Source organism: Lutra lutra, chromosome 5, assembly GCF_902655055.1.
Source record: "Lutra lutra chromosome 5, mLutLut1.2, whole genome shotgun sequence".
Taxonomy (NCBI): Eukaryota; Metazoa; Chordata; class Mammalia; order Carnivora; family Mustelidae; genus Lutra; species Lutra lutra.
This window is the reverse complement of record NC_062282.1, coordinates 29,460,162-29,708,553: the sequence shown is the minus strand read 5'-3', so window position 1 is coordinate 29,708,553 and position 248,392 is coordinate 29,460,162. Positions and strand designations below refer to the sequence as shown.

General features: G+C 35.2%; 1 protein-coding gene and 1 non-coding gene across 3 annotated transcripts; one reads left to right on the top strand and one right to left on the bottom strand.

Annotated features, from left to right (window-relative positions):
• Positions 1 to 6,672: 6,672 nt before the first annotated feature.
• Positions 6,673 to 209,861, bottom strand: NIPBL (NIPBL cohesin loading factor). 2 transcript variants are annotated; one of them, XM_047731887.1, is made up of 47 exons: positions 209,519 to 209,861; positions 120,534 to 120,676; positions 118,422 to 118,587; positions 115,896 to 116,023; positions 112,749 to 112,848; positions 112,057 to 112,208; positions 108,474 to 108,634; positions 107,043 to 107,139; positions 102,573 to 103,199; positions 94,930 to 96,552; positions 77,344 to 77,526; positions 72,775 to 72,972; positions 72,453 to 72,524; positions 72,275 to 72,364; positions 70,333 to 70,436; positions 67,373 to 67,459; positions 64,005 to 64,236; positions 63,051 to 63,202; positions 62,393 to 62,473; positions 61,588 to 61,688; positions 60,053 to 60,191; positions 58,285 to 58,367; positions 57,597 to 57,729; positions 56,396 to 56,539; positions 53,947 to 54,036; positions 52,664 to 52,878; positions 52,451 to 52,553; positions 51,738 to 51,836; positions 51,490 to 51,636; positions 49,051 to 49,185; positions 48,119 to 48,217; positions 46,013 to 46,066; positions 29,964 to 30,072; positions 28,366 to 28,502; positions 24,680 to 24,820; positions 24,466 to 24,559; positions 23,689 to 23,843; positions 23,075 to 23,165; positions 21,449 to 21,622; positions 20,865 to 21,055; positions 18,155 to 18,262; positions 17,514 to 17,714; positions 14,012 to 14,158; positions 11,978 to 12,252; positions 10,195 to 10,369; positions 8,219 to 8,407; positions 6,673 to 7,656 (listed from the first exon to the last, which is right to left on the bottom strand). In XM_047731887.1, exons 2-47 carry the CDS (start codon positions 120,595 to 120,597, stop codon positions 7,291 to 7,293), a joined length of 8,412 nt encoding a protein of 2,803 aa, XP_047587843.1. In that variant the 5' UTR covers positions 120,598 to 120,676; positions 209,519 to 209,861; the 3' UTR covers positions 6,673 to 7,290. The 2 variants fall into 2 exon arrangements, with proteins under 2 accessions (XP_047587843.1, XP_047587844.1); XM_047731888.1 differs by having other exon boundaries at positions 7,471 to 7,656; positions 8,178 to 8,407.
• On the top strand, positions 27,044 to 27,147 carry LOC125101475 (small nucleolar RNA U13). Its single transcript, XR_007127872.1, has one exon. It is a non-coding gene; the product is annotated as a small nucleolar RNA U13 (small nucleolar RNA).
• Positions 209,862 to 248,392: the final 38,531 nt, after the last annotated feature.

Here is a 248,392-nt window from a genome sequence, read left to right as displayed (position 1 = left end):
TCCAATGCCAAACATCGCCTCTTCACCTGACTAATCCATTCCTATGGTCGCACACTTATACCTCATTTCCAGAACCACTCTACCTCAGAAACCTCACACGTTCCTTCCTCTGACTTTATCACCCCATTATTCCATTTCTGCCACTCCCATTACACTTGCTTTTCCACTTCACAGAGGCCTCTGAACGTTGATCCTTCCCTTTTCTCTCAATCTAGCTCAATTACGCACCCCTCCCCCAATTCCCAGTCCTGGCTCGGAGGATCACCTGCTCTACTGTGCAGCTGGCCCTACTGGAGAGCTATAACACGAGCATGCATTTGGGCATCATCACAGTTCCCCACAATGTAGCCAGCGAGGGATACTTCTGACCCACAAACCCGAGTATATCATACCTAGTTAAAGTCCAACCAAACTCCTAAATGTGGCGTTTTAGGCCCTTTGTTATCTGGCTTCACTGCTCAGCATTTCAGTACACTGCTGTCTCTTTCCTGCCTGGCCACTCTCCCTGATAAGAGTCCCATTCACTTCTCATTCTCATTCACTCATTTCTCATTGTAATTGGTTTTGCTCTCGTTCTTTCTGAAACTACTCTCCCTCAAGTTTACCCTTTACATTCTGAAAGGCAGGATCAGTAACTTCTCAATCTTGATCTTAGCGCTGCATTTCACATGTTCTCTTTGTCCTTCTTGAAACTCTCTAACTGCTGGTTCCTGGATTCTTCCCATCCTTCTCTAAACATTTCTTCTGTCTCCTCCACAAACTCACTGTCCTCCTGTTGCATCTTAAATGTTTGTAAGTCTCCAAGGTCCTTCCTTTGGCTCTGTGCTGCTCACTCAACAGCTGACATGCTGAGGAGTTCCAAATGCGGCCTCAGCCCAAAGCTTCCCACCGAAGGTGTCATACTCCCACCTTCTGGACATCCCCGAACATCCCAGAGATCCTCACTTCCAACATGATTAAATCTAGTTAACAAAAGTAGAGAAACATAATAGCTATCCTTGATGCCTCTGTCTTCCTTGACCTCATTCAGTCAACAGTCAAGTCCTGCTATTTTTATTTCCTAAATACATCCGCAGTCTCTCTGATCTTCTAGCCCCTACTATCACCCTCCTCATTCAGGGTCTGACCATCTCTGAGACAACTCCATCAGTATTCTCTTCTTGACGCCCACAAATCTAGCTGTCCATGTAGGAGCCAGAGTGAGCTTTCACTAACCCCTTGAAGTATTTCCAATGCCTACACGGTGAGATTCCAGTCCAGAAAGTGTAATACTTAGCCCTTTCTATAGCTTCATCTTTTGATGTTGTACTCCTCACACCCACAGTGCTATCCACACTTTCAGAATTCCATCCCCTATATTTCAGAATTCAGAATTCCATCCCTGCTATACCATTCTGATGATCCAAATATGCACAAAAGATAATTATGGATTTTTAAAAAAGCAATCTCTTCTCAACATGAGGCTCAAACTCATGACCCTGAGATCAAGAGTCATATGCTCTAACTTCTGACTGAGCCAGCCAAGTGCCCCAATTATGGATTTCTTTAAATAAGCTCCCGCAGAACATGCTAAATGATTTTATTTACCAAACTTAATATTACACTTATTTCTATAACACATGGCTTCAGACTGTGCTCTGAATTCAAAATTAATACTCTTTTTGCCAATCCAAGTTTAAGTCTTCTACATCAGCCCGGGTAATACAGGTAACTAAAATAAGAACAGAACACATAGAAAGTCACATTTTACCTTCTCTATTTATCTCATAGGATGGTAGGCATCTCAAAATCTGAGACTATACAGGGGATCTTTTGAAAATGTATAAAAAAATCCATATTTAGTCATTGTCTACATTCAGTTCTTACAGGTGACTGAGGGCCTTCCAGATGAATCTTCCTTGTAAGAACAACTCATCTGGAAGAACCCTGAGGATTGCTCTTGGTACTAAGTAGGTATGTATAGGTGACCCCTTGCACAATGCAGAGTTCGAGACACTGACCCCCCCACCCCCACCCAGTTGTGTGCGAAGTTTGACTCAAAAACTTAGCTACTAATAGCCTACAGTTGACCAGAACCCCATTACTGATAACACTATTGTTCAATTAGCACGTTTTTGTGTTATATGTATCTTATACTGTATTCTTACAATGACGCTAGGGAGAGAAATATTAAGATCACAAGGACCATACAGTGAAGTCTCTGCATATTAAGAGAACTGCAAAGTTCAAACCCTATGTGTTCAAGGGTCAACTATAGCTTGTTGATATCGGTTCACCTATTTGAGCCTCAGTTTCTCTTCACCTATAGTTCATGGATTTCCAAGGCAGATCACACAGATTACTGGGGTGGGAGTGACCATGAATTCCTCAAAATTGTACACACAATGCTTTCAATTTTCTAAGTAGATATTTCATGGTTTTCATTAGATACTTAGAGATTCGTGAATTCCAAAGTGATGAAGGATACCTGGATTAAGTGATTTCTCAGATCACGCATATTGTATGATTTTATGTCTTTTAAGATTATGGAATGTAGGAATCTATTATCGATTTGGGTTTTATGACAACCTTAGATTATAATTACTTTTTCCTGTTGTTCTATGCTGTAAATCTAGTAAGGTTAGGCCTAAATTACAATTCTAGGCAAGTTATTTAGACAAATTTACACTGCCATTTATTGCAGGAAAAAAAAGGGTGAAGACAGTAGAACTAGATGACAAAGTAGCACAAAGTAACTTTTAATTTCTGAAGTTCTAAATGACTGAGATTAAGGACTGAAAAAAAGCCACAGATAATAAAATGTAAAAATATGTAAAAATACGTATGTATTTTTCTATGTATGTAAAAAATGTACATTTCTATGTATGTAAAAATACATAGAGCCAAAATTACATTCAGCAAAAACTGCAATGCCTATAAGCTATATAATAAAAAAATAATCACAACCTATCATCCACTTATTTCAAGCAGTAGATAGCAATATTTCTGACTAACCTGAGAACCTGAACCGTAGGGCATGCTATTTAGGCTTCTTTTCCCTTCAGTTCATCTGTAATTGTCTCTTGGCACTGGCCAACTAAAATTCAAAGGATTAAAGGCTTATCACCATCTTTCTTAAAACTGGACCTACCCCCTTACTTCATTCTGTTATGGCAGCCCTGTTGGAGTTATGCAGGATTAACAATCAATACATTTGAATTTGGAAGAGATAATGTCTCTCAAACCCATAATAAAGTCACATAAAAAGGATTACAAACCAGAAAACAACTGTTGTTCCTCTATTTAGAATCAACTATTTCTTTAAGAACCTGAGGACAAATGACTCAGTCTCTTCATAAAAAAATTTGTAAAGAATAAAAGATGAAGAAATCTATAGATTAAGACCTAAAAGACATTTTTAGAAGATTGAAAATTTGAACACTAACTGGATATTTGATGTTAAGGAATATTAATATTTAAAGATGACATATTTAAAGATGAAATGATGTATCTGGGAAGTTTCAGAAAAATGTGGAGTGTATATGGAGAACAGCTGATATAAGCTTGGTCAGAAATTCAGAATGACTGAAACTAAGTGGTGGGTATGTTGTGATTCTCTAACAAAAAAATTAAAATCATTAAAAAATACTGATGAAGAGTAGGGTGCCTGGGTGGCTCAGTGGGTTAAGCCTCTGCCTTCTGCTCAGGTCATTGTGTCAGGGTCCTGGGATCGAGCCCCGCATCAGCTCTCTGCTCAGCAGGGAGCCTGCTTCCCCCTCTCTCTCTGCCTGCCTCTCTGCCTACTTGTGATCTCTGTCAAATAATAAAAATCTTAAAAAAAAATATTGATAAGAAAAAAATTGTGTGCATACTACATCACTGTGAACGACACCATACACAAGTGGTCTCACCAAAGAAGGGTGGGTCAGTGGTAGTCACTCAATTATCACACAAAACACACATGGATTTTATGACCACTTGGGTCAATAAACTGTGCAAACTGGAATCTGTTGGTCAGTGACCTGCCATACCAAATTTACGTTCAACTGTTTCTTAGGACCAATAGGACAAGGAAGGAGTGCATTTAGGAAAATCTTAAATAAAAACAATTACGTCAACTTGTGTAATGAATAATATGCTTCCTATGACAAAAATTAGCCAAGGGGTTAAACAAACCTAAAAGTTTTAAAACAAGCAAGGCAAAGAGCAAAAGTTTAAGCAAGTAGGATTTTTGTAGAGCAAAATCTATCGAGTGCTTGAAATTACATGATCATTTCAAGTGAATGATCAAATGGGTTTTATATTTGCAAAAGTAACCTTATTCTAGTTTACATCAGTATTTTGGAGATGCAGACTGCCTGGGGGCCGCGCTAGTGATCAGGATGAACTCTGTGCAACCAAAAGTGGTGCGTGTAGGGAGAGAACCACAGACCTCCCTGGTTAAATTCACTTTCTAAATGACTGTATGGGAACTCTGCTCGCTGCTCATGAAATTCATATTGGACAGAAAAGCTAGACTTACCTGTCTTCACGGATAGATTACAGTCGTCCATAATTGCCTGTGTGCTTCAGTTACCTGCTAACAATTCAAATATTCAACATATCAACAAAGTAAGCTACATATTACTTTTTTTTTTTTAAAGTTCAGAACTTCTTCTACTAGAGGTTACTAAATTGTTTTCTGCATATGTATTTTGGTATGGTAATTTTAAAAAATTAAAAAAAATTTAAAATGGGTACTTTAAAAAATTACCCATTCTTTTTCAAAATAGTAAAAAACAATTTAAATAAAAAAATACAAAAATCTCAAATTAATATACTAAAAAGTGAAGAGGTATTTGGCAGTTTTCTTTTTAATCAAATATAACATCTCTTTTCAATACAAGTCAATAAAATATGACTTGGCATATTACAGTATCAACAAACTATAGATTAAGAATGAACTTTGCAAATCCTTAATATATTTGAAAAGTTTTGTTTTTTAGATTTGACTGTCGAGGCCTTAACTTATTTTACTGTTAAGAGCTTAAAAAAAAATTCGTATCTGAGAAATCTACTTTTTGAAAACTTTGGTTTGTATATTTTAAGTGTTAAGGCTTACAAGTTATACCAACATTTGGCTTACATTGATAGCTGAAATATTGGAGCTTAGAAAATATGGGAAATTCCTAAACACAGCAATTCATGAGGCAACGAAAAGCCTTAACTACTGTGTACCTGCCCTGAAGCACATCTAAGTAGGACCCCCAAGTATTCACATACACACTAAGTATCCTTTAGGGTCTGGTTTACTTTCAGCAAGGACCATTTCCTTTAGTGCTTGATGTTCAATTAGCCAGAACAGTGAGATAATTATTCCAACTTCAAATTCAAATCCCTATTGCTGAATCTGAGACTCCATTTTCCTTATCTACAAAATGGGGATAACATATTTAATTAGCAGAGTTTTTCTAAGAATTAAATAGCACGCATGATTGATTGTCAGGCTCATAGCATTCAAAATTGTTTCTTCTTTTTTTTTTTAACCACATCTTTATTCTTTAGTATTCTACAGGCTGGACTTTATATTCTTATATTTTTTCTAATTATTAGTCTTTTACTCTTTTTGGTCAATCGCTGTTATTTTCATAAGCTACCTCAAGTCCTTTGCTGATTAAGCATATCCCAAGAGGGGAAAACCCAATTTAGTTTAGTTCTACAGAGTTCACAGTAAAAAGGAAGCAGAAACAGGCAACTAAGCAGAAAAAAGAAGAGTGGGAAAACATTTCCTTCAAGAAAATGTTCTGAAAGAATTCCACATAGGAAATAGATCCTGAAAAGTTATTTTCATTGTGGTTTAATAGGTGTTGACAAAAAGGTATTTTGTGGCAATGTCACTCTTCCTCACAAATTGAGTATTTTCATTTATTGGCCAATTTCATAAAACTTAACATTCTAAAGAGGTCTAAAAACGAACTTAAAAATAAGTACACATTGTTTAATGACTTAAATTTCAAACAGACCTTCTCCCCTGTAATTTTAGGCATTACTATTTCTGAGCATCAACTAAGCAGATCAAATGATTAAATACCCAACTCTCCCCATTTGTAGTAACAAACCGCTCCCCAAAGAGGTATAAAATGTTTAGAATAGAAAATGAATAAACATCTCAACTAGTAAAATTACTCCTTTTTCCGCATTAAAAAATAACTTGTGAAAAATGCAATGTAATTACCAAGTGTCATACTCAATTCTATCTCTAAAATAATACACGGCATAATTTTAACTAAGAGAAATGCTAGTTTCCCAAAATAGCATGATTGTTACCTTTTCCCGAGGTTTAAAAAATAAATATTACCATCATGACATCACTAGAAAGAAATTGAAGCATACAAGGAATAAACTATAGTTTCTTTTTATATCAAAATGTACTCTTGAAAATGTGTTTGGCACAGTGCTAAATCATATATAGTTAATACTAAATATTGCAGGATACAATAAAACCCTGGAGTTAACTGTTTACACCCTCTTATGGGAATGAAAATAATAGATACCAATTATTCAGAAGTCAGCCTATACAAACTGTATAAACAATACTTTATGTTTTGCTTTGAAAACCAGTGATATAATAAATTTTACATAAAAGACTGCAAAATAATATAAATGGATTTAAACAGATCTTTACAATAAGAAATTCAAATGGAAACAGACAAGTAACAAAGAGAAGTAAAAAAATTTATTGCAGTATTCGCTCCACCAGATTGCCTGGGGATCCCTTTTCTTGTATTGTTTTCAGGGTGACCTAATACATCAAAATCTACATTTACAAAAACTCCTTCTGCAGATAGGTCATAGATACTGCATGCTTTTTTTTTTTTTTTTCAACAGAATAAATTATATATCCAGGAGATTCTGCCATTTTACAGCCTGGAAAAAACAATGCTTCCCTGGAAACTGGGCTAAGCTAAAGAAAGCCATCCGCTGCTAGGTTAAACTCCAAGAACACTTTATTAAGAACATTAACAGACTAATTTCCAACATTCACTTGTTTATTTTTTAAACAGAAAGTTTTTTTTCCAAGATATAAACAATTTTTGTTAAACTATAATACAGTGGGAGTAAAAATGAACTGAGAATCTGTTTCTGCTGCACAACAGCGAAGGGAGCTCCCACAAAAATGTTTGCCCAACATTTCCTTCTTTTGTTCCTGCATCCCAGGTTCCATTCTTACTCTTCATAAAACTGATTTTTTTTTTTGCCAGAATGTTGATATTTCAAGTTTTTCTGCCTTTTAAAAAAATTCCTGTAAATTTGGCTGCATGTACAAATTCATTAGCTGGAAGTCCCATCCTTGGCGGCATACAGGGATCGTAAAGTCTGAACAACTTTATTAGTCAGCTTATTAGCACTCGTTAGAGCAATTTTTTTGTAAATAATGTCTGACTCTTTAATAGTGTCTACCCAAGGCACCAGTTTGCGGCCATCACGGCGCTTAGCCTCAGTCCAGGAGCCACTGTAGGAGCCTGCCATCCACTGAACACTGAAGCCATTGCTGGTTTTCTGTACTACTCTTGCAATTTGTGGTCGATCTTTGTACTTTGGACAGCAAATAGCGATGACATCCATGACGTCAACACTTTCATTCATCTGTGCTGCCAACTCCGTAGAGTCTGAATTTCGTTTTGACCTTCTCAATGACTAAAACATTGGGAGGGGGGAAAAAAGACGAAGTGTTACACAAAAGAATTTTAGTGAAATTTTTGTTTTTATTGCTTTTAATCCCTTGACGCCGGGAGTTGGGATTTCCCAGCACACTTCCATTGCCGGCAATGAGACGCACCGTGACCGCCAGCGCCAAGGGGTTAACATATACTTGTAAAACCATATAACTCTTAATTTGTACCCGTGTCTTTACTCTTATTGATATATAAAATTATATATACATATGAACCATAAAGCTACATAAAACTTAGCAACAATAAAAAAGGATAACACACATTAATACAATCCAAAGAAAAATTAATAACCCTTTATGCTGGATAAGTCTCATTTCTGTTTTTTTCTTTTTTATTGTCTTTTATGTTAAACTTTCTACAAAAGGATGTATAAATGATTAAGTAGAGAATCTCTATCTACAAAATGTTTTCTCTCATAAGTATTACATTACTTGGTGTACATTTAATAGACTGACATATATAAGCACATAAAAATCATTTTACGTAATACGCTGCGAAATACGTTGACTCCTCCTCCGCCTCACCCCTGAAGTGCCTCCTCCTCTATCCTCCCCATCACTTTCATCATCTTCTGTCTCTGCTGCTGCATTATTTTTAGGGCTGCCTCCTCCAAGCAGCGAGGTAATTGCTTTGTTCCGAGCATTTGTACTAGCTGACACCTCCCCTTCTTCTTCCTCTTCATCAGGGTCCAGATGTTCCATGAGAAGTTTGAACTACAAAAATTAGATATGAATTTAGAGTTAAGTAAATAATCTTAAAGAAGAATGTTAAGTCCTTAAATACTTCCCGTTTAATTTTTTCCTAAATCTTTTCAAGGCAGTAGTTGTGTGTGGGTCTAGTTTAGTAGCTAAATAGATTTTAGCTATTGTCCAAGACAGGGCCTGGCAAATATTTTTTATAAAGTGCCAGATAGTAAATATTTCTGGCTTTGCAGGCCATATGGTCTCTGTCATTACTACATAACTCTACCAGCATAGTGTGAAAGCAACTAGAGACAATACCTAAACGAATGGGCATGGCTATTTCAATGTACTTTATTTAAATGGACAGTGGGGGAAAAACAAAATTAACAAACAAACAAACAAACAAACAAACAAACAAAAACAGGCAGTGGGGGCCAGGTTTGGCCCACAAGCTGGAGTTTGCTGACCCTGGTCCAAGTTCCCAAGTAACCAGATGATTAATAATTAATTACTGATAGACATCTTTCAAGTTCCCTACCCCCTTTGCCCTCTGCTAAAATAAGAAGATACAAGAGGAAGAAAAGGATGTTAAAGAATTTAAAAAGAGAACTAAAATTATTTTCAGCTTTGGAATGTAAGGTTTGCAGTCAATGAATAACATGAAAAGCACTTCGTAGGTTTCATTGCTTAAAAAAAAGTATTTATTTTTGGAGAGCAAGAAGACAGAGAGGGCGGGAGAGAGAGACAGTGTGTGAATAAGGAATGGGAGGGAAGGGGGAGGAAGGAAGGGAAAAGGGGAAGCAGATTTCCACTAAGCAGGGAGCAGAATGCCGAAGTGGGGCTCTATCTCCTGATACAGAGGTCATGATGGAAGCTGTAACCAAAAGTCAGACACTTAACTGACTGAGCCACCCAGGTCCCCCTGTGTAAGTTTCATTCTTGGTCAAAAATATTATTAGTTATGTTCAGCTCCTTGCTTTAAGTAGATTAAAATAAAAAAAAATATTTTTATTTTTTAGGGACAATCTCAACCCCCCCCATGTTTTTAAACATAAAGCTTTCTTGTAATAAAATATACACAAAACTTGCCATTCTAGTGATTTTAAGTATTGCCATTAAGTATATTCACAATGTTGTGTAATCATCATCACCATCATTTCCAGAACTTTTTTCATCCCAAACAGAAACTCATTCTGTACCTATTAAAACAACAGCTCCTCATTCCTTTCTCCCCCACTGGGGCCCCTGGTAACCTTTTCCATTTTCTGTCTCTAGGAATTTGCCTATTCTTAAAGATATTTAAAAAGCACACTTTACGTACACATACTCTCACATACCTGCTAACTGAGCATTTATGGAGGATGCATACAAGTGCATAAGCCTGTATTACACTTCTGTAAGAACACGTGAAAAAGCAGGAACACTGGTTGCCAGGAAGGAGAGCAAGAGAATGGCTGAGGAGTGCAGGAGGATGACTTTTCCTGATTTTTGCTTTTAGGAACTATAAACCATGTAATCTACTGAATTAAAAAGAAATACATAAGTGGGCATGGCTCTTCCCTGAAACTTGCCTATAGAATCTCATTCTCACTAAAATAACGTGAGTGGTGGACCAAGCGTTTTCGAAGACAAAATGTGATGCAATGGGTGAAGTGAGAACGGCAGGCAGGCTTCAAGTAACTCGTTAAAACCACATAGAGAAAAATAATCCTGAGAGTTCATGAAGCTTCCATGTAAGGGAGGGAGCTATCTCCACCCAAAGAATTTAATTTTCCAAAAAGTATTATTAGAAAATATACTTTGGTTTTAGTACTTACGTCTAGATACTGTTTTACTATACTCCTCTTCACATCTTCAGTGATTTTGGAATTAGCCATATCACTCCGCAGAAAGTCCAGTGTTTGTTTGGGATGAAAATGAATTCCTGTTTTTCGGTTTATCGCCTTATCATACACTTTCGCAGATTCAGATGGAGAGTATTTCTGAATTTTACTGTTTTGGGAAAACAAAGTCATTGACTTTAACATTTTTTCAGGCATTTATATTTAAAGTGATTGTAGTTAAACATCACTTACTAATAATTAAACTTTTTGTCACAGAGATTTCAACCAGTGAACTTCTACACAAAAGTAATTTTAAAAAGGGACGTAAAGACATAAAGGCAAAGATTAAAAAGAATAATATGCTCTTGTTTCCAACAGTATTTGTCTTAAATAGAGGGATCATTTAAATGTAAGTAATTTCTCAAGTCTGTTTTGAATACCATGATCATGACTGTAGAACAGTTTCAATATAAATACTGGTTTACCTCCTACTTTCTTACCCTCCCAACTCCCAACTATTCATCCTCTACACAGCAGCCAGAATGTTTACAAACCTGTTTCATATTATTAACAACTTTGGCTCAAAAATCTTCTCAACTCTCTAGCACTGCTCCAAGACCTTACAAGGTTCTACATTATTTTGAACTAGTTGCCAATATTGAACATCAAGGTATTTCTCATAAAAACCTGGATTATCTAGCTTCTCTTGAAAAAGTGGAAACTCCTGGCCACATCATGCCCACCTTCTTCCATGGTAACAAACTGATGAATGTCTGAGTAATACCTAAGCCCCTTAAATAAAACATTCTCTTTCTAGTATGCCAGAGAATTTCTACCAAATCTACTTTACTCTGTTTCATGGTCTGTCCTCTAAGAACATATATATGACTTTGTGATTCCTAGTAAAGGTTTCCATGAATATGAAAAATGACCAAAGTTTCATGGGTATAGGCAGAAAAAAAGATACCTATAGTCACTAATCAGGGGTAAACTTACAGGGCATTCACAACAATCAGCACTTTCCTATCTCTTACTTTACAGAGTACATTAAAGACCATTTGGGTTCTCTTGGAGCTTAGTCTAGTTGGTCTGCATCTATTCTTTATTCATAGCTCTTTGAAAACTTAAATTTGCAACCTATTTTAAGATTAGCCTAATTTTCTAGTAAGATCTATTTAAGGAAATCAAAGTAAGTTCTTTCACTTACAATGCAACTAGTGAATGTTTTTCCTCTCTTTTTTAAATTTTTTTATTTTTTAATTTTTTTTAAAGACTTTATTTATTTATTTGACAGAGAGAGATCACAAGCAGGCAGAGAGGCAGGCAGAGGGAGAGAGAGAGAGAGGGAAGCAGGCTCCTTGCTGAGCAGAGAGCCCGATGTGGGGCTCGATCCCAGGACCCCGAGATCATGACCTGAGCCAAAGGCAGCGGCTTAACCCACTGAGCCACCCAGGCGCCCCTGTTTTTCCTCTCTTAAAGAGCAAACAAATTGTGGTATATTACAAACAAAATATTATACAGCAACAATAAGGAACAAACTCCTTCTTTTAAAAGGGACATTTTAAATATGTAAATGTGCAATCAAAACTGGGTTTCATTGCTAGAGGGGAGAGGGTGGGTGGGATGGGGTGGCTGGGTGATGGACATGGGGGAGGATATGTGCTATGGTGAGGAAAAAAAAGATTACACACACACACACACAAAACAACTGGGTTTCATATTTCTTTGTAATTTGAACAGGATAAAGTTTTTCCTCTAACTGGTTATGTAACCTTACCTATCAGAAAATCCACAGAGATTCTTCAAATGTTGTTTTAACATCAGAAGCAATAAAATACCCTGGGAGACATTTGCAAATTCAATTAAAGGAGCTGAATTTTCTGGCAAACATTTCATCACTGAATTTATATCATCTTCTGAATCTGAATCTGAATCTGAATCTACACGTTTTCGTGACTTCCGAGGCCTGGAAACTTCTTCTTCACTCTCACTTGACTCATTTTCCTTACCAGGTGATGATTTTCTCTCTTTCCTTTTGTCTTTTACCATTGACTGGGGGAAAAAAAGGAAAAACAGTAACAAAATACCACTAATAAATAATTGTGCTCTATTCATAATCATCAAAAAGCATCTCTAAATTAATATTTTATATACTGAAACCTTCTGACTTTCCATGAACAACAATTAGGTTCCAAGACTAAACAAAGTCATATATAATCTATATAATCCACTGCTCTGATGCCCCCCTCCCCAAAAGCTCTTCTCAAATATCGAAGGGAAACAATTTTGTTATAGGATAGAGATGAAATACAAATTAGTTATAAAAATATCAATTTGGTACAGGCAAACCACTAGAGGAAAAACACTAATTATAATTTAAGTAAGGGCACTTAATTTAAGCGCCTGGTTGGCTCAGTCAGTACAGTGTGTGACTCTTGATCTCAGGGTCATGAGTTTGAGCCCCACGTTAGGCATACTCATTATTTAAAAAAACAGTGCTACATATAATTTAACTGAAGAGAATATAACAGGCTTGAACACCCCAACTTCTATCAAACTCTCCCTTTTAAGAACTTCTCAATAATATGCAACTTTTCTTAAGTTAGTTAAATTCTGTGGATTTTTTTTTTTTTTTTTGTACTTTATGAAACTGTTAGCTCTTAAAAAGAAAGTCAGCTGGATTTAACAGAGGGGAAAAGACCAGATTACAAAGCAATTATTACTGTTTAAGAAGAAATAAAACTGGAGAAACATTTACAAGTATATTCACAACAGTAAGTGAAGTGAAATAAAAATATGATGACTAAAGTTTCTGGGAAATTATTAACTTCTCAAACTTTAAGGGGCACCTAGGAATTCTGTTAAAAATGCAGACTGTTTCAGCAGGTCTAGAGTGGGACCTGAGGTTCTGCTAGTTCTAACAAGATCTCAAGTGAGGCCAGTGCTGCTGGGTCTTGGTGCACACTTTAAGCAGCAAGGGTTTAGTTACCTCTATAATTCCAACCCTTGGGTATTATAATAATCTCCCTGATTTACTACTGTGATCAGGGGGAGCTCTGAGCAAAACAATTTTGTAAAATGAGATCTACTTGCATCATCTGGCACATGAAAATATTCCAATTAATTTTTAAATAATTAACTGATGCCTATGAGGTGTTCAAGTGCTATACTGGATGCTGTTACAATGAAACCAATTACATTTCCTCCTACAAACCGTAAGAGAAGACATACGGAGAAAACTGGGTGAAGATTTTGGGCACAAAATACGCCAGTTCCGTTATGATACTAGTGTTCAGGGACAGGAGATCAATAGTATTATACATTTTGTTTTTCCTTATAAGTAAGGTATCTATTTATATCTCTTCAAGTATACTATTGTGATCTATAGCATTACCAGACTTCTAGAATAGCAAGGTGCTTTAAAATGGGGTTTAAATGAATATATGAATGGACACCAAACACTTAAGATCAGTGCTTAAAGTAAGAGAAAAAAAGAAGTGGGATGGCTTATCAAAAGAATATATATTTATATATTTATATACTATAAATATATATATGTGTGTGTGTGTGTGTGTGTGTATTTCCACTTAAATGATCTGGAATGGAATGGTTTTAGGTCTTTCTTAATAGAAATGAAATGGCAACCCACTTCTTCTCCCCAATTCAAGCACTGCCCCAATTTTAATAAATTCATTTAGAAAGACTTTACCTGTGAAAAGAAAAAAAAAAAAGAACAATGGAAACAAAACAGTGAGAATAGCATGCCTGCACTTTGACAGATGCATTAAGAATAGTAATGTGTGTAACTTACCTCCTTGAATGACTGCAGTAGGTTACTACCAGAAACTGAGAGTGTAATGTCTATATGATGCATTATAAACAACGGCTCTTCCTGTGTCTGGTATGGAAAACAGGCTAGATTGTCTGCTATATACAAGAGCATATTCACTTCTGTTTTCTGTAAATTTTAAAAAAAGGTACACATGTTTAGTGGATAATCTAGAAATCCATCCAAAAAGCCTTTTTAGAAAAAATATCAGAGGGCACTTTCACCTCAGTCAATGTTTGAGAAAGAGAAGGGTAGGGGAGGGAGGGAGAGAGCAGGGGAGGGAGGTAAGAAAAAGGGATGAGGGGGCACATAATTGGATTTTATAAAATAATCTTATACCCATTTAAAGAGATTTCATAATGACTTATACCATGGACCTCAAGAAGGGAAGAGGTGAAATTTTTCTGTGCACCCACGTGGAATTCCCTGTAGTATTCTTATAAAGTATATGTAATTTTTATGATAAATCCATACCACATCAGAAAGTATACATATGAATTCATAATGATTTGTCATTGTGCTTCTAAAAGTTTAACCCATATGGAGATCAGTTACACACAGTTACTATTCTGCCCTCAAAAATAAGTGGTAATCATAGTACTAACATGTGGGTTAAAAAAAATCAAAGTTCATGTATTCAAAAACATTTGCCCATTTCCTACATATCCAGTATCAGTCATTCTGACAGGGCCATAGTATAGTCTCACAAGATAAAAACTCTGAGGGAGGCAAAATTTAAGGCAAAAGTTATGGTTACTACTAGTTGTTTGCTTTAAAAAGAAGTAATAGAGACTTTCAGCATTTCATAATCATATAGAATGAATATAAACAGAAACGCACATTAAAATTTAAATTCCTTTAAAACACAGCTTAGAAAAAAAAAAAAAAGGGAAAGAGAAAATACAGCAGTCAAAACACACTCCCCTCCCTCCTGCCATCTCACCTATTGTGCCATGCAAACAATCCAAAACCCAACTGCGGCATCAGCAACAATAAAATCCCAAAGGACAAATGCAATAAACTTGCTAACACTCTACGTTTTGTTTTTTAAATATGTATCAATTCCTAAGTGTTAAAATTGGGGAAATGCAGCCATAGGACTCTACCTTGTCTATTAGTTTTAACACTAATTTATATACGTATTTTTTTCTCCTAAAACTGAAAATGTTCAGGACAATTCTGAATAAATCTTTTTAAAACTCTGAAATTCTTCAACTTTGGTTATAAAAAAGTCCTATATTGCTTGTTCCTTAAAAAATCAAATTTCTTGGGGCACCTGGGTGGCTCAGTGGGTTAAGCCTCTGCCTTCAGCTCAGGTCATGATCTCAGGGTTCTGGGATCGACACCCCCGCATCAGGCTCTCTGCTCAGCAGGGAGCCTGCTTCCCCTTCGCTCTCTGCCTGCCTCTCTGCCTACTTGTGATCTGTCAAATAAATAAATAAAATCTTTAAAAAAAAAAAGAAATTTCTTAAAAGAATACTCTAGAGCTGCTCCTGCCATGTCTTCCTCACCACTCTCAGTCACAATCAAGCTTGTGTCCCTCACTCTTTGATGGCTGCCATCTAATCTCGCCCCATTTCTTTTTTTTTTTTTTTTTAATATCTATTCTCCTTGACTTCTGAGTAGTACCAGACATTACTGTCCACCCTTTCCTTCCTGAAATTTTCTTCTTCCTTAGTTTTCTCTTCCTACCTCTTTGACTAATCCTCTAAGTCCTTCTCAACTCCTTTTCAACAATCCTATTATTTTCTCAGGTGCTCAGGACAAAAATATTCCAGTTATCCTTTGACGATTCTCACACAGCCTTATTTGATTTATTACTTCTTCACAACACTTCTTTTCTTTCTTACTGTCATCATAATAGGTCAATCCCTTGTTGCCTCCAGTGTGAACACAATGCTAAAAAAAAAATCCATGTTCCTGAAATGCTCTTTGGCATCTGTCCTCTTCACTTTATTTAATGCTTTTTTTTGTTTTTCACTGTCTACAAAATCCTCCATAAACCATGCCTCATTATGACCTTTCTGCTCCAGTCAAATAATAATCTATTTGTTATTTTCCACACATTCTTATCTTTGTACCTTTATTATCTTTTTACCCCTGGCTTAAGCAGTGGATCTATCTCATTTAACCTCCCAGGCCTTCAGTGATTTGTTCCTCCTCTGACATCCTTTGTTGGGACTAGTCAGGACACAGCACTGCGTTATGACAGCTGAATTATCAGCTTAGCACTGTGCATGCCGCAGTGACAGAATACTGAGCTAATGACAGAGAGCAGGACAATGAAACCACACAGGAATGAAGCTCAGGAGACAAGATAAGGACTAGAGCAGAATCAACAGTACAAACCACCTGGCACATAGAATATGTCAACCTTAACATATTTACTTCCTTTATATTGCGTTCTATCACCACAATTGGAGGGAGGTAAGATCAGTGAGGGAAGACTACTATATCATACCATTTCCACTCCTAGCATGATGATGCCCTCTACACAATGAATACTTAATACTGATGATGATATGATGATGGTGGTGGTGGTGGTGATGATGAGGATTATATTTCAAGTATTTCTGAAATAGATGCTTGTAATATTTATTTGCTAGATCACGTACAAAAAAATTTCACGTAGCACTTAAAAAGAAGAGGTCTCGTAAGGTATCTACATTCTGGCAATTTAAATTTTATTTTTAAAAATTCTAGTTTGGGGATAATAACAAAGTCAACCTTTAAGTGATTAAAACACAAAAAAACCCCACAACCCTTCTTTTGTTCTTTTCAAAACTTTACACACACACAGGCTAACTGGTAAGCTCTATGTGGGCAGATACTACATCTGTTCCATCTACTATTTTATCTTCATCTCTTAGCATGATGACTACCACACACAGCAGGTGCTGAATAAATATTTATGTAAAATGAATGAATAAATTAAGAGATAAGTTTAAAGAACAGGTTGTTCTATTTCCTTCTATTTTATTGGACCTGGCCAATGCAACTTGTACAATAACCCAAAGGATCAAAACTGTAATTGCACAAAAGTGGGCTCTTCATTAAGGAAGTCAAGTTGAACAAATTAGGATCTCAGCAGCCAAAAACCTACAACAGTTATTTTAACAATATTTGGGCGTAACAGAAATAAGTGCAATTTCACCTTATTTAGTGAAGTAACGTATCCCCTGCTCCCAAGTGACAGTTTAGTGATTGAAAGTTATGCTTAAAGGAACTGTTACCAAAGTTTAATAAGACATTCAGTATGGAGACACAATTATATTTTATCCCTCACTGTATTTGTACTCATGCAAAATTTTCCCTCCCAATTTGACTATATACCTTATAATTACTACAGGAGATGTAAAGAAACACATACTTAATACAGTCATTATTATTTACTAAAATGGTAATATTTTCAAAATGGTCACTACTTTAGGCATAAAATTTATAGAACATTTATTTTCTTAAAATAGTAAATTTTTATGCTTACAGCTGTGTCATCAAAGAGGTTGAGTAAAGAAATCAGAAAGGCCCGTCTGTGCTGGCGGTTTCCACGGATCATGGAGTAAAGGTGTGAACATAAAGCACTAGAGGACTCATCTTGTCTGAAACCCCTTACAGGATCTTTTAGGCATGTGTTGATTGCCTGTTGTACCTGGTAAGACATCTTCATACCAGCCACTGCTTTCATCTGAAATCAATAAAAGCCTCATTTTTGACATGGAAATTAAGAGTCAAATTAAAAATATGCTTTGAGCATTATAGCCAGAAGTTAACTCCACTGCTTGGCTTTCTTATTTAAAATAATAAAATCATGGAACTCAAGTGGCAGAAGGAATATCAGAGATTACCTATTGCAACCCCCTTATTTTATGTAAGAAAAAAATATCAAGAACCAGAAGAGCCATTACTGCCAACTTCACACAGTAGGGACTAGAACCCAGTCACCTCTAGCTCAATCTTAAGAGTAAGTCTTAAACACCTTGGGTGACAAACTTAGTTGCATGTTTGGAAGTAAATACTATGCAAAAGGTTTTATTCTAATATGAATATGGACAGAACATTTATCAAGGTAATGGTATACCAAAGAAAGACATTCAAGTTTAGGGGATACAATTTAAAAACACATACATGAATGAATCCAGCATATTTTTTGTCTATTTCCACAAGTTGCTGATCAGCCTTGTTCCTCATAGCTGGTTCCGGGTCTGTTCCCATAGCAATTAAATATGGTACACACTAAAATAAAAATAAAGGTATTCTTGTAGTGCAAATCAATCAACAAATAAATAAATAAGTGAATGAAAGGATTTTTAAGACATCACAGTAGTAAAAGCTCTGTATGATCATGACATATATAAAACTCGCTGTATACTGCGATATACATATTTAGCTTTACAGGCCTTCCTATAAATGTCATATCTTAGTGTTCTTTTAAAAATGATTCATCTTGGGGCAACTGGGTGGCTCAGTGGGTTAAAGCCTCTGCCTTCAGCTCAGGTCATGATCCAGGGTCCTGGGATCAAGCCCTGCATGGGGGGGTCTCTGCTCAGCGGGGAGCCTGCTTCATCTCCACCCCCCACCCCCTGCCCGCCTGCCTCTCTGCCTACTTGTGATCTGTCTGTCAAATAAATAAATTAAAAAAAAAAAAAAGATTCATTTTCCCTTAGATTTATCTTAAAGGGAAAAAAAAAAAAGCAATGAAGCACCAGCAAAAATACTTATGTGGTGAAACTGAAACAATTTCAGTGTGAAGCAAAGGTTCTTTAAACATAGAGCTCCTAGGGGCGCCTGGGTGGCTCAGTGGGTTAAGCCGCTGCCTTCGGCTCGGGTCATGATCTCAGGGTCCTGGGATCAAGTCCCACATCGGGCTCTCTGCTCAGCAGGAAGCCTGCTTCCCTCTCTCTCTCTCTCTGCCTGCCTCTCCGTCTACTTGTGATCTCTCTCTGTCAAATAAATAAATAAAATCTTTAAAAAAAAAAACAAACATAGAGCTCCTACACTAAAATTATCCACTTAAGATTATGACATATAATACAAATATATAATCCAATACTTTTTCAAGGTTGACTGAATTTGGTATGTAAAGATAACATAGGACACAAAGTAACTTGTCTTCCATATTTCAAAATTAGGAAAATATAAATTCTTCCACAATACTGATTTTATATAGGGCTTTAATGATCAGTCTGATAGCTACTGTTTTGTTAATAGCAAATCCACTGGATTTCTAAACTCAAAAAATACCTATACTATGTACAAAGAATCTGAACCAGTGGTGAGACCTGAAAACAACAAACAAACAGCTTAAAAATAAACAAAAGCAGAGCACTAACTGAAAAGGATGATCATGGAATAAATCCTGAATCAGGGGGAGTAGGTCCATAAAGAATATTACTGACTTGGGGCACCTGGGTGGCTCAATCGGTTAGGCATCCAACTTTTGGTTTCAGCTCAGGTCATGATCTTAGGGTCATGAGACTGAGCCCTGCATGAGCTCCATGCTCACTGATGAGTCTGCTTCAGATTCTTTCCTTCTTCTTCTCCCTCCCCCTCTGCTCCTGCCCTGGCTTGCATTCTCTCTCTCTCACTCAAATACACAAAAAACAAAAGCTTTTACTGGCAAAATCTGAAAATGGACTATTATTAGATAAGACTGCATCAATGTTAAATCTCCTGAATCTGATGACTCCATTATGATTTTTTTTTAAAGAATTTATTTATTTATTTGACAGACAGAGATCACAAGCAGGCAGAGGCAGAGAGAGAGAGAGAGAGAGAGAGAGAGAGAGAGAGGAAAGCAGGCTCCCCGCTGAGCAGAGAGCCCGATTCGAGGCTCGATCCCAGGACCCTGAGATCATGACCTGAGCCAAAGGCAGAGGCTTTAACCCACTGAGCCACCAAGGCGCCCCTGAATTATGATTTTGTAAGAGAATGTCCCTGTTCTTAGGAAATATATATACGCTGAAGTGTTCAGAGGTAAACAGTTATAGTGGTATCACAATATTACTATCAAATGATTCAGAAAGAAGTGTGTGTATGAAGAGAAAGATAAAGGAAATATAGCAAAATGTTAATACTGAATGAATACAGGTGAAGAGAATATAAGGGAGTTCGCCATACACTCTTGTAATATTTTTGTTTAAGTGTGAAATTTTAAATAAAAGTTTTAAAAAGCAAATATAATAATAAAAAACACAACCAACTAAGGCCATTCAGAATACCAGCAAAGATTCCCAAGTATCTCAAAAATTCAAGAGTCTCGGGGCACCTGGGTGGCTCAGTGGGTTAAAGCCTCTGCCTTTGGCTCAGGTCATGATTTGCAGCATTAGGTGCCAATCGTTATTGACGCTGACATGTCTTTATTATGTCAGTTAGTCCTCACTTCAATGCTTTGAGGTATTAGTAGTTGATACTATCTCCAATGTACAGATGAAGGACCTGAACTTAGGTAATATAATTTACTTCTCTATGGACTAAAACCCCCCTGCTTAATAGTTAGAGAATATTCTTACCCCCAGTTAACTCTCCTGACATTAAAGGCTATTGGTTCTTAAGGATAAGAGTCAATACGGATTAAAACAAATCATCCCTACTTAGAAAATTGATTCCAAGTTCATATTCTGCCATATAAACTGGAAATCTGTTGAAGAGACAAAATTATGAATAGAAGGGTATTTTATATGACAACCTAGGAGATGGATTCTTAAGCATTTAGGACAAAAAAACTTAACAAGTAAGATAAAAAAAAAGAACTACGATCTATTCTTTAATCACAATGTCATCAAATGATAACAAATTTGGCTCTTTTAATAAGTGCTCCACTATAAAACATACTTACCTGAACTGGATGAATGAGACCTTGGTTTAGGGTCAATGCAATGACATTCAGGGCAAAGTGGCGTACACTTGACTGGGTGTGAAAAAATGCTTCCAGCACCTGTTTGAGGTAAAGCTGCATGATGGAACTACTCATCCCTGAGGATACGTCACCCATTTCTTTTAGATCTTCTTGTTTTGCAACTTTCTTCCCTACAAAAGTAAACATATTAAGGACATGTATATCACCTTCATGAAATACACCAAGTTAGGCCATAACCAAAAGCACAAAAACTATAGCTAGTGCTCTGGCTCAGTGGCTATTAATCTTTCGTGTGTATATATCTCTGTCAGAGACACCTTTGAGAACCTGAGAACTATAATCTCTATCCTCCTGCAAAATGTTAATGTTTGCATATACACTAAATTTCAAAAGCTACTTTAGGGAGTTTATAAATACCCTAAAGGCTAGCTATGGTCTTAAGATTCTTCTTTAACAGAATGTCTTCATTTACTAGGTAAGGAAATTCAGGTGTCTGGATTACAAAACAGAGAGTATTCTAACTGTTGCCACACTGTGAAATTTAAAAATAAATTTTTACTTACAGTCTCTATCTGCTTGTTGCATCCTTGTATCCTCTTCTTGTAAGTAGGTTTGGAGATTTTTTAACACTTGTATTTTTAAATTTACTGAAGAGTTCTTATCAGATAAAATGTTATTATATAGATTTTTCACCTCTTGCTCGAACATTAGACTTGGATGCTGAATAAAGGCAAATCCTAATGAGAGAGAAAAAAGTATCTTGATATATTCATATTAAAATTAAATATAATACTTAATGAAAATATTGATAAATTATATGAAGAGTTCCTTATTTCAAAAATTAAAACTTAAAATGACTGGAAGAATATATATGCTAGTGGCCTTACCCAGAGAAGTATCAGAGCAGGTACTTCTTTCCCCATGAATTAAAAACAAGAAATTGCATTTCAAAGGAGAATTTCACACAAGAGGAAACCTTGAGGAGGGAGCAGGGCCTATTGGCTAGGGGAGTGGATTAGGAGTCAGGTGTCTTGGGTTCTATTGCTGGTCCACCACTGACTTGTAGTGTGACCTTGGGTGAGTCACATAATCTCTCTGTGCCTCAATTCTCCATCTGTAAAATGGGGACAATAATATTTACCACCCACCTACCTCAAAGGGATGTTTTCAGGATTTAAGAGGTAAAGTCTGCAAACATTTTTTGGAGCCCTAGCAGAAAGTACTACATTGGCATTATTAAAAATTAATATATATTTATCTATTTGATGAACCAGAATAATTCTAGAATAAACTAGAGCTAACAATATCATCCTTTTATTTTTTATGGCCTTATAATGAAGCCACAATGCTGAATCCTATAATCATAAGTTAATAAGCAGCAAAATAATACTATTCATGCTTATTTATACAAAACGCTTATTTATATAAGATAAAATGAAGATCCTTAATGACAGTAAGTATTACTGATGCCAAAAAACTAAACTCAAAGCATAGAGTGATCAGATAACTAATCCAAGGTCACACAGTATAATTATGGCCCAAGCAAGATGTCATTTATTAACTGGTCTAAAGGCACTATTTTCTACAAAGTGCTACTTTTTCAAGTTAAAATTTGCACTATTTGTTCTCTGAATTAACACTTTAAGCTCTGCCACTTCATATAACTTACGTCCAGACTGAATATTAAAAGGTGCACATTTGGCTTGAAGGTAACACTGTACTAATTTAACTCCCTAAAGTAAGTGATACTTGAATTTTTAGTAAATTTGCTATATGTAATTTTCTGAAGGGGACGAAGAAGGAATATTAAGATTTAAATTTATTTAAAGAAATCAGTTAAGTATTTAGTGAGGTTTAGGTAACCAAAAATTTATTACTCACTTTTGTTCAAAAGACAATATAAACAATTGCTCATGCATATTAAATTCTAAAACTTGTTAATGCTACCAAAAAGTTTTTGTGATGAACAGAGAGGTTATATGACTTGCTCAAGGTCATCCAGAGAAGTCACTGGCTGAGCCAAGAATGGAACCCAGGTGTCTTAACCCCTAGTCCTATATTCTATACAACAAATCCTACTGCGAATAGAAACATATTTAAATAAAACAACAGTTTAGATTCACATTATTGTAAAATTTGTCCAACCTCTCAAACAACCAAAACTATAAAGAAATTTAGATTTAACTTACCTAGACCAATGATGGCTTTTGTTTGTACTTCTTCATCTGAATGTTTTGTAAAATACATCAATAGTTCAAGTACTTTATCCTTTATATTAACCTAAGGGGGAAAAAAACACATTCAAGCAAATGAAGAAGAGTAACTTCAATCAGCTTTCAACCATAAAGGAAAAAACCTAAAAGCAAACAGTGAGAATTTCCACATGTAAACTTTACTAAGGAATAAATCATCCATAAATTTATAAATCCATAGATTTTAGAGCAGTGAAATTAAAGATAAAAGTCTGTGACAAAGAAGTTTGTGTAAGAACACAAATTAACAGACTGTTCCATCATTGAGAAAATTAAAAATAAATAAATAAAGTCAGCTGCTTACCCAGCATTTCTTCTGTTATAGAGCTGATAGAGCTTGTGTGACTTCTTGTTATAAACCAGTAACAAACAGTGTGTAGATAAGAGGCTAGTCTGAGAACCATGTTTTGGGTTGCACTGCTTCAGAATTCTCATTAAACCAGACTACTCTAATGCTGCTTTTATGCTGGGTCATTAGTAATTTTCAGTTCACAGGGTCACAGAGTCCTATTTTTTATAGCATACTAAGTAATTAATATTAGAATCTTTACCTTACTGTTGCCTTTAAAATCCTCTAGATCAAAATCAAAATGCCGACATAGTGCTCCAACAGTGAAAAGGGATCTGAGAAGTGCTGGTTTGTTTGTTAGAAGTGAGGTGTTATTTGGGTCTTCCTGGTGCTGACTTTTTAATTTTGAAATGGCACCTATTAAGATAAGTAATATTTATTTACAAGAAACCTTTTATCCTTGAATTATTATCTTTAAATAATTACTGCTAGGTTGTTACAATTAAATTTTACTAATGTTTCTAAGGATCACACACATCTAGAATTATGAGGGCATACCTTACAGCCTAAATGAATTAATATAAGAAAAAAAAAGATATTTAAATTTTATTTTACATAGAAGGCAAAAAACCTACCAACATTTAATATGAGGTAAATTCCTGAAGTAATTATACTGAATTCTTAAGGAAATACAAGATACTAGAAAATACTGCTTCTGAGAATGGACCAGAGGACAATCACACCTCTTAAAATTCCCTTAATGCTGTCTTTATCAAAGGGGTGTGTGTGTGTGTGTGTGTGTGTGTGTGTGTGTGTGTTTAATATTTTATATATTTACTTGACAGAGAGAGACAGGGAAAGAGGGAACACAAGCAGGGGGAGTGGGAGAGGGAGAAGCATACTTTTCACTGAGCAGCAGGATCTGAACTGAAGGCAGACAATGACTGAGCCACCCAGGCACCCCTATCAGATGTGTTTTTAAGAAGGAGCTAGTACAGGATGTAGAAGGATAATTTTAAAGCCTAGGCACTGAACTTACCATAGTATCTATTGAAACAGGCCCATACAAATTTAAAATTTTGAGTCACTTTATTTACAACTGCCCCAAGACAGCTCACACAATGTTGCACCACCTAAAAGATACAGAAAATGTTAGTTTAGATAAAAGCTGAAGACAAAGGTAAAAACATGATTTAGTTAGCATTTATGAATGTTATATTAATCAATGCAGAGATGGTAAACTGAATGCTTACAGTCATGCCGTATTTGATGATAAGCTTCATTAGATCTTCTTCAATAGTGGCAAGGAAAGTTTCACTTGGATGCTCCATCAGTGGTACAACCAGTTCCAGGATTTTTGCAACATTGCAGATAACCATGAAATCATTTTGTGTCTACAATGATAAAATCAGTGCTTTATGAATATCAAAATCTAACAAGAAACTATATATACCCTTATGTATTTAGGGGTTGAGGTATTACCTATGTAAAGTTTCAGTTGAAAAAAAAATTAGAAAAGAGCTTTTTTAAGATATGGAAGGAAGAACACCAGACAGTGTCAGGAACCTGGATTTTAGCTCTGCCACCAACTTATCATGTAACCTTTGGATCACTTAATCACAATGCCACAGTTATTTCTTCCCCCCTAAAATGCAACATAAGCCAATTCTGAACAAGGGTATTTAAATATTAACTAAGTACTTTACAAGATTGATACTGTTTTTAAGGTTAGTATTTTTCAAACTGTGTATGTTAATCTAGTAGTTCTCAACTGGAGGGGTGAGTCTGTTCCCACGGGATACTCAGCAAAATATGGAGAAATTCTTGGTTGTTGCATTAGGGGAGTTGGGGTATACTACTGTCCAGTGGACAGAGGCCAGGTATACTATCAAGCATCCTACAATGCTCAGAATAGTTCTATACAAGAAAGAATAATCTGGCCCTGTCAATTGTGCTGAGGTTGAGAAGCCTTGTGTTACTGCTTTTTTTGACAGATGCAAATAGAGAATCCCAAAACTAATTATAAGACTTCCTTATTTTAAAATTTGAAATATTAGGTCTTTAATTTTTAAAAAGTTTAGAACTTTGATTAAAAATGAAGCAGTTAAAAAAAAAATAGGTAGAACATTAAAAACAACAACAACAACACCCAAAAGGATAGTGAAGAATTTATAATCAAGTCTCTTAAAAAAAAAAAAAAAAAAAAAAAAAAAAAAAAAAAAAAATTCTTTCTACCCACTATCCTCCAGTCACCCAGTTCCTCTGCCCTAAGGGCCACCAAAGTTACTAGCTATTTTTGTGAAGCAAGGCATTCAACATGTTTTTATCTAGTCAGGTTATCACTCTTTAGTCTTAGCAACAGGTTACTAACACTCGTTTTGGACACTTTGAGCTTATTACCTCTCACTAAAAGAAAAAAAATCCCCACCTTACATTCATCCATCCTTTCAGCACACTCACAGGATTAAATAAAACACAAGTAAGATGAATAGTCTAAGTAACATAGAAATCCTGTCATTTCCAGCCCTCTCCCACCTGCTTTAAATAATAGGTGCATGGAGTAAAGTAGACTGGGGATGGAGAATTTTTGTTAAGATAAATTCACTTGAGAATCATAGTTAAAATTTTTCAAACTACTCTTAATATTTCTCACCTAGAAAGTCAAGTAAAAGAATTAAAATCTAGAAGAAAAATTTAAAGGCAGAAATCGTGAAGGAAAAGAGCAGAAGAATGTAATACTAAGAAAAATACTTGAAATGACTATAACATAAGATGCTTCAAATCTAAAAAATTTAAGAGTAAAGAATTTTCAAAAAAGAAAAAAAAAGCTCCACAATTCAAAGGTAAAATGGTCAAATCATATAGTCAAATCACAGAAAATCAAGTACAACTGGTTAATATCATAAAAAAGACATTCAACCTTCTTGGACATCAGGGAAGGTAAAATGAAGCAACAATGAACTATTCCTTTATACCCTACTGGCAAAAAGTATAAAAATGACACAGATTGTCATATACTGGTTTCCATAGAGCTATAAAACATGTCCATCAGCAATTTGGAAAAATCTATTAAAAACCCCAAACCCAAAAGAAGATTCCCTTAATCTAACAAGTCCATTTCTTAGGATCCATCCCAAAGAAAAAAAAGCACCCCAATTTAAAGGTATATGAATAGGAATGTTTATTAAGAAATTACTTGTAGTGCCTATCAATAGGAAACAATGTAAAAACCTGCCAAAATGAAAAATGGTTAAATAAATCATAGGACATTTATAAGAGGGATACTGTATACATATATAATATGTATATATTAATATGATATGCATATAACTTGATTTTTTAAAAAACTGGTCAACCAGTTATATATGTGTGTATATGTGCACAATTACAGAAGTACGGATACAGTATGTAAGGATACTCCAGGTTGTTCATCCCGAGATGAAGAAGAATAAAGATGGAGGGAGGCAGGATACAGAAAACAAAAAAATTTAAGTGTGTCTAACATATAGGAGATGGCCTTATTTATCTAAAACTCTGCGTGTATGTGTATAAAACTTTCCAATATTCATCCTTTCTTTTAGCATACCCACAGGATTCAATAAAAAATATATTTATAGATCCTTTTCTAGTTTGTAAGCATGATGAGAGGGTGTTCACACTCTTATGGGACATGTGCCTCCCTTACACCCTGTTATAACCTTGGCACATTACCCATCTGACATGATAAAAAAAATACATAAATACACACATATGTGTATACACACACACAAACAGACATATAAAAACTGAATAAAATGTTTTCAAAGTAATCCTGCTACAAAAATATTGGTTCAAACATGGCCTATTCATGCAAGTTATATTATAGACCAGTTCTTAGAAGCAGACAGACATGGGGATGAATTCTAGCTTTGGGACTGGTCAGCTGTGTGACACTGGGCAAGCTATTTATATTCTCAAGGCTTTAGTTTCTTATTTGTAAAACTGAGATAATAACGATACCTACTTCAAAAGGTAAATGAGATAATGCATGTAAAATTCTTCATAGTACTTGGCACTGTGCTCAATAAATATTAGCTATTACTACTGGCCATAGATTATATATTAATCAATTTATTTCTGGATCTAATACAAGCCCTAAAGATAGAATGAGGATCTCAGAAATATTATATGTTGTTTTTATATATTTATCTTCTGGTACTTTCCGTAGTTAAAATTTCTCAGGTTTTTCATCTAGAACTTGTTAATTTTAGATCACCAAAAAACGAGACCATAGCAGCAAAGCAAATCTAGTAGAGAAAACAGTTAAAATTAGTTCTTTAGGAACACTGGGAACATAGCAAGTAAAAAAACTATTTACATTTTAAAGTTTTTGGACTACCTCAAAATTTAGTGTTTGTAATAAGCCACTTAACTCACCATGCTGTCATATAAATTGATGGATTATTTTACATAAGCAATGTTTTATTTGATTTTCACATTTAAACTTAGAAAAACAGAGTATGTGCAATATTAACTTAAAACAAGCACCTAATATCTCTGATAGACTAGATTTTCCATATTCACTATATTGATGAATTAGAAAATAAATATAAGAAAATATACTGAAATGACAAATGAAAAGCAAATTTAGAATCCAAAAGACAGTACATTTCTCAATGAGAGGAACTTTGCCTCATTCATCTTTGAGGTCTTAGCAGTAGTTACAACATTTAGTAAGCATTTACTGAGGGTTTGAACTGAGGAGCTATAAAGGAAATGAAGCCTGAACTTCATTTATAATACATCAGGAAAATATCTGTAGATAACTTGCCACAAATATTAGAACATATATTTGAGTATAAGACACAGCTGGTCAGTGAAAGTGTGGATGGCATCATGTGAATTCTAAATTGAAAATACTACATGGTAAGACAGAAAAGTAGGACAGCTCTATACTTACACTACATTTAGTGGTAAGGTATGGCTGCATGGTCATGGCGTGTTTAACCATGAGCTGAGGTCTTATCTTGCTGAATAAGAACAAAGTGGTTATGCAAGCTACCAATCTTCCAGAATTCACACCTTTATTGTCAGAGTCTGGAAAAACAGAAATAAGATACTAAAATATGACAAGGCAGTGGAAATTATATAATTATTTAAGTTAGTCAACATCACCCCCCTGAACTGATTTAATACATGCTTCAATAAAAGATTAGCATTTCTTAGGATACTAGACTTCCTACATTTTTTCTTTTATTATACATATTACATATATTAAGAATAAAAGACAAAGAGGCTGTGCTATGGAAGGCAAATTTTACACTAAGGGGTATAGGGTTGAAGTTAATAAGTAGAATGGAAGCTAAGTTTAGGGATGGGGTTTTGGGAATAAACATGGTGTTGCTGGTATCTAAAAAGGATGGAAGTAAGTAAGGGAAAGTTAGCAAAGGGGGACAAAAACAAATTAGCTGTGGTGATACTGTGTTTGAGGGTACTGGGAAAAGAGAGATGCTACCATGGTAGAAGAATGTTAAAAGACTGGCATGACAAATTAAGAAGCTGGACCAGCGCTACCTTAGAAAAGTAAACTATGCTCCAGTGGGAGGAAAATGCTGCTAGTTAGGAGATACAGTGGTTCTCAGGAGGCAAATTAGTTTTTAGAAGAGATTAGCAATTTTTCAACACTGACAACAGTATCACCCTTAAAATCTAGGATAGGCTAAAATAGGGGAAACAGAACTAGGAGATAAAAAGAAAAAGAGGTACACATGGAAAATGAAAAAAAAATTAAAGAAAATAAACTGCATATAAAATATAAAGGATAGCAACAATTTCCTTAGGTGCCGTAATGGTACCTCTATAAGGCTCCCAATTCTGGAGAATGACCAAGGCTGACTATTGTTCCTCATCACTGTATATTAGGATATGGGAAGTATTGTTAGTCTTGGGTGCTTTAAGCAATAGATTATCAATTACTTTTATAGTTTTATATAATTATTTATAAACTTCAAATCTGTGACTGGTAATGTAATAGATAATATAAAATATTAAGTATTTAAGGAATTTGTCAACTTAAAAAATATTAACCGTTTTATCTAGCTCCAGATTAAACACATTTTATATAACAATTATAAATGATATTAGGAATGTACTACAAATCTTTTAAAAACATTTTTATCATAGTTAAAACAATTTCATTTTTGAGAGAAAATTCTGTATCATTTAAAAGATATCAAGCAGTTTTTGGATGAGTGCAACTAGCTAAATCCGTATTAGCACCTGGACTTTGATGTCTGTTCAACATAACATTTAAAATTATGCTACTGAAAGATGTAGAAGAGATGAGACCTACGCTTTTATTATACTGCTCTAGATAATCTTAGTCAACCTAAACAATACAATCTAGGATGCAACATCAAACAAAAAAACCCCCTTCATTTAAAAATGTCATTAATTATTAGGCTAAGTAGAACCAGAAGCAAAATTGAGAAATGTGCCCAAAGTATTTTAAAATATCTTATAAAATCAACTTAATTACCAATATATAAAATGTCTTACCAGCTAGAGATTCCTCATATTTAAGAATGTGCTCAACTAGGTTATCAACAAGTTGAGTACAAGCTTTCTTCACAGGTTTATATGAGGAATCCTCTTCGGACTTCAACAACTATATATGTATATATATAAAAAAAAAATCCCGGTATAATTATTCATTAGGCAATAGTAATATAAATGCATTAAATGTGTCCATAAAAAGCTTTCAGTTTGTCATTAACAATATGGAAAATGCAAATAAATAAAAAATATATAGCAAATGTTTTAAAATATCTTATAAACCAGTAATTTATAAATACTTTCAAACAATGTTAGTATGAAGTATTTTAACTGCTGTATGTAGGACCTGAGAGAAATGAGAAAGGTAACCTTCCTTAATGCTCAGTGCTAGCTGGATTATTTTAAAGAATTTCTATTCTTCCTTATTTCAAGGCCTTTGATAGCTCAAAAAAGTATAAGTTAATTACATTTTTAATATAATTATAACTTCATCTGAATTGCACCTTCAAATTTTTAAATTACAAAACATAAGGCTAGATTTCTTTTTTGTATTATCCTTTGCCAAATTATTAATAAACAATGTAAGAAAAGTATTAGGAATGAGGAGATGAGAAAAGATCAGTCTAACTATACCAATTCGAACTTTTATAATCATAGGTCAGTTGTAAAGTCATCTTTGGTATATTTTTGTTAATACAGACTAGCTAATACAGCTCTGGAGATATTAAGGAAGTTGAAATGTGTATTTGATTTTCATGAAGAGTTCCAGTGCTGTCCAATATAACTTCCTGCAATGATGGAAATATTCTTTATCTGTGCTGTCCAATATGGTTGCCACAAGACATGTGCAGCTACTAAACATATGAAATGTTGCTAGCATGACCGAAGAATTAAAATCAAATAAAAACAAAAATTCAAATTAAGTTAAAAAAAACAAAAACAAAAACACATGTGGCTAGTTTGGGATAGCTCAAATTTAAACTTTCACTACAAGATGCACAAATGATTAAAACAATTGACAGCAATCAGTATAACATAACATGTATGTTGCCCACATCCTCTTCAATTTAAATAAATAAATCAAAGAAAATTTCAATTTTCAGTTTCAACTCTGTACAGCAAACTCTACTTGTCCTGATCCACAACTCGATTCTTTAAGCAGCTACTAAAATCACATGCTAGTCTTTTCCAGGAAGGAGCAGAAAACAATCCTCTCTTCCTTATTTTCTCTTTTTCCTTTCCAGAAGATTAAGTATACACAAAAGTATAAATCTTATATTTTGGTTCATGACACACCATCGACACTACCATGTGCCTCTTTAACTTACTTATAAAAATACTGTACTATGAACCCAACTCAAGAACAAGAATATTTCCATGGGCTTTTATTTTCCCAATGTGCTCCTTCCCTTATTCCATCTTCTGTGTCACTTCAAGGTAACCATTGTCAGGAATTTTCTAATTTCTTTGCTTAAAAAAATCGTGTAAGCTGTATACTGTTTATAGTTTTGCCTGATTTTCAACTTTCTAAAACGTATCATGCTAGATGTTGGCTTCTGGGACTTGCCTTGTTCACTCAGCATTATGTCCCCAACTGTAATCCAGGTTGTTGCAAATGACTGTATTTTATTCATTTTAACTGATAAGCAACAGGCTACTGTGTTAATACTGCTATTAGTTTAGATATACTGCAATTAATTTAGATAGAATTAGGTATTTTTAATGGCATAATGAAAATTCTTTTGTCTCCTTGCACACATATGCAAGACTTTCTTGGGTATATACCTTTAAGTGGAAATACTAGGTCACAGATTATATAATTGTTCAACTTTATGAAATAATGCTATGTTTTTTCAAATTGGTGCAGTATTTTCTCAATAGTTTAAGAAATACTGTTTAATTCATCTCTTTTCCATCATTTGTTATCATCTGACTTCTCAATTTCCACTAATCAAATGAATGTAAAACATAGTTTTGATTTGTAATTTCCATATTATTAATGAAGTTGAACGCTGTATAGGCCATATGTGCTATTTCTTGTATGAAATGCCTATTCATGCCTTTTACTTATTTTCCTACTGGGACTCTTGTCTTATGTTGGTTTATTGAAGAGAAGTTCTTCACATATTCTTAATAATGATCCTTTTTTCCATGTTACATGTGTGTCAAACATCATTTCCCAGTTTGTGACTTGTGTTTTTGCTTTAAGATATCTTTCGATTCAAAAATGTACTTCCTTTCAACACACTGAAATTTATCAATCTTTTAAGGTTAATGGCTTTGGAACTTGTTTAAGAAATCTTTCCCTACAGAAAGGTCAAAAATATATTCACATATATTATCTTCTAAAGGTTTTAAAGATTTTCTTTATATGGAGGTGATTACTGAGTTGGAAGTAAGAATCAATTTTTTTTTTTTTTTTTTTTTACTTATTTGAGAGAGAGAAAGAGAGCACGCATGTGGGTGCTGGAGTGGTGGGAGGGCAGAGGGAGAAAGAATCTCAAGCAGTCTCCCCACTAACCATGGAGCCTGACATGGGGCTCGATCTCATTACCCTGAGATCATGACCTGAGCAGAAACCAAGAGTTGGACACCTAGCCAAATGAGCCACTGAGGGGCCCCAGAGTAGGAAGCAAATCTTAAAAAAGGAAAAAAGAAAAAAGAAAAGAAAAATTTCTTTTTTTTTTTTAAGATTTTATTTATTTATTTGACAGATAGAGATCACAGGCAGGCAGAGAGGCAGGCAGAGAGAGAGAGAGAGAGAGAGAGAGAGAGAGGAGGAAGCAGGCTCCCCGCTGAGCAGAGAGCCCGATGCGGGGCTCGATCCCAGGACCCTGGGATCATGACCTGAGCCGAAGGCAGAGGCTTTAACCCACTGAACCACCCAGGCGCCCCGAAAAATTCCTTTTCAATAGCCAATCGTCTCAGCCCCATTTACTGAGAACTCTGTTCTTTCCTCATTAGCTGCAGTGCCACTTCTATTTTAAAAGTATATCCTAAAAAAAAAAAAAAAGTATATCCTAAATACCTGGAGGCTTATTTTTGGGCTCTCCATCTTGTTCTATTGGTCTATTTAGTACCACACTATCTACTAGATCTTTAAAATAAGTCCTATATTTGGTAAGGCAAGTCAGTTCTCCTGCATTTTAAAAATTTTAAAAATTATTTTTAGTTCTCTGCTTTTCCACATATATTTTACAATCATCTCAACATATCTGATGACTGTATTTTTTTTCTTCTTTTATTTAAAAAAAGTTTTTTTTTAAAGACTTTACTTATTTATTTGACGGAGAGAGACTGCAAGTAGGCAGAGAGGCAGGTAGAGAGAGATGGGGGAGAAGCAGGCCCCCGCAGAGCAGACAGCCCGATGCGGGACTCGATCCCAGGTCCCTGAGATCATGGTCTGAGCTGAAGGCAGAGGCTTAACCCACTGAGCCACCCAGGCACCCTCTTCTTTTGTTTTTAAGTAGGCTCCATACCCAGCATGAAGCTTGAACTCAAGACCCTGAGATCAAAAGTACATGCTCTACCAATTGAACCAGCCAGGTGCCCCTTGCCGATTATTTTTTATTTTGATGAGATCTCTGAACTTATTCCCATTTTGCATGATTTTCATTTTAGGTTTATAGTTATTTTGTTCGAATTTGTTCCTACTTTATTAGAAGTTATCATTCAAAGTTATTAAATTTTATCAAAATTTTTTCCTGTGCTTCCTGGAGTGATTACTTATTTCTTCTTCTTTGGTGTTAAATCATACACACACACTGATGTTAAACCAGCCCTATGCTTATATATGCATAAGCGCATGTATATACATATGCATATGTATACATACACATACATCTTTATCCATCTTATTTTTGATGTATTTCAAAGTAAACTGTAAACAGTATACTTTCTTCCCCTTTGAGATAAAATTTACACAAAATCAAATGTTCAAATCTTCAGTGTTCATTTCCTCAGTTTTGTTAAGTGCATTCACCATTAGAACTCAAACTCCTATCAAGATACAGAACAGTGATCTACATCTGTAGCTCATATCAGAATCATCTGGAGAGACTATAAAATATAGAATGGGGGCCCACCCTCAGAGTTACTGGGGTAAAGCCTTAGAATTCGTGTATGTAACAAGTTGCAGGTACTCTCAGTAACTTTAACTCTTAGAACCACTGGTAGAGAATATTACCATCATCCTTGAAAGTTCCCTCACGTTACTTCCCAGTCAATCCCTGACCCCCTGCAATCATTCTTCTGAGTCTTTCCAATACAGATTAATTTTGCTTCTCCTAGAACTTCATATAGATCAAAACATGTACTCTTCTGTGCAGGGCTTCCTTCACTCTGCATAATGTTTTCATTATTTACCTAAGTCGTACGTATCAACAGTTTGTTCCTTTATGATGTGGAATACTATGAAACTGTGTGCATCTATCAGTCTTTTTACCCACTCACTGGCTGAAGGAGAAATCGTATTTGATTATAAACAAAACAAATTGCTCCTTCAACACTTTACTTAGAAATCTCCTTAGATAAATATCCAATTTCATGCTTGAAGTTCTACCTTTCATAAAAACACCAGAACAAGAACACAACTCAGCCAAGTTCTTTGCCCCTTTGTAACAAAGACTGCTTTTTCTGCTGTCCAATAGCATGTTTCTCAGTTCCGTCTGAGACCCCATCAGAATGGCCTTTACTGTCAGTATTTCTATCAACATTCTGTATATGAATATAAGTATTCTCTAAGAAGACAAAAGCTTTCTCTACAGCTTCTTTTCTCTCTGAGCCCTCACAAGAACTGCCTTTCAAGGTCCCTTGAAATATCAGCTTTTTCTAGTATAGCACATCAAAACTCTTCTAGTCTCTACATATTACCCAGCTCCAAAGCCACTCCCACATTATTTGTTTTCAGCTGTATCCTACTTTTTGGTATCAATTTCTGTATTAGCTTGGGCTGCTATAATAAATACCATAGACTAGGTGGCTTAAATAGAGATTTATTTCTCATAGTTCTGGAAGCTGGGAAATCTGAGACCAAGGTGCCAGCATCTTCTGGTAAAGATTCTTTCCCTAGCTTGCAGATGATGGTCTTCTTGTTATATCCTTATGTGGCAGAGAACAGAGAGATCATCTCTCTGTGTTTCTTCTTAGAAGAGCATTAATCTGATTCACAAGGGCTCCACCCTCATGATCTAATCATCCCCCAAAGCCCCACCTCCTAGTATCACACTAGGGATTAGGCTTCAACATATGAATTTTGGTGACACACACATTTTGTCATTCTCTGAGGAATCCTCTTGATTCCTTAAGTATGGAAGGAGTCCCATACTCTATGGAAAACATACTGTTAATTCTTTACCTAACCTTCCACAAAGCGACCTATGGTCTTTTATCAGGTTAACTGTACATTGGAGGAAAGGGAATTGATCAGGCCTTTTAGGGATTATTAGATGTTGGTTCCAAACTGGCACTAATTCCAGGAGACCCTAAAGGTTGCTGTGGCCCATAAGTCAGAGTAGGGGTGGGATTTGGAGGTCAGGTGGTCAATGGAGGTATAACTCTGGTCTGTTTCACACTGAGTCCAGTGGGTCCCCAAATACACCCTGAGATTATTTCCTAGTACAAAAATGCAAAATTGGAATAGATATACTCAGCAGCTGACAGAATCTTCACGTTGGTTCTCTGATCCATGCAGTGAGGGCTATTATGGTGGGAAGGCCAAGTGGGAGCCACGAGGAATGCTTCTACCCAGGAAAATAGTACACTGAAAGCAATACTACACTACTGGAGGGGCTGTCAAGAGTAGTGGTATCATCAGAGACTTGAAGGATGCAGAGATGGTAATTCATACCACCTTCTCATTCAACTTACTTATTTGGCCTGTGCAGTAGACAGATGGATCTTGGAGAATGACAGTGGATTAGCATAAGCTTAACCATGTGGTGACTTCAACTCCAGCTACTGTACCAGATAAGGTATTACTTGAGCGAATTAATACATTCCCTGGTTGCCTGGTACCTTCTGGCAGATGTCTTTTTCTCCATCCCTGTCAAAGGCCTACCAGAAGCAGTTTGCTGTCAGCAGGCAAGGCCAGCTGATTACCTCTTCCTTTAATAAGATTATCACACTGGTTCATTACATTGATGGTATGATGCTGACTGTACCTAGTGAGCAAAAAGTAGCAACCATTCTAGACTTACTGGTAAGACTTGTGTGTGTCAAAAGGTGGGGAAATACATCCAACAAAAATTCAGGGGTCTTCTACTTCAGGGAAATTACTAGTGTCTTAGTGGTGTGGGGTATGTCGAGATATCCCTTCTAAGGTAAAGGATAAACTGTTCCATCTGGCCTTTCCTATATATAACCAAAAAGAGAGGCACAATGCCTAGTGGGCTTTTGATTTTAGAGGCAACAAATTCTTTTTCTGAATTTATTACTCTTGCTCATTTGCTGAGTGACCTGAGATGCTGCCTGTGCTGGAGTAGGGCCTAGAAGAGAAGAAGGCTGTGCACAAGATCCAGGCTGCTAGGCAAGCTGCTCTGCACCATGGGTCAGATGATCCAAAGGTGTCTAAAGTGTCAGCAGCAGGTAGGGATTCTGTTTGGAGCCTTTGGAAGGATCCCATAGGGGGAACTGCATGCAGTACAAACCCTTAGGATTTTGGAGCAAAGCCTTGTTGTTCTCTGCGGATAACTACTCTCCTTTTTAAAGAGAGCTCCTGGCCTGCTACTGGGGCTTAGTAGATACTGAATGCCTAGCTATTGGTCACCACACTACCATGCAATCTGAGTTACCTGTGATGAACTGGGTGTTACCTGACCCCCCCCCCACTCCAACTCCCAAGATATAAAGCTGGGTATACACAGCAGCAGTCATCATCAAATGTAAGTGGTATAGATGTGACTGGGTGAGAGCAGCCCAAATGCCTATGGTTCTCATTCCTGCTATATGGTCTCTCTTCCAGCCTGTACCTATGGAGTCATGGGGAGTCCCCTACGATCATCCCCTATGATCAACCAGCAGAGGAGAGGAAGACTTCGACCTGGTTTACAGTTGGGTCTGCACAGTATACAGGACCATTGCAAAGTAGACATTTGCAGCACTATAGCTCCTGACTGGAACATCCCTGAAGGACAGTGGTAAAGGGAAATTCTTCCACTAGGCAGAACTTTTGAGCAGTGCGTTCACTTTGGCTGTTCACTTTGTTTGGAAGAAGGAATGACCAGAAATGTGCTATGTATTACACTGATTCATGGGCTGTGGCCAACAGTTTGACTAAATGGCTAGGGGCTTGGAAGGAAGAGGATTAGAAAGCTGGGGACAAGGAAGTTTAGAAAATAGGCATGTGGATAGACATCTCCGATTGGGCAAAAAACACGAGGATACTTGTATCTCACATGAATGTTCACCGAAGGATGACCTCAGCAGAGGAAGAATTAAATAATCAAGTGGATAGGAAGACTCATTTTGTAGGTATCTTCTCAGAGGATTATCAGCCTCTTTCCCAACTACCCTTATTGCTCAATGGGCTGATGAACAAACTGTCCATGGTGGCAGGGATGGAGGTTATACATGGGCTCAGTGACCCAGACTTCTATTCATGAAGACCAGTGTGGCTAAGGCCACTGCTGAATGACTAATCTACCAGCAGCAGAGACCAACACTGAGTCCCTGACATAGAACCACTCCCTGGGTGAATAGTCAGCTATCTTGTGGGCAGGTTGATTACACAGGAACATTTTCTTAATATTCTTACTGGAACAGACCCACCGGATACAAACTTGCCTTCCCTGCATGCAGTGCTTCTGCCAAAACTACCACCTGTAGATTTATAGAATGCCTTATTTACTGTCATGGTATTCTACAGAATTACTTTTTTTTTTTTATTTTAAAGATTTTATTTATTCATTTGACAGAGAGAGATCACAGCAGGCAGAGAGGCAGGCAGAGAGAGAGAGGAGGAAGCAGGCTTCCCGCTGAGCAGGGAGCCCGATGCGGGGGCTCGATCCCAGGACCCCGGGATCATGACCCGAGTCAAAGGCAGAGGCTCAACCCACTGAGCCACCCAGGTGCCCCTCTACAGAATTACTTTTAATCAATGAATCCAAGCGCCTTGATAGAACATGGAATGGACTTTTGAAGGGTTACATATAGCACCAGATAGGTAGCAATATCCTGCACTGCTGGGGCAAGATCTCCAGAAGGCTCTATATGCTCTGAATCAGTATCTAGTATTTGGTGCTGTTGAGCCCACAACCAGGATTCACAATCCAGAAATTTGCAAGGGGTAGAAATGGGAGTGGCATCACTCACTATTACCTCTAGCAACCTGCTAGCAAAATTTTTACTTCTGGCAACTTTATGCTTTGCTGACCTAGAGGTCTTAGTTCCAGAAGGAGCTCCCACCTGGATACACAACTATCCCACTGAACTGGAAGTTAAGGTGATGACCCAACTACTTTGGGCTCCTCATGCCTCTAAATCAATAGGCAAAGAAGGGAATTAGGGTACAGGCTGGAGTGACTGATCCTGACTACCAGAGAGAGACTGGAATTCTGCTCGACATTGGAGATAAGGAAGAGTATGTCTGGAACATAGGAGATCCCTTATGGCAACACTTAGTATTACCATCTCCTGTGATTAAGGTCAATGTAAAACTGTAGCAACCCAAGCCAGGCAGGACTACTAGTGGTAAAGACCCTTCAAGAATGAAGTTATGAGTCATTCCACCATGAACCAAGACCAGCTGAGGTCCTTGTTGAAGGCAAAGGGGAATGGACAGTGGGCAGAAGAAGGCAGCCATGACCACATTACAAGATATAGAAAAAAAAAAAAAATGCTGCCATGAGCATTTTCTACTTATTTTGTTATGAATACATTAGTGTGTGTGTGTGTGTGTGTATGTAGGGAGGGATGGTAAGAGGGAGAAGGAGGGAGAGAGGAAAGAGCAAATAATTTTTTCCCCTCTTATTCCTTTACCATAGAACACAAGATGTATTGACTTCATATCATAGTATATTTAAGTTATGGGATATCAAAGAGAAGAGTAACTATCACTCAAGGGCTTCATTTTTTTCTCCTGGGAAAGAGATTCGTGCATTTTTGGTTGTATGCAGGATAGCTGTATCATGTTAGGTGGAACTATGACCTTGTTATTGTTTTTGGAAATGAAGTATGTTTTGTTCTTTTTTAAAGATTTTATTTATTTATTTGATAGAGATCACAGGCAGGCAGAGAGGAGGCAGGCAGAGAGAGAGAGGGGGGAATCAGGCTCCCTGCTGAGCAGAAAGCCCGATGCGGGGCTCAATCCCAGGACCCTGAGATCATGACCTGAGCCGAAGGCAGAGGCATAACCCACTGAGCCACCCAGGTGCCCCTGAAGTATGGTTTAAAGAGATATATATATAAGTGCCAAGTCGACAAAGTGGATTTGTAATGGTTAATTTTATGTGTCAACTTGACTGGGCCACAGAATACCCAGTTATTCGGCTAATATTACTTCTGGGTATTGGTGAGGATGTTTCTGGGTGAGATTCACATTTGAAATGGTGGACTGAGTAAAGCAGATTATCCTCTCTAATTTGGGTGGGTATCACAGAAGCCACTGAGGGCCTGAAAAGAACAAAAGGTGGAAGAAGGAAGAAACTGACTATTCTCTGTCTGAGCTGGGACATCAGGTTTCTCTTGTACTCCAACTGGGATTTATACCATTGTGTACCCTAGTTCAGACCTTCAGACAAAGACCAAACTATACCAGTAGCTTCTCTGGACTTCTAGCTTACAGACAGCAGATTTGGGGATTTAAGAGGCACCACAACTCCATGAGCCAATTCCTTATAATAGATCATTTTCTCTCTCCTCTCAGTATCCCATTGGTTCTGCTAGTCTGGAGAACCCTAGTACATGTCCCTTCCATATCAATCCCTGGTCCCCTGCAACCACTCTTCTGAATTTTTCCAATACAGACTAGTTTCTGACTCTCTTAGAATTTTATATAAATGGAATCAGAATATGTACTCTACTGTGTAAGTCTTCTTAACTCTTTGTAATGTTTTTATTATTCATCTAAGTTGCTCTATGTTTCAGTAGTCTCCTCCTTTAAGATGTGGGGTACTATTAAATTACATGAGTACATTAATTTTCCTGTTCATTCATTGGTTGATAAAGTATTTGACTGTAAACTTCAAGGAGATCTTGTTTTAGAGTACTAGGCCAGGAACATATGAAATATATGTTATTCAAGTTTTTTTCACTGTCTGCATTTCTTTTTTAAAAATAATTTTAAAGATTTTATTCATTTATTTGAGAGAGAGTGAGCAGGCACGCTCAAGAGAGAGCACATGTCGGGGAGGGGCAGAATAGAGGGAGTAGTAGACTCCCACCTGAGCATGGAGTGCAACAGACGTGGGGTTTGATCCCAGGACCCTGGGATCATTTACTTGAGCCCAAGGCAGATGCTTAACCAACTGAGCCACTTTCCGAGTGGCTCACAACCGAGCCATTTTCTTATAAACTAAAAAAGGACCATAGTCTTGGTTGATAAGCAATGAAAATGAGTGGCACTAAAAAAAAAAATCAATTCAATTTTTGTGTACTTATCATAGGGATTTGACAGTGGTTTAAACTAATTAGACTACTTTATAGAAATTAAAACATACAAGGACTTTCATGATAGAAATTTTTCTTTCATGCGCTACTGAAAAATGGCAAAAAACTATGAATTCATTAAAAGTTATAAAACTGGGGCGCCTGGGTGGCTCAGTGGGTTGGGCCACTGCCTTCGGTTCAGGTCATGATCTCAGGGTCCTGGGATCGAGCCCCGCATCGGGCTCTCTGCTCAGCAGGGAGCCTGCTTCCTCCTCTCTCTCTGCCTGCCTCTCTGCCTACTTGCGATCTCTGTCTTTCAAATAAATAAATAAAAATCTAAAAAAAAAAGTTATAAAACTATGAATTCATTAAAGGTTATGAAGGCAATGAATCTGCATACATTTAAGGTGTATGTGTATATACTAATAAATTATTTATTTTGACAGTTTGATGCATGTCTGAATTTGAAGCCACAGTACTATAAGTTTCCCTAAAAGATGACTACATTCCATATGTTGAGAATCACTGATCCATAAGAAACTCACTCAACACAAAAATAATAAAAATGAGAAGTAATGGAAACTGGATGGAGTAGAATGTGTATATGAGCTCAAGTGGAAATAGCTGAAGTGTGTTAATCCTTTTCTCTTAAGATTTTATTTATTTGAGAGAGAGAGAGAGAGAGAGCATGCACAACAGGGGGAGGAGAATGAGAAGCAGGCTCCTCACTGAGCAGGCAGCCTGATATGGGGCTCAATCCCAGGACACTGGGATCATGACCCAAGACGAAGGCAGACACTTAACCAACTGAGCAATCCAGGCACCCAAAGTGTTGGCAATTTTTTTTTTAAACTTTACCCCCACTGTGGGCTCAAACTCACAATTCCAAGATCCAGAGCTGTATGCTCTACCGACTGAGCCAGCCTGGTGCACCCATGTGTACTAATTATTTTTGACTCAAGAATTTCCAATGATTCTGGCAGTCTATTCTCTATATCCTTCCTAAGCTCTCTTAAAAGTTATGCATACATGTTGCTGCAACTGCTAAGAGTGGTTATGTCTCTTTAAATGCATCTATAATAAATTTTTAAAAAAGATTTTATTTATTTATTTGACAGACAGAGATCACAAGTAGGCAGAGAGGCAGGCAGAGAGAGAGGGAAGCAGGATCCCCACTGAGCAGAGAGCCCAATGTGGGGCTTGATCCCAGGACCCTGAGATCATGACCTGAGCCGAAGGCAGAGGCTTTAACCCACTGAGCCACCCAGGCACCCCTTAATAAATTTTTTTAAAGAAGATTTTATTTATTTGACAGACAGAGATCACAAGTAGGCAGAGAGGCAGGTGGTGGGGGGTGGGGAAAACAGGTTCCCGCTGAGCAGAGAGCCTGATGTGGGGCTCGATCCAAGGACCCTGAGATAATGACCTGAGCGGAAGGCAGAGGCTTTAACCCACTGAGCCACCCAGGTGTCCCTATAATAAATATTTTTAAGCTTTATTTCTTTCAATAAATTAAATTCTGTTAATCTAATGATGTATCATGAAGTCACAGTGTCACTGATAAACTATTGTCAGAAACTAAAGTAAAATACACAATGGGGAAAAAGGACTGAATGAACAAGTAGCCAAAAAGGACTAGAAAGTAAAGATATAAGAACATAGAATTTACTGCTAAGAGATTACAAAACTAGTCATCTCCTTTCTGCTTCTAACTTGCCAATAATACATATGGATATTATCTTAGATCCTTTTTTGTAATACTAAATGACAGTTCTGATAGCTACAATTAATTCTTACTTATTGTAATTATCAGATGAAACATGTGGTTGTAGAGCCTTTTTGAAATTATTATGTCCCATCTGGGATGACTGACATAAATATAAGTAAGACGGTCACAATGCATTGTAACATAGAGCTAATTATTTGACTTAGGAGGGAAATGATACCAAATATATTATGTAAACTTATGAAATAAAAGATAATATATAGAAGATGATTTAGGAAGAGAACCTAAGATATTATAGACTGAAGAACATATGAAAATACCATGAAGATGTTTAAAATTTAAAAAAAAAAATTTTTTTTAAGATTTTATTTATTTATTTGACAGAGATCACAAGTAGATGGAGAGGCAGGCAGAGAGAGAGAGAGAGAGAGAAAAGCAGGCTCCCTGCTGAGCAGAGAGCCCGATGCGGGACTCGATCCCAGGACCCCGAGATCATGACCTGAGCCGAAGACAGCGGCTTAACCCACTGAGCCACCCAGGTGCCCTAAATTTTTTTATTTATTTGACAGAAGAAATCACAAGTAGGCAGAGAGGCAGGCAGAGAGAGAGAAGGAAGCAGTCTCCCCGCTGAGCAGAGAGTCTGATGCGGGGCTTGATCCCAGGATCCTGGGGTCATGACCCGAGCCGAAGACAGAGGCTTTAACCCACTGAGCCACCCAGGTGCCCCTTAAAAAATTTTTTTTAAAAGCAATGTATTACTGCACACCAACAGATGGCTGAAGTTAAAAAGAATGACAAAACCAAGTATTGGTGAGAATGTAGAACAACTGGAACATTGCTGGTAGAAATTCAAAATGGTTCAGCCATTTTGGAAAGAGTCTGGCCATTTCTCATTCACCACATGACCCAGCAATCACATTTATATGAATTTACCCAAGAAAAATAAAAACGCTCATCCACACAAACACTTGCACACAAATATTCATGGCAGCATTATTCAGAAAAGTCTAAGCTGGAAACACAAATCCATAAATTTGTGAGTTAAGAAATTACCATAAGTATATACTACTGATAATTGTCAGCAATAAAAATGAATAAAATATTAATATACTAGCAATATTCTAATTAAAAGAAGTCAAACACAAAAAAACTACATGCTGTATGATCCACTGATATGAAATCCTACAAAAGGTCTAACTTTAGTGACAAAAAGTAGACTGGTTGTTTCTCGGGACCAAGGAAAGAGTACCAACTATAAAGAGGTGCAAAGAAGTTTGAAGGATGATATTCTAGATCTTGATTGTGCTTCAAGAAAACAATTCTGGTTGACTGTTAAAAATATTGCTAAATATACAATAGTAGACAGAAATACACGGACTTAACTAGACAGGAGCTTGTTGATATAATCAAACAGAAAAAATTTAGTTCAAGAAGGGCTTTTAATGAGTGCCTGGATGGCTCAGTCGGCTGAGCGTGTGACTCTTGATTTTGGTGCAGGTCACGATCTCAGGGTTGTGAGATGGAGCCCACAATGGAGCCTGCTTAAGATTCTCTTTCTCCCACTCCATTTGGCCCTCCACCCCCTTCAAAAAAAAAAAAAAAAAAAAAAAAAAGATGGACTTTTAGTAATATGTCTTTAGTGAGCTATAGGTAAAAAGAAATGCGGGGCACCTGGGTGGCTCACTGGGTTAAACCTTTGCCTTCAGGTCAGGTCATGATCTCAAAGTCCTGGGATCGGGCCCCACATCCGGCTCTCTGCCCAGCAGGGAGCCTGCTTCCCCCTCGCTCTCTGCCTACTTGTGATCTCTCTCTCTCTGTCAAATAAATAAATAAAATCTTAAAAAAAAAAAAAAAAAAAAGAAATGCAAAGCAATCTTATAAACTGTATTCAGTGTTTTTGTTAATATAGGAGGACAAAGCAAGTAAATTATGTTCTTTTCCTTGGGAACCAAGACTTTTAGCCTAAAGGAAAGAATAAAACCAAAGAAAAATACAAAATTTGAATAAAACAATCAATATTAATTCTTGATTTATTTTTGCCTTTCTAAAAAATACATATTTTTTAGCTCTATCCTCTGGAAAAGGCCCAAAGCTATAATAACCTATTAGCAAAGAACATCTGCAGCATCTAAATTCTTCTCTGCAAAGGGAATTAGGGCTCTTTGGAAAAATGGCTGATTTTAGGTTTGGGACAGAAAATGTACAAGTTGAGTCTAGGGCATCTTGTAGAGGCCAAAAAGTGATCAGGTTACACAAGAGTAATAAGGTTATAACAAAAGTATAAAAGACCAACCTGAAGGGACTACCACTGGCCAAAGATGGGACAATCTGAACTTCAAAAAAAAAATTATGATTAGAACATTTAAAATACAATATAGGGCAGTTGGGTGGCTCAGTTGGTTAAGTGTCTGACTTGATTTCGGTTCAGGTCATGATCTCATGGCTATGTGATTGAGCCCTGCAACAGGCTGATGCTGGGCATTGACCCTGGTAAGGGTTCTCTATCTCCCTCTCCTTCTGCCCCTTCCCCTGATGAAAATATAAATAAAATAAAATATAAAGACATACAAATCTATTCATTCATGCTGACATTAAAAAAAATGAACAAACTCGTTATAATAGGTGCACCAGGTTGACAACATCTAAACTGAAAGTGGGATAAGCAAACATGTGCCTCCTGATGTGATCACTAATATTCAGCATCATCCTGGTCTCCTACTCCCAAAATTGAACTTCAATATTATTAAGGCTCTAGATCTAAGAGTTTACAGAAAAAAATATGGTGAATAGAGGAATAACTTAAATGACACCAGAAGGAAAAGATCTATGAAATCTAGAATGTGGGACATTCTATAGGAAAACTTATAAGTGACATGAAAAAATAGAGGGGTAAGGGGTTGACTATCATAGATTAAGAGAAGAGACTTAAAAGCCTTATCAACCAAAGCAACTGCAAACCAAATATACAAATACATTTTTGAGACAATCAGGGAAACATGAACATTGAATAGGTATTAGATATTAGGGAAAACTTATTAATATTTATTTTGATATAGATGATAATGATATTCTGGTTATTTTTTAAAAGTAATTTCTGTTAAAGAAATTCTTTAGACACTAAAATGTTTATGGTGAAATGATATAAAGTATGGGGTTTGCTTTAAAAGTACTACAGCCAAGAAAAAATAATTAAAAAAAAATATAAGCAAAGGATTAGAGTAAAACAAGATTGGGAAAATGCTGATAACTTTGAAGCTAGGTGATGAGTAGTTCTAACTATTTAAAATTTCTGAAATAAAAAAATTCATAGGGAGATAAACATTTTTATGAATGAAATTTTTAAGAACAACTGTAGTTTAATTCTGCACTATTATAGGAAATTCTACACATTTTATAACATCAAAAACGTAAATATATATTTAATGCAATCTGTAAATCTGTAGATTTCATGTCTAACACATAAATTAAAGGGATAAGAAAAAAATAATTATCTGGAAGGCAGAGAAGACAGAATTTCAATTACTGATTTAGAAAACTTACTTACAACAGGCATCGAATAATTTATTAAATAGGGATATTAACCAGCACATTCAGCCTAATATACTGAAATAAATGTTCTCCCTCAAAAGAAAAATTCTTAAAAAATAACTGAAAAGATTCTTTTAAATCATTAAGCTTATAAAGAACTAACCTTCTATTAAATTTCATGTTATTTGTTATCAGGAGTCAAAATAACACTCACGTTTTGAAGGAGTTGCTCAAACCAGTCATATCCAGTATCTCTGCATGCTGCAACCTAAGCGGGAAAATATGGTGAAACTATCAAAATTAGAAATTTACTTAAAAATCTGAAAAACAAAAACAAAAATCAAATCTTTGCTATGTTTTAGCTTGAAGTATATTAATGTCTCAATGTTCTCATTTAAAAATTAGTTTTAAAGTAAACTATTCTTTTAGTAGACCAGTAATTTACCAATGCTAAACAATTTTATTTTAAAAACACTTTAGAAGATATTCCAGAAATTAGTTTAATGTATTGAAATTAAGGTATTAGAGGAAAGGTGGATGGGAAGATGCGTGAAATAGGTGAGGAAGATTAAGGAGAGCATTTGTTGTGATGAACACTGGATGATGTATGGAAGTGCTCAATCAGTATATTGTACACCTGAAATTCATATTACACTGTATGTTAACTAACTAAAGTTAAAAAAAAACTTTAAAAAATATAGGATATTACATTTTGAATAATAACTTCAATTAGAAAAATCTAAGATTTAAAATACAAATAGAAATGTTTGCTTATTATTTTCCTTCTAGATAGAAGATACAAAGACATGAGTGAAACAAAGATGAACTTGTAAATGATAATACAAAATGTATGCTCAAAACAAAAAGTACTTTGGGTCGAAAAGGTTTGGAGCTTGTGCGTATAATTAAACATAATGAGATTTATCTTAACTCATGTTTTCTGAAAAAGTACTATCCCATTTTAGGTTGCTATCCCTGGGCTACTGTTACCTCTTCATCCACTTTTCCTTCTTCCCCCTCTCTGTTTTTAATCAGTGGAGGAATACAGCGAATTTCAGTATCAGTGCTTAAGTGAATGAATGCCAAGAAGTGATTATGTAGAAATACCAATCTCATCTTCTTTGCATCCCCTGAGTATCTCCAGAAATGTAAAGGGAAGTTCAGCTGACCCTGAACAATGCAGGGTTTAGGGATGCTGACTCCTTGCACACAGGAAAATCTACGTATAACTTTAATTTCCCCCAAACTTAACTTTTAAAAGCCTACTGCTGACCAGAAGCCTTATCAATAACATAAACAGGTGATTAACACATATATTGTATGATATATGTATCATATACCATACTCTTACAGTAATGGAGTAAGCTAGAGGAGAGAAAATGGTAGTAAAAAAAATCCTATCGAACAGAAAATACAACTTATAGTACTATATTGTATTTACTGAAATAAATCCGTGTATAAGTGGACCTGTGCAGCTAAAGGGTCAACCATAGTATTAAATGTCAAGATTAACCAAATATTTCATCATTGAAATATTAATTGTAATTAATTGTAATTAATTGCTTACTATTTTACTTTGTTTTAGCACTTATGTTAATGATGTCAAAAGATAATTTGATAAACATAGTCGTATTAAATCTAGACTACTATCAATTACCTAACAAAGGACAGTATCACTCATAGGCCAGTAAAATTAGATGATAGGTCAACAGGGAAAGTTTAGAACAACAGGATATAAGGCTAAAGGTAAAAACTCTAGTTACTTTCAAAATACCACCTTACTTCTTCAAGAAATATACAGCCAGTTATTACCAAAATATTTTAACACTGAGGCACACCTATAATCTGTTTCTTTCAATGCAGACCGAAAACCAGCAGTAGTTGACTGAAAAGCTTAGTTATCTCTTTAGGCTGCATCTCCCATCAGCAAAAAATTTAAGAAAGTACCCAAATACATGCACACTGTTTCCTAATAGAGTTTATAAATTTTATACATGAACCTATTATACTAATAATTTGGATATATAATATACATAAAAATATAATTAAGGATTATATTTAAATTAAACAAACACATGGAATTCTAATACCTTCTTTTCATATGCTAATAGATCACCTCAAGCACAACCTGGGCCATGTCCACCATGAGAAGCAATGATCTAGCTCAGTCTCAAAGGTAACTATGAAAAGATGTCTATTTCTTACAATTAATATTATTCTTACAATAATTATTATTATTAAAATATTATTCTTCGTAAGAGGGGGTAGGCCTAAACTAGGTTTGCAACCACAGAGACCACACCTTTGTTCCAGTTCTTACCACATCAGTGATGTTTAAAATTTTCCTTGTCATTGCTTCTTTGTCATTGTGTGGAGTTGGAGTAAACCAGAGTTTTTGGAATGTTTCATTTACTAATTTCTAGAAGAAAGAAAATTTCAAACTACACAACTAAAACAAACGGCAAAATTATCAATCCCAAATTCTTATTAAAACCCAAAACAAAGTTGGGGCACCTGGCTGGCTCAGTCAGTACAGCATACAATTCCTGATCTCTGGGTCATGAGTTCAAGCCCCGTAGTGTGAAAAGAATTTATTAAAACAAAACAAACAAAAAAAACCATCCCAAAGATATAAATAACTAATCAAAACATAAACTACCAGGAATTTTTGGCATGAATTTCTCAGTTTAGAAACATTCATCAATTAATTTCTTAAATTTATAATCTTTTACAATTGGTAAAAATTTTAAATAGGTGATATTATGCCTACCCTACGAAATCTGCATAGTATACACTCAAATGTTTTTGATCCAACTAAAGAATATTTTTACTACTTTTGGGGAAATGTTGTTAAAAACAAACACAAGAACAAATACAGGGGACAATAATGTACAAATAAATTAATGAATAAGAATGAACTTTCAAAGAAGTATTTAACTTAGAAAACCAAATACATACTATTTGAAAATTAATTTAATAAACTTCCTGCATATAATGTAATCACTACGATGACATTAAATATTATAATTCAATTGATTGAGAAAGATCAGATTTTATTTACATAAGATCTAGAAATAAAAACGTAAGAAAATATGTCTTTTTTGAATTTATAATCTAAAAATGTTGATTCGCTTATAAAGGTTTTATAAGTCATATTTTACATATATAACAACAAAATTTAGATACAATGAACACTTAAATTACTTAAAACACAAATGAAAAAATTTTAAAGTAGTCACCATTTCATCTTACCTTAATGCCCTCTTCATCATTGACTCTGCGAATCATTTTTACACACATTTCCGTAATTTTTGGAAATGTTGGCTGTTCAATACAGATGTCTCTTAGAATCTTTATTACCCTTTTCCTGACACTGATACCAGTATCCTAAGAACAGAAAATATTTTTAAATATCAGAAAAATCAAGATGCTTGATGTATGAAATGTGATAAAATAAAATTAAAAAATAAACACTATCAGGCAGTCTATTGACTACTAACATGATAAAGATGGTCTATATATTTCCTCCCTCTATGCTTTCTTACTAATGTTACTATAAATATGGGTTATTATATTGTTTTACTTTAAAAATATGAAATCCAAGACATAAAAAAATATTAAACAGCACTGAACACAAGACTAGAACACAAGCTCACCAAAATTAAGTGGAATAATAAACATGAAGCTTTTAGAATAGTGGCACTTAAACAGCATATGAAGTATTTTTTTTTTTAATATGAAGTATTTTTAACAGAAGTGTTAAATCTAAATCCAATTGAACCACTGTCCCTATCATCTTATAGTTAGTAAGAAATACAAGAAACAAAAGAACAAATTAAATAAAACCATGAGGAAATAACAAGACTGACCCTGGTCTTTTTAAATGAGTCACTGTCATGGGGGCAGTGTATAAAAAAGAGAATACTCTAAATTTTAAAACATGATCACCAAATGCAAAGTATGCTCTTTGGCTGGATTCTGTTAAAAAAAAAAAAAAAAAGCTAGAAAATAAGTTTTTTCCACCAGTTTTTAGGACTATTGGAGAATCTGAATATAAACTGGTTATTAGATGATATTTACAGACTGTTAATTTGGTTGGATGAGACAGCAGTTTTTGTTTATAAGAGCAGTACCCACATTTTTTTTGGACAGGTAGGCTGAAGTATCCACAGAAGAAGTAGACAAATGTTTTATTTAAACTAATTTAGCAAAAAATACAGATGAAATATGGTGCTACATACTTGAGTGTTCACTGCACTATTACTCTTAAGTTCACAAATTTCCATAATTAAAGAGTTTTAAAAAGAAATAAAAAGCACTAGACACTTAATGTACAAAATTATTTCCATTATGCAGTCTGACAACCATGAAAATATTTTAGGATATACTACTTTGGTAGGTGTTGTCAGTTCATTAGCTTTGAGAATCTTATTGATTGTGCCTTTCATTCTTGAAAAGACTAATTAACTAAAAGGAAAAAATTTCTTCCACTTCTCCTTAAATTCTTTGTTTCAATCAAGATTTTATGCTAGCGGAAGCTGAAATTATCTTGAACTCCCAGTCACATAATATTCTGATAGCAAACTAAAGGTAGATAAACTCTTATCACTGTGGGGAATACCCAATCCTGTTCCTGATAGACTTCTGTTGAGTTAACAGAAGTCAGTATGCCTGCAGTGGGTGATGTGGAAATTCCACAGATATTCTGTAATGCCAATGTTTCCTGTTTCTTTTTATTTTCCAAGAAAAAGGCTTCAGAGCCAGAGAATTCCATGACATACAAGAAAAGACGATCTTAGGATAGCATTTCTTAAGTTTGTTCTTAAGACTCAAATGGCTTTCTCACTTCATTTTATCTAAAACTTGTCATAATTCAGCTTTAAGGAAACAGGCAGATATATACAAAGGATCCAAAAATATGGTCAGATACCAAAATTCTGCACTTACCTCTCAATGAAATAGTTCCTCCTGTTCATGTACATACATACAAATTTATTCTAGATTCCTGTCCAAAATATTTATGCCATTGTTGTTCCTATCATTTACTTAATGTAAACTTGCACCATTAAAAGGCAGTAGTAACTGAAAAAAGGAGTCCAATTTTCGACAATGATTTGTTTTACTGTATCAAGCAGTAAACATGTTCTTCTTCAGTTCTTTGTTTGGGTCTGGGGATCAGTCGGCCTGAAATCTGTGTCTCCTGCCCTTATAGGCACTCTGTCCAATCATAAGGACTTTTAGCTCTCAGCTCAAGATAAGGCAGGAATGGAGGACCTTTTTTCTGCTTTCTAAAACTGGGAGACTGGAGATTAGAATTTGCTGCTGTCCAGCCACCCCTTTCCGGATTCAGTTCTTGGCACCAGGAGTACCTATTAGCTTCCCCTGCCTTCAAACCCACTGACTCATCAGCACTATAGGGTCACAAACCATAGCTTTTAATATTTAATCTGGTTTAAACTGTCTTTAGGGTGGCTATGTAAAATAGACATTGACGGGTTTTCTTGCGGGGGCTGGGTGGGGGTTGGAAGAAACATGTCCCTCTTTAGAAAGCTGCTATAATACAGAGACTAGGCAATACAAATATATGATTGATATCTACTTTTCTAACTTTTCTAGTTTAACAATTTAAAAATGTGATACTAGAAATCATAGGTACCATGAATCATAATAAAAATGACAAAACAAACATACCAATATTCTTTCAATCAGCATATCATAATACTGCTCAGCAAGCTGAGGTCGACAAAGAACAAATCGACCTAATAATTCTACTGCTGCTTCTCGAACACTAGTGGAATTATCCATTAAACGTCCATGAACTCCTCGTTGCATATCAAGCTAAAGGAAAATGAAGAAAATATAATTTATACTAAGTAGAGCTAATACTTTAACTTGAATGCAGTATGCAAATAAGAAGAATCATTTGTACTCTTCTTTACCCTTGCTAGAATACTGGGGTCTACAGCAACAACCTCAGATAAACACTTCATTGCTTTTGTTCGAACGGCAATTGCATTTTCACCAAGAACTCGAAGGATCTGCCAAGTAAACATTGACATTTTCAAAATTTTAGAACATGTAACATTTAACAAAAAATAGCATGAAAACATGCAAAAGAAATGAAAATAAATATTGTATTTACATCCCTTTAACTTTTATATGAGGAAAAGATGTTATCTTACTGATCCAAAGTTCTAACTTGAAGGTTAGTACAGTAAGTAAGGCATTCTATACTTTAGGGTCCTTCTTTTATCCTGGCATTCTCAATTAAATCTGTTTTTTTATTGCAATGCTTCATTTGCAAGGACACATAGCCCTACTAAAACCTTGCTATGAGTTACTAATTCAGGATATTTAGTATCACTTAAATAATAACTTGGTAATTGAATGTTTTTATAACATCATTCTACCTATACTATATGTATATTCATACAGATATATACCCATTTCTCTGTAAAACAACAATCAATATGTAAAAAGCATGCAAAAAAAAAAAAAAGACCTTTAACATATATGGAAAACAGAAACAAATGCTACTTTCATAATCTTTTAAAATATCTGTTCCCAACGGTGAACAGACATAAACTACCCCATAAATATCCATAATCAGAAAAAGCAGTATCATTGCATAAGGAATTCTGGTCCAGTTTACCTGTGTCAAATAAATATCAAAGCTCTGGGCAAACGGCCTCATAGAGGCCAAGTATCGAACAATCAAACAAGCATCATCATAGTCCACAGTATCAGAGTTCATCCTACAACAAAAAGTCATTAAATTTTCATTTAAGTTTTTTGCAAAGTAGATAAATAGATATCAGAGACATAACTGACTAAAAATGTAAAATGCTTTTTCTCTGGATCTTACTTTAATGTGCTGAACTGAGAAGGTGTGGTTTTGATAATGCTTCTTAGAAACTTTTTCCGGTTTTCAGCTCGATGCATGATTTGACCAGTTGTCTCAACTTCCTTCGCATGATGTGTTCCTTCAGACGATTCTTCATCTTTTTGTGATTTCATTGCTTTTTCTGTTTCCAGAGTTGTGTCACGGAACCACTGGGCTATATAGAATTTGCGAGAAAACTGAAGAGAAAATAGATTAAGACTTGAGGTTGATGAAATTAACAAAATTTCAAAATGAAATTAGTAACAAAATTTCCAATCTATTGATAAAGTGCTTACTATCAGGAATAAATATTAAGGTGTACTTTAAAGCAACCCCCAGCAGATAAAAAGAGATTTTAAGAAAGCTGGAAGGTTTGACTATAGAATGATATAAAGCTTACTATTTTACTTTGTTTTAGCACTTATGTTAATGATGTCAAAAGATAATTTGATAAACATAGTCGTATTAAATCTAGACTACTATCAATTACCTAACAAAGGACAGTATCACTCATAGGCCAGTAAAATTAGATGATAGGTCAACAGGGAAAGTTTAGAACAACAGGATATAAGGCTAAAGGTAAAAACTCTAGTTACTTTCAAAATACCACCTTACTTCTTCAAGAAATATACAGCCAGTTATTACCAAAATATTTTAACACTGAGGCACACCTATAATCTGTTTCTTTCAATGCAGACCGAAAACCAGCAGTAGTTGACTGAAAAGCTTAGTTATCTCTTTAGGCTGCATCTCCCATCAGCAAAAAATTTAAGAAAGTACCCAAATACATGCACACTGTTTCCTAATAGAGTTTATAAATTTTATACATGAACCTATTATACTAATAATTTGGATATATAATATACATAAAAATATAATTAAGGATTATATTTAAATTAAACAAACACATGGAATTCTAATACCTTCTTTTCATATGCTAATAGATCACCTCAAGCACAACCTGGGCCATGTCCACCATGAGAAGCAATGATCTAGCTCAGTCTCAAAGGTAACTATGAAAAGATGTCTATTTCCCATGTCATCACACCATTTTAGTGTAATATAATACCTGTACCAGAATTTCATATAAGACAAACCAATCTATAATCATTCTTTTTTTTTTTTTTTTTAAGATCATCAAGTATCCTTTTGTTTCAAAAATCCATATTCCCAATAACTCTCCTTTTCAGGATACTTCCCAACTTTCTTTCAACCCAATTTGAATTTGATGTGTTATTTCCAAAAAAGGGAGAAAAGATACCTACCACTAGTGAAGGATCAGTCTCAGTGTTTTCATCCAAGTAATCAAGCAATGCTTTCTGCAGTTGTTGTATTTCATCTTCTCCTCCTGAAACCTACAGAATAAACCAAGTAAGAACAAAAGAGATATTACTAGTATACTTTAATAATTTATCTAGTTGTAGACACAAATATGAAAAACATATTATTAATTGATAACAGGCTGGCCTTTATTTTTATGAACTATATGTCATCTTTATTTGAAGGAGGTGCAGGTAGTAGGCATAAAAATTATCAGAATAGTGTGTTAAGTATTCTGAGATAGGAAGGTCCTAGCACTGGTTTTCTGTATGGAAAAAAAGAGGCAATTCCAAACTTTTAATCTAAAAATGGAAACTGCTGGGATGCCTGGTTGGCTCAGTTGTTTAAGCATCTGCCTTCAGCTCAGGTCATGATCCCAAGGTCCTCGAATTGAGTTCCACAAGGGGCTCCTTGCTCAACAGGAAGTCTGCTTCTCCCTCTGCCTGTTGTTCCCCTTGCTTGTGTACTCTCCCTCTCTATGAGACAATAAATAAAATCTTTAAAAATGGAAAATGTTATTATCTGTCTTACCATGTGTTATAGGTGTCTTTGGGATATTTAAAAACATTCTGGAAGAGAAATACTTTTATTCTATTTATAATACAAAACAGTACTTTATTTCATGTAGGATATTAAATATATAGTAGGTGGGGTATTCACTTCATCTAGGAACAGAAAGATACTGAATCTTTAGGTCTTGTCAAGAACATACACAGCCAGAAACTGTGAGCTGACATTCATGCCTACAGCTTATATTCTAGCTTTACCACACAAAATGCCAATATAATTTAGAGTATCTCTAAGTAGAAAAACAAAGATCAGAATAAACCATGTTGTAAGAGTGTGGTGAAATGGATACATAGAGAAATTCATCATAGCACTGTAAATTAGGACACTGTAAATGTCCAAAAGCAAGGTAGAGGTATGTCAAGAACCAAAAAAATATTTACAAATGACCCCTCCCCTCAAGTTTTACTGTGTACAACCTACACGGTCATGTATAACAAAGAAGTCCTAGGTCTACTCTAAGAAATACTGAAACTTGGCACCTAGATCTTGGTTTCTAAATGACCATTCTCAAATAAAAAGATCCAGTGGCAATTGGTGAAATGGCAGATTCCAGGGCTGAGGCAAGGAAAGTAAAAGAGGATGGAGGATCCTGAAACATCTTGTGCCACAAAGTTCTCAAAGAAAGATGGGAATGTATCAAATAGATACAAAAGCCAGCTACAACGGGCTCTTACTGGTTATATCTAGGACAATCTGAGAATTAAAATAATGATAGCAACAAATTAAAACCTATGAAATAGAATAGGAATGGCAACATTATATCAGATGGGAGTATCGTATTATTGGTAATTTTCTGCTTTTGAGAAGTGTACTGGGATATTTAAGCAAGAGTTCTTATTCATAGAAAATATACACTAAGCACAGTTCTCAAACTTTAGCATTCATTTGAATCACCTGGAGGGTCTATCAAAAAACAATGCTGGGCTCCACCCACAGGAATTTCCAATTCAGCAGGAGAGTCCTGAAAATGTGCGTTTCTAGCAAGATCCTAGGTGATGTTAATATTAGTGCTTCTTGTCCAGGGAATCATACTTTGAAATTCAAGGGTAATGAAGGCATTAAGCTTGCTCATATAGTTCAGGAAAAAAAAAAAAAAATGAACACATAGATAGGCATGCATGTATATTATGCATGCACGTAAATGTTGCGCAAAGATAAAGCAAACGTTATAAATTATCAACAGTAAGGAATTTGGGCGAAAGGTTTGTGGGAACTCTTTGTACTATTCCTCTAACTTTTTGTAAGTTTAATATATAAATTATTATATTATGAATATAAATAATTTCAAAATACAAAGTATACTAAAAAATATAAGAGGCATTTCTAATGGTCAGAATAAATATGGCTATGAATGTTAAAAAAAAAGATAGAAAGAAAATGAAAAAAAGCTGTATATGGTAGGATTAGAGGTCATTTACCTACCATCTTCTTAAGTAACTTTTAGCATTACTACCACCTCACCAATACTTAAAAAAAGTGAAGCAATAAAACACTTTTTCTGCCAGACATGCTGTAACTATCTAATAAAATGAAAGGAAGTCCTCCTTACCTTTCCCCAATATAAAAAAATGATCAAAATTCAAAGTATAAAATGACTTGATTGGGAATGTTAAATCATCTTAGTAAACTAAAGATTTAAATAAAACTTAGTAAAACAAAAACAGAAAACAGCATCATACATTCATAGGAGCAGTTTGCAGAAACAAAATAAATGTTAGCTCTTACTTTGAATCTATAAAATGCAATATAACACTAATATAAGAATACCTAAAGAAGTACTTAACTAATATTTATCTCCATAATTTTAATCTTTTATCTCAATACCTGTTTTAAAATTCGTTCTATAGACCCCTGATCCATTTTGCTTGTAACAGCATCTTTCCTTAATCGTGCAGCAACAGTTCCAAGGTAATCAAGAGACGCCACTCTTAAAGCCATCTCTGTTGACTTGTTACTGAATTGATGGACCTAAACATAAAAATAATTTTTATTTAATCAGTTTATAAATTTTTAATAGCAATTTATCACAAAAATTCCAAATCTATGTTGTATTATCTGAAATGTAAACTTTTTTTCTTGTGATATTGTTTCATAAGTGACTGCCTTCTGAGAGTTTCTGGAATCTGAACATTTTCATTAAAAAAAGTATAGACTGGGACGCCTGGGTGGCTCAGTTGGTTAAGCCGCTGCCTTTGGCTCAGGTCATGGTCCCAGCGTCCTGGGATCGAGTCCCACATCGGGCTCCTTGCTCAGCGGGAGCCTGCTTCTCTATCTGCCTCTGCCTGCCACTCTGTCTGCCTGTGCTCACTCTGACAAATAAATAAATAAAATCTTAAAAAAAAAAAAGTATAGACTAATCCTCCCTAAGAACATAGTTATTTTCTCTAAATGCAGGCTCAACTGCTTACTTGTGAAAAATGGGGTATTACTGAGTAAGAATTTCTTATGCTGGAATTCTAATGCCTATGAAACGTTATCTTGGTTTCAGAATAGTATTAATACATTTTCTGGTTCACAGAATGTAAGGTCCCCAAAACTTTGTAACAATTTGCATTGCACAAGTTTAAATATACATTAAAAATAAAAAGAGACATCGTAATATTTCTTTGCATTTTCCTATTATATTACATGAGAACTAGAAGTGTCATATTTTTAGAAATACTCTTAATGATGACAAAGTGTTCATATTAATCAGTTTCATGCTTTGAAATGAGTTTACCGCAATAACTTATGACTCAGTGTTGAGGTGCTTTTAACTAACAATATAGCACTTCCAAACTGAAGAAAAAAGTTTTAAAAGCACTGCTATCTCATGTAATGAAATGAAGGCACCAAAATCACAAGATTTCAAAGTTTCCTACAAAGTACTGACAATACTGTGTACAGTTATGCACATGCAAAAATAAAGATGCAATGGTCATATTTCCTTACACATTTTTAAAGAATTGATCATCTGTGAATCAGAGTACATCCTCATTATGTTGTCTTCTAGTAATCTAATAATCTTTAAATGCTATACTCTTACCAACAATCTCCCTAACAAACTAAGGAGTAGTTCAGCAGCTGGCCATTCAGGCTTATTGACTGTTGAAAGAAGGTCTTGAACAAAATTTTCAAATAGTGGTCTGTAATCTTCTTCACCTTGCTTACTACCACATCTGTTTGAAAATAGTGAAAAGGCTGTGAATTTAGGTGACATGTCCACCAATATGACTGCAATTTTGTTAACTAAGTTTTCTTTTCCCCCTATGTAATAACAAGGTATGAGAGTACATTAAATATAACATGGCATAAAATGAATCTATTTCTCGAATTTCACTCTTCCCCCTGCTAGCGAATTCATTTATTGCCTCAGATAAACATTACTTTCCAGCAAGTACACCACATTTAAAAAAACCCCTTTCTCTGAAATTACCACAAATTCTTATGAAGGCCTACTAAACTTCTCTCTACAAATTTTCCTATTCAATTAGAATTCCCCAAAATTTACTGAAGAAAAACTACAGAATTTCAACCCAGTACTTTAACGTAAGTTCCCAAAAAGGTTTTAATATTTCAAATGCCTCATTTTAAAGATCAGGAGACCAAGGACCACAGTGACATATTCAAGGTTCAGGTTATGGCAGGAAATTGGATTAACCATTTACCTAAAATAAATAAACTTATTTTCTATGCTGGGGAAATAAAAACCAGATTATGTTAGTTTTGCTCACTTTTTAAGGAAGATGGAAAGGAAGTTTTGGGCTGTTCTCATGGCTGTTTCGTAAGAGTTGGTAATGACAACATCTTGGTCAACCTAGATTGAGAAAAATGAATTTACATGAATACAAGAAATAATCAAAACATAAGTTTGTTCAGTTGCTACTGTCATGTTATTACTGTATAGGGGCAATACATTTAAACAGTAAGAAGCTTATGGGGATCTGGGTGGCTCAGATGGTTAAGCATCAACTCTTGAATTCAACTCAAATCATGATCTCGGGGTTATGAGACTGAGCCCTTCTATGGACATGAAGCCTGTTTAAGTTTCTCTTTCTCCCTCCCACTGCCTCTTCCCCTCTTTCCTCTCTAAAAAAAGAAGCTTAAACTATTCTTTTATATATACAGACAGAAGCTACAATTGGTAAACACGTTTCAATACTTTATAAAAACTAAATACAGTTCATTTTAGTTTATTAAAATATAAAAGAGTAACAAATGTGGTAAGCATATGCAGTATCACTAATTTCTTACTGATCTAGGTCAGAAGAAGAAATTGATTGAAAATACAAAAAGAATTTAGAAAAAGGCATTTAAAGTTCAAAGTTTAGGAAATGCTGCAATACAATACAAAGCAAAACTCAATTCCTTCATGGGAAATTTCAAGATTAAGATATACAGGCAATTCAAAGTTTTGGAAACCCAAAGGTGAAAAATACATGAAAAAGCTCACTAGTTACCAGGAAAATGCAAAATTACATGGTATCATTGCAGACTGACTAGACTAGGCAAAAATCTAAACAAACTAAGCTAGAGTACTACTTTTCTGAGTAAACTGACAAGTTCTAGTAAAGTTGAAAATACTTGCAAAAAAATACATGTACACTATGATTTAATATTCTATTTCTAAGTATACCTAGAGAAACTCTTAAATTGTGATACAGCTGTATATGTTTAACCCAAGTCACGAGAATTTGTTATTAGTTATTATGTATTAAAAACAATGTTGACTGAAAAAAACAGCTATGATGTCACTATATCATTTATGTAAGATTAAAAAATTATATGCAGAGAACTAAACAAATAAATAAATGGGGGGATATAAATATTCTCGTGATACCTGTCACCAAAGACAAGGAAAGAAAGATTGGAAAGAAAACAACCAGATTGGAAGAGCGACCTCAACTTTTTTGATAGGCATTTTTCACTTATTTACTTCCTTAATTTCCTTATTTACTTCCAAAATTCTGAAAATAACAAAAGAAACAAAATCATCCCTGTTTCTTTTTAAGCTTTTACAGTACTATAAGAACCTGGAAAAACTGTAAGCTTTGATGGGTAAAAGCTACAAAACCAAAAGCAAATCTCAGCTACAGTTACTCAACGATGAGGTATAAATTCATCTTCTGCATGAGAATTACATTAATTATATTACAATTATATATTATGTAGCAGTACAGATATTATATATAATAATATTCGCTTGCACAATGACTTATCTAACTTCAGACTTAGTGGTTGGAATGAAAAGCCTGTTAGCTATTATCATTCTCATTTTATACCTGAAGAAACAAACTCGGGTTAAAAGATCCATATGTCTCGTGACCGGCAGACAAAGTAGTCAGTACCAGAACTCATGTTTCTTAAAAAGTAGTCTAGTGCTCTACAAGGATCCTAAAGACCAGCCATAAAGCTCTAATTAAGAACTTCAGGTTTATAAGAATGGCAGAGAATTCAGGTGCTTCTTCCTATAAAAGTACAAAGTTATAAAAGATTCCTTACTTTTTTATTTGAGTCCTCTTCTGAATTAGAGTCCTTCTCTGATGATGGTAAGTGTACCACACACTGAATTAGTTGTAAAACCAGGGCTGTAACCATCTGAATATACATAGGCTCTCCATCCATATCACTACTATTTAACCTTTAATGGAGAAGAAAATATTTAAATCACACAAAGAATGAAGAGAATTTCACTCTTCATGTCATCTAACATCCGAAAATTTCAGGATGCTTTACTAATATGTCTAGACATTATTTTTAGTGCTTGTAATACTGTCTTTAAGTCTAATTATTTTTATTAAATTAGGAAAAGTACCAATTCAATATCTATACATATTTAATTAAAATAGTCAAAGGAAAATGCAATATTTAACACACATTTAACACAAATTTCTATACTCTCTATGCACTGCAAAGATTTATACATGAAAAATATCAAATACTTCTCAAAATGATTTTTAAAATGAGAAAAGTCTTCAAGATTTCCAAATGCCCATACATTCTGGTACTTATTTTCTTCTTAAAATCTGCTACACAGTCAGCTCTTGATTGTTTGTGCTAGGGTGTGCGGGCAGTGGCCCAGAACATAAAAAAACAAATTTAAATATTTAAGTCTAAAGATACTATAAAGGTGTAAGAATTCTCGTATATGCTCATAGCTTTTCTTCAGGTTTAATAGACTATATACTATTAGTCCCAAAAATTAAGGTCAGAACAACTATTTTACATAAGACAGCCTTCAAAACAATCTAAATACCTGGCATATAGGGTTCTATGTGCCAGGTCAACACACTCAATCACTCAGGAAATTATAATAGTTATGATAATGATGATGATTCCCTATGACAACAAAGACAATAATCCACTGCTGACTATAGCAGTGGATAACATTTCTTAGTTACCCTGTGCTTAATGACTTAAGAACATTTAATCTCCATGTCTATTCTCCATATTGCTGCCAGAGTAATCTTCCAGCTTTTAAAAATACTATTTAATGACTTCCTACTGTATAAAGGATTAAGTCCAAGTTCCTTAGTATGGCTTATAAAACACTTGAACTGCCTTTGACTTTTTCAAGCTGTATTTCCTACCATGGCTTAATCAGGGATGATTTTGCCCCTCAGGGGATATCTGCCAGTGTCTGGAGAAAATTCTGGTTGTCACAACTGAAGGGGGTGGGTGGGTGGTTCTCCTATCATCTAGAAGTTATAGGTCAGGGATGCTGCTAAGCATCTTACCATGTACAGAACAGCCTTTCACAACAAAGTATTAACTGCCCAAAATGTCAATAGCATCATGACTGAAAAACCCTGTCATAGATCTTTACACATGGGAATCAATGAACTTCTTTAAGTCCCCCAAATATGCACTGCTTTTTCACATATCTAAGCTATTCTTCATGCTGCTCTGACTGAATTGCCTCTCTTTTATTTGATCACTAAAATAAAAATCACAGATGATTAGGAATAAATTTATAAGGACTACAATATAATGTAATTCTTCATTGTACTTTATTAGCCTTTGCTATAATTAGTTACCTGAAGTTCCTCAAACTCCTCTTGCTGGTTGGTAATCTTGCAAGTGAAGTAAAAATTTCTTCCAAAATTAATTGCCTATGTTTTTCATATCTTGAGAATACCTGTTTAGTAATTATAAGATCTCAAATTTAGTTTATTAAAATTATTTGTAAACAAAAATATTGTATCACATGATTAAAAAATATTATCTGCATTTACAATGAAAATGTTTTCAACATCTTCAATGACAATAAACTTAATTTACACTACTTTTCCATCCTTAATTATAACATTCTTGTAGAATTAGCATATACTAGTTTTAGTTAGAGGATTATACTATCTTGGAGATGGAAAGACAAAATTTAAATGATTTTAATTAATTCTGATTTAATTATAGATATTAAGGAATTAGTAACTATTTTTTTTAAATTTAGAGAGGAAAAATAAGACAAAATCAGAGAGGGAGACAAACCATAAGAGACTCTTTATTGTAGGAAACAAACTAAAGGTTGCTGGAGGGGAGGAAGGTGGAGGTATGGTGTAACTGGGTGATGATGGACATTAAGGAGGCATGTGATGTAATGAGCACTGGGTATTATATAAGACTGATGAATCACTGAACTCTACCTCTGAAACTATTAATATACTATATTGAATAAAATAAAAATTTAGAAGAATTTAAAATAGAAGGCACACAAAAAATAGTCCTTATGCTGAAATAAATCTATGGAAAACTTCAATCTTCATTAATTTTTATAAATTTGAATTAAATGATATCAATATTATTTTTCTGGTGGGATAACTAAAAGTATGACTTAATACTTACTGCAGTGACTAATTTAATGGCACATAATTGTAGTTCACTGACATTTTCCACGAAAAATGGTGTAATTCCCATTGATGATACCTGCACACATAAAAAGTAATCAGTATACATCTCTAGTTGATTTCAGTAACATTCTACCTTAACTAAATTCCAAAATATTCATAAACTTACTGGAAGAAACTGAGAGGACATTTTCTTTCCCCTCATTAATCATTAGTATTGATCTGGTTTTTTCTCTGCTCCTTTCACCCTCAAGCACATTAGTACATACTTTCTTTTCATAGCCACCATTCCTGTGATCTCCACATTTTGAGTTAATAAATGTCACAATTAAAAAAAACACATTTTGCTACTCTGGATGAAAATATTATGACATACTTCAAAGGAAGTAATCATTTACCTTTCAAAGAACTTAAGAGTTTAGAGTTTATAATACATTCACCTTTTATCCTCAATGTTTCTTTTTAAAACTTCCCTGGACTTGTATTTCTTCATTTTATATATATCTTCTGAATGGAAAAAATTAACATCATGCTGGCATCATTACTGAGTGAGCAAGGTTATGCTGAACTCACCTAGCCTCTCTATTCTTACATCATTTGGTCTAGAAATATAACAAAATGCTTAAAAAAAAAAAAAAAAAAACAAAAAAACTTACCTGAAGAATTGTTGTGTCTGTAAGAAGCTGTATCTCTAGCAATTCTGATAAGCTGCTAACAATGTCACAAACTTTATTATAAAGCATTACTATTACTCTCTGCTTATGGGTAGAACATTTAGCCCGTTTTGCCTTTGAACTTAACAAGCCTCCTAAAATGAAAGAAAAATTTCAAACAAGTAATTTATCAACTTTTAATAAACAGTAATAAAACAGTATTCTGAATTAAGGGAACACATTTTTGGGAGGAGGATGGGTGCTACATAAAAATATAACCTGGCAAATAAAGCTGGTTATTTATTGAAACAGAAAATTATTCTCTAGGGATATTTAGATAGCAAGTAATCATTCTTGTAACAGATAATCTATGGCACGTTCCAGAGGCTACTAAATTCTTGTAAAATATGTATCTTTATTTCTATTTTTTTCTCATTGGTGCAAGAAGAGTAAGATTATACTTCCCTTTAAATTAACTTGCAATTATTAAACAATAAGTAATTAACTATAGATTATTTATAAACCAAGTATGTCCCCCTCTCGTTAAATGCACACATTAACTATTTCACAGTTCATTTATTTATAAAGGTAATAAATAAGGGAAAGATTAAACATCTTGAATCAATCCACTTTGTAAATAACTAATATTCTGCATAAAATTAGGGTGAAGTGATAAAGAGAACTAGAAGCTAAAATTATCTGGGATTTTCCCTGACCAGTAGAATTACTTCCATTATATGTAAATATTTGCTAAAGAAATTATACCTGAACAAGTACTGGATTAACTAAAAGTTCTATACTCTAGTCAAATCAAAAGTCAGTATTTATTACCATCTATATGATCTAGTAATTTTTGTGCCATTTTAAGTTACTGCATTCTGACCCAACATAAGAAAATTATTTAATAGGTAATTTTGACATAATACTCAAAACTTTAATATAAAAAGGCAAACTAACCTCCATGAGGATCTAATCTGTAAACAGGATCATACTGAGGATAAAGTGTATTCTGCAAATGAAATTTAGTGTATTGTATAACTCTTTCAATTACATCCTCAATATATACAGCTTTTGGCATGTTAGGGGATGTCATAATGTTGATAGTTGTAAGACAGGCATCTGCTGATTTTGTAACTCTCTCCATAATAAGGTCTCTCCATAATCTTTCTTCGTCTTCAGTATCGTTATTCTATAAAACAGCACATTGTTAATGAAATGGAAATAAATGCATTTATAGGTTAAAATATTAAGAAATTATGGTATGTTCGATTTACATGGTAAATGGTTTAAAGTATGTACATTTTTTTTTTTTTAAGTTAGCTCTACACCCAATGTGGTGCTTGAACTCATGAGCCTGAGATCAACAGTCATGTACTCTACTGACTAAGCCAGCCAGCTGTTCTGATGCTTGTTCACGGATGTTCAGGAACATCAGGAATGAAGTACAAATACTGATGTTACTTTAAGATTTTTCTTTCAAAGTTTTCAAACATAATACACTCTATCTCCTGATTTCACCACTAGATGACACTCCAAACAAAATTATAGTATCTTCAATGTACTTTATCCAAACCTAAGATTCTAGCTAACAACTATAATTGTATATAAATAATTTTATGCTTGGCGTATGAACACTATAGTCAAAACTTTGCAAATTCTGCCTGTTGTTGAGAACAAAGTAAAAATTTAAATGACGAATGATAAAGCTGCATTTAAAAGTAGTAAAATGTTAAAAAAAAAAAGTAGTAAAATGTTATTGACTCAACCATTCCCATATTAGTTTTTCAGAAACAGTATTTTTGAAAGAGGTTAAAAAGTAGTTATTATGCAGACTACCGAAAACATAATTTATTTTCTAAAATGGATAATTCAACCACTGACAGAAGACTGCATCTTAATTTATACACTGGCAACTTATATTACAAATGGGAAGGAATGCTTTTACTTTTTTATTTTTATTTTTAAAGATTTTATTTATTTGAGAGAGAGAGAGAGAGAGAGAGCAAGTGAGCATGAGCAGGGGGAGGGGCACAGGGAGAAGTCTGCTGAGCAGGGAGCTCAATGTGGGACTTGATCTCAGGACCCTGGGGTCATGACCTGAGCGGAAGGCAGATGCTTAACTGACTGAGCAACCCAGGCACCCGGAAGGCGTGCTTTTAATTTTTTGAGAATGAAAATCCTTCTCTCACATGTTTACATAGGAAATAGTAACTTTGTTTTTTTTTTTTTAAAGATTCCATTTATTTACGTGACGGAGATCACAAGTAGGCAGAGAGAGAGAAAGAGAGAGAGAGAGAGGGAGGGAGAAGCAGGCTCCCCGCTGAGCAGAGAGCCTGATGCGGGGCTTGATCCCAGGACCCTGAAATCATGACCTGAGCCCAAGGCAAAGGCTTAACCCACTGAGCCACCCAGGGACCCCAGGAAATAGTAACTTTATACTCTAGGAGTACTTTCAAATGCATGCTATGCAAAGCATATACACTGGGAAATGAAGCAAATAAAAGCACAATATATGTAAAGCAGAGAAGGGCACTAATGCCTATGAACTCAATTACTTTTTTCCTAACTCTCTAAGCTTTCTTCCATTTTACTGCTTGCATACCTATTCAAAAAAATAAAGTAGCTTTTCTTTAATATTAAAATTGCTGTATGAAAGAGTCATTGAATGAAAAAAAACATTAAATAATGTTATGCCTTCAGGATTTAGAATAATTTCATTAAGGCTGAGTCAGCCAGCTCTCCAGAACTCTAGATTCTTGAGATCTATTACAATTTCTTGTCAAGTCTTTCAAATAAAATTTGTAGACTAAGGATGTGGTAGATTGCCACTATGGGTTTCTTTAAGCCCTTTGTTTCCGATTCAAGAACTAATTTAAAAAGGGCATTGGAAAAATATAGACATATTTAAGAAACCACAGAAATACCATCTGAGTTTATTTTTCTACATTTCTTATTCCACGTAGATCACTTAGCAATCCTGTGGCTTGGGCAAACTCAAGAACATTTCTCTCATAAGATCCAGTGGATACACTAAATATATATATGCAAATATGATAATGGAGACACATATATCAAAAGTGTTAATAGTGGTTATTGCTAGATGAGAATATGGACCTTTTTGAGTTTGTGTTTTGGAAATTTTATGCAATAAGGAAAATTCAGTAACTTAATACTTTCCCAAATTCTTAACTCATATTAAATGCCTATACATATTAATGTTTGAATTCAATAATGGTAGAACTATCAAGATCAATTTGAATATACATGTGATTTTGAAAGTCTGCCACAATTCTAAGGAGGTAGATTCCAGGCAATTTACTTTTATCAGTTTATAAACTATTACATTATGTTGCTGTTTGATATAAAGATACTCAAATACATTAACTGTTGCTGTTAGTGTTTATTGAGAACTTTTTTTCTTTTTTTTTTAAGATTTTATTTATTTATTTGACAGAGAGAAATCACAAGTAAGCAGAGAGGCAGGCAGAGAGAGAGGAGGAAGCAGGCTCCCTGCTGAGCAGAAAGCCCGATGTGGGGCTCGAACCCAGGACCTGGGATCATGACCTGAGCCGAAGGCAGCGGCTTAACCCACTGAGCCACCCAGGCGCCCCTATTGAGAACTTAATATGTAGAGACATTGTTAAGCACTTTCCATGAATTAATTTATTTAATCCTTTCAATGACAATTTGAACTAGGTATAAAAATGGTACAAGGGTGCCTGGGTGGCTCAACTGGTTAAGCATCTGCCTTCTGCTCAGGTCATGATCTTAGCATCCCGGGATCAAGCCCCAAGGTAGGCTCACTACTCGGCAGGGAGTCTGCGTCTCCCTCTCTCTCTGCCCCTCCATTCCATTCATGTGTGCTCACTCTCTCTCACAAATAAATAAATAAATAAATAAATAAATAAATAAAACCTTAAAAAAAAAAAAGGTATGGAAGGATTACTGTTTTAGGATACATTAGGAAAGCAGTATAAGGTTTCTATTTAATTCTCCAGGAAGGTCAAGAAAAAGAATTACTATCATTTCATAAGTGAAAAAATATTTTAAATACAATCATACACAAGGAAGAGCATAATGTAAAATTAAAGAACAGTCCTGTAAAGTGAAATGAATTTACATCTGTTGTCTGTTTATGTCAAAGCTGTGAATCAACAATATAATTTTGATTTACTTAAAATATAATTTAGTAGCATTGCTAATGAATGTAAAAAGCTCAAATAAATGAAATTTGAGATTTCCTCTGTAAATCAGAGTTCTTTTGAAAAAGACTTGTATCTTAACTATAGTAAAGGTAAAATTAACAATACAGATCTTGTACTTACATGATTTAACAAAGTGGAAAGCTTTGACCCATCTTGAATATTCTTCTCCAAGATATTTAGGACTTTCACAGTTTTGTCAGTAGAAAGCTAAAACAGCAACATATATATACATATATACATATATATATTATTTTTTTAAATCAGTCATTGGTAAAAGTGATAAATTAGTCAAGAAACATATTGTACAATTATCACCTTTGCGCTATGGAACATACAAAATTACCACCTGCTTAAAAAGTGGGAAAAGAAAATTTTCCCAGACTCTACTTAAATCTGAATTATGTAGAATTAATCACTTGTTTCTGAAAGACAGAAAAGTAAACACAGAATGGACAAATATGCACACTACTAACTAAATTCTTACCATAGAGCTAGTCAAGATTTAGTCTGTTCTGATGCCTGGCTGCCTGTACTTGTGGCAGTGATACTGAACACACACATGAACACACACACACAGACACACAGACACACACACACACACACACACTCTCTCTCTCTCTCTCTAAGTTTTCATCTGTTGATTTAATTATAACATGGTTTCCACACTACAGTGTTATTCAGCAGGTGTCTTAAAATTCAAGGTGGTATTATAAATAAAGCATAAAACTGTAAATGATAAAAGTTACAAGTGTAAAGTAACACTTTTTTTTCCCAGAAGAAATCTTTCTTATTTTAAAAATTATCTACTATTTCAATTCTTAGAAAGGTCGCTTTCTCTATCTAAAAATTAGTAGCCGATTTAAAGGTTCTGTTAGAAGGCAACTGTTATTCATATTCTTCTGATTGAACAGGTCTCCTTTCAGACTCCTAGCATGCAACTAGGACTCTCAACCAAATCATCCAGAAGAGTCAAATGGAAGGATCAATAGAGTAACTGACATTAAGTACATTTTGATCATTTTGCCAGAGTACAGAAACATGTTCTGCCAAATGCTACTTTAGATAATTTCATAGCAGATTAAAACACTCAGGCTTTTGCTAAACTTTCCATATTTTGAAAATACTCAGCAAATTCACCTGGTGAAAATGAAATCATTTTAGCTATATGCAATTATGGAATTTATGAAATAAAAGCTAGGACTGGCAGTGTCACTTCAGAAAATTGATGCCATTTTCCTACATAAAAAAAGGTCAATATATCCCTCACTGCATACCACTGTGAACTAACAGCACATTAATTACTGGTTAACAATGTGATACAACTGGCTTTAAAAATCAAATTCATGGAAACCTTTGTGCACTGTTGGTGAGAATGTAAAATGGTACACCCACTATGGAAAATAGTATGGAGGGTCCTCAAAAAACTAAAAATAGAACCACCATAAGAGCTATCAATTCCACTTCTGGGAATATATTTGAAGGAAAAGAAAACACTAACTTAAAAAGATATATGCATCTCCATGTTCACTGCATGATTATTTCCAATAGCCAAGACATGAAAGCATCCAAAGTATCCACTGATGGATGAATGGACAAAGAAAGTACAATGTGTGTGTGTAGATATATATATATATATCTACACACATACACACAATGTCAATGAAATATCTTGCCATAAAAAGGAAATCTTACCATTTGTGACAACATGACAACATGTCCTTGAGGGCATTATGCTAAGTGTAATAAGTCAGACAAAGACAAATGCCAGATAACCTCACTTAGATGTGGAGTCTAAAACCACTACCAAAAAAACAACCAACCAAACACACAGACACAGAGAACAGATGGGTGGTTGCCACAGGGGTTGGAGATAAGGGCTAAGGTAGGTGAAGATGGTCAAAAGGTACAAATTTCCTGTTATAAGTTAAATAAATCCTCAGGATGTAATGTATAGCATGGTGACTATAGTTAAAACTATCCTGCATATCTGAAAGTTCCTAAGAGAGTAGAATTTAGAAGTTCTCATCACAGAAAAAAAAATGATAACCATGTGTGATAATGGATGTTAACTAGATTTACTGTTGTGATCATTTTGCTGTATATACAAATATTGACTGGTTATGTGATAAAACATGAAATTAATATAATGTCAATTATATCTCAATAAAAAATAAAAATTCACAGCACTTTATTACTTAGAATACAGGCAGTATATAAACAAAAAATATGTTTTAACTTGGTAAAAAGATCAAAATATTTTCTAGTCTACTTTAAAATTATAAAATTGAATAAATGAAGTAAGTTTAGAAATGTTTAGAATAAACTGTAGGTAAATAATCTTAGATTCATTATTCTACTTATTCTTGAAGAACAACACACTACCTCCATATTATAGAATAGGAAATTAGGAGACTTAGAGTAGATAATTCTAAACAACAGGGAGCCTGCCCTGCTTAGAAGAGGAGGGAGGATTCATCTTGAAACTGTATTTGCACAGCAATCACACAGTAGTTTAGGGAGTAAATGGTGGCTCATAAAGATTATAGGAAGCCATCCCTTGATGCTGTCACCATTGTTAGAAGTCATTATCAATGAAAAAATACTCTGCTATTCCTTTAGAATAGAATGAGACTATTCAGCAACAGAGAGCTCACAAGAAAGTCAACTCACAAAAATTACTATAAAGCCTACAGTAATGAGGCTATGTATTTATTACAATTAATGTGTTGAGACTGTAGCTTTACTTTCACCACTCTCAATGACTAAAGCAAATGCCAAAAAAATTTTTTAGTGTATTTCTACATTTAAATAATATAAATACCTGAGACAATGAAAAATAAAAACAGTGAAAAAAAAATCCAGGCCCATGCTACTTTCAATGGGATATGATTTTCTTTAGAATAATTTACAGAATACTTGAGTTGTTTTAAAAAAAAAAAAAAATTATTTAGACTCTCAGAAGGCAACCATAAATTGTTTTCATTATTATTTATGCAATCTTTGTAATTTACCTTGAAAACTTTAATTTCAAACATTAGACCGTACATAGTAAATATAAAAATTTTTCTTTAGTGAGATACCTTATCCATTATACCCATTGCTTTAATTTTAGCAGATTCACTGCCGAGTTCATTAAGCTGATGTTTTCCTAAAAGAAGTTCCTGAGGAATTTCATCATCATCACCTGAAAAACCAAACCAAATAGTTTAGGTACAATAAATAGCTTAAAATAGTAAGCTTAATTTTTTAATAAAATCTAGGGACACACAAACAAATACAAACAAACTAAACAAATAACAACCAAATGTAAACCTCAAGGAAACCCTGAATGAAAGGACAGGTATTAAAATGGGAGTTTGATGAAGATGGAAGGAGGAGTTAGATCTCTTATCTTCACTACTTTAGATATACTATTGACCCTTCTCAGCCAAGCTCTCTGCCCTAGAAGGCTGACCTGTATGGACTACATCAACAGTCTCCTATCCCCTCTAGCTTCTGTTTGGGTTCAGCTAGTGGGGTGCCCTGTCAGAAGATCAAAGAGGAGAGTGAGGTCAGGGTATTTATACCTCTGACTCCTTCCTTGTAAGGTCTCAGGCTGCCCATGTTCTCTAACCAAAAGGTTACTGCTTTTTTTTTTCCAAGGAAGTCTATGACATTATTTTCCCTACAGAATTGAGTTCTGGTAACATATTTACCCTTGTTCCTTTTGGAGTAGGGATGGTAATAATTCCATGGCTGTTAAACCTAGATTCTGGTACTATTCTGTCCCCAACTCTGTAACTGGTCTCTTTGTAAGTAAGTCCTCCTCAAATTATCCTATTTGAGACTGCCATCTGTCTTCCGGTTGGGACCTTAGATGACATGGAAGACGGTTTCTCAGCACACAACTGGTATCCCAAATAATGGAGACATGCATTAATGATACTTAGGCAAGTAACTTTCCCAAAACAAATACTTTTAAAATAAAGGTTAATATAATATAAAGGGTAATATACCTTTTAAGACATTTTTAAACAGATGGACTCTTATAAGAATCATTGTGTATTATATGGCTTTTGTATAAATTAGGCACTAATGTTTATACCAGCTATAGGTGGAATTGTTGAGTAGCTCTAAATACTGTAAGCAGTGTTACATTTCTTTATTTAAAGCTATGATCTTTACATATTATTATAAAAGGAATATATGAATATATTAATCCTACTATATTCTAATTGGTTTTGTTTTCCATATTAGATTCTGTATTACTTAAAGCCAGTGGCTAGGGTATTTATCTTTGCATCTCTAGCACTTAAAATATTGCTGACAAGGAATAAGTACTCAATAAATATTGGCTATAAGAATAAATGAGCAGATGAATGGGTTCCTATTTCTGCATCCTTGCTCATATTAGTACTCCCGTTATCTAGCATCTACTCGTGTCTCACCTAAAAAAAGGTTTCTTTTATTACTATCATACACTGGGGAGGGTATGTGCTATGGTGAGTGCTGTGAATTGTCTAAGACTGATGATTCACAGACCTATACGCCTGAAACAAATAATACATTATATGTTAATAAAATAAATTATTATCACCTACTTTGGTAGCTGCATTCTCAGGATTCCAAAAACAGTATTCAGTAATACTTATTACACTAAAGTTTTCAATTTCTTGATAAAACAGACTACACTTGAGGGGAGCCTGGGTGGCTCAGTCAATTAAGCGCTTGCCTTTGGTTGAGGTCATAATCCCAGGGTTCTGGGATCGAGTCCCACATTAGGCTCCCTGCTCAGTGGGGAGTCTGTCTCTCTTTCTCTCAAATAAATAAATAAATAAATAATCTTTAAAACAAAAGAAAAGAAAACAAAAAAACATAGACTACACTTGACTCTACAACTAGATTTTACGTTTCTTCAGAGCACAGACAATGCCTCTATATGCACTAGAGAACTGGCAGAAACATAGACACATAGGTAAATAAATATATTTAAAGCGGACACTATATTTAGAGGTAAATAAATATATCTTAAAATGATTTTACCAAATGCAGTAAAATCCATATCTTCTAAATTATCCAAAATATTTTCTATTGAGGCTGTGAATCTTTTAAAAGTTGAAGAATCCATCATTTCTATAAGAAAGAAAAAATAAGAGCTTATCACATTACATGTAGAAAACTGAAGTTGAAGACTATGAATAAAGACAAACTAAAAAGTTACCTTCAGGTGTTAGTTTTGGCTCATAAGCTTTCCTCTTCTTCTGTTTTTCTTTTTTCTTCATTTTTCTAGCAACTAAAATAAACAAAGAAATATTGAAATACAAGAATGACAATTTAAAATATTTCTATTTTTGCTTCTAGTTTCCTCCAGAACTTTAAATTCTTAAACAATAACCACTACCATTCCAAACTAAATATATACTTCTGTCTTAACAATTAGGAGTTGTTAATTAACTCATAAAAAGGTATCAAATATTCTTCAAAGTTAAAGACCTAAATTTAAGGCAGCTTATGTAAGAAATCCGTTGACACTGATGAATTACCCTCACTAAGGCTGGGAGGAGGAGAATAATCTTCCATGTCAGAATCTGATGGGCTTCGGTTTCGGTAACGACCACCACCCGAACTCCTTCTTCCTTCATGAGAGTGGCCACTTCTCCTATGATCCCCAGAGCTTCTTCTGTCACGCTCTTCATATTCCCAAGCTTTATCATCATCTTTTTTATGTCGTTTCCTAGAGGCTAGAAGCAAATCCCCATGACAAATAATTTACCTCATTTAAAAAGACCTAAAACTTGTACTTCACAAATGAACCACATCAGGGGAAGGAAAATCATTGTGTGGGTCTAGGAAATTGAGCCATTCTATTTAATCAGACACATAAATTATGGTATAGAAATGGTATCACTTATTTTAGCATTATCCTATTATTTTAGATTTAAAGATTTCTAAATGAATTTGGAAGGTATTCAGTGAGTTGGTAAAGATAATATCTAACCATCAGGATTAATTAAGGCATGTAAAACAATCTTTATCTAGGATTTGGATGAAAAATAGAAACACCTAGCATTTAGCATTTGGATTATTGATGGAGAGCAGGGTTTGGAGGAAAAGTAAACCTTTGAGAAAGTGCTATAGCATATGGAGTAACCATGTATATCAACAATGAAAAGCCAAATTAAGCCCACAACTTGGGTATAAATTCAATAGACTCTGATCATCTAAAAATCACAGACCTACAGAGATAGAATAAATCTGTACAGTTGTAAATACTCATATACTGAATTCGGTTCTTCAACAATGTACTCGCTTAAACCCAAGGAGAAAAGCTTTTAAGCATATACATGCTTCATGAACATATTTATATATGTTACCTTCAGTCCCTTCCCCAACCTTCCAAGGGTCTAAGCATTCCATAAAAACACCAGTAATGACAGGAAATCCTAGGAAGAACTGATGAACAGATTTCATCTGACACATCAACTCTCATCAACTGGAAATAGCTGCCTAGAGCTTTGTTATTTCCCTGAGAAAGCATATTTCAACAAGAAAGACTCATCAGAAATGTCTGTCCTGTGAGAGCTGGAGGGCAGTACAAGTGACAAATATTTACCATACCTGCTCTAGGATGGAGCACCATCAACTTAAAACTAAGATAGAGAACTAATTGTCCCATTATCTAGGCATCCTGTTGTTTTGACCACTTGTTGGTGACAATGAAATACTTTCTAGTCTGTTGAACTAAGTCTGACTCTCTTGCTTCCTTTGAACTTGCCTGTATTTCGAATTCCTAACTATGATCAATACCCAAATACTTAAGACAAAACTCTTACTTGAGTCCCCTTAAATCCTAAAATTTAAGGATGCCAACCTCTGGCCCATGCACTCTATCTATGCTTGTGTTGGTGCCTTTAGGTGTGCGTAATGTCTGTACTCTGGCTAATACTACCCTTACATGCTGCCTTAGCTATACCTATTCAAGAATCTAGTTTGGTTTCTGGTTTTGGACCCTTCTGTCCAATCTACTGACAGCATAGTAGAGAAAGATAAATTTGTTTCCTCTTCTTTTTGGTCACAGGATTGGCATAGCAAGATAGTTCATAAAAAGACAAACATGAGCACATATATTTAAATCTTCAATGATTTTCTTCATAACTGGCCATAAATTTGACATGAAATATGAGGAAGAAGGACTCCCCCCCCTTTACAATTAGTGTATGCTCCAGTACATTCTGTTAGTGAGAGGCTGCCTTATAAACTAATAAAAGGTGTGTCTGTGTGTGTGCGTGCATATGTGTGTCAGAGAAACAGGTAATTTACGTAGCATTCACTAAATATTTTTTCAACAAGTACTAAAATACCTACCAGATATGAGGAATAGCAACTAATAAGCTTCTTCAGAAATGTGCAGAAAGTAGTATTCTATGACCTCAAATATGACTTAGTCCTTCTGAATTTTAATTTCAGAAGAAATCCATTTCAAGCATTTAATTCTATGATTAGAAACACTTGAAAAAATCTTACAATTGTTAGCAAGAACTTACAATATATTTTATTTGTGAAAATTTTTAGAGGGCTTGAAGATTTTTATTTCACATTCATTAAGCTTTAGGAAATTTGGATAAAAATAGGATGGCAAATTTAAAAAAAAACCCACCCAATTTCTATGATACAGTGTGTTTGTAATAAGGCTCTCAGGATCCCAATTCACTGTTACTAGTTTGTTCTTTATTGCCCTCATAGCCCTGAAAGAAGTAGGGGAGGAGCTCAGCAGACAGGTAGGTAAAATATGCCTTGAGTGTCTTCTACTTTCCCTTTCTAAATTTTATCAACATCGTTCCTTAGCTTACATCTTCCTTCCTCTTTCTCCAGCAACCCAATGATGCTGTATTTGTGTTATGGCTACCCAGATCTATGTGGCCCGACTTTCAAAGTTCCCCTCAACACTTCCCCCATTCTTCAACAAAACAATTGCCCTAGTTTAAGATTTTTAGGAAACCGATTTGATTAAACTGCAGCAAAATCTTAAGTTTCAAAAAGTCTCTGAAAGCAGCATAAGGCTTGTGCTTATGTTCTCATAATACTTCTACATTTTGTACTATACTATATTTTCACTACATTGTTTTTGTCATGGTATAATGACAATGTGGTTGTTTATGTCAACAACCAACTGAAATTATTTCATCTCTCCAGTGTCTCCAGAGTCAATTTTTCTATAGTTACTTATATAGAAATAAACTTAGAAAAACAGGAAGCTACTCTGAGGTCTCTTGAAAAATCCGGAGAAACTTCTTGCACCTAGCAGGTTGAAGCTGAGGTTCTCTAACTAATATCCGCTTTCAACATATTTGGGAATAGCTTAAACAGGATCCATGGCTTTAAGATGACACTATGTGGTCCCATAAAATGAAACGACAGCTCTCATAATAGCAAGGAAAAGAATAGTGATTGCATTGAAGACAAACGTAAGGCATGTGTGGCTGGCTCTCTCCCCTGTTTTAAACTTCGTGGGAATTTCTGATTATGCTATCCTTTCTACTGAACTGTGAGGTAGCTTCAAAATTCTCATCAGTTTAGCAATGCAGAGAGCCACTCTCAGTTAAATGGAGTTGAAGTGTGATTTGAAATCAATCTGCAATTAAGGAACTCCTCCTCCTTAGCTATTCCCTTTAGAAATGGGTGATGTTTGGGGGATGGGGGAAGAGGAGGAGGAGAGAAGGAGAGGCATGTATATAAAGGGGAATGAGTTTCAGGGCCACCAGATCTCCTTTCTCCTCTCCCTTTCCAGAGCATATGTTCCCATATGACCAAAATGTTTGATTATAATAAAAGAGTATTAACTTTAGCCATTAAAATATATTGCATGTAAATACATCTCATGATAACAAGTTATGACAATTATACATATAATTAAATGTCAGATTAACTTTGCTATATATTTTATTTCAATTTTAAAACTTTGTTCATATTTGTTCAGTATTCATAGTCTACTCTCATAGCTCAAGAGCTCACAATTTAAAGAAGATCAGAATAAATGAACATTGAAAACTTTGGAGGAGGTAAAGGATTTCCATCAGCAATATACATTTAAAATTGGCAGCATGCATCTGTCCTTCCTGCCCTTGCTTGTCACACCTCTATCTACGGAAACTAGGTGGAAAAGGTAGAACACACTGGTTGTCTTCCCACTTCTTTTGGTCATAATGACTAAGTCAGTTGGCACACCAGTGAAGATCTCCCATAGTCTGTTTCCACTGAATGCCGTTTAAGTCAAACAAGGTTGCTGACCCCTCTTGGCTAGGCTCAATTCTCTTGCTCCAGAAGAAGGAAGATAGGGATAAAAGAGAAGAACTTTTTCAGTGGACCAGTAGGAAGACAGGCGAGGTATAGCAAGTCTAGTGCAAAGACAGGTGATCACAGTGTTGTAGAGAGGTAGCTGTGTAGTGAAGAAGCCAGCTCTGGAAAACAGTGAAACAAGGGAGGAATTCCAGGACACAGCTGGGCAAAAAGGAGAAGCCAGGTCCAAACCACACAGATAACTGGCAATGTGGCTAATCCATTCATAATTTAGTGATAGTATGGTTTTAAGTATTTCTTTACCTGGCTATCTCCTATGTGTCCTTCAAGACTCAACTCAAGTGTCACCTCTTCCAGTAAGCATTCCCTGAACCCCCAAGTATAATTCTGATGCCAATCCAATGTGCTCCCATAGCACCCTGGATTTACTTACTATCACTGTCCTTTTCTCACTGCTACAACTGTTTACATATTTCCCCCATTAGACTGAAGGCTCTTCAAAGACAGGGGCCACATCTTATTTGTATTTTTATTCTCAGTGCCTAGCATATATAGTAGGAGCTCAATAAATGTTTGCTAAATATAGACACATACCTCTGTTATTTGACACTAATAATAGCTCATTAAACTTTTTTTTCTTGGTGCCAACTGATCTCATCTTCCGCATTTTTTTAAGTATAAAGAAAAAAAGCTTGCTATACTATGTTATTAAGAATTAAGATCACTGTACTCTTCCTAACCCCCCAAATTATGAATGAGACAAACACATCAATCTGCTTAATTCTAAAGTAATAATAAAGTTATGTGATACTTACATTCAAAAGCTTCATCACTATCATTATCTTCATCTGAACTGATTTCAGCATATTTTGGCTTTTCATTAACTGTGCTACGCTTGCGTTTATTCATTTTCACACGTTCACAAAGTGGCATGGTGGATTCAATTTCTGCCAGAAGTTCAGGGGGTAATTCTTTTAACACTGATTGATCTATACTACCTATTAATGAAAGGTAAGAAAATAATTTAAATCTGAAGATAAAAGGGAAATTTTAACTTAATTAGCACAATAAAAATGAAATACTAGTATTTATGTAAGTTTTCTAAGCCAGCTTTGTATTTTAATAAAACACATATTTAAAACTGTAATAGGCTTCACCCCAAATTGGTAATGCAGTTTTTATACATTTATCATTATGTAATAACTTAAAAAACATAAAAAGGGTAGTTACCTCATCAATTTTTGACACAATGCCTTCATGTGTCTGTATAGACTAAAAACTTTCTTAAACAGATTCACTGGCATTACTCAGTCTATATGTAGTAAGGGATTCATCTCGCATTCTTGGTAGCACCCAAATTTATTTTACAGAGGTCTGGATCACTTAGTTTGAAAGTATACTTCCTCTCAGTGCAAATCTGAAGAGTTGGAAGTCACTTATATACCCTTCTCTTCCTCTACGCGCGTGTACTGTGGCTGGGACAAGAGTTTTACATGCTTTTACCTATCACTCATCTATTTGAGAAGCACAGTAATGCCTTTAGTATTACAAAGAATTTCCTCAAAGAGATAAACCAATATATACATTAAACTGAAGAAAATAAAAACATGAAAGGCAGGATAAATAAAAATATATTAAAATGTAAGTGTCTATAACTAAAATAGTAAATTCAAGTCTGTAATGAAATAAAATTTGTATTTTTCCATAAAGACTAAGACAGGATAAAAATGTATCAACATAGTAACATTAACATAACGTTTATTATTTAATCCTACACACATACACAAATACACTAACAGTTGCCGTAAAAGAAATAAATTCTTAACATCCTACTGAGAGCTTAAAAATGAAGAGGTAGCAAAAGCTATCCATTCAGGATTATTTGTCCTTGACGACTATGAAAGATGACAATTTTAAATTACTTACCCTTATAAATCTTTGAGTGGAAGTATAAAAATGATGTCTTACCTGCTAAATTTTAAGAAATTGGAAGCAAAGAGTATCTTAGTGGTTTATAGCAGGGAATATTAGTAACTATAAGCAACCTTACACTACAACATTCAAATGATAATAATCCTTAACGTAAAGGATGAAGTAAGTCATGACAAAATGAACGGGTACTGATTAAGACAATTTCAAAGTCTCAATATACAATCCCAATAATTTAAGAATATAAAACATAAATTATTAATCTTGATGGAAGAATAATCCCTTTTTATTCTTTGCGCAACTTTTATTCAACATCATGAAGGAGTTATTTCAGTTAACTTTTAGTCTTTTATACTTCTAAGGACACATATAGCAAAAATTTCACCTAACAAAGATATAATACTTGTGACTGGTAATATTCCAAAGACTTCATTGCTGAGAATCCTGACATACTAATGTTGAGTATACTTATCTATGTCACTTTCAAATCATGCAACACTACTCTGTGCTGGCTTTCTTAATTCAACTGTATTTTATAGTGAGGTACACTTTTTAGAATATTGATACAGGTAAAAGAAACCAACTTTAGCTTTGGATTGTCCTCAGCCCGAAGGTAAACACACTATGCATCTCATTTAAAAGTCCTTAATGTCTTGGGGTGCCTGGATGGCTCAGTTGGCTAAGCATCTGACTCTTGATTTAGAATCAGGTCATGATCTCAGGGTCCTGAGACTGAGCCCTGCAATGGACTCCACACTAAGTGTGGAGCCTGCTTGTGATTCTCTCTCTCCCTATACCCCTCCCTTTCTCTAGCAGCAGCAACAACAACACCGTCCTCAATGTCTTGAACACCTATAATTAAATGTGTGTGGGGTTTTTTTTTTATGGAAGGATTATGTTTTCTAGTATTTATCTTCCCCTTTCCAGATGACCTATAATATTTTTTTAATTTTATTTTTAAAGATTTCATTTATTTATTTGACAGAGAGAGACACAGCGAGAGACGGAACACAAGCAGGGGGAGTGGAAGAGGGAGAAGCAGGCTTCCCGCCGAGCAGAGAGCTTGATGCGGGGCTCGATCCCAGGACCCTGGGATCACGACCCGAGCCGAAGGCAGACGTCCAACGACTGAGCCACCCAGGTGCCCCTAATGACCTATAATATTAAGTATGTATATATTAATGGTCATTAAATGTTTTTTTAAAATGTTATTTTTTATAAACATATATTTTTATCCCCAGGGGTACAGGTCTGTGAATTGCCAGGTTTACACACTTCACAGCACTCACCATAGCACATACCCTCCCCAATGTCCATAACCCCAGCCCCCCTCTCACCCAATCCCTTCCCCCCATCAACCCTCAGTTTGTTTTGTGAGATTAAGAGTCACTTATTAAATGCTTTTTTATTACCTTTCATAATTTCCTATGATCACTTAGAAGTGTACTTCCGGTATAGTTTCTGAATTGCTATATTTTATAGGCAAATGAAGACGTTTTTCAAATTTTAAAAAATGGGAATGCTTTTTTTTTTTGTACTACCTAAAATGTTTTGGGTATTTATAGACAGACAAAAGTATCTGGCCTTTAGTCCATCATGAAATTTTTTAAAAAACAAATTTCCCTGATTATGTTCTACTTAGACTAAATTCCCATTCTCAGAGGCATATACCAAGCTGATACTAATATCCCAGAATTAAAATTATCCTGCAGATAAATATACAAAAATAATCAAGGGTCAATACATGTACTGGTGCTTGTACTCTCTTTACAATGGTTTATCAGATCCCCAGAGCAAGGAGTCTGCTCTCATCTTTCTCTTAAAAAAAAAAAAAAAAAAAAAAAAAATTCCTTACAATAGCCAGACATAGAAAACTTATGTCATATATTTGATAGAGCAGGCATCAAAGTTTATTCCTTGTAATTTACTGTCTCTTATTCCCTAAATTAAGAAGAATGCTATCAAATTTAAGAGCTTTTGTATTCTGTAGATCATTTAAACATCTGTATAACTCTGAAAGTTATAGCAACATAATTCAAAGACCAAATGTTTCATTTCTGAAGATAATCCCACTTAAGAAAAAAAAAAAATCCAGTAATGGGTAATGTCTCTCAATGTACCATCCTCCAAAAGTAAACCCTGTTTCATTTTGAATAGAAACACCTACTCCACAGGTTTATGCATTTTCTGAATTAAACATCCTTTCTTCCTTTTAGTAAAACCCTTTATAAATTGATTCAGCCAGGTCCCTTGATTACAAAGGTTAAGAGAAAATATTTGACTTTCCTGTATCACAATCAGCATATTTAATACATTACCAAGGACTGAATAACTGACTCAGCCTCAATAGATCTGAATAAACAGTGAGTAATTCAAATGATGCTTATGATGTATTTGATTATATTCTTTCCCCTGAATTAGGAAATAATCTTCTAAATGCAAAAATAATGTCTACTTCTCAACACAATGATTTTATAAATTATTGTTGTTCATGGAGTTATTTTTTCTTAAAAACTTCAGAATGCTAGTACTTTATGATTCTCTTTCTCACCTCATTTCTCCCATCCCAATTACTTTATTCTTTAAATCATGTGTTTGAATTACCATAAAATTTTAGGTTACTGGCTTGAGGGGATAATGTCATTTAGTCATGAATTTTTTGAAGTACTACACTTTCAGCTTTTGTAGATATATAGATAGACATAGCACACCTCTATCTCCTAGCCCTCCTAAAGCTAGAAGAATATATTTACTTCTAGATGTGTTACATTTTCGTAATCTTGGATTTCAACTATAAATCACTCATATTAGCACACGGAACAGATTACTAAAACCAGACTACTAAATCTCAGAGTCACTAATCTGATAACTGACAATGTGTATTTTTTTTTAAGTGAAAAACCACACCAAGATTAAAATAAACCACCTCAATTAATGAACTCTCTAGGATTGAAGATTCAGACAATGGAAACCAGTCATATTCAGAAACCATGAAACTCACATAAACTTGCAAATTATGTAAATCATAAAAAACATCTTAGGTATACTGTAATTCAGTGACAATTCTTAGAACAACCTATACCAATTACAGGGGAGTAGCATCAAATGGATCTTTAAATTTAATGAGAGGCAAAAGAAAATAAAAATTTAGTAGTGTATGTTGTCAATCGGCCCATCTTGTGACCCTAAGTGGGTTAATATGGTTTGAAGATACATATTTTTTGGTGGAAATGGTTCGTAAATGCAAGCCTACTTCTTTATTTGAAATCACTGTTAAGAAGTACATTCAAGGAGCATAAATTGCAGATTATATAGCTCTGAAATACAGTAACAGTTGGGAGGTAGAAACAAAAAGCAGCACCTGAAGAGAAACTAGGAAAAATAAAAAAAAAAGTGGTTCAACGACGAGATGACACTGAATGTTCCTTTCACGAGGACTTCAAGGTTACAGCCTGATGGCAGTACTATGTATGGGTAAAGAGGAAACCTGTGGCAAATCCTCAGTTTGAAATGCATGGGTCCATTTCTACGCCTTTTTTTTTTTTTTTAAGATTTTATATAATTTGACAGAGAGATCACAAGTGGGCAGAGAGGTAGGCGGGGAGTGGGGGAACGAAGCAGGATCTCCACGGAGAAGTGAGCCCAATGCAGGGGTCGATCCCTGGACCCTGAGATCATTACCTGAGCCGAAGGCAGAGGCTCAACCCACTGAGCCACCCAAGGGCCCCTCCTTATGATTTTCTTAATAACTTTTTTTCCCCTCTAGCTTACTTCATTGTAAGAGTACAGTATATATGTAATATACAAAATATGCATTAGTCAACTTTGTATTATTTTTAGGGCTTCTTGGTCAACTTTAGGCTATCAGTAAATTTGAGAGGAGTCAAGAGTTATATATGGATTTCTGACTGTGTTGCGGGGGTGAGTGCCCCTAGACTCCAAGTTGTTCAAGTAACAACTGTACTTGGAAGGAGCAATAGCAAACTAGGAGAAGTTAGATTGTAATTTTTAGTACAAAGGCTCCTTCATTGAGTGAAAATGAGGGAAGTGAACGCAGAGATTTCTACCACAATTGTTAACAGTCATTAGGATAATAAGAAGGGAGGATCTGTTTGTAACTGAGGATGAAGTCTAAACTTAAGGGAGGAGAGCATCAGGTAGACTACCTCCTCTAGAAGAAAAGAGTCAGGAAATAGGTCTGCTTTTTTTGTAATGTTTTAGGATAAGTGAAAGTCATGTATAATGAGATAATCCGGTATAAAGTTGCCTTGATCTTGATAAAGAGACAGAGAGACCTCAGGTACTGGCTGGAGGCCTAATAATGCTTATTCAGGATTATTAAAAAAAAAAGTTTTTTTAAGGGAAGACTAGTAGGTATTCATCTTTGGCTAGGGAGGAGTGGTCAGGGTCAAATCTGCAGCTCTTCTCTTTCCAATGTTCTTTGAGAAATACTGAAACTAATGCAAAGAACCATTATATAATCACTACACAAAGAACGTTACAACCTAAGAACAGGTAAATCTCCTTTACAATGTTAAGCAGCAATTTTTAAGTTGCAGGTTATGGCCCACTAGTATATTGTGAAATCAGTTTTGTGGGTCTTGACTAGTAGTTGTTTTAAAATGAAAGTGAAATGTCAGGTTTTTGCTTATAGTACAGGGATTGTTAATATGTGCCTGTCTGTGTGCATTAGGCCACAACATGCATTTTATTTCTTAGGGCACAATCACAAAAGTTTTAAAGTCATTCAGGTTTTATTGTTGTCACTTCTTTCAAAATAGCTGAGTCCATTCGGATTGAAAAGGCCCTTCTAGGTTACTCAAATTCAGTCTGTGGACTCTGCCCATGGTTTCTTAACCTATAGGTTTGATTAAAGATAAAGAATAATTTGAATAAAACATTCAAAATTAAACTGATTTTATTCATTATAAGTTGATGCGACAGTGACTATTGTGGTTTTTTTAAAAAAAGATTTTATTTATTTATTTGAGAGAGAGAGAGACAGTGAGAGCTCAGAAGGAGAAGAGGGAAAAGCAGACTCCTCCTGAGCAGGAAGCCCAACGCAAGGCTTGATCCCAGGACCCCAGGATCATGACCTGAGCAGAAGGCATATGCTTAACCGACGGAGTCACCCAGGTGCCCCAGGATAGTGACTATCTTGTATCAGAGAGCTTAATTATCTATACCTATAATTCTGACATAATTGCTGTTTCGTTTTTGAAGTCATTACAATAAAATCTTGGATTACTCAGAAATTCTTCTTCTATTTTTGATGTAAATCTTTCTAATAAGCCCTGTATTCATCCCTTTTTTAATAAGACAACTTCTTGGGGCATCTGGGTGACTCTGTTAATTAGGAGTCGGACTCCTGGTTTTGGCTCAGGTTGTGATCTCTGGGGTTTTGAGACTGACACCGGCCCCATCTCCCCAGCACTGGACTCTGCACTCAGCAGGGAGTCGGCTTAAAGATTCTCTCCCTCTGCTCCTCCACTCACACTAATAAATAAATAAATCTTTAAAAAAAAATCCACAAAAAACCAAACTCCCCATTCATCCCCCAAGAAAAACAGCGAGAAAACTTCTTGACTCATGATTATTGAAAAGATCAAGTTTTCCACAATGCTTTACACAGCAATGCCTTTAGGAGTTAACTGCTATGCATAAAGTGTTTGAGATGATATGAAATGATTCAGGCTTTGTTTCTGAGTTCTGTAGGTCTGCTTACAGTTTACTGAAATGTACATACTCAGAATCAGCTAACTTGCATAGAATATATAACATACAGCAAATGGGGTTAAAATCCTTTAATCCTTTTATACGATTCATGAAAATTTATTCCAAGAAAATTAATACAACAAAAAAATTCTATGAAGAAAGATGTTTAGATCAGTTTTATCTATTGTAACATCTTTTCCCAGCTGAAAATTCTTTCCTAAATCCTGAAAGCAGTTCTTGGTTGTTCTATATTGATAATTATAGAGAAGTTTATCCACAAGGTGAAAAGATTTAATAACTGACATGCGACAAGTATAAAATATTTTTTTTAAGATTTTATTTATTTATTTGACAGAGAGATCACAAGTAGGCAGAGAGGCAGGCAGAGAGAGAGGAGGAAGCAGGCTCCCTGCCCAGCAGAAAGCCCGATGCGGGGCTCGATCCCAGGACTCTGAGATCATGACCTGAGCCGAAGGCAGCGGCTTAACCCACTGAGCCACCCAGGCGCCCCTATAAAATATTTTAAAAGCAATTTAAGTCTGTATATACTTGCTATATATTTATATTTTATATATTAATTATATATTAACATATTAATATATATATAACACCCATAAATGAAGTACTCTCAGATCTTAAATATCCTCCTTAAAATATTATATTTGGTAAATTCCATACTACATTCATAAATACTGGAAAAGAACTAGAAAAACTACTTCAAAACTCATTCTAGATGAGTCCTTTTATATACACATATAAATACTCAAATGGCAGGTCTCATTTGCTACAGAATAAATAATCTAGTTATGAGATTCATGTACATTAAAATTTCAATTTCATATTGATAGTAGGCTTAGCAAACTATAGCGTCTGGGGTCAAATTTGCCTACCACATGTTTTATATAAAGTTTTATTAGAATACACTGACACACAATTATTTATATGCTGTCTATGGTTGCTTTTGTATTACAATATTAAAGGAAGTGGCCCACACAGCCTAAAATATTTATGATCTGGGCCTTTAGAGAAAGCCTATTGACCCCTCATCTGTATCATGTCATACTTTAATCCAAATTGGAACAAAGTACCCACCTTGCCAGTACAGACACTATAGTTGTATTCTGCACATTTTAGGTCATTGAAAATTAATTTATTTAATGACGACAAAAACCAAGGATTTAGTTTATGGCAACTGAAAAACACTACTATGAATGAAGCAGACAGAAGAAAAGATTCTAAGAAAAATCTGGTTTTAAGTACCACAGTTTTGATATTGACACTGGTAATAAAAAGATTTCATCAACGTGCACCTATTATATTACTATGAGGAAGAACTACAGAAGAAACAGGGATCAAATGATCCTTTCCTTGATATGTATATACAGAGAGCAGAAGTACAACCTAACTATATTTCAATGAACTAGAAAAAGAAAACAAACGAAGCCAAAATTTAATAGAAGGAGATACTAAATACTAAAGGAGAAATAAATGAAATAGACTAATAATAGAAAATATCAATGAAACTAAGAGCTGAATTTCTGAACAGATAAACAAAATAGACAAACCGTTAGTTACACTTACCAAGAAAAAAAGGAAGAGGACTCAAATAAATAACATTATAAACAAAAGAAGAGACATCAAAATGGATACCACACAAAGGATCCTAAAATAAATATATATTTATATTCCTAGAAACATATAACCTGCTAAGATTGACTTATGAAAAAATAGAAAATCTGAAGAGACATCTTCCCAACAAAGAAAAGCCCAGAACCAGATAACTTCTCTGGTGAATTCTAGTAAACATTTAAAGAATGAATACTAATTCTTTTCAAAAACTTCCAAAAACAGAAGAGGAAGGAAAGAAGAGAATACATCCAAAGGCAGCATTACCCTGATACCAAAACCAGAAAAGGACACTACAAGAAATGAAAATTACAGGCCAAGGGATGCCTGGGTGGCTGAATCAGTTAAGCGTCTGACTCTTGATCTCAGCTCAGGTCTTGATCTCAGGGTCCTGAGTTTAAGCCCCACACTGGGCTCCACGCTGGGCATGGAGCATATGTTGGAAAAAAAAAAAAATTACAGGCCAATCCTCTTGTACTCACGATAAACATAGATTCAAAGTCCTCAACTAAGTATTAGCACACAGAATTCAACAATGCATTAAAAGAATCAGGATTATATACCATAATTAAGTGGAATTTATTGCAGAATGGTTCAAAACCTGCCAATCAATGTGATATACATTAACAAAATGAATGATAAAAATGATATTATCATCTTAATAGATATAGAAAAGCATTTTAGAAAATTCAACATTCATTCATGATAGAACAAAACAAAAAAACCCAAAAAACTCTCAACAAACTATGTACAGAGGAAACGTACCTTAACACACTAATGGCCATATATAACAAGCTCACAACTATTATCATACTCAATGGTAAAAAGCTTTCCAAGATAAGGAACAAGATAAAGATGCCCAATCTCACCCTTAAATATTCAACATAGTACTGGAAGTCCAAGCCGGAGCAGAGCAATTAGGCAAGAAAAGAACGAACAAACGAAAGAAAGAAAGAAAGAAAGAAAGAAAGAAAGAAAGGCAGGCATCCAAAACCAGAAAGGAAAAAGTAAATTGTCTCTACTGGCAGATTACATGATATTATATATAGAAAACCCTAAAGACTCTACCAAAAAACCATTAAAATAAACAAATAAGGTTGGATATAAGATCAATATACAAAAATCAGTTGAATTCTGATACAATAACAAACTATCAAAAGAGAAATTAAGAAAACATTTATAATTGCATCCAAAAAAATAGGAGGTGAAAGATCTATATACTGAAAACTAGAAAACATTGATGAAAGGAACTGAAGAGGAAAATAAATGCTAACAAATTTCTATGCTTGTGGATTAGAAGAATTAATGCTCTAAAAATGTCCATACTACCCAAAGCCATCTACACATTCAATGCAATCCCTATCAAAATTCCAATATTTTTTATAGAAAAAGAACAATAACCTATAGAAAAAGAACAACAAAAACAACCCTAAAATTTGTACAGAACCATGAAGTAGTCAAATAGGCAAAGCAATCTTAATAAAGAAGAACAAACCTTGGGGCACCATGCTTCCTGATCTTAAACTATGCTGTAAATCTACAGCAGTCAAAACAGTATAATACCGGCATAAAAACAGACACATATATTAATGGAACAGAGAGCCCAGAAATAAACTCATGCATATATTGTCAATTAATTTATGAAAAAGTAGCCAAGAATACTCAACGAAGAAAGGATAGTCATTTTAATAAATGGTGCTGGAAAACTGGACAGCTACATGCAAAAGAATGAAATTGGACCACTATCTCACATTATACACAAAAATCAACTCAAAATGAATTAAAGATTTGAACATATGACTAGGAACCACAAAACCCCTAGAAGAAAATATAGGTGGTAAGCTCCTGGACACTGGTTTTTGTAATGATTGTTTTAGATTTGATACCAAGGCAAAGGCAACAAAAGTAAAAATAAACAAGTGGGACTACATCACACTAAAAGGCTTCTACACAGCAAAGGAACCGATCAATAAAATGAAAAGGCAACCCACTGAATGGGAGAAAATATGTATGTGCAAACCATGAATCTGATAAGGGGTTAATATCCAAAATCAATAAAGAACTTACAACTCAATAGCAAAACAAAACAACAATCTGATTAAAAAATGAGCAGAGATCTGAATAGACATTTTTCCAAAGATGACATACAGATGGCCAATAAGTATATGAAAAGATGCTCAGTATCACCAATCATCAAGATAATGCAAATCAAAAGCCATAAGGAGCTACACCTGTTAGAATGGCAAAAAGACAATAAATAGCAAGTGTTGGTGAGAATTTGGAGAAAATGTAACCTTGTGTACTATTGGTGGGAATGTAAATTGTGGTGTAGCCACTATGAAAAGCAGTAGGGAGGTTCCTCAAAAAATTGAAAATAGAACTACCATATGATCCAACAATATTCACTTCTGGGTATATTATCCAAAGGAAATAAAATCACTATCTCAAAGAGATATCTCCATAGCTTGCCTGACCCATGATCACTGAAGCATTATTTACCATAGCCAAGACATGGAAATAACCTTAAGTTGTTTCGTCTACTGACAAATGAATAAAGAAAATGAGTCTATCTGTGTGCACAGTATTATTTACCCCAAAAAGGAGGAGATCATATAATCTGCAACAACAAGGATGTACCCTGAGGGCATTATGCTAAGAGAAGTCAGACAATGAAAGACAAATACTGTATGATCTCTACTTATATGTGGAATCTAAAAAAACAACTCACAGAAACAAAAAACTGATTGGTGGTTGCCAGAGACAGGGGTGGGAGGTGATTGGTGGGTGAAATGGGTACAGGTAGTCAAAAGGTAAAAACTTCCAGTTACAAGATAAATAACTTCTGGAGATGTAATGTACACCACGGGGACTATAGTTAACAATACTATATTATATATTTGAAAGTTGCTACAATAGTAGATCTTAAAAGTTTCCATCACAAGGAAAAAAACAGAACTATGTGAGGTGATGAATGTTAACTAAACCTACTGTAATAATCATTTCACACTATAAACATACAGCAAATCATTATTTTTTATGCCTTAATAAAATGTTATGTTAAATATATTTCAAGAAATAAAGAAATGGGGACACCTGGGTGGCTCAATTGGTTAAGCGTCTGCCTTCGGCTCATGTCATTATCCCAGGATCCTGGGATCAAGTTCCACATCCGGCCCCTTGCTCAGCATGGAGCCTGCTTCTCCCTCTGCCTGTGGCTCCCCCTGCTTGTGCTCTCTCTCCCTCTCTGACAAATAAATAAAATCTTAAAAAAATAATAAAGAAATAAATTCTGGCAGCAATGTCTCCAAATATACTGATTATAAAGAATATATACATATAAAGTTTTTCAAAAATTACTCCCTTCATTAGATAAATTCAGTTAAAAATGGCGTGTTGCATTTCTTCATATTAAAAAACTGGACAGATTTTGGCTCTTACTGTAATATTGATTTTGGTCCTCATAACTAAATAAATATAGGAGGAAAACTGGTTTCTCCATTTTCAAAATGAATGAACCAAAGCTTTGTAAGGCTACGATTTATTCAAGATTCTGATACCAGTGCTCTATGTATTAACATTTATAATGGACTTAATGGAGAATTTTCAATTTTCAACATCAGAAGCCAGAGAAAGCTAAATTTTTTGTGAGCAGACGAGGGGCTCCAGATTCAAAATTCCATATTATAGTGTACTATATGACAGTGTATTACATACTGTTACTCTAGTATTCTTTTTTTGTTGTTGTTTTTAAAGATTTTATTTACTTATTTGACAGACAGATGACAAGTAGGCAGAGAGGCAGGCAGAGAGAGAGGGGTATGCAGGCTCCCCCCGGGGAGCAGAGGGCCCAGGATCTGAGACTATGACCTGAGCCAAAGGCAAAGGCTCAACCCACTAAGACACCCAAGCGCCCCTTCTAGTATTCTAACATAGTGAATTCTCTTATTCTAAAAAAACAAAAAAGTTACTCAAACCTTTCTCTATAAGAGGCTCATATAGTTATTAAGATAATAAATACCTACCTGATACTATAGTATACTAAATTATACTATGTATTATAATATACAGTTGACCTTGAATAACATGGGTATGACCTACACCTGTGTAGGTATACACAGATTTTTTCCAATAAATACAGTATGGCACTATAAATATACTTTCTCTTCCTTATGATTATAATAATGTTTTCTCTAGCTTACTTTATTGTAAGGATACAATATATAATACATACAAATACAAAATATGTGTTAATCAATTATTTATGTTATCAGTAAGGCTTCTGGTCAATAGTAGGTCACTGGTAGTTAAGTTTTTTTTTTAATTAACATATAATGTATTATTTGCTTCAGGGGTACAAGTCTGTGAATCATTAGTCTTACACAATTCACAGCACTCACCATAGCACATGTCCTCCCCAATGCCCACAACAAAAGTCAAAAGTTACATGTGGATTTTCAAGTGTGGGAGGGTCAGAACCCCTAACCTCTATGTCAACTATACATTAGATTATATAATAATATGTTCTATATATTAACATAGTATTATTAATACTATATAATATTGACATATTATAATATTATGTTAATGACTTAATATTATACTATCATCTAACAAATAGATATTCATTATCTTAGCACAGGTATCAGTCTCTTGTAAGGGAGGATTTCAAAACTTTTTTTAGAGTAAGAAGGAATTCAGTATGTAAGAGTAATGACTATTTCTTCATAAATAGGAGGTTCTTCCACATTATTTATTTACCTTATTTACTCCTCAACCATACGCCTATTTTTAACATACAGGAAAACCTTATAGAAGCTATGTCCTTGGGCTGGCTTGAGATATGGAATGAGAAGGAACAAAAATACCACTAGTAAGTTTTAATACTTTAAGTTTTATTAAAAAAAATTCTACTTTATCTCTTTAAATCAGTATCAATTATCTATTAAGCAAAATGTGAACCAAAAATTTTCTATGAACAGAAATCATGGACAAAATCTTCTAAAACACTGCTGTAAAAAATCATACCCCACAATAGTTAGGTATAGATTATGCCAACTTCTGTAGTAAATATTCTCCCAATGTTTCCCAAAGATACCAATGATAGTAAGGTCTTTGCAGAAACTGAATATTTGAATTTTTTGAAAAGCATTTTATAAAACTATTCAAATGAACCAAAATAAATTCCCACCGCAGCACTATTTAATATTCTGAATAGTACAATCATATCCACTTTACTAAAAATTCCTCAACTTAAATATCATCAACTATGCCAAAAATTCACTCTCAGAGACAGTAGTTGCTCTCAAACTTACAGAAGCCTAGAATCCTAAACACAATCAGTGCCACATAAAAGGCAACCAGTTAACACTTCTGTGATCAACACTGAGTAGTGTAACTGGTACAGTAATAACTGAGGGAGAATAACTGGCCCAAATGTGACTGCAACTATCACCTAATCCTAAGCAAATGAACATTACAGTTTTAAACACTATTGACTACTTGAGCTGCTACATTAGTACACATACCCAGCGAAAACCATTTTCAGTAACCGTTTAACTGTTTAAAAGGCCATGGTCTCAAATATGGGTGCTATGGGATATTTCCTTAAAGTACTGAGTGCAAGTGATGTAAAACAATAAACTAGTTGGAAGGAAGTAGGTGGAGGAAAAACAAAAATTATTTCCTTGGATATAAAGGTAAAATACTGTGAGACACCCTGGAACAGTAAATAACCCAAATCAAATTGCTAATGTTTGTAATTACTAAGCTGTTACCAACACATAACATGCCTGTCTTAAAGACCTCATAATTTTATATTTTTTAAATTGGAGACATACTGTACATTAGGGGATATCAGGATAATATTCTGAATAAAAATATTTCAATAAAGATAATATTCCTGGCATTTAAAATACTGACAAAAGTATATTGTAATAGAAGAAATTTTAAAAATTTAGAAGGTTTTACAAAGATTATGTTGGTTCTCCATAACCATCCCCTGCTTGAAAAGGAAAAAACAAAGATGGTAAGAAGAAAGAAGATGATAGAAGCAGAGTGAGAACAGAAGTGATACTGAGCCAATCTGTAACAGCAAAATAAAGGGAAAGGGTAACTAAACAAACATAAGAAAGAGTAAATCTCCTTGGAACCTTAACAAAAAGTACGTAGTTGACAGTTACTACAAAGTTTAGTGAACAGAAAGTTGAAAATCGTGTAGCTCTTATACTAGGGTCTACTGGTGGAAGCATAAAAGATGAATACACAATTTTAATCTGCATACAAAGCCTTTTCTGAAACATGGTGTCAATACAGTCATTCAACAGCTATTTAATGTGCTCTACTTATGTACTAGGTATTATGCTAGGTACATACACATGTCCCCATAGAAATCAAATAAAATGTGACTATGTGACTTTTACATTTAATATGTTCACACAAATGACAAAAATAAGAAATATATATTAAGAGTCATAAATCTATATCCCTACCATTCTAAATTGGCTTAAAGCATACTCAAGGAATTTTAAACAATCCTAAAGAATGAGTATTTTAAATATGGACATCAGGTAAAATATTTAAAAAGATGGAATTTCATGGCTCTTCCAAGAAAGGAAAACCTACCAAGAATTTTGGCTTGAGAAATCAACCACAAAAGTATCTCAATAATATTAAATTTAACTCCTTTACTCAGAAAAACACCACCAGCATGTCAGAATATGTGATTCTGTGACTCTCTCGAAAAGAAAATCCCAAGTAATGTGTATTTTACAAAGGGCCAATAATCTACAACTGTGCTTCCCACGCTTGTAATTTAAAAAAAACTCACTATTATGTAACTCTGCTATTGCTAACTTAGTAGCAGAGACCTAAAACAAAACCAAAATTAGTACATTAAAAAATAACCGATAGGAATTCTAAGGTATAAATAAAGCCAAATGATTATCTACATGGAGTCCTGAAGTAAATCTAAGCATTAAAGTAATATTTTTGATGAAAATGTCCACTTAATTGTAATTGCAGATCTAGTAATAATACGTGTATACATACGTACCTGCACATGTACACACCCACACATACACTACACACACTCTACTCTAACAGAGAGACACACCCAGATAGCCTACTTACTAACATGAACATATCAAGTATATACATTTGTGTTAAAAGTACATTTAGGAGAAACATGGATTAGTATTAAAAAGTTTACATTCACAGGCAATCAGAAAAACATGGGAAAGAGTATAGCAATTACTATTAGGAGTACTATATTAGGAGCTATATTCATTTCTTGATGTTCAGTTGTAAAGATTCTTTGTTAGGACAGAGCTTAGAAAACAAGGCTAGTGTAAGCTGACAGAGCGAAGAGGAGAAAAAGATGGTCCAGATCAAGGGACAAGAGGGTACCACTTTCCATCTTTCCATCTGACTCTTCTAAAATTGTATACCTATACTCTCTAGTTTATACTGTATATATGCCACTCCCAAAGTTTCAGTGAAAGTTTTAAAAACAATATCTAAAAGAAAACAATTCTAGCACTGGCCACTACACTCTAATAACTCCTTTTATGTACATAAGTAATTCCAAAGAGATGCATTCAAGTTAAATAGTAAAGACTATTAGTTAAAGCTGAAGTCTTAATTTTTTGTTAAGTCTGACTGCTACAATTTAAAATCTGAAAGCTTCACTAAAGAAGTACGAGTATTAGTGATAAAGACAATTTTTTTATTTTTAAAAAATAAAACCAAAAAAGTAAAAAAGCAAACATTTGATAAAGACCAGGTAATAATTAAAAGATTATGACAAGTCACTTCTTTGAATACAGTTCTTCATAGTGACTATGTTTTCATTGACCTTTTTTTGGTAGATAAGATAACACTTTACAAAAATAATAATAACCATTACACCTTCTGGATTTCCTAATACACTACAGATACTATGCAATACAACTTTTTGTGATGATGCAAATGTTCTCTGTTTTAATAAGGAAGCCACTTGCCACATGTGGCTATTGAGGACATGAATTCTTAATTTTATTTAAATTAATTTCCATTTAAATAGCTAAAGAGGCTAATGACTATCCTATGGACCAGCACAATTCAAGAGTTTCATATATTTAATAAGTAAACATAAACCTAAGTTCTTAATGAATCTCTCACAGAATGAGAACTTAAAAATCAAACTTTCACCTCTATTGCCTTGAAATCAGTATCTTCATGTATTTATACTGCATGGACTAGGTAGGTCTTGCCACATACCATCATCAAATTATGTATGTCTTAATATTTTAAAAGTAGTTTATAAAGGAACACAAAACTGTATTTTGTGCACAGACTGCCACTGTATTTAACACTTAAGACTTTTTCCTGGAAATACTACTACTCAAGTAGTCACAGAATTTAACTCAGCAACTATACAATAAACAAAACAAAAAAATCACCCTCAAACCCCACTAATTAATGACTTAACCTGATTTAAGAGGTGAATACTATTCCTTAAGACCAAAAGGGCAAAGCTTTGTATTTTTTAAATAAAATATCTATAACTGACCACCTATCCCACAAGAAGGGAAATAACCTTTCTATAACTTTCTAAATTATATAAATTTAAACTATGTATCAATAATTAACTCAGAGATAGGTATGTAAGAAAATAATGTAAGCTACAATAGTCTTAAGAGCTTATAACACTGATTTTTGTACACCATTTAGCTTTACTGAGATGTTAGAAATTAAAATTCAATTTACTACCTCCTTGTAGACTGGAACACCTCTTTAGTCTAACTTTTAACAAAGTTGTTATATATATTCATTCTAACCACTCATTTGATTAATAAACAACTTTCAACAATACCTGAAATAACTAACCAACCAAAGAACTTATCTCTGTGTACCAAAGTAAAAATCATGACTACAGTGAGTTGTTCAAGTAGGGGTGGAAGACAAAGAATTTTCAGCAACAACTTTTTATCTATATTACTGAAAACAATTCATTACTGTTTTATATAAATTTTATATTTTCCTATAGCAGTGTTTCAATCTTTGTAAATTTCCATTTTTCTAATCCTTAGTAACCCTATAACTTAAACAAAAACTCATTAGAATAAAAATGACTTCAGTGTAAGTATTCTTACCTTTGTTTGACTTTGATGGTTTATTCTTGATAGGTTTAAGGGAACTTCGTGATTTATCTTCTCTATCTTTAATAAGTTTCTGAACATCATCCAAAGACAGTTTTTGCAGGACAACTACAGGCTTAGCTCCTTTATTCAGATCTTCAACTAGTCCCATTTTTTCTACTTTGTCTTTCTGTTCTCCTTTCATTTCCATTTTCTTTGTCTCCTGAGTAATATTACCATCTTTATCCCTCTTGATTTTTGGAATGACAAAATTTTTCAATGCACCAGACCTGCCCCCCAACAAATAACTTGGAAATTCTGCCTTATTGTCAGGGTGCGCTTTATTACTGTCTACTTTAGTCTTATTACCCTCTGTCCTTTTGTCATCCTTACTATTTGGTGATTTAAAACCAGGTTTATCAGGTCTTGATTTATTAGAATCACCTTGTTTAACACGAGGACTGTCAGGCCTTGATTTTTGCTCCCCAGAAGATGGTCTTTCCCTTGAGTCCCCTGATTCATGTCTATGTTTTCTTTCTAGTTTATCAGGTTTTGAACCATCAGATTTAACACCATGTTCATTTCTATTAGAGGATCTCAATGTTTCTGGCCTTCGAACTCTCGACTGATCCCCCCGATGTCGTTCGGATTCATTCCGGTCATCTGATTTTTGTTTACTATCATGGTCACGTCTTAATGACTCAGAAATAGATCGCCCATCAGGTCTCTGCTTTAAGGCTTCAGCTCGTTCTGATTTTAACCGAGGTGAATCAGATTTAATATCCTGTTTATGTTTAGACACTTCAGGTTTTTTCTCTGTTGATGGCTTTCCAGAATCCCTCCTATTTTCATGCCTATGTTTTGGTGTTTCAGGCCGACCTTCATTTTTTTGCTTTGGAGTTTCAGGTCGGCCCTCACCTTTCTGCTTTGGAGTTTCAGGTCGTCCATCACCCTTCTGTTTTGGGGTTTCAGGGCGCCCATCACTCTTTTGTTTTGGAGTTTCAGGTCGACTTTCACCCTTCTGCTTTGGGGTTTCAGGTCTTGACTTTGTTGTTTCTGATCTGCCATTATTTTGTTTGTTGTCATTTGGTTTTATGTCAGACAGTCTATTTTCATTCTGTTTAGGTTCGGCCGTGGTGCTCTCAATTTGTTTGGATTCAGTTGTTCTGCTCTCATTCTGTTTAGGCTCTTCTGTTTGAGTCTCCATTTTAGTTTCCAACTTACTTTCACTGGATTTTGTCTCCACCAATCTGTTTTCATTTGCTTTAGATTCTGCCAATCTTTCATTTTGCTTCATATCACTCTTTGAAAGCTCAGAATCAGACTTTTTTTTAGGAGTCTCAGGATGGTTTTCTGGTGTAGCTTTAACATTTCCAATAATATCTTCCTGAAGAACAGAAATAGGTGCATCATTACACTGTTTGATTTCTTCAGGCTTTTTTATGGAGTCTGAATCCTGAGTTATAGAAGCCTGAGAGTCCACTCTTCCTGCCTGATGAAGATCAATGCTAACCATTAATGCTGGCCTTGACCCATTTCCCGTAGAACCCGTCTCCTGAGAAGCTGGTCTATTACCTCCTGTAGCACCCCCAGCCTCCTGTGGGTAAGAATCTTGTTTTCTTTTTTTCAAAGGCTTATCTGAAATTTAAAGATAAATATTCAATATCAGTAATAGACATATATTCTTATCTTACTAAAAGCCATATGGATTTTGATATTTCTTTAAATCACAATGTTTTTTTGAAATGTGGTGAATTCAAATGTCAATATGCATGTATAAAATAGCAGGCATGAATCACAGAATACTTTTAAACCAACGTTTAAGGAAATATTCATGCTTGCTGTACCTCAATAAATATTAGCAACTATAGTAACAAGAACTTAACAGCATATCTCTTGATTATATAAATATAAGCCCAAATAGAAAATAAATAGAACTTATAATACATTAAATACAAACATATATTTATGTTCGTATATGTAAAGGATAAACCAGATTCTTTACATAAGAATAAGGCAACCAGTTACAAATTACATGCTCTCATTTAAGATCATTTAACCATTAACCAAAAACTACTAAGTGCCCCATAATTGCTACCATACTAAACAGGAAACATAAGCTTTTACAACATGTAAGACAAGTATGAAAAGGAATAAAACCCCAAAGAAAGCAGAAATGATGCCACTGAAAAAAGGTGAATGAGGAGAACAAGGGGGAAAAAAAAGACAGTTTAATAGTTTGTCATTAACCTTTGATCCAGGATTCAAATCCTTCAGGGTGTCAAGAGCACAAATGGAATTTAAAAGCTAACACACATTAGACGTATATTTAAAATAAGGGAACATTAACATAAGTATAAAAATGAGACGCATATAAGGACTTTTTAAATAAATCCTGTCTTAAAAGCAACCTCCACTTAAGAAAATGCTTTGGTTCTTCAATGTAAAGTTCTAGGGATCTATAAATTGGTCTCAGTAAGAAATAATTTATGGTATTCTAAAATGTAAAGACAAAAATACACAGAAACACAAACCTAACACCACAATAAAATGTCAAGGTATTTTTAAGTTATGTATTTCTGTGCATGATTCCACTCAAGAGGCTGCTAGGTCATTTTCTACAAACCGTATCTCTAGTTAGTTCTTGGGAATAGTTACAGTATAGCACCTTAAGGTTTTGTCTGCTTTAATACTTCTGAATTGCCTGGCTTTGTTTTAAAGGTCATTTTATATCATTTTTATAGTGAACCTCTAGATTCCCTTATGATAGTCATTAATGTGATAGAATATCATTTAAGGAAAAGAAGGTTAAAAGTCAAAAGGACCACTAAAAAATAACCTCTTATTGTTGAAAACTAAGTTAGGAATTAAACAAACAAACAAACAAACAAAAAACCTTAATGGTAATGTTGCTTTTATACACCAAAGTTCCATCATTTTCTTTTCAGAGTGAGAAGCAGCAGTCCATTCCAGCTTAAAATCTAGTAAAATATTTTACTAAAATTTAACTCAAATATTTGCTAGTAATTTTTTGTAGAAGTCATTCTGCTTCTTAGTTTTTCAGAAGTCTACTGTCATATATGTTTCATTTGTAAAATAACTACATGATAATAAAGTATCTTATCATCTAAACATTTTCCCTAGTTAAAACTACTCTGCCAAGTACTTACATGAAACTTTCTGCCTCAATACTTAAGAAAGCACTCAGAATATTAAATTTGTCTCAGTTTTATTTTGTAATGTTCTGCCACATAAAATAATCTTTACATCTTGTCATAGGGCACACCAAATAATTACTACCTCATAAATGGGAGGTTTTATCACCTTATATCTTTAAACCTTTAGGACAAGAATCTAGAAATCGAAAGAGTATAATCTAGTTGAAGATTTTTGTATTTTTCAATGAAACATACTTGTGAAAGTCATTAAATTGGTAACCTAAGTGTACTTAAGAACCATAATGACATCACAAATCTCAGGCATCTTGAAGATTTCTCTTAAGAAATCTGTGGTTCATCCTTTTATTAATACGAGCAATCAGTCTTTCTTCTGAACAGTAACATCAAAATATCTTGAAGGCTAAATTTAAAGGATTACAAAATACTTAGGAATTTACAGATAATTAACCTCATTTCAAATTATCGTTTATCATTAAAATGGAAATTTAACATAGTTTAATTTCAAAGGAAATGTTATGTTTGATTTAGTTATCTTCAACTATGATGCAATGATTATTTGTAATAAAAATGTATGAAAGCATTTGTACATGAGTAATATATTAAAATTAGGAAAGATCTTGTAATTTTTTTCTGTTATGCACAATATATTGCTAAATACAAAGTTTTAATTTTTCAACTATTGAAAAGTACGTCACCTCTTCTGTAAAACCGGGAAAAATTCCATTATTGCTGCAAGGATTCTTGAATATGTTAAGAGCACGCAGGTCTGATTCACTTGATCTGATTCAGTTCCACCATGAACTTATTCCTGTAAAGTGGCTCTGAATCTGCACGTCACTTTTGTCTATCCACTTTTGTTATCAGTCTTCATTACATCATAACCTTCACCTAATGATGGAAAGCCATCTCTATAAAGAATAATTTCAATATTTGGGACACTGATTATCTTTAAGCCCTTTTCAGCATCGGGTGCCATAAGTTTAGCTATCAGAATGCATATAGTTCTGAAGAAAATGCATACAAAAAGATACCACAGTTTCAAAACCAACAATACTGGTCATCTAGATGCTGATATGAAAATAAGATCCAGCTGTTAAAGAAATTCTGAACTTCATTATTCTGGTAAGAAAAAAACTATACACTTGCTGAAATTTACCAGTGATAACTGAAAACACTTAAAACAACACAATTATACACATAGTAGCCAATTATGAAAAATGAAAACCTCCCACCCCTAAACTGCAGTATAAACTAAGTGGTTAACTGTCCTATTTCCAACTAGTCTCTTATTCCAAATGACAGTAGGTAATTTACTTTTTATAAGGGTTATAGTGTAAGAATATCATAACATTATAAAAGACATTAGGAGCCAGTCTAGGCCATTCCTCATACTTACTAACATGGAAAGTGGACCTTAAGAAAAGATGAAATAGGCAAAGATGAACAAAGAAACCCCCTCTTTGACAAAAGAAAGCAGGAATTTTCAGCACATGGAGAAGATATTAATGTCTATGATAGGTCAACCCAGAAGCAAAAATGAACAGCCTTTTAAAATTAATTTATGTAATTAGACACTGAAAATATGAGCAAAGGTTGAGCAAAAAGGTCCTTTAAGAATATTATAAAATATCAGGTTACAGAGATTTAAATATCAGTGTATATGAAACTACCCAAAGAAGGGAGAACAGGCCTAGCTGCCCAAAAAGTGTCTTCTATGTGTGGAACAGAGGTATGTTACATTCTGCCATAACCTAAGTAAAATACTTCTTAAGAGTATTCTATCCCTTTTCTTAAGCTGCATAATGATTAAACAACCATGTTTGTTAAACTTTCTAATTTTATTTATAAGGCATAGTTTTTTCATTTCTGGTCTATTGAAAGGAAGCCTCTCTCAAAACGAATATAATACGAAACAAGCTCAGACCCTACAAAAGAGCTCTTAGTAAAACAAGTAGTCTTTTTTTGTTCCTTACCACCACCAACAGTTGCCAATAATTATAAAAAAGTTCTCAGGTCCATACCTTAGAATGCAGTAAATGTCAATTTCATAATTTAGTCCTAAAATGCAGTGGTAACTAGTAATAAATTCATTTCAAGGAAATATTTCAATTTGCAAGGGCTGACTATAAAACGACCACTTCAGAAAATGTTGCTTTTATTTATGACCTCACTTAGGGTCTTAGAGCAACATACCAGACCTTTAATCTTTCCAAAATCTCAATATAACTGCTTGTAATATAAAACACTATCCCATCACATGGTGCAGAAACTGAATACAAAATGAGAAGGTTCCAATCACAAGTGTTAAGTGGCACCTAAATTCCAAAGGTATTCAAATAAAGCCACAAAATAATGGGAGCATAGCTTTCAGCAAACAAGTTAGAAATGAGCACTAATATGAGGTCTGCAAAATCAGCATTAAGAATTTGGGAAAATACACACACTAAATCATCTAAATCAAACTAAAAATCAGGTAGTTCCAATGAACATTTATTCCTTTAATCCTTATAGCACCAGATACCTCTGTAAGTCAACTTAGAGAATTCAAAATTTTAAGTCAATTCTGCTCTCAACTTTTCAATTAACCTTTGTAGAGCCACACTATCATACATTACAGAGAAAACTGAAGAGATAGTTAAAAGTAAAATATATACTACAAATTTCTGAAAGAACAGTATGCTGTTTGCTAAATTTGTTTTATTTTCCCTAAAAAAGCAGCCTAAAGTAAGTTTGCTATTATACAATTAACTTCATTTACTACCTTTATTTTCTTTCAACTTTTAAAAGTAAAAATTCGGCTTCAACAAATATGATACAATAAATCTTCAGGAAAGTAAAAAGAAAAGAAAAGTTCACCATATCCTGTTTCTGTTCCTACCACCTATTAAAAAATCATTTAAAAAATTAAATCCCTTTTTGAGAACAAAATTTCCAAAACACAGATTAAAATGTCATGCACAAATTCAGTTCTCAAGGCAACTAATATTTCTCAGTCAAGAAATTACAATTTTATGTTTCTTGCAAAACTGTCATAGGATTCAGGAATTTGGGATTAATATCATCAAGAGAAGTTAAATAATACTGCTCTCTTCATTTGACATGCATATACTTCTATAAGAGGTTAGAGAAGGAGATACATTTTGGAACCCATCTAGTTATTATTTCCTGAACCCCACATTACTAAACCAAATAAGAACACTGTGTATCATTTTTTTTTGAAGCCTTACTGTGTATCATTCTTAACATCAATAGTTTTGTAGTTAAAAAAAAATTCCAGTTCCCTAGCTAATAAAATAAAGACTTTATTTGCACCAACCTATGATCTAAGCACTTAGCAAACATCATCATACAACAATTACTAAATAATGTCTGTTTTTTCAGTAATGTTAAAAAGATCCATCATGACAGGAAACATAATACAAATCTTCAACATGCTTCTTAGCCTAGAAACACAATTAATCTAGAAATGATCCTGTCACATAATGAACAAGATCATATATAGAGAGTTCTATGCAACTTTACAAAGTTTTGTTTTATAATTACCAAAAAGAAAGTATCAGAACTATGTATCAATCTGGAATATTTAACTATAAAATTAAAGCATAAAGTATGCTTTGGTTTGGGTAGTCAAATGTGTATATAAATCTGTAAAGGCATCAAACCCATAAATTACGTTACTAATTTCAATCACTGATTCATCAGGCTGTCAAGATTTTCAAGAGTTTTGTACATAATATTCACCAAATAATCAATAATTTTAGGGAGTTACTTTTATCTGATTATAATTTTTTATAGAGCACGAAAGAAGCCCATGAATTCATAGAAGGTGTGACACTCCATCCTAACATACTACTCAAACAAAAAAGGGACACTTAACTCTAATCACCAAAAAAAAAGATCCTTGATCTTTAAGGACTGCTATTTAATATTAATTTAAAATTCTTTCCAGAAATTTTTTACTAAAACAAACCAAAACAAAACAAAAAACCAAACCCAAACTATATTATTAGGAGATGGCGGGACTGGGAACAAAGTGAGAAATCTAACTGAATAAACTTTTCTTAAATGTACTATTCAAAATAATTCTGTATCAGTTACCCTTATTTTGACAGGAAAAAAAAGTGAAGATGCAAAACTGTACTAACATACTTATGGAAAATACATGTGATAGAAACACTAACATTCATTTTAGTGACAAGCACAGATAATATCATTTGATACATAATAGGCGATAGACCTGTGATACAGAATTATCAGATCTCAGATAATTGTTTCAAATAAAAAATGAAAGATTTTAACTTCTGAGGTATAAGCATTAGTAATAAAAATATACCTGAAAGACATAATGCATTATAAAATATAATGGAAAAATAATGGGAAAAAGAGAGTAACTAAAAAAAAACCTTTTCACATTATAATTACATATTTGCCCAGAGTAAATATAAATATGTGGAAGTGGTAGTAATGAGGTTAGTTTACCTTTGTCTTGAACTTCTTTTGAAAAGCGCTCCCTTTCAATAGCTGATTCTCTCTCTATTCGTTCAATTTCAGCTAATGCATCCAATTCCACTTCATCATATATAGGTCCCTGTTGTGATACCTGTTGCTGATTCTGTACCACAGAAGTCTGGGGCTGTTTCGTAGCAATTGAAGTGTTCTGTTGTAAAACAGGCACTTGATTTGCTGGAAGGAATGCTGTTTGTTCTTGCTGCGACAAACACTGAGCAGCATTTAGTGGGCGGTTTACATCCTGTGGAGTAATGGGTGTTTTTGAAGTCTGTCCTGGGTACTGCACATTAAAAGGAATATCATTTTCTGAAACATTGCTATTTTCCATACCAGAAAGCATATCCTCTTGCTGGTCCATGTCTGAAGACCTTACACGAGAAAGTCTTAATGTAAGTTTAGTAGAGTCCTTGGATGGAGAACTAATGATATCATACATTGCAGCTTTCTCACTCTGGTCTTTTTCATCCTTGCCTAATTTCATTTTCTTTTGCTTCTTTTGTTTTCTTTCTGGAGAATCTAGCAGGATGTCTGGTGGAACATCTCGAGGTGATGAACAAGGTAGAGGCTGAGACTGAAGAATTAAAGATGGTCTTGATCCTAGAAAAGCAATTCAACAGGAATGAACTGTACTAGTTTTACATTTGCTTACACTGTGATAGAAATATTAAACAAGTGACAACATTGTAATGCAAGAAAAAAAATTAGGAAATTATCTAATCTCAGCCCCTTATTTACAAAATACAGAAAGAAAGTCTAAAGACTTGTCCCCCATAATCTTTTAGTTTGCTCATTGAGAATCCAGGTTTAAATTTAAGTATGAATATTCCATCTTCCAAATCAGTATTATGTTATTTCTATTTCTGTCCCTATAAAATATATTTAGCTTGAAAACAGTAAAGGAGTTCATTGTTTCTAAAGATGATACAACACAAATATTTTGAGCAAATACTCTCTATTTTTTCACTTATTATCTAGGAAAACTGACAAGACCAAAGTAAGAATAAGTCTGTCAACTTATAAAATAATAAATTAATGCCAGAAACTACATTCAAATGAATATTTACTGGTATAAGAAAAAGAAAGTGGGAACAGTTAAAATTTTTAGAATCTTCACTTACTTTACAAAGTGGTGGTTAAATACTGATTTATACCTTTATGTGGTGTTCTCTTTCTCCCTCCACTTAACATCATTCACATACTCTCTTCAGCTTGCTAATCCTCCTTTTATTAGAAAAATATGCAAGTCCAGCAAATATCAAGGCTCAATAAAATATCTTCAGCCCAGATCCCATTAATTTAAAAAATGCTATATGATACAAGGAAGTGGTAAAAATAAGCTAATCAAATGGAAAAATTCTCCTAGATAACAAGCTGTTAAATGAGGAAAAATGCATTGCTATGCTTCAGAAATATAACTGTTACATTTCTTATTGTTAGACTATAAAATGTTTAAAAACCCATAGGATATTATAAAAATCAGTCAGGATGAAAGTGCTTTATAGAAAGAACTTAAACCTAGACTTAAATTAAGGTCATATATGTGTGTGTGTGTGTGTGTGTGTATGTATATGTATTATGTATATGTATCATGTATTTCCATGATATGTAAATCTGCCCTTTCAATCAGCAATGTTAATATATTTAAAGTGTGATACAGAAAAATAACTTTTTTAGAGAACATATTAGCTAAAACATGCAAAAGAAGCAACTGGCACAATTCTTTTTTTTTTTTTTTAAGACTTGATTTATTTGTCAGAGGGAGAGAGAGAGGGAGAACACAAGCAGGGGAGCAGCAGGCAGAGGGAGAAGCAGATTCCCCATTGAACAAGGACCCTGGTATCATGATCTGAGCTGAAAGCAGATGCTTAACCGACTAAGCCACCCAGATGTAGCTGAAGCAATTTCCTAGAAATGTTAGTTTTAAGTTATGTCAACAGACAGTGTTTTTAGACAGCTTATATGGGAAGTTAAAAAGAAATGAAACTAACATTTTTGGATGATCTATTTTGTCAGAGTTTGTGCAAGGTGCTTTGCACATCAAGTCACTTAAATAATTTACAACAACCTTGATTTGTATTATCATCACTGTTGTGCAGAAAGGAACATGAAGCTTATAGAGGTTAAGAAACCTGCCCAAGGTTATATAGCTAGCAAACCTGAAAAATTTAAACCCAGATTTTTCTAATATCTGAATTACAATACACCATATTGCCTTTGTATTTAAAATTTTTGTGACAATTTATATATATTTTAGAACAGAGTTAAAATTCCAGCAGTTCACCAAAAAAATCAAATTAGAATGACAATGCATTTAACCTTCAAAACTAGTTGGAAAACAACCTCATGAACATTAGTAGAGGTTTCTGATGAATAGTGTGCTCAAGAAGTTGTTCTCATCTCAAGTTTTTTTTCTTTCTATCTAAGGTTATCCAACCAACCATCCATCCATCCATCCATCCATTCTCAAGAGTTAGAGGAAAAATAGGGTGATTATCTAGATCAACCAGCTATCCCACTGTTACTCCTCCCTGGCAGTCTGAATAATTTCTCACCCTGACAATACTTGTGAGATATGTACCTAACTTTGATGCCTACCCTAAAATAGAGTTATTCTGAAATTCGCTCTCTCTTTTACAAGCTGAGTTATTTTTATCCCTGAAAATTCATAGAATTCTAGAATAAGAATCGCTCATAAAAGTTCAACTTTCACCCTAGGAAGAATGTGTTCCAACTCTTTGATTAGAGACAATCTGTGAAAAAAAAAAAAATCTTTATAATAAGAGGCACACCAGTCCATGATTTAGAAGCTATAATTAGAAATTCTCAGGAATAGAGAAAATTTATTATCAGCTATATCACAATTAATTACAAAGCTAATTCTTTAACATGGAATATAATATTCTCTTCCAGTAACTCTGGTAATTCAAATTATCATACTTTAATTTTAAGTACTTCTAAAAAAAGCCCAAACTTGGACTTATTCAAAATTTTATGAGTCTAGAATACACAAAAGTCCACGCAAGGTTTTTTGGAAATTTGAAGATAAAATTCATGTCCATAAGACAGCATAAGATAAATTATTAGAAAAAATATAAACTAATGAATGGTTTAAGAAGATTATGGGAGAAGGATCCATGGAAGATCACCCATTTAACTTAGAACTTGAAAAGACAGGATTTTTTATCTTTAGATTTTTTTCTAAATCTATCTTTAGATTTTTTCTAAATCTAAGAGATTTAGAGAGGTAAAATAGAATGGGCTTGATTTTGACAAGTGGCTACATGAGAGGTGAAAGACAACTTCTTCCCCCCCCCCTTTTTTAAAAAAGATTTTATTTATTTATTTGATAGAGAGAATAAGAGAGAGCAAGTATGAGGGTTAGGTAAGGACAGAGGAGAAGCAGACCCCCTGCTGAGCAGGGAGCTGGATTCGGGACTCAATCAGGGGACTCCAGGATCATAACCTGAGCTGAAGGCAGTTGCTCAACCAACTGAGCCACCCAGGTGCCCGAGATTAGTGACAACTTAACAATGGTTCAGGACTATAAAGTCATTAAACTAAATTGGAATGGCAAAAAGAACTGGGGGAACAATCTTGAAAATGAATCTGAAATACCAGCTAGACATGAGGAAAATGAACCAAAAAATTACAACTTGGGACACAGGGCTGGAGCCAAAGACATTGATATGGCAATCCTGTTCACAAAAGTAATCAATGTTATTACCAAAACTGAGTGAAAGAGTGAAGGAGAAAAGTACAATGGGGGATTAAAAGTCCAACAATAGAAATCTTGAGGAATGAGAGAACAGATAGAAGAGCTAATGAAAAAAAAAAAAAAAAAATGAAAAGAAGTATAAGAAAACCAGTGGACGTGATATGAAAAAAGTTTTTTCAGGAAGGTGGATGATGGGGAAAGCAGATCAATAATTTCAAATGTTTAAGAGAGGTTAAGTAGGCTGCTGTTTGAAAAGACCATTGGATTTATCAGTGACAACAATACTGTATATATATCTGAAAACACTATCAATAGTTTACAGGGATAACTACAGGTTTCTTTCCTCAATAAATGAAAAACAATAAAGAATAGTTTTCGGTATCTGCAACTAAGAAGTTTGAGTTCTTCACTCAACTTGAAATAGGAAATGCTAGGGTGCCTGTAGGGCTTAGTTGGTTAAGTGCCCGAATTTTGATTTCAGCTCAGGTCATGACCTCAATGTTGTGAGACTGAGCCCTGGGTTGGGCTCCACACTGGGCACAGAGCCTGCTAAGATTCTCTCTCTGCCACGCCACTTAAAAAAAAAAAAATATATATATATATATATATATGTATATATGTGTGTATATATATGTGTGTGTGTATGTATATGTGTGTGTGTGTGTGTGTGTGTGTATATATATATATATATGAAATGATAATGGAAATTTTAGTTACAATAATACCTTTAGGAGTTCCATCACTTCCAGCAGGGGAGCATACTGGTTGTGGAGACCTCAAGGGAAAAGATGCAGCATTCCTCATTGTTGAAGAATCTCCATCCTAAGAACAGAGTATAAAATTTATACCCCAAACGATAGGAGAGGCTTTAGAGAAATCTTAAACAGACCAATAAAAGACATAAACTACTGACAAGTAAAGTGTTGGTATTCAAAAGCATAATTCTTCTGCACTTTCCTGTTTTCTTCATGGTAAATCTTAGAAGAATTGAAACTGTATCCAAAAGAATCAACAGCCTATGCATGGCAATGAATAAGAAAACTGGTATTACTACTATGCTCCATTTTTTTTTTTTTTTTTTTTAAACTATTTTCTACATAAGGAGCTGTGAACACCCTACCAGGCTATAAACGTCTAGAGGGTAGAGTTCACGGTCATCTTTGTTATCCTTATATACATATAACTTATCTGATAATACCACCAAACCTATAACATATAACTTATCTGATAATACCACAAAACCAATTCCAGTATATGGACTATCTTAAAACATCAAAGCAACCTTAAATTTCAGGGAATAAAGTTATGTGCAAGTTTTAGAGGTAAGAAGAACTATGTATTAATATATAAAGGTTCATTATTTAAAGGAACATTTTTGTGTGAACAAGTATTTAAAAATGAAACTATATTTCATTAAGAACCAAAATGTCTACATGTCTATAGCCAAGGACCGGCAAACTTCTTCTGTAAAGGGACAGATAATAAATATTTTAGACTTTGTGAGCCACATGTAGTTTCTGCCACATACTGTTCTTTGTTGTTTAAAAATGTAAAAGCCGTTCTTAGTTGTAGGTCAAACTACTGGCCAGTTCACCAACCTCACTAGAGACTAAGCTCTGTGAACATAGGAACCACATGGTACATTGCTATATTCTCAGACCTGGTATCACCCTTGAAAAACAGTAGATACCATTTAAACCATGGAATCAAAATAGGTTATGAAATGAGTTGGGATTGGGAGGGAGACAAAACATAAGAGACTCTTAATCTCACAAAACAAACTGAGGTTGCTGGTGGCAGGGTGGTTTGGAGAGGGAGGTTGCATTATGGACACTGGGGAGGGTATGTGATATGGTGAGTGCTGTGAAGTGTGTGAGCCTGATGATTCACAGACCTGTGCCCCTGAGGCAAACAGTAATACATTAATAAAAATAATTTTAAAAAATCCTGTTCTGTGAAACCCTTTGATAGATACGTTACTTGCAGTTTGAGGGATTAAGCCTCAAGGATACATTTATTAGACATACTAAGTGCCAAATAAAGACCAGGTAAATCCCCCCCCCCAAAAAACAAAACACCAAAAAAACACAAAATAGGTTATGAAACAAATATTAGCACTATTTTATTACCTCAATGACAACTAATATATTACATACGTCACTACTTAGCCTGTGCACCATGTGTAGGTAGTCATCACTTGAGCCATGTCTAGGATTATCAGCATGATGATTAGCTGAATTGCCAGACAACGGGCCAGAAACTTTATTATCATGTATGTTTCTCAAACCACCTGCAACAATGGGACTTGATACTGATGCTGAAATTAATAAGAATAAAAACAAAAAGCTTTATAAAAATAAACTGTTAAAATAATGATTGTTCACAAAATAATTAAGCATACAGAAATTAAAGAAATATATTGAGCACTCACATACTCTCTAATGCTTGATCAAATCTTAACACTGTAACACATCATTCCAATCCATTTTTGAAAAGAAAACATCAGATAAGGTTGATGCTCTATGGAGAGCATCATATACATATACATGCATATTCCTATCCTCTGTTCCTTTCCCCTTACTTCATAAAAAAGTAACCACCATACTGAATTCACAGTTTACTCTATAATATCATTATGCCTTTACTATAAATGAATATTTTCCTAAATAATTCAGAGCGCTGTTTCACATATAACTTTATATAAATGGTATGCTATATGTATGTATATATCCTTCTCTAACTTGCTTTTTATCCATTTTTACATGTAGTATTAAACTCACATATTTTAAGGAAACAGATATATTCTGTTGCATAATGTAAACAATATTCCATTCTTATATTCAATGTTTTCATTGCTTCAGTATTTCTGCTGTCATAAACAATGCATATTCTTGTACATGTATACATGTACCTGTATTGTATTCTTATACATAACTTTTTTACAAATGTGTCTAGGAGTGAAACTGCTGGATACGCCCATTTTAATTTTTTTTAGAAGACTTTATTTATTTATTTGACATAGAGAGTGAGAGAGCACAAGCACCGGGAGCAGCAGAGGGAGAAAGGGAGAAGCAGGCTCCCCACTGAGGTGGGAGCCTAACTTGGGGCTAAATCCCAGGACACTGAGATCATGACCCGAGCTGAAGGCAGACTCTTAACTGACTGAGCCACCCAGGTACCCCTGGATATGTCCATTTTTAAACCTTACTAAATATTAACAAATAGCTTTCCAAATTACTTATGTCCATTTGTACTCCACTGGCAGTATATCAGAGATCTTACTGCTTTATATCCTTGTCAACCTGAGAATGGGAATGTGTCTGATTGTCACTTTAACTGTGTTACATTTCCTTGATTAATAGTGAAGCCACGCATCTTTTCATGGTCTACTAGCCACTCAGATTCCCTCCTTAACACAAATCATAAGAACACAGTCTTCTACATTTTCTTTTAAAATTTTTCAGTTTTGTTTTTTGTCACGCTTAGGTCTTTAATCCATCTTATCTGTGTAGTTGAGACAGGAATTCAATTTTACTTTTTTCCATATGGATAACTAATTGTCTCAGCACATGGTAGAACTTACAGATAAAACTGGGTATGTTGGGACGCCTGGGTGGCTCAGTTGGTTAAGCAGCTGCCTTCGGCTCAGGTCATGATCCCAGAGTCCTGGGATCGAGTCCCACATCGGGCTCCTTGCTCGGCAGGGAGCCTGCTTCTCCCTCTGCCTCTGCCTGCCACTCTGTATGCCTGTGCTCGCTCTCTCTTCCTCTCTCTCTCTCTGATAAATAAATAAAATCTTTAAAAAAAAAAAAAAACTGGGTATGTTTTATCTTCTTCCCTTTTCTTAAGGGAGAGAGAGAGAATCTGAACTACTAAAGGATGCATATACATTGTGAATTATGATATTGTCAAAATGCTCTCTAAAAAGATTGTACCAATTTACATCCCTATGAAGAATGTAGGAAGTTCAAATTTCCCTGCACATTTGTTGATACTAGGTATCACACAACTAAAAAATGTTTACTCATAGAGTTAATATAAAATTTTATTTCATTTTAATTTTGATTCACATCTTTAATCAGATCATGTTTTGAAGAGAAAAAAGGGATAAGAAAGACATATGTGGGACAACTGGTGATAAATGAATATAGATTGCATTATTAAATGCATATTAAGATTGCATATTAAATGATTATACAGAACTGTTCTTATTTTTTTTAGAGGTGAATTATTACATTTGGTGTTTATATAACTTCCTTCCTCTTAGCAGATGTATTTAATGGAAAAGAGTTATGACGCCTGTTGATGAAGGGGTTCACTGAGCTCATCTTTCAACTTTTCTACACAGCTAAAATTTTTGTAACATTAAGTTGAAAAAAGTTTTAAATGTTACCTTCCACATACTCTAAATTTCCATATATATATATTTGCCTTATTTCTGGATTCTTTTCTGTCCCATTTATCTACTCACTTGTTCCTTCCACACTATATTTTACTTGTGATAACCTTAGTATCTAGGTGGGGCTAATCCCTGAGTAACATTTGTAGTTTCTCAAATATCAGAGAATGTCCAATAATTCTGTTTCATTACTGAACAGGCAAATGTTCAAACTAACATTTCTCTTTTGATTTTGTGATTTCAACTTCTGGAAAAGCTGGGTTTATCTTGTTCAAAAAACAACAATCAGAGTAAAAGTTGACGTTCTTTCCTAGACGTATGAATGCGCATGTGATATTTCCTTAAGAAACAAATGTGTCCTTTTAATGTTTTTCTTTGATTACAGTTAAAATGTTCCTTACACCTTTGTGTGCCAGAGTATACTAATATTTCACAAGTAACAAGAACATACAAAATACATACATACTCATGTTCGGCACTCAAACTGAATTCTATAATGTTGGAGGTCAAATGTGTGACCTGCCTCCTAATTTTCCCTTAAATTAGTGTATAAAATAGTCTCAACCTCGTATTTCATTAACTAGTTTTGGGAAACCAGAAGATGGCTGTTTTGATTGAAGACTAAATTAGAAGTCTGTAGGTTAAAAAGTTTATGTAAAGGACATTTAACTCCATGCAATATAGAAAAGAATACACTCAGAAACTAGTAACTGAATGCAAATGTTAAAAATTTGCTGTTAATTACGGGGGACAAAAACACACAAATTTTTGTATTCCCTTTTGTACTTTTTAAAAATTTTCCAAAAAGTGCATACTTTTTAAAAAATTTTAAGTATATACTTTATTTACATTACTAATAAAAAATAATTTCGAAGTCATGACATATGTCCCAAAGCACTATAACCTTAAAAAGACATTACCAACTGATTTCAACTGAGAACTAGTAATCTAATTCCATAAATTTTTGCATCTAAGATAATTTTCTCTATCAGCACTGTATTTAGCCTATAGTAAAATTTTCACACTATATATCCTCTACCAATTAAAACATAATTCTTCTTCAGCTTTAGTGCTATGTAAGAAGAAAGCCCAATTAAGAAAAATAAGAATACTTCCTATTTTCATAACTAGGTATCTAGTTGTGTAACAGGTATCTCATAATTAGGTATCTCAGTTGTATAATAACCTAATCCAAAGAATCATAGGACAGGGATCCTTTTACCTCCCAAATGATGAATTTCAGGATAGTGTTTTAGTTTGTATTTTAAAAATTATAAAAACAAAAAATAAATTCGCTGAAATTACAGGCATTCCCTATAAATAAACCACGAATTTCTTACCTTGTTGCATCTGTGGATGTGTTGTGTAACTTGAAGGATGGGAATATGGCATGTATCCTGCAGGGCTTTGTGGGGCATATGGACTAGGCACTGGGCTATTTTGTTGTGGCATAAATCTGTTCCCAGAGCTTGTCTGTGGTGGCACAAACCGGCTAAAACCCAAAATCCAAATAAACAATATCAGGAAATGAAATACATACGCTATTCCCGGAAATTTCACTGCCATAAAATTTTCCAAACTCTGATTTGTATAAAACAAAATATACAAACAGTAAATTTTGAAAAACAGAGAATATAAAAATTATTCTTGATTCATAATTTAAGAATTACACTGAACAATTTGTAAAAACAGGTAATTCATTTATTTTACTTGCATAAAAGCATCCATTTAAGATAAAGTCATGCTCCCTAAATTCTACTCTATAAATTTTATTATCTCAAATACATTATTTTAATACATTATTTGTCTGTATGAATTTAAGTTACTAAGATGCTAGTTCAATTAGTGTATTAGAACATTTCTGTATCTGACATTTTAAGACAAAAGTTCATGTGAATTACTACTTAAGGCAAAGCATCTTAATTTTTCAACTACATATAATTCACCATTACCTAAAGGTATGTATACAGTGTACATTCAAAAGCATAATCATCACAGAAAATAATACTTCATAAAATGATGCATATATTACCTGGAGGGGCTATGTGAGATAGTGGTTTGTTGATAATTGGAAGATGCAGGACTACTGTGCATGGAATTCTGAGAAAGTTTATACTGAGACATCATCATTCCTACATATCACATAAAAATGAAAAGCATATTATTTTTTTTAATGGTAAAATATCTTTTAAATAATTTAAAGCAATTGCTCTATGACAAACATTCAAAAGTTCTTTCTGTTCTTTCCTTTTTTTGACCCACATGTTCATTTTGAAGAGCAAAATAGAGAAACTAAGTTTCAAGTACAACCAATTTTACCAAAACATCCTTTTACCATGTAACTAATCCAGGACCAGAGACAGAGATTTAATTAAAAAAATTTTTTTTACTTGATTACTTAATGTCCGATCATTTAGCCTTACAATTGAAAAGAACCTTTAGAAGTCACTTTATCTACCTGTAACCAAATACCACACAATTCCTCCTACAATTGGTCCTTGGGTGTTTTTTCCATTACATGGACTACTTTATTACAGACATCTCCAGTCTTTAAGGCTTTATTTCACAAAACCACTTGTTTTACTCATTTCACAGATTTCAGTTTTAAAAAAATACTATTTTATAGAAGGGCCCAAAGTTTTGAGTTGCTGCAACTTCCATCTGAATGTTTTGATGTGAAACAGAATGCTCCTATTCCCTCTTCCACAATAATTCTTTGCCACATAGTAAAGATTAAATGAATATTTGATTAAATAATAAAAATGTGAGGATAGCTTTAAGATTCTCATATTTCTTTTTAAGGTAGACACTATTCATTTATTACACAAATGACATTTTGTTATATAGAAGATACAGAAAAATTCAGTTATTTAGACATTTTAAAATCAAATACAAAATCAGTGACCCTGAACTTTCTTATGTATAGCTTATCTTTTGGGGAGCTTCAAGCATCACATTATATTCTTAAATTCCATTTCCTGCTACTGATATGAAAAGTGCCTTTCACCAAAAACATTCAAACAGAAGTTACATGTTCATTTGCCAGAAATACTGCAGTAGGGATTCTAGTTCTGAAACAGTAGGTGAATGAGATGAGGGCTCAAAATCATCTCAGAATTTATCACTAAAAATGTGTTTTCTTTTACATGCAGTCGAAATTAACTTCTGAGCTTTCTCTTCCAACTCAAATTCAGTAGTAAATCATAACGTTCCACAGCTTAATAATTACTATAATTATTGATTTTGTGTGTGTGTGTGTGTGTGTGTGTGTGTGTGTGGAGAGGGAGGGCAATCCTCTAGAAGATGAGAGTTAAAAAATGTTTCCCCTGAATTAACAGTCTGGAACAAGTTGGAATTACTAGTTTGACAGCAATGGCTTTATTTAAAAAGGGGGCAAATGAAATTTCTAATAGTCCCTTCTGATTATCTCAAAGTTCCAAAGAACTATGAATAAAGTGATTTGCATATTATTAAATATGCTCCATATGTGTGACTCACATTTACATTTAGCAACCAAAAATCACCTTTTCAAATTTTAAAGCCAAATATCACCAGGGAAACGCTTAGAAAAAAATCATAATACGCAATGAATCAATTCATTTTTTAATGCTAAGTTTATGTTTTCACGAAGTATGATATGGAGAAGTTAATGTTTTTGACTAAGATATAAGTGCATGTAGTATAAAATACTAAATGAGTGATTGAAAGGTAAATACTCTAAACGCTTTTTATTAGGGTGATTTACTACCCAAATTAAATATTTTAAATATTTTAAAATGTTACAAAATGTAGTATAAGTAATTTTGGAAGACTTTCTTTATTGAATTTTATTTTATTTTTTTAAAGACTTTATTTATTTGACAGCGAGAGACAGAGTGAAAGAGGGAACACAAACAGAGGGCTTGGGAGAGGGAGAAGCAGGCTCCTTGCCTAGCAGGAAGCCCGATGTGGAGCTCAATCCTAGGACCCTGGGATCATGAGGAGCTGAAGGCAGACGCTTAACAAGTGAGCCACCCAGGTGTCCCCTTTATTCAATTTTATATATACTCACATTATCTTATACTTAATGCTCCTATCCTGTAAGTTTCTCTTTCAATCAATGATCTCTCCATATTTTCTTTCATTGCAACATTCTTCCAGAGCATTTAATTCTAGATTTACTTTCACCATTTCTGTCTGTCTCCTCCTACTGCAATCTAGCTTGTTGGTTCCGGTGAAGAATCAATTATCAAAGTAATTCTAGATTTACTTTCACCATTCCTATCTGTCTCCTCCTACTGCAATCTAGTTGTTGGTTCTGGTGAAGAATAAGTGTCCTGCAAACCTGCCTTCGATTTGCAGAAAGGGGGTTTGGGCAGAAGCATTTCCATAAACTCACTTTGGGGAATGAAGAGTAACTAGGCAATTGCTTTAAAAACACAACTCACACTCAAATACAAGACTAGGAAATGGAGTGGAGGGCAATATTCTTAAATATAATTCATCTGTTAACTAAGTTGAACTTGAATTGTCTAAACTATTCCCTTCTATTTTAATCTTGAGAGCCAAATAAGTATGTGGGCTTGAGAAATTCAGTACAAATGCTCATGGGTACTCCTTGACTACATAAAAATCATATCTATATTGAATATCATATTTTTATGCTTTTTATGGTATTTATTATAAATAGGTTTTTTCCTTAATAACAATAATACTTAAAACCTACTTTTCTGTTGCTAAGGCAACAGAAGTGTTATACCAATTTACTATATAACATGAATGTAATCATCAGTACTAAAACTTGGTACAATTAGTTATACAAGTACTGCATGTTGAAAAGCTCTGCAAATATTTTTATTATATGATTAATGAAAAGACTTCTTTCATACCAATTCCATGATTTTCTAAAATAAAAAGACTTCTAAAGCTCTTTGATTAAGTGAATGAATGCATTCTGAAATATCTAACAAAATATACTTTAGCTTTGTCTAATTCCCAAGGAATTTAGTTACATATTAAACTGTAAGAATATTAACAGCCATTTAGTTTCCTTCTTATTCTTGGCTGGATTCAAGTTATCAACTTCATAGATGACAGGCTACCTTATTAAAGGAGACACCTGAATTTAATTACATGTGAAACAAGCTCTGACAAGAGACCCACAAAAAAATATAATATGAAAATCAATGAAAAACCTCACCACTTTGTACATATCTGTTCTGCATACTTTTCTCCCTGAAAACATTAGGACTCCTTGCCAGGACGGCCTGCAACAAGACTGGTATGTCGCCTTCTGGATCATCACTGCCAAGGTTATCTTTTAACTCTCTGGAATTAAAAAAGATAAATATCAAAAATCAGAATAGTGAATAAGAATTCCCCATTCTATATTAGTTAGATAGCAATTCACTAGTGAAATTCAGAAAAGATTGAACTAGAAAATAAAAATCTATGGCATAAAAAAAAAAAAATCACAAAAGATGTCCAAAAACTTCATGGATTTTTGAAGATGCTATTCCTGGAACAGAATTATCAAAAATGACAGGGAAGAGTTCTTCTAAGGAAAACTTTTTTCCCCATTTTATTTTTAAAAGAGGGAAAAAAGCCCCCCAACAAGGGAAAAAAAAAAAGCCTCAAACATGATTTTATGGAACTATGAGTTTATTAGTTTATTTAAGAATGTTCACATTAGTTTCAAAGTAGAAAATAGAATCAACTCTAAACTATTTAAAATAATGAAAGGGTACAGAGATGATAATTATGCATAGAAGCTGGTGTTTGGGCTTAGAATATATTTTCTCTCTTACATTTGAATATGAGTCTGCCTTTTTGAGAATGTCCTCTGAATAAAATAATGCTGCCACATTGGTTAAGACAAGACCCAGAGGTTATGCAATTTTTCCATCTAATATTCTTTTCTCAAATAAAGTCATCTGGGGGCAAAAAACCCCCAAGCAACTGGTCAAGCATAGTTGTAATTTTCAATAAACTTAAAAGTAAGTAGCAAATTAAATTTACAACAATGGAACATAAGTGATAAAATTAAATATACATCATGTTTTTAATTTTGTATTCTACATGTCTCTGTTCCACTAATTAAATCTAATAAGAAAGATTTATAAAAATGGTGTCCAATGATAAATTTCAATAAATTTCTGGGGGCAGTCTTAAAGCAGCTTTCCATAAAATAAATCACAAATGTGTATGTGCTACTTCCCTTTTTAAATATATTAAATATTTGGTGATAATTGTTGATACAATATGTAGACACTGATGAATTTCTGGAGGGACAAAATATTAGTATTATACTTCCTTCTGATTTTTACTAATTTCTGTTTCTCCATCAGAAAATTCAAATTTAGTATATTACTGTGACAGTCATCACATCTCCATTATATCGTGCTTTATCCTCATTCCTCTAAATAATGAATCTTTAAATTAAAAAGCAAAAATTAGAGGCATGTGGGTGGCTCAGTCAGTTGAGCTCTTGATTTAGCTCAGGTCATGATTTCAGGGTCCTGGGACTGGGCCCTGTGTTAGGCTCCATGCTTAGCAGGCAGCCTGCTTGAAGATTCTTTTTCTCCCTCTGCCTCCCCCTCTACTTTATACACTGTCTCTCAAATCAATCAATCGATCAATCAATCTTAAAAAAAAAAATAAAAGCAAAAACTAAAGAAAGAATACATGAGTACCACTGTATAATGAGATGTGAAGGGATAAGAATAGGAATTTTAACTTTTTTTTTTTTTGATATTTTATTTTTAAATAATCCTACACCCAGTGTGGGGCTTGGAACTCAAAACTCTGAGATCAAAAGTCACATGCTCCACGGACTGAGCCAACCATGCACCCTGAGAGATTTAACTTTTTATATATTTCTGTGTTGTTAAGATATTATAAGTATGTACTAGTACTGTAGTAAAAATTTTTCAAAGTATATTCATATGCAAAAATTTTATAAATAAGCTATATAATTTATATTATTTAAAAAAATCTATTGTGTGAAAATACACACTTATGTTCAGATGGTATGATAAATCCTGGGGAAAATTACTCCCAATTTTGTAGTAGCCATCCATGGAGTCAGTCATTGAGTTCTGGTTAAGTTCCCATGGAAAGCATGTGAGCCTATTCCAAATAAAGCTAGCAGTATAGTCCCTGGTACTTGGAAATTCTAACCACTCTAGCAATATCAAGGAAGAGACAGCTTCTTGAGCAACTTTAGAGCCCCTTGCACAGATCTACCTTGATTAACCCCAAAGCTATTCAAAAAGAGTTGAAAAGACCTTCATATAGCTACATGGGCCAGCACTATTGTCTCAAAATAACTATGGCCTATTTAAATCTCATTGTAAGGTTCACTTAGATTCATATATTTTATATTATTTTTAAATAAAGGGTTTACCTTTTATTACGTTTTATAATTTTATTATTATTACTATTTATTTGTTTAGAGAGAGCAAGAGAACACACGCATGGGAGCTGCAGAGGGCGAGGGAGAAGCAGACTCCCTGCTCAGCAGAGAGCCAGGTGCGGAACTTAATCCCAGGACCCCGAGATCATGTCCAGAGCAGAAGGCAGATGCTGAACCCCACTGAGTCATGCAGGCGCCCCTAATCATATATTTTAAAATTAAACAGTGTTTGTAAATTTTCTGAAATAAAGAATAAAACCAGGAATACAGACTCTCTTAGACCAAAACCTTTCACTTTTAAATTATACTTACATGTGATCTGTTGATACCTGGTTGAGGCTATGGACAAGTTGTGAAACCAAATTATCATCCCTACAGGCCAAAAGGCAGTTCACCTCTTCTGCTATTCGTGCATTAAAGAGAAGGCTCTTTGTAGTTGTAGCAGGTAAAGGGGATGGAAGAGGCAGCTGGTTCAGGACTATTTGGAATAAAATCACATTATTAGAAATTGAGTGGCTATAAGAAGACTTTTTACAATATTTGCTTATAAAATACTTATTTACAAATATTTTGGGATTAAAAATAAGTTATAAATAGCAATGGGACAAATTATTAAAAGGCATTCTACCTCTCCGCCCCCCCCCAAACCCCAATCAACTCTGTAAAACCCTGAATCATCAATTGGGCAATAACGGAGTTTATTACTCCCTAAGAATAAAACTCAACTCCTTTATATGCATGACTTTTCACACCTTAAATCTTTATTCACTTAAAAAATGAATAGCCAAAAAGGTAGGGTTAAAAGGTAACTTCTAAGAATTAAGAATACATTTATTGATCTCATTTACTTTTGCTTCTGAGATTTATCAGAATCATTAGTAATCCCATATAAATAAACCAAGTAATTATACCCAACTCCTCACCTGATATTTAGACAAGTAATATGTTTTTAAAGAGCTTAAGTATATATAAAAAAATAAATAGATCACTTCAGCAGAAGAACATTCATTATAGAATAGGGATTCTAGTGGAAGCCAAATAACTAAGGAATTATGCTTTCAGTTATAAATTCCTAAATAGTTCTCTCCTCTCTTCATTCTAGTCTAACAGAAAACAAAAGGACATAAATGTTTATAGAGTAGTTTAAAATCAGCTATTTGTCTTCAATTTGTCTTCAAATAATGGAAATCTATTCATCTGTCTAAAGTAAAAGTTAAGAAAGTTAACTAAAGTATATTTGTTTTTGGCTTAATTTCTAATCACCTATATATAGTATTACAGGCTGCTCATCCCAGTGGCTAATAACAGGTTTTTTATTAATAAAAATACAGGAAACAGATTATTACTTAATAGGTAGTGTTTATTGGGCTAACTTTTAAAATATAAGGTACAGTTGAGATAATGGGGAGGACAACCAAAAGTAAAGTCCTGGTAGTATATCTGATTTGGCACTCCTACATATTTTATGAATTTGTGTCTTACCTGTAACAAAATGACAACAAAAACTAAAGACAGTTTCAGAAGTTTTCTTACCTGTATTATTCTAACTCCACCAGCTACTTTCTTATTCAGTAAAGACTAATGAACACAGATAAAAACACTTCTTAAAGTTATTTTCTCATAGTTCCTTTACTATAAAGCCCCAAAGTTTGTATAATATGATGTGTTCACCTTCTACTTTTCCCTCTTGTATCTCTTTTTCTCTTTATTTACTCAGATAGGATGACATAGGGACTAACACTGGGGGTTGCTTTTTGTGCCATTACCCAGGGACTAAGAATTAGAGTTAGAGATGGCTACCATAAGATAGAGTTCCTAAAAAACTGTGTTACACGAGGTAAATCTCAAAAGAATGACAAAATTCTTTGAACTTAAATGATCAGAGTAAAATGGGCTGCTGATATCTATAGCAAACTCCAATAGATTACTGAAGAGGACATCCAAAATGAACATTGCTAAGAAATTAGATTAACTTGGGCTATCAAACCTTCTTCTTTAAAGGACGGTTTCAGTTACCATTTCTAGAAATGCTTTTTTAAAAGTTGTATTTGCTCCTATATGTAAATCCATGCTTCTTCAGTTTTGATTTTTCTTTACTGCTTTGTCTCATCTTTGGTCTTTACTTTTGCACTTATCCCTTCATTGTGTTAAGACCTTTAAACAAACAAATGCCACCATTTCTTAATGTATCTTTAGGATGAAAAAGAAATGAACGTCTGATTATCTATTAGCTGACTACACTAATTTTGTTATTTTCACATGTATGTCAATAAACCAAAGGAAGTAATGATGCTTGTCATTCAAAAGCTAATATCTGAAATAATTTGTTATTTATGACAACTAAAAATAATTTTTTCTACAGTCTCTCTTAAAATCATTGTTAACACAGAATAGAACATAAATTAGATAAATTAACAAACTTACGGTCTGTGAGACTAGCAATCCCCGCAAGAGTAGTAATGGGGACATGGGGCATATCCCCATTCATCCTGAAGTTCTGGAATGGTGTTGCCTATAAAAGTACTTAGTTCAGGTGCCAGCTGTCATTACTTCCCATTTCCCAAACACTGCAACAAAAACAGACAATTATTTTTAAAATATGTCATATATGATACCATTGGGGAAATGCCTATAAAAAATAAGATTTTCTGATTTTCTTTTTTTTTTTTAAGATTTTATTTATTTGAGAGAGAGACAGTGAGAGAGAGCATGAGCAAGGAGAAGGTCAGAGGGAGAAGCAGACTCCCCATGGAGCTGGGAGCCTGATGCGGGACTCGATCCCGGACTCCGGGATCATGACCTGAGCCGAAGGCAGTCGTCCAACCAACTGAGCCACCCAGGCATCCCAGATTTTCTGATTTTCTTGTTTGTTAACCTATATAACAATAATAGCTACCATTCATATATACTTCCAACATATTAGGTGCTGCAAAGTGCTTTGCATGTATTTACTCATTCAGTTCTCACAACAACATAAGGCAAGTACTATTATTTTCTGAATTTTACTAATGAGGGAATTAATTTACAGGGAGTTTAAAGTAACTTGTGGAGGAAAGAGTAGAACCCAAGCAATCTGGCTCAAGAGTCTGTGTAACCAGTAGGCTGTATTACTAAACTGGGATACTCAATTTTAACAAGCGCTATAACAGTCCATATCATAGACACATTAAAACCCAGCTTTAACTTGCCTTGCTATGTCTCTCACTACCCTCTACATAAACCATCCTTTTCAACAAAGCTGATCAAATTATCTTGAATCCACCTTGTGTTTTCACATTTTTATTTATTTCCTTATGTATCTCCCTACCTAGATAGCCCACCCTTACTTTAGTTCAAATCCTTTAATTCTTCAAGATCTAGGGCAAGTTCCTAATACTTCATGAAACCTCAGATTAAAAAATATATATAACATAAAAATATAAATATATAAATAAATTTAATACATTCAATATTTAATATATTACATAATATATTAATAAAATATATGTAATATATGTAAATACATAGTCCTTTGTGACATTTTTTGAAAGCTGTGTTTCATTCTTCTATAATGTTCCTATACTTAACTTGTCTTCCCAATTACCACCGCAAGCTTCTTAATATCAACCAATCACATAATTAATACATAACCACAGAAAGGACAGAGAAATGTGTTAACATCTTAATGTTCCTGTATGACTTAGTTGACTTAAATATTGTTTTTAGAATGTAATTCTGTGTCTGTCTGTGTATACAGACATTCTATAAACTCCTAAACACGTCTTCCATTCTATTCAATGTTCCCAAATTTTTCTCATCTTAATTTCAACATGTGGCTTTCTGGAAACTTTATCTTTCCTTTAACAGTGTACCTGCTAAAGAATCTTTTTTGAAATATACAATTTTTAATAATATGCACATTAATCAAGGATATGCCTTTATTAAATAACTTTATAAGTTCATCAATAAATACAAGGCTACTGCATGTCAACTAAGAGATAGTGCTACAAGAGAAAACTGAATTATAATTTTTCAGTTTAAACATTTTTTTGAGGCTCTATTTTCTTGTTAGTTAAAAGAACCCTTTAAGTTTTTTGAGTTGTAAACTTCGAAACACTAATAATTCCCCTTACTCATCTATCTTAATGCAACTTTGCAAATAAATTTTTTTTTTTAAGTCGAAATATACAGCAGCACCTGGATGGCTCAGTCACTTAAGCGTCCAACCTTTGGTTTCAGCTCAGGTCATAATCTCATGGGTTGTGGGATAAAGCCCCGTGACAGGCTCTACACTTAGTGGGTAGTCTGCTTGAAAGAGTTTCTCCCTCTGCCCTTCCCCCTACTCTCTCTCTCTCTCTCTCAAATAAACAAATCTTAAAAAAATTTTTAAAAGTAGAAGTATATAGGCAGCTAAAATCAGGACTTTTCTTCTTCCTCACTTTTATTATTGATACATGTTGACAGAAGTTCATAAAACATGTATGTATGGTTTAACAGAGTTATAAAGTAAACATCCATACAACAACCATCTGAAAAGTAATCATCCTAGTTCCTTCTACAGGTAACAACTACCTTGTTTATTTGGTAATTATTTCCTTTTTTTTTTTCCTTAAAGTTATGTCCTTTATATGTACATTCTTTTCTAATAGCCAGCCCAGGAAACAACACTGCTTTCTTTTGAGGAATGAATGACATAAAGTTTGTTAGTAGGAGCCTGCTAAAAGGAAACAGTATAGGAAGTAGCACAGGAGAAGGTATAGGAAAAATATAATTATGACTGGCTATCTTACAACTGTCCTTGCTACACTGTGGACTTTACTCTTTGAAGTTATCAATTTGATTTTTTAACAACACTAAATAAATTTAAGTAAACACTGTAAATTTAGCAGCTGTATCAAGCACTTAAAAAAAAAGAATTTAAAACCTGACAGAAGTCATCAAAACACAACAGACTTTTTTTTTTTTTTAAGATGTTATTTATTTATTTGACAGAGATCACAAGTAGGCAGAGAGGCAGGCAGAGAAGAGGAAGCAGGCTCCCCACGGAGCAGAGAGCCTGATGTGGGGCTCGATCCTAGGACCCTGGGATCATGACCTGAGCCAAAGGTAGAGGCTTTAACCCACAGAGCCACCCAGGCACCCCCATACTTTTTTCTAAGTTTAGGCTAATAAAAAAGTTACAGTTGATGCTTAGTAATTAATGGAAAAAAACAATTGCGTGCAAATTATGTACAGAACAGCACAAAAACATCTTGTTATTCTTGTATGACTGTTATAAATGTAAATTGCCATACTCAAGCAGATTAACAAGTAACCATGTTATTTATTTAATTCAGAGGATGGGAACCAATAGAGAACAATCTGCCACAGTCTATCGTGAGCTAACGAATTTTATTCTGTTTTCCCTCAGGTAACAAGTAAAGCAGACCCAACGCTAGCTAGCTAGGAATATTTTAGTACAAAAATGATATAATTAGTTACCACGTACGAATTAGGAGATTAATAAATCAAACCAAAAGATTGTTGTGCTTTTCTTATTGATATAACAAAGCATGTTAATACTGTGGTGTCAACTGAAAACTGGAAGTGGGGAGAGAAAGGAAAGCAACAATGCTTGTTTGATTTAAAGTGCTTGTATAGACTGAGTAGGGGACTACTGACAAATACATTTATACCTCACTGCTGAACTATGCTGATTTCATTGGAAGCCAAGCTTCTGAAGGACAGCAGAAGACTTTGGTAGAAATGGACTCATAATTTTCACTAAAGTCACAGATGTTGATGAATATGAGTAATTTGTGGAAATGCTGCTGCCTATGCTGGAAAGTGACCAGAGACCATCAAGAAAGAGCATTCCTAGAATTCTAAAAATGAATATGCAGAACTCTAACTAATTAGTCATGACATTTCTGGCTCTGGATTGGGCAATGTTTGGTCTACCTGGCACTGTGAAAGTACACTGTCTTTCCTGAAACTGCTGAAACTGAAGCTGAAAGTCATTATCTCTGGGGAACAATGTGCTCAGAAGGAAATGGTAACCAACTGGGAAAGAAGACTATAATGAGTGCTTAAGAACTGTCTTTTAAGGCAGTGCTTTATTTACATACTTAAAATCTGTGAATGGTGTCCAATTAGTGAATTATAAAATAAAATTAGTGGATTGAGATCAACACTGAGAGGGATGGTAGGAATAGAAAGATAAATTTACATTGCACACTGATTTGTGACTCCAGGTAAAATGTCTAATTGTGGGTCACCAAGGAAAAGCAGTTTCAAAGTTGCCAACTGAAAGAAATGGAAGAGTTACCGTAGAAGCCCACCTCCTAAGCCTACCTCCTAAGCGGTAATGAGAATGCAACAAAATAATGCATGTAAATCACTTGATGCGCTACCTGGCATATAGTAAGTTATCCAGAAAGTTAGCAGTGTTACAAACTGAAAAACACACATTTGGGAAAACAGAGTTTCGAGAAACAGGGGTGAATTGGGGAGAAGGTATCTTTCCAATAATATACATAATCCCTACTTTGAGAAAGATAGATTATAAATCATTTGAAATTCCAGTATATATTTCACCATAGTATTACAAATATGTATACCAGCTCTAGGCATACACACCCACAATTACTTAAATGATAAGGTACCTGAAGTAAATACTGCCAGTGAAGAGTAAGGAAAAAACCTAATCTTTGTAATACTAAGAACTAAATAAAACACAAACTAAGAAATCATTTAGTTTATTTAGAGTGGGTTATTAAAATAATTCTTAATTAGTAAAAGATATGGTAAATTCTCATTTCAACCCATTGTAATGAATCTGATGTGGACATTAGCGCCTGACAAGATTTTTAAAGGCCCTGGTTCTTTGCTCATTTAATTTCACTTAAAATTTATGGTTTCTGTATACAAACAAAAGAAATGCAAATATAAAATTATTGGTAGAAGTTATAATAATAATATTCAAATTGGGATGGATTTGGAATAAAAGGTGCTCTCAGAATTTGATGGTAGATAAACTTCCCGGACAGCCAGTGCAAGTAACTCATAACCAAGAAATGTGTACAATTTTGTCTGAAGACTTTACTCGTGAAAAACACTAGAAATGATAACATTTATTGAGCATCTAGTTGGAGATGTCTATAAAACAGAAAGTTGGAAATTTTTGAACTGACAACAGCAGACAGAATTATAGCTATAGTTATGAAAATGATCCACAGAGGATTGGTAACAGTTAAGTTGTAATAATAGGAGACAGGCAAGATGCAAGGTAACATTGTTGGGAGAGACTTTTTTTAGCACTTTTTATGTATGAGACATTAATATAGACCTTTCCTTTTTTTTTTTTTAAGATTTTATTTATCTATTTGACAGAGAGAGACAGCGAGAGTGGGAACACAAGCAGGAGGAGTGGCAAAGGGAGAAGCAGGCCGGAAGCAGGCCTCTCAAGGAGCAGGGAGCCCAAAGCGGGGCTTGAGCCCAGGACCCTGGGATCATGACCAGAACCAAAGGCAGAGGCTAAATGAAAGAGCCACCCAGGTGTCCCAACATATACATTTCCTTAATCGTTACCACAGTGAGAGGGTTATGAAGATTATCTCTATTTCACAGATGCAAAATGAAGGCTCAGAGCCTAAATGCTTTGTCTGTGGTTATACAGATATTTCTAACCAAACCTTATATTCTCATGCGTATCCGAAGAACATAAAACTAGGAAATATCTACACTGCTATGGCAGAAAGATAAACCAATAAAAGGTAAGGAAATTGTCCCTCAGAGAAACTAAATGTGTGTTTAAGGTCTCATAGCTAGTAACTGACTGAGTCAAGACCAGAATACAAATGTTTGGATTTCTAGTTCAGTATTCTTTACACTATATTGTCATCTGGCAGGATTATAACATTTGAATGAACCAAAATTCTATACAAGTGGAATCTTTAGCTAATTAACACCATTGTTCCTTGCTAATGTTATTATTATATTATTTTTGGGTGGGGAGGGATGGAAGGCTTTAAAACTAGCATATTTTTATTTATTTATCTCAGTTTATATTACATTGAACAGTATAAGCCACTTCAAATTCTTTTGGGAAACAAGTGGAATGTAAATCCTAAATAGCCAATTAAGTAAATAAATAAATCTATGTTGTACTACTTACTATTTTAAACCAGTAACAGTGACTCTCTTGAAGGTGGTACCTCTCTAGCAGAATTCTTTCACTTTAGTCAAGCTACCTTCAGAATCCTTTCCACTGCCTAAATTGTATTCAAGAACAAAATTTTCATGTTCTGTTTAAGATACTTCCAAAAGATGTTCCTCAAATCCTAGCTCAAAAACAGTTTCCAATCAGCCACACTGATAATATGCTCACTTCTTTAAAATGTTTCTATTTTTCTATAGTTCTAAGTTATTCCCATTAAATAAGAGAAATACAAAGCAAAAGCAAAAAGCACAGTACAGCTCTAATGTTCTCTTTGGACACATGCTTTGCTTCTGTAATTCTGAGCTCCCTGCAGCCACCATGCTGCCTACCAATAAATGTGTATTATTCCTCTGTGCATTCCCATAATGTAGCTATATCCTAATGTATATAATATGTAATAGAAGAATATCATTACATTATTAAGTACTATTAGAGAAGTCACAAATCAGGCTGAAATTTTAGAGTCTCTCAAAACTCACTTTAAAGAGTATGTGTATGTTCACTGAGAAGTATAATGATTAGTAAAACTTTATGTACTTCTGTAGTCAGTTTTCTTCCTTGTTCTTATCAATTTATTTCACATGCATTTTTATACAAACCAACTTTAACAAAAGCTCATATTACTTTAAAAGGTCCCAGCTGATTATTATAGTTAAATGGACTACAGAGGCCTGCTGAGTAGTTATACAATGTTTAATCTTAACAAAATATGCAAAAATACAAGCTACATCAGGAAAAAATAGTCCTGAGTCCTGAAGTTATTTTTTTTTCTTTTCTCTTTTTCTTTTACAGAGAGGCCATGGAAGAAATTTCCAAGTGCTGCTATGATTTGGTTACTAATGGTTTGGTAGCTAATGGTTACTAATCCATGTCCCCACACCAAAAATTATTTCTCACCTCTTTTCCACTGCAAAGAAACAGTCTATTTTAAGCCCCTAATAGAGGTTAAGACTGTACCTTATAATACCATGAGACTATTTTTTATACAAAGGTATTAGAAATGAAAAATCAAACAATGGAGATTTTACTTCTTTCTAAATGAGGTTTAGGTCTTAAAGAACTATGACATTCAGATGCAGGTCTCAAATAACTCTTGATGACACATGATTGATTCAATCTGAAATATAAGAGAAAATGCTTTTATGTGAAATCACTAAATGGCCCACAAGAGGGCACCCTTTCAACTACAAAAATTTAAAATTCACTTTTTTTCTTAGAAAGAAAGATCACTTATTTTTTAAAAAAATTTATTTCCAGTATGGTTGTGTACAGTGTTATATTAGTTTACAATATAGTGATTCAACAATTCCATACACTACTCAGTACTCATCAAGATAAGTGTACTTTAATCCCCTTCAATTATTTCACCCATCCTCACCCACCTCCCCTCTGGTAGCCATCACTTTGTTCTCTATAGTTAAGAGACTATTTTTTTTCTCTTTTTTTTATTTGTTCATTTGCTTTGTTTCTTAAATTCCACATATAAGTGAAATCATATGGTATTTGTCTTTCTCTGGGCTGAGCATTATATTCTCTAGATCCATTCATGCTACTGCAAATGGCAAGTTTCATTCTTTTTTAGAGTTCACTCTTTTGGGGGGTGTCTGGGTGGCTCAGTCAGTTAAGCATCTGCCTTCTGCTCAGGTCATGATCCCAAGGTGCTGGGACTGAGTCCCTCATCTCACTCCCTGCTCAGCAGAAGTCTGCTTCTCCCTCTCCCTCTGCCCCTCCTCCCACTTGTGCATGGATATACTCTCTCTAAAAATAAACAAAATCTTTAAGAGGAAAAAACAAAGATTTCATTCTTTCTTATGGCCGAGTAATAGTCTATGGTGTGTATGTGTGATGTGTAAGTGTGTGTATACACACACATGCACACACACACCCCACTTCTTTACCAATGTATCACTGGACACTTGGGCTGCTTCCATAATTTGGCTATTGCAAATAATGCTTCAATAAACATCAGGCACAGGGGCGCATATAGCTTTTCAAATTAGTGTTTTCATATTCTTTGGATAAATACCAAGTAGTGTAATTACTGGACTGTATGCTAGTTCTATTTTTATAAAATTCACATTTTTTTACTAAGCCCATCAAAGGTTGGCCAAGTTCTTCTGAATTGATTATTCAACACCATTAGAAAGCAACAGATCCTGAAGTTTGCAGTTTTTTGTTTAAACACACACAAGAAAACTATTTTTTTTTTTTTGGATAAATATAAGAAATCCCTCCTTATACCAAGACTTCTATATTAACATTAAATTACAAAAGTATGTAACAGTCTTATCAATCATATTGGTTCTGTTAACTATTTGAATTTGGCTGCCCTAAAAATCTTTTCAACAAACTCTGGCTACCTTGATTTATGATCTCATTAAGTGACACAGTCCCTAGGAACAACAAATTCTTTAAAACAACTTAGGAGGAGACCAAATGAAATGTTTTATACTTCAGGAAATTTTTCTAATTCAACAGAACATTACTTAGAATACCTAAAAGAGGGGTGCCTGGGTGGCTTAGTGGGTTAAGGCTCTGCCTTTGGCTTGAGTCATGATCTCAGGGTCCTGGGATTGAGCCCCGCATCGGGCTCTCTGCTCAGTGAGGAGCCTGCTTCTCCCTCTCTCTCTGCCTACTTGTGATCTCTGTCAAGTAAATGAATGAATGAATGAGAGAGAGCATATGCGTGAGTGGGGGTGAGGGGTTCAACCAACTGAGCCACTAGATTTTAAAATTTTAAGTGAGGTTTTTAATTTATTTAATAATCACAGTTACACAAAAGTAAACTTTCTATGAAACTTAGAATACTAAAAGAAAATAAGAGCAATAGATACTGAGATAGAAGGTTAATAAATGCAGAATCAAGTGATTTTGTGTTATAGTATAATTCTCCAAGATAAAGATGTTAAACAGCAAAAGCACTTGAACTCTTTAAATCTTAAACTCTCAAAACAACATTCAATGTTTTCTTTCTTTCTTTGTTTTGTTTCTTGGTTTAGGAAGTCTTAGGCTTTTAACTAGATAGTGATTTCCTATGACCGGAATATATTATAGCTGATTGATTTTTATTTTTATCTTTATTTATTTATTTATTTTTTTATATATAGCTGATTGATTTTTAAAAGTACCTAAAAGAAATGATGAAAAGAAAACTTACCTCATGTTCAGGGTACTTTTATTGCTGCTTAAGAAAATCTAAGTAAAACTGGGAGGGGTTGTACAGAAAAGAGGGGTTATAAAAAGGTTTCTCAATAATGTTTTAAACACCATTAACTATTACACATAAGCTCAAAAGCAAACTATTAAAACGGAAATAAAACACTTGCAATTTTGATTAGAATAGTGAATTGCCAGGACTTAAGGAAGTAGTTCAGCTTCTCTTTACCAGTGTTTGATAATATTAAGAATGCTTATCACTGGGTGAAGAAATTTGTAAGTGACTAATTTCCTTTTTCTTGCTTATCTGATTTCTTATTTTTTTAAAGTAAGTAATATTTTGTGTATTCGCAATTATGCACTTAGCACCCAACACCAAGAACAGGACCTGACAGTGGTTACCATCCATACAGTGGTAAAAAAATCCTCATGAAGCTTATAGAGTCCAGTAGGAGTGATATTATGAATAATCACCATGTAACATATAATTATACATAATGATAAATCCCACAACAACAGCAATAATAAATAAACTTAGCCCCTAATATATGCCTGGAATTGTTCTAAAGAATTTACGTATCTAATTTCATATTAATTTATATTGAGTTCATTTCTTATTTATATACTTCAATTCATTTAATCCTTATCCTATTAAACAGGCACTACTATTACCCTCCTTCGTCTTAAGATAATAAAAACTGAGGCATATAAAGGTTAAGTAACTTGGCAGATGTCTGATTCCAGAGTTTCTGTTCTTAACATTCCAGAGTCCATGCTCTTTTCTAAATGAAAAGAACAGGGCATTTTCAAAGAAAAAATGATGGTGACTAAGTTTATGTTGGGGGTGTAGGCAGTCACAGAATATTTCATTAAGGAAATCTCACGAGTAAGAGTTAGGCAAAGGGGGAAGAATTGGGGACAAGGAATGATTAGTATATTCTAGTCCCTAAAGAGTGACAGAACCTAGTTCAAAGGAAAAGATTATGTGGCTGGTACTTAATGAGGGACTGTCAAGGGCCTTCTGATTTCATTTCATGCCACTTAAAAAAAAAAAGTAATATACTAGCCACTGATCTTAGCTACTGAGCATGGCAACTATAGTTGCTTAATTTTGAAACTATTTCTCCCTTTTCACAAAGCCTATATATATTCCTTAAAAATATTAACTTGAATTTAAAATCACTATTTTTGTATAATTAGTCATAGCTTTAAAATACTAGAAGAAATAATGATTTGTCACAAAGTATGAAAATAACTGCTTTGGGGAGCCTGGGTAGCTCAGTTGGTTGAGCGGTTGACTCTTGGTTTCAGCTCAGGTCATGATCTCAGGGTCATGAGACCATGCCCTAAATTGAGCCGTGCACTGGGCTCTGCACTCAGTGGGGAGTCTGTCTGAGATTCCTTTCCCTCTCCCTCTGCCCCCTGCTTGCACTCTCTCTCTCTCTCAAATATATAAAATCTTTTAAAAAAGAAAAAAAAAAAGAACTGCTTCAGAATAAACTTTAAAGAATAAACCTAAGTGCTAAGTAAGAAAAAAAAAATTAACTCAAGTATTTGAGAAATGAAAACTTATTTTCATGCAAAATCTTGCACCTGGATGTTCATAACAGCTTTCTCTGTATAGCTAAAAACTGGAAACAATCCAGATATCTTTCAATGCATGAATGATTAAGCAAACTGTGGTAGAACTATACTATGGAACACCACTCACTTAAAAAAAAAAATCATTAATACATAAAAGTTGGATGAATCTCAAGAAAATTTAATACTAAGTGAAAAATGCGAATCTCAAAAACTACATGATTTCATTTATGTAACATTCTTAAAATACCAACATTACAGATATGAAGAGATCAGTGGTTGCCAGGGATTAGATGAGGAGTGCACGTGCGGCTATGAAGTGATAGTACAAGGGAGTGGCGCTTATGATAATTAACAATTTTATATGCAGAGTGTGGTGGTGGATACATGTAACAACACGTATGATAAAACTTTACAGAACCACACAGTGTATGCATAATTGGCTAAATCTGAGTAACTCTTCAATTGCACAAATGACACTTTCCTGACTCTGAAACTATACTAGAATTATATACAATGTTACTATTGGGGGTGGCTGAGTTAAGGGTTCACCTCAGGTCCCTCTACTTAAAACTTTTTTTTTTTCCAACTTCCTATGAATCTACAATCACTCCACAATAAAAAATTATTTAAAAAGCAATTAGAGTCTGTGTGTTCTATACAGTATCTAGTTCATTCACATTACTGGCTTTTATTATAGAACAAAGTTAAAGGTGATTTAGAAATTATAGAACAATTTATAGGCAGAATATTTTTTCTTAAAATTTTTTTTTAAATTTTTAAAGATTTCATTTATTTGTCAGAGAGAGAGCAAGAGAAGGCACAGACAAGCAGGCAGAGTGGCAGGCAGAGCCAGAGAGAGAAGCAGGCTCCCTGCCAAGCGAGGAACCCAATGCAGAATTCGATCCCAGGACCCTGGGATCATGACCTGAGCTGAAGGCGGCAGCTTAACTGACTGAGCCACCCAGGCGTCCCTTAAATTTTTATTTTTAAAAACTTTTAAAAGTTACTTTAAAATTTGTGCTGACAGCTTTACATTTTTTATTTACTTTTTTTTAAACGATTTTACTTATTTATTTGATAGACAGATATCACAAGTAGGCAGAGAGGCAGGCAGAGAGAGAGGAGGAAGAGACAGAGTGGGGCTCAGATCCCAGGACCTTGGGATCATGATCCAAGCCAAAGGCAGAGGCTTTAACCCACTGAGCCACCCAGGCACCCCAGCTTTACATTTTTAGGCTGGGGAGAAAACTTTAACTTTTGACATAATTTCAAACTTACAAAAAGTTATAATACAAAACTGCCACACAAGTACAAGGAGGTGTTATAACTTTTCCCCACACAAACCAATTGTTTACATTTTGCCCAATCTGCTTTAACATTCACAATCCTTCCTTCTTCCCTGCCACACTGTGTGTGTGTGTGTGTGTGTATCCCCATGAACTATCTGAGAGCAAGCAGAAGATATGGTCCATTCTTCTAAATACTTTGGTATGTATTTCCTAAGAACAAGAACATTTTCTTAGGAAATCACATGACAGTGAACAAAATTGGGAAAATTTAACTTTTATAAAGTCTAACCATATCAAATATAAGTAGATATAATCTAAATAAACAATCTTAAAATCTAAAATAATCTAAAATTTTAAATAATCTAAAGTATCTAATCTATAGTCCCTATTTTATTAATTGTCTCCGTCATCTCCTTTTTCTTGGTTCAGGAACCAATCCAGGATCACATATTGCATTCAGTTTTCATGTCTCCTAAGACTTCTTGAATCTAGAGTACTTCTTTGGACTTTCTTTATTGACCTTGATATCTTTTGAAAGTATGGGCAAACTATTATAGAATCCATTAATTTGGGTTTATCTGATGTTATTATTAGTTTCAGGTGATACACTCTTGGTAGGAATACCAAAAAGGTGGATTTTATGTCCTTCTTAAAATATTTTATTTATTTATTTGACAGACAGAGATCACAAGTAGGCAGAGAGGCAGGCACAGAGAGAGAGGGAAGCAGGCTTCCGCTGAGCAGAGTGCCCGATGCAATGCGGGGCTCCATCCCAGGACCCTGAGATCATGACCTGAGCTGAAGGCAGAGGCTTAACCCACTGAGCCACCCAGACTCACCTTTATGTTCTTCTTAGAGCATTATTTAAGGAAGCGTCTGATTATCAGTTTTCTCCTAATATTGGTGATGTTAACTTTGATCACTTCAGGTGGCATGGGCCATGATCACCACTATAAAGTTACCCATTGCGTTAGTTAATAAGTAATTTGTGGAGAGGTAGTTTGAGACTATATAAACATCTGATTTTTAAGATTTTATTTATTTGAGAGAGAGAGAAAACGAGCATGAGTGGGGGCAGAGGCAGAGGGTGAGGGAGAAGCAGACTTCCTGCTGAGCAAGGAGCCCAATGGAGGGCTTAATCCCAGGATCTCAAGATTATGACCTGAGCCGAAGGCAGATGCTTAACCAACTAAGAAACCCAGAAGCCCCTAAACATCTGATTCTAATCAAACTTTTACTCCCTAATTTTAACACCATTAATGATTTTCTATTAATCTGTTATATTTATTAATTTGCATTCTATTGAAATATAGCATTTCCCATCTTCCCCTTTCATTCACACCAGGATCAGGATTTCTTTTTTATTCAATGGGTTACAATCCTTTATTATCATTATTTATTTTGATGGTCAAATTTCTGGTCCCAGATTTGGACAGTAGCAGCTCCTACAAACTGACTTCTGTGTCCTTCTGTTATGTCCTATCATCCTTTAAGCAATTCCTTACTTTCAAGGCAATAAAATGCTCCAATCTCATCTCATACCTTTCCTACCCGAGTAGTGTACATCAGCCCTTTCTTAAGGGAGGAGCTCTGGTTCTATTTAGTGGTGAATCATATTTAGAGATCGTGCCAGTTCTGCTCTCTGCTACTAGTATCTCACTACGGACTGTTTTATTTTGAAAAGAAAATAAAGTTAAATGAAATGAGAACATTACATGAAAAGTGGAGAATCAAGAGCAAGTAAGTGTGTTAAAGTGCGTGTCTCAATATAAACATGTGAATAGCCATGTATAAATTCCAGAATCACACAATTTATAGTTGAAAATTATCTTAGGGATAATACAGATAAACTCTCTTACTTTACAAACAAGAAAACCAAGACCCAGAGATGTTAGGTATCTCGACTGAAATCACAAAAGGAATTATTAGTCAAAGTCTCAATTCTATGTTCATCAAGTTCTGCTCTTATACTATTTATTCAAAACTATTTACTGATATTTATACAAAAATATGCATTGTTGTGGCTACAGATAGAGCAGTGAACAAAAAAGACAATAATCTCTGTGTCCTCACAGAACTTAGATCATAACATGGGAAACTGGATCAATTGCTTCATTTCTTCTGCCTTTAGGGAAATGCAAATTACAACCACAATGAGATACGACTACATTAAAATTAAAAATAATTTCAACTGTTTCAAAAGACAGCAACTCTGTAAACAACAGGAACTCTGATACAATGCTGATAGGAGTATACAAAATTGTTATAATTGCTTTGGGTAACTGACATTATCTATACGTCCTAGGTACGTATATCCAATAGAAAATTCAGTGACTTAAAACAATAGTCTCTCAACCTCCTCCTAGAACCAGTGGGCCAGGCTGGACATGCTGATATCTTAGTGATGCCAGAGGCACAAAAGTGCAAGCCCAATCCCACAACTTTGCGAGCCCTTGGTCCTGTCATACCCACTGATCCCAATGGTCAAAGCAAGTCCTACAGACAAACACAAAGTCCAGTGGTAAGGAAATAGTCTCTTCTGTCTTTTTAGGAGTGGGAAAAACTAAACAATCACATGGGATAACTTGGATGGATACAGGAAGGGGCAAAAACTGGAACTAGTAATGCAATCTATTATCCCACTTAATCCAAGTTTTCAGGAATGGAAGTTGGTAGTTTAACAAGTCCTCCAGGTGATCTTGATGCATGCTAAAGTTTGAAAATGACTGGGTTCCACAGATTGCTGAGTTTCTAATTCAGTAGGTCTTGAGTAATACCCAAGAATTTGACATTTTTAACAATTTTCTTGAAATGCTGCAAATGCTACTGATCCAGGGATCATATAGTAAATACTGGGTTAGGAGATAGGGAAAGGCTTCTAAGGAAAATGTCTCTAATGAATTTTGGAAAGCTTGGCAGGAATTGTCAAATGAAGAGGAGCAGTATGGGTGTTCTGGGCAGAAGGAAAAACAGGTAGAAAGGTGTAAAAAATGCATGACGATTTTAAGAAATTTCAAGTACTTCAGCATGAATACAATGAAGGTGTGGAGGTTAAATAGGAGGTTAAATAGGCAGAAGGCAGATCATGAAAAAGCCTTAAGTGTTAAGGAGTCCAAATATGCCTCATTGCTACAATGACCATGGAAGGATTTTATATTATTATTTTTTAAAGATTTTATTTGTTCTTTTGACATAGAAAGTGAGAGGGGGAACACAAGCAGGGGGAGTGGGAGAGGGAGAACCAGGCTTCCTGCTGAGCAGGGAGCCCAACACAGGGCTAGATTTCAAGACCCCGGGATCGTGACCTGAGCCAAAGGCAGACACTTAATGACTGAGCCACCCAGGCACCACACCACGGAAGGATTTTATATTAAGAAAATGATATGAACAGATCCTGTAGCAGTGGAGGAGCAGAAGGTGCAAGACTGTAGGTAGGAAGAACAATAAGGTAGGAAATACACCGATGAAGCAATGAGACCCTGAAGCAAAAGAGAGCAAGGTTAACAGTAAGAAAGAGATATACATGAATAAAAGAAAGAAACTTGGTGATAACTTGGATGCGGAGGGCAAGAATCTAGGACAACTTTCAGGTTCTGGCTTGAGCAACTAAATGTGGCTTGGGCAACTAACGGTGTAATACACACATACACATATGTTATCAAGCATACATATTAAATCCTGCTTCAATTCGTAAGGATATGAGGCAGTTTACCAGAAACATACAGGATACAAAACAAACAGGTGAAGGATTCAGGGCGAGGGATACATTCAGACAAATAAAAATGGCACAGAGATGGGGCGCCTGGGTGGCTCAGTGGATTAAAGTCTCTGCCTTAGGCTCAGGTCATGATCCCGGGGTCCTAGAATCGAGCCCCACATTGGGCTCTCTGCTCAGCAGGGAGCCTGCTTCCTCCTCTCTCTCTCTGCCTGCCTCTCTGCCTACCTGCGATCTCTACCTGATTAAATAAATAAAATAAAATAAATAAAAAAACAAAATAAATAAATAAATAAATAAATAAAATCTTTAAAAAAAAAATGGCACAGAGAAAAGCACATTATATTGCTCTCCAAAACTCCAAGAACTGGCCATCAAATGTGGCTTAAGTTTCCTAGTTAGCAAGAGAAAGGAAGAAAATACACAGTGTCTGTAAAATAAGAGTAAATCAGTTGTTTCGAAGTACAGCTTTTCCAAGATACTGTAATCTGAGAGAAATTTCCCCAGTGAGTTCTCATAAAGAAAACTGTGGATGATACAGGTTATGGAGAAAGTTGCTGAAAGCATTCCTAAGAAACCAAATCTATTTTGGGTCACTCTTTCTTTCCTTTTTTAAAAATTGCATCCTAAATACATAATTCAGTAAAAGCAAGCCCAAAAGGGGCCAAAATCATGCAATCTAAGCACACAAATCTCTAATGGTATAGTTTAACCTCAGAGTAAAATATTGAATATTCAGTGGGAATGGTCAGAATGGGAGCTATTAGTCAGTCCTCCTTTAATGTATCTTCTCCTAACTGGGCTTCTGAAAAATTGAGATAGCCCAGGATACGTGGCTGAATAAAACATTTGGTATTGCTAAGAGCAGAAATATGTTTTTTCAATCAATGAATCAATCAATCAAGGTAAGGCAAATGAAGAGAAGATAATTTTATGAAGTTTAAAGAAACCTACCTAAAAGTTGTTCCACTTCTATAAAGAAGACTCAGGCAGGTTAGAATCTTCTTCCACAAAGTCTAATTCTACTATAAAGGATGAGTGAGTGGATCACAGTCTCAAAATTCAAAACCAGTGCTACTAACTGCAGATAAATGTTATCTACTGCAATTTTTACAACCTGCAAGCCCAAAAGTTGATAAAACATCTTACTCTAGGCAAAACTTTGTACTGCCTATATTATTTAACATACCACCAATCCTCCTTCATAGAAAAGACTATGTAGATATAATTTTATTAGGCTGCCTAATTGTAGGCAGTGTAGCCTATATTCTGAGGTGAAAGTGGGGAGAAAGGAATTTGTATCCACTACATGCCAGCTATGTGCCAGGCACTGTGTTAGCTGCTTTGTATGTATTTTTTTCATTTAATCTTCCTAATAACCCAGTGAATAAGGCTCGTTATTTTCATTTTAAAGATGGGAAGAGAAAAAACATTAGTGAATTGCTTCAAGTATAATAATTAGTTAAGATGTGAAATCAGGGCTCCCATCCAATTTGTCATCACTCCGAACCAAAAATTATAAAATGACTCTTGAAGAGAAAAAAATATGCTCCACTGCGAACTAAAACTATACTGACCTGGGTTGGGGGAGGGTGCTGGGTGACTCAGTTGGTTAGGCAGCTGCCTTCGGCTCAGGGCATGATCCCTGGGTCCTGGGATTGAGCCCCACATTTGGCTCCTTGCTGAGCAGGGAGTCTGCTTCTCCCCTGCCTGCCATTCCCCTTGCCTGTGCTTGCTCTCTCCTTCTCTCTCCCTTTCCTCCCACCCCCCCCCCCCAGTATGAAATAAATAAAAACCCTAAAAAACAAAAACAAAACTACACTGGGATAGCAAGCTTTTCAATTCTGGCCAACCAGATAAATGAGAAATATTAAGACACTGTTCTTATGTGGGCACCTGGGTGGCTCAGTGAGTTAAAGCCTCTGCCTTCGGCTCAGATCATTATCTCAGGGTCCTGGGATCAAGCCCCGCCTCAGGCTCTCTGCTCAGCAGGGAGCCTGCTTCCTCCTCTCTCTCTGCCTGCATCTCTGCCTACTTGTGATCTCTCTCTCTCTCTCTCTGTCAAATAAATAAATAAATAAATAAATAAATAAAATCTTTTTTTTTTTTAAGATTTTATTTATTTATTTGACAGAGAGAAATCACAAGTAAGCAGAGAGGCGGGCAGAGAGAGAGGAGGAAGCAGGCTCCCCGCTGAGCAGAAAGCCTGATGTGGGGCTCGAACCCAGGACCTGGGATCATGACCCGAGCCGAAGGCAGCGGCTTAACCCACTGAGCCACCCAGGCGCCCCCTAAATAAATAAAATCTTAAAAAAAAAAAAAAAAAAAGACACTGTTCTTATGGCTATAGAGAAATAGGCACTCTCCTACATTTCTGGTTAGAATGTAAAATGGAGTTGAATTTAGCAATATCTAATAAAATTATATATGCATTAATGTAAATTTTTGACCTCATAATCCCACTTCTAGGAATTTACCCTCCACAAATATGTAGACCATATACATCATGTAATGTTAACCATTGCAGCATTTATTAGCAACAGAAAAATTTTGTGAACAATCTAATGTCTAAGTAAAGGAAACTGAATAAGCTATAGTATATCCACATTATGGAATACTGTGCAGCAGTTAAAAAGAATGAGAAATGACTATGAGCTGATATGGAATAATTCCCAGGATATACTAAGTGAAAAACGCAGAGTGCAAAAAAAAATGTATACAGAGTACAACCTTCCTTTAATGAAGGAGAAACAGGAAGATACATAGGTATTGCTTAATCATAAAAAGAAATCAGGAAAGATGAAAGTAATGAAATGTTTATCCACGGAGGAGGTTTGAATAGAATTGTAGTAAGACTTCTGACCATACCTTCCTAATATCATTTGAGTCTGAACCATGTAAGACAGAGAGGGGCAGAGGAACTGAAGATATATGCAAGGAAGTGATTATGATTGGCCTATGAATTTCAGGTATAAGGAAAGAAAATAAGGGTGCAGGGGTGAAGAAAACCAGTACTGTGACATCCAATACTTGTGAATAAGACCTACCCAGCAACAATTTAATCTTTTAGCTTCTGCAGCTCTATCTTCTCTCTTGTACCTTATTGACAGACTCCACTGATTCCACTTTCTCCAATGGTTTATTATCTTTCATCATTTTTTTTTTTTTAAAGAATTTATTTGAGAGAGAGAGATCACAAGTAGGCAGAGAGGCAGGCAGAGAGAGAGAGGAGGAAACAGGCTTCCTGCTGAGCAGAGATTCCCCTGATCCAGGACTCAATCCTAGGACCTTGAGATCATGACCTGAGCCGAAGGCAGAGGCTTAACCCACTGAGCCACCCGGGCACCCTCTTTCATCATTTTTCAAGGTCCAGCTACTTGGCCCTATATATACCTCCCCAAAACTCATTTATTCTCATGGCTTCTGAGAGACCTGTATGGCTTCATTATATGAGAATTAATTCATGATCTTCAGTGACACTACAAACTCTTACAGTACCAACATATCAATATGCCTGACATTCAACAATCATTTCCTTCAAAGTGCTGGCACCTCAAATAACATTTCTAAAATGAAAATCACTTCCTGTAATCTTCAATTTCTATCACTGTTCCCATTCATTAGTAATCCAAACTCTCAGGTTATAAAAAAAAAAATCCCTGTTATCTGTATGATTAGTCAATTCTTTCCCATTCTATTCTAATTCTAATCTTAAAAATCTCACTACCAAGCACCTGGATTATTATAATTACCAATTAACTAAATTTTTTTAAAAAACTTCTTTCAGCTGTCCTTCATGTAGGTATGCAATGAACTGCCTTTAAACTGTTTTTATTATTTACTTCCATAATTAACTACAATAAAAACATCTACAAACTTAATTCTAAAGTTCTTATTTTCACGTTCTGTCTCCTCCATAATTTACCACTTCAATTATATTTTCCCTGCTTCCAACATAAATTCCCCAATCTTTCCAGATTGGTCTTTTCCGCAAACATGCTATCCTCAAATCTTGCACCAATACATTTCCTTACAATGGTTTTTTTTTTTTTTTTTTCTATACCTAAACCAATTCTACCTGTCAAAATCCATCAAGTCTTTGAAAACTTCCTTACTACTGTACCTCACAATCTTTTAATAAACTCCTAAGTTACCTGTACACAACAAGTCAGGATCTGACCATGTATAATTCTGTTTTCTCTAATCATTTCATTAGCACTTTACTGGCAAAATCTTGTCTCATTAATTTTTTTTGCCCTCCTATAATACCTGGCACAATGATGGCATATGCTTAGTAGGTTAAACTGAAATGAAAACATAAGAAACTGTTAGAAAATGGTATCAGATGAAAAACTCAAGGCCAATACAAGCACTAAGTAAGAAGAGTTTGTAATATGAATGCTGAGCAAGTTCATATTTTTAAAGTGATATCAGGAAGTCATAATCAAACATAACCAGGTGATCTTAAAACTACAATCTTTACATGTTAAGCTTATATTAACGGCCTCATGTTTGTTTGTTTTGAAGATTTTATTTATTTATTTGACAGACAGAGATCACAAGAAGGCAGAGAAGCAGGAAGAGAGGGGCAGGAAAGCAGGCTCCCCACTGAGCAGAGAGCCCAATGCAGGGCAATGCGGGCCTGGATCCCAGGACCCTGAGATCATGACCCAAGTTGAAGGCAGAGGCTTTAACCCACTGAGCCACCCAGGCGCCCCATCATGTTTGTTTTTATTAGAAAGGGAACCATATCTTAACAGAGACCTGTATCAATTACATTCTAGAACTCTCTTCTTCCTCCTTTTTAGCACTCCTATTAAGAAGAATTTAAAAATCAGAGATGAAAAAAAAAATTAGAGTTGAACTTTTACATGGATAGGTAATTCAAAATTTTTGGAGAAATCTAGAATAAAACCCAAAACATATCCATAAAAAGCTGGTAGTGTTACTAACTTCTCACTTATCAGAAAGAAATGCTGCGGGAACAAGAAAAGTGAAATAAAATCCAGTTGGTATCCTGTCTTTGCTAAATTAAATAGAATCTGGTAATTTTTACTATTAATTTCTGAAACCATAACTAAAAACCTGCCCAGCTTTAATTATTACATTAAAAATTAATTTCTTTTATTTACCATTAAGTTGATATTAAAAACAAACTTCTGCTTTCAACATGTTATGACTCTTAAGTTTTCCTTCTTGAAATCTATTAGATTCTCATTCCTCTAATACCAAAGCCCAGAAATGAAAAATGTCTCTACTGCTATCTGATCAGATGTCAGTCAAAATAGGTAAGTTTTACCATAAGAGACTCTTAATCTCACAAAACAAACTGAGACCTGGGGGTGGAGGGGAGAGGGTGGTTGGGTTATAGACATTGGGGAGGGTGTGTGCTATGGTGAGTGCTGTAAAGTGTGTAAACCTGGCGATTCACAGACCTGTACCCCTGGAGCTAGTAATACATCTTATGTTAATAAAAAAATAATTTAAAAAAATAGGTTAAGTTTTAAATAGCCACTATGCAAACATATACAATTAAATATTATAATTTCCACAGACACTTTTGGCCAAATAGAATCACAGTATTTTAAAGGCAGAAGAAAATTTATAGTTACTAGTCCAACTTGTCTATTTTACATGAAAAACAGGAATGCTTCATGTTTATAAAGCTTTTGGGAATCAGTAGTGGGGAAAAATATCATTACTACAGCTAGTGTAATAAAGAAACTGGGAATTTATTATAAGTATGAAATTCACATAATAACAAAACTCAATATAGGTTCTCACACCACATTTAGTTAGATACAAATTCTACTAAATACTGACCTGGATAGTTAACCACCTTAGAAAACATAACTAGAACCAATCATATCATAGCTTAAAAATACGCTATATTGGGATAAAAATTCAATTTAAAAAGTAGTTTGTGATAAACTGCGATGTATATTGTATTGTAATCTCTAAGGCAAACTCTTTAGAAAAATACTCTTAGAATTGGCACACAAAAAAAGAAAGAAAAAAAGAAAATCAACAGAGAAATTTAAATGGTACACTAAAAGAACATTTAACACAAAAGTCAGTAAAAGATGATGAGGAAGGCATAAATCCAATTATATCAATAATCATATTAAATAGGAATAAACATGCCACTCAAGAAGCAGAGATTATCATACTGACCCAAGGACATTACTTCTACAAAAGACAAAATTTCAGATCCAAAGATACAAACAGGTTGAAATAAAAGAATGAAAAAGGTATTCCAAACACACAGTAACAATGAGAACTCTAAAGTGGTTACAGAATAGCAGATCAAATAGACTTTGAAATAAACAGTACCGAAGACAAAGAGGGATTATTTCATAAACATAAGAGTCAATAAAATGTTAGCAATACATAACATTTATAAAACAGAGCCACCAAATGCATGAAGGAAAACTGACAGAACTGAAGGAAGAAACAGAAAATCAGCAAGGATGTAAAAGATTTGAAAAACACTACTAACTTGACCTCACCTTACATTTATAGAATATTCCACCCAAAGACTGTTCAGAATACACTTTGCTTTTAACCACGCATAGAAGTTTTTCCAGAACTGACCATATGCTGGGCCACAAACAATCTATGTAAGTTTAAAAGCAAAAAGGATGTTTCCTGACAATAATAGAGTAAAATTTAAAAATCTGTAACAGAAAGAAATCTGGGGGAAATCCATGGGTTAAGGATGGTATCAAAGGGAAATTAAATATTTTGAACTCAGTAAGAATAAAAACACAACATATCAATTACTATAGCAGTGTTTATTGAAAATTTATAATTTAAATGCCTAGATCAGAAAAGTCTCAAATGAATAGCCCAAGTTTCTCACCTTAAGAAATTAGAAAAGGCAAATTAAATCCAAAGCAAGAAGAGTAAAAATATATGAAACAAAAACAAAACAAAGAAAAATATCAATTAATTCGTTTGTTTAAAAAAAGAAACAAAAAACCCAAACCCAAAAAAACAAACAATAAAATTGACAAACCCTTAGACAGAATGACCAAGAAAATAAGATAGAAAAGATAGAAAAGCAGAAACAAGAACAAACCAAAACCAGGAAAGAGGACATCACTACTGACTTTAGAAATTAAAGAGATCATTAAAGGGATCGTAACAGCATATTACGAACAAGTTTAAACCAACAAATTATGCAAACTTCTATTAAAATCAAGAAAATCCTAGAAAGACACAAACTACCAGAACTGACTATAAGAAATATAAATCTGTAACAAATAGGACACTGAACTACATATAAAAATCTTCAACTAAGACAGGCTAATATTATTAGGAAGACATGGTTTCATTGATGAAGCTTATGAAATATATAAGAAACAATTTATTCTATGAGATTATTTATTACCTTGATACCAACACCAGACCCAGACAACACAAGAAAACTATAGATCAACATCCCTCATGAACACAGATATAAAAATCTTTTTAAAAAGTTAGCAGCTTAAGGGTGCCTGGGTGGCTCAGTTGGTTAGGCTGAGGTCACTATGTCAGGATCCTGAGATTGAGCAGGCTCCGCATTCAGGAGTCTGCCTGGGATTCTTTCCCTCTTTCTCTCCCTCCCCCTCCACACTTTCCCCTACCGCCCCCCACAGGCTCTCTCTCAAGGAAATAAAAAATAATCTTTAAAATCTTTAAAATAAAATCTTTATTTTAAAATCTTTTAAAAATCTTTAAATCTTAAAAAAAATTTTAAAAACCTAAATTCAGCATATATATAAAAAAGTATTATACATTATCACAAAGTGAGATTTATCCCCAGAATGCAAGGTAGGTTAACCACCTGAAAATTAACTAATGTAAAACACTATGTTCACAGAATGAAATTAAAACCCACATGATTATTTCAACAGATGCAGAAAAAGCACATCACAAAAATCCAATACCTATTCATTATAAAAATGCTCAAAACACTAGGAATAGAAGGGAATGTCTTCAATATATTATAAGGCACCTATGAAAAGTCTATAGGTAATATCATACTTAATGGTGAAGTCTTCTGCCAAATACCAGAACAAAGATGTTTGTTTCTACTACTTCTACTGGTTCTAGCCAGGGCAGTAATTTAAAAAACAAAAACAAAAAAACAAACTACTTTAAAAATAAAATTTTAAAAATTCAAAAGATATTACACACATTCAGATTAGAAAAGAAGTGAAACTGTTTATTACCAGATGACATTATCCTATATGTGGAAAAACCTAAGGAAGCACTAAAAATTACTAGAACCAATAAACAAGGTTAATAAGGTCATACGGTATAAGATTAATATACAAAAATCAATTGCATTTTTATACTCTTGTGAAAATGAAATTAAGAAAACAATTCCATTCAAAATAGTACCACAAAGAATACTTAGGAAAAAAAATTTTTCAAAGAAGTAGAATATTTGTACAATGTTACAAAACAATGCTCAGAGTAAAACATCTAAATAAACAGGAAAAGGAAAACATTCCATACTCATGGACTGGCAGACTCAATCTTGTTAATATGGAAGTTTTCCTCAAATTAATCTACAGATTCAAAAGAATCCTTTTCAAAATCCCAGCTGGCATTTTAAGAAAATTGAAATTCTGATTCTAATTTTGCATGGAAATCAAAAGACCCAGTATAGCCAAAACAATATGAAAAAGAACAATGAAGTTAGGGGACTTGATAATACCAACTTCAAAACCTGGTAAGAAGTTACAGTAATCAAAACAGTGTATTACTAGCAAAAGCCTAGGTGTAAGGATAAGATCAACAAAGAGACCTGGGAATCCAAAAATAAATTTTTTATATTTATAGTAAAAATGATTTTCACAAAGCTGTCAAGATAATTCAATGGGAGAAAGAATATTCTTTCTTTCTTTCTTTCTTAAGATTCTATTTATTTATTTGACAAACAGAGATCACAAGTAGGCAGAGAAGCAGGCAAAGAGAGAGAGGAGGAAGCAGGCTTCCCGCTGAGCAGAGAGCCCGATGTGGGGCTTGATCCCAGGACCCCGGGATCATGACCTGAGCCGAAGGCAGAGGCTTCAACCCACTGAGCCACCCAGGCACCCCGAAAGAATATTCTTTCAACAAATGGTTTTGGGACAATTGGATACCATAAGTAAAAAAATTAAGGCCCTTCTTACACCATACAAAAAATTAATTCAAATGGGTCAGAGATTAAATGTACAAGCTTAAATGATAAACCATCTAAACGAAAATACAGTAGAAAGTCTTTTTGGCCTTCAGTGAGGCAAAGAGTTCTCAGACGACAAAAGCATAAGCCATAAAGATGAAACTGATAAATTGGACTTCAAAAAACTTTTGCACTTTAAAAGACACCAACAAGAACATAGAAAGACAAGCCACAGACTGGGAGAAAATATTAACAAATCACATATCTGACAATGCACTTGTATTCAGAATACAGATGAACTCTCATGACTGATTAAGAAAAAAATCCAATTTCAAAAATGGACAAAAGACTTGAAGAGACATTTCACCAAAGAAGACACATGAATGATTTATAACCACAAGAAAGTGCTCAACATCACTAGTCATTAGGACAATGCTAATTAAAACCACATGGGACACCAAGACATACCCACTAAATTGGCTATTAAAAAAAGACACATATCAAGTGTTGGTGAGAATGCAAAGAAAGTGGAAACCCCATCTTTTTTTTTTTTAAGATTTTATTTATTTATTTGACACACAGAGAGAAAGGGAGAGATAGAGATATCACAAGTAGTCAGAGGGGCCGCAGAGCGAGAGGGAGAAGTAGGCTCCCTACCGAGGAGAGAGCTCCATGTGGGATTCATCCCAGGACCCCAGGACCACGACCTGAGCCAAAGGCAGACACCCAACCGACGAAGCCACACAAACTGGAACCCTCATACATTGCTGGTAGAAATGTAAAATGGTACAGCCAGTTCTGAACACAGTTGGGCAGTTTCTCAAAAAAAAAAGTTAATTTATCATACAACCCAGCAATTCCATTCTTAGGAACCTACCTAAGAAAAATGAAAATATTTATCACTCAAAGACTTCTCCATGAATGTTTAAAGGAATCTTACTCATAATAGGAAAAAAAAGGAAATGATCCAAGTGTTTAATAAGGAGTGAAAGAGTAAACAAATATGGTGTATCAATACAATGAAATAACACTCAGCAATAAAAAGAAATGAAATACTGATACATGCTCTTCTACGGATGAACTTCAAAAACATTATGCTAAGTCAAAGAAGCCAGATGCAAAAGATTGTATGATTCTTTTTGGATGAAATAACCAAAAAAAATTTACAGAAAGAGAAACTAGATCAGTAGTTGCCTGAGGCTGATGAAAGGACGTAGGAGCTGACAGCTGACCACAAACAGTCTTGAGGAAAATTTTGGGGGAGATGGGAAAGTTCTAAAACTGGATTGTGTTGATGATTGCATGACTCTATAAATTTACTAAAAGCCACTGATTTATACAATTACAATAGGTAATTTTACTATATGTAAATTATACCTTAATGAAATTGAAAAAATGCAATTGGAGATATTACCCTCCCTTAATAACATTTTTCCATAGTTCAATATTTTTTCTTAAAAACGATAATCATATATAATAAAAAAACTTATTGTACATATTACTCATATACTAAAAATACCTGAGAATTCAAACACAAACACTATGATTTGGTGGTATTAATAAACTCTAATTTGGACTTGACTAAAATTTCCTGTGAGGAATAAAGAAAGCAATCATAATATTTAAGCAAGTTCACACACTGTCACCTGTATGTAAAGACTATTTTACTTACCTTTTAGTACGGCAGTTACATTCAATATAATTACCTTGTTTTGAACAGAATGACTGATATATAAGAGTGGAAAGCAAAGGGAATGAGAGGAAGCAAAGAAATGAAATGACGTTTTTCAGGAGCACACTTTCAAAGTTAATTGCAAAGCTTCCCAGTCCTTCCCAATCTTCTGACTTTCCTTTCTCTATACATTGACTATGGTTTTACAGAAAGAAGAAAATGATAAATGGGGCACTTGGGTGGCTCAGTCGGTTAAGGAGTTGCCCTGGGATCATGTGACAATCCCAGGACCCTGGGATGGAGGCCAACATCAGGCGCCAATGTTCAATGGGGAGCCTGCTTCTCTCTCTCCTTCTGCCACTCCCCCTGCTTATGCTCTCTTGTGCACAATCTCTCTGTGAAATAATTAAGTAAATAAATAAAATTTTTAAAAATATTTTTTAAAAAAAAAGAAGAAAATGGATAGATTATAAAAAATAACCACAGGGAAATAGCCTGTTAACAGCTGAACAGATGATTAATTTTTCATCATATGAACAAATCTCTTATGACCCTAAATTGTTGGTTCTTTTTATATTCTACAAAAAAGGAAGAAAAGTTTACAGAGCCTTTTACATATATGTTACTTCATTTAGTACTTAAAACATCCTCATGAAAATATCTTCATTAACTTATTTAATAATTGGAGAAAAAGCTAAAGATTCAAAAGAACTAACCTCTCATTTGCCATAGGTAGAAAGCTTGTAAATGATAAAGCCAGAATATAAAAACTATCTATCTATTTGATTTCAAAGGCCATGTTCATTTTCCCACAGTTCTTTGAGATACTTACAGCAGTGACCCCCCAAAACAACCCCTTTCAATAACTATTATTTGTGTCCAATATATATGAATTTTATTTAAAAAGTCACAAAACAGGCATTTAAAAAGGATAAGATTTAAAAAATATGTCTAGAGGGATGCCTGGTGACTCGGTTAAGCATCTGATTCTTGACTTCAGCTCAGGTCATAATCTTGGGGTCATGAAATGGAGCCCTACAGTTCAGCTCTGGCTAGGTGTGGAGCCTGGCTGAGATTCTCCCTCTCCCTCTCCCTCCCCCACCACAGCACATAGGCTCTCCCTCTCTCTCTCTCTTAAAGAAATATGTCTAGAGGTTTTAATTTCCTTTGGACAATGAGCTAAACTAACTTGCACACACCCATTTCATCTTACTACATCTTTTCCAGTATACATATACTACTTTGGAAACCACCATTCTAGCTATTACTGAATCTTCCCAGAATTGAATACCATCCTCCTTTGAAATTTTCTTCTGTTCTTGACACTTTATCCTCATTTAAAAGTTTTAATACCTGTATTTCTAGTTTCTAATTTAATTCCTCTATTAAACTTGTGTTTTTCTATTCTTATTCTCTTGTATTTCTGGCTCTTGAAATTGTAAATACATCTACTTAAAATCTCAAATAGCTCCATTAAAAAAAAAAAAGATTTTATTTATTTGAAAGAGAGAGAGAGAGAGAGAGAACATGCGGGGAGAAGGGGCAGAAGTCGAGAGAGTTTGGGGCTCCATCCCAGGACCCTGGGATCATGACCTGAGCTAATAAGGTAGCCACTTAACCAACTGAGCCAACCAGGTGCCTCAAATAGCTCCATTTAATAAAGCTAAACATTCTTACTTAAAATTACAGTTTATAATGACTAAGAAAAAACTATATGAAGAATTGGAAACTATAATGTTTCTGGAAGATTGGAAGTTTTCTGTCAAAAGGTTTACAACGTTTAGGTCAGAAAAAAAGACTTAGGTGAGGAAAAAGGAGTTACTTCCATAATACTACAACTGGTATGTATTATTTAATGTATGACTTGAGAGAAAGCACACATGCAACTGGGAAGAGGAAGAGAAAGAATCTCAGGCAGATTCCCAGCTGAGTGCAGAGCCCTACTCAGGATCTAGATCTCACGACCCTGACATCATGACCTGAGCCGAAACCAAGAGCCAGACACTCATCTGACTGAGCCACTCAGGCACTCCAACACTGGCTTTTTAATAAAAGCAGCAAGCAATCTCTAAATCTCACAAAAAGTAAAATTTGTTTTCTAAGCTAAATAAAATTCACTTAGGAATAATATAAATAAAATTCACTTCTAAGCTAAATAAAATTCACTTAGCTGATCGTTGTAAGAAATGATGATGGCAGCGATCAGGTTCAGTATATACTTCACTAGAATTCAATGACTCTACAATATGATTCATTAGAAGTGTGCTGTAAAATACTTCTAGCTTAAGATGCTTAAATAGATTTGGTATTGGATTACCTTTTACCAATAGGACATATAATTCAATATGAAATAAAATCTTGCTTCTCAAATTCAGTTTTTATTGTCCAATTCCCTCCAGATGTTAGAATCTTCCTCCTAATCAAAACTGTTCTCTTGGGGCGCCTGGGTGGCTCAGTGGGTCAAGCCGCTGCCTTCGGCTCAGGTCATGATCTCAGGGTCCTGGGATCGAGTCCCACATCGGGCTCTCTGCTCAGCGGGGAGCCTGCTTTCCTCTCTCTCTCTCTCTCTGCCTGCCTCTCTACCTACTTGTGATCTCTGTCTGTCAAATAAATGAATAAAATCTTTAAAAAAAAAAACAAAACAAAACTGTTCTCTTAAAAAGTGACATATACCCACGTCATTATAAACCAGTGTTTCTCAAATGCTTAAGATTCCCCATTCCCAAGCAGTATTTCCTTCCCTGGGGGTGGCAGTGACCCCACTGAGAACACATGTTCTAAAATATCTTTCACAAAACTTTATATTATATTGTACAAGGACCGATTTTTTAAATAACTTGACAAACTGTAGATAAAGAAAGTGTATTTCTATTACCCAAGAGAAACTATCTTCCTGAATGAGTTCCTACAATATTTTTAAAACATAAAAGAGCAAAAGCAAAGTTGGAAGAAAAGGAGTTGGTCAGGGTAGGCATCCCCCAACCCAAAAAAAAAGAGAGAGAGAGAGAGAGAGATTGAAAACTGCACTGGACTTAGTGATTGTGCTAATATATGGTACTACTAACATCACACAAAAAACTACAAGCTGTTTTAAGACATGGAAAGCTCAAGATAACTACAGCTAAAATGGGGGAGGGAAAAAGTAAAAAAGGGGAAAGAAAAAGGTAAGGGAAGGAGGGAGGAAAAGGAGGTAAAGAAGGAATGACAGAAGAAAGGAGGAAAGAAGAACCAGACACTGAAAAAATTCTTTAGGCCAAATCAATGATTTTCAGAATGCCTCTCCCTAAGTGGCTTAACAACCACCTGATTCCAGCAATGTCGTTTCTCTCTACTATAGTTATCTCTACACTAGACAGGAAATAGCACTGTTAATAATGTAGTTTTAATCTATTCCTGATAAGTTTTATTTGGGCTATTACTATATATCCAATCACTTATTTATCGGATATCTCCACACTGGCCTTCATGGGCAACTCAAAGTGGTAGCAAAATGATCATCCTACTGTAAATAGTCTTTTTTTTTTAAAAAGATTTTATTTATTTATTTGACAGAGAGAGAGAGAGAGAGATCACAAGCAGGCAGAGAGGCAGGCAGAGAGAGAGAGGGGAAGCAGGCTCCCTGCTGAGCAGAGCTCTAGAGACCCTGGGATCATGACCTGACCTGAAGGCAGAGGCTTTAACCCACTGAGCCACCCAGGCACCCCTCTACATAGTCTATCTTTAAAACCACTGCTTGACTTATTCTTCTAAAATTGGTTTGTTTGTATAATTCACATTACCTCTCTATCTAATGCATGCTTCTATTACTGCATTCTGCACTGTAATTATCTATGAAAATCTGAGTTTTGTGATAAAATTATGAACGACTTGATGGCACATTTTTAAAAAAATATTCCTAGCACCCATCACAATACCAAGCAGTTTTACATGCTGAAAAACCTTATTGTTAACTGTTGGCTTGCTAAGTACTTTGCCACACACGTATATGGTGCACAACCAAACTGACTTTTGAAAAGGGCTTTTTCTAATTTTCTATCAAAATAAAGATTATCTGATCAAGAAAAGCTTTTTCCTTGTGTTATCTGTGCTTGGACTCCTAATGCCTGATGTATACAGATGTACTATTAAAGTAGGAGTTGCAAAGTCAAATGACAGTGATCATAAAAGACTTCAAATGATCAAAGGTAAGGATGGATAGAAAACAAGAGAAGGAAGTGACAATCTGAATGCCCCAAACAGCAACTCTAGTGAACTGTAGCCACTTGAGAATTACATGGCCAGATCTTTTTAAGTGTTAAAGAAGCTGGAAATCTGTCCTTCCTTTTTTCAGTAGGGGTTCCTAATTTTAAATCTTGGCCATTTTCTTTTTTCCTTTCCTTTTTAGGTTGGGAAGGGGCAGAGGGACAGAGAGAAAATTTTTTTTTTAATTTTTTAAAGATTTTACTTATTTATTTGACAGAGATTGCAAGTAGGCAGAGAGGCAGGCAGAGAGAGAGGAGGAAGCAGGCTCCCCGCTGAGCAGAGAGCCCGATGTTGGGCTTGATCCCAGGACCCTGAGACCATGACCCGAGCCGAAAGCAGAGGCTTAACCTGAGCCACCCAGGCGCCCCGAGAGAGAGAATCTTAAGGGTCTTAATCTTCCAATCTTCCAATTTTGAGATCACGATCTGAGAGGAATTAAGAGTTGAACACTTAATGGACTGAACTATCCAGGCAGGCACCCCTCTTCTTTATTGTTATTATTTTTTATTTTTTTAAAGATTTTATTTATTTGACAGATAGAGATCACAAGTAGGCAGAGAGCCAGGCAGAGACAAAGAAAGGGGGAAGCAGGCTTCCGCCTGAGCAGAGAACCCGATTCAGGGCTCAATCCCAGGACCCTGAGATCATGATCTGAGCCGAAGGCAGAGGCTTAACCCACTGAGACACCCAGGTGCCCCACCCCTCTTCTTTTTTAAATATTGTATGAGTCAAGGAAAACAAGTCTGCAGGACAGATTTGGCCTTGTAGGTCATCCGTTTGTGAGCTCGAAAAGAATGCAATTTCTTCAACTAATAATGACAAATTATTTGGTTTGGTTCAAGGAATCCAAATACCACTTTTAATTTTTACTTCTTGCCTCGTTCCTCACACTCATATCCACGCAACCCTTCCTATCTTTCAATATGATACAATCATATTGGATTTTAGTTCTAGAAAGTCTTCTTCCTGCTTTGCTGCCTTTATAAACCTTCAGAATGGAAAGCTAGCCACTTCCTCAAGTATCAACCATCCCTTCCCTAATCCCTCAGGCTCCGTAATTCCTACTCTGGTCACTGCCTTCGGAAAGCATCCCTCCACCTTCCTAGATTTATGTCTTCCGTTAAACATATTTTCAAGTTATTTGTGCTGTTCCCCAAAAAACTTGTAACGAAATAACCATTTCTGTAACTAGTTGTTTAATAACTAATTCCCTCCCTGGACATCAAGTTGTAAGAATGCAGAAAATGGGCATCTCTTGTTCATCACTTATGCTGATCAAGCATGGCACATGACATGCATCAATATTTGAAGGAAGTTTAATAAAAGGTCATTTCTTAGCATCATATAGAAAGAAATGGAATTAAAACGCAGCAAAATTTTAACTTTCCCCTGAGACAAAAGGGGAGATTTTTACTTTAAAAAAGTATATTCTTTATTTGAGCTTATATATATCTCTTTATTGAGCTTCACTATTCTATTCAATACCTCTGATGTCCCTATTGTGTCTACTAGATCTAAAACTAAAAAATGTTGCATTAAATCTCTCTAATACACACAATACAACTGTCAAGTTGTCTTTACATTTCCAAATATTTTTTGCTTTATTTATTTTGCTATTTGTTGAACTTATAAAAGTTTTTGCCCATTGTATTTTCTTGACAGGCTTTTCTTTTATCTACCCATTTTTCCAATGTCTTTCTTTATCTGATTTGGTATTTTAACTTTAAATTCTAACCTGCCTGGTATTAATACTGGCATTCCTGTCTTCTTTTTTCACTTTCTTTCACATCCTTAGCCCAACTCATTATTTGCATATCCTCAACCACTTTATTTCTTTACTCTCCTTTGGTGATTTCTCTGCCTCACGGATTTTAAACATTATATATGCAATGACTCCAGCCTGAACCCAGACCTCTCGCCTGAACTCCAGACCAGTATATCCAATTGTTTATGTGACATCTCCATTTGGATATCTAACAACTATTTCAACCTTTAATATTTTCTTTTCTTTTAAGATTTTATTTATTTATTTGACACACAGAGAACACAAGCACGGGGAGCAGCAGGGAGAGGGAGAAGCAGGCTCCCCAGTGAACAAGGAGCCCGATGAGGAGCTTGATCCTTGGATCCTGGGATTATGACCTGAGCCAAAGAAAGATGCTGAACCACCCAGGCACCCCTCAAACTTGAATATTTTCAAAACTTTTTCTTTACATTGTTCTTCACACCAGCTCCTTCCACAACATTCCCTATTTTGGTTAAGGGCAATTCATTTTTCCAGTTGCTTTGGCCAAAAATCTTGGTATTATCCTTAATTGATTTCTCACCTCCCCCTTTTTAAGATTTATTTATTTGAGAGAGAGAGAGAGTAGGGGAGAGGCAGAAGAGAGAATCTTCAGAGTCCCTGCTGAGTGTGTAGCATGACACAGGGCTCCATCTTAGCACCTATGAGGTCACAAACTTGAGCTGAAACCAAGAGTTGGATGCCTAACCAGCTGAGCCACCCAGGCGCCCCTCACCCTCCTCTTGTGGATCATGAACATCTGTCTTCAAAATATATCTGGAATTCAACCATTTCCAAGCAAACTTCCTCTTAGTCTCATAACTGGTCTTTTCTACCATTGCCACTCCTTGGCAATTTAACACAGCAGCCAGAGATTCTGTTAAATATAGGCCAGATCATGTCACTCCTCTCTGATCAAAATCCTTCAATACATTCCTTTCTTATACAATCCTTTCTCATTCAGAATAAAAGCAAAAATCCTTAAAATGATCTATAGGTTTTATATATGAATTATATTTCTTAACCAGAAATTTACTTCAGTATTCTTTTCTCAGTAAAATACAAGCTGTATCTTATTTTAGAAAACATTATTTATATAATTTAAGCATTATATAAGTTGGTAAGAAAGATGTAATGTTGGCTCAGAAGCTAAGAAATGAAGCAGAGGATTCTTTGTCTTTCCTCAGATCTCATACATCTACAATTCATATATCTGAACTCAAGAAATGTCATATGAAAGCATATGGTTTTATACTGTTAATCATAAAAATATTAGAGAGAGAATATATATATTTAGAGGAAAAAAACGTTTATAGTTCTAATGTTAACAAGACCAACTCCTCCTTCCAAATCAAACCAATAAACATTTTGCTTGAGTTCCAGGAAAAGATCATCTTCAGTTAGAGCTGCCCTGATTCTAACAATAATTGTTCAAATCTGTTCATGGTAGAAAATACATGAAACCCATTTGTCCACTCTACCACCAATTCATTTTTCACTTGAATTCACACCATCTAGAACAACTGGTGTGATTCACTGTGGCAGATTTAAAGCAGGCACAAATTCTTTGCTAGTCCTCACACTGAGGTAAAGTCTAATTTCCCTACCTTTGAATCTGGGCTGAACTCACTATACTTACATATATATATATATATATATATATATATATATATATATATTTACTATTCACTTTAATAGTAAATAAAATACAGAAGAAATGCCCTGAGATTCCCAAAATTAAGTCATAAGAAACTGCAGCTTTCACTCAGTCATATTATACTGTCTGGTAGCCCTGATTCATCATGCCAAATGTCAGACTACCACAACACAGCCACACAGGTAATTCTGTGTTCTGTGATTCTGTGCTCTGACTGATGTTCCAGCTTCTAGCCATCTCCTAAGGTGGCACTCATTTAATGAAGCCATCTTGGACTGTACAGACCAGCCAAATGAGTATCTCCAAGTAATCTCTGTGAAGACTACATGCATAAAGCTGAGCCCTATTTGAATTCTTGACCCACAAAACCACAAGGTAAGAAATCGTTAATTTAAGCCACATTTAATTATGGGGTACTTTGTTAAGAGCAACAGATAATAAAAATGTTCCTGAATGTTCTATTTAAGTGGCAACAAAAAGTTTTCATATTTAATACTATTTATATTTTCTTTTCCTTTTTTCTGGAAACCACATCTATTTATTATCTTAACCTTACTTTCCACTTCACTCCTTAAAACTTAAATGACAGCATATAACTACTTTAATCTCTATCTTTCTATGATTAGGACAGCAAATTTTAAGTTTTTTTTTTTTTAAGCTTTTTGTAACACCAAATAAACCACAATCTCATTTTGTACTTAAAGAAAATGTTGTTCACTGAACAATTTATAAACTTCCCACTAAACTTTAAAAAATATTTAATCAACTAAAATGTAAAACATAACTTTCTTCTACCAAGAAAACAAATAACTGACATGTGATTAGGAGGAAGGGGCAGTACTATCCAAGGAAAAAGGGTAGGGTAAGGGTAATGTACAAGTAAGGAAAGAATGAGAATACTGAATGAAAAATTCAGGTCCACTGCCATAATGCTATCTAATTGGTTTTTTAAAATTACTTGATACACACACCTATAAAATGGCCCAAATATGGAATACTGAAAACACTAAATGCTGGAGCAACAGGAGCTTTTACCTTATTCCTTCCTGGAGGACATCTGGAAGGATATTTGGAAGACAGTTTGGCATTTTCTTACAAAATTAAACATACTCTTACCATACAATCCAGCAATCATATTCCTTGGTATTTACCCCAAAGAGCTGAAAACTAACGTCCATACAAAAACCTAAACATGAATGTTTACAGTAGCTTTATTCATCAGTGCCAAAACTTAGAAGTAACCAAAGGACTATCCTTCCAAAGGTGACTGAATAAATAAATTGTGGTACATCCAGACAATGGACTATTATCCAGGACTAAAAAGAAATGGGCTATCAAGTCATGTAAAGACATGGAGGAAACTTAAATGCATATTACTAAGAAGAAAGAAGTCAATCTGAAAAGGTTACATACAGTATGATCCCAAATATATGACATTCTAGAAAAGATGAAATTATGGAGTAAATAAAAAGGTCAGTGGTTTCCAGGGATAGTGAATGGACAGAGTACAGAACTGAAAATACTCTTTATGATTTTATAATGATGTGTATTATATAGTTGTCCAAACCCATACAATATTAAAAAACCAAGAGTGAACCCTAGGGTAAATTATGGACTCTGGGTGACCATGTGTCAATGTAGGTTCATCCATAGTTTAAAAAAAAAAGTGTTCTGGTGAGTGATGTTGATAATAGGGGAAGCTATACAAGTATGGGGAGAGGGGGTATATGGGAAATCTCTGTCCCTCAATTTTGCTGTAAATCTAAAACTGCTCTAAGAAAGTCTTTAAAAATTGCTTGATTTAACAACTAAATATGGGAATTTTAAAAAGTGACATCAACATTGGTGAACTTGAGGGGTTGGAGACCAAAGAATACAAATGTAATACACATATTACTTATGCAAGTCAAGGAACTCTTTTGAGGTCCATTTCTCTATTTAAAAAATGAAGACAGTCCTACAACATTATATAGTCACTTGAGATTTAGAGACAACATACACAAAGCATCTTGCACAGATAGGCCACAGAGGTGGATGAAAGTTCAGTAAGTATGGCTTTAGAATCACTACTATTATTAGAAAAAGGCATAAAATAATATATAAAACTTACAGCAACCAAATAATGAAAACAGAGTTATAAGAGACTCTTAATCTCACAAAACAAATTTAGGGTTGCTGGGGGGTGGGAGAGTAGAGGTAGGGTGGCTGGGTTATGAACACTGGAGAGGGTATGTGGTATGGGGAGTGCTGTGAAATGTGTAAGCCTGATGATTCACAGACCTGTACCCCTGGGGCAAATAATATATGTTAATTTTAAAAAGTTAAACAACAACAACAAAAAACAGAGTTACAAGGCAATTAAATTATATTTCTTTAAAGTGTAACTAAATGAAATGCTGTAGTTGTCACATTTAGCTAACTAGTATTAAATACCTGCTATACTACCATAAGGACCATAAGAAAGGTGTAAACTGACAGAAGCATTTTAGGCTAAACTCAATTTTAGTACAGGTTAAACATATGATAGATGATTACAGAAGCAGCTCTATCACTGACAAAAATGAAGTCTTGAGAAGGAGAAGTACAGTTAACTAAAATCAACATAAAATCCTAATAATTTTAATCAAAAGAATAAACTCTCATCTCCAAAACTGAGTACTAAAACATCAGCAAAGATGCATTTAAGAAGTGCTCAAAAGTAGGGGCGCCTGGGTGGCTCAGTGGGTTAAGGCCTCTGCCTTCGGCTCAGGTCATGATCCCAGGGTCCTGGGATGGAGCCCCGAATCGGGCTCTCTGCTCGGCGGGGAGCCTGCTTCCTCCTCTCTCTCTGCCTGCCTCTCTGCCTACTTGTGATCTCTGTCTGTCAAATAAATAATAAAATCTTTAAAAAAAAAAAAAAAAAAAGAAGTGCTCAAAAGTGGTAAGGTGTTTTGAAATGAGTCAAAGGGATTAAGTCGGGAAAGATGTTTATTCTCACAACCAGGAAGTTAGGCCAAGGGGATGAGAAAGTTACTGAAATAAGTCAATGAACTGGACTTAGGAATGGGTATGAGAATGAAAAGACAATATTCATAAATGATACCTAGCAAAACAAGCAAAGCAGGAGATTAAAAACAAATTTATAACTTAGAAGTCTGGGAGAGAGAGTACGAAATACTATGTTTTGGTCTATTTGGACAAAAGGAAAAAAAAACAGGGAATATGAATGTGGAATGTAAGAAAATGAACAGAGAAGAAGAATCAAAGTTATATAGGATCGGGCGCCTGGGTGGCTCAGTGGGTTAGGCCACTGCCTTCGGCTCAGGTCGTGATCTCAGGATCCTGGGATCGAGTCCCGCATCGGGCTCTCTGCTCTGCAGGGAGCCTGCTTCCCCCTCTCTCTCTGCCTGACTCTCTGCCTACTTGTGATCTCTCTGTCAAATAAATAAATAAAATCTTAAAAAAAAAAAGTTATATAGGATTATAAACTTTGTGTTAGCTCAGCCTCAAGAAAAAAAGGCCTTCAAACAATACTGAATAGTGGTAAGAATGGAGTTTAATTACAATTCTGCCACTTCCTAGTGAATGACTCTGGGTTATTTACTTGGCCTCTTTAAAGGTTTCCCCAAATATGAAGTGAGGATAATAATACCCAAATCATAGTTATTTTATTTTTTTTAAAGATTTTTATTTATTTAGGGGAGGAGGGGTGGGAGGGAGAAGCAGACTCCCCACTGAGCAGAAAGCCTGAGCGGGAGCTCAATCCCAGCACCATAAGATCACGGTTGTGCAGGTGCCCCATAGTTATTTTAAATATTAAATGAGATAGTGTATGTAAAAATCAACATAGAAAATACTCAATAAATAAAAATTATTAATAGTTTTGAGATCCAGGGCATCTGGGTGGCTCAGTCGGTTAGTGTCTGCCTTTGGCTCAGGTCATGATCTGAGGGTCCTGGGATCGAGCCCCCCATGGGGGTGGGGGGGTCTTTTGCCATCAAGGAGCCAGCTTCTCCCTCTCCCTCTTCCTGCTGCTCCCCCTGTTTGTGCTCTCTCTGTGTCAAATAAATAAAATCTTTAATAAAAAAGTTTTGAGATGCCCCATGATATAGGATAAAAAAGTTTTTAAAATATTAATTTCAATACTAATAATAAATAGCATCATTCACTGAATACTCTATACGCTAGGCATTTGCTAGTTTACTTTATATAAAATTTTAATCTTCACTACATTCTTGCCAGAAAGATACTAGCTTCTCTATGTTTATGAAATACCTATGTAAGTAGACTAAATAGCTGCTTAATAACACTGTAAAATATTTTCCGTTAGAAATCCAAGTGTTGTGTCTTAACCTGATTCTGATTATATTAAGGACATAAGGCATATAAAATTACATTAACAAAGCTACTGGTATAATGGCAGTAAAAAGTCAAAGAAAAAAGGCCTTTCGCAGAGAGTTCCCTTTGAGAAATATCACAGAAAAGTGAAGCAAAATGAAAACATGCGGGGTGGGGATAGGGAAAGAAAATCATGAAAGGGAATTTGAGAAATGAGAGTTTAAGAAAAATGTATTTCATGTATTAGCTAAACTGGGGATTTTTCTATTATTAATAATAACAGTAGCTAATGCCTGCTATGCATGTTACTTGCTGCTTTATATTAATAAAATTTAACTTTCATGGCAATCTTGCAATGTAAATATTATTCATTCATCAAAAATTTATTGAATACCTACTGGTTGTCAGGCATTGTTAACAACTGATCACAAGATAACAGTTTCCTTGCCCTGTTCACAGCTTGTAGATTGTTACAGAAACTGAAAATCCTTCAAAGAGGTTAAGCAGTTTGCCTAAATTCACATAACTAATAACGAACAGAGTGAAGATATGGACTCAAATCTAAAACCCATGCTCTTATCAACTACACTTACTGCCTCAACACAATAAAAATATAAACTCTGTAATGTTGTCACACTACAAAACTATATGAAGTGATATAAAATTTCCTCAAGAAAAATAAAAACCATCACATTATTGTATTTAATAATTTATGAATAATTAATTTTAGTTAGTTTTAATTCAATATTCTACACTAAATGCAGCTACAGTACTTAAAAAAGATTAAAAACTTGGATATTAGTTCAAGAGGAAAATAGCTGTTATCCAAAGTTAACATCATTTGATCTAGTCTGATTGATTACTTAAGTGTTCCTATTAACAAATCAAAAAATCCTAAAGAAAAAACAACAGATCTTGGAAATCACCAAAAAATTTTAACAATGCCATCTATAGGACAGATAGTAGAATGCAGATAACTAACAAACTTGCAAATAATTCTTAACTATCTTCATTATGAACTTATAGAATGAAAATTATTCATCAGTACAATCCTAAAAACTGATCTTATCCTACACATGATGAGACTAGAAACTCAATTTGTAATTCTTTTTTTTTTTTTAAGATTTTATTTATTTATTTGACAGAGATCACAAGTAGGCAGAGAGACAGGCAGGGAGAGAGGAGGAAGCAGGCTCGCTGCTGAGCAGAGAGCCCGATGCGGGGCTCGATCCCAGGACCTTGGGATCATGACCTGAGCGGAAGGCAGAGGCTTAACCCACTGAGCCACCCAGGTGCCTCTCAATTTGTAATTCTTAATACTACTATATGTGAGCTTCTATAAATAGTAGTGAACACTTTCACACCCACCAGTGCTAGTTGGGTTTTATCGCTTCATAATATACAACCCCTTAAATCATATTCAAGCCAAAAAGTTAGTATCTAATACAAACTTTACACAGAAGGCCAAAACATGTCAAGACTAAACTAAGTTATAAGTAACTTCCATGGTTTCAGAAAAAATTTCTACAGAAAATAAAATTTCAAAAGAGTATTTATCAGAATACTTAAGTTGTAAAGTAATAGAGCCAAATACTGATTATGTTTCAGGTCACTGAAAAAAGAATGAATGTAAAAGTATGAAACTGGCTAATTTCTGCAAAGGATCTTAGTAAGAAGTGAAGTAGTAGTTTTTAATAAAATTTTTTTTTTAATTTGAAGATTTAAAAATTTAAAGATTTAAGAAATTTAAAACTTTTTTTAAAAGGTTTTTATTTATTTATTTATTTGACAGAGAGAGACACAGTGAGAGAGGGAACACAAGCAGACATAAGCAGGGGGAGCAGAAAAGGAAGAAGCAGGCTGAACAAGGAGCCCAGGCTCAATTCCAGGACCCTGGGATCATGACTTGAGCCAAAGGCAGACGCTTAATGACTGAGCCACCTAGGTGCCCCAAAGATTTAAGGAATTTAAAGATTACACTAGTTACCAAATGAAGAGAAATCAATAAAGATAATACTCTCACTTTATCCATGCAGGGAAAGAAAAAGAAATGTAAAATTTCTACCTGAGAGAGTAGCATCACTGACTCACAGAAGCCAGTTTCATTGGATTAGCTACAACAAATATTTTCTTTAAAATGTATTTTTTCTTTAACTAGGTCTACAGAGATATTACTGGAAAGTACCTAAAAATACTTCCAGGTGGCAGAATAGGAAGCTGTAGTTCAAATCTACAAATATACTGCCTGACCTATCATTATTGTACTTTAAAATTCCGCTTATCAAAAGTAAGGTAAGGAAAGGTAAACCAATTCACAAGAGTTTGCTTTTTGACATGTCATATATCCTCCTGACAAAATTGCCACGGTACATAAAATTATCAAGTATAAGCATAACAACACTACCAGATAAATCAGATGATATATGAATCAGACAAAAAAGTTGACCTCAGAGAGGTTCTTACTTGCCTAACTTCATAAAATAAGTAGAAAAGTCAAATCCAGGACTTTCTGGAATAAAACCTAATATAGGTATAATAATCCCAAATATCACAGTTCAAAAGCTAAACTGATCCCAGAGAAATTAGATAGATGTGTGCTTGATACTTTCCACAGTACCTACTAGGTTAAAAGTATAATACACACTAATAACTAAAGGAAAAGCTAACCACAGGTTTTTTTTCGCACACAGATCTTATGGACTCAAAACTTTCTTTCTAAGAATATAGTCCTGGGGTACCTGCCTAGCTCAGTCAGTAGAGTATGCAACTCTTCATCTCGGGATCCTCAGTTCAAGCTCCACATTGGGCATGGAGCTTACTTAAAAAAAAAAAAAAGAAGACTATCCTAAACTGGGCAACCTCAAAATGAGATTTAACCTACACTATGAATAGCATGATTTTCCTTATTCAAATATCAAACTAACAGTTATGTTCAGGACAAGAGACAAGAATACAGAAATTATAATAAAGACCCAATTTTTAAGAAATGGGTCAAAAGCCAAGGTCATTATTTGAAACACAAGGGAGTAAGAAATGGCAGTAAAAGAAACATGTAATATACTTTTAAAGAACCATACTGAGGATAACACTGTATTTCAACAATAATCATTTATTTCCCTTTATTAATGAATTACACTTTATCAAAACAATATTCAATACAAAGTTTTAAGGCATTAATCAATTTTGTACTAATTCACATTCATTTTGGAAAACTGGCAATTTCATAAAATAACCTTATAAATAATAGGATTTTACTCCTGAGTAAACTAGTTCTCCTTTACTTAACTGAAGGCAAACTAAAATCTTTGCTATTTTGTGTGTGTAAGCTAGAAAATGGGAAAAGTCAGTGACAGTGTGGACTTCTCTTTCTAAGTTCTCAAGTCCTAAATCAACACTTTTGATTCTGACTTGGCAAGAATGTAAAGAAAAATAATCCTCAGTGGAATGATTATGTTTCTTCCACGGTAAGGAAGAAGGCAGGCATGGTGTTACAAGATAGTTCCAAGAGAAGAAAGTCCTTTTTTACTTTGCTTTGGTATGACTCTTGTAACAGGATAAATGTCATCAAACCATTATGCTTCTAATGGCAATTTTGCTATAGTTTTTAAGACTGTTACATTTCTCACTCCATTTTCAAAACAGTGCTCAAACCAAAAGCAGTATGTACTCATGGAACCTTCAGTAATGATTTTTACAGGGGATGGAATTTTACTTTTGAAGGTACACATAAATGCACTTTAGGCCCAGGGGTAAAATGTAATATGGAATGACTTCCTATTGTTGGGTGTGAAGGGGTAGGGAGGCACTAAAAAATTAGCTAGAGAATTAGAGTCTATTGGTTGGTACTGAGGAAAGAATAAAGTAATCTGGGTGCCTGGGTGGCTCAGTTGGTTAAGCGACTGCCTTCAGCTCAGGTCATGATCCTGGAGTCCCAGGATAGAGTCCCGCATCAGGCTCCCAGCTCCACGGGGAGTCTGCTTCTCCCTCTGACCTTCTCCTCGCTCATGCTCTCTCTCACTGTCTCTCTCTTCTCTCAAATAAATAAATAAAATGTAAAAAAAAAAAAAAGAATAAAGTAATCTGAAAGTTCATATATATATATATGAAGGATTTCATATATACATGAAAGATTTATTTATTTTGGGGGGGCAGAGGGAGAGGTAAAGAATCCTCAAGCAGACAGGTGCCTAACAAACGGAGCCACCGAGGCACCCCAGTAATCTTAAAGCTTCTTAAAGAGGAGATAAAAATGACCCACTATAAAATGGAATTTATAGGTCCTGAATGACTAAATCAAAATAGCAAGAGCAAAAATTTTACAGCAGTCAGAGCAAAGAAATGGAATGGAGAGCAAAGCAGCTACGGTGACATAGAAGAAGTTGGGGAATACAGATCTCTATTTCTGAGTTTATGTATGACAAACATCTTCCAAGTGTGATTTAAGCATAACATTAAATACTCTGGTTAAACTCTTGTTAAATATTAGGATTTAAATGTTTTCAAAAGCTGCTGAAAACTAGTCAATAAAGTATTTTAAGATGAGACAATAAGCTCAGTCTCTGAAATAAATTATCTGAAACTAACAAAAAGATAATGTAACATCCCTGATACAGGTTAAAGATGTCAGTGAAAGTATGTAAGGTAGCCAAGCTATTGAGACGAAGAGTGCAGTGCTGGAAGTGGTCATGGAAACAAGGAACACTTTTCTTTGCTGGAGATCAATTATAAAATGAGACAATTTTAATAGCCACTAGCAGCAAAAATCATAATTTTGCTGTGTCCATTTTTCAGAGTATATATGAAAAAGCCTTGTAATTATCATTTAAGAACACTTCTTATTCTGTAGTAATGTATTCCTTATTATCTGAAGAATACCAGATGGCAAATTTCCAAGTTCAGCCTACTAAATATAAGGCATCAACTCTAAACTTAGTCAAGTATAAAAAGTTGAGTGTCACATATGCCCTAACAATTTGATATGACTCATTCAAGGTCTGCTTGTATAATTTCACCATATCCAGGTATCACCTGTGTATCATTATTTACTTAATCTTTTTCTTTATAATGGCTACTTACTGAAATGCCGTGATAAAATAGGATGCTTGTAACACAAGCTTCTCAAGTGCTAAAACCCTATATGCACCTTCAGTTCTGCTATCATTAATTTATGCCATCCTAGTTTTTGAAAACATTTGCATTTCTGTCATTTGAGAAGCTTTTTCTTTTTCAAACTCCCCCTTTCACCATGAAATCAGGGGTGTAATGCATAGTAGTTATATTTTTCTTATATTTGTATTCCCTATCCCTCACAGAAAAGCTGCTTGATGTAATAACTAAAAAAATGATGAGAACCTGTACCCTGGAAATGGTAAAGTAATATAAATATCAAATGTACAAAAGAAACTTGACTGAGTTCCAAATACAACAAGCCATCTTCACAAACCTTCCCAATTAGTAGGTGGCAGAGCTGGGATTCAAACCCAGGAAACCTGGCTTCAGGGTCCAAGTCATTAACCATAATACTATGCGGACTCCTACATAATCCATTTTTGGGATTTATAAAATAAACCAGAATAACTGACAAAAGTTTTTAGAAATTATCCAAGATAGTTCCGGTTAAGTCTATATTGGGCTTAATGACTACAGATACCTGTTTGTGTGGTACTCAAAAAAATTCTATTCCTTACTATGCAGCCATCAAAAGAAATGAAATCTTGCCATCTGTGATGATGTGGATGGAACTAGAGGGTATTATGCTTAGGGGAAATAAATCAATCGGAGAAAGACAACTATCATATGATCTCCCTGATATGAGGAAGTGGAAATGCAACATAGGGGGTTTGGGGGTAGGAAAAGAATAAATGAAACGAGATGGGATCCGGAGGAAGACAAACCATGAAAGACTCTTAATCTTACAAAATAAACTGAGGGTTGCTGGGGGGGGGGGGGGGGGCGCGTGGTAGGGAGCGGGTGGTGGGGTTATAGATATTGGGGATGGTATGTGCTATGGTGAGTGCTGTGAAATGTCTAAACCTGGTGATTCACAGACCTGTACCCTTGGGGCTAATAATACATTATATGTTTATTAAAAATAAAAAAAATTATTTAAAAAAAATCTATTCCTGTGAACACTGCAATTAACAAGAATCTGTATGGCAGGGTCATGAAAAGAGGCCTCTTCACCATGCATATGGATTAACTTCCTATTGTTAGAAAAAAGTTGAGGATTCTTTGCTTATGTAAATGAAAATTTACATTCAGATGAAAATATCTTGTTTCTCAATCATGCACATGCCAATAAAGACTTTGCCCACAAAATCAAAAGCATCTTTTTTTTTTAAAGATTTATTTGAGAGAGTGTATGTGCACATGAGTGGAGGGGAGGGGCAGAGGGAGAGAAAGAGAATCTCAAGCAGACTCCCTGCTGAGTGTGGAGTGTGAAGTAGGGCTCAATCCCCTGACATCATGACCTGAGCCAAAATCAAGAGTCAGTTGCCCAAGAGATGAGCCATCCCGGCATTCCAAAAGCTCCTTTTTTACTGCAGTAAGTACTGTAAACTTCATCACAAGGTATGTTCAAAATCATGCTTTTCAATAAAGGATGAAAATAAAGTGTACAGTAGCACACAGTGAAACAAGAGAAATAGAAATAATACAAGACATAAATACATTAATGTCATACTGTCAACTGACATATGAAAAGACTACCTTTTATTCTGAAGTTATCTTTCCTACTTTACCCTTTTTTAAAAAAAATTATTTAACAGACAGAGATCACAAGTAGGCAGAGAGGCAGGCAGAGAGAGAGGGGGAAGCAGGCTCCCCACTGAGCAGAGAGCCTGATGCGGGCTTGATCCCAGAACCCTGGGATCATGACCTGAGCAGAAGGCAGAGGCTTTGACGCACTGAGCCACCCAGGCACCCCCTACTTTACCTTTTTAAGTGTTAAAATGTCCCCTCTTAGCAGCATAAAAAGCTGCTAATCCAACAGTAAAATTTAACTGGTTGGTAAAATTCACTTAAAAAACAAAATCACTTTTGGTGAAATATTGGTATTTAACTCACTGGCATTTCCAATACAAAAAAAAAAAGATATGGCTTTATTTTGGCCAAATGCTTAGTTATATTTTTGAAAGTTTCAGAGAAAGCTGTCAGTTTCTTCCAAATTAAATCAATTAATTTAGTAAATAACTTTGGAACAGAGGTTATCCTCTAACTTATCAAAAAAAAACAAATCCTAACATCTAAAGGAACTTGTAATAAAAGAAGAAACCTCCTGGAAGGCAATACTCTACCTTTACTATAGAAACCTCTTATCTGGATAAAGTATACTGAGAAAAGAAATTTCACTAATTTTCTTTTTCATCAGGAAATAGATGGTTTGGGAAAAAAAGAAAGGAAAATTACCATAAATGAAATGACAACAACAATTCATTTGCAACAACTGAGTGCAGTCATTCCACATATATTTTTCCATGGGAGATAATAATGTGGTAAAGAAATGGATACCAGATGCACTTCCTTTAAGTCTTTGCTCTACTAATGATAATAAATGATGAAATATGATTTCACTGACTTATAAGCTAACAGCCAGATCCTTAGGGAATTTGATAACTGTGCAAAGAATTTCTGGTGTTCAATTAGCATCAATTCCACAAAAGATGAAGGCAGCTCTGGAGCTCCTCAGGCATGTGTTAACCACATACTACTCTGTGATAAGATTTATATTGTCTTTATATGTCAAAACAAAGGTCAGAAACCACTTAACCGAGAGTGATGAACAGGAGTTGGCTATATTTTAAGAATCCTCTTTTGATTTCAACTGAAGAAAGGTTAAAGAAAGTTACTAAGCTAATAACTATTTCAAATAAGCAAACCTTTACACATTCTTAATATTAAATTGTAATCCTGCAAATACTTGAAGTTTTACTTCTTCCTTACCAGTATGGATGCCTTTTATTTCTTTTTGTTGTCTGACGGCTAGAACTTCCAGTACTATGTTGAATAAAAGCAGTGAGACTAGACATCCTTGTCTTATTCCTGACTTTAGAGGAAAAACTTTCACTATTTGAAGATGACATGATACTATCTATAGAAAACCTTAAAAACTACACACACACACACACACACACACACACACACACTCTCCTAGAACTAATAAATGAAATCAGTAAGGTTGCAGGATAAAATCAATATATAGAAATCCATTGCATTTCTATACACTAATAATGAAGCATCAGAAAAAGAAATTAAGAAAACAATCCCCGGGACGCCTGGGTGGCTCAGTTGGTTGGACGACTGCCTTCATCTCAGGTCATGATCCCGGAGTTCCTGGATCGAGTCCCGCATCGGGCTCCCAGCTCCATGGGGAGTCTGCTTCTCCCTCTGACCTTCTCCTTGCTCATGCTCTCTCTCATTGTCTCTTTCTCAAATAAATAAATAAAATCTTAAAAAAAAAAAAAAAGAAAAGAAAACAATCCCCCAAATAATAAAATACCTAGAAATAAACTTAACCAAAGAGGTGAAAGACCTGTACTCTGAAAACTATTAAAAAAAAAAGAAAGAAAAACAAACTAAAGATGACACAAAGAAATGGAAAGAGATTCTATGCTCATGGATTGGAAGGACTATTATTGGAAATATTATTAAAATGTCTATCCTGGGAATGCCTGGGTGGCTCAGATGGTTAAGCATCGCCTTTGGCTCAGCTCAGGATCCCAAGGCCCTGTGAAGTCCACACCCGGATCCTTGCTCAGCCGGGAGCCTGCTTCTCCCTCTGCCTGCCACTCCCACTGCTTGTGGGAACCTACCTCCCTCTCTGACAAATAAATAAATAAAATCCTAAGAAGGGAAAAAAAAAAGTCTATACTACCCCAAACAATCTACAGATAAAATGCAAACCCTGCCAAAATACCAACAGCATTTTTCACAGGGCTAGAACAAACAATCCTAAAATTTGTATGAAACCACAAAAGACTCCAAATAGACAAAGGAATCTTGAAAAAGAAAAACAAAATTAGAGGTATCACAATTCCAGATTTCAAGTTATATTACAAAGTTGCAGTAACCAAAAGAGTATGGTACTAGCACAAACAGAGACACATAGATCAATGGAACAGAATAGAAAGCCTGGAAATAAACCCATCATTATATGGTCAATTAAGGAGGTAAGAGTATGCAATGGGAAAAAGACACTCTTTTCAATAAATGGGTGTTGGGAAAACTGGAAGGCTACATGCAAAAGTATGAAACTGGACTACTTTTTATACCACACACACACAAAACCCTCAAAATGAATTAAGGGCCTAAAGGTGAGACCTAAAAACAAAAACCACAGAAGAGAGCACAGACAGTAATTTCTCTCACATTGGTCATAGCAACATCTTTCTTCATATGTCTCCTAAGGCAAGTGAAACAAACGTAAAAATAAACTACTGAAACTATACAAAGTAACAAAGCTTCTATACAGCAAAGGAAACAACTAAAGAAACTAAAAGATAACTTACCTAATGGGAGAAGGTATTTGCAAAAGACATACCCAATAAAGGGGTTGGTATCCAAAATACATAAAGAACTTACACAACTTGGGGTATGTGAGTGGCTCAGTCAGTTTAACTTCTGATTCTTGGTTTCAGCTCAGGTCACGGTCTCAGGGTCATGGGATCAAGCCCCTTGTCGGGCACCCTGCTCAATGGGGAGTCAGCTGGAGATCCTCTACCTCTTCTCCTCCCTCTGCCCTCCCTGTGTGTGCTCTCCCTCTCAATAAATTAAAAAAAAAAAAATTCTAGGGGCGCCTGGGTGGCTCAGTGGGTTAAGCCACTGCCTTCGGCTCAGGTCATGATCTCAAGGTCCTGGGATCGAGTCCCGCATCGGGCTCTCTGCTCGGCGGGGAGCCTGCTTCCTCCTCTCTCTCTGCCTGCCTCTCTGCCTGCTTGTGATCTCTCTCTGTCAAATAAATAAATAAAATCTTTAAAAAAAAAAAATTCTACAACTTAACACCTAAAAACCAAATAATCCAATTAAAAATGGGCAAAGGCATGAACAGACATTTCTTCAAAGACATACAGATAGAAGGCTGACAGACATGTGAAAAGATGCTTAAATCACTCATCATCAGGGAAATACAAATCAAAACCAAATGAGATATCACCTCACACCTGTCAGAATGGCTGAACTCAAGGAACTACGGTGTTGGTGAAGATGAGGAGAAAAAGAACCCTCACACACTATTGGTGGGGATGCAAACTGGTAAAGCTATTGTGGAAAACAATGGAGGTTCTTAAAAAAATTAAAAATAGAAGTACCCTACGATCTAGGAATTGCACCACTGGGCATTACCCAAAGAATATAAAAACACTAATTCGAAGGGATATATGCACCCTTATGTTTACTGCAGCATTATTTACAATATCCAAATTATGGAAGCAACCCAAGTGTTACCAATAGATGAATGCATAAAGAAGATGTGGCATATATATACACTATGGAATATTATTCAGCCATAAAAAAAGAATGAAATCTTGCCAGTTGCAAAAATATGGATGGATCTAGACAGTATAACACTAAGTGAAATAAGCCAGTCAGAAAGACAGATACCATGACTTCAATCATATGTGGATTTTAAGCAACAAAAAAAAAGAAAAAAAAAAAAGACAAACCAAAAACCAGACTTTCTAAAAAAAAAATTTAACTTAAACTCAATTTAGCTAATATGTAAGTTTTGGTGTAGAATTTAGCAATTCACCAGTTGCATATAACAACCAGTGCCCTCCTTTATGCCTATCACCCAATTATCCCATCCCTCTATGCACCTATCCACCAGCAACCCTCAGTTTGCTCCTATAGTTAAGAGTCTTTTGTGGCTCCTAGATGGCTCAGTAGTCCAGTGTCTACCTTTGGCTCAGGTCATGATCCCAGGGTCCTGGGACTAAGCCCTGAGTTAGGCTTCCTACTCAGCAGAAAATCTGCTTCTCCCCCTGCTTGTGTTCCCTCTCTTGCTGTGTCTCTGTCAAATAAATAAATGAAATCTTTAAAAAAAAAAAAAAAAGTCTTTTATGCTGTGTCTACCTCTCTGTTTTTATCTTATTTTTCCTCCCTTCCCCTATGTTCATCTGTTTTATTTCTTAAATCCCACATAAGTGAAATTATATAGCATTTGTCTTTCTCTGAGTGACTCACTTGCTTAGCAATAACATGTTCCAACTCCGATTCATGTCACTGCAAATGCAAGAGTTCATTCTTTTTGACGGCTGAGTAATATTCCATTGTATATATACACATCTTCTTTATCCATTTATCTGTAGATGGACATCTGGCCTCTTTCCATATTTTGGCTATTGTGGACATTGCTATAAACACTGTGGTGCACATAACCCTTTGAATTACTATTTTTGTATCCTTTGGATGAATACCAAGTAGTGCAATTGCTCCATTGTAGGGTAGTTCTATTTTTAACTTTTTGAGGAACCTCCATACTGCAAAAACCAGACTCTTGACCATAGACTACAAACTGATGGTTACCAGGGGGCAGATGGGTAGGGGGATGGGTGAAATAAGTGAACGGTATTAAGACTACACCTATCTTGATGAGCACTGAGTAATACATAGAAGTGCTGAATCACTACATTTTAAACCTAAAAATATAACACTGTATGCTAACCACACTGGAATTAAATATTAAACTTAGAAAGAAAAAATAAATAAATGAACTGTAATCCTCTTCCTTTGATTCTACAGTTAGGATATAACTTCAGTGTTTTCTTCATAAGGGTATTGTTTTTGATAAAATTCCCATCAAGAATTACTAGAGCAAAAAAACTATACTGAATCTGTCTGTACTGACCTCAGAACTTCATCTAATAAGAGCTTTTAGACTATAATTTACCAAATTTGATAAAAAGAAGTATGTAGGAAGGGTATGTATAGGAATCAAATCAATCTGAAGAATTTGGCTGATTTTGTCTAATAGATTTCATCCTAAGATTAAATATTCAAAATGAAGCTATTATTTGTAGTTCTATCCAAAATTTTATTAGAAACTAATTTTGAGCCACACCTTAGAAATATAAATGATACTACACAGTTTATATGTTTAATATTTTATTTATTCATTTGAAAGATAGAAACAGAGATAGCGACAGAGACAAAAAGAGCAGGAGTGGGGAGGAGAGGGAGAATCAGGCTCCCCACTGAGTAGGCTTAATCCCAGGACCCTGGGATCATGACCTGAACTGAAGGCAGAAGGCAGATGCTTAACTGACTGAGTACCCACACACCCCTCCATGTAGATTTCAAGGGTGTTTAAGATAAACAAAACTTTTTGAATATTTGTTTACAAATACATTGGAATTTATACCCCTGAAAAATGTCAAAATAAATAAATAAGGAAATGGTTACATATACAAGTATTTGACAGACTACACTCTGAAAAACACTACCTAATGTTATTTTAAAGGTAATTAATATAAATTTTAAAAGGTAAAATAAAAACTTTCTGAGGAAACTCCTTTTTAAAAATCTCAAAAGATTTTTGAGTTTAAAATACTATTTAAAAGTAGCTATCATTAGGGGCACCTGGGTGGCTCAGTTGTTAAGTGTCTGCCTTTGGCTCAGGTCATGAACCCAGGGTCCTGGGATCTCATACTGTATGGGGCTCCCTGCTCAGCAGGAAGCCTGTTTCTCACTCTCACGCTCCCCCTTTGCACTCCCACTCTTGTTGTCTCTCTCTGTCAAATAAATAAATAAAATCTTTTTTAAAAAAGGAGCTATCATTAAAATTAAAATAGCAAAACAAAAATTTCAAAACCACGTAAACATTGTCCAAAAGATAGCACTCTATAACCAAGCAAATCACTAACCTTTCCTCAAATTCAGTTTATATTTACTATACAGTTTTGAAGGTAATACATAAATATGGGTGGTATGAGAAATAGTCAATACAAAAGCAGTAAGCCACTTCCTGGCACTAATAATTTTTCCTACACTTTAATAAGCAGAATTATGGCAACAATGGCCAATACCCATACTTAAAGTTTTAAGACCATTAACACTATTTCTTGAGGTGAACTACAAAATGTGACAGACATTTATTGCTCACCAAATACCATGTGCTCTCCACATATCCCAGACCCTTACCAACAAGGGCAGAGCCCACGTAACTGGTTCTGGCTAATACACCATGAGTAGAAATGACAGCCAAAATATTGAAGAGCCAATGGGAGAACCCTCCAGCTCTTTCTTTCCCTGTGGTTGTCACTGTAGGGTCTAATGTTCCAGATGTGCCATTACACATCGTCAGAAACTCCATCAGTCTGGCTTCTTGAGCTACTGGGTGGAGCAGGTCTCTTCCTGCTGATAAATTGTGTCGGCTAAGTAATATGAGCAAAAATAAACTTTGGTTGTGGACTGTAGTATAAACCTATGCTATTCTGACTATTACAAGGTTTGTTAATAATAGATCATAATAATCTGGTCTACTTATTTAGTAGGCCTGGCTTCAAAGAACCCCAGATAAGCCAGTTGCTTTAATGTCGTATCTATTTCCCATAATGAATGGATCAAAAACAAACATGTAATATACACCATCTTTTTCAACTTCTAATATGCAACCATACTAAAAAGTACATTAAGAACATTAGACACTTATAAAAATACATTTTCACATAACTGAAAAACTCTAATACAAACTCATATTTGTTTTATACCCTATGTTTCATCCCTTTTTATCCCTTTTTCTCTTTACATATAGTCATTTTTTGTGTGCTAAACCACTTGAATTAATTACATTTTAACACACACCCTAAGAAAAAGGACATTCTCCTACACAATAATAAACTGTCACTTAAATTTAACTTGGATAGAATTATCTAATATACAGGCCATATGCAATTATCCCAATAATATCCTCAAAAGGGGCAATACAGGATCACTCAATCAACTGATCAAGGATCACACTGTATTTGATTATCATATCTCTTTTAGAATAGTTCCCCAACCTAAGTTTTCCTTTTCATTTTATTTTTTATTTTTAAATTTTATTTAAAAAGAGAGAGAGTGCATATACAAAAGCAGGGAGAGGCAGAGAGAGAGAGAATCTCAAGCAGGCTCCATACCCAGCATGCATGGAACTGGACACCAAGCTCACAACCCTGAGATCGTGAATGGAGACAAAATCAAGGGTTGGACGCTTAACTGACTGAGCCAACCAGGTGCCCCCCATATGTATATTTTTAATCTTTCAGGGCACTGGTATTTTGAAGAGTTACTGCCAATTGTTTTGCAGAGTATTCCTCAATTTCAATTGATTTTTTTTCCCTCATGATTAGATTCTGATTAAAAGAAATTGTGTTTTTAATAATTAAAAAAATTATAGAAAGTAAGCCACAACAAATATTGGCTAGTGGAGACATCATTAGAAGTCTTGTGAGTAAGACATACTCTTCAGGGCAAACATTTAACCACTCTTAAAACCTGCATGCTGAGAACTCTCAGTCCTGACCTCTCCCTAAACCTGAAGCTTATATCCTCAACTGACTGCTGGACATCTTCAACTGGCTATCCTACAGACAATTCAAATTGAAGATATTCAAAACTCACCTCAGCCACAAAACTTAATGCTACTCTCCTTCCTCCCATATTCCTTTTCTAAATTAAGTATCAGCACTTCAACCAATCTCTGAAGCCTAGTCAAAACACTTCCCTCTGCCTTATCCCATATGAAATAAGACACCAAAAAGACCTATGAATTTAATCTGTACTTCTTAGAACCATTTTCTTCTATCCTACTACACTGTCTTTGTTCTAGTATTTTAGGATTTTTTGTTTGTTTGTTCCCCAGACTCTTGGAATAACCTAACTGGATCCCATCTTCCAGTCTTAGAATGTTTAGATGTAGCCTTCTCACTGTACCAGACTAATATTTAAAACACAATTTAATCAAATAGCTCACCTCTTAAAATCTTTCAGTGGCTCCCCTCTGAGAAACAGAATTAAGTTCAAACTCAACACAGCCTACAAGACTTTATAAAACTGATTGGCCACCTATATCTCCAGTTACTTCTTGACATACTCTTGGTGTTTTTATTCAGTTACACTGGTTTCCTAACTGTAGTCACTGGATATCATTTTTATAATTTTTGCCAATTTTCCTCCGGAGTAAAAGATATTTCATGGGGGTAGAGGAACAATAACATTTAAAGTTCATTAACTTTTTCCTATGTATATTTCACAAAAATAGTTTGATCAGGAAATATTTGCTTTGCCTCTATACTAGGGTGTTGCATAAAGTATTATGAGAGATACAAGAAAAGTCAGGCATGTACCCTGTTCTAGAAAGTTTCCAGTATAGAATATAGGTTTTTCTAAAAAAGATACATATATAATTACAGGTAAATAGAAAAGCACAAAGGTCATAAACAAGATCCAAGTAAGTTCAAAGAAAGATATTTGACTAGAAAAGGCTAGAAGGAAATCAGGGAAGATTTCCTAGAGGAGGTGGCAGCTGGTGCCTTGAAGATTTTGAAAGGTTTGGATATGAGTGTGAACAAAATAATCATAGCTACTGCCAACTTACTTTCTGTAAGGCAACTATTCTAAATTAGTTTTCTGCCCCTACACACATAAGGAATATGACACGTTCCTGTAGTAGTAAAGGCACATTAAAACTGATTCTTGGGGCGCCTGGCTGGCTCAGTCAGTAGAGCATGTGGCTCTTAATCTCGTGGTTGAAAGTTTGAGCCCTGCATTGGGTGTAGAGAGTACTTAAAATGAAATCTTAAGAAAATAACTGATTCTCAAAGGGAGAGCAGTAATAAGTGGATGGGTTCTCAGAATCTCATGAATATCCTCTGGGAAAAAGCTCTCATGGTGCTTTGGCCTCCAAGCTACTTCCTCTAAATGGGGGAACCTCTGCTCTTAAGAGGACACCTGACCAAATTCTAGCAAGTTTCTCCAGATTCCTATAGTCTCCATACAGTGCTAGTCTAGATATGAATCAAAATAACAAAATCTTGGGGCGCCTGGGTGGCTCAGTGGGTTAAAGCCTCTGCCTTCGGCTCAGGTCATGATCCCAGGGTCCTGGGATCGAGCCCCACATTGGGCTCTCTGCTCTGCAGGGAGCCTGCTTCCTCCTCTCTCTGCCTGCCTCTCTGCCTACTTGTGATCTCTGTCAAATAAATAAATAAAATCTTTAAAAAAAAATAACAAAATATTTTTTCCTCCTCGTTCAGCGAAGAACTTCTCAAAAGATGAATGACAACAAAAGAATAAACAAACCAAGAATTTACAGATATTAAAAGAGCAGACATGTTTATTCATTATAGAATTCTTATCCTAAAACACAACTCACCACACAAGTTCATCCCATAAATCCATTTTAAATAATGGCTATAATAACATCCTCCCTCCTGGAAGAGTTGAGTCAGTGTACAACTTATATAATAATTTTTCAGGGCTAGCCAAAGTACTAAAACACAGCAGTAATAGCTCCTTATTTCCCTTTTCTTTTAAAAAAGTTAAAATAAAAGTTTATTTCTTTACAGAGTGAAGAGCACAAAATGCAAATTATTGGAGTATACTGTCTACAGCTGGAAATTTATAAACACAAAACTCCTTCTGTGAGCATATTTAAGATAACAGCACTAATACTATCATATGCTCAGAAGACATTGTTTAGCATGGAAATGGAATGGCTAAAGCTGACAAAAGGAGACCAGTTTCATAGGGTACTGTAATAATCTGAGCCTAAAGTAATGAGGATATGAACTATGATAAAAGCGTAAGAACAACAAAGGTATATATGGGAAAGATGTTTTGCAGGTTAGGTCCTACCACTGAAGTGAAAAAAATAAAAACAAAACCAAAAAAACAAAACAGGAGAAAAGAGAAACAGTCAAAACATTTGAGACTAGAGTACCCATGAATACAGTATGGCTTATTGCCCCATTAATTACTAGGTCTTTTTAAAAGTCTTTCTGGGTAGAGATTCAAGAGGCAGGCTTTCTATTAAGCACAACCGGGATGTCTAGAGGAAGAAATAAAGGTAAATGATAGGGGAACCAACTATGTGCTAGAAGAACAAAGAAAGCATTCTTTCTTTCTCAACCTTTGAAAGTCTTGGTTCTAGTTTTTAATTTATTCCTTTAAAATATCACGTTCCAGGCCTCACTTACACATACACACAAGCATGTACACACATATTTTTTATTGCCAAACTGAGATCATACTAATCATACTATTCTAAATTGCTTTTTTTCCTTAATGATAGATTGTTTGTTAACAATTTACCCGGTAAACAAAGTCCTTTCTTTTTAAAATTAGATTTATGGTACGCTTCATTAACTATTTAACCATCATTTATAACTGCTTAGGTGGATGGGGTTTTTGTTCTTGGTCATTTTACTCTTGGCTACTACCAATAACACTGCAAATATACATCCTAAAAGATGAATCTGTATGCCCTCCAAGATTTCTATTGGCTAGATTCCTTGAAGTGGGGTTAATGAGGAATAGGCATGAGCATTTTAAATCCTGATTGACACAGTAGTGCAAAATTACCCTTCAAAAAGGTTTGTAGCAAGTCCTCTCCTGCATTTACAAGCCATCAATTGTTGGAATGAAAAAGACCCAAATCCTTCCCATTTGTTTCCCTAATAACATCAAACCCTAATCCTCTTCACTCATGTCCAATGTGAAGTTTCAATCTAAACACTATGACATGAAATTAACCTATTTTTAAAAGAGCTAACTGGCATTCCTCTAGAGTAGACCAACAAATTCTCAATTCGGTGGTACCCACTCATCAACTGCGGAAAACTTTGACAGCATTTTTGTATTCATAATACCTGAGAGACCTAACTGGCAGTAGTGAGTGGGACACTCAGAAGTGAAAGGGACACTTAACCATATTCCAGCACAACAAATGTTTTGCCCAAAATGCCAACAGCACTCACCCACCTCTGGTTGGGAAACTAGACAATTGGGGTATGCCGCTCAGTTTTGCCTGTAAAAGTCTGGAAAGACGGTCAACAAGGCTGACGTAGGAACATGGTACAATTTCAAGATGGGATACACATTAAGTAATAGTTCTGTGAAGTATTTAGAATATTACAAATTTATTTTCCTTTAGCTCACTTCTTAGGTAAAACTTCAGGTTTCTTAAGAGCCTGTATCTGATTACTTCTGAAATTCAGTACTAAAACTGTTTAATATTGTGGCTTACTGGTATACATTGTTTCTTTTTTGCTCTCTGAGATTAAATACACAGGCCTGGCAATTGCTGTGCTATTCTGATGCAACCTTGGGACACTGAAAAGAGGAAACTGGAAATAGAATTTACAGATTATTTATTAGAAGATGTCTGAAGTTCCTCAGTTACTTCTAAAGTAGTCTCTTTAATACCATTTTATTTCTTAAAATCATAATTTCTTTGTGGTTGTAATTCCATGTTCCCTACACAGTACCTGGACAATAACTAACTATACAACATACAAGGTCAGGTCAATAAATTCTGAATACAAGGTTATCTCAGACTTTTTTTTCATTGATTTTTTTTTTCATTGAAAAGACAGTTTGCAAAATTAAAGAACTTCTAAGCAAATACTTACAGCATTCTGTGATCTCATCTCTTTACACTCAAATAAAGACTTTTATTTTATTGTCTTTCAGCATGTACACATCCTACATACTGGCAGTTGGAGGGTGTATAATAATTTTGTATTCTACTACCATTATATTAAATATAATCTTTCTTTGTGTTAACCATACTGCCTTTCAAAAGCTTGCATAATGCCACCAGAATTGAATGAATATGTGGGTTTTGCTGTGCCATGTCAGCACTGGGTATTAGCTCTAAAGCACGTCTTTTTGGGGAAGGTAGATAACTATCTGGCCACATGAAAAATGTCTTATCAAACTTTTAGATTTTAAAAAGTATTTTCCCAATGTTCATTTATAATTCACACTTTCAATTGTGTGAATTGTTCTTTGCTAATCTTTCTACTGAAATCTTGATTTTCATACGATTTGTCAAGTATTTATTTTAATTTTTACCTTTCAGGCCTTTCTTCAGAGGCATTTTTGAGAAGTCTAAGGCTTTTTTCCTTTTTATTCTAAAGGTAATATATGCACATTACAAATATTTTTAGGATACAGATAAAAGCAGAAAAATGTCTATAATCCTGTCACTCTAATGCAACTAACTACAGTATGTTTTAGCATATTTTCTTCTGGTCTCTTCTGAGCAAATACATCTTAGTTCTAGTCCTATTGCTCCCAAAATATTTCGTTTTCTTTACTTAAGTAAGGTGGGATAATGGATATGAGAAAACACTTCTTAAAGTTTTAACTTTCACTTGGGAGTCTTACGAAAAACTATAAATATTACTTTAATTACTGATGGGTACATAATTTTATTTTTCTTATCACTTACATGAATCTTCCATAAAGAACACATATTACACTCTTGCAGGGGTGTTGAGAGGGTTAAATGAGAAAAAGTATGTAAGACTCACCTAACACAGAGTATCTAGCAATTATGAGACCAAGAACAGAATAAAGTTTGTTTTTATTTTTGTTTTTGTTTTTTTTTACTAAAGACATCACGAAACTAAAATCTATCTAGGCAAATAGCATACTAAGTAAGTATTCTAGAATCTTGCTACTCTAAAGCTTGGAAAACAGACCAGGAGTATCATACAACCTGGGAGTTTATTAGAAATGCAGACTCTCAGACCCCATTCTAGATATAGTGAATCACAGTCTGCATTAAAAAAGATGCTCAGTGAACACCTCACAGCAGTGCTTCTTAAACTTGACTACATACTGGAATCACCTGGAAAACTTTATTTATGCTTTGGGTGTCATCCATGGAAATAGTGAACTCAGTGTCAAGAATAAGAGTTAGGAATCAAGATTTTAACAGTCATCCTCCAGATGATTTTAATATGTAGCAAATTTTTTTTTAAAGATTTTTTATTTATTTATTTGACAGAGAGAGATCACAAGCAGGCAGAGAGACAGGCAGAGAGAGAGGAGGAAGCAGGCTCCCTGCTGAGCAGAGAGCCCGATGCGGGGCTCGATCCCAGGACCCTGAGATCATGACCTGAGCCGAAGGCAGCGGCTTAACCCACTGAGCCACCCAGGCGCCCCAATATGTAGCAAATTTTAAAACTGTTGTTTCAGAATGCAGACACCCAAAGTGACAAAATAAAATACGTGAAATCCACATCTTACCTGTCACTACCTGTGCAAAGAAATATACCACAGCATTTTTAGCACTACTTTGAAACTCATTCATATTTCTTGTGGATCAATTTTCCTACACCACCATCGTGCTTAAGAAGCTATCATTTCCTCAGAGAACATAAAGGTTAAACTTCTAGAAAATATTAAAAAATTCAGTACTTTTGAAATTTGTGCCCTTTTCTCCAACAAACAGACTTAGAAATCATTAAGTATGAATTATACTTTCTACTGAAGACTTAATGAGAACACTGACATTTTGACAAAATAAAAGCTCAGGATGCAACAAAAAGTCAATTGTTTTATTTGACTGATGTAGGTGGCTACTTTTAAGGAAAATTATTAGGTGGAGAAGAAAGTCCATAGATTGTAATCAAATTTTCAGCTCATTTCCTTCTGAAAATCACCAATTTTAAGCTATCAACAAGTAAAACAAAATCTGTTCAGGTAATAATTTTTTTTTAAGAAAGGAGAAAACCAGGTCTGAGATTATATTAAAAGAAAGACTAACTCGGAGGGCTTTAGCTTCAGCTTCTAAGATCATCTTTTCTTTTTTTTTTTTTTAAGATTTTATTTATTTTTCTGAGAGAGAGAGAGCACAACTGGGGGAAGGAGCAGAGGGAGAGGGGCAGGCCGACTAAGCACTGAACGCAGAGTCCAACCCAGGGCTGGATCTGACGACCCTGAAATCACAACTTGAGCTGAAATCAAGAGCTGGACACTTAACAGAGTGAACCCCCTATAAGATCATTTTAAGACCACTGATGAATCTATATCACCGTGTAGTGTGTACTGGGCATCCTTTTGTGCTGTGAGCCAGAGCAGAGACCTTAAAGTTTTAAGCCCTGAATCACTTTACTAGTACAGACAGATTCCCCACTGAAGCAGAACTTGGAGCTGAATGGAGCAGCATCAGGTAGAACCTGAATATCTCATTTTGCCAAAGAAATCATTTACTGGATAACTTAAGTTAGTGGAGATGGAATCACAGCAAACAGTACCCCGAAGACTTCAGAACACCAGGACTAATTATTTTTATTGATTTACTCAAAGGGCACAGGAAGAAATAATTTTTTTAAAAGCCACTGCATTAGTAGTTTGACAGAAAAAACAGTCATTCTTAAAGAAAAGACTAGTAAAAGAAACACAATAATTTTAACAAGATGAAGGAGTATGTAAGCAGATCACACTCGTATTCAAATTAATCTTACAACAAAGAGTCCCAAAATATATTATTAGCATCATGGTCACTATTCAAAATTGTTTTGGGAGGTCTAAAAATTCTCAATTTCTTTATACTTTTTACATATATTATTCATTACACATTATATATTATGTTATTGAGTATATTTTTAACTTGGAGAGACAGGTTGAAAGTAGGATTTATTTAAGATTTGGTCTGTTTCACTGACTTATTTATCACAATAGACTGTACAGTGATGTTTTAGCTACTATATATTTATATTTATGTATTTTAACATACAGTAAGGCATGTCTGTTTTTCCCTCATTAACTCCTATTTCTCATAAATTTCTTATTTATTTTCTGAATAAATTACAGAAACATTATTTCAAGTTTAAAAACTGAAATTTTGATTAACATATACTAAATCAATAAATAATTTAGGAATGGACATCTTTAAAATATTTTCTCTATTTGCTGTTCTAGAAGTTTTGAAGTTTTCTTTATATGTCATATTCATTCTTCATTAAGACTGATTCAGGAGACAAAAGTGGGTGACTCAATCAGTTAAATGTCTGCCTTGGGCTTAGGTCATGATCCCAGGGTGCTGGAAATGAGCCCCATGTCAGGCTCCCTGCTCAGTGGAGAGTCTGCTTCTCCTTCTCCCTCTACCTTTCCCCGCTCTCATGCTTGCTCTCTCTCAAACAAATAAAACAAAAAAAAACCCCAAAAACCAAAAAACAAAACAAAAACAACTGACTCAGGAAAGGGGCACCTCTGGGTTAAACGTTTGGGCTCAGCAGGTTAAAACATATGACTCTTGATTTCAGCTGTCCTGATCTCAGGGCTATGAGATCTGAGTCCCGCAATGGGCTCCATGCAGCATGGAGCCTGCTTGAGATTCTTTCTCCCTCTGTCACCACAGTGGGGCGGGGCAGGGCAGGGGTAGAAGGGAGGAGACAGATTCAGGACAGAGAAAAGCACAGGGGAACTGCCCTTTATTAACATGAAAAACTAAATTTAAAGACGTCATTCCATATTCAGTCCAATCCTGACCTTACAAGCAAATTGTCGGTTTTTCGGTTCAATCTCCCCCTATTAAGTGCTAAATTTTCTTTTTTTTTTTTTTAAAGATTTTATTTATTTATTTGACAGACAGAGACCACAAGTAGGTAGAGAGGCAGGCAGAGAGAGAGGAAGGGAGGCAGGCTCCCTGCTGAGCAGAGAGCCCGATGCGGCACTCGATCCCAGGACCCTGAGATCATGACCTGAGCCGAAGGCAGCAGCTCAACCCACTGAGCCACCCAGGCGCCCCTTAAGTGCTAAATTTTCAAACAGTATCCTCCATTAGTGGATCTCCCTCAAACAGGAAAAGACTTCCACATCAGAACCAACATACAAGAAATACGTACCAAGGGGTGACCTTATCCCATGAAGACACACTTTGTAGTAACACTGTCTCTTCACAGTTATTCAAATTTGCACTTTGAATACCTTTTCCAACTAAGTCCTGAGAAACTACATACTTAGTAATACTAAGTATTAGTATTACTTCAAGTAATACTTGACTAATAATTTTTACACAACTTAACCCTTTAAGTATTAAATCTAAAAAAAAAAAAAAACCCACAAAACTCAACTTGCATCCTGCTCTTACTTTTGCAATACTCAAATCCTTATTCAAATTCCAGTGTGTGATAACTGCAGCCCTCACTGATAACCTGACTAAAGGGAGACTGTACCCTTAAGAGACAAGAGTTTAGAGGGTACCCAGCTATGCTGCACCCAGATTCCCAGCCCACAAGAATAGTGAGATAATAAATGTTTACTGTTCTTAGCTGCTGCATTTTGGGGTAAGCTGTTATATAACAAAGATAACACAGTATTTGAAAAGATTCTTAAGAATCATTTAATTTACAGTATACTAATAGTTTAACAAACTCCTTTTGCAGAAACTAACATATGTATTATCCTATATATAAGCACATCTATTCCTATCACCTCTACTGTACCTCATGAGCAATCCTATACAGTATGTGGTATATATGTAAGAGCACATACAATTCTGACTTATACTCTGTATTTAAGGATCCTAGAATTTTGTTTTGAAAGTTAATTTTTTTAAGTAATCTCTACACCTAATGTGGGGCTCAAACTTTTGACCCCAAGATCAAGAGTCATATGCTCTTTCAACTGAGCCAGGCAGGCGCCCTAGGATCCTAGAATTTAATCTAATAAGCTTCTTTCTATACTCAAATTCTTAAATAATAGGTTCTTTCTTAGACATTTGGCTTATCTATGATCACATCTTTTATTAAGCTTTTTCTTCCTTTCTTAAAAATTTTTCCCCAAAGGGTAAGGATGTCAGAGAACTCCACAGAAAACCCTACTAGCAAACATGAGATGCTACAGAATCTCCTCAATTATTTTTTAAATTTTATTTATTTATTTATTTGACAGAGAGAGAAAGAGACAGACAGAAAGTCCAAGTGGGGGAGTGGGAGAGGGAGAAGCAGGCCTCCTGCTGAGCAAGGAGCCAGACCTGGGGTGGGATCTCAGGACCTGGGATGGGATCATGACCAGAGCCAAAGGCAGATGCTTAATGACTGAGGCACCTAAGCATCCTGGATCTCCTCAATTATTAATATTTCTGAAAGACAGCGGCCTAGAGGAATGATCTTTCATAATCTAAGGAGTATCCTAAAATCACAAAGCAAATGACTGTAAATCAGAGGACAACACTGAAATAAAATGCCTCGACGCTCACCTAAAAGTCTATTTTTAGCTTGTTTGTATGAATTCATTCAGTCCAACATTTAGTGAGCACTTAAAGTGCCAAAAACTGGATTTAATGTTGCATTTGAGATGAGTAAGGCACAGTCCACCACCACCCCTTCTCCTGACCTATCAAGGATTCCCAGACTAGGGAAAGAAGATAATTATAATATGATATAGTAGGCATTACAATAAACTTTAAAGGAAAAAAAGTGGGAGGGTAGAAAGACAAACCCTGTCTAAAAGAGGCAAGAAGGTTGGGGTGCCTGGGTGGCTCAGCGGGTTAAAGCCTCTGCCTTCGGCTCAGGTTATGATCCCAGGGTCCTGGGATGGAGCCCCGCATCAGGCTCTCTACTCAGCAGGGAGCCTGCTTCCTCCTCTCTCTCTCTCTCTCTCTCTCTCTGCCTGCCTCTCTGCCTACTTGTGATCTCTGCCTGTCAAATAAATAAATAAAATCTTAAAAAAAAATTAAAATAAATAAATAAAAAATAAAAGAGGCAAGAAGGCATCACAGAAAAGATGAAATTATGCTGGAACTTGAAAAATGAATAGTAACTTGCTAGGTACCATGCCAGAGATAGTAAAAATGGTAGTCCAAGGAAAAAGAATAAGTCATTCAATGCAAATGAGATTAGTATGGATTCTCCAAGAGGTTCATGGCTAAGGCTAATCAATCGGCCTCTCCAACCTCATTTGTTCATTTTTAAAAACTAAGCATATACCATGCCTGGCACTTTTGCAATATTCAAATTCTTTACTAAATAGCAGAAATAAATAGTAATTAATTAATTAATATATTAAATTCCTGACCTCAGGGAGCTTACAGTCTAATTGAAATTAGGGGAAACACACATTCATTTTAATTATGCCAACTCTGAACTGCTTATGGGGTTTCCCTAGATTAGCCCATGGGTGAGTCACATTGTAAGCTTCAGTTTCCTACTTTGTAGAGTGGGGATAATATTATATGTAGACCTTAAAGGATGTAGTGAGGATTAAGTAACACCAACTGAAATATTCAAAGCACTGGGCTCAATAAATATTAGGTGTTGCCATTACTATCATCATCAAAATCATTGCTAAGAATAAGGCAATCAGAGGTTTTAGTGAAGAATTCTTCTGTTTTCTAAACCATAAAGAAGGACTCCTTTCTCCTTTCTGTTTAGCTCCTTTTAGATTCTATAAACACAGTATAAGTGATTGTATTATCAAGGAGGGCATCAAGTACCCTAGTCTGCCATAATGCCCTCTCCAAAAAAGGATACTGAAAATGTGATCTATAAGCAGAAGGTCTCTGATGATACAATCTAGGATTGATCTGGAGTACTAGCAGGATTTTAAACTCTGTGCTGTGTATGTGTACATTCAGTAACTCAGGCAAAAAGCCTTAATTCACTTTGGTTCTAAAATATGAAAAATAAGAACTAAAAATAATAAGCTGATATACACAGGAAGGGATGTCTGAAGGGCATGAAGAAAGAGATTTGCAGTTATTGTTGTAAGAAGAAAGGAAAAAAGAGGTGGTCTGAAATGAATAAACAAATGATCATAGAAGGGGTGACTGAGGTTTAAAATTGAAAAAGGTCACAAAATAGGAGCTAACCATGTCTCTGACCCAAGACATCAGAAGCAGTCCTTTGGAAATAGTCTATTAGTGGTTATTTTAAACCTATTTAAAAGTTTATTTTAAAAGGGCACAACACCATCCAAAGTTTTAGATAATTTTTTTAAAACTGAATTTCCTTCTATAAAATCCTACTGTTCAAAGTTGATCTGATACAAACTTGATACAAAAGGTTTGCACTGAATACAAGATTCCCCAAGAAAGGTGTAACACACATAAAAAAAATGATATAAAACTTCCATATAGGTTCAATCAAAAAGAAATACAATAAACATTCATTTTTAACTACTCATAAGGCAATCACATTACACCTGTTATTCTTCTATGGTGATAAGATCGAGGATAAAACAGAAATCGTCAACACAGAGAAAACAACTCGAGTTAATTTACTCTTCTCTTCTCAACTTTTGCCCACCCTCTCTTTAAGGTATAACTTTTTTTTTTAAATTAATTTAGAGAGAGAGAGAGCATGAGCAGGGGGAACTGCAGAGAGAGAGAGGGACAGAGAGAAAATCTCAAGCAGACTCCATGGCTGGGGGTGGGAGGGGCGAGGGGCAGGGGGAGGGCAGTGCAGAGCTTCACACAGGTGCTTGAGCTCATGACCTGAGCCAAAATCAAGAGTCCCATGGTTAACCAACTGAGCTAACCAGGTGCCCTTAAGCTGTAACTTCTTGTCCTAAAATTATTCAAGGAGCTCTCCCAGGACTTCCTCTTTTACTGAATCTGTCAATTACCTTCTGGACTCAAAGGCCTACTCCACAAGTTTCAAGAACCAACTTTTCAAAGCGAGGACACCAAGGAAATTACTGAAACCACAACAACTGGCTAATACAACATTAAAAGAATAGGCAAATACTTGATTTGATTTCCAAAAGCAAAGACGAGATTTTCTGAAGTAAAATAAAAATTCACTTTTAAAATTGGGTAAGTTACTAATAGTTTAAGGATCATGTTATTATGCATAATATGTTATATTATGCATAATATTATTAACCTGGGTGTAAGCTCCTCAAGAGAGTGGACAAGCAGTATTAGTACAGCAATTAAGAGTTCAAGCCCAGGTCTTAGAATCACAAAATTTGGGTTAAAATTTGCCTTCTTCCTATTTCAAGCTGTGTAACTTTGACTTCCTAAGCTTCAATTTCCTCACCTATGAAAAGCAAATAAAATCTATCCCAAGATTTTTTTTCTGGGAGTATTAAATACGATAATATATAGAAAGCTCTTCAGAATGTTTATTTTTATTATTTTTTTAAGATTTTATTTATTTATTTGGCAGAGAGAGTGAGAGATCACAAGTAGGCAGAGAGGCAGTCAGAGAGAGAGGAAGAAGCAGGCTCCCTGCTGAGCAGAAAGCCCGATGTGGGTCTCGATCCCAGGATCCTAAAGATCGTTACCTGAGGTGAAGGCAGAGGCTTAACCCACTGAGCCACCCAGGAGCCCCAGAATGTTTATTTTTAAAAAATAGAAAGAACTACCCATCTTTATATCTATTATAAGACCTAAAGCTTAGTGATAAGACCAACATTAATGAGAAAGGGAGCTAAAACTTATGAAATAAAGCACACTTTTAAGGTACTTCTGCACTTATTTAATCTTCTTTCGATCAAAAGAACACATCATAAAGTGAACTAGTGTATACCTCTTCATTTTTCTAACTGCTAGTGGGGTTGAACATCTTCTTATGTATTTACCATTTAGGTTCAACTCTGACTCAGACTAAAAAACAGAAGTTTGAATTTGAGGAATAATCCATTATCACTGTTTCCTCTTTTGTTTCCAATCAGCAGATATCTATTTAAATCCTAATATTGTATTAACAAAAATCAAGTTATTAATCTTGCCTCCCTGCCTCTCTCCCCTTTCCCTAATCACATTACCCTCTGCCTAGTCACTCTTTTCTTTTTTTCCTGTACAACTTAAACTTTCCAGACACACTACTGAAAATCCCTAGTGGAAGATGAAGACTTTAGAAATTACTGACCAAGAAAATTTATTTTGCATCCATCTATACATATTGCTAAGATATTTATTCTGCAACATACATTTGAGCTGGCCCTTACTACAGGTGAAACAAATTGTTTCAAATACTAGATCACAATTCCTCAATTTTTAATCCTGTACCACAAAATGAAAATTCTGACAAAGTATGACCACAAATTTTCCTCTGAGCTATCTAATCTTACTTTTCATATGTGCACAAGTTTTTCCAAGTCACAAAGGCACCAGATTGGACAAATAGTAAAAATTCTACCTTGTAGCTACTTGTAGAACGTAGTAGTATTTGGAAGGTTGGAGAAGGGCAAAATGAGCAATACTGAAGAATAAGCATAAATTCTCCTTAGAAAAAGGAGCATGAATTAGAACTAATAAAGGAATTCTTACAGGATGCAAGATCATTATACAAAAAAATCAATTGTACTGCCATACGCTACCAATAAATAATCTCAAAATGAAATTCTTTAAAAAAATCCATTTATAATAGCATCAAAAAGAAAAAAGTATCTAGGAATAGATTTAACAAAAGAAGTGCAACACTTGTACACTGAAAGCTACAACACATTTTCAGTGAAAGAAATCAAGGCCTAAAAAAATGAAAAAGCACCCCAAACTTATGGATGGGAAGACTTAATTAAGATGGCAACATTCTCCAAATTAATCTATAGACAGATTAATCCCTCACAAAATTGCAACTGCCTATTTTTTTTTTAAAAGATTTTATTTATTCATTTGAGACAGAGAGATAGAGCATGAGCAGGGGGAGGGGCAAAGGGAGAGGGAGAAGCAGACTCCCTGCTGAGCTGGGAGCCATTTGTGGGGCTCGATCCCAGGACCTGACGATCATGACCTGAGCCAAAGGCAGACACCCAACCATCTGAGCCACCCAGGTGCCCCTTGCAGCTGCCTATTTTGCAGAAATGAATGAACTGATGCTAAAATTCATATGAAAATGCAAGATATCCAAAAATATAAAAAAAATTTGAAAAAGAACAAGAGGATTCATACTTCCTATCTTCAAACCTTACTACAAAGCTACAGGAACTAAGACACTATGATACTGTATAAGGTTAGACCCCTTATAGTGGATGGGATGGAATAAAACTGACAGTCCAGAAATAAACTCTTATGTTAAAGGGTGCCAAGACTATGTGAAGGGAAAAGAATAGTCTTTTTTTTTTTTTTTAAGATTTTATTTATTTATTTGAGAGAGAAACAGTGAGAGAGAGCATGAGCGAGGAGAAGGTTAGAGAGAGAAGCGGACTCCCCGCGGAGCCGGGAGCCCGATGCGGGACTCGATCCCGGGACTCCAGGATCATGACCCGAGCCGAAGGCAGTCGTCCAACCAACTGAGCCACCCAGGCGTCCCAAGAATAGTCTTTTCAATAGTGATGGCATAACTGAATAGTCACATGTATAAGAAGGATGTTATACCCTTACCTGATACCACATGCAAAATATTAACTTGAATGGTCAGAGACTTAAATGTAAGAGCTAAAACTAAACATAGATATAAATTTTCATGACCTTGGGTTAGACAGGGTCTTAAACAGGACTTAAATAGGTCTTAAGTATGTCTTAAAATGTCTTAAATAAGACATCAAAAGCACAACCAACCAAAAAACAAACAAAACACACACACACCAAAAACCAACAACAACAACAATAACAAAACCCAGATAAACTGGACATCATCAAAATAAAAAACTTTTGTGATTCCAAGGACACTATCAAGAAAGTGACAAAATAACCCACAAAATGAAAGAGAATATTTATAAATCATATATCTAAAAGGGACTTGGGTCCAGAATATATTAAAACTTTTAACTGAATGATAAAAACACAGAAAATCCAATTTAAAAATGGGCAAAAGAAGAAACACTTCTCCAAAGAAGATACAGAAATGACCAATATGCAAATGAAATGATGCTCCAATATCATTAGCACATCAAAGCCACAATGAGATACTACTGCACACCCACTAGGACAGCTACACTCAAAAACAGAGTAACAAGTATTGGTGAGGATGTAGAAAAAAATGTGAATCTCAAACACTGAAAACGGAACTGTTAACATCATGCAGCCTCTTTGGAAAACAGTCTGGCAGTTCTGCAAAGAGTTATAGGGTTAGCACATGCCCTAGAGATTTCACTCCTATGTATCTACACAGCGGAAGTGAAAACATATGCCCATACAGAAACTTGTATATGAATGTTTATAGCAGCATTACTCATAATAACCAAAAGGTAAAAACAACCCAAACGTCCATCAACTAAAAAAGATTAAGCAAAATATTGTATATCCACACAATGGAATATTATTTGACTATAAAAAATGAAGTACTGATACATGCTACAATATAGAAGACCAAGTGAAAGAAGCCAGATACAAATAGGCCAAACTGTGTGATTCCACTTATGCATAAGGAAATCTATAGCAACAAAAGGTAGAATACTGGTAACCAAAGGCTGGAAAAGGGAAGAACGGGGAGTGACTGCTAATGGGTATGGGGTTTCTTTTTTGGGCGAGGAAATATTCTGGAAACTAGACAGTGATGATGGTTGCACAACTTTATGAATAAACTAAAAATCACTGAATTTTTACCACTGCACAATTTAAAAGAGTGAATTTTATGTTTGTGAGAATGTGAGATATTTTCCAAATCTTTTAAATCTAGTTCAGCTGAGCCACATACATTATCAGCAAACACTTGCTAAGGGCTGCCCCAGGCACAACACTTTACCAGGTAACAAAGGCAGATCCTGCCCTAAAAAAATTTACATCTAATTGAGAAGATAATACAAACAATGTAAAATGAAACAAAACAAACTGTAGCTTGATATATAATAAGAAAATGTAAGAAGTCAACATATAACTTTAAATAATTAACTCTGCCACACAAATATGTATTAGAAAAGAAAGAGATCATATGAATTGGGGGGCAGAGAAAAGGGGGAAAGCATTATAAGCCTGGGGAGAAAAAAAAGCCTAGGTAATTCTGTTATGCTACCTTCCCACTATCACCACCAAAAAATCTGTAAGATCAACAGAAAGAAAGCAGGATTTGGATAGATAGAGAAAAAAGGAGATAAATGTTCTGGTTAAAAGATATAAAGCAAGAAAATACAAAATGAGTTATCAAAATATAGTGGATACACATCTATATATTATACATATATGTATAATGTCATGCATAATAGTTTAACACCACCTTTGGAGGCATAATTAACTTTAGATATTAGAGATGAGTTAAATCAAGTTCCTGTATAGGTAGTTATTATCTGGAATACCTCACTTGATCTGGGGTACACAGCAAAGTTATATTAGGAAGAAGTATTCATATTTCAATGCCATATGAACTTGAGCCAATTTGATTACTTTTTCTTTGCTTATCAAATATCTTCCTTCCTAATAATTATACATGTCACAAATTAGTTTATTTTCATTTAAGAATACACTTGACATGGATATATTTTTCATCAAATCACAAAGAGAAAGGCAGCTGTCAACTAATAAAAGTAACAAATATTTGCTGAGGACTTAACTATTTCTAAGCATTCTACATGTTACTCTGAAGCAGTATGTATCCAACATTTGACTTTTTAGAAAACTTTTTAAACATAAGCCACCTTTAGGAACAGACCAGTCAGTTCATAATTTTTTGCTGTATTTTAAGTACTGTTACAAATATATATTTTAAAATTTTTACTTCAGTGGCGCCTGGGTGGCTCAGTGGGTTGGGCATCTGACTTCCACTGGGATCATGATCTCTAGGTCCTGGGATCCTGCACTCAGCAGAGAGTCTGCTCCTCCCTCCACCCCTCCTCCCACTTGTGCTTGCATGTGTGTACGTGCGCTTTCTCGCTCTTTCAAATAAATACAATCTTAAAATTTTTACTTCAATTTCTTAACAATTCTTCTTCCAAATTCATTTATAGTATCTGCTAGCTAACTTCTTTCCTCAATTCTTTGTTCTCTCTAGTATCCAGCAACTCCCCTCCATTCTTCAGGATTCAACACATCTCTCCATTCTATTTGTCATTCTAACTTACTAATAATTCCACTCACCAGTTTCTTGCTCCTTTATGCTTCACAAATAATGCTTTTACAGAACAGAACAAAAGAGGGATCTTTTAGGCAGCCACAAAAAATTTGGGACGGAGGCTGAAAAAAAAAATCTTAGTATCACATGCCTAGAATTCATTGCTAAGCATACAGTGTTCAATTAATTCTTGTGGAATGGTTAAAAAACTTAAGAGAAGAACTAACAGAGAAACTCACAAACTTACTTTAAATCTCCAGAATAGGATTACAGTTTGAAAAAATTTCCTAGATGATTCTGGTATGCCACCTCTTTAACCAAATCAAACAAAAGAAAAGTACATTTGCTTAAATGTACTTAGGTTCTAGGAAGCATGATTTCCATTTTGACATTATGACATGTGGTCAATTATTTTTGATAAATCAGTTTGATTCCTTTAAAATATATATATTATACACACACACACACACACACACACACACACACACACACACACACTCCTTTATTCCTGCAGGTAACTTTAAATAAAAAGCCACTGCCATTTAATTATTCTAAAAGTAGACCCTTAATTATATTTGTCAAGATCCCTCCACGAGAAAGTAACATAGTTCTCACTAAAAGGTCTCATTATGTATATGGATTCAGTATAAAACTAACCAAAGCAGTAGTCTTCTGATTAAGCTAAAAGGAAGGCCCTAGGAAGAGCCTTGTACAATAGAAAACAGTCATATAAGAACACTCATTTTGTTATGCTTAGTTCATAGTAATGTATGATCCATAAACTGAAAAGCAAAACCTCAAAAAGAAATGGTATTATTGTTCTCTTCTGGTAATTTAAACCAAGCAAGATTTAAGAAATAAAGACAAAAACACATGGTATATCACCCAAACTACCTTTAACCCTGATTTAAGTAAGATTAGAGATATCTAGGTCAGCCTCGAAAGTCATTTTCAAATAACCATTAGTGTCTACAACAATTTGACCAAGCCACTAAATTTTTCACTCTCTATTCTGTCTAAAATATGAAAAGTGATAAAATGTTTCTTAGGCTGTATTCTTTTTTGTATCTTTTTAAACAAAAACTTGTTTTCTATGGGGCGCCTGGGTGGCTCAGTGGGTTAAGCCGCTGCCTTCGACTCAGGTCATGATCTCAGGGTCCTGGGATCGAGTCCCGCATCGGGCTCTCTGCTCAGCAGGGAGCCTGCTTCCCTTCCTCTCTCTCTGCCTGCCTCTCTGCCTACTTGTGATCTCTCTCTGTCAAATAAATAAATAAAATCTTAAAAAAAAAAAAAAAAGTCTCTGCTTTCAGCTCGGGTCATGATCTCAGGGTCCTGGGATGGAGCCCCACATTGGGCTTTCTGCTCAGCAGGGAGCCTGCTTCCCTCTCACTCTCTGCCTGCCTACTTGTGATCTCTGTCTGTCAAATAAATAAATAAACTCTTAAAAAAATTGTTTTTTATTGAAGTATAGTTGATATACAATGTTACATTAGCTTCAGATATACAACATATTCAACAAGTTTATATATTATGCTATGCTCACCACAAGTGTAGCTACCATCTGTCACCATACGACACTAATATAATACCACTGACTGTATTCCCAATGCTCTACCTTTTATTCCCGTGACTTATTCATTCCATAACCAGAAGCTTGTATTTCCCACTCACTTTCACTCATTTTGTCCATCCCCCCAATTCCCCTCCCCTCCGGCAACCATAAGTTTGTTCTCCATATTTGTGGGTTTGTTCCTGCTTTTCTGTTTGTTTATTCATTTGTTTTGTTTTTTAGATGCCACATAAAAGTGAAATCATACAGTATTTGTCTTTCTCTGGGTGGACTATATTCTTTTTTTTTTTTTTTTAATTTTTATTTTTTCAGCATAACAGTATTCATTATTTTTGCACCACACCCAGTGCTCCATGCAATCCGTGCCCTCTACAATACCCACCACCTGGTGCCCCCAACCTCCCACCCCCCACCCCTTCAAAATTCTCAGATCGTTTTTCAGAGTCCATAGTCTCTCATGGTTCACCTCCCCTTCCAATTTCCCTCAACTCCCTTCTCCTCTCCATCTCCCCTTGTCCTCCATGCTATTTGTTATGCTCCACAAATAAGTGAAACCATATGATAATTGACTCTCTCTGCTTGACTTATTTCACTCAGCATAATCTCTTCCAGTCCCGTCTGGGTGGACTATATTCTTATTCATAGGTAGTCAAATGTCATTTAACTTATGCTGGCTTTAAAAGCTATGTGCTAATTCTAATGTGTATATCTATATCAGAACTATAATAACAAAATGATTATTATACTGGATATTCTCAAATGAGAAAACAAAGGAATCCCAGGATTTCAACATGGTTTTAAAGTTAAATTTTACATGTCCTTTTTAAAGAGCCCTACATAGATTTAGAAATGTTTTCCTCATGAAAATAATCCTCTACTAGACCAATTCATAATTATGTACTTTGCCAAAGAAAAGCCTAATGTCTTCTGAGTTCTAAAGACCTGAAGTATTTAGACTCCCAGGTCCACCTGACTCATGAATGTCCCACAGGCTAGTTAAACTTGACATGCCTAAAACTGTAGTATCACCTCCCTCCCTTCTTCCCCATTACCACTGTACAATTCTTAAAACTTTCTCCTATATTCCTGATATTAGCGAATGAAACTTCCACATTCCAAGCCCCACAAGTATGAAACTTGAGAATCAAGGAAGCATCCTTGACTCTTTTCATTCTCCACCCAATCTACCTACATAAAAATACCAAACTGCATCCAGACTATTTCCTTAGCATCCTCCTCCACATTCTCACCGTCTTAACTAAGGACCTCATCAATTTGTAATCAGGTTCCCTAGCCTTCTTTTCTCTGACTACTATCTAATCGCTGCATCACTGCCAAAAAAATACTTTTCAAATACAAAACATACTTCATTACTAAATAATTTCTTGGTTCCCCATGCTTTTAAAGTAAGATGCAGAGTTTGTAAAGGCATATACATTCCTTCATAATGTGAACTCTATCCCTCTCTGCAGCTTCAAATATTATGGCATGCTCCTTTTTTAGCCCCGTGTTCCAAGAATCTGAGCATCAGCAGTTTCCAAAATCAAGCTGTTGCCCCAGCCCCCTAGGCTCCCAAATCTAATTAATGGCTTTCAAAGCTTAGTTTACACCTCATCTTTAGTCCAAATTAGGTGATTTCTCTTAGCGCTCCTTTTAGTCAATCTTAATACTGTAATATAATCTTTATCTGTCTATATTAGACTTTAAGATCCCACAGGGGACCTGGGTGGCTCAGTTGGCTAGGCATCTGAATCTTGATTTTCGCTCAGGTCACGATCTCAGGGTCCTGGCATGGAGCCCTGCATCACACTTCATGTTGGCCCTGGAACCTGCTTAAGATTCTCTCTCTTCCTCTCCCTCTACTCCCTTCCCCCTAATGCTCTGTCTCCTTACCAAAAAAAAAAAAAAAAGAAAAAAATCCTTGGGGTGCCTGAGTGGCTCAGTTGTTAAGCATCTGCCTTCGGCTTAGGTCATGATCCCAGGATCCTGGGATCCAGGCCCACACTGGGCTCCCTGCTCAGTGGGAAGCCTGCTTCTCCCTCTCCCATTCACCCTGCTTGTATTCCCTCTCTCACTATGACTCTCTCTGTTAAATAAATAAAATCTTTAAAAAAAAAAATCTTTGAAGGCAAGGCCGGAGTCTTTTAGTTCACCATCTCCAATATCTTACATGTTCTGAGACATAGGTAACAATCAATGTTTGATGAATAAAAGAATGGTGTGAGATCATGGCCATGTCCATAGATATTTCATGCCTCAGATATTAGGAGTAAGTACTAGGACCTATCTAAAAATTTACCTTTCTTTTTAGGATGTTCCAATCTAGAAATCTCCTTACCATTTTGTTTTGTTTTGTTTTGTTTTATTTTCTGCTAATAAAAGATGGATGATCCTTTAACTGCAACTTTACTTCTAGAGACTACTCCCTTCTTTCATTTATCTAAATTCCTTTCTTTCCTTTTGCTTTGCCCATAAAAATCCTAAAACCTGAGAACACCTGAGGACTCCTTCAGTTTACAGTTGAAGAAATGAGCTTAATGACTGGCCTAAATGTCACCTGGGTAGCAGCTAGCTTAAATTAGATTCTATGCTAATTTCACTACATACCTCCAAATGATATACGCAGTTTGAAAAAGTCTATGATTTTCATCATCAAGAAGTTCCCACAACAGGGACGCCTGGGTGGCTCAGTTGGTTAAACAGCTGCCTTCGGCTCAGGTCATGATCCCAGAGTCCTGGGATCGAGTCCCACATTGGGCTCCTTGCTTGGCAGGGAGCCTGCTTCTCCCTCTGCCTCCATCTGCCAGTGTTCACTCTCTCTCTCTCTCTCTCTCTCTCGCTGACAAATAAATAAATAAAATCTTAAAAAAAAAAAAAAAAAAAAGAAGTTCCCACAACATGGGAAAGAGGAGCAGTTAACCTAAGAATAATTTTAGCAGGGAATCTTCATCTATATGAAAAAAAAGTGCATTTACTGAACGAATTAAAACATGAATGAAAATCCAGATTATGGAAGTACATATTATTACTATTTTTGGAAATACACATTAAGAGCCATAAAAATGTTCAAACTTTCGGTCCAGCTTCCACTTATGGGAACCTCCAAAGGGGGAAAACAGTACATGTAAAGATGTTCCAATGCCTTATTTTTATACAGAAAAAATTGAGAGCAAATAAAATGTCCAACACAATGACTAAGGAAATTATGGTTCATCCTCTGACAAAACTACTGGGTTACTTATTTAAGTTTTTAAAAAAATTATTATTTAAGTAATCTCTACTCACAACCCCAAGATCAAGAGTCACATGTCCACTGGGTGTCTAGGTGGCTCAGTTGGTTAAGCCTGCCTTTGGCTCATGGCTCAGGTCATGATTCTGGAATCCCAGGATTGGTCCCACATTGGACTCCCTGTTCTGCAGGGAGTCTGCTTCTCCCTTTGACCCTCCCCCTTCTCATGCTCTCTCTCTTTCTCGCTCTCAAATAAATAAAATCTTTTAAAAAAAAAGAGTCACATGTCCTCTGACTGAGCTAGACAGGTGCCCTCGGGTAACATTTTAAATAATTATGAACACTACAGAGGAAAGGAAGAAAACCTTCATGAGACAACCTTGAGAAAAAAGGACGATGTATGTATAATTTATACCATGAATACATATTTAACTAAAATTACATTCATATAAATATTTTTATTAAAAACTTAGTAGGAAAAACCTAAAATATGAGATTATAGATATTTTTCCTATTTTCCAAACACCATGTAGTTTTTTCTGCACTGCTTATATTAAAAAAAAAAGTCTTTAACTCTGAAATTCTTAAAAGATTCTAAGTTATAAATCCCACAATTTAGCCTTACTTAGCATACCAGAAAACTGTAAGTAGTTTTACTTTAAAAAAAAAAAAAAAAAAAAAAACTAAGGAAATGGAGAACTGATGTACTATGAAGTCTTTATAAAGAACACTAAAATTCTGGTGGCCATCTTCTAGTTGAAAACAATCAGAATCATGAAAATCATATGTTAACTCATGTAGGTGGCAGCATGGCTCAACAGATGGACAGCATATTAGAGATTCAGATACTAAACTACAGCCTAGGACAGTCACAAACAAACTTGTTGCAAATTGTAAGTCATTTTAAATTCTAGTTTTTAGGCCTCTTCATCTGAATACTGAGGACATGCAATGGCACTCTGACATACACTACAAACCTTGAGTAACCGGAAAAGACTGAAAAACTACACTTCTCTCCCTTTCCCACCAACTCTCGATTCTGAATATGTATACCTGGATTTTGCAGGTCATTTTAGCCTTGAACCTACAAATCTCTCCCTTAGCAGTGAGGATGGAAGTAAAGAGACAATACTTGAAACCAGAAGCAAAGATGAAGCAGGAATAAAAGGATAGAAAGAACCCGGGCACCTGGGTGGCTCAGTGGGTTAAGCCGCTGCCTTCGGCTCAGGTCATGATCCCAGGTCCTGGGTTCAAGCCCCGTGTCGGGCTTTCTGCTCAGCAGGGAGCCTGCTTCCTCCTCTCTCTCTGCCTGCCTCTCTGCCTACTTGTGATTTCTCTCTGTCAAATAAATAAAAATCTTTAAAAAAAAAAAAGAATAGAAAGAACCCAAAACACTTGTATACAGATTTTTCTCTTATCCAGCTAAGCAAATGTAACTGTCCAAATACAAGAAATTAACTAAATTATACTAGTTCTTTACTTTAAATGTTGTATGACCTTTCTGGGCTTTGTGCTTTCTTTCTTCCTTCCATTAAACTTACTTGATGTAAGTTTAATGCCCCACCTATCTTCTGTCAGTCCAATTAGTCCTGAGCCCCAAAACTGAAATATAATTTAAATTCATTTATTCAACAATTGTTTGTTGAGTGGTTGCTATGTACAAGGTACCAAAGACTCAATAAAGACAGGGTTCTCCCATCAGCCTTTATAAACTGCCTTTAGATTGATCCCATTTTCTCAAAAACATGTTAATTAGCACCGGAGTGAAATATAGCACCTATTATTTAAGTTATAAACTCTAGATATAGTGAAGACAGGTTTACTTTTTCAAGCTAGCATCACACTGTAATGTGTCCTTCACAAAAGATATTCAGGATCATTTAAACCAGTAACTCTAACCAGACCCTTTTGTTCAAATAGGGAGTGAAGGGAGTAACTTCCTATTCTAAGGAGGAAACATTTTAAGGTTATACAAAACCACCAGCAATAACTTCACTAACAAGTAATACAGTTATAATATATCTGACTCTTGCCATGAAAAATGTTTGAATGCCTAGCAACGGAACGGTATCATATCCCACTGCATTTGTTTCTTTAATTTTGTTATCTGCAATAAAAGTGAAAGTTAATCAAGTGAACTTGTTTCCATAGTATAGGGAAATTTATTTATTTTAGGAAAGTTAAGTTAAAAGCCCTTCCTTTACCCTTTCCTCCAACATTCCCATTTTCCTCTCAGATTTTGCTCCTTAATATGTAAACACAGTATTGAAACAAATGTACACATTTATGAATTACAGTACTCTAAAAGGAGAGAGGCAGCAAACTATTCTAGTCAATATACTGGACTATAAGTCAGAAGCCCCAAAAATTTGATTTAGTGGAAACGTGTACAGAAAACAGTCTCATTTAGGCAATAAAGCATGAATGTTAATAAAGATTAGACCTTAATTTTATTTAAAAAAAATTTTTTAGGAACTTCTATACCAAACGTGGGGCTCGAGTCACATATTCTTCCAACTGAGCCACCCAGGCATCATGTATATACCTTAATTTTAAATACCAGAGCCCAAGCATATAAAAAATATCCCAACACTAATTGCTGTCTTCTTAGAATGCTAGAAGTTATTCCAACTGACAAGCTGTATATATACACCCACTCTACGAATCAAAAACAGCAGAGGAGGGATGGATTGAAGTGATATTCAGAAATGCTAACAAACATCAGCACGGGGTGAACAACTGGGTTAAAGGTACAGTAAAGGAAAAGGGTCAAGCATTATCACCAAATTTTCAGTTTAGGGAGCTGAGGTGACGATGGAAACATTCACCTACTTCCACTGCTCTAAGAATAGGCTTTTCTTTTTTGGGGGCGGGGATAGTGGTAAGAGTAGAGAACAACTGAGGGATGAGTGCAGATTTATATACCTTTGAATTTACAGTATTTACAGGACATCAGGAGGTGCCTGGTAGACAGATGGATCTGTCTCAGAGAGAAATATATCATTCTGGAGATAAATTTATCAGTCATCAGCATCCAGGTAACAAACACACAAAAAGTCGTATGAATACATGAGATTAACAGGAAGGGAGAACAGAACGAAAGCTTACGAACCACCTTGGGAATGAATACCAATATTTAAGGGGTGAGGAGAAGAGGAAGAACTAGCAAGAGTCTACAAATGAGAGGTCAAATACAGAGGGGAAGAAAAATAGAAGACAGATAACCCTGGACCCAAGGGAGAAAGGGGTTTCCAAAAGGGAGTGGCAAAAAAAAAAAAAAAAAAAAAAAAAAAAGTGGTCAAATAAAATGACCAGAAAATGGTCCTTTACTCATTATCTGCCCCAACTTTCAGTAAACAGCACTGCTTCTCTCACTTTAAGCATTAAAAGAGAGGCATTAACTGCTCTTCACTATAACTGATGCTCTATTTTTAGTATAAATAACAAACATTAAACTTAAAACATGAACTCAATTTTTGACAAGTTATTCTTCTACCATCCCTCATTTCTTATTCCAGTTTCTATGTACCAGATGTTCAAAATACGTGATGCTACCTATTTTAATTGTGATGAAAAAGAGGGCAATGTCTATTTTACCTGGTTGGTGGAGCATTAACTTGACAGAATTAACTAATATAAATAAATGTCACTTACTAATAACGCCAATTACAAATTTTTTGGAGGTGAGGGGCAAAAATGGGCAAGTAACATTATGTCCAATACATACATACATACATAATGCATACATAAATACATCCATAAATTCAGTATATATATATATATATATATATATGTAAAGTAGCCACAAGATGAGAGAAATATCCAAAGCTGTACAGTTTTTGACAGTAGTACCGAAGTTAAAAGGTATTCTAATTCAATTTCAAAATGCAGTCACTGGGTGCCTGGGTGGCTCAGTTGGTTAAGCAACTGCCTACAGCTCAGGTCATGATCCCAGAGTCCTGGGATCGAGTCCCGCATCGGGCTCCCTGCTCCTTGGAGAGTCTGCTTCTCCCTCTGACTTTCTCCCCTCTCATGCTCTCTCTCACTGTCTCCCTCTCAAATAAATAAATAAATAAATCTTAAAAAAAAATGCAGTCACTAACAAACTACTAATACATGCAACAACATGGAATCTCAAAAGCCTTATGCTAAGCAAAAGAAACTTACCACAGAAGCCTACATACTGTACGATTCCATTTATATGACATTCTAGAAAAGACAGAACTATAAAGACAGAAATTACATGTGGTTACTGGGGCTGGAACAGAGGTAGGAAACTGATTGCAAAAGGGCATAAGGCAACTTTTTGGGGTGATGAAAACATTATATGTTTTGATTGTGGTGGAGGTTGCGAGACTGAACATGTTTGTCAAAACTTATCAAACTGTGTACCTCAAACAGTGACTTTTACTGTGTAAAGTACAGTTCAATGAGCTTCACTTTAATTTTTAAATTTCAGTCATCTAAAATTTTATATGAATAGCACTATTTTATATGGATAGCATTTTTTAAAAAGATTTTATTTGAGAGAGAGTGAATGAGACAGAGAGAGAGAGAGCACAAGCCAGGGGAAGAGGCAGAGGGAGAGAAGGAAGCAGACTTCCTACTGAGTAGGGAGCCTGATGCAGAGGTCGATGCAGGCAGGGGTTGATCCCAGGACCCTGGAATCATGACCTGAGCCGAAGGCAGACGCTTACTGTGCTTCCTAGGCATCCGTGAATAGCATTTTTAATGTACTGTAATGTATGTCTCATTATAGTTAACTTATCCACACTGTTACTATACACAATACATAAATTAGTAAAGAAGATTAAAACTATAATAAATCAATCTTGAGCTTAAAACGAGAGTATTTGGATACCTTCCCTCAGTATCTTATTCCAAATTCTATCACCCAAGCGACCAAAACAAACAAACAAAAAAACCATTTGTATACTTTACAGTCCTTGCTAACAACTAAAAAAGGAACTCTGTTCTGAGTTTTTATTTTTACACACAAGTTGTATGTGTGCATTGTTGGGATGTATGTAAACAAAGTGGTCTTATCCAAGAAGGAAGAAGCGTTAAGAACACATATATATCTAAGACAATTATATTTCAAAATTAACACATATACTTGCCACTTACTAATCTTAGGTTTAGAAATGTATCTTTAGTAAATATCATACAGTTCAATTCTAATCAATCAGTCCAACAAAAATGTACTGAATACGCAAAACAGGGAAAGCACTGTGATGATATTACAGACATAAAGATGAAAGTAATGCAGGTCTCCTTGCTCTCAGATAGCTGGTGGCTTAGTATGGCTTACAGTCACAGAAACAAATTATTTTATCAAAGAGATACAAGTAATAAACTAACATGTTATGACATGGAATAACCAGAGAAACTTTCACAAAAAAAGGCCATACTTTCTCTTTCTCCTTAAAATAAATTTCTTGTCTGTGAGTAGACGTTTCAAGAAGTAACACATGTCTATGTAAGAAAGCAGGACTGGTACACAAAAATATGTTTTCACAGTTAATAATCAATAGTTTCTCACTCGTATCTTGAACTTACAAAGATCTCAGAATTTGAGGACTTTCAAAATGCTCAATGTTTCATGAAGGAAAATAATACATTACAGAAACATCCACATTAACACCACCAACTGTATTCACTGTGCTATAAAAAATTTTCGCTTAGGACAAAGTGACAGAGATAGGAAGAAACAAGAAAGGGAAAGAGGAAAAAGTAAAATGAATAATAGAGTTAAAAGCATATGTTATGTATGTCTGAAGGTAGGTTATGGCATGAACACTGGTTTCTTAACTCTTTTCTCAAATGGGAAAGAATGATAACAGTATCTGTTAGGGCATTACACATCAACTCTCAACTTTGAAGTTTTCTGAGACATAGAACCTTGCAGGGGTGGGGGTGACATGCCATGTGCATCAATTTTTTAAGAATGGTATTTTTAAAAGGGAGGTGGAGTTATGCCCAATTTACAGTCTCATAAAATTTCAACTTGGTCTTTACGAAGGAAAAACTAAATTACATATATCCTAACTCAGATGATCAATTTCTTTAGATGGAAATTGGCAACCTAAAATTCTATCAGATAAAGACAACTCAAAGCCAGTGTAAAATTCTCGAAAAGGTTGAGAAGTAGAAGTGTTCAGAAAAGTCAGTGATCTATTTTCCTTATTAGGATTAATTTCAAGGACATTTTTGTTTTGCAAATTAAAAGATTAAATATAAAATCAAAGATTAGTATTTTTAGAGTAAACTATATTTTAATAATTCATTAGTGTTTTAAGCACTGTAAGTTCTTCAGGTACCTAGAATCAATAACTTGTTAAAAACAGTACTCCTGGGGTGCCTGGGTGGCTCAGTGGGTTCAAGCCTCTGCCTTCGGCTCAGGTCATGATCCCAGGGTCCTGGGATCGAGCCCCGCATCAGGCTCTCTGCTCAGCGGGGAGCCTGCTTCCCTTCCTCTCTCTCTGCCTGCCTCTCTGCCTACTTGTGATCTCTGTCAAATAAATAAAATCTTAAAAAAAAAAAAATAGTACTCCTATTAAAAATAGTATACATTTCATCAGCATAAGACCAAAGGACTGAGAAGTACAAATGACCCAAATAAATGCAACAAAAAGGAATTGAGTATTTCAAAATTATGTCACAGCTTCTGAATTTTTCAGGACATATAAAAATCTTACCTGTGTTACTTCTCAAAACGTCCACTCACAGACCAGGGATAAAAAATTATTTTAGGGGCGCCTGGGTGGCTCAGTGGGTTAAGCCGCTGCCTTCGGCTCAGGTCATGATCTCAGGGTCCTGGGATCGAGTCCCACATCGGGCTCTCTGCTCAGCAGGGAGCCTGCTTCCCTCTCTCTCTCTGCCTGCCTCTCTGTCTACTCGTGATCTCTCTCTGTCAAATAAATAAATAAAATCTTTAAAAAAAAATTATTTTAGTAAACTAATGCTAATTCCATGTTTCTGTACACTGAAAATGTTTTTCCTTTCTGGCCAAAGGCAAACATATATAAAAGAACACATTAAAAGTTTGGTACATTCATGTTAACTGATGTTACACACATGTAAGATAGCAAAACAATCTACCTACATAAACCATGTTGGAAGTTTAATGTATTCTTTGAAATATTTTTTAATGCTTGACATTTTTATAACTGAATCACAATATCATGAAAAAGAAAGTGCCTTTTCCACATTTTGCCAATTTCCATAAATACAGTATGCATATATTTAAAAATAAATATCCTACTTAAATGCATATTTGTGTATACATTTTGTATATTATATGAGGTATAAACTAAGGTATTTTACATAAAAGACTGTAATCAAATAATCATTTATAACTAACCAAAATATTTTAGAATTCCTCTTTATACAACATAAAAAGTTTCACTGCTTTATAGCAAAGCCTACACTTTTCATCAAAAAATGTATTATATATCTTGAAGAGGCAGGGCACTAGAACGGAAAGACATTTTAGAATTAGATATACTGGGTTGCAGTCCTACCTCTAACAGTTACTAGATTTGCCACCCTGGACTAGGTTCTTAAACATGAAGAGCCTCAACTTCCTTGTCTATAAAAAAAAGAACACATCACTAACCTCACTGGGTAGCTAAGAGGTTCAAAACATGATAAAGAGTATAGTGGTTAAGGCTGATAGGTAAAGCATCAACTTTGGAGTCCTTCCTCTACTTTCCTCCACTTGTTAGCTATGGGACCTTCGGCTAGTCATTTAATCATTCTATACCTCAGTTTTCTCAAATATCTCAGAATAAGAAACACAATCAGATTCATATATCCTGAAGATTCATGGTAGATGGAAATCACTCAATAACGTTACATATTACAGAGGTGCCTGGGTGGTTTATCAGTTAAGCGCCTGCCTTTGGCTCAGGTCATGATCCCAGGGTCCTGAGATCAAGCCCCACAATGGGCTCCCTGCTCAGAGAGGAGCCTGCTTCTCCCTCTCCCTCTGTCTGCAGCTCCCCCTGCTTGTGCTCTCTCTCTCTGTGTCAAGTAAATACATAAAATATTTTCTTAAAAATATTACATATTACAAATGTAAACCACTCAATATAGTATCTGACACACACAAAAAAGATCTTATTAAATCTCAGTTTTCTTAAACTAAGTTCTAAATTGCTTTTTACTGTCTCTAAAACTCAAAATCACCCCTGAAGATAAACACTAAAGGAATCCCTGTAAGATTGCATGGCAAAAGTTCTAAAATAAGCGCACAACTTCCCAAGTTGATGATTTTGAAAGGATTAACATTCTTTGGCTATAGAAACACTATAGATTTTTTTAAATCATACTAATTTATAGATTCATCTACTATATTACAATTGATCACATACATTTCTATGAATGAAATCACTCTCTGAAGCTGAATTTTCCCTTTCTAGAAATCATTGCTTTGACAATTTCAACAATAAAAATAAAAAATTTAAACAGTAAAAATTACACAAATTGCTTAACACTAAAAAACAAGGTAGTAAAGATTTGGTGATTTCAAAAATATTATATATAGAATATACACTCTGAATTCTATTTTAGTTCATTGCCCAAAGTACACAGGTTCCTTGACTACATGACTTGTAAGTACTGAATTAACTGAGCAATAAAAAAAATGAAGATTTTATTAAAACTAGAAATGTGGAATCCTAAATCCTTAAGAAAAAATATAAATCAGATGATCATTTACTAATCTAAGACAATGGGCAATTTTCTAACCTTTCCAGCCACAGTTTCTTCATCTGTAGATTGTGGATTACTGTTTCTATTTCCTGAGCTTATTTTAAATGAGATAATATTATTGGGGCATACTTAACACAGTTCCTGGCACATAGTAAGCCCTCAAAATCTTATCTAGCTGGCAATGCTATATTAAGAAATAATCTCTCCTAACAGTATCACTTTGGAAAAAGAAAGAAATATGCCTTAAAACATATGCATTCTGACAAAACTCAATTCATTAAAACTGACCCTAGATTTACGCCAAACAAAATAATACGTAAGCTAAATATCTAAAATCATTTTTATTACTTACTTGGGTAAAAAATTCTAAGCACATAAAATACTTTTTAAAATTACAATGATGACTAAGTAGAAACATGGTATTTTTATTTTTATTTATTATTTCTTTTTAAAGATTTGTCAGAGAGAGAAAGAGAGAGAGAGCATGGGCGCGCACACACACAAGCAGGGGAAGTGACAGGCAGAGGGAGAAACAGACTCCCTGATCAAGGAACCAGATGCGGAACTCTATCCCAGAACCATGGAATCATGACCTGAGCCCAAGGCAGATGCTTAACCGACTGAGCTACCCAGGTGCCCCAAGACATGGTATTTATCAACTAGAAACACTAAAATTCCACTCCATAAAAACACTTGCATGAGTCATTATATATTTATTACAAATATAGTTAACTGATTTACATTCTTAAAGAGGAACAAAATGTAAATAAATTCAATCATTCAAACACCAAACATGCATACAAAGTCAGGATTTCTAATGTAAAAGTACAATCTTCATACCAGGAAAATACAATTAAGAGACAGGTATCATATCTCCCTAAAAGAAGAGGAAAAAGCGAGGCGCCTGGGCGGCTCAGTGGGTTAAAGCCTCTGCCTTCAGCTCAGGTCATGATCCCAGGGTCCTGGGATCAGCCCCGCATCAGGCTCTCTGCTCAGCAGGAAGCCTGCTTCCTCCTCTCTTCTCTGCCTGCCTCTCTGCCTACTTGTGATCTCTGTCTGTCAAATAAATAAAATCTTAAAAAAAAAAAAAAAAGAAGAAGAAGAGAAAAAAGCACCTTGGACTCTGATCACTGGAAAAGTCACATAAGGTATCAGAGTCAGCACTGAGCAACAGCAATATCTAGCTTCATGGGCAGGGCTGACACTTTCCTTTAAGTAAATAATCTAATAAAAAACTAGTAAGAGCAAGAAAATCCCTTATTGGCATTCACTACATGAATTGACACAAATCACGTGGCCTCTGAGTATCAAGTTTTTCATCAAAAATGGAAATCATGCTGGTCACTTCTCTCATAGGGAAATGGGAATATTTAAAAATAAACTCAGGTCACCTTGAAAAAGAACCATTTTAAAAACTCAAAGAATAATTATAAATGACAACTGCTAAAAACAGAGAAGCTGTGCTTAAAAAGTTTATTTTGAAATTATTTTTAAAGGCTATGTAGTACCATATATTACCACCAAAGCCAACTTAATATGCTTAGGATATTAAAGTAAGTATCTGCATCTAAACAGTTCATTACCAAGTTTCTATAAAGTTCCCATTCAGTAATTTCCTATTCATTTTATAGCAAATAAATGTGATCAACAGCACTGAAGTTACATTTTTCTAAAAGGAATTTTTATTTACCCCAGTCTTCCCAATCACTTCATATAAAACTAAAATCATATTTTAAAATTCCAGAATTACTCACAAATTATCCTTTTCCTAATAAGCAATGGGTGGAGAAAGTTAAATGAAATTATATCAAAATCAAACTTTAGTTTTTATCTACTCGTATTGATTTTCACATAAATATAAGGTATGCCAAAATATGGTGGGTTCAAATGTTTCTTTTTTTTTTTTTTTTAAAGATTTTATTTATTGATTTGACAGAGAGAGATCACAAGTAGACAGAGAGGCAGGCAGAGAGAGAGAGAGAGGGAAGCAGGCTCCCTGCCGAGCAGAGAGCCCGATGCGGGACTCGATCCCAGGACCCTGAGATCATGACCTGAGCCGAAGGCAGCGGCTTAACCCACTGAGCCACCCAGGCGCCCGGTTCAAATGTTTCTATAGCAGTTTGATGATGGGTTAGTACCAAAATATTAAATATTAAATTAACATACTAGCTTTAGAAAATACATGCTTGAGTTGGTTAGTCTGGCTCCAAATAAAAAAGACTTCATATTTGAATTGGTATAGCTTTGCTCATAGTATTTGTGAAATTTAATAATGACTGCTATGCAAGAAACAAAACCTGGTTTACTACCATACTAAAAACTTTCACTTTTCATCACCAAAGATAATCTGAAATAGACAGTTTTTCTTCAAATACAATCTTTCTTCTTAAAGGGGACAGTATTATAATGATCCCTAACACAGGCTCAAAATGCTTTCCAATAACTTTAGTAAACAAATTGCTGAATGGTTCCAAGAAGAAGCATCCTACATACTCTTCACAAAACACTAAAAATAATTAAGTATTTAATATTCAATTTTAATTTGATTTATTAGGCTTTACTTTAAAGCTACTTTCTTTTCAAGTAATTTTTATAAGTTATTGGTATCTCTGCAGACTCGAAACAATAAACCACACTGTTGAATAATACTAGAAATTATTTCTCCAAATAATACAACTAACATTACAAGATTACTGGAACACTTACAGGGTCTTCTTTCACTAAATTAAAAAAAAATAACAGTAGAAATACAAAAATAGCTACTGGTGACTATACAGATAACCAATACAGGAGAGGTAGAGCAGAGTATTTATAATCTCTAGGGAAATACAAATTATTCCTTCCAACTAAGTTGTCAAAAATTTTAAAGTTCAAGTTTAGGGTTTTTTTTTTTTTTGGAGCTTTATAATGTTTCCTCCTTTAAAAATAACCCATATAATTGGTTTGGATCAAACAAAAATTATTTTCAATTTACTTTAAAATGTTTACACTATCTTAATGAAAGCTATCACACAACCTGTATTACTTACAAAACACTAAATATGTAGAATTGGGAAAATAAGATCTGGTAAGAACTAATTCACTTTAATCAAAGTCACAAGAAAAAAAAATCAATCAAAGAAACAGATATCTAACACATTGATTCAAACACCTGTGTAAGAAAGCTCCCTTTAACTATAAAACTCTAAAAGTAAGTTGCTTCTGTTGTTGAAAACTAAGCAAGCAGAACTCCTCTTTTCCATTACCTTTAGTAGAAACACGTTCATCCTTTGACATACATCTCCGTATTTTATTTAAATAAAAGTTGTAAAGGCATCACAGGTTCATTTAAGGGCCTTTCAAACATTCATACTGAAACCCTTACCCACCCGGACCCCCCAAGTCCCAAACCCTCTGCTTAAGATGTGAAGTGTTCTCCCTCCCTTCTGTATTCCCTCCTCCCCAGCAAGCCCCCATTCGCCTGCCCCCCACCCAGTGTAGGCCTGAGGCCCTGTAGCAAACAGTGTCTAACAGGAGCAGGCAGCACAAAGACAGGAATGGGAGATTAGTGGGAGGGAGGGAGGCCGGGATTGGGGCTCAGCAGGAGCTTCAGGCTTTTTAAAATTCAAACTGCTCCCTGACCAATACAAATCACGGACACGCTACTGACTACTACACGGATTTATAGCATTAAAAACATGCCTAGTACGTGACAGCTATATTAACTTCACTCTTTTTAACATTTACCCATACGTTTGTTGGAAATGTGCAACAATTTATTTTAAGCAGAGGGCTAAACTTAAAAATAACCTTCAGAAAAGTTACTTATTCTACAATGATAATAATAATTTGATGAGACAAAAAATCCGAACTAATGTAACACCCATTAGTAAAACAAGGGACTTTGTTGATCAGTGTTGCTTCATTCTAACCAGTGAAAGTTTTCCTTCAGTGAATATGAGACAAAGTATCAAAATAGTCTAATGCCAGGTACATTTATTTTTTCTATGCAATTTGTATGGCTGAGCAGTTTTAAATTGATTGTTTTTCCCTTTTACCAACCTACCCTTCCAACACCTCAATAAACAACCTCTGAACACTTTACTTACTCGTGAACTAGAATTTGTTAAGGCAGAACTGATATTTTTCTCTAGCATTTACAGATACATTTGACCTATTAAAATGACACCTCTCTCATTACACAGTCAAACATCATGGGCACAAACAGCCAATGACAATCCTGGGACTTCAAGAAGATCTGCCCTGACATGAAAGGATGGCACCTTCTACATTTTTTTTTTTTTAACCTCCCTGGGATTTTTAAGCATAACTTCACTTCTATACTTTTAGAGAAAATGGGTTTTACCTGTACCTCGGTACAATTCTCAAAACATTTAATATTCTTCTTATGCTTCTACACGCTTAGATCAGGAAGTACCTGAGTATTTCATGTATAGTCGTTTAAAATTGTCCTTATATAACGCACACAAATCTAAAGTGGCAGGGTAAACCTGTCAAGTACTTTACACTCGCCTTTGAATAAAAGTCCATGTGCAACACACACTGTCAAACAACAACATAAAAGCTCTTGGTGAAGGGGGGGGAGCATATGCAGTGTCTACCACACTATGGTTTTCTATATTAAATATTCATGTGGGCAATTTAATTCTTTCAAAAAAGAAAATGAGTCTTTATTAACTTTCTAATGTCCAAACAAGTTTTACACAGGGCAAGAATTACCACTGGATCCGTGTCTGAGTATTTACATTTGTCTCACTAACTGAAACTACTTCCTCCCTTCATGGGGTCACAGGGGGAAGAAGGGGGGTTGTTTGTTTCACTGGGACGTTCCCCACTCCCGGACCAGGAAAGTTGTAAATATGGGGACGATCAGGGCACATTTGCTGTTAGTTGTATTGTTTCCGCCTCCTCACTAGCTACGGCTCTTCTCCCGGGCGAGGCCTGTCACCGACCAGCAGTAGCTCCGCTCAGCCCGGAGCTCTCCTAATCCCCGAGCTCAAGTAGATTCCGCTGGCCCGCGGCCTGCACTCTCCGCCGGGCCTACGCCTCCCCGGCCGCCCGGCAGGAGCCCAGTCCCCGCCACCGGAGCCGGCCGGGAGAGAGTACAAAACCACCGCCACCCAGGGCGGCTGCCACCAGAGAGGAGCGAACTCTAGACTCGCCCGTGGAGGAGACCTGGGGCCGCTAAGGAAACGGCGGGGAGGGGAGCGAGGAGGAGAGACGCTGAGGACCTGGCGCCGCCGCCGCCGCCGCCGCCGCCGCCGCCGAAATAAAGAGCAGGAATTTACCTGGGCGAATCGGCGTCTGAATCCAAGGGGAGGCCGAGGCCGCTGTGGCGAGAGACTATAATCCGGGCCGGGAGGGGGGGTGGCTACGGCTCCTCTTCCGTCTCCTCAGTGCGGGGAACATGTAGAGCCGGGGGGAGACCAGCCGAGAAGACAAATCGCTGCTTCTTCTTCCTCCTCCTCCTCCTTCTCCCACATAGAAACACTCACAAACACCCGACCGGGGGCCCGAGCTACCGGGGGGGCATCGCCGCCGGCCCGGGAACCAATCCTCCTGTCGGCGGGGGCGTCCCTCCCTGCGGCTTGGTGGTGTCGGGTGAGTCGGTACCGACGGAGGGAGGGGGGGGAGGGCGGGGGGGGAAGGAGCCCTGTGTGTGTCTCTCTCTCGTTCCGTCTCTCCCTCTCAGAACAAAATGCCGACCGGAAGTGCAGCTGCAGGAATGACTCCCTCCGCCGGCGCCAAACACTAACAACCACCCCCTCTTCCCCACTCCACTTCCGCCACCGCCGCTGCCGCCGCCACTTGGGCTCGCGTCCTCCGCCGCGCCGCACCACCCCGCGCTCGGGCAGGCCGGGGTCGGCGGCAGGCGGTGGCGGCTCTCCTTTGCGCCCTTCTCCTCCTCAGAGCGACTGCGGATGTTGCCTTTTATTGTCGATCCTCCGAAGCGGCGTTTTCGCTGCGGCACGGGCGGCACCGGCTCTCCCCGGTCCTTATTTTCCCGGAGGCCGACCGGAGCGGGGCCCGAGTTCTTTGGTGGTCGTGGGCGTGAGGGGCGCTCAGGCCCGGCCCGGCTCGGCTCGCAGACCCGGCTCGCTAGCCCAGCTGGTGGTCATTAGCTTAGGGAGCCGAGCTCGGGGCGGCCGCGTAGAGGACGCCCGCGATTCGACGGCGACGGTGCATTTTTTAAATGGTGTCTCTGCAGTCTGGCGGATGGATGTATCGTACACCTTCTCTCCCCTGGAGAGGCTGCACTCTACGCCCGTGTCTGCATTATTTCTGCGGAGTGAGAACGCAACCCTTGGAGGTGAAGAAGATTCCCCGCTGGATTGAATTGGGATCGTGTTTGTGATGCTTTGGTTTCTGGAAATATGCGGTCTTTTTGTTGGCGGTGGTTTTGGCTCTTCCCTGTCGGGATGAAGGCCTGTAGGCGACGCTGTGCGAACGAGGAGCTGGCCGGCGGCGGGCCCGGAGCGCGCGGGTCCGCGCCCCCCTCTAGGTGTGGGTGGAGCCGGGCGCCAGGGGAGAGCCGCCAGCCGCGACGCGGGCCACCGGCCGACCGTGGGCTGCCGGGGCGGGGGCTGCGGCCAGCCGGTTTCCAACGTCATCCTCTTTCCATGTGAAACAGTGAGGTACTGCACGAGGCTGGAGCACAGATGTGATTGTGTGTACAGTGCCATGCTTCTTGTGGTCTCCTGTTGTAGCAAACTTTTAATCTTGGCGCAGTTCTCTGTTAAGTTGGTGTAAATTAAAGGGGGGGGGGGGGCTTTGTTCTTTTAAAATGCAGTAGGTAAGCGAATTTTATTCAAGCGGGACGAGATGTGTGTCCCAGTTTCATGAATTTAGGTTATACGTTAATTGTATTGTTTATGTATTCGTGTGTGTTTTCCAATACGTCAAAGTAAATGGGGAAATTTGCACTCAGGTTATTCCATTTGCCTCAAAAATCACTCGGGAGGCTAAATCGGGTCTTGTTAACTCGTTTACTCGAGACCCTGCAATGGCATCGCATCTAGCCGAGAGGAAAAGCCTAAGTCTTGACCGTGGCCTTAAATACTGCGCGCGGTTGGGGGAGAACCTGCCCTTACATTCTTGCGAGCTGGACTTCTGCCCTTGCTATTATTCCATGTGCCATACTCTTTTCCCCAAAAATCCATAGGGCTTGCTCCCTCACCTTCAGGATTTTGCTCTGATGTCACCTCGGGACTTCCATGGCCCCCTCTTGAAACTGCATATTCCCTGTCCCCCTTTCCCATTTTATCCTTCAGGCATTTTACATATCTTACGTGTTGATCTTAGTACCTGTTTTCGCCATGTAGAATGTTAAGCCCCAGGAGGGCGAGAACTTTTGTTTTTCTCCACTGGTCTTTGTGGAGAAAATAATGTCTAGACTAATGCCTGACATACACAGTGGATGCTTAATATTTGGTTAATGAATAAATGACAATTATAAGGGCCCTGAGCTCCCCCTGCCACAGCAATTTCTGAATTCTAGACCTTAATATATGCACTTACATGCCACAGAGAACCTTACGATTTGTGAAAACTGAAAAAAAAAATGGGGGAAAAACCGAGTTTATTACAGAGTTCTAGAAAAGGGCACTACTTCTAGACATTCACCCTCCACAATACCAGAAGTCCACAGGCTAGTGATAACTGTTTTTAGGTTTCTGTAAATGGGCTTGATAGATAGAGGACAGTTGATTAGTAGATCACACGATCATATTCATACTGGGCGAATTAGCTGTGCTCTCTTGTGAACCACAGACTACATTCTTTATCCCGTCTCCCCTCTTTCTTGTAAAATACAGGCTAAATTAAAGTCTGTGAGAATTTGGTTGGCCTAGTCCAAATCCAGCATCACTGGAAAAGTTCATTCAGCATTTATTGGGCAAAAATATGTGTGCCAAGCACAATTACTCAAAAGGTGCATGTTTCTGAGGCTTTATATAAAGGGCCACATATGGCTACTTTGGTTACTATTCAGTTAATGTGTCAAGCAAAGCAAATACTAGTGAGATTTATTTTTACAGTTTCCTCCATAAGAAAAGACTCGGTGAAAGCTGAGTGGTTATTTTAATTCACCTTTTAGTTTGCTGTTTATTACATTTACTTACCTTTTGATAGCACTGGATATACCAGTAAGTTAATTGACAATGATTTTTCAAAACAAACAAATTGAGAATATTTATTTTCTATTATTGCCTGAAAAAATGAGGATGTATACCGGTAAACTAGAAACTATGCAATAAACTTTTGGCCATGATACTTCACATCATACTTCATGTATTGAATTTTTTGGAGAAGAAAAGACAATCTTTAAAACCATTAATACAAATAGTTAGATCTTCAGTAAATCCAACAATCTGTTCATTGTAAGTTTACCCCTTAATCTTAAGAACAGCTTTAAGTAATATACAGATGGCTCAGAATATGTTTTTTCACTCAGTTTCAAAATAGTATTATTTTGAAATAAGTTTGCTTAAGGAAACACAATTATCTTCCTATATACTTTCTTAAATGTTATTGGTAAACAAGTAGTTTTGCATGTCTAGGTAACAAAAGTCTTGGCATTATTGTAGCATTTACTTTATAATATTAGAGTTGTTGTTTTTCACTTCCTCATTTATTGAAGTCTAGATGCTAATTAGCTTTATGATAAGCATCTCATAAATATTAGTGAAGGATAGAATAGACAAGGTCTGTACCTTTAAGAGTTTTAACTTGTATATAGTTTGTATCAATTTTTTTTCCAGGTCACAGAATTAAAGAAATGGTTTCAAGGCAGACAGAATATTTTTCTATTAAATCAGTTAGTGTTTTGCTTGCCTACATTTAAGTATCCAAGTTGAGATCTTGTGTAGAATCGCTTAATCTAATTTTAGTATTTTCTTGATTTGTCTTTTTTCTTGGGGTTTTTTTTGGGGGGAGGGGAAGGGGTTGCTTATTTTGATCATCACCATCCATTTTATTTTGCTTTTACGTTTTTAAATATTTATGTCCCAAATCAGTTGATTTATGGTGGCTTTATATTTCATTGTTATATCCTTGATTTTTCAATAATTTGTAGATAGCCCTTACTCTGACCTAATATTACCCCCTTGCTTTAAGTACTGAGTTGCACTAATTATATTTATTTATATTATATTCCTGGATATTTCCATATGTATTCTTGATCAGTAAATTGCATAAGATTTAATAAAATATTTTAAAATAAATTTCGAGGATTAAATATTGAATGTCAGCAGCAATTGGTACAATTCACAAATTACGATTTTTTTTATATCTTCGAGATAAATACAGTTTGCCATAAAATGATAGAAATGAAAATTTTAGAAAATCATTTCCACACTATTTTATGCCTACTAGTTCTAGGCTTTGTTAGTGATATAATTAAGTCTTATAGAAAAAAAGTAAAGAACATGTGTATGTATGTTTTGTAGACTATTTCATACGCTACTGAAATTTCATATTTAGGAAATTAAGTTACTGTTAGGATGATTTTGATCTTAAAAAACTTTGATGAAGAAAGTTCATTATAGATGTTGATTTGAGGGTGAACTACAAAAATATCAACAGTCTATAAATATGTTCCTGTTTCAAGTTTTCAAAGTGAATACCTAATTAAATTTGTGATAGTACCTATGAGGGTTATTCACTGTATTTTAAGATGATAGAAATTAATGGGTTTTCCCTGCTCAAGGACTTTCTTCATCTTGGCCTTCAAGAATAAGTTTTGTCCTTGCATTAATCCTTCATTTTCTCGAAATTCATGGATTTTATTATTCATGCCATCCACTTATCCTATGACTTTCCTGTATTTACATTTTTGTGTATCTGTACTTTATACTCCTAAATAAAAGCAACTGATTATATTACATTACAGATTTCACTGCATTACATAGGGTAAGGCCCTTAAAAAAGGAATTTGTAAAATACTTCATTTTAATTATTTAGGGTCATCTTCATTAAAGCCTAATCTTAATGGAACCTACACATAGCTGAATGTGAACCAGATAGTTAAACTACACATGTATTTTAATCCTAATCCAATCTGGAATAACAGATTAAAAATGACTTTACCTGTGAAGGAAGAATACAAAATCCATTAAAAACTTAACATCTAAAATAGTTATGAAGGGAGTGCTTATGATGCTCTTAAAGGCATCTCCACGAGACTAGGGCTTTAAAACTTGGTCATATACCATTATGGGTCATGAAATTTAGTGGGTTGTAACTGGCAATTTTTTATTTAAAGCAAAAGAATAGAATCTGGATTCTATAATAATTAAGTACATCACACATAGTAAAGTGTATTTTTAAGTAAACATTTATTCCATTTTTGTGTGTGCATGTGCTGAATTAACATGTAAAATCTATTTCTTACTATGGGTTATAGGCCCAAATAAGTACATTTTTTTAAAAAACCTACCTTTACTTCCCCTCAGAAAATGAAGAATGTTAAAAAGTTCTGATTGCCTATGTAGTGAGGCGTTTTAGAGGAAACATTTTAGGGTATTTTAGAGGAGGTTTGATAGTGATTTCAGAAAGGTGATTTTAAGGTAAAAGGTTATAAACTATGTAGAAATGTTAAATACAATTGAAGTTGTAAGAAAGAATTTCCTAGTAGAGCTAAATTTGGTGTGTTTAGATCTATGACTATTCTTATTTTTTGTAGTACATTTTCTAATCTCAAATGCTAAAGACAGCAAAATAATAAATATAAGGCAAAAGATAGGTTTGTTTCTATTTTTTCCCACCCTCTCTTCAGTCTTAAAACAAGTGATAGGAATGCAAAGAAAAATGTTACCTTCATGAGCAATTACAAGAACAGGTTATTCTCTGAAAATGATAGAAACTCCTCTTCCTCCCCAAAATAACAAACTGTCAATAAGGCTTTCTCTCTAGCCCAGGTAAATAATTTCTTGAAGTAAATAGTTAACCTTCATTTGCCATCCAACTTACTCTATGTATTTAAATGTGCTTAAAATTGTGTACAGAATTTAAAGGGGGGAAATTTTAAAAGGAGAGTATTGTGTATAGAGTTTTAAAGGGAGGCAATATGCTGTATAAAATGAAAAATAACTATCAAACAGAAAATAAGGATTATGTTACACTGGAATGTCTTAATAGGATTTAGACATTTCGATAAAATTTAAACATTACGCACTGTTTTGCCTAATTTCAATACAGATTTCAATACTGTAGCTTTGACAGGTCTAAGAGCATTAATAAGTTTCTTTTCAGACGTATGCTTCCAGTTTCCTTTCGATTATAGATATTTAAGACCTAGTTTGTTTAAAACCTTAACACAAAATTGAGAGAGCATAAGAATCTCTAATTCAGTTGTTGAACCAAAACTTATATACTCCCAAGTGTTTCACCAACGCAAGACATACTCTATAGAACTAAGACAGCAATTATATTACTAACCAGCAGAGGGAGCCAAGTCAGTCCTGAAAGGGTAGGATTACAAAGGGAAACCACATGACTTCCTGTTTGTTTGTTTGACTGGCAACTTCTCTTTTTGAGTTTAGTCTACCAAAAGCCAAGTAAAAGGATAGAAAGGCTACCAGTGTATCAGATGTGGACAGGGCGACAATTTTAACTGTCAAAATTGCCTTGCATGAAGAAAACTGAAAGAAAACATACTTCTGCTTAAATTAAGGACAACCCAGGGAAGAATTTGCAGCATAAAAGAGAATTCTTTAAAAACCAGATATTAAAAGTTGAATAAAATATGCAAACAGTAAGATACTGATTTTCTTTCTAATACAGGTGATGAAATTAATGTGGATCAGAACAAAGCAATTAAGCAGAGGAAAGTCAAGTAGAAATATAAAAGTGGAACTGTCTCAGTATTGCCACCTAAGATGACAAACCATAGAAAACGTTACCTTAGGATGATGATGAATTACCAGTCAGATAAAACCATAAACCATTTTTTAATAAATCTACTTTTATCAAAAGCTGAAATTAGGCTCTAAATAAACACATTTTAAAATTATAAGGTTGGTACAGATAAGCAGATTGACCTTACATTAAATTTCTATTCACTTTGGTAAAGGGATAAATTTTGATTAAAAATAATTACAGCAAAAAAAAATAATAATTACAGCAAAATAATATAATGAGATGGTTTTTCACTTTAGAAAATAGAATTGTTTCCTCTACCCTTTATAAATACAACAAAAGCAATATCTGTTTTGTGACAGAAGTATGGAGGAATGTAGTTGCTAAATGATAATTGTACTGTCAGCTTATTTAATATTTTCTGAGAACCTCAAACTGCCTGATACAATGATTATCTGAAGTAAAACTGTAAAAGCTGGGTGTTAGCTAACTGCATCAAAATGAAAAGCTTAAAAACCCAAGCAATTTTAGTCAAATAAATGCTAGCCTATCCACTTACTAATAAATGATAGCCTATCCACTTACTAATTGCATGTTTGTGCAAACTTTCTGAAGCACAGAAGGACAATGGATTCAGGCAAATTTTAGCTATAGGTACACTTATTTATGTGTTTATTCATTCCAAAAATACACTTCTTGAACACTTACAATCTCCAGAAGACCTGGAACTTACCTTCATTATGAACTGGACAGAATTCTTGTTGAAAGATTTAATTTCATTAAAATATGTGAACAATCAAATTCAATACATAACCCATTGAATCCAAGGAGTATGTAGAGTATGTGGAAAACATTATGTAGAAGAAAATCATTTAATATTGAGTACTACAAGGTAGATTGTAAACCTCTGTAGGTCAGTTCTTTATATGTTAGGTCACTATAATACACTGACCTATTTATTGGCATCTGGTATCAAATCAGTTAATCATGGCAATGATATCCAAGAAATAAAATTCATCTCATGTCAGCCTCAGAAACATTTTAATGCCAAAAAAGCAATTCAATCAGTATTACTTTTTTCTTTTAAGATTTTATTTATTTGAGAGAGCACAACCTGGGTAGGGGGGGTAGTTGGGTGTGGGTGAAGGGTAAGAGGACGAGGGATAAGCAGACTCCGCTGAGCAGGGAGTCCAATGCAGGACTCAATCCCAGGACCCTGGGATCATGACCTGACCTGAAGGCAAATGCTCACCAGACAACCACCCAGGCACCCCGAGCCTGATCTTTCTAATGATATTTTATATTCTGTTAATGTTTCCACCCGTGGAAAAATACTGTTTTTTTTTTTTAAGTACATTAATAAGTGGCATTGCCTTGAACCATTTCTTTATTGATGAACATAATAATAGGTTAACTCATATCAAATTCCAATAAAAACTATGAACATTGTCACCAAAGTCAATATTATACAGTCTAAATTATGTAGGATAAGGGGCACCTGGGTGGCTCAGTTGGTTAAGCATCTGCCTTCGGCTCAGGTCACGATCCCAGGGTCCTGGGATCAAGCCCTGCCTAGAGCCCACATCCCCACATTGAGTCCCGCATCAGGCTCCTTGTTCATCAGGGAGCCTGCTTCTCCTTTGCGGCTCAGCCTACTTGTGCTCTCTCTCTCCCTCTGTTAAATGAATAAATAAAATCTTTAAAAAATATCTATGTAGGATAAGTTTTTCCTTTTTACCTAATTTTTATTTAATAATCTAAGTCTCTGACTGTAATGATAAAACCAAGCAAGGAAGAAAAAGAAAACAGCTCAATCCTTGTCTTATTCCAGAGTAGGGAATGACGACAGATGAGTAAAAGCAAGAAAGCAACTTCCAATGAACAAAAGGGTTGAGTAAAGGATGTCGCTCTCCCTAAAAAATTAAATATAAAAAATTTTTTTAAAAGATTTTATTTATTTGACAGGAATGACAAGTAGGCAGAGAGGCAGGCAGAGAGAGAGGAGGAAGCAGGCTCCCTGCTGAGCAGAGAGCCCAATTCGGGCCTTGATCCCAGGACCCTGAGATCATGACCTGAGCCGAAGGCAGAGGCTTTAACCCACTGAGCCACCCAGGCACCCCTTAAATATAAATTTTAATCAGGAATTTAAAGCCACTGTCAATACCGTTTTTTAACACTGCTTTTTGGACTTCTGTAATATTTTATTTTCTCTTTGAAAAAAACAGCACCAAAACCCAAGATGCTTTAGTAGTCTGGTTTCTCATTTATTAGTCTCTTTCCGTCTTACACTGTTAAATTCTGTCGGCTCTCCTGAGGCACCTCTCTGATGGCACTTTTTCAGTGCTGCCTTCCTAATTCTATCATCAACATACAGTAGCTTTCTCAAATATATGCAGATGATTCCTCACAATCATGTCCAAACTATGTAACTTTTGCTTGATGTAAGGGGAAGTAACTTACATTATGAATTTAAAAGAGCTAGTAATACTTGATAATACTTCAGGTATACAAAAGTATTTTTAATTTGAAGAACTTACATCTTACAGGCTTTCTGTGAAAAATGTGGAATATCTGTGTTGTGCTAGGAGCTTAGAATTGATAAAGTGGAGTCTTGTGCTTACATTAAATTTGTGGGTTTTAACTGTACCTACAATACTGCTGTAAAAACATCATAGCTGTGAAATCTGGCTCTTTAAGAAATGCTCACCAGAAAACTGGTTTGAAACTATTCTAACTATGATGTAACTGCTATATTTAATATAATAAAAGTACGACATCTGAATAAATGAGTCTCTAATTCTCTAATTCTCTGTATTTTTAGAATATTATTGTTTTCTACGAGTATCAGAAGACAAGGGGCTACTTTTTTCTAGATCTAGTTTTAATTAACATGAAATAGTGAGACTACCAGGAGGCATTTCCAGAGCCTTGGACTGGCAGGTGTTAATAAGATCCTGAGCAAGTCCAGAACTGTGACTGTGTGGAGCTGCTGGGGTAGTTGGACAAGCAAGCAAGGTGTGTGGTGGGTCTGTAGTTCTCCATTCACACCACCCTATGTTAACCTTCCGTGACTCTAAGCTCTGGTCAGGAGCCCAGGTTCTATCACAGGGTATATCTGTTGGGTCTCACCATCTAAACAGAGATTTTACTTCTTATTTTTTTTTCAACTGAGGTGTAGTTGATACACAGTGTCTTAAAGAAATTTTGAATTTGTATATCCAGAATTGGGGGATAAGTTTTCTTTACTAACGAATGCACATTTTTATTATTATAAACTAGATCATTCATTCAACAAGCATTTGCCCAGCACCTGTGTAGTGTAAACTGAATACAAATGAATAACCAGTCTCTTTCCTCTTGTAACTTGGCACAGAGGAAGACTAAATCAAGTACATTTAAAACAGTGAGATAAATAACCAAGAGTTGTATCAAAAGTGCTACGAAAGTACTAGAGAGTGGGCCCCCGGGTGGCTCAAGTCATGATCCTAGGATTCTGGGATCAAGCCCCACAATGAGCTCCCTGCTGAGCGGGAAGCCTGCTGCTCCCACTCCCCCTGCTTGTGTTCCTTCTCTCGCTGTCTCTGTCTGTCTCTCTGTCAAATAAGTAAATAAACTCTTAAAAAAGAAAAGAAAAGTACCGGAGATACCTGGAAGGCTTGAGAAAAGCTTCACAGAGTAGGTGAAATTTGAACATCAGTGAAGAATAAACAATTTTCCAGGCAGAAAAAGAAAGGAAGAAAGGAAATCAACCATTCTAAAGAAAGAAAGGAACACATAAACATGTATAGGTGCATGAGAAAGTTCCTTGTATTTCATAATCTGGAAATTGGTTTGGTTAGAGTGCAGATTATGTAAGGAGGATGGGATCCGGTCCTCTAGCATAAAGCATGGGGATATTATCTCACACTCAACAGGGAAGCATTAAATAATTTTACATCCAAGATAATAGATACATCCAAGATAAAATACAAGATAAAACTCGCATTTTACAATAACTCTGCAAATTCACATTAAAAAGAAGTACCTATTACATGAGGTGGGGGGGGGACACAAAATACTTAGTGACAGTGTGGTTAACCTGCAAGTTTCATGCAATTTAGAAATGCATATCCAGCTGAGTATTCATACTCTGACACAATACTTTCTCATCTGCCCTCCTCATGTAGCTGTATTACTTTTGTAATTTCAATCAAAACAGGAAGAAGCATAGGCAACTGAATGAAGGATGGAATGTGAATGAGGCTGGAGAAATGTGAATCAAAAAGAAAGCTAATGTAGTTGTTCAAGTGAGATGTGAGGGCTGAGCTATGGTAGCATGGCTGGAGAGGGGGAAGAAAACTTTAAAGATAAAGCAGAATCTAGGACTTGTTGAATCAATGAAGATGTAAGGTAAGAGAAAGTGGGGTGGGGAGGCCTCTGGCAATTCAGATGTAGGTCTCTAGATGGACTCTGGTGTCATTAAATGAGATAGACATACAGGAGAAAGTGTAGGCTGAAAGTAGGAGTACAAATAAATCAGTTTAAGATCAATTAAATTTGGGTTGCCTATTAGACTTCCCATTAGAAATACACAGAAGGCAGCTGAAAATATGTATGGATACTTAGGAGACAGAGCTGGAGATAAAGATATGAGAGTCATCTTCATATATATGATAGTTGAACACACAGGGTGGAGACCAGGGAGAATCTATGAAATGAAAAGGAGCCAAAGAATTATAAGGACCACTAAGGAAAAAGCAAGCTACCCAAGTTTGCTATGGTTTAATAATGCACCACTTTCCCCCTAAAATATCTGAGAAGGACCCTTTTTATATACAAGACCTTTAGTTAAATATTATAACAAATGCTTGGCTCTAAAATCAATAGCCCATAAAATGTTACTTTATCTAATTTTGGAAGTTATTCAATTATTGTCTCTCTTACCTTTTACTCAAAAATGGAAGAGTAATGGAACAGAGGTGGATTTCCTAAGAGAATAATGGAAAAGGTTAATGACATTTTGCTTTTAAGCAGCAAATTCGTTTTTAAGATTTTATTTTTTTTAAGTAATCTCTACACGCAACATGGGGCTTGAACTCACAACCCCAAAATCAAGAGTTGCATGCTTGAGCCAGCCAAGCGCCCCAAAGCATCAAATTCTTCTTAACATCATATAATACTTACAACCCAGATCTAGAAAGTTTAGTTACAGCTTTTAAACTTTCCAAGTAATTTCTGTCTATACTAGTCCACATGCCACTCCAATCCAATCCACACTTATACCTGATTGTTCTTGCTGCTTCACTTAAATCATTCCTTCTTAATCCCCATTTCTCTTACTACTAACCCTCTAATAATATCTACCCAGTCACCATGGGTTTCCAGTATCCCCAACACATTCTGATTCCTTTAAAAGTCAAGGGTGATATCACAGTCTTCATTGTTCTGGTCACCTAGAAGTAAGATAGAAACTAACATAGCATGGAAATGAAAATTATGCAAAACATGACATATTCCAAGATATCTATATTTTTCAATAGTGAACCACAATAGTTAGAAATCTATGTGGGCCACATACAGTTTAAATCATAACAATAAGAGAATTATAGGATGCCTGGGTGGCTCAGGTCCTGATCTCAGGATTCTGAGATCCAGCCCTGCTTCCAGCTCCCTGCTCAGCGGGGAGTCTGCTTCTCCCTCTCCTTTTGCCCCTCCCCCTCTTGTGCTCACTCTCTCTCTCAAATAAATAGAACCTTTTAAAAAATAACAATAATGGGATTATAATCTATAAACTATTCAAAAGTATTGTTTCATAGTATCCAAATAGCTTAATCAGCTTTATTCATAAAAAGGTGTACAATTTATAACCAATTTTGAAAAATCAAAGAGGATATTGTTATTACAACAGACCAACTTTGCTGAAGAATGAAGGGCTGTTCAACAAATGGTACTGGGACATCTGGATGGCCACATGCAAAAGAATGAAGCTGAACCCTAACTTTCCTACCATATGCAAAAGTTAATTCAAAATGGATAAATGACCTAAATGTAAACGCAAAAACTGTAAAACTATTAGGAAAAAAAACCACAAAAACCATAGGGGGAAGGATACTTAGATACCGAAAGCTCGAGCAACCAAAAAATTAATAAATAAATTGGATTTCAAAATTAAAAACTCTTGTGCTTCAAAGGACACACAAAAAAAGAAAATGAAAAGAAAACCCTACAGAATGGGAAGAAAATATGCAAATCACATATCTGACCTTATCTAAGGATCTGTATCTAGAATATATAAAGAAAACTTATAAATCAATAAGTAAAGTAACAACCCAATTTAAAAATAGACAAAAGATATAAACATATATTTCTCCAAAGAAGAAATACGAATAGCCACTGAGCATGTAAAAATATGTTCAACATCATTAGTCACCAGAAAAATGCAAATCACAATGAGATACCACTCATGCCCTCTGGGATGGCTAGAACAAAAAAATCAGATAACAAATATTGGCAAAGATGTAAAAAATATTGGAACCCTAATACACTTCTGGTAGGAATATAAAATAGTGCAGGCACTTTGGGAAACAGTCCGGCAGTTCCTGAAATAATTAAACATCTAGTTGTCATATTATGCAACAACTCTACTCCTGAGTATATACCCAAGGAACATGAAAACGTATGTCCACATAGAAATTTGTACACAAATATTTATAGTGGCATTATTCGGAATCACCAAAAAGTGGAAACAACCTAAATGTCCACCAACTGACAAAGGTATAAACAAAATGTAGTATATCTACACAATGGTACATTATTCGTCCATAAAACAGAATGACGTACAGATACTTGCTGCAACATGAATGAATCCTGAAATCATTACGCTAAGTCAATCACCATAGACTATATACCATATGATTCTATTCATTTGAATTCCAGAATAGGGAAAGCTATAGAGATATAAAGTAAATTAGTAGCTGCTTAAAGCTGGGACTCTGTGGGGGTGAGTGGGGGCAGGGGTGATAGCTAAAGGGTACCAGATTTCTTTCTGTGGTAATGAAAACGTTCTAAAATTGACTGTGGTAATGTTTGCATGCATCTGTAAGTAGACTAAAAACCATTTGAATGTACACTTTAAATGAGTGAATTGTATGGTATATATGAATTCTGTATCAGTAAAGCTGTTAAAACAAAAAGACTCTATCTTGGCAGGGCACATCTCAATTGTTACTCCAGGTTTATATTACTGAAAGTGGCCCTCCGATTCAATTTCCATGGTTTTGGGAAAGAGAATATAACATACATTAGTGGAGTTGGAAAACTCATATTGCAAGAATTTGGCCACAGAGCCAGAAATTCCAGAATAGTAATATGTGATGTATATATCCATCTTCAACTTACTAGGGATACCGTAGGTTCTTGGTAGGTGTAGTTTGCCTTCAGCTCAATCAGTTCCTCTTAAGTAGAGCCATTTCGACAAGGCAGATGCTTAAAATATTCAAATACATCGTTCTAACGTCAGCTGCAGAAACTTAAAGCATAATTCATGCTTATGAAAATTTGTGAATTTTGTTAGAAATCCTGACTTTATTTCTACCAAATAGCTTGGCAGTTCTTCAAATTCTATGATTCCACTTAGCACAAGGCAGTTCTGATATGGGACATGAATGCACACTTCGTGTCACAACTACCCATTCCCCATGTTCTGGCTTCAATATTAATAATCATAGTTCCTTCGCTGACTCAGCAGTTCTTTTTCTTTTCTCTGCAGTCAGTCTCAAGTTCACTTTAGTCAAATATCTTGCTTACAACACCAAACAGGAGTTGTAATCATGTAAGCTATTTGCGTTCTGTTATGGGCTAAACATTTGTGTCCTCCGCTAACATTCATATGTTGAAGCACTACCTCTCAATATGATGCCATTTGGAGAAAGGGCCTTTGAAAGATAAGCAGCTTTAGATGAGGTCATGAGGGTACAGCCCCCTGATATGATTAGTGCCCTTAGGAGAAGAGGAAGGGATACCAAAGACTCTTCTCACCTCTATCTGAGGATATAGCAAGAAAGCAGCCAGGAAGAGAGCCTTTACCAAGAACCAAAGACCTAGCACTGTGTCTTGAACTTCCCAGACTCCAGGACTGGGAGAAATAGGTGTTTGTTCCTTAACCTACCTAGTCTATGGTATTTTGTTACAACAGCCCAAGATGGCTAAGACAGGCTCAGATAAAGTTGGGTCCCTTTTATTACAAAAAGTTTTAGATCTGGAGTAGCATTAGTATAACTCTCTTCAACAAGTTTCTGCAATCTAGTCATTTTACTGCATTAAAATTAATCCATGACAACTGTAATAACAAAATACTTAGAGTAATCTGAACAAGAAATATGTGACATCTAAAGAAAAAATGTATAAAATTTTTTACGCAAAACTATAAAAAGCTGGAAGAAGAAAATTGTCCTTAAGTTAATTATAGGCTTTTTTAGACCTTGAAAAAATGATTCTAAAATTCATATGGAATAATGATGAAAAATGGACAAAGACATTTTTAAAAAGAGTTATTGGGGTATCTGGCTGGCTCAGTTGGTAAAGCATGCAACTCTTGACCTTGGAGTTATAAGTTTAAGCCCCATGCTGGGCATAGAGCTTACTTAAAAAAAAAAAAAAGTTATTTTTGGAAAAAACTCTTCTTCCTAAACATTAAAAACACATTATAAAGCTAAAATAACTGTAACATAACTCATAGAATTTACAGATAGTTGGAGGAAATTCCAGTATGTCATGACACAAAAGGGAAGGACAGACTATTTAATGACTGATGCTGGGAAATGTCTTTTTGTAAATGCAATTTTGTTCAAGCCAGAAACCTAGCAATCTTCCTTAACACCTCCCTCCTTCATGTCCCCTATACCTGGTCAGTTTAATCATCACAAAATCCTGTTCATTCTGTCTTCAAAATATCTATTGCATCTGTTCCCTTCTCTGTCTCCAGTGACAACTTAGTCGTCAGTCATCACTGGATAACCAGAATTGGCTGCCATCATTACTCAACTATTACTACAATAATCTACTTACTGGGCTTCCGGCATCCACAAAATCTCCCTCCAGTTCTTTTTCCTGCAGCCACAGTGATATTTTGAAAACATAAATTTGACCATATAAACCTCTTAAATCTCTTAACTGGTTTTCATTACTCTCAAGATAAAGATTAAAATTCTTAAAAAGTTGTGCAAGGCTCTGCATAGTGCGTCCCTGCCCACCTCTCTAGTCTCATCTCACATTAATCTCTACCTTGCAGTTCATGTTCCAGACACTGGCTCTCTTCCCAGTGCTCAGAATGGTACCATGCATCCTGCTGCCAAGGACTCTGCAATTCCTTTCCTTTAGGGTTTTTATATCACTTTGCATTTATACATTCATTTGTTTGACTATTTGATTTATGTCTGTCTTTACTATATAAACTGCAAGTTCCACTAGAGTAGAGACCATGCCTGGTTTACTAGCACCTAACAGAATACATGTGTGATAAATATTCATTGAATGTATAACTGAATAAACAATGAATGAAAAATAAGCTAGATTCCCATATTATATTCACTAAAATAAATTACAGATGAAATTATAAATTTTACATTCTAAAACAAAATAAATTAATTTTGAAAAATTATAGATTACTTGTTAAATACAAGATTACTTGATAAAGGATGTGAACAAATTTTTTAAATAAATATTTTGAAAAAGACAACACTGTTCATAATATCAAAAAACTTAAATGTCTTCTAATTGAAGTTTTTTTTAAAAATATATACATATATCTATATATCTCATGTTTTTAGAGAATATTAGATTATAGGAAAATAAACACATAATAGAGCATAAGAATCAGAGAGAGATAAAATCTTAAAAAAAAAAAAGAATCAGAGAGAGAGAGAGAGAGAGAGTGTGTGTGTGTGTGTATAAAATGATCCCAATTCCATAATTTAAAAATTGGTTAGAAAGTATACCAAAAAATTATCTCTGAAAAGTATATTTAAAAGTAATTGATTTTCTTTTCCATAGTTAACTTCTTTAATCCAAACTTTTTATTACTGACCAAGAACAACTAAACAATGTTATTAAAGAATTACTCTGAATATTGCTGAGTATAGACAGAATATTTTACTAAACATTCATGGAATGGAGAACTACCATGTTATTTATAATCTATTCAGAACTTAAAAGTGATTGAAAATTATCCAGTCTATCTTTATTAGACTAATAGGATCCTGAAGCTAAAAATATAACCAAAAAAATCTTGAAACAGAAACTATAGAAAATCTCAATTAAATAACAAAAATATGAATTCAATAGTAATTTAGAGAATCCACCATAATGTTCATAACAGGACTGCAAAGATGTGAACTTATCAATATAACATATAGTTCATCATATCAGTTAAGTCAGAAAAAAAAACATATGATCATCCTAGTAGATGCATAAAAGGTATTCAACAACCATCATATGTAAACTCTCTTAGAAAGCAAAACAGTGGGGATGGGAAATTATTCAATAAATAGCAATGTGAAATCTGGACATTAGCAAAAATGTATTTAGTGACTCATTCATAATTCTTCTATCTACTTGAAACAGGTAGAATTAAAAATCAAGCAGCACTTAAGTGATTTCTACCAAATTTTTGACTGAGGATTTCAAAGCTTAGGAAACTATTGAAAAACTTTTAAAAAGAAAAAACTTTTAAGATATAATATTCACAATTATAGGCCAAACAATCCAACATTTCTTGGATTAGTGATCAATTTAAATTTTAAATCTAAATGTGAATACAATCTAAATTTTAAATAGAAAATTCATCCTAGTGGTATAAGCTAAGCAGACTTTTACAGTAAGTGATAAGTCAGAGACTTCATTTGTTCTTTAGTAGTTTGCACAGGACTTAACACGTATATAATAATATATTCTTAATGGAATCTATTCTTTTTATTTTTATTTATTTTTTTTAAAAAGATTTTATTTATTTATTTGACAGAGAGAGAGAGATCACAAGTAGGCAGAGAGGCGGGGAGGGGTGGACAGGCTCCCTGCTGAGCACAGAGCCAGATGTGGATCCCAGGACCCCAGATCATGACTTGAGCGGAAGGCAGAGGCTTAACGACTGAACCACCCAGGTGCTTGGAATCTATTCTTTTTAAAAATATATCTTTCCCTCCAACTAATCTTGGAGTTACAACAGCTAGCATGTTGTACATATTTATTGAATGAATGACCCACAAATGATCAAATTTTAATTAAAATTAAATGTATCTGGGTTGCCCCCTCTTCTGATACATTATCTGGGCAAGGAATATCCTACAGCTTGGAATAAAATCTAGGGAGAAACTCCATGGACTGTAAATTGGGATAGGATTTATTATATTACACATTTTGTCAAGTCACTAACTTTTTAGGTTGACGATATTGTCTGTACCAAATCTATTTTAACATTAATTAATTACACTGAGTCACTATACCACTATTACCCAAATATTTCACAGAACATTAGTTCTGCAAAATGATCCAGAAATAAAGATTCTTTGGCCATATTCCCCTCTTGACAATTTATCATGCATGTCAACATGTTGAACGTTCTGAAAAGTTCCTCAGTAAAGAAACCTGGTAAATTACGTTTAATTCAATGTTTTTGATTATGAAACCTTTTTATCATAAACCCCTATTACTGTCTTTAATATTAAAGTACTTTTCTGTGGAAAACCACATTACCTCATTCCAAATTCAAGTGATAATTATGCAAGCATTTTGGAAATGGAAGGAAGAGACATTGTTCAAAGTTTGTTTCCTAACTAAACCAAATAGGCCCACATGGTTAAAACAGGGCCGGTCTCTTAATTACATATTCTTGGAGCTTCTGGGTTTTTGTTATAAAATAAGTTTGTTATGTAAGTTAACACATATTCACATTTACCTCTATCTTTCTAATACTTTTAACAATTTGAACCAGGTTTTAAAAGTAACTTATGAAAATATAAAGTAATTTATTCAGGTAAAATCAGTAAGATTTTTTTAAAAATTTAAAGGATCAGGATTTATATGGAGGAAGAAATGCAGTTTAGCAAGATGGGTCAATTTTTAGCCTATTTTCATAAAATAGAAGCCAATATTACATCCTAAAATCTTGTATTTTTATATCTAACCTTTGTTGTTAAGTTGAAATTTCATTTCTATATGAAATAGAGAATTTCATCAAGCACACACCTTAAACACTTAGATTTAAATAATTAACTAATAGAGCTTGGGATAATCACTTAACTCTTACTACTAAGTTGCTTAACTCTCTAAACCCTTATTCCCTCATCTGTAAGCTAGACATTATTGTGGCCAACTAATATGGCTAAGGGTAAGAATTAAAGGAGATACACTTGTAATGTTTTAGCAATATGCATAGCATATAATCAATTTTAAATAAATGTGATTATTTAATGTGTAATTCTAACTCTGATATTAGGCAAATTATCCCAAATAACCCAGTTTTGTATTTTTTAAGGTTTATTTATTTATTTATTTGATGGACAGAGATCACAAGTAGGCAGAGAGGCAGGCAGGGGGGGGGGGAAGCAGGCTCCCCGCTGAGCAGAGAGCCCGATGCAAGGTTCCACCTCAGGACCCTGAGATCATGACCTGAGCGGAAGGCAGAGGCCCCAACCTAGTTTTGTATTTTTAAAATACTATCTAGCTCATAGAACTCATGTAAATATTTTGTAATGAAAATATTTTTTTAAAAATCCCCAAATTCCTCTTGAGAATTTAAAAATGCTTTCCCTCTTTAATTTCTCTCCTCTACCAAAAAATAAAGATCACCAATTAACTTTTCACAGACTTTTCTGAAACTCCCTATGTTACTAAAATTATAAACCAAGAAATATCCTTGGCTTTACTAGAAATGAATATGCTGTGACTATGATATCATAAGATTTTTTCAATTTCATTGATAAATAAACTGTTTGAAAACAATTGGCCCAAGTCACAGAGGATTTATGGAAAAGGCAAAAATAATCTGTGCAAGTCCCAATACTCAATTCATCACCACATGTAATAAAAGCCCAGGCTGTAATACAGCTACTTACACTCAGGTTATCACAGAAATTGTGTATGTACTACAACATCATTAATTATTGCTTATTACATATTCCAGAAAAAAATTATTAATGTTCTTAAGGATTTAATTGGTTTAAAAGAAATGATTAAAAAATACTTCACACATTTTTGGGGCGCCTGGGTGGCTCAGAGGGTTAAAGCCTCTGCCTTGGGCTCAGGTCATGATCCCAGGGTCCTGGGATCGAGCCCCGTATCGGGCTCTCTGGTCAGCAGAGAGCCTGCTTCCTCCTCTCTCTCTGCCTGCCTCTCTGCCTACTTGTGATCTCTGTCGGTCAAATAAATAAATAAAATCTTTAAAAAAAAAATACTTCACACATTTTAGACTCTTAACGACAGAGAAAAAAATGGGAGTTGATAGAGGGGGGCAGGGTGGGAGATGGGCTAGATGGGTGATGGGTATTAAAGAGAGCACCTGTGAAGAGCACCGGGTATTGTATGTAAGTGATGAATCACTGAATTCTACTCCAGAAACCACCTTGTACTGTATGTTAACTAAGTAAAATTTAAATAAAAACCAAAATAACAAAACAAAAGAAAAAAACCTTCTACATCTTCAATTCTGCTTTGGTTAAAAGCCAAAGAAAAAGTGATGTAATCACTACATATGTACACTATTGTGGGAGAGCAGCCTGAATCCCATGTCTACATTTTTAATTTGGCTCTAGCACGACCTAGTAATGGGACCACTTTAAATGAATCTTTGTGGCTAAACAAAGCTGTTTTCAGCTTAAAATAAGGAAGATAACCTAAGGAACTGTTCGTCTTTTACTTAAAGGCAGGATGCACCTGTGATGAGGGCATGGCATTAGAAGGCAGGTCTGGGGGCACATAGGTGGCTCAGTGGGTTGAGCCTCTACCTTCGGACGGGGTCATGATCTCAGGGTCCTGGAATCGAGGCCCGCGTCGGGCTTTCTCCTCGGTCGGGAGCCTGCTTCTCCCTCTCTCTGCCTGCCTCTCTGCCTACTTGTGATCTCTCTCTCTCTCTGGGTCAAATAAAGAAATAAAATCCTAAAAAAAAAAAAAAAAAAGGCAGATCTGGGCTCTTATCTTTGCACTATAGTAATTCTTACTAGTTTGTATCTTTCAGAAAATTCCCCAAACGAAAGCTATTCTTTTTTTTCAGTGAAAAGTAAATGAGGTAAATCATGTAAAGTTCCAGGTAGGTGCTGAATAAAAGTTACTATCTCTCCGTCAAATCTACACTTCCCTCGTTCCTTGTAGAACCTTGCCTTTTTCTTTGGACTGATTTCAGCCAGTAACCAAATATCTGGGCACGTGGATATTTTTATTTGTTTTAAGCACTAAAAGTCACAAAAACCAAATGACATTTAATGTAATTACACACATCATGAGTAAACTTCATTGAAAATGATGCATTTGCAGGAAACCAGAGCTGTCCTGGTAAATCCAAGTCGTACAGTTTTCCTCCTCTTACTGTACACAGCCAGCTTCTCAGGAGTCTCAAATATTTCAGGTGTTAAGTTTAACTGCTGATTCTATTTATAGTAGTTGAGCACAACCCACTTGCCATCCCAGCCCTGACCTTTTACGCACCTGGGGGGAAGGGGTCCAGAACTAAGCATTTGTATTAGCGGTTGGTAGTTTTGGAGGATCCATGAAGAGGGCCAGGTGAGTGTTTGTATTTGTGGAAGGAGACTCAGTAACAGGGCCATGGTGTTAGAGAATCACCTAATTAGTAATTAGGAGAAAAGCTGTGAAGCCACTTACCTGAGCGGGAAGCCTCGGATTAAACCATTCTTCCCAGTGAGTTCCTATTTGGGAAAGAGGGAGGATAACAACTTCAAATTCTCAAATCAGCTACACTTATTTTATTGTATAAGTTTGTTGATTGCAACTTACTCTGTTGATTTCATCGCTGAGGGTGAAGTTCTCTTATTTAGTACGGGACGAAAGAAGTAATATTTGTAAGAAAATCTTCCCCCACCGCTCCGGGAAAATGGAATCGTCCACTGGCGCTCCGTGTGGTCCACACTCCGCTCAGCTAGTGTCTCACCGCGTACCTCGGTGGCTCTATTTGGTTCTGTATTTGGCCGTGTGGATGGTCATGTGTGTGTATTGGGGAGGAGAGCAAGGGGCTGTAAATTATAGCACAGAGAGGACAATTTTCTTATTTAAAGTCAACGCTAAAAGAGATTTTAGAAAATATATATAATGAAAAAAAGAAGGAAAATACTCTTAAAGAATTGCATAGACATTATGATACTTAAACTACAAATGAAACGTTTATTTTTACTTTTTGCATAATTGACAATGTTATAAATTAAGTGGGTTTCTTTGAATACTTTCTAAATATAATGCATTAAATATTGTTTAAAGTTTGTGAAAAATGAAATGTGAAGTATATTTTTTCAAATAAGAATAGATTTATATTTTTCTGACCTTAATTTTAATACATGATCATTGGTTTAAAAGGCAAAACAATGCACAAAGTCATACGAGAAGAAAGTAAAATCACCTGAAATCTCACCATTCAGATAAGCACTACTAAAATTTCATTATACAATTTTCTAGTCATCTTATGATGTATACACACACACAGACACACATATATACATATTTACTATAATCTTATGTAACTGGACATTCTATATGCATGCTGCCTTGTACACTGCTTTCTGATAAATTACTATGTTGTGTACATCTTATGTCATTTAACAACTGGGTGGTATGATTGAACAACAGGTTGTTTACTCAACTTTTGTTGAAGGACAATTAAATTGTTTTCAATATTTTTTATAACATATAATAACACTATAGAGAATATCTATATTATCTATAATCTTTGGGTTCTTTTTGGGTTATCTCCTTAGAATAAACTTCTAGAAGTAAAATTGTTGGAGCAAAAGAAAATTATATTCATTTAAAAATTTGGTAAAAAAAAAATAGATCAGTTTACAATCCCAAACAGTACAAGAGAATGTCCATTTCTCAACATCAGCAAGTATTATAAGCCCTTTTAAACTTTGATAATCCTGAATGTTTTTCTTTTTTTGCATTTTTATTATTAATTAAACTGAATATCTTTTCTTATGTTTGTTATTCATTTGCATTTCATCTTCCGACATTCTTCATGTTACTTACATATTATTCTATTGTGGCAGCCATCTAAATTATTTCTAAGAACTTTATTATATTAACCTCTTGTTTGTATATATTATATTAACATATATAAATATGTTTTTCTGAGTTACCTTGTAACTTGCCTACATGTATTTTAGACATATATTTATTTAAAGTTGTCAAATCTATATTTTTATTACCCTTACTACTTGATTATAGTATTTTAAAGTTTAAGAATACAAAAAATCATAAAGTAGATGTTCTTCCTCAAGTTGTCCACCAATTTCTGAGATATGTCGGGGTGGTTCATTTGCTTGACTTATCCTCTGCCCTCCAAAAAGTTGTTTTACAAAAGTCTACCCATAAAAATTTCATTACAGTGTCACAACCTAATCAATACTGTAACCTGAAAGCAATCCTAATCTAGAGGTAGCTCACATACAATAAGAGACGGTTCGTTTTCAAATACCTCCATCTTTCCCAGGTAGCCACAACATTCACCCAAATTCTAGAGGAAAGCATTCCACTTCCGAAGCCCCAGCCCCAGAAAATCATACCAAAGTCTAGACCAAAATCTAGACCCTGTTACCTTTTATACCCTGATAAACAGCATGAAGTCTATGCCTCATTTTCTCAGGACATTAATTGTCACTATCAACCGCTGTTATTTTCCATAACACCTCCATGAACATTGTTTCATGAAAAGCTTTTTCTTCTTTTAAGTTGTCCTGGAAAAAAATTACAAAAGCGGGATTATTGGATCAAAGGAAATAAATATTTATATAGCTCTAGTTATTTCTATCAAGTGGAAAATACCCCTAAAATTGTGTTTTTTTGTTCCTTTTCAACTTTAATGGTTCTGAGTGTTATTAACAATTATTTCTGTTAGTTTACTAAACTTAAGAGAAGTACATTGTAGTTTTAGTTCATATTTCGTTGATTTTTCCACATACCTTAGGTTTCCATTTTCTTTTGTATATATTTTGTATTAATTTTTATTTGTGTATTTATTTTTAAAGATTTTACTTATTTGTTTGAGAAGGAGTGAGAGAGAGCATAGAGGGAGAGAAAGAGGGAGAAGCAGGTTCGCTGCTGAGCGGGGAAGGAACCCACTGCATGGCTCAATCCCAGGACCCTGGGGTCATGACCTGAGCCCAAGGTAAACATTTAACTGATTGACCCATCCAGGCGCCCCTGTATTAATTTTTAAAAAGCATGAATAAATTCGTCTTTATCTAGAGATTCAAAATAGGTAGGAAGAACTGGAATAATTCCATTTTAAAAGGGAAGAAAATGTACTTTCTGAACAGAAAAAGAAATAAAAATACAAAACAATAATTCTATCCTTAATCCCTGAATTCACTTTCCTCTAATCTTTGAAGTCATTTCACATGTGTAATCAAATTTAGAATTGGGCCTAAGATGTATTTTCCACACTGCAGATAGAATTTTCTTGTAAAAATACAGGCTTTAACCCACTTAAATAAAAATCACCAATGTGGAACATTGCTTCTCAACCTCTCCATGATCCGACCTCTGTCCAGCCTTTCAATTTCAGTATGTGAGCCTCCCTCTCAATATTGGCTGTCTATTATATTAGTTGAGGAAACCTCTTGTCCTAAGTACCCAGGATACTCTTCCTTCAGCCTAAAAGCTTTTACCGCACCCTCTTCTACCTTTGTTCTTCAGGGGACTCTTGGAACATTGTGTAGTTTGGTGCAGGTGGTCAAGAAATTATTCCTTTAAAATGACAATTACACAGAGATCACGTTAAGAAAAATAATACAGAAACACATAGCCAGGGCTTCACCAAGAAACCTTATGCAAATGAGGCACCGTGAATTTTAAATTTCACAGTAAATTCACCTCTTGGTGTAATACCTGTCTTCTATTACAGGGTCATGATGATCAAAAGAGAGAACATTATCGAGAAAAAAACTGAAATTTAAAGCAGTACACAGTGACTATTCTCTTTCTTTTTAGAAGAACAACAATAAATATTTAATCTCAATGAATTGATACATTTTACCTAGATTGACAAATGGACCTAATCATTTATTCATTTAATTTGTGAGCTACTCTACTCTTTAGTGGATGTTAGCCTGTTTATATTATGCATGAATCAGCCACAGCAATACATTTCGCTTGAATTGATATATTTTTCCTTAAGGCTACTAGTTGCATTTATTTTATTTTATTTGCTTATTTTTTTTTTTTTTAGTAGTTTCTACACACAATGTGGGGCTTGAACTCACAACTCAGAGATGGAGAGTTGCATGCTTGATCTGTGCCAGTCAGGCATCCCCAGGCGAGTAGTTGCACTTAAAAACACATATTTCCAATGAGCCTGTGGCATCCTCCAAGAAGAGAAGTTAAATGATTCAATATGAGAAATGTTGGTGAGACCGATTTTCTGGTCAATGACAGTTACTGGTTAGTTGTTAGATTTTGAGTACAACATGTATTTGTAAAAAGAGATTCAGCTGATAAGTGGTAGAGAAGAAGGGGCCAAAGGACAGTGAGCTGAGCAGAGGGCAGGAAGACAGTCTCTTGGAGAAAAGAGAGAGACAAGGTTGAAGACAAACTCCATCGACCTTGCAGTTTGCTTTTGGACTAGCTTGGGACAAACAGGCATAATGATGAGTATCATTTTTCTATTATGTTAGGAAATATTTTTATTATTTTACTTTTCATTCGCTTTACTTATATGCAAATGAAAGTTTATTCTAATTTTTTGTAGTTCAAAGTAAAACAAATCTATAATAGATATTCATCTTAAGAATTTATAAGTATTTAAATATATATTATGCCTATAATTAAAAAAGTTATATTCAAAGTATTTCTCATAGTTATTCATTCATTCAGTTAGCAAATATTTATTGAACACCTAACAAATATTTACTGAAGAATCATTTTAAATGCTAGGGATACAGAGGTAAACAAGAAAGTTTGATTTTTAGTGTGTAAAAACAATCAATCAATAAAAGAAAAAATAAATATTGAATATACAAGTGTAATAAGTATTGTGAAGAAAAATAAAGAGGATAGGGAATGATGGCAGATGGTCAGGGCAAGGCCGTCTATAGAGATAGCATTGGAGGAGAGATGTGAATGAAATGAGAGGTGAGCCATGTGAGTGTCTGGGGAACAGTTTTCCAAGCAAAGGAGAATAAGAGTAAAGATGAGTAAGATGTACAAGATGAGTAAGAACTTGGCACGTTGCAGGAACAGCAAGAAGGCTATGTTGTTTCTAGAAGAGTAGAGTTTCTGAAAGAATGAACCGAAAGACAGATCCCTGTTCTCCTGGAACTTATGTCATACCAGAGGGAGAGAGACAAAATGAATACACCATCACCTAAGTATATGTTGGGTGGTGACAAGTGGTGTGAAGGAAAGAGCAGATCAGAAGGGGAAGGAGAAAGAGAGAAGTGCTGTTTTAGATGGGTGGGGGGGGGGCAGTGGGGGAGTGAGAAAAGTCTCCTGAGTGGAGATAATATTTAAGGAGAACCTTCACTGAAGAGGAGGAGTAAACCACACAGATATCCAAGGAAGAGAGAAAGGCAGGAGAACCATGAGTGCAAAAGCCCTGAGATGTTTAGAGAAAAGCAAAGAGTGTGGAGGAAAGTTTGCCAAGAAGAAAAAATGGTAGGAGGTGAGGTTGATTTGCAGCCAGCGGCAGCATTGGTTGGAATTTGGAGGTCTTCAGATTTATCCTGAGAGAGATGGGGTGCCAGTGGGTGGTTATGAGCAGAGGAGTAGCATGGTAGGATTTACATTTTAGAAGGCTCACTCCGTCTGCTTTGTTTGGGAACAAGGGTGGAAGCAGGGAGACCAATTAGGAAGTCATCTGGGTAATCCAGGTGAGAGGCAAAGGTGTTTGGATTAGTGGAGGTGGTGGAAAGGGGTCAGAGTCTGGATATATTTTGAAGGTAGAGCTGACAGGATCGAAGAATGATTAGCTATGGGGTATGAGAAAATAAGTACCATCTGGACAGCACTTGCAAAAATCCAGGCAGAATTATGTATTTATAAATGTAATTCAATTTGAAAGATGTACATTTTATTATTCAAAGACGTGTTAATCATACAAATACAGATTTGATCAATCCATTCAACTAAGTTCTTTTAAATGTAAAATTCTGATTGAAACGTGAGAAATAATTCTCTTGTTTTTGCTTTTTATTTAGCATCTGGCTCATAAAAACAACACTTATAATTCAACCACTTGGCAACAAATTTACCAAATACTTGTTAAGCTTGGCGCTATACAAAGATTTGAGGATGTGTGATCAATAAGGTGCTGATCTGAAATCATATTTAATCTTCAAAATTACTATCTTTAGGGGCTCCTGGGTGGCTCAGTGGGTTAAGCCTCTGCCTTCAGCTCAGGTCATGATCTCAGGGTCCGGGGATCTAGCCCCGAGTCCGGCTCTCTGCTCAGTCTCTCTCTCTGCCTGCTTCTCTACCTCCTTGTGAGCTCTCTCTCTCTCTCTCTCTGTCAAATAAATAAATAAAATCTTTTAAAAAATTACATTTTTAGGTAGATACTCTGACAATATTCTTGCTAATGTCTGTGACATAATATTACATAATATCACAATGTATTTTCAAAAATAAAAGTGGTCCCTATTATAATGTTGATTTTGGGAACTAGGTCTTCCCTCTAGGCTGACTTAGTGGTTGTGGCCTTTATTTGTAAATTGTTTTAATTTTCTTGGAATGGAGATTGATTTAAAATCCATGTAAGGTAATAAAGAGCCATATGGCAAAGGAGTGTTTGTGTACATTTGATTCAATTTAATTATGCTTGATTTAGGTTTTTTCTTCACTGGCCAGAGGAAAACTATTTGAAGAATCAGTTTTTATATCACATTTATCATTACTACCAAGCCAGAATTTTTATCTGATTCTTTTGGAAACATTCTTAATTCATCTAGTGAATGTTGTACTACCTTTTCAGAGTGTATCTCTTTATGACGATACTATACAGTATTTTTAAAGAAATATTTCCTCAGTTTCATTCTTTTTATCCTGTCTAGAATATCATTACTGGCTCTCTTTTTCTAAGAATTGTATGATACCTAAGTGAATGTTTCTGTTAGTGCCACTTAGCTAATTGTTATAAACTCAGGTCCAATTTTAGCTTATTTTACCAAATTACAGAGATAAGTCAACATATATTTTTAATGAACTGATTAAAAAAAAAAACTATCGGGGGCACCTGGGTGAATCAGTCTGTTAAGCGTCTGCCTTCATCTGGGGTTACGATCCCAGGGTCCTGGGTTCAGAGCACCAGTCTCTGGGCTCCCTGCTCAGCGGGGAGTCTGCTTCTCCTTTGCCCTCCCTCCTGCTCGTGCTCTCTCTCACAAATAAATAAATAAATAAAATCTTTAAAAAAATAAATTGTCTTTTATTCTTGCCACTGATCTCTACTTATCAATGAAGGATTATTTTCTGATATCAATTCAGGGAGAAAAATATGGATTTAGGCTTATAATGTATGCCTGTCATGCTTCTGATTATTTTGTGCATTATTTTTATATATGTTTTAGGGTCAATTAATATTGGGGAGGTGTTCAAATCATTAACTTTTTCATTAGGACTTGTGCAACTTTTTCTATTTTAAGCAAAATAATTTACCTGGAATTATTTTGTTATCCTAATAAAATTCCTGTAAGTCCTTGCCTTATCCAATATCTATCCTTCAACAACTCTGAATCTTCAAGAACAACTCTGAACCCATAACTCAACAAAAGGAACATTTCAGAGAAAAGTGTCAAACCAAAGCCCAAGCCTTCTGCATTGTGATGATTGGGTATCACACCAACCAACCAACAGACAAAGGAAAACCACCAGTGGTCCAATTGATTAATCCTGCCTATTAAAGCCATCATGTTAATTTTTTTGTTGTTGTTGTTAAATTCATGAGCAGAGGCTTAGTGAAAAGAGCTGGAAAAGGAAAAAAAGAACAAGAAGAGTGGAAAGTGAAGTCAGTAACTGCAGAAGTAGCAGAGGTTAGGAATACAGAAATGGTGAGAAACAGCTATTAGCATCAGTGGCAACAGAGAGCCCTTTAAGAATGTACAATGTTCAACCCTGCAGCTCATCTGTTCTGGGGCTCTTGAAAGCACAGGACACTTCATCTATGAGACTACCTGCAGGAGGAAATTGCCACACAGATATAACCTTTTTTTTTTTTTTTTTTTTTAAATATTTTATTTATTTATTCGACAGAGAGAGAGATCACAAGTAGGCAGAGTAGCAGGCAGAGAGAGAGAGAGAGAGGAGGGGAAGCAGGCTTCCTGCTGAGCAGAGAGCCCGATGCGGGGCTCGATCCCAGGACCCTGGGATCATGACCTGAGCCGAAGGCAGAGGCTTAACCCACTGAGCCACCCAGGTGCCCCCCTTTTTTTTTTTTAAGATTTTATTTATTTATTTGACAGAGATCACAGGTAGGCAGAGAGGCAGGCAGAGAGAGAGGAAGGGAAGCAGGCTCCCCGCTGAGCAGAGAGCTCGACATGGGGCTCAATCCCAGGACCCCGGGACCATGACCTGAGCAGAAGGCAGAGGCTTTAACCCACTGAACCACCCAGGCACCCCTAACCTTTTTTTTTTTTTTTGGAGATAGGGAGAGCAAGTGCACGTTTGCAAGATGGGGGAGAGGCGGAGGGAGAGAAAGAATCCCAAGTACGCTCTACATTCAGCAGAGTCCTTCCTGGGGCTCTATCCCACGACCCCAAGATCATGACCTGGGCCAAAATCAAGAGCTGGATGCTCAACTGAGTTACCCAAACACAGCTATAACCATTTTAAAGGCATATGCTATTTGTAAAACGTAGTAAATTTCTTTCATGCCTACGTGGAAGAAAACCATACTTTTTTCTACTGTTCTGTTGATGAGAAATACTAAGTAATAAAGGATTTAGTATTTCATGAGTAATTATTTTACCATGACTTTTTGGTAAAAGAAAGCACCTATAAATGTCTTCCTTATCTGCAGAAACACTAACTCATAAATACAACAGTTTTCTCTCCCATTGGCAGACTTTTAAAATCTAAAGCACATTTCTGCTTTAAATAATATTTGTAGCATGAGATGAGATATAAACAAATATAAATAAAGTGATTCTAAGCAAAACTTGTATTCTTTGCAATTTGCTTTAGAACCTTTGTAGTTAGCTAGCCAAAATAAACACTTTGGTATTCAGCTTAATAACCTGGGCTTTCATTGAATTCATATTTTCGTTTCCTCGTTATTATGTAACATTGTCCTAAAATGTGCTCATGTGAATAAATTTGATTTGTATGTGATTCATTTTTTTCTTTAATTCACTAAGATATCATCAACTTAATAGTTTTACTTTCCTCATGTGGAGCATTGGAAGGTAGCTTCTATCAGAGATTTTCTATAAGAAATGACTCAGTGTAAGCCAAAAAATAGTCCATGAACTACATTATTTCTGTGCTATTTATGTAAATAATTTCACTAGAAGTCTTACTGGACCATACACTCCTGTTGAAAATATAGAAGTTCATGTGTTCACTGGAAAGGAAGCATTGTAGCATGGCAAATGGCCAAGAAAGCTGGCAACTGGTTCACTTCTTCAGGATTGTATAAGGATCTTGGACATCTCGATCTCAAACTTTCCTTTCCTTTCTCCAGTTCCATTCAAAATAATTCACCTTAAGCCGGTGGCTCTCAATCTTTAGTGGGGGTGCTTGTTACGGTAAATATTCTTGGGTCCCACTGTGAGGGACTGCTTTCACCATACTGGGTTGGGGCTGAAGTGTCTGCAAGACAAGACAAGCCCGCAGGTAATTCTGACACAGGTGATCTGTGTATACCCATTGAAAAATCTCTGCATAAGGGCATCTAGCATCTTGATTTGAAAATCATACTAAAGATATAATTATATAATATCCCCTCCTGAAAACACATTCTAGTGTTGATAGTGGGATTTGGGAGGAGATTGTGTACTTTAAAAGTTGGCACATCACAGTGGTAGGGAAATGGTACTTAAAATGGGGACTTTGTGGGTACTTAATTCTTTATAATTTCATAAAGCTTCCTTTATAAGGAATAAAATCTCAGAAATGAGAATAGAGGCACAACATAAGAGAGGAATAAGAATGGGAGATGAACACATTTCTCTTTAAAAAGGGTTATCATTAAAAGGCTTTAGATACTGCTTGAAGATAAGTGGAATAGGCAAGGTATCATCTTTTCATTTTCAGAATATCAGTTAGGAATATTTTCTGCTGCAAGTAACAGATTACCCAAACATCAGTTATATAACCCATAAAGACATTCGATCATCTAACCAAACAAGAAGCTTACAGATGGAAGTTCTAGATATGGAGTTCAATGACCCAGTTCTTTGCCATCCTCAGAATGTTGGCCTGTTGTTCCAGACTCATCATGTCATTGTTACATGATGGCTACATCTTCAAATATTTGAGGGGGAAAGAAGGATCATCTTATTTTGAGCAAAATCCTTCCCAAAAGTGTACCTACTTTCCCTCCTGTCTCATTGATCAGAACTAGCCAGAGGTGGGTCACACCAAACATTAACAAAGGTGAATGAAATTTTATTCTTGATTTACATCAATTATGGTTCATGCCCTGATCTGGAGGGAGAGTCTACCTTCTCTGAGTACACTGTTGCTAGAAAAAACTCAAGGTTCTTTAAATTGATATATAGTTTATTAAAAAAAATGCAGAAATAACAATAGATAGGCAATCAATCATATCTTCCTTGGTTTTAAAATATCCCTTGGATTTTAGTGGTTGCAGAATCCTAGAAATGCATTGAGATGGGGGTAGAGCGGGAGGGAGAGGTTGGTCAGAATTACTTCTGAGGATGGTAGATGGGGTGGGACGGGAGTAGGTATATGTGAGATGACCTGGAGAAAGAGTTGTCTTTCTTTTTTGATCTTTTGGTCAGTCATGCCCTGGTTGAGGATGCCTTTGTAAGAACTAGAAGTCTTTGTAAAGCTTGTGTTGCCACAAGGAATAATAAATTAAAAATGACTATAAGCTTGTAACATTCTGTAAACTAATAACCTTTGGTTATTTCCAGAACCTACTTGTCAGTTTGTTTATTGCTATAATCTAGTATTTTACCACCTTCCATTTAAATATAAAACAGAGTATTATTTCAGCTTCTTACAACTCTTATGAAAGACAATGGTAAATAGAACTGCATAGTGTTTGCTTTTATCTTCAACTCTGGAGATCACACAAGATATTTAGACATGTTGGAAAATAATGTCAGCCATATATGTAATGCTTTTGTTTATACTCTGTTTTGCTCTATTCCAAAATACTTGAAGTGGCTAAAAGAACGTGCCTAATACAAACAAGTAACAATAAGTGGTAATGTCAGCCTAACACCTAAGTAGGACAAGGTTACTGTTTTAAAATTATATATAATGCAAAATGACGAGAATGAACTTTACCTTTTCTGAGACTAATGTTAGACTTTCAAAGATTATTATTTCAAAATTAAAATTGAAATTCCTGTAGGGGTGCCTACATGGCCCCATTGGTTAGGCATCTGACTCTTGATTTCACCTCAGGTCGTGATGATTCAGCTCAGGTTGTGTAGTTAAATTTTTATTTTGTAAAAATTGAATTTCTATTTCAGAAGTAGAGTTTATATTTAATAACTATTGACATTTTAACATTTAAACATTTAAAAGCTCTATTGATGTGAATAATGAAGAAATAGGTATTGGTTCATCTAACACAATATCTTAACAGATATATGTTAGCCTTTTATGAGGAAGTTGAATTTCATTTAATTGGAAATTGCTGTTGCTTCAAAATAACCAGTGCAATGCTATGCTCTTCAAATTTAATAACTGTTTTAACAATATCTTCCTTTCTTAAAATATGAAAGAAATAGACAGCAGTGTGTAATATTGCCTTTTTACAATAAAGCCTTACGAAGTGTCCACCTGTAGGGACACAGTTTTCCAAACTGAGGAAAATGTTTCAGTGAAAGTGCAGTGAAAAAGTGTTATAAGAAAAAAACCAAACTGACTAAAGCCTTACCTTTAGAAAATAAATGCTGGAAAATGGCTCCAAAATAGGGATTTATTTGAAAATTTTTTTCATTGAAACAACAGTAAAGATTTTCATGTCCTTTTTCTTCAAAAATGAAAACCATCCCATCTGTGTTAATGGCTTTAAAATTTTAACCTTAAGTAATTCAAAATAGTTAGAATATCAGATTCTTTCTTCATCGCAGACTTCATAATGGAAAACAAACTCAACTTAAATTATAGTAATGGGCTTCCCCCCCCCAACTATATACATGTGTTTGATCTGAGAAACTTGTCATACTCATTTAAAATGATTTTGAGGAACTGAAAAGTGAATTAATTGAAATAACTATCTAATTAACATTCATTCAAAAAATTTTTAAATTTTTTAGCCTCGCGATTGGCAAAATGAAACACATAAATCAAATAGCATAAAAAGTTACTCTATAGAGGTTGTGTTTAAAAAGAGCATTCTAGGGGCGCCTGGGTGGCTCAGTGGGTTAAAGCCTCTGCCTTCGGCTCAGGTCATGATCCCAGGGTCCTGGGATCGAGCCCCACATCGGGCTCTCTGCTCAGCAGGGAGCCTGCTTCCCCCTCTCTCTCTGCCTGCCTCTCTGCCTACTTGCAATCTGTCAAATAAAATCTTAGAAAAATAAAAAAAAAATAAAAAGAGCATTCTAATCAAGTGTGGGTAAATGAAGATTAGATTAGGGAGTGACTGTTGAGAGTTAAATATTAGTGAGAAGAAGAAGTACGCTAAAGTGTACCACATACTTGTTTTCTTCAAAATTTATTTTATGTGCCTTATATTTATCATTTCACTTAGCAGTGTTGTGGGAATATAGGTATTTTATAAGAAGTTATATTTTGGAAAGGGAAAAAAGGACTGGAAAATTCACAATCTAACATGTTTTGCAGGTAAATAGACCTAAGGTCAAAAGACAATTGTGATTGACATATAGTAGATGCTCAGTAAGTACTTGTCAGAAATGAATATGATGGATTAATTGGGGCAGCAGAACGATCTGCAGGTTTGATTCTCCGAATCATTCAGTTATGAATAAACACCTTGAACGTTGTTGATGATAGTAATATCACTGTTACCAAAGAGCAGCACTGTATTACAGTTCCTAGACAATGCCATACTTTAAGGAAATAAAGAAAAACACTTGGGAAACAGAATAAGATAATAATTGTTAAGAGGGGTTTGCTCAGCCTAGTTTCACTATTGTCCTGGCGAATAATGTTTTACATGACTGAGTCAGGTGTATTGTAAGGGCACTTTACACTCAAAGCTTAGTATTGTAATCACATTGTTTCAAAGTCCATCTGATATATATGTAATAATAGCCATAATTGTACTTTGCCACTCGGTCTTAGGCAACAGGAGTAACATGATCACAAAAATGGATATCTGAATCATTATTTATTTTATGCAGACTGGGCTGGGTTAATGGAGGTGGATGGGGAAGGGACTGGGAGGAGGTGGACAGGAAAGAGGTTGGGTCTGTGAGGGGAGATTGAGCAGTGCAGGAAGTTCTGCTGAGAGCACTAGGAAGACTCCCATGGCATCTGGAGGGCTGCATGTCACTACCTCCTGCTGCAAGGATTGCCTATGGCCAGGGGTTTTGGGAAATTCTGGCTAATGGGCTTATTCCCACATGCAGGAACTCAAAGCAGCATAAATAATGCATCCTCCCTGATGAGTGAAAACTCGACAGATGGCTTGGTTCTTAGTTTCTGACCAAGGGCTGCTGGTGGACAAATAAAGCAGAAAGAACAGTGACTAATCTCTAACTTTCTCAGAAGAAGAACTGGGTAGTCACAAAATTTCCCCTCCTCTTCCTCCTTTCCTTCCGGAGTTGAGTTGTGTTATACTTAAAGGGGACATCTTATGTAAAATTAAGGCCTGTTACCCCGCCTCCAAGTCTTTAAATTCAACAGGGAGAGAGAAAGAGAGCGTAAGGGTGTTAAGAACAGAGGGGTAAGGGCACCTGGGTGGCTCAGTGGGTTAAAGCCTCTGCCTTAGGCTCAGGTCATGATCCCAGGGTTCTGGGATCGAGCCCCACATCGGGCTCTTTGCTCAGCGGAGATCCTGCTTCCTCCTCTCTCTCTGCCTGCCTCTCTGCCTACTTGTGATCTCTGTCAAATAAATAAATAAAATCTTAAAAAAAAAAGAACAGAGGGGTAGCTTTGGGAAATTCACTGAAATATCTGATGGTGTGAATGTGCTAATACCGCTAAGATGCTGGAAAGGAAGCCATCATTCACATTTTATTCATTCATTCAGTGAGCATTATTGAGCATCTAGTATTCTCTCCAAGCCATTTTATAGATATAATGCAATTCCAAGGACACTAAATGTCAACTCAGGTCAGAAACCAAAAAGGCATTCCTTGTATTTGCAGTAAGACTGCCCCTTCTTAGGTGTCTTTGCCTCCATCTGTAGGGTCAGGAGGATGCCCTGGAAACCCGCTACTCCCTGATCACACCCTGCCACCTTATCTGTCTTGAGCCCACTAAAATTAATCTCATATTAAAACTATAAGTAGCTGTAATTCTCAGTCCCATCTAATTCCTACACTGTTCATATCACCTTTTTTATTCCTTTCCCTCACTTTTCCATGACTTCTGAAATCTTTAACTTGTGAACTGTGATCTGTCATCAATAAACTGTTCTATACCTTTAACCTTCTCTGAAAGTTCCCTTTACTTCCTTGTTCTAATCAAAACCTGGCTCTCTCCTGAGCCTACTATTACACTATCAAGTTGTAAGACATTACCTGGATTGGGGTTGCAGTGGGAGTATGTGTCCTCCCTGTTCAGTTATCACCACTTTCAGAGTGTTCTCACTCCCTCGTTCCTAAAAAAATACTCAGATGTGGGGTGCCTGGGTGGCTCAGTTGGTTAAGCAGCTGCCTTCAGCTCAGGTCATGATCCGGGATCCTGGGATTGAGACCTGGAATCAGGGTCCCTGCTCAGCAAGGAGCCCGTTTCTCCCTCTAACTCTGCCCGTTGTTCCCCTTGCTTGTGCTTGCTTGCTTTCTGTCAAATAAATAAAATATTTAAAAAGATACTCAGGTATGAGTTTCATATCATCAGACTGTCTCCACTTATCTCCATTTTGCTTCTGTCTACTGGCTCTCTGGGTTACTCTGATTTCTTGGTTTTATTTCCTGTTATTTATTTATTTCCTGTTATTTTATTTCCTTTTATTTATTCCTCTGCATGCTACTTGTGTTTTAGTTCTTGGTAATGTGAAGTGCATGGGTGAGCCCTCCAATACTGGTTACTTAGCTCCTTCGCATCTCTCTTCCAATAATCTCGACTTCTGTCCTGCCTTAGCACCCCATGTCTATTATTATATCTATATATAGATATAATTTTTATATATAATAAATATATAAATATATATAATATATATTATATAATATATATTATATAATATAGTATATATATACTATATTATATCCTAGACTTTTTCATTATAATAATTGCAACAGCATACTCTTCTTGGGTAACCACTTTTCTAACTCCTCTCTTTATCCTGTAACTCTAACAAGGCTTGGGTCAAACCAGAACAGACAGTCCATTGACCCTACTGTTTTTTAGCCATCTCCCCTCTTCCTGTTGGCCGCTTTTCCCTCCTTACCCAGTACAAATTCCATAGACAAGCACTGTAATCACTCACTTGTATTCATCTGCAAATCCCTTGTCCCTCTCTCTTACTTCATCACACCTCCTTAACCTAAGCACAGCCTGGTTAACCCAGCTATTACCTACTTTTGTTTTCATTTTATTTTTTATTTTTATTTTTTTTATTTTTTTATTTTTTAAAGATTTTATTTATTTATTTGACAGAGAGATCACAAGCAGGCAGAGAGGCAGGCAGAGAGAGGAGGAAGCAGGCTCCCTGCTGAGCAGAGAGCCCGATGCGGGGCTCGATCCCAGGACTCTGAGATCATGACCTGAGCCGAAGGCAGCGGCTTAACCCACTGAGCCACCCAGGCGCCCCTTGTTTTCATTTTAAATCTACAATCATTTTTTAAAAGATTTTATTTATTTATTTGGGAGAGGGAGAAGCAGGCTCTCCGCCGAGAGCAGAGAGCCTGATGCAGGGCTCGATCCCAGGGTCCTGGGATCACGACCTGAGCCTAAGACAGATGCTTAACAGAGTGAGCCACCCAGGTGTCCCTAAATCCATGATCATTAACCTCATTGGGCCTTTAGTGATTTCTGAGAAATGTCCTGTATTTTCCCAGTCCATTCACTCTCTTGCATAACAACTGATTACCTTCAAACCCCCAGCATCTCCTCTCACATCATCAATCAAGTTAAGTACAACTTTTGGATGAACAGCATGGGCTCCCCTTAAAGACCAATCTCATCATCTCTTGTCTATTAAGATGCACCACTTGCAGTTCTTCCCTCTCTTTCCTACACTGTCATTTTTTCCTCCCTCTCTTCAGGGTCATTCCCATAAGCATACAAACATTCCATTTTGTTCTCTCAACTTTACTTCAATCTGGAAACACTTATATATACATATATTTTTATTTTTATTTATTTTATTTTTTTTTAAAGATTTTATTTATTTATTTGACAGACAGAGATCACAAGTAGGCAGAGAGGCAGGCAGAGAGAGAGAGAAGGAAGCAGGCTCCTTTCTGAGTAGAGAGCCTGACGCGGGACTCGATCCCAGGACCCTGAGATCATGACTTGAGCGGAAGGCAGAGGCTTAACCCACTGAGCCACCCAGGCGCCCTACATATATTTTTAAAGTAGGCTCATGCCCAGCATGGAGCGCAACGCGGGGCTTGAACTTACTACCCTGAGATTAAGACCTGAGCTGAGGTCATGCCCTGAGCTGAGATCAAGGGTCAGACACTTAACAGACTGATTAACCCAGGGACCCCTGGAAAGGTTTATTGAGCATTTAGCATTTGCATCTACCAGGGCTGGAGGAATGGAAAAAAGAAAAAAAAAAAAAAGAATCATTGCATACTACCCCTACAGACCAAAGTTAGAACTTGCTAAGAAAGATTTTAGAATTAAATACTGTAGATATAATGAGTTACTGTACTTTAATATTACCTGTAAATTTCCATAATACCAGCTTTCTATTGCTCAGGTAACGTATGTAATAGAAGTCATTTTCCTCAGAGCAGGCTATTTTATGAGACATCCCTCATTTTCTCTCACTAGAAATGATAAATTTGAACTCTGTTGAGAGTTCTTATGTATAGATTGGGCTATTTTCCTTACAAACAACAGATAAGACCCTGCTCCATAATTAAGGCCACAATTTATTGGACATCAGTAAACGGACTGATTACCAGGTTCTCGGTTGAGTGTTTTCATCCAATTGTCCGTTTAATCCTCACAGCAATCCTGTGAGGCAGGTAGACTTCCTTAAGTTACAGGAAGAAAACTGAGCAACAAAAAAATTTTTTGATTGTTTTTAATAAAGGCCCTCCCAATGAGTTTTATAAAATTTTAATTTTAATTAGGGTAACATACAAATTCTTTGAAGAGTCAAACACAAGAAAAAGTATGCATGCAGATGGTCTGAGCTAAATAAATCATGTGCACTTGAGAATGAACTCCTTCTTATGAAAGAGAACACGTCAATGGCTACAGTGGATTTATTGTGTGAGTGGTTTCTGCAGGACACCAGAAACCCCAGGCAATGACAGGACAATTTAGCCAACAGACAACTGGTAGCTTTAGGGGTATGTAGGGAGGAGGGCATGGATGAGAAAGGAAGAGGGAGTGCCCACTTATTGTCAGGTACAATATGCTTTTTAAATTAGGTAGTTTAGCTTTTTCTACTCTCAATTTTATATGAAAAAATTTTTTGAACCTGTAGCAAAGTTCAAAGAAGAGTCCGATGAACGACTGTATACTGTTAGGGTAGGTTCCAAAATGAACATTTTGCCATATTTGCTTCTCTTCAAATATTTATATTTTTTCTTTATTTTAGAAGTAAGTTAGTTGCAGACATCCTGATTCTTCGGCATGTAGTGCTCAGGAATAAGACTAGTCTACATAATAACAGC

Bases quoted from the DNA above. Each gene is read 5' to 3' on its own strand.
- NIPBL (XM_047731887.1), bottom strand. From the start codon at position 120,597: ATGAATGGGGATATGCCCCATGTCCCCATTACTACTCTTGCGGGGATT. The intron at 72,525-72,774 runs GTAATTCATCAG...TGTTTATTTTAG, and splicing joins TCCTCCCAGCCTTAGTGAGG to TTGCTAGAAAAATGAAGAAA. The intron at 14,159-17,513 runs GTAAGCATAAAA...TAAAATTTACAG, and splicing joins ACCTCTTTGATGACACAGCT to AAAACAGAAGTGAATATGCT.